Below are 275,881 nucleotides of genomic sequence, written 5' to 3' on the forward strand. Positions count from 1 at the left end.
TCAGTCCCTACATTTGGATAATTAAAAAGTACATGGAAACTGCTACTTGAGATACTTTGCAGTTGTGTTCCTGAAAATGAAAAGACTCACTTAAACCTCCCTTATTCTGCCCTATCGCATCAGTTGTATCTTTGAAGCAATGCTGATTTGCAGTCACTAATACAAAGCAAGAAAATTACCATTTCTGATCCTAAAAACGGTCAAGATTGCCTTACTGAATGAGGCAAACCAATGGCTTTCCTTATGACCCCGGTCTTCCTGTGGCACTTGAAAGCAAAGCTGTCAGTCAATAGAAATCTTACACATATATAAGCAAAACTCATACTTTCTTCCCTTCCACAGTCTCCAAACGCCCCTGGTCATATCGGTCATTTCGGTCCAGTCTAAAGGAAGTCAATATGCAAACAAAGGCCTTGCTCCTGCAAACATTTACATGTTTAACTTTTAAACTAATTTGAAGTCAATAGAGGTACACAACTCTATGAAGCTATTCATGTACAGAAGCATTAGCATGCATAACAGAATGAGAAGGGTAGATTCCTTGTAGCTCCTTTGAGAGGAAGAAAAGGTAATTTACAGTATTAGCTATTGTCATCTGTCATCGGGATATGGGATAATCAGAACTGACCTCAGAGGAGGGGTTCCAGGGAGGAAAATTAACTGTGCCCTTTGTTCTTATTTATGACTTTTTTGTCAAAACAGAATTTTATTCTGCTTATGTTTACAATAGGAACTCAGGTTGTATCTGCTCTACCCTCTCCCCTCCATCCGCCCATGGTGAGAGAACAAGAGAAACATCACCAAAAATTAGACATTTTAGTTAAATTATTTCATTGCATTGGCATGTACTGTAGTTAAATACTAAATGAACACATAAGAGATCTTTATTAAAATTGACTTGATTGAGGAAAGCCAGACTGTCTCCTCTTTATGCTGGTCGGTTCTGCAGAGACATCTGATTGTGATTGATTTATAATCAACCTTCCACAGGGAAAATTTCATCACATTTATCACAAAAGTAATGAAAAAATATTTATGTAGCTTGTAATTGCTTACATTGTTTCTAATTGTTCATTTATATAAAGAAGGGATTTACATTGGTTATATTATTATCAATGTTAATAAGCCTAAGCATAAAAAATCACCAGTTAAGTCTTTAACTAATGAGATTTGTTCAAAAATAATGAGATTTCAGACATTAATAAATTGGGATTTGACCTCTGGGGTATTTGTCAATGTGTACATTCAAAATTTTAAAACTCTGAAGCTGAAGCCAATAGAAAACACAAGGCTATCACATGAATAGAAATACAAATCTTAGTAAGACACCGAGCAATACTGATATGATAAAAACAAAATGGCTCTTTATGTGTCTTTATGCACACTGCTGTATTTCATCCATAGCAGCAAAAAGCTTTCTTGTAACAAAGAGGAGTAGATACCAGATTTAATGTATAATTAGCTGGTTTACAATTGAAATAATTTATTCTACTCTACGTGACAGCATCATTTAAGTCTCTCTGTAGTAGTGTTCCCTGTTGACAATGCTACAGCTAAGCTTGTGTCAGCATTTCAAAAACAAAACCTTTAAACAAAGGTCGTGACTCATTTCTGAAAGTTGCTCTAGGATAAATCGTGACAGAGGGCATATTTTTGGATGATACAAAAAAGTAATTTAACTGTTTTGGAGACTGGAAGGCAAAGCTTTTACATAGAGTTGTATGTAAGTGGAGCTGATTATAACATCCAACAGGGTGCTGGCAAAAAATATTAGTTTTTCATGACCGCACTCCTTTTTTTTTGCCATGGATCAGTAGTTCTCGATTAAACCAGATTGTACTTTGTGCCCTTACTTTTCAAAAACATTTATGTAGTAGTTAATACTACCCCTCCTTCTATGTTTTCAAAATACTAGCTAAGGTCTAAATTGCACAACTGTCTTTGATTGCAGCTTTGCATTTGTGCACCAGCTAGGTCAATTGTGGTAGAAGACACACATTGAACTTTTATACACTTATTACTAACTGCAGGTGCAGGAGCCTTTTTGTCATTTGATCAATGGAGTATCTCTTACTAGTGATTTCATTCTGTGTGCAATTATAGAATATATGCTGCCTGGTTATGAAAAAAAGTACATCTTAAGCAATACAGTCAGTTTAATCAATAATTTGATTTTTTTATTTTTTAGAACTTAGTACTTGCAACATACAACATAACTTGATTATGCATTAAAAAAAAAAAAAATCTCTGTTATTCTCCTACCCACCATCTCTCTGGTCTCTTTAATTCATATTTCAGCAAGTCATTCAAGGCTTTTAATCTGAAGAGCTCTTCTGATCTGGATACTCTATATCCAAACTTACCCCAACAAGGAAACTTGTTCCTTGTAGTCAGAGTGACATACATAAGCAATGGTAGGAGACAGTACAGATTTTCTTGACTCATAGTCACCCAACATAGTTGGGGTACAAGAGGTTAATGACTTCAGATTAGTTCTTCGAATTGTAAAGCATCATGTACAAACATTACTTTAGATTTCTTTTCTGTGATTTAGAGCAACAAGTTAATTCAGACAATCTCTTCAATCTCTAGTTTTATAAGGGAAATAGCAAGATTTAGGCAGGTAATCTAAGAATTTATCTATCTTTCTTTGTATCCAGGCCTGTTTCTGTCAGGAAAATAATGTAATTCAGCATGCTAATACTATGACTACTAGAATGATGAAGTTTTCCGGTTTTCTCAGTTTAATTTTCTAGCCTACAACAGGATATATTTCAGTTTGAGAAACTTTCCATATTGAATTTTACCCAGAAAACTCAAAAATATTACTTATGTAGACCCTCAGTAAGTTCTGTCCAGGTTCTGACTATTTCCTCTGCCTCAGATTATCTGCTCCAGATCTCTCCACCTTTCTCTGTTTATGTATTCTTCTCAACTGTGTCTGTGTGCATTTACTTTGTGGGCAGTTTTAAGACGTTAATCACTCTGTGGCAAAAAGATTAATGAAAAGGCTGATCAATATTTTGCTTTGGTCAAAGAACTTTCAAGTCCCTTCTTGGCTTTCGAAAAACGTGTATACGAGCTCTTTGGAAGGTGCCATATGTTTCATTTTTGCTACGAAATGTCTGAAGCAATTACGGACACCACCAGAGGAATTAAACTAATTTAACTTTTACATCTGCAATGCAGATGTTGATAACTAAGATGTGTCACCCAGGGCTTCCCTTGGTCGTCAATGTAGAAGAACAGGTAGGTTTAGGGCATGAATCACCCAATCTATTTTAGACAAGGATTCATTAAATTTTCTAGGTACACCAAAAGGTCTACTTGTTCTACTGGAAGAGTAGGCATAAGGGTGGCAGTGAAACTGTATGGCCAGTCTGGGAAGAGCGAGCAGAGAACTGAACTGCCTGTGCAGCAACAGCAACAGTTTTATTACACATTTTCAGGAACACTACAGACTATGTTATAATAAATCATAATCTATGGAGTAATTTATTTTATTAATATAATTTATTTAAACTGCTAAGAATTTTGCATGAATGCTGCATGAAACAGCTGCATAAAAGCATGCGTTTCTGTTTCAGGCATTGAAAGATTGATGCATCTTTACCGGAGAGAAAAAATATTAATAAGTTTCTTAGAAAATTTTTCAAGAATGGCAACAAAGACCCCTGCTGAACATTGATCTGAGAGCATTTGCCTTCCACCTTTACAGCACCAGCACTGGAATTTCTATTATCTAACTTTAGATGTGTGCAGTACTGATGTCTGCATCTGAGCTAGTTCTCTGGACTTCGAGTCAGAGCAGAGTAACTGACAATCGCAAGGCTCAAAGATACGACTACACGAGGAGGCACGCTGTCGGCCTGTAACAGCTGACACTGCAGCATCAGAGGACGTTCATCCGTAGCTGCTCAGCCTGACACAACCCAGCTTCAGCAAGCGTGGTTGTGCTGGGTGGAGCTGCACCAAAATGTGAGGAGGTCTCCCTGTGCTGACTTGTACTGCACTCCTGTGCAGAATTTTTTCCAGTGTCAAGGTACTAGAATCAGATTCCCATAATTCTCCATTGTACATTCTAAAAGACAGGTTTTCTTTTAAATCCATACTTTGCAATTTTCTCTCTGCCATCAGCATGAAATCAGTAAAAGGTAGGGTACTTTACATTTCTGGTTTGTGTATCTTTCATATATGTGGAACTTAAGCAAGTCCTTCTAAAATGGTCATTAGTGACCGGACAAGAATGATGACATTTTGGGGAGGAGGAAAAAGTAACTTCGCACTGCGGAATAATGTTTCCGGGCCTAAAAAAACCCACCCCAGAAAGTGAAATTGTGTGTTGCAGGTTTTGGGTGACTAGCAGTGGATGAAGAAATTTAGAGTGAAGAAAGCCACATAAATGAAATTGCATGCTGAAGAGGTAGTGGCCCTGGCCTTCATCAAAGCGACACCAGAGTGAGCGCCACTCTGATGACAGATAAGCAAATAGCATTCCTGCTGTAGAAGTTAGCAACGCCAGCCTGCTTACCAGACAGTAGGCAATCAATTGGGCTGGAAAATCCACAGTGAACACAGTTGTCGTGCAGGTCTGCAAGATCATTAAGCATCTCCTACTTTCTTGAGATTATGAATCAGGGTGGTGCCCGGGGAACAGAGGAATCTGAAGCGGGGGATGACGAGGTTGTGGTAGGGAAATAGGTTGGACGCATCCTGAGTCTGCATCCTCTGAATACAAATGGGCACGTTTGTCCATGATGTAAACCTTGGCCGATCAAGGAAGATACACAGTACTTACAGGAAACATTTTTCTTTGACTGTTTTTTATTGAAGCGTGGATAGTGAAACTTAGCCTTTGCTTCCCAAACGCAGAAACCGAAGAGATTCAACATTTGTTTCAGCAAATGCAAGGTGAATTTGGATGATTTACTTCAAATTCAGAAGTAACACATCCTGTGAAGCCTAGTCTGAGTGAAATAAGCATGCTGTCGTAACTGTTGCATACTTTCTAGTTCAGGTGGTGTGAGGCCTGCTTTAAGCAATAGGGAGAGCATGGTAGTAGACTGGCAGGTTGAGTAGGCAAACATCAGGTCAGTTACTATGGCACTGTTTGGTTAAGGGAAACATTAGATCCCTGTAGAGTTGTGTTCTCAGGAGGGCTGTTTGCTGATAGTCAGTTTTCCCATTACTGACCTTAGAAACAATAATCAGTTTCAAATTAACTACATTCATTACTGAATTCTCTTCGGTTTGAGGTCAGAGTCCAGAAGCTGCGGGAGGGTTTGGAAATATCCAGGAGCACAGAAACACGCTTTGGAAGCAAAGAGGACATACGGCACTGATGCAGGGTACTTCTGAAGGGTCCTCCTCTTGCTGCCGCACACATGATGACAATGCACGCCTCTAGGAATGGATCTGCGGAACAAAAGATCTTCCAAACCAAAATACTAATGTGGACACACTCTCTATATGGCCAGAACATTCTCCCTGAGGTTCCCCCCCACCTCTCCCCGCTCCCAGGGGTTCATCGCTTCAGGCCCCACTCTGCTGTCAGGAACTGCCAGGGGAGCATGGTGCCAGGGCGGCGAGTGGCAGGGACCACGTTCCCTGCAGTAAGTCAGGAAGGACAAGTAAAGGGCAAGGCAGATTGGGCTGCCCGGAGTTAGAGACGAGGTACGTGGATACCTGGGGCAGCTAGAGTGAGGAGAGAGCTGGGAGCCAGAGCTGAGGGCCCTAAGGACTAGGGTGTTGTACCAGGACATGTGCTCAAGCTTTAAATGCAAGAGTTTTTACAGAAGCTTTTGCTATTCAGTCAGCATTGTCATTACAAAGCAAACCCATTCTTATGCTAAGGAAACTGCTGGGGTTTGATTGCTTTTAACACTAGTATATAAGCAGTCAGCTGTAGTGGTAATGTACTCTGCAGTTTTACATTCTCAGGGAGAAAAGCTGGATTGGTACTATAGACAACTTTGCAGGAAGTTAATTTTGTAATTTAAATATGCTTATGGAAAGCCAACAGAAATCAATGACTGAGTGCTTACATGATCAGGAATTGATCAGTGCTTTGTTGTTTTGTTAGATTAACGGGCTAAACCTGTTAATGTATTGCTAAGGCTTGTCTTTTCTTAGCTAGCCAGTATGGTTTCTGTACAGGTAGTCAAATTTTTGCCCGTTTCCCTGGCTGGGTTGTCAAGCTGGTAAAGAGGTTGGCGATAGCTGCTGTTTGCAGGGCGGACCAGGAATTACAGCCATGGACATTTGAGAAATTCCAAGGAGGAATTTGAGCCCGAGGGAAGGCTTGTTTCTTTTGCTCCACGACTCCTAAACTTGTTGTCTAAAGAGCTGATTGATAACAGATGCACCTATCTGCCTTTCTGTTTTTCTTGAAGCATATTGTTTTTCAGCAACAGGATTTTTCCTGTGATCTCCCCAGGATGTTGTCCCTCTACTGTGTATGCTCCTGGTCAGCATTCTCTCTGGAATAAAGAGGCTCTGGAAGTGTATTATCCCTTGTTTAACCCGTTTTTCCCTTTAATCTGCATCAGTCCTTCAGCAATTATGGAGGCTGTGTTTTTCTAGGACCCTCTGTCAAAGGAGAGATTGTTAGATTTGCTTGGTAACAGGAAGGAGAAGGAATTTGGAAATTCCTGAGACTTCTTTCCTTGCAGGAAGGTCTGTCTCCTTCCAGACAGTTTACTCTGGGTAAAGGCTTTGCTGCAGGGGAGCTAAATTGCTGGGGATTGCCTGTGAGTCCTATGAAAGGGGGAACTGATATAGGGGATCTTAAAGTATGAGCACTGGAACAGCGCAGTCAGTGTTAAACTTAGTACAGGAAGCGGTGGTTATGACCACGATAATGCCCCCAGCAGTGACAAAGGCGCAGGTACACACAGTTTCAGGTTCCCCACCATATGCACTAGGACAATCCAAGGGCAGATCTTCAGAGTGAAGATAAGAAAAGCATGGGAACCTAAGAAAATTATGTGGAGGGATCAAAAAGGATCCAGGAGGATAAAAAGGCCATTTTTCTATGGGTAAAATATATATTCTGAGGAAATCAGAATTTTTCCCTTGCCTGAAAGCCAAAGAAAAGCAAGCTACCATTAAAAGCCTCTTCCTTTGTTATGCTAAGCCACAGAAGAAAAGGCTGTTCCTTTTAAGAGAAAAAAAGTCAAGTTCAAGCATTGCCACAAAGGAAAAGCATACCTTTTAGAGTAAAATGCAGTAGGACATCCTTGAGCTCCTGTCCCCTTTCCTTGCTGTACTCCTCTTGACTCTTTGGGAATCTTTCTCTAATCTCACCCCATTTCAAAGAACCCCTGGCTCTCCACACTGATGCCTGCCTTGCCTTAGCACTCTGCTCTCTGCTTACTCTTCAGGGGTGGGTCTTTTGTTCCATTTTAAGTGTGAGTTGTTTGGGGGAATTACGTTACTCAGTGTCCTGGTTTTGGCTGGGATAGAGTTAATTTTCTTCCTAGCAGCAGGCACAGTGCTGTGTTTTGGATTTAGTAGGAGAAGAATGTTGATAACACGCTGATGTGTTAGTTGTTGCTAAGTACTGCTTATGCTAGTCAAGGACTTTTCAGCTTCCCATGCTCTGCCAGGTGCACAAGAAACTGGGAGGGGGCACAGGCAGAGAGTTGATCCAAACTGACCAAAGGGCTATTCCATACCACATGACGTCATGCTCAGTATATAATCTGGGGGGGTTGGCCAGGGAGCAGCGATCGCTGCTCGGGAACTGTCTGGGTATCGGTCGGCGGGTGGTGAGCAATTGCATTGTGCATCACTTGCTTTCCATATTATTATTATTATCATTATTATATTGTTATTATTATCATTACCATTTTACTTTCTTTCAATTATTAAACTGTTCTTAGCTCAACCCAGGAGTGTTTCTCACTCTTACTCCTCTGATTCTCTCCCCCATCCCATCGGGGTAGGGGGAGTGAGCAGGCGGCTGCGTGGTGCTTAGTTGCTGGCTGAGGCTAAACCACAACACTAAGGCAACAAAAGCTGAGTTTTCACATCAGTTTTGTGGTGGAAATATGGATAAATGTGACAAAAGTAACACTTTAATTGTGGTAGAATATATACATTTTCATTATGGATTCAGGAGAACAGATAAAAAGCAACTCAGTGCTATGGCATCACTGTGTAGGTCTACCAGCAGAGCGTACTCTCTGCACTCTCCTCTCATATGCTTCTCATGATGATATATTAATTAAAAGCAAATAGATTTATGATCAGTAGTCTGTCTGTCTGTAGGTCATAGAAAAATAAATGGTAGGCCCTCCCAAGACCTGCTGTACCAGAGAAATGAGAGGTACAAAATATTCCTAAACTTGTACAGGGCCTTTGGCTTCTAGAATTACATCCAGCTTTAATAGAAACTGCAGCTATTAATGGGCTCTCACGTAATACAACAGAATTACTTGAGCGGGATTGTTTATTCCCAATCCTACCAAAAGCTCTGGGTGAGCCCAGTTTAGTCAGGTGTTAAATATGATTAACTGCAGTGGCTTTGGGTGGCTTAACATTTTATTTCCAACACCTAGTTCCTTACAGTGCCACAATACATGAGGCAATCTGAAGATAATACAGCTATTGATTTTTTTTTAAATGACACAAGTGCATTTAATGGAAAACACCAGTATAAAAAAAGCAAGAGTATGTATGATTATTATCAGTATATAAGGTAATGTAGTAAACATAATACAAAAGTAGCATTCTCAGTAGGAGACTAAAGTGGTTAATTTTGCCATGTAATTGCAACAGATAATAGGGGGACTATACAAAGGTTGAAACCATTCTAAAAATATGCCTACACATAGCTTAGGTGCTACGTTGGTTCAAAAATTAATAGAGACAATGAAGTCCTTATACTCCGGATTTCACGCTAAATTTCTGGAAGTCACAACCAGCTCTCATACAACACCTTAAGTCTGTCGGTTCCTGTCAAACCCTACCTCCAACGGGTCTTCTTTCAAGGAACAGCAAAGCTTTTGCACAAGTTTGGCACTTTAAGCATTGGGTTTGTTTAGCTCTTCTGTGGCATGTTGCTCCCTGTACTGATTTAACACAGTATGTGAGGCTTTATGCAAACTGCTACAAGGTATTTATGTCTGTCAGGGACACACCTTGGGCCAGCTGCTGAGCGTTCCCACTTTTTCTGCATAAATGCAGTAGCAGTAGCAGATAGGCATCTCACTGAGATAATGCGAAGACTCAGGGTCTGTGGTCCCTGGTACAGCACAGCCACGCGTTGATCTACTTGAACTCAGGGCAGTGAGAAATGCAATCAAATGCTCTGTGCCAGGAGCTGAGATCATCTGTTTTGAAAAAAAAGGGAAATACCCCTCCCTTATTTTCTATCAACAAGGATGATGGTGCAAGGTGGCCTCTACTATGCAAGAAAGTGCAGCGACAGTGGGACCTTCCGCAGCCTACCCACCCAGAGTACCAAACGGGCCAGCTGTTTTGAGCTGCTGAACGGTACGGAGTCATGTTTTGCCAAACCTTTTCCGAGGCAGGGTATACGTCAATTTTTTTTTTTGCGTCCTGACTTCTAACAGGAAGCAGTAGTTTTTTGCTTCAGGGGTAGTTTGTCTTCAGGGTCCTTCTCATGGGTCTCTGATTCCTGAGCTGGGAAGACATGTACATTTTCCATCCAACTCTCTCTGTTACGCAAGGCTATTCTAAAGGAAAAACAGGGAAGGGTAGCAGTAATCCCATTAACTCCAGCAGGATTCAATAATTATTATGGCCGTCAGAGTGCAGTCCCAGAATTTGCCTCTACTCTGGGATACCCTTACACAATATACCATTATTATCAGGGTATCAGCTCCTGCCAGCTCTTTTTGGTACCTGTCTGTCAAAATGTTTTTATTCCAGTAAAGTGAAGCTTGGCTAGAAAAAGTAGGTAGATTCATGTTTTAATGTACAATCTTTCTTATGTCTCATCTAAAATTTTTTTTAATGCTCTATCAGAATTGTTTAAATCAAGAAATTAAGCTTCTTGCCTGCATATGCTATGCTTGCTATTTTTTATATTAGCAGGCTCTTTCTTTTTTTATATTAATTACAGTGGACCTTTCAGAATGACTTAAGCTTCAAATCCTCTGACTAAGAAAGATATCCGAGTTGGCTATTTTCATGCAGAAATTGTCCCACAGGATAAAATGATTGGATTTGGATTTGTTACAAGATTACAAAGAAGGAACCTCCTACCAGGATCACAGTGCTGCAAAATATGTGAATTCCTGACATGTAGAGTGCCTAGGTGGAGCTTTTACCAAGTATTAAGCCACTTCTGAAGTCTCTAACTCTGACGCTGCCTTTGGGAAGACTGTCGTTCCATTCTTACTCTATTAGGGACCTGGGTGGCTGACAGCCACAGTATGGGATTGCTTGCCCACCATGTGGCCACAGGCCCTGGCAAGTGCTCAAATATGCATTACTTGTCTGCAAGTATTGGTTCTCCAGGTCTCTTGTGGGTGTATGTAGCTTTACAGCTCACTCCACTCAGCAGGACAGCAAGTTCTGAGGACTTCATGATTCAGGCAAACTGAAAGGTAAGAGCAGACCCTTATGACAGTACGTAAACACACAGAAGGCATGGTGCTAAACTGCACCTGAAGGTTACACTTCAGGCAATAATTCACTAGTTATAAATCTGGTAACATGCAATACTGCTGTAAAGCTCACCCACAAAGTGAATGTACAGACAGAACAATCAAAGCGGGTAAGCAGCCTTACCCCTGTTAATGCAATCTTACGATTAGAAAAATATAACACTTTTATGTGTTATGTATTTATGCATTCAATATATATTTGCATATAGTAATAACTTCTGGATAGGTTTCTCAAGGAAGATATTTTTTAAATAAGGAGCATCATTTAGAAATATATTGTGTAATAAATGCAATGTGGGGACCAAAGGATTTTAATATCAGAAGTTATCCATTTATTCTGCTGTTTTACTTGGTTTCAAGTTGTATCCTTTCAAATGCCACAAAAGGGCGTTCAGGAGACCTGGCTACAGTTGGGGGCTACTAGCACCCCTCAGTGTGGCACATTCCGTGTCACATAGCATGGGAACAACATAATAACTTACAGCCCGTCCCCTCCCAGCTATGCTGCAGCTTCATTTGGCCCTGCTCAGTAGTTTTTTTGGTGTTCCTTTTGCTGCATTAGGCTAATAAAGGCCTCCTAGACCTACATAAACATTGCACTATTTTACATTACAGTATAATTAGATAAGATTAAATTAAAACGGTCTTGTGAGATGATAGATAAAGAAAAGATGTAGATGAAGATAAGAAGATACTCATCTTCTTTCGTGCTTATATATTGGCTCAGGATGCAACACAACTTCCTGCTGTAGATTATGATAAAATAACATTGTATTAGAGATAAATTTATAGGAATACCACATAGTGAAAAAAACTCTTTAGAACAGTATAAATATGTTTGCACAAGGGGGTTACCAGGTTAGCAGTACTGATTTCCAAATCAATATAGCGAGTATAGTACCCAAGACTGTGCGCAGTCAAGGTTTTAGCATGGTTTAGCTCTGTTTATACCGGTTTAGCCATCAGCAAGGTAGCAGACTGCCGTTTCCTTCCCAACATAGCTGGAACACGTGAAGATACAGCATCTCGTTGCTTGTCATAGAATCATAGAATGCTTTGGGTTGGAAGGGACCTTGTCATCATCCAGCAGCAGGTTACTGCACCCACATCTGTCAGTGGCAGGAATTTTGTAGGTGCTCCTTGGCTCGTCCCTTGGACACTTCACTGGAGGTTGTTCACCAGCCTTGCTGGCACCGAGGGACCGGTTTTGGAGCAGGCTGGCAGAACTGTGGGTGGAAATGGCCTTTTGCAAAAGGTCAGTGGTGAAGGGCTGGGGAGAGTAGCCACTCTGAATGGAACAACTGTTTGCAAACTTAGTCTGTGCTTATGGTTGAAATGTATAGTCATAAAACAAACATAAAAGTAGTTTTAAGTCAATATAAGAGAACCACACACAAAAATTGAACTTGTATAGTTAATATCGCTTGAATTAAGTCCATATAGCTTCTGTATGTAGGAAAGAGCTCCTGAAGGGGATTTTACGGGATTTGGCCTGCTGATGCAGTGGTCACGGCACAGCACTTAGATCTGCTTTTTATGTATGACCAACTTGAGCTGGGAAATCAAATTCCCTGTATTCTGGGGCTTTGCTCTATCTTTTATCTTTATTTTCAACGTTGTTTCTCATATAAATGTGCAGAACACCTCTATTACCTCCTTTCTCTGTGAAAGTGTATTATGTGCCCTGCTACCTGACCAATACAAGCTATAATCACTCATATTATTTGCTCATCAGTAATTTACCAAATTTACTCCTCTATTTTCAGTTCATCCAGAATTGGTATAACCACCGGATTGCTTTCAGGCATTAAGTTCTTCTTAAACATCTTTTTGACACTAGATGGCTTTTTCTACCATTTCAGTGACCTGACATACTTTCAATGAAATCTGAATTATTGACAGACAGAAGTAAATTCATTTGTAATGCCATTGAGTTCAGCTCATGTCCTTGCCTTCTTTCCATCAAAGTCATATCAAGGTGAATGTGATGTTTGGCTTCCCCCCCGCAACTTTTAATGTGTTCTGGGGGGGATAAGGATGACATGTGGTACCAATACTTAAGTGATATCAAGGAAAAGAGATTACACACAAAAGAAAGCATGCAGTTTTATCAGACTTTAGAACAGGTATCATATTACCTGCACTATGCCAAACCCAGTAAAGTAAAGATTTTAAGTCAGATACAGTCTAGGATGTTGGAAATGTGAAAAAAGAATGCACTTAATAAAGGCAGAAAGTACACTCATACATAAAGAGCATATGATTCTCATCTGTGGATGTTCAAGTAGAAGACCTTTCATATGCAGGAATTCCTGAAGGCAGTGAAAATCTCTCATTTAGTAGGGTTGTATAGTATGGACCTATGAATACTTCTTTTTTTTTTTTTTCTTTTTAATTTACAAATACCACCACCACCACCACCACCACCACCCCCCCCAGGGTTCTGACAACAAACTAAAATTCTATATGTTTGGGAAATGATGCCTAACTGCTGGAGCAGAGACATTTAACAAAGGCTCATGTTCTGGCTCCTGAAATGTGATCCCTGTCTCTACTAATTTCTGTATTAATCCTGATAAATCAAAACAACTGTAGTTTTTCTGCTGCGATGTGACTAAATGGCTTTGGAGATTTCCCTTGAATGCTGTAAATGGTATTGGTCCTGAGACCACTATTTTGCATATTGCTCTGGCCTTCTGTCCTCAAACCTTATTTATAAACTACTGGGAATTTTACCTATTATATTGTCACAGGGCATTTCTCTGTGACTGTAAGCCTCAGGAATCAGGGCTTAGGTGATATGCTGTTTGCCTACCAATCTTGACAGACCCTCTCTAATAACTTTTGAACCCACAAGTTCATTTCATTGACACAGCAATAGAAAACTTCAGGCTATGAAATTCCTCCAAGTTTCATGACATGTTAACAGCTCAGTAAAGGAAAGACCACTTCCTTCAAATTATTACCGTGACTGAAAGGCTGTTGCCCGAGCTCAAAGGTTGTTTATTATGTTTCGTTTGCTGGCAGCCAGCACATGCCTAGCTCAAAAGCAGCCACATCCCCTTGTTTCTCACCCAGCTGGTAGCTGGGAGGCAGAGGGTGGGAGCTGTGGACACTGGGGAAGGGAAGACTGATGATGGGCAGGGAGCCCGAGCTGTGGACACAGGGAGAGGATGAAGAATGGGACACAGATCCGAAGAACCCAGGGCCTCATTTCTGCCACTTCTTAACAGCACAACTTGATCTCTACCTGCAAATGACTTGAGTCAAAAGCAACACATCAAAATTAAACAGACTGAAGCGTGCTCGGCACCCAAAGCGGATGCTTAATGTAACCAGCACAACGGTCACCATTTCTTTACATTAGTTTATCTTCTTTTCCATAAGCATCCAGTTCACTACATACAGTGTTCAGGATTTCATTACTGAGAACAATTTGGTAATCTGATGCTAGTCTACTGCTATTGTTTCTGTTACCATTGATATCACAATTATTTCTATTTCAAGCATGCTTGCTTCTATAACAAGTATGCTAAAGTTACAGCTCCTTGTGTTTTGTCTTATACCAAAGAATCCATTGCAAGTGATGGACTCAGTAGGTTATATGAAGAAAGTTTTGTTTGCACTAGCAACTATCATTTTGCAATAATAAAGTAATAACAGTAAAGTAATGGTTCATACTCAGTGTCCAAAGTTACCAATTAGATTTGAGACAGTCCTATTAAGGATGTCTAAATATTATTGTTCCTACTTTATAGACACAAGAACTGAAACACATATGATGTAGTTTTTCCAATGGTAACAATGAGGTTTGAAACAGACTCTGGGGTAAACGTGGCTCCATTAAGTTACTGTTGAAGCTCCATTTTTAGAGTGTATGAATTTCACTCCCTAAAATTTAAGTCTCCTTACTCTGAGATAACAAACAAAAAAAAACCCCTTTCCATGTTTTTTGCTTTCAGACAGTCCTGAAAAGCTCATGCACCTGTAGAATCCAAATTCCTACAGTTCTTCAGAAGTCCCAGGGTTAGCGGAGGAGCCTGTTTTGCCACAGGTTTACCCAATGGTAAGAAAACTTCAGTCAGAGGAAGAGTTTGGTTTGGCTGTCATGATATCAGACTGTGGCTGTGCAGAATTAAACACAACAGTTTCAGACTGAGGAAGATGAGAAATGAAAGTTCAATTTCATGTGACCATGCTAAGGAGAGGGCAAACTCTGTCAAATGACATTATAGGCTGTTGGTAAGCATTCTGCTGTAGAGCTGGGTCCAAGGTGACAGGGTAATTGTGGCTTCAGCAGCTTCAGTTTGTTTGCTTTTTCTGACAGCTGGACATACAGAATGTGCAGGAACTTCCATACTTGCACTGCCTGCTATCTGTCATACGGTGTAGCTCTTGCAGAAGCCACACACAAGCTTTTTGTGGTTTAAGAGCTATAGGTTGCCTATGCCTGCGTTAGAGGTTGGAAGAAGCAGCACATTTTCTTTGGTTGGTTCACACAACAGGAACTGATACCAGTTTGTTAATCCTTCGGAGATCCATACTGCCTTCTTGCTGACACCAGTGGATGGGAAAGAGAAAATGAACTGTGACTTCTTCCACCCATTCCTAACAGTAGGGATTTGGTAGTTTCCACGTACGGAGGAGAAGATGAGAGCCATGGCAAAGCAATTAGCCTAGTAAGATGCATCCCACTGCCTTCTCATTCTTTCCTCAGAGCTTTTCTGTGGGTGGTGTGTTGACCCTGGCCAGCAGCTAAGCACCCACCGAGCTGCTTGCTTACTCCCCCCGAAGTGGGATGGGGGAGAGAATCGAAAGGGCAAAAGCAAGGGCAAAAATGTGTGGGTTAAATTAAAGACAGTTTCATAAGTCAAGGAAAGGAAAAAAAAAAGAAAAAGAAACAAGTGATGGAAAGGCACTCACTTGCCACCTCCCACCAGCAGACTGATGCCCAGCCAGCCTGCAAGCAATGGCAACTTTGCAAAAACTCCCCCCCAGTTTTATCACTGAGCATGATGTTATACGGCGTGCGATATCTCCTTGGTCAGCTCGTGTCAGCCTACTCGCTGCGGGGGCAGAGTGAGAAACAGAGAAGGCCTTGATGCTGTGCAAGCACTGCTCAGCAATAGCTAAAACACTGGTGTGTTATCAAGACTGTTTTGGTCACAAATCTAAAACACAGCGCCATACAGGCTGCTATGAGGAAAATTAACCCCATCCCAACCAGACACAATACACTATCAGAGGCTACAGGGAACCAAGGGCACTTTATGTTTCAAAGAAACATTAATGCAGCAGTTGAAAGTACTTCAGCTTAGGTGCATTAATTTAATACTTTTGATTGCCTTAATTTTGCTGAATGTCTATATGTAAAATTGGAGTGAGGATAACACAGAAGCTAGTGATAAGTAGTCTTACTCAGCAGCAAGGGCATTCACACTCTGTAGTAAGAGCAGCTAGTGATTGTCTGTGGATGCATCATCCCCATACTTCCCTTGCATCAGCTCTTGTTTCTGCATCTTCTGTGAGGCCAAAGTCATAGTTACCTTCTCCTTGATACTTTATCCAGCCAGAAGCACTGTATTGACAATAAAATTTCTGAGGTCTGGTGGCAAGGCTTTAAAAAGTACTTTTGCCTCAACAGTCAGTGCTTAGTCTTTTCTGTATGTGGCATTAACAATAGGTATTTGTCTCGGATAATCTTTTTTTGAGTTGTAGTGGCAAGATCATAGCCTGAAGTATAAAAAAATTTTGGTCAGTTCCTTTTTTCAGGCTGACTGAAATCTGGCGGACTGCAAATTCTTTACTGGTCAATGGACATATTTAGTAAAGCTAACTGATAGGTTTAGTAATACTTTAATCCAAAAGTTTTCCTAAAGATGGGGAAGTATTCTGCCTTGCATTACAGATAGAAAACCTGGTCCCAAAAGAAATAAAACCGTGCAGGACAATGGAACTCCTGGTTCCTGCTCTCATTAGACCATCTGGCTTTCTTTTAAAATTCAGAATTGCTCAACCTCTTCAGCATAGTGAGCCAGCAGCCGATGCTGTCATTTCCTATTTGGCTGTAAATACAGTTCTGGAATCTAGATACTTCAGGATTTTGTCACTGAGGCGCGGATGGAGTTAGGAAATAATAAAATTAGAGTAGAAATAAGAAAACCAGAACTTCAGTAATATATTGAGGCTCTCAGCATATGAGTTCTTCTTAGGTTTTCCTAAATCTAATTCCACCGTAGTTTCACAAAGCTCAAAATCATTCACAGGCAGGAGGGATTCAACTCTTGGATTGCTCATTTCTTTTTTTAGTACATCTCAGCGTCTAACAAACTGTGTCATAGTGAATTCCTGAGCTGGAAGTTTCCTCTGGACCATGGTATGTAATAGCTGCAAATGACACAGTATAATAAAGTTTGTCTTTTGAATCAATGTATTTTTTATCATTTATCGCCCCCGTGATCATTTATTTTCCCAGCTAACAAATCCAAATTTGTTTAGCCTATCCTCATAGGTTCATAAGAATGGCTCTAGTAGATCAGACCAGAGGCCCATCTAGCACACGATGAAAGAGTATGAGAAAAGGGCAAGCAGATAGCAATAATCCCTTCTGTATGCCTTCCCAGCTTCCAGTAATCTGAGTCCTGCAGACTTGCTAAGGCAGAGGCAGTATTTTGTGTTTCATAACTGCTAATGTATTTGTATCCCATCATTTTGCCATTTCATATTTCTAAGTTTTGGTTACCCGAGCCTGAATGTTACCGTAATCCTACTATACGGATTTTGAGATGGGGTAACTAGAACTGAAAGCAATACGCAAGCAGTGCACCAGAGCTATATGCAGTACTATAAATGTTGTTTACGTTTTGTTTTCTTATCTTTTTCCTAAAAGAGTTTGCCTTTGTTGTCCTATTAACTACTTCTCAGTGCTGAACTTTTGTTCAGAGAACTACTCACAGTGACTTCAAGACATTTTCCTGACTGATACTAGCTTTTAAAGTCTGTCATCACGTCTGTATGTTTTTTCCTCCATGTACGTTACGCTGCACTTTGGAACACTGCTTTTCCACTACCACTACTCACACGGTGTCGTTGGAGCCTGCTGCAGTACTTTTCAATCAGCTTTAGATCTAAATTATTATATATGTTCTTCAAATGTTGTCACATCATCACTCATTCCTTTTCACAGTTCACTTATGAACTGTGAACAGCTCAGCTTTAAGTATGAATCCTTATGGGATAACCCCTCTGCCACGAAAACTCATGGTTTACTTCTGTCTTTTGGGTTTTGTCTTTTAACTGGTTAGTCCATGAAATGAGGCTCCTTCTTATGTCATGTAGAATAACAGAGTCATAGAAAAATAGGGCTGGAAAGAAAACAAGAAATCTAATTTCCAGCTGTTCTTCTCATCATGTTAATGCTACCTTACCTACAAAATCTATGACAGAGATTTATCTAACCTTTTATTAAAAATATCTAATGATTTTACTTTTAGTCTAATGATTACACAGTATCTCCAGACAATTTCAGTATATAACTGTCTTTATCACTCAGAGGTGTTCCTATATATAAATCTGACTTGGTACAACTGAAGTTTGTTATTTCTTGTTCTATGTCTCCTATCCAAAGACAATTTATTAAAGCCCTTTTGAACATTTACTGTTGAAAACACTTGTAATAGGCCATCACAATCTATTTGGCTAGGAGCAACACTGAAGTATAATAGTTCTATATATATAAATTATGTATGTTCCATAGACTTGTCATGAAATACTGTTCTATAGTCGTAGCTTGTCTTTAGGATGGATTCTGCCAGCACAGTGGTATAAAGCTTATTACATCCAACGGAAAAAGTTGAAACATAACAGTAGAACTTGATACAGTTCAGGTTATCTGTTTAGCACAGTTCTGTTTCTTTTGTGGGAATGGATTTAACTTCAGAAAGCTATCAGACAGTGCAGTTTTGCTGTATTCTCCTTTATATACTTCAAGGATAACTAAAGAAACATCTTTGCTTTTTCATTACATGCTACTGTCTTTCCCAGTTCATGGAAAAAGATCAGTGGATTCTACAGGGAAGTTTAGAATTGTTTTAGCTTCTAAAAACTTTAATGACTGGCAAGGAGGTAAGAGTAGGTGGAATACTGTGGTGCTGGAATGAGGATGCCAACAACGCAGGTAGACTGAAACCATGTATACCAACAAAGTGAAGGAAACTCAGTTACACAGACTGTGCTGCTCCAAAGTATGAAATTCTGGGCTGCTATATTCAGAATCAGAGTCTATGCTTTCTCCATAATTATGGGCAACTTCTATGTTTTTAGAATTCAAGGCTTTCTCTAAATCTCTGCTTTGGAGGTATTGGCTGGCCCTCTGAACCAGCTGTCATGCCGATTCTCAAATGTGAATGCAATGGCATTAGTTAATAGTATGCTCTGGCTTTTGGGTTTTTTTCTGACAAACTTAAGCAAGCCCACTACACTGCATGCTATACCCCAAATGAAATAAGCTCATGCATCTTGCTTCACAATTCACAGGGAGTAAGTGGATATGCTGAGAAAGATACACAACGCGGTTATGCGGGTTGATCGGTGATAAGGTTGAGTCTTAGTTGCGCAATGATGAACTGTGGCACACTGTGCAATGCAGAATTATTTCACTTTTACTTTGCTGTCTCCCACTGCTTTTTAGCTGCTGAACGCAGGTTCTGTTCAAGAGTAACTGTTCAATCTTGCTAGTCTGTAAAGAGAAAGTAGGGAATAGCTTTTGCGATTTTGTGAGGATTTTCTTTTTCTCAGGAAAAAAACATGGTGAAAAGCAGTACAGCCTATTTTGAGACCAGGTTCTTGGATTATACTCAAGAATAAGCAGCACAAAGTTTCTATTTTAGTATTATTTGGATTATGGTACTATAAAAATGAATTAAAAAACCCCAGAGCTAGCCAAATAATTATATCATGAGAGCAGAAGTCAGGACTCGCATCTTCCATTCCTAGCATACTCTAGATTTACTGTAAAATGGTAGAGCCCCTTAGTTATGTACTTTATTTTCTAAACCTATAAAATAAGGTTAATACTGCTACTATGGGTGTTTGGAAGTTAACTGACATAAAAGATTCCAAAATTCAGAGTTTTACTGGGAATGATAACGTATGAACTTACAGACAGTTAAAGACTTTCTAATCTATCCCTATTAGAAATCCTCTGACATGCTGTTCCACTCTCCTTAGGCTCTTCACACTCTCGCACTAATATGTTTAAAAATCCCAAGTATATTTCTACATTTTTGAAATAGAACTGTTAGTTTTTCTCTGCTTCTATAGAGATGATAATACAGTTCATGTGAGACCTCCATTCATTCTGAATTTTCTCTACTCTTATTCCTCAGACTTCTGAGATGCATCCTTCCACTCTTAAGTGAAGCAACATCAGCTTAAATGTGACAGACATAAGTAAACACTGTTTATATATGTTTATTAATGCCCCACTCAAGATCTACTGGACAAATGCTGTCTTGATCCCTAAGAATCCAAAATTTCCCACTGGATTAACAAGTAAAAGCTTACAAAGAGAGTGAGTTAAGAAAAGGTGCAACGACTTCCAGATGTGGCCTAGAAAAATTTAAAAAAAGGCCACATATTTTTTGGTTTCACTAATACACGAAGAGAAAACTGTAGGAGATTGCCTATGACAGAAAATACAACTTCCCAAGCCAGGGAACGATGTTAAGACAAGCTGGAAAGAAAATAAAACAGTGTATTTTATGCACAAGGCAATCCACAAAGAAGAAGAATGGTCTCTGTGTGTCACTGTCTGGAGGTTGAAGTATTAAAGACCAAATTCTTCCTTTTTACATTAGAAATTCATATTTTATCTGTCTTGGAGAATTGCTTAGAGAACTGGTGGGAATATTAAATTCCTCAACTTTCAGTCTTGCTTGAAACACCTTTCCTTTCCAACAATCCGGGCACTATTTAACAGCAGTGATTTGAGATTTGTTAGAAATGGTGATTCTAATGACTGACAAGCCAGCACCTTCAGTTAGGCTGGCAGGCTGAAAAAAAATCATGCTTGCAACCTCCAAGCCTGTTGTTTTCTATTTTTTTGGGTGGGGCTACTCAGACTTCCTGCATCAGCACAATTAACAAATGATAGGGCATGACATATTAAAAATGATACGGTCCTTTCTCTTCTGACTAGAATTGAATAATACAATTAATAACACAGTTTTAGAAAATGTGAATGCTATTAAATATGCATTACTGGTATCACAACCATTCTACTAACATGGAAGAGCAATGGAAACGTCACAGTACTGTTCTGCCTCTTTCTCTCGGCCCCTTTGCCGCCGTTCAAAGATTCATCTTTGCTTTCTAAATGGCTGCCCACCGCTGCTCCTCCTCTGGGAACCACCTGGAGAGGAGATGCCAGGCAGCTCATGCCCGCAGAAACCATCTTCTCCCATCTTTACGAAGTGGCATCCTGCCATGTGCTCCAACCTCGAGAAGAGATGAATGTGCCCATTTCCATCTTTTAACCGTGAATCGATGAAACTTTTGCTTCAAATGAGAAGGTAGCCTCGTTCTTTACTGGCCTCTGAGCTGGCCTACACTTGGAGCTGCTTGGTTGATTCTGTGCTTTTAATGGCTTTTATGTGGCCGACGGTAAGGATTCAGAAACTAGACGCAGGGCTGTGTCATGAGAGAAGGAACCGGGGCACAGATCACGTTCTGCGTTTTCCATAACCAGCTTCGTACCCATCCAGCTTCCCCTGGGGGTCTCACCAGGGGGATGAGAAGAGCACGGCTTGTTTAGTCCTGCAAAATAAAGGCTGTGTGGGGACGAGATTGCCGTCTATAAATACTTTTGGCAGGGGATACATACAGGAGAGCGGCAAAGGCTACTTCAGGACAGTATTTGCACAGGAAGAAAAGATGGATGTGGACCGGTCACAGGGAAATGTAGGTTTCAAATTTTAAGAAGGCTTCCAGCTGTTAGAGAGGTTTCTCTCACACAGCCTCCCAGTAGCAGCAGCGAGGGCCAAAACATTTACTGGCAAAGCACGATCAGTTTGTGGACGAAAGAATAAAATGGCTGTTTGCGACCCTAGGGAGCTGGGTACAGTATAGGGCAGAGGGGAATTAAGCTGCCTTGGCTTACAAATGCCAGGCTAGCTGAGCTTCCGTAATGGGGGGTGCTGTTAGCCCTCTCTCACCAGGGCTGCAGACATACAATGAATTGTAGTAAAAGACATACAATGAATTATAGTAAAAGTCTTGCCATTACATGGTGGAATTGAAAGAGTAGAAAACAAAAGCCTTAGTGATGAAAATGGGCAGTAACAGCTATTTTTTCGTTCAAAGAGGGCAACGGGAACTACTTGTAGAGTTTATTATTACCAACAGCACGGTAGTCCTTATTCCTAGTGACTTTAAGACTGGATGAATACATCTGGGTAGCAGAACCTTCTACAGCTACATGCTTGTCTTTTTAAGTGTGTCCCTTTCTTCTCAGTGTTGGCTTTGATTACTAGGTGACCACTTTGCAAAATTTAAATCTCTAATTTTAAAGCTCTAATTTTAGCAAATGTCTTTAATGCTGACACTGAAAGATCAATGGTCCTCTCTCTCCTGTGTTTAGTAAATTTGCCAGCTCATGATCAGGCCTTGTTCAGAAAGATCTGTATCTGCAACTGCGGAGAAAAGCACTTAATAGTTCTCTGGAAAATATTACTTCGGTAAAGGAGTGATAAAGTTTTCTGAGAATTTTGGTTGTTAGCTACCTGGCACACGGGAAATTCTGAATCATCTATTGCTTACTGGAAGAAATAATCACTTCAGAATCGTTTCAGTCCTTCTGTCGTTGCTTGAGAAACAAACTTCCCGACAGGACCTCATGACTTAGCCGTGCGATCACATGTCGTACCTTACCTGATAGCGCAGTTGACGCCTCCCTTTGCTTTGTCAGCAAGGACAGCTTCTCATCAGCTCGTCCACCCCTCCCATCCAGTGTGGGTTCGGCAGTGGAAAAGCTTTCCATTTAGGTAACTAATGCTGGCTGGGCAGGTGATGGACAGAGATGGGTTCCATGTATGGGCAGCCTCTGTTTTTACGTTCCCTTCTCTGGTATCATTATGTTTCATTCACTTGTTGCTGACTGTTATAAACTAAGGGTGCGCATGCGAGGTGGGGATCATGACTTGCTCGCCTGACAGGATATAACCCCGATATTTGGTTAACACGGCGTGGTGCTTCCGTAGCGCAAATACGCTTGCAGAGAGCGATGTTTTTCACGAAGAAATCCCTGAATGAGAGAGACGTAACTTTAAAAGGCCTAAATGCTTCCATGATCTCAAAATACGCAGCATGAAACCTGAACCCGAAAGCAGCATCGTGGTTGCCTAAAATCTACCTCCACGCTTTCTCGAATGACAATTCCCGGCCGAGTGGCGGCAAGCGCCGCTGCCGGGCCGCGCCCCGGCCCTTCAGGCGAGCAGGGGCTCTTCCCCAACGCCGCAAGCCCACCGGCTTGGGGCCGCTGTCCCGGAACAGCCGCGGGGCCGCTGCGGGGTCGTGCGGGGCCCTGCCCGGCCCCACCCGCGGCCGCGGCCGCCCGAGCCGCCGCGGGGGCGGGGCGAGACCGGCCAATCAGAGGGCAGCATCCAGCGGGGGGGGCGGGGAGGAGCCTTGAGTGACAGCTCGGGAGATAAACAAGTTCCAGCACCGTTCGGCAGCCCGCTGCGCGCTGCGAGGCGCGGCGGCGCCGGCGGGGCGTGGAGCGCATCCTCCCCGCCTCCCAACCAGGGGCACCGAGCTCGGCCGCTGCCCCGCAATGTGAGGAGTCAGCAAGTTCCCGGCGGCCGCTGAAACGCTCGGCGTCTCCGGGGAGCCGAGTGCGCCGACGCCGCCTGGCCGCGGCGGCGCGGGGCATGCCGGGAGTTGTAGTTCTGCCGCCGCCGCCTCCCGCCCGCGGCGCCGCGGCCGGCGCCCGCAGCCGCACTACGACTCCCGGCAACCCCCGCGCCGCGCCGCGAGGAGCCCAGTTGAAGCGGGTGGCGGCGGAGCGCACCCCCTCCCCCCCGCCAAAAAGCCCCAAACCAAAACAAAAACAAACCGTCCCGTGTTCCCCCCCCCCCCCCGCCTCCCCCTTTTCCCCTGCCCGCCCGCCGCCCCCGCCGAGCCCCGGAAATGGCGGCGCCGGGAGGGGGCTCCGCCAGCCGGGGGTGCTGATCCGGTCGCCCGCGTCCCTTGCCCGTCCCTCCCCGCCCATGGGCGAGACATGGACTACGAGTTCAAGTCGAAGCTGGCGGCCGAGCGCGAGCGGGTGGAGGACCTGTTCGAGTACGAGGGCTGCAAAGTGGGCAGAGGCACCTACGGGCACGTCTACAAGGCCCGCCGCAAGGACGGGTAAGGGCCGCGCCGCGCCGCCGGGCCGCGCCGCCAAAGGACCCCCCCCCTCCAGCCCCCCCCCCCCCGGCTCCGGCGCCCTCCCCTCCCCGCCGGAAAGTTTCTGGCAGGGCGCGGGGGCCGGAGCGCCGGAGCCCGCCCGGGCAGCCCCCGCCCCACGCAGGGAGCGGGCCGCGGTGCCCCGGCCCTGCGGCGGGGGCGGCCCGCGGCCCTGCGGCGCGGTGGGTGCGCGGCCGCGGGTGGGTGCCCGGCTGCCCGCCCGGGCCCTGGCGTCGCCTGAGGGGGAGACGCTCCCGCCCGCCCGCCTTTGCCCCGTGGCTGCGCCCGCTGCCGCGGTCCCACGCGTGTGCCCTCCGTCCCGTGTGCCGCTCCGGCGGTGCTGGTGGCCGGGGCCCCGGTGGCGCGTCCCGCCGTGCCCCCCCCCCCCCCCCCCCCCCCCGCCGGCGCAGCGGGCGGGGGTGCTGTGTCAGCAGGTTGTGCCGTTGGGACTCGCTTTTGGTTTTCATACCGGGTTTCACGTCATCGCTCTCATCTTTTGTGTGACTGCGTTTCGTGCTTTTGACATTCTGCTCCCAGAACTCGCAGGGGATTGGAAAACGAGCAAGTTTGATGCGAGGAGCAGCTGGCTACCGACCGCCCTTCCCCGGCTTCACCCCTTCAGGCCGATGCGCCCGAGCCCCCCGGGGCACCCCTGGGTGTGTGTTGGTCCCTGCGCCGGCCCCAGCCCCAGGCGCCCTGCTGCACCCACCGCCCGGCAGCCTTGGCCTGGCTTGGCCTGGCCTGGCCTGGTCTGGCCTGGCCTGGCTTGGCCTGGGAGGCTCCTGGCAGGCAGAGCTGACGGCTTCTGTCGGGACCTGTGCACGGATGCGCGGGAGGTGCGTCTCCATCGGCCCATCGTTTCCCATGCTGGAGCAGGATACCGGTCCCTGTCCTCAAATACAGGGGCGGCTGGATCCTGGGAGGTCATTTTGCCATTAAGCCCATGCATGTTGGCTAAGTGGGGCTTCTTTCTTTTTCCTGGGGAAAACACAGCTGGCGCCACGGGGTGGGTGTCCTGTGGATGCCATTGGCACTGCACTGTGGTTAAGAGAGCAATGGGGAGCTCGGGCTGCAATTTGGGATCGCTTGGCTGGTGTGCAGTCGTGGAAGAGGAGCAGTCCTGAGGCCTGAGTAAGGCTCTCATGCAGGTGCAGGTTCCGAATACAACCCTCTTCTTTCAGAAGAGCCGTTAAACACTTTTTCACTGTGGTGTGTGAATACTGCACAGACACGGACTGTGTTTATAGAAGTGTTCAAAGTATACTGTAAAGTTTGTTAAAATATACTTGCAAATCAGATGTGATACCTTTCTAACAGAAAGCCAAAGAGTAATAGCCTTCCATTACAGGCACCTGAAACTTTGAAAAAGAAAAGACTGAGTATGGAAACATGGCAATTTTTTAAATAAAGTTCTGGAAGTGGTTAATGGAACGTTGCTGCTTTAGATTAATAGAGAAGTCCGGGGATTTTTCTGTAGGAGTAAATTGCATTCATGTGTGTCTTGCAAATTTGAACTCTGAGTTAAGAGGATGTAGTATTGAAGTGATTAATAGCTGAAAGGTAGCATACTAATTCAGGTGGAGGATTAAATGCTGGGAAATGAGCTCTGATTCTAACTAGCTTGCTCTGCAATCTTAAGAATACTAGAGTATAGCTAGCTTGAAAAGGAAAATGTAAAGCCTTTCTGGGTATTACAGCTGCCCCGAGCTCTTCTGATATTTGTGTGTTTAGTAGTCGTGTTTTCTTTTTTTTTTTTAAAGTCTCTTTTTTTTTTTATATATATATATTTATATATACATATCAGGTATATGAGAGGAAGCAGTAGTAAAAACACCTGAAATGCTGGTTAAATGTTTTTTGCTGTTCTTTGATATAGCAGTCCTAAAGTTACTGCTTGTAAGAACAGCATAAAAGAGGCAGAGCTTTGAGTTTACCATTTTGTGAAAAAAATGAAATTTGATGTCTGTTTCTAATTTATCTGTTTCATTTCAGTCATTGGCAATGGAAAGCCTTTGCAAGAATTACATTGATGCTACAAAGTACCGTAAAGGATATGTCTTCAAAATCCCTACAATAATAATATTAGTATAAAGGCAAATGGGTAGTAAAGCAAAAGTAGACATGGTAAAAAGGTAGCTAGTATGTCAGAGCTGGGAATAATCAAAGGGGGACTTTGAGCCTTAAGAAAACTGGTAAAAAGAAGTGCAAAGTTTCAGTTAGGCAGTCAGAGAGATTGAAATGCAATGTAAGATGGCACAAATGCAACTGTACTATATACTCAGAGGTTTTACTTCATGAAGCTTGGAAACTGGGTTATTCTCCCTTTTTTGGTTTTCCTTTTCATGGTGTTGGTGAGTTCACTCTCAGTAGCTTTTGTGTAACTCTAGGACTTTGGGTGAAAGTAATATGGGAACAAGTTCAAAAAAAAATTAGAAAACAACCTAAATCATTAAGATAAGGTGATTTCCTTATGCAAATATCGAGATAAAATATCTCTGCGGGGTGGAGGATATTTAGCATTAGTCCTGAACTTTAAACGGTCCTTAACGACAGAGAGAAACTTTTTCCAGTGCTGGCAGCAGAAACCCAGCAGTGATGCGTATTTATAGTCTGCTGATGACTGGGGGATTTTGAGCCTCGTGTAAAGGAATTCTTCTTTGGCTGATCTTAGAGCCTGCTTCAGTATTTCAGATTTGCAAGGCGTTCCTGTACAAAAGAAAAAGATTCTGGCTACTTGCTTCTTATAGTCAATTTACAGTCTCGGGAGGCTGAGGGCAATAAGAACCTTGTAGCTCTGCAGAAATTCCACTGAGATCCTGTCACTTCATGTTTCAAAAACTTGGCATAGAAACTTTATGAAATAGTAAAACGTGTTTATACGGAGCTTGGCAAGCTCTTCGATAAAATGCTTGTAAAAAAAGCAGTTGCATTGCTTAGATCTTGGTGAATAGCTTGGGCATAAAAGCAGTTTTTCAACAAAGTAACAGCTTAGTTTGGCTTTTTCAGCCTGGAGTGGAATATCATTTGGGCATGTTTCTAGTGAGCTGATTGATTTCTGTGAAGGTTAAAAGATTTTTTTGTTGTTGTTTTTTTAAATAGGCAGTCAGGTTTGAACAATGTTGGTGTGACATTTGCATGCACTTGCATGAGCATATTTTTAAAGATGTTGAGCACCTGCAGCTTCCGTTTACTTCAGTAGTGTTTGTGTGCTCTGGTGAGGTCTAGAGGCCTGCATTATGCATTTAGCTAAATTAGGCACCTGGGTTTGCAAAACTTTCATTAATATCTTTGTAGTCCAGAGGGGCTAGAAAATAGGGGTCTTTATATAAGCTGTCTAATGGTTTATTTCAGCGCACACAAAAACCGGACCTGTGGCTTTGAGGGAGGAAATAGTGATAAAAGCCTCATGATTGTAATTCAGTTGTTAAGTTTCTAGCTCTTTATGTAGCTGGAAAATGTGTTACGCTTTTTGTGTGTGTGTACTGCCTCAAAACATCATGTTGACTTTCGCGAACATTTTTTTGGACACTTGTTCACGTTTGTCCAGTAAAACAAAGAACGCAATTTTTCCAGTCGTGCCTAGGAAAGTGTGATTTAGTTGCATGCCTCGCCTCTCCTTGTTACGTTCCTTGCTGCTTCTTTGATCACAGTTTAAGCCATGATGTTATGCTTAGTTGTTTCACTTCCTGTATCTCCTTATCCCATGGGGGGCAATTTTTAGGATGAAGTGAGGGTTGGAAATTCTGTTTGTTGTATATGCCTGATTTATTTCCCTTTACTCTTGGGGAAAGATCAGTCTGTAGGTTCAGGCCACTACAAAGTACTTATGTTCCTTCACCAGGATGTCAGCTCACCTGCAGGAGGATGTCTGGATGAATCAGCAAGCTGAAAAGATACCGCGTTGGTTAGTCAGGAGCACGCAAGGAATAATGGGATGCACGAGTCAAGTAGAAAATAGGCCACTGTTCTTCGTTCTGTAGCAGTGACAGCAGATGTAACACTTGCAAAAGCTGAAATCTTCATGTGAATAAAACCTTTCTAGTTATTGCTGCTTCTGCTTACCTTTAAACCAACAATTGAGCTGGCTGCTTTCTCTCATGCTGTGGCGATGCTATTTTTCTTTTACTCGCTACCTGGGTTTGGGCAACAGAGGTTGTTAAAATAAAATTACAAACAGCTTTTTTTTTTTTTTTTCTTTCCAAGTAACTATGTAGGTAATATTTTTAATCTGTGTCTTTCAAAACATCTTTTAAAAAGCAGGTATGTACTTTCTAATCTTGTTATGGAGGCAATGACAGAAATATAGAGTGATCAACTTCCAAGACGATGGCAGCAGAAGGGCCAGGAGTTGTACCCTGGGCAACTCCCAGGCTTGCTGCCTGCTCAGTAGCAGGTGCTGCCTCTGCAGACCCTCCTGCCATGCTATCCTTTGGCAAGTGTAAAAGGTTTGGCACTGCCATGTACTGTACAATGTATCAGCTGAATGAAGTGTGTAGATTTATATGCTAATATAGTAATATATATATTTTTTTTTAAAAAAAAGAAAGTCACTATTTGTAACTCGTCAGATTACCTTGTTGTTAATGGATCTGTAACTTTCAAACAAGAGAATTGCTATAAAACAGGCTTTGCCTTAGCTGCCAAATATGGAATTCTCTTTTGGAAATTGGGCAACAGTGATGCAAGTCCAAAACCGTCACTGTAAAGTACAGGCATAGGAGGGGGGAGACAAATGAAATTGTCTTCCCCTCCCATTTTTGAGTACTGTAAGCTTGTAACTAAAGAGGAGTCTGTTTTCCTCCTTGGACTGATAGGGGTGTGCAGAAGCGTTAATTTTTAAATTAGTTCTTAAAGTTCTTAACACAGATCTGAAGTGCTTACAGCATCCAAGTCCACACAAGAGTCGAGTGAAAGTTAGGGGAAGGCCATGGGAAGAGAAAGGAAGGGGAAGTGCATAGCCAAGGCCAGTGTATAACCTAGGAATGCTGGCTGTGGTCCTGACCATGTAACCTTTTGTTTGGTTTAGGGTTTTTGGTTTTTTTTTTTTTATTTGATGAATCTTACTCGTTTGAAGCAGAAGTGGAAAAATATTGATTAAGAGAGAAAAAACAGCATGCTGTTAGGCATGGCTCTTGGAAAAAAACAGCTTTCTCCCAGGGCCACTTGCTGTGGTGGGGGTTTCTGCTAATGTCTTCGTGTTGTTCAGAGGTTTCATCTGGTCACACTTATGACTGAGGCACTGTGGTGGTAGAAAACTTTAAGTGTAGAAGAGGCAAAGGTAATCTGCTTATTCGCTTAAATCAGTATTTGCATCGCAATACTTTGTGTACTGTTCCCCCCGTATTGTTACTCTACAGAACTTAAATTACTGAATTCATACTGCACGAGTGTATCAGGAAATGAAACTTGCACTTAAGTTGACTAAAGGCTACAAATTAACAATGTTGGCGGTAAAATCACAGGGGGGATGGGTACATGTATACTGCAGTTACCCTTAAGAGAGAGGCAATGCATTGACGTGGCAAGGATTATACTCTCTTGAATGTCAAACTGGAGTGTTATGTAGCAATGCAAGTATGTACTTGTAAGATACTTGATGGTCTATAATAATTTAGGTATTTACATCTCATTATTTCCTCTATTTGATGTTGTCTTGAATGTAAGTACTCTGAGTTTTCAGATGTAGTTGCTGTTTACTAATGTAATCCTGCGACAGGCTGAATCATAGAAATATTGACCCAAGTCAGGAAGCAATGTATTTGATCCTGAACAATTGCCTTTTTCTGCAGCAAAATCTCTGCCAATGATGGTATCTGAAAAGCTGGTTTTGCTCTTTACCTTCATAATTTTTTTTTCTTAATGAAACTTACTATCTTGAGGAAGGTAGAATGGCTGAAAGTGTTCATGCCTTGCTGTAATCTCTCAATAGCTAAGTAAACCTAAATACTAGCTTTACCTGCAAATCCTGAAAATACTTGTTACCACTCAGTGCTCTTAATCGGTGTGAGAAGGAGCAGCAGAACTAAACCAAACCTGTCTAACTACTTGCCCGCAATGCATTCTAATACAAAACCCCAGTCTAGGAAGAAATCGTTAGTATTTCATAACTGTGCCTTACTAAGAGCTGCTAGTGCAACTATACTGTGGCTCTGCCTCCCGCCCAAGAGGATGGTGCAAGCAGTGGTGAGTAATTTTTAGTGCCTCCCACAGGCTCTTGCGTATGATGTCTCCCATGGCTATTTTGTCCTTTCTTCTGTTACTCTCCTCCTTTTGCTACTCTGAAACCAAGTGCAGAAGTGACCTGGACAGCCCATAGCCTTTCAGAAAGCAAGTAGCATTCAGCTGGTGTTTCTTTAGCTACCGTGGTAAGCACAGAGGTATGGTGGTGGGTGGTGGTAGGAGCTTGAGGAAGAAAGGAGGTGAGTGTGGGTGATGAGCCATAGAAGAGGTTGCATTTGTTTGAGAGAGAAACAGATTAAGGCTTTTGCCAAGTTTGCAGAGGAAGACTCATGTATAAATTAGCCCATAATAAGCTGTGAAGGAAAACCTCCCAAGATTTAGTAGTGTTTGGTTTTTTTTTTAAAAAAAAAAAAGAGATGAAGAGGATAAGAAGTTTACTGTTACAGAGTGGGGGGGTTAAGAGTTTTCCAATAGTGCTGCAGGAAAAGGAAGTAAGAGCTTGAGGGGGAAGAAGAGATTCCTTTCTGCCCCCCACTTGGTAAGAGGGTGCAAAGCAAGGTAGAACAGAAGGTCAGAAGCTAAATGCTTTTCATGTGAACTACTTGACATAGAAATTTAATGTCAGCGTATTTCTGGGTCATCCAATCTATTGTAGATAGAAGTGTTGTAAAGTTTCTTTCATAAACTTACTTTCAAGGTGAGTATTTTCACATCGTGCATGATTTAAAACAAAAAATCAACAAAAACCTCCCAGCCCCAGAAATTGATGTGATTCAGAATGCTACAGATGTGTTTGCACAACAACCAGAATTTCTGTGGAATGTTCTAACCAAATTTCACTAGAGATTTGTTAGCAACATTAAATTTTCCCGTATCTTTTGAAAATACCTACTGAAGGGGTGTGTTTGCATCTTCTGTGGCCTTAATCAAGCTCACGATTTGCATAGATGACTTCTGACCCAAGTCTTTCTCCTCTATTTTTAACCACCGAGTTCTGTGTTCTAAAATAAGATTCTACTTGCATGTGCTCACTGCTGCTTAATGTATGGTTCAGGAGATGATACAGTCCACGTGTATGATCGAGGAAGGAATCGTTAGTGGAAGCGACTGGCAGCTCTGACATCCTGCTTCCAAAAATGTGTCGGTTCTTGAGCTTCTTTGCTGGCATGCGAGAACTGACAGAGGCTGCTTTTTTTTTTTCAGTCTCTGAAACAAAGTATTAGAACTTAAAAAGATTTATTTGTTTCAATAACAGTGTGTTTGCCTGAAGGAATGCTGAAACTGGTCCAGGAGAACTGCTTTTAGAATAAATTGGCTAACTTGGCATGTGACTTTAGGAAATGAAGAACAATTTCTACTTGTATAGCAAGTAAGTCAAGTCAAAACAGTAGGTTTTGTACGAGTGTCATGTATCTATCTATATTATCTAAATAATTTAGGTTTATAAAAGACCTCCCAGCTCTGGGGACTTGGTTTACATAGAAATTATTATACCTCTTGTAAACTTCAGCTATCTCAACAGATCCAGGAAGAAAAAAACCCACAGAAACCTTTTAAATCAAAATTGGTTGTTACTAACAAAATCCTGTGATAGTCTTTAAATCAACTGATACTTAACTTCTGTATCTGAATTTCTTATTAATGTATTCTTAGACTTTTCAGTGGGAGCACAATTCTTTGGCTTAGCAGGGTGTTTTTTTGAGAATTTATGAAATATTAGTGTATCTGATAAGAGTGAAAGGAATGTTGTAGAGATAGTGTTAACTGACCTTTGCAAAATTGGTATCTGTAAGCGTGGGTTGTTTTTTTTTTTTTTTAGGAGGGGACACAACATGATGTTGGAGGTTTTTTTTGTTCAGTTTTTTTAATTGGAAAGCAGAACTGACTTTTGTGAGAAAGATTGGAGGAGCTGAGATTACTGGAATAGTGGGTCTCTGAAGGGTATTACTCGTGTTTGCTTCTGTGTCTTCTGGGACTAATGGTTTTTAAATAAGTATTTTCAGATGAGGCTACTGCATAACTTCTTGTTTCTCCCTCAGATGTCTGTTTTTCTAGAAAGTTCATGATCCTGAAATATTTTAGGGTCATTCGTCTTGTAGATGAAACCACACTGAGGTCAGGTTTTCCAATAGGCAAAGCAACAGCTATAGCTTCCTGCATGTGCTGGGAGTGTTGGATTGCTCACTTAAGGATAAGGGTTCTGGGCTAAATAAGAGCACAGATGCAAACTGTGGGGATGTCTCAGACAGTATGGCTTTAAACGTGTGTTCCCATAAACTGGGCCTCACGTGTGGTAATGATTATTTTTTTGTTCATTCCTTGCTGACTTAAGTAGAAGATGCTATTGATTTCTTTTTACAGTCAAGTGAAAATAAATGTTAGAGGCAATTGACTTGGAGGTAGAAGCTAGATCTTCTGGAATGGAAACTACATCTGGAGGTAAAGTAGGACATTTTTTGAAGCAGTGTATCTTGTTTCCTCATGCATTAATTGCAGGAAGAGTCAATCCCTTTTATGTGGCCAGAAGGTTTTCTGTCTCTTCTGTCCCTCCTTTCTTTCCCTGTCTTCACTAGAGCACTTGGAAGCATTCACACAGGTAATGCTGGGACTGCTCTGACTGCAGTTGTCCTTGGCTCTCCCACCTCTTTGGTAAGTCCTGGGGTCTGAGTGCCTGAAGAGATCTGATGATACAAAGGCCACTCAGGCATGAAATTCTAGCAGCATGAGATTATCTGTTTGACTCCTAGGTAGATTCTTTTGAGAGAGATCCTTCTTATCTTACAGCTCATGAATTGTGCAAATTCAAACATGTTTAGAAAAAATTCTCACCCCTATTAATACTTCCATGGATTACCACAGATTCATGCTAAGATTGATGACCTTGCTCATTCAGAAATGCCATGTTCATTGCTTTGATTCATTATCGTTAGTGCAGCTGACAGTAGGTTTCAGCGTGTGTCTTCGAGTGTGTCTGTTCCTGTATAAGTTGTTGCCATGTTCTCAAGGGCATTGTAGGCTTCAAAGTTAGCTTTATGTTCATACCTTTTGATTAAAACTAGTCATTGTACAGGATAGCCAGTTCCTCTGCCCAATTCTGTCATGTTCCAAATGAGAAACAGAGGTAGACAAATTACTAAGTTTAATTTGACCTTCAGTTCAGAACAACCAGAAGACTGTTACAAGTTGAATGCCATTTATTCTACCTTTAGCGTGACGTCAGTGGTGGGGGAAAAAAGTCAGTGTAAAATTTTATCCAGATGATGCTCTTAAGCTACAGAAAGAGCGTGAGAGAAACCTATTCTTAGTATGGGTTGTGCAGTTTTAAAGTTCAGAGGAGGCAGAATGTGACTTGGATTCCCTGGGCACAGATGTGATGATTGCTGACTAAAGACCTTGTTCCTTGTTGGGAAGTAGCAAATCTTAGTGGTTGGAATAAAGACATCTGTAACTGTGAAATCCTAATTGCCTGATGTTGACGTGAGGGGAAAGATGTAGATGCTCCATTAACAATGATGAATTTTTTTATACGTTTCAACCTGAATGAAATTGGACCCTGTGGTGACTTTGTAGAATTTTGTTCTGGTCCTTATACCTTCTCATGAGGGTGTTTTTTCTACTCAGCAACTTCCCAACTACAATAAATGTGCTCAGTTGTGCAACAGATATCTCTTGACAAATCTGGGCTTTCTATTTGCTTGAGAGGAAGCGTTTGATTGTGTCATGAGCTAGAAAAGGATAACTAAATAACTGCAGGTTTTAGGCCATTGTCCTTCTGATAGGTTTTACACTGAGTCAATATGGTTTTCTTCCACTATAGGTGAAGCTAATGCATTACAATGGTTTAGAAGAAATTTGCATTTGGTGTTTCAAACTGAGGCTCTTGCCAGACTCGAAATACAGGCTTCGTAGTATTTCATTTTTTAATAGTAATGTTCCACCTATCAAATTCATAGTATTTAGCCAGATCTAGTACTACAGAGAAAGAGATGTGATGCACATTAAGCTGGACTGTGTAATTACAGTATGTTTTTACTATGGCTTAGGACTTTTACTATGGCTTAGGACCTATACTTACAAAATTACTGAAAACCAGACAGCTAATGTTCGTGACATTTATAGTTAGTCACAAACATTCTTCTTATAAGCGATTTTATGAAACAAACAGCAGATTCTTTTTTGGCATAGTCTAAAGGACCCTGAGTCTGTGGTCTTGGTAAATAAATCACAGATAAATAAAAGCTTGTGTCCTCTTTATTTCAGAGGTATTTTTCTCCTTGCTGCTGCTGCTGTTCCTTATTTTAAGATAACAAATCCTCACATGCAGTATCCTTTCTGGAAGGAAGGTATTTCCTAAATATGTTCATTATCTGTAATCAAGCCTGTCTATAAAGAAATAAGATCAGGTACAGCTCCATCCCCTGCTTTAATATAGCAAATGCTGGAAGAAATTACCTCAAGCAGCAGAACAATTTACAGCTTTCAAGGCTTAATGTGAATGCTTCAGTGTTTACCTTTATAAACAGGCTGTCAAGTCTGCTTATGCCAATCTGTTATAAAATACACCTACTTGTATGAAATTCACAGCTCTTGGTCACTCAAGATACTTTGGAGCCAGCCTAATTTTAGCAATGGCAACAACCCTGCCGCTGGTCTCTGAATCTTCATCAATAGATTTGGAGCGAGGGTGGCAGTGACTGAAGCTGTGCTCTCTTTCCTTACAAATACAAAGTTTTGTTATTATAGTATAAAGGCTAAATTTTAATAAGATTAAGGTTAGTAAGATTTCCAGTGGTCTGTTATTAGAGAGATCTTAAAAATCTGTCTGTGGTTGTGGCTGAAATAGTCTGAAACTGTTGTTAAGAGTTAGAAGTTATCTATGCTACGAAGATTTGCTTTTAATTTTGCTGAATTAGAAACTACCGGACAAAAAGGAAGATGATATGGTTAGGTTATGTGTAATGGTCCTCTAATAGTTACAGTCTACTCATGTTGATATGAAAAGACCTCTGCTCCTTCCTCCCAGTCTAATGAAATTATAGCTGGGTAAAGGAATTTTTTTTTTTATAACATAGTGAATCTGAGTACTGATAAGATTCTCTGTTTTGTCTTTTTAATCAGCTGTCATCTCATGCATAAAGAACACATCACCTATGGTAGGTGAAGATGGGGGCCGGTTTATAGGTATTAAGCATCTTTTGTGAGACTGTGGAAGCGCACAATATAAGGGTGTTGTGTTTAATGGCAAGTAGCTTAGCAGCAATGTAAGAACTTGCCTTGTTCTTTAACATGCACATTTCCTCCTGAGTTCATAGGCTGGTTTACAGAGGAATAAACCAACAGAAGGGTAGCCATATCAACAGTGGTTTTCAGAGGTACATGCTAAAAATGCCAAGTTCACAGGTTCAATCCCTGCTCACTGCAGGGGGGTTGGGCTCGATGATCTCTCAAGGTCCCTTCCAACCCAAAGCATTCTATGATTCTATGATCTGGGGATGTTCTCTAGAGAATAGAACAAAATGTGGGTATAGTTCAGTTTGTAATAGGGTACTGTGATAACACTGAGTGTCTAATCATAAGCTGATGCCAGTGGTGCTTTTAGTATGATCTCTATATGGCTGGAACGTGCCAGATTTTCCAGCAGGCTAAGCTCTGTGTAACTGTTCTGCTGCATGTTTCTCATAATGTAGGTGAAGTCAGCTATTTTTTAAAAAAGGGTAATTGTTGTAATCAGTTGCTCTATATTTGAATGTCTCTGCCAATTTATGTTTATAGTATGGTGTACTGTCTGTGTATGCTGGGGTAGCTGGCATCATCTGGGATGTTTGGAGGGAGACCTAGCGGAGTTTAGTGGGTATCGTCAGGCAGTGACACTAATGAGCTGTGTAGCATTCAGGCCCCTTTTTGAAAATTGAGATTATAAGGACTTTGTGAGATGAAAAATTCAGAAATGCAGTATGAAATGTAGCATATTGTTTTCATTCTGAAAAGTGTTTTCCTTATGTGTACCTGGATCAACCTTGGAGATTCCTTTTCCCTCTAGCTCTTTCTATATTGCATAGTAAAGACTGTCCTGTTTGGTGTAGGTTTGTTGCTCTGCTCCCACTCCCCAAGTTTACTTTTATATGCTGTTCCAGACAAGATGCAAGCTCGACTTCTAAAGATTGTATGGTCATTGCCTACTGGGGAGGTTGGCTTCCCACCCTGCCACTAAGAGGAAAGTCCAGGCCCAGGTTCAAGCAGATGAGGTGACATACATGTCTGCTCTTTCTGTATAAGAAGTCCTTTCCTGTGCCATATGCATGCGTGCTTGTCTGTTTGCAACACTGAGAAGGTTCCCACCAAACCTCTCAGGGATGCATCAGCAGGCAGGCCAGCTACACAGACATTACTAAAATGGTAAACATTTCACCGTAGCAGAATGAGGTAAAAGTCTGCTGGTTTCATCTATTGTTTTAATGGCCAAAACCAGCCAAATGTAAGTCAGGTATCCATGTCATATTGTCTGGGCTGTAGGAACAACCTGTAGCTGCTGTGAAGTTTTTTAGCAGAGCAGTACACAGCTGCCCTTGAAGGTAAAGAAAGACAAACCGTTTAAAGGACTGATGTGGTCATAGTTTTCTTTTAAATTTCTGCTTGCTATTCTTACTGTTTCACACTTTTGAGTTTCTTATGCAGCTTTAAAAATGAGCTCATATGCATGCATTGAAATTCAGCATGTATACTGTTCTCTAAAATAAATTAAGATCAACCTGTAGATTTCTAGCTTATGTCATTTGTGGCTGGTTGCTGCGTGGATGAAAAGGAGCTGGCTGAGCTGCTGGCTGGATAAGGCTTGATAGGGTTTGAGGATAATAAAATTACTTTCCTAGTCTGTTGAAGAACATGTACCCTAGTGACACCATGTGTAGATTTTTTTGATCTTGTAATTCTTTTGGGTTAGTGGCTATTTCTATATGCACCACTAAAGCATAAGAACTCATCACTTTTTTGGGAAGGATTATGTCCCTTTTTCCAGTCAATCATAGACACTTTTACCTTTGTAAAAGGTGGACACTACTGCCTTTGTAAAGGGCTATACCCATGTGCTATGTATAGAGTGAAACCTGTGAGTAGCTTGCATAAGGTAACCAGTGCTGAATGTGATCGATTTAGTGGCTTTGCTGCCGTGTTCCAGATACCACAGAGGGTTTTTCAGTTAAATTCTAGGTGCACTTCGGTGTCATGGTTTTGCCTTATCTTGGGAGAGGGAAAAAAAGTTTATAACTCTTGCGGGTGATCTCCTGATGAGTGATTAACTTTATGCTGTTATGGCAGCAATTAAACAAAGTGATTAGAGCATAACAAGATACCTGTATGAATGTTGTGTTCTGGACAGTACTGTGTTTGAAGGACACTGAACTCCATAGTGGTCCCAGGCTTTGTCCTACAAAGTCACAAACGTTTAAATTCCATTAGTGTTTCTTACAAGTGAATTGTTTTTTTCTGTTAGGTTTTTCTAGCTAGGTGTTGTGGTTTAGCCCCTGTTGGCAACCAAGCACCACACAGCTGCTCGCTCACCCTCTGCCCCCCCGGTGGGATGGGGGAGAGAATCAGAAGGGCAAAAGTAAGAAATCTCGTGGGTTGAGATAAGAACAGTTTAATAATTGAAATAAAATAATAATAATAGTAATAAAGATTGTAATGAAAAGGAGAACAATGAGAGAGAGAAACAAAACCCAGGAAAAAAAAACCCAAGTGATACAACCACTTACCACCCTCTGACAAATGCCCAGCCAGTTCCTGAGCAGCGGTTGCTGCCCCCTGGCCAACTCCCGCTAGTTTATATAAGCATGATGTCATATGGTATGGAATAGCCCTTTGGTCAGTTTGGATCAACTCTTCTGGCTGTGCCCCCTCCCAGTTTCTTGTGCACCTGGCAGAGCATGGGAAGCTGAAAAGTCCTTGACTAGCATAAGCAGTACTTAGCAATAACTAAACCATCAGTGTTTTATCAGCATTATTCTCATACTGAATCATAGAATCGTTTAGGTTGGAAAACACCTTTAAGATCATCAAGTCCAACCAGTAACCTAACATTACCAAGTCCACCACTAAACCAATTAAGGATAGAGTAATAATTAATTTCATGTTTCCTGGCTTGGCGGCTGGATTATTTTTTAAAGAAAGTAAAACTAGAATAGAATCATTAAGGTTGGAAAGGACCTCTGAGATCATCAGTCCAATCATCAACCCAACACCACCATGCCTACTGAACCATGTCCTGAAGTGCCACGTCTACATGTTTTTTGAGCACCTCCAGGGATGGTGACTCCACCACCTCTCTGGGCAGCCTGTTCCATTGCTTGACCACTCTTTACATGAAGAAATTTTTCCTAATATCCAATCTAAACCTCCCCTGATGCAACTTGAGGCCATTTCCTCTTGTCCTATTGCTTGTTACAGGGGAGAAGAGACTGACACCCACCTCGCTGCAACCTCCTTTCAGGTAGTTGTAGAGAGTGATAAGGTCTCCCCTCAGCCTCCTCTTCTCCAGACTAAACAATCCCAGTTCCCTCAGCTGCTCCTCATAAGGCCTGTGCTCCAGACCCTTCACCAGCTTTGTTGCCCTTTTCTGGACACCCTCCAGCACCTCAATGTCTTTCTTGTACTGACGGGCCCAAAACTGGACACAGTATTCCAGGTGTGGCCTCACCAGTGCCGAGTACAGGGGAACAATCACCTCCCTGCTCCTGCTGGCCACACTATTTCTGATACAAGCCAGGATGCTGTTGGCCTTCTTGGCCACCTGGGCACACCGCTGGCTCATGTTCAGCCAGCTGTCTACCAACACCCCCAGGTCCTTTTCGGCCAGGCAGCTTTCCAGCCACTCTTCCCCAAGCCTGTAGCGTTGCATGGGGTTGTTGTGCCCAAAGTGCAGGACCCGACACTTGGCCTTGTTGAACCTCATACAGTTGGCCGCGGCCCATCGATCCAGCCTGTCCAGGTCCCTCTGCAGGGCCATCCTACCCTCCAGCAGATCGACACTCCCACCCAATTTGGTGTCATCTGCAAACTCACTGAGGGTGCACTCAATCCCCTCATCCAGATCATCGATAAAGATATTAAACAAGGCTGGCCGCAAAACTGAGTCCAGGGGAAAACCCCTTGTGTTCCCAAAACACAGCACTATGCCAGCTACCTGGAAGAAAATTGACTCTATCCCAGCTAAAACCAGGACACTAGGTCTTGGAATGTGTTTATGGTGCACTTCATTTGTTTAAGAAAATGTGCACTTTAACTATTATTTCTTTATTTATGATATTGTGCACTTAAAATTAAGGAAGTTATTATTAGTATATACTGTAATTTTAATATCTGTATTAACTGATGTGATAGTCACAGTTGTAGTTTCAGTGTGATTGCAGTCTTTCAAGCCAGTTCTTTGATACGGATAATTAATTCTGAAGTTGGGATGTATGTATGTTAAATTGTGAATTCAAGCAGCACTATCATTAAAAATTTTAAAATTTGAATAATAGGGATAAAACAATAGTTTGAACCATGCGCTGTTTTCAAATCCTCCTTTTTTTTTTTTTTCTTAAGGTCTTGGGCAAGTTGTTTCTAGTTTTCTGTTGGCTTGTTTGTAAAGTAGTTTCTCATATGATGGGAGCACTCTGAAGTACAATTGCAATAATTAAGTCAGTTTAACTCCTTTGAAATGTTTTAATTATTCTAAGTCTTCTGAACTGCACCCTTCTAAAGTGAATTTGGTACTTTATTCTTTCCAAAGTATATGGAAAATGAAAGCATTACCCAGAAGAAGTAGTAATCATACTTTCATTTTCTGCATTGAATACTGCAATTGGACATAAGCCAGCTGAGTACAATTTTGTGGGGGAAAGGGGACAGAATTTCCTTTGCACTGTACAAATTAAAATGTTAACATTAACCTTAAGGACTTGCAGGATGGGATATTTATTGGTGAGGGAGAAAAGCTTAAGCTCAAAGACCAGGTTATGGCCTTACACCAGTATGGATTTTTATGAAAGATAGGTGTTCTGAATTATTGCTGGTAGGCGTGAGGAGCCTTGTGTTTGGATGCTGCCTATGGCTATCTAGAATACTGACTCAGGAAATTTTGGGGACGGGTATCTCATCAGTTCCATTTTTATAAAAAGTTAATCCCTATTAAAATAGTAAATTGTAAAGCTTCTGGAACTAGAAACAATGTTCATTTTAATCTTTGCCCCAAGTTTTGGATAAGGGAACTTGGAGTGTGGAGAAACCTTGTGGAGTTGTGACCTGGTACCTGTTTTATCAGGCAAATTCTTCTGCATCAGTTTTGAAAAGCTTTAACAAAAATTCTTGAGTCGCAGCCTCTTAAAGAATAGAGTTCCTTTTCAGTTATCGTTTGCTATGTTTTTTGCTCAGATTCAGAGAGCACCATTAGCCTGGGGTGGCTGTTTAATAGAACCTGCTTGATTAAACCTCGGTCTAGGCCACTTGCTCCTACCCTCAGACAAACCCCCACACAGCAGGACCTTCAAGTTAGTTGGCCTGCTCCCAAGCCAGTATTTCTATGGACCAGATGAAAATGATTACGGACGAAGACCTTGCTTCTGCTTGGCTATCCCTAGCATGGGTGCCTTTTGCCTCCTACCAGAGCTGTGTAGTTTGTTGTTGTTCGGGGTTGGTTTTTAAATTTAATCACACTTGCTCCACTCTCTAGTGAAAAATGTACTGATATAGGATCTGTCAGAAAAGGATTTATGAAAACTTTCCTGTTGTATAATTCTGTACAAGTTCTTGAAATGTGTTCAGAGTTCACTGGAGTTTTCTGTATATTCAACATGAAGTAGAAATACTTCCCTCTGCCTCAAGTGTTTCATAAGAGCATAGGTCTTTAGGGAGTTGAACAGTATACTTACCTATCACATGCACCATTTGACATTATTTATTGAATTCTTACAAGTGGGGAAATAGCTAATAAAGTACCTATTTTTTCTCTTTGGCCATTTAATACCATTTTATTGAGTAACCAGAATTGTGTATTTCATCAGATTGCATTGGCTGACTTGGCATTGAAGTTTTAAATATATTTCTTTCTTTCTCAAATTATCTTGAGATTACTATTAAATGGCAAATATTACTAGTTAAAATAGCAGTTGGTGGAGATCTTTTGGAAAGTACTTTAAACAGCTATTATGTTTGCATAATGAGAACAGTTAACTTTGGAAGAGTGTTCGTATAGACCTGCATTTCTGCCAAAGCAAGTAAATTATATTTATGTATTTAAAGGAGGCTATGTTTATGATTCTGAAGCGGTTGGTAAAAAAAACATTCTGTGAGATCTAGAATATGGTATCTTTGGAGTTCTTTATCCTTGATTCCCATTTATTTTAGGTACGTATTTCATTATCCCCATTTTTGCTCAACGTTCGCAAAACCCAGTGTCTTGGAAGTATGTTTGCAGCTCAGTAAGATTGCCGCGTTCTCCCGCATGCTATAATATCTTAAGTTGTTGGGTTGTTTGGCTTTTTTTTTTAAACATCTGTCATCATTTCTTCTTTATACCTTGAAATCCTACATAGAGTGGCTGGCTGTTAAGTGGCGACAGACTCACAGTGGCAGTGGTGTTAAGCAACGCTGTTGACGGCGGTGCGTGCCAAACGGCATGCCTAGGCTCTGCGGCGACCTTCAGCCTGTGACGGTCTGAGTAACGGAGTGCGCTGCTTGCATCTGTAGAACTAGTTCAAGGGTAGCTGTATCAGTGGGGTGGTGTGCCCCGTTAAGTAGACGCGCCAGAAGAAGGGTATGCTGCGGTGCTGTAGTGACTACGTTGTTTTGGGATCCAAGCTGCTATCTCTGCCTGGGATTGTTCTGTACTGCGTGGTTTAAACATTACCATAGTTTAAAAGTTATGACCAATTTTTGAACGTCCAGAGTTGGTTTTGGTTCTGTGGACAATATAATTTTGCCTTCACAGTCTCAGTAAGCAATCTGAGTTACGGAGTTAATACTTTGCAGTTTACATAAATCATCTGTACAGATAGCAGAACCGTGTATGAGAGGGGATAGGCATTTATTATTTACTCTTCCAAATTTGGACTAATTAATGAAATCAAAAGAAATTTCTTTGAGATAAGCTATGAGCTTATTACCTGTGAAGTTACACACTTCTTGGTTCTGCATCTGCGTCTTGAGCTAAGTTCTTGTAAATGACTCGTTCATGAAAATAAAGGGCTGCTCAGTGGGGAGCAAAGAAGAAATCTGAATTATCACGTCAGTAGATCCTCGTGAATCCTCCTGCTTAGGAAGCAGGTATGTCCACTTCTGAAGTTACTCCTGAAAGCGTACTTGGTGAACAGCTCTTACAAGCTGTTCATGCAGTATTTGGCCTAATTTTAGTAACAGTAACTTCTTAGGCTTTCTTTTGCCCCTGAAAAATTTTGGGTCTGCCCCCTCTACCCCCCCAAGTACAGAGACAGAAGTTATATATTTAAAATACTGCAATTTGAAGCTATTTCATTTTCATTAGCATAGAGGAATAAAAGTTTGTTTTAGAAGAGGAGGGTCCAGTCTTGTTATGTTTGTTTGTCGTGTGTTGACTGTTAAGATTTGCATCTACCTGTCTGAATGGGTGAATATTTTGGGGGTAGTTGCAAGACATGTTGTAAGTTGCTGTCCTTCCCATTTCTCCATGGAAAATCTGTGCAGAACGAGAATGTATTTCGCTCTTTGGCAGTTTCAGAATCATTTAGGTCACCTCACAGTAACCCATTCCTTTAGTTTCAGCTGCAGAAGGATCTTCTGTTACTCCAAACCTATCTGGAGAAAGAGGCCCTAAAAGCCTGTAGCCTAACATGCTTGGTCTTGCTTCCTTAGAGATCAGTGTTACACTAAATCCCAAACACATTGAAACACCCTGCTTGAAATAATGGATTGTAATTCCATTACAACTAAATTTCTCTGTTTTTTAATTTGGAGGGAATATCTTTTCAAAGATTTCCAGAGATTTCATGTAAGTGCTTGTCTGAGAGAGGAGTAACAACTATTTCCGAGCTAAGGTGCAGCACCGGAATTCAGGTTTCCCAGTTGGAGCAGCTGCTGAGTGACTCCTACGTCAAAGGTCGATTTACTGTTTGCAAAACTTGCAGCACAGTGAGTTTTCATGTGTAGTCAGAATACATCTGGAATTTTTCTTGTCATATTTTTGCGTCAAAAAACATAGTGCAAAATGGGTAAAATGGAAGCCAAGCACAATGTTAACTGTAGATATGTATTGTGGGTTTAGCTGCTACTGAAAATTACTGAGAAAAATGATCACCTGTAGTTACTAATATGTGTAGGCAGTTATAATTTCTGGTCAATCTCATCCCTTCCCCACATTCCTCCACTCCAAAGTGTCCTCCAGAATTCTCTGTAGACATATTTGCAGTTATCCATATGGTTTCAGAGAGAAATGGATATAGGTTAACAAAGTTTCTTTATGCAGGAGTTGGGAATTTTTGAAGTCTGTCTAAAAAGGAAACCTATTTTTAATATCTAAGTGTAATTTATGCATAAAACGAGATTGGCTTTTCAGCTTCGTGATCCATACCAAATTAAAATAAACCATGATACTTGTATTAATCGGCGTAATATAAGAGCTAAAAATATTCCTCTCTCTGTTTTTTTGTGTACAGAAAAGATGAAAAGGAGTATGCACTGAAGCAAATTGAAGGTACAGGGATATCCATGTCGGCCTGTAGAGAGATTGCAGTAAGTGTACATAAATGAAAGTATTTTTACTGACACTATTATTCAACAGGTATTTTATTTTCTTTGAATTAAATAACACAAAGTTGATCTAAATGTTTTCCTTAAAGTATGCAAGTGTGAAAGTTATTCAAACATAAGATTTTCTTAAAATGCTTTCTAAATAATACTTTTTTTGAGTGGAAAGAGGTGTTCTTGCTAGATAATGGTAATGCCTGTTTCTAGTATAGTTTTGTTTTATCTGCTTTTATGTGTTGAGAGGGAAATATACATGAACTTTTTAATGAAGATTTATTTTAAAACTGGATTTTTTTAAAATGACTTGAAGTAAAAAGGTTCTGAAAGATTACAGCTGTCATTGTAAGTCCACATGCTAATAATGCATTCTGTTTCAGACGAAGGGTAGCTTACTCTTCTTTAGCAGCTGAGAACAATTTGTTCTCTTCATTCCTTGTTTGCTTTGCTGAGTACAGAGAAATTTCATAGCAAAATAAGGAGCTTTAATTGTATTTTTATTGCTTGTATCTTAGGAGGAAAAAATGGATTCAGAAACTGCACACTTCTGAGCACAGTAGTGCCCACACATATGTATGTGCATATATCGTTCTTTCAGAGTTGGTACTAATTAGGCATTTGTATGTGAAGATTGGTCTTTACATGTTCGTTTATGACTGAAAATGTGCATTACTGTCAAAGTGCTGGATAGTGAGTAAAATTTTGTAATGCAATAAGTCCTTGCATTGCAAAAGCAGTGCACTTGCTTGATTAAATATTTACCTTGTTTCAATGCTGTCAGTAGCTGAGGGCTGTTGAAATGTGCGATAGGATTTGGGCCTAAAGCTTTTTATAATCTAGTAGTGTTGCATTGAAATATAGCAATCAGGTATGCAATGTAGGGTGAGGCATTAGAAACTCATGATGTTTATGAACTGAACAAAGCTCTGTACTGTATTTAGCGTGATGCTCATGGTAATTCTGCATGAAGAGACTTAGCAGATAAAACTACTATCCTTTTAAAGTGCTTGTCACTATAAGGTCAAGGTCACGCGTGGATTTGAGAGGTGGCTGCGCTGCTGTCAGTCAGTGTACACAGAATCTACCCTGTGACCTTTTTGCTCATATTTTTGACTTTGGAGGAAATTAGAAGTCCTCTTTTAATATCAGTACTAGATTATATTCTTGTTACTATCAAGTCTGTTTTGACAGCAGTGAGTTTGTTTGTTTGTTTCTTTGATTCTTGTCTGTCTTTTGTCTGTTTTAAATTGTACTACTGTGGAGATGATGTGTGGAATAGTCCAAAGGAGACTTTCCCGTTGTCATGATAGCACTGTGGTATGGAGCTGATTCTGTGACACCTGGGCACAACATCATGAGGAAGTACAGAGCGACAAATTATTTTTTTCCCACTGATGATGCATCACCATTTCAGTCTTGATTTTTTTTTTTTTTTTGTTAAATTGATGAAGCTTTGTGCAAAGCTCAGTACAGTCTGGGAAATTTCTCAACTACCATGTAAGTTGCTTAAATCCTCTCAATGGTTCTTCCTGTAATTCTTCCTTGAATGATATTTTACTCTTCTCCAGACTTTATCGTAAAACTTTATAACCTGAGGTAATGTAGCAAATCACTGTTTGCCTGGGTGAAATTTCAGGTTAGTCAAATATTAGAAATGTGAAATAGTTGAAAAAGAAATACGAACTTTTTGTCATACAGAAACAAGAAGAATGAATTGCATTTTCCACAAAGAGAATCAGACTTATAATTAATGCATTAATATTTATCTTGTATTTAAAGGCTTAGATAGGTAAAAAAGAAGGTAGTATTTACTGATTAAATAACGGTTATCAGCCTGGAAAGAGGCCATGCTAAAATATCATGGGTAGTTCTTTTTGATGTCTTAAAAAAAACCAAACAAAAAACCTGAACATCCCCCCCCCCCCCCCAACCAAACCAAAAGCAACCAACATCCCTCTCCCCTGCCTGACACCGCCCGCCTTCCCCCCCCCCCCGCCCCAAAGAAAAAAAAAAACAAACCCAAAAAACAAAACCCCAACCCAAACCCCACCTATATTCTGTGGAAGCTGAGAACATGGAAGAAGCACCAGTGTACTTAGTTCTGTGTGTGTTCAGAATATTCTAATAGCTCTATAAGCTGAAGACACTCAAGAATGTGCTCAAGAAATATATTGCTGAACTAAAAGGCATTTGGTTTTGCAGTTCAGTTTGTGTGTAGTGTTGCCTAGACACTCAGAATAAGATCTGCTGGCTAACTTTCCCAAAAGAAAAGGCGGCTACTCCTCTCCTGACATTAGAGATCAAGTTGGTCTGTCTTTGCTTAGGACTTTGAAAAACATAAAGCCTCTTTTACTACATATGAGCTTTTCATGGGAGAAGGCTTATGTCAGTGAAAACATCATATAGGCAGTGGTTTCTGGGGCAAGTGATGATTACTTTCTTTCAAATATAGGGTGCTACCTGCTGAAGGAATCACTATATTAGTCGATTCTGTTGTATTGAATAAGAAAATACTAGAGGGGGTTCTTATATAATAAAGAATTGCGGGGTAGCTAATTTCTTCCCTGTAATTCGAGTCTATTCTGAAGATGACTGAAATGCCAATAATTTCTGTGTTCTTGTCACGAGGCAGATTATTGCTGGGCTTAAGCAATAGCATTTTTGAAGAGTAGAGCTGGAAAATATGAATAAGAGTAATGAAATACAGAGTTCTCATTTTTACATGATTATTTAGTTAATGAATGTGACACCTCTTTAAGCTCGAGACTTGTATTAGCTTATTTTTGAACCAGTGATGGATGAAATGTTTTCATTATTGCTTGAACATCAGGGTGGGATTTCTAATTGGTTTTGTAATGTGGGCAAAGAAATTTCCTGAATTCCTAGAGCTATTTATAGACAAAATAGCTCTAGGAATTTGTTAATTTAGTTTGCATAGTAGGAGATGGAAGAGAAATAAAATACATTTTTAGATATTAAGGCATTAAGAAAACTCTGTTCCTTTCCATTCAGAGGTAGGACGTCAGAGCATATTCACTGTGAGGTAGTTTAAAGATACATTGGAAGCCTGCACAACAAAAGAGCGTATGATTATGCTACTGGGTATTAGGGCAAGGATATAAATTGATGCAGGAGGGACTTTCCTGTATCCTTTGATTTGGAAGAAGGAAACTAAAGAGTCGAACGTAATCGAGTAAAGAGATAGACAAGGATAATAAACTGGATTTATAAATAATTGGATTATGGTTTGGAAAGGTTTTTCTTCATTATGCTGAAAAGGTTACAAGTACTTTTTTGGGGAAAGGAAGATTTTCATTCAGTTCTGCTGCCTTTGTGTTTTACTTTTTGCTCCTTACCTTATCTAAGTAGCTTTCTTAGAATGACAGATGGAGACAGAAGAAACAGACCAGAGAGTATTATTTGTTAGGGCTGTTTTTTCCTGTGAAGTATCTTGGCCATCATCTGTTATGAAATCAATAGGTATAACTTTAAAATTCTGCAAACAGCTAATGGTAATGGAATTTTGTGTTTGTTTATCAAAAAAGCACCAAGGTAATACAGCTTTATCTGAGATTTCTTGTCCCAAAGGCTTTACTTGCTGTGAGAGGATTATGGTGGTTACTTCAAGTATTTTGCTTTCCACAGCGAAGAAACTATAAACTTCTAATTGTGGATTCTGAAAAAAACTAATTCAGAGAAAAGAAAATATAAGCCTTTTCTTAATCAGTGCCCTTCAGTGGCTACTGTCAAAATATCTGGATATGTAGCCTCTCCCTGAGCATGGAAGAACTTCAGTGCAATTGGTTGTGACTATATAAGGTTTGCTAATGGTGTGAGAGAAGTATGGTCTCATTGTGAGTATTAATGAAAGGAGGGTAGGAAAAAACAGTAAAATGTCTTTGCTTAAATTTAATTTTTTTTATTCAGAGAAAGGGATTAATTCGGTGACTGATTTGGACGGTGGATATTAGGCTTATGCTGCTGGACCTTAAACTGTTTGCAGCTATCTCCATTGGAACTTATTTTAGTGGCTAAGTCACTTCCAAAATTTGTGATTCCCTGTTGCTTTTCACATGAGGAATTGCAGAAACCAAAGGCTGAATAGTAGTAGCAGTTAATCTGGAAATCCTTGGAAAAATTGCAGTCTTAAATAACTTGGGGACCTACAATATGATTATTGTTACTGGCTTATTTAGCTGAGATGGTGGAGTTTAGGATCCTAATGGGAGGGAGTATATCAAAAAGCAGGATCACAACCCTGGACTTCAGGTGAGCAGACTTCAACCTCTCCAGATACCTGCTTGGAAAAATCCTATGAGATACAGCCCTGGAGAGAAGAGGGATCCAGGAGGGCTCATTGATATTCAAGGATCACCGTGTCCAAGCTCAACAAAGTTCCATCCCAACAAGTAGGAAAGCAAGCAAAGGCAGCAGGAGGCCTGCATGGATGAACAAAGAGCTCCTTATTGAATTCGGACATAAAAAGGAAGCATATATGAGGTAGAAGCAGGGATTGGTAACACAGAAAGAGTATAGAGTTGCTGTTTGATCTTGCAACAATAGGTGTTAGGAAAGCCAAGGCTGACCTGGAGTTGAGTCTGGCAAGGGACCTGAAAGGCAACAAGAAAGGATGCTGTAACTACATAAACAGCAAAAGGACAACTAAGGAAAACATAAGCCTGCTGCTGAATGGGAACAAATAACATGGAAGAGGCTGAGGTACTCAATAACATTTTTGTCTCAGTCTTCACCGGTAAGACCAGCCTTCAGGAGTATTATGCTCATGAGACCAGAGGGAAAGTCGAAAAAGGAAGACTTACCTTTGGTGGAGGAGGACCAGGTTAGGGAGCACTTAAACTGGACATACATAACTCTGTGGTGCCTGATGGGTTGCACCCACAAATGCTGAGGGAGCTGTCTGATGTCATTATGAGAACACTCTCAATTATCTTTGAAAGATCATGGTGATTAGGAGAGGTTCCTGAAGAATGGAAGAGCAAATGTCACTCCTGTTTCCAAGAAGGAGGATTAGGGGAACTATAGGTTGGTCAGCCTCACCTCAGTCCCTGGGAGGGTGATGAAGAAAATCCTCCTGGAAACGGTTTCCAAGCACATGAAGGACAAGAAGGTGATTGGGAGTAGTCAGCATGGATTTACGAAGGGGAAATCCACCTTAACCAACCTGATAGCCTTCTATGATGAGATGGCTGGCTTGGCAAATGAGGTGAATGCTGTGGACGCTGTGTATTGTGACTTCAGTAAGGCTTTTGATACCGTCTCCTGTAACATCCTCATAGACAAGCTAGCAAAGTACAGGTTAGGTAAGTGGAAAGTGGGGTGGATTGAAATATGGCTGAACAGTTGAGCCCAGAGGGTTGTGATCAGTAGTGCTAAGTCCAGTTGGAGACAAGTGACTAGTGGTGTACCCCAGGGGTTGATACTGGGGCTGATACTGTTCAGTATCTTCCTTAATGAACTGGATGCTGGGACAGAGTCTATCCTCAGCAAGCTTGCAGCTGACACAAAACTGTGAGAAGTGGTTGACACACCAGATGGTTGTGCTGCCATTCAGAGGGACCTCAACAGGGCCAAGAGGAATCTCATGAAGTTCAACAAAGGGAAATGCAGTCCTGCATCTGGGGTGGAATAACTCCAGGCACCAGTACATGCTGGGAGCTGACCGGCTGGGAAACAACTCTGCAGAGAAGGCCCTGGGGGCCCTGGTGTACAGCAAACTGACCACAAGCCAGCAACGTGCCCTCAGGGCAAAGACAGTCAACAGCATCCTGGGCTGCATTAGGCAGAACATTGCCAGCAAGTCAAGGGAGGTGATCCTTCCCCTCTAATTCAGCCCTGCTGAGGCCACATCTGGAGTCCTGGGCTCCCCAGTACAAGACAGATGTGGACCAACTGGAGTGGGCTCAGTGCAGGGCCATGAAGATGGTGAAGGGACTGGAGTACCTGACATATGAGGAGAGGCTGAGAGAGCTGGGACTGTTTAGTGTGTAGAAGAGAAGGCTTGGGGGAGCTTATCGAGGTGTGTAAACACCTGATGGGAGGGAATGAGGAAGTGGGAACCAGACTCTTCTCAGTGGTGCCCAGTGACAGGACAAGAGGCAATGGACAGGCATTAAAATACATGAAATGCCTCCTGAATATGAGAAGACACTTATTTACTATGAGCATGACCAAGCACTGAAACAGGTTACCCGGAGAGGTTGTGAAGTCTCCGTCTGTGGAAGTGCTCAGAACTCAACTGGACACAGTCGTGGGCAGCCTGCTCTACCTGACCTTGCTTGAGCAGGGAGGTTGGGCTAGATCTCAAGAAGTCCCTTCCAACCTGAAAGATTCTGTGACTCTGTAAAACAATCTTCTAGTATTTCTGTCCATTTAGTAGAAATAGAGCCATGTCTTTCAGATATATTTCTAATAAGCAGATAAGCATTTTGTACTAATCAAATAGTATGATTGCACACTACTTGGTGGTGAAATACAATAAACAAACATGGTTTGTTAAGTTCCAATAAAAGATGCAAGTCCCTCTTGTATCGTGAGTTGCTCTTCTGAGGTTCCTGACTGGTCACTGAAATTAGGTATCTTATGCAAAGTTCTTGGGAAATTTTTGAAGGGTCTGAGCTTTATTCCCAGATGTATTTTTTGGGTCTGTTTGTCACCAAAACACATATTTAATCTAGTACTTAGAACAGTTCCCTGGTATGAGTTGCACATATTTAAAAAAAAAAAAAATCAGTGATAAATGAAAAATAAGTTCAGTTTTCCTCTGAAAAACAGTCAATGTTTTTAGTTTATTCTGACTGTTGTCTTACTTACATGGAACTGTCTCAGTATATTAAATATAGTAGTAAAAATGTCCTGGAAACCAAGGAAGTATTTGTAACAGTTACTTGTACTGCAGTGAATACAGCCTTGCTCTGAAATTCTTAACCCAAAAGAGGATAGTTTAAGAATGTCTTTTATAAGATCATTTTTTTCCCCCTAAAGCCTGTAGACAAAGATGACTACTACTAAAGGTTTCATGTGAACCAGTGACTTGAGTTAGGTCCTAGGAGGCTTTTCTGTCAACTCCTGGTCCTTTCCAGCTTTTCTCCCCACCCATAACACTGAGAACTTTCCCTCTTCCAAGGATAAATTACCAACTCTAGCCGTCTTCTCTGTAAATGGTGATCTTAATTCTAAACTTCATTGGATTTTTCTGTATCGGGGTTGGGGTTTTTTTTAATATCTCAGTAGCCTTTTTTTCTATGGGGAAAAAGAATTAGACTAGGCTGTTACAGGTGATTTAAATGGGAGGAGTAGAGCCACAAACCAGCAGCATTTCTCTCTTAGCTTTGCTTAGGAGTGCCCTGAATTGCTGCAGTTTTGCCCTGGGTGAATGTTGGGTCTGGGATGCGTAACCATGTTAGTTGCCACATCCTGTGCCTGTGTGTGCTAGTTGTTAGGGAAGCTGCTAGCGGCTGCTCCTTCTGGGAGACCTTGAAACGTTGCCAGTACACTGTGGGACACTAGTGGGAACATTAGTTGGCCTTTATATTCATACTTGCATTTATGGGCACAGGCTGAAATAATTCAGACTGTAATGTTAAATGAGTTACTGAAAGCTCATTCGAACAATTTAGTGTGCACAAATTATTCTCAGGCCTTTTGCCTATTGATGCAATGTATCTTACAAAGTGCTAGAGGGTACAAATATTTTGGCATCCTCAGTTTCTGAGGGTGGGCAAGGTTTTTTGAAGCCTTACAGGTTAAACGATAGGTTCTTGTAACCTTTTTGTGTTTGTCAGCTCCTTTGAACAAGGCTGTGTCTCACTGTATTTATGTTCTTTTCTGCCTCCCTGCTGCCTGTGGCCTTCCATTGCATGTAGGCAGCTCTTCTTGGGCTGTGTCTCCCTTCTCTTGGCTTTGGGGGTCTGCGGTGGTCTGCTGAAGCTAAGCCAAGGAGGTCCAGCTAGACTTACTGACTCCGTCTTGAAGCACTTTGTGCCTTTGCCATGTGCTTCCCAGCAGTGCTGCTGGTGGCATGGTGCAGGGACACTCAAGGGGACATGTCATGCCTTGCTGGTAGAGCTAGTAAAGCTCATTTTCTTTTACCTCTGTCAGGTGCTGCACATCGCTTACAAGCTGTTCTCACCTCCCTGGTTAGAAACAGCTTAGTTGAGTGAACTAAATGTGAAGCTACTTAATTTGAGACTGTGGACCAGGCTGTTTGACCTGTCTCTGCATCTCTTAGGAATTTAGAAAAGATCAGCTGTACAGGAATAATGATAGCTTTTCAGTATTAATGAATCACTTCAGAGATTTGTAATACCATTGCCTCTCTTCAAATACAGTTACATAGAATTTCGAAAGAGGTACAAGTTGTTTGCTTTGGCTATATTGACCCTTTCCTTGACTATCTCAGCAGCTTGCGGTATTTGCTGTTAGGCAGAGAAGGTACGTTTCCAAACCTTGGTCCCTGGCTTTGTTTAAGGCAAGGTTAGGTAAAACAAAGCTTTAAAAAAGTCTATGTCCCTGAGCACATTTGCTGCAGGAGATTCCTTTTGAATGTCAGAACTTTTTTTCCCTTGCCAAGATGATATAAATGTGTAAAATATTTGGCAGTGTAAAATCTCCCCATAAATTCTCTACTACCTAATTAGAAAAGATTGTTTGATTTGTGTTTGTGGAAACTTTGAAACTCCACTCCCTCTTTCAATAGCTGGAGGTAGTGAAATAAGTATAAGTTTAAAAAAATAATAATTTGAAGGGATTTTTATTAGAGAGTTAGGGCATGTGTTGGCTAGAAGTATCTGTGCATCGTGACTTTATGAATCAGCTGGAAGAAGGTTTTTGGTTCAGCTACATGACAACTCATGTTTTGCATGCCATAGGAAGAATAAGAGCTCACTGTGTTACATGGCCTAATCTTGTATAATCTGTGTAATTTAAATGCTTTTTGTGTAAAGGAGTACTTAAATTCCTGCTTTGGTTATTCTTCAAAAGAGTTCTGTGGACATTTTTTGTCTTTTTTGTTTTATTGTATCTGAAAGAACAATTAACTTAATAAAATTTAAAAAGTACACAGGTAGTAAATCTGTTGAATAAAAAGAGATTTTTGTTTTAATCAATTAAGCTGACATTTTTCTTATTGGCCTGTAAATGCACTGCAGTGTTTACAAAAATAAGTTTCACAGCTTGAAGTATAATTTTTTTGTCAAGTAATTGTAAGAAAAGTAGAACATCATCTGAAGCAGCTCGTCAGCCCCATTGTCTAACTACAGCCACCTCCTTCAGCAGTTTAACAACAATAAAGAACATGCAGAGGAGAAAGGAAAAGGGAAACGCTGCTTTTATCACCCCGTTACTTTCTAACTACAATATTTGAAACTTTCTTTTTTCCCCCATACAGAAGTTGCTTTCCTTTTCTTGAGGTTGTGTCTCCGTGCTCAAAGCAGGAGAACAGTATCTGTGGCATGTATGTTAAAAAGAAAGCTTCTACCCTGTTCTAACTCAGTGTGAGCTGAAGAAGCTGCTCTAAAAATTTGGTCGTCAACATCAGTTAGGATACAATCCAAATTCCCAGTTAAGCTGACTGGGGAGGATGGGTGTTCAGTGCCGATCAGGCTCAGTTGTTTTCACTTTGAATTTGCTGTTCACTTTGGATTCTGAATATTCTCAGAACACACAAATGCAAAACCAACTGACAGTGCCTTCAACAGAAATGAACAAAAAAGCGAAGCCAGGCCTCTTCAGGTTAAGCTGGAGGCAGCAATCCACTGAAAGCAAATAGCTACTTTATCACTTGGATAAAGAAGAACAGTTGCAGATAATGCAGGAAATAAATTTTTAAATACTTACTTGCCAAACTTAAATGTTTCCTGCAAGATTGTGCGTGCGCGCGTGTGTGTGCGCGCACATGAACATATATGTTTTAAAGCTTCAGTTGAAATGTTTTGTAAATTTGGGGTTCTTTTCTGAATTTGTGTCAAACCTTTCTTTTTCTCTTCTGTTTCTCATTTTCTCTCTCTCTCTCTCATTATATGTTTTCCTTATGTTCCTCCATTTGTACTTTGCTGTAGCCAAGTGAAATTAGTTTATGTATGTTTTCAGTGTGTTCTGTGTGGAGTTGTAAAAAAGTTTGAATGGTATAATGACTTTACATAACTCTAGAATGTGCCTTTTTCTAATTTAACATTACATGTGACTGTTTTTGATGCCTCAGACTGAGAGGTGATGGCATGGGTTTTCAGATGATGGATTTTTTTTGTTGGGACTTCTGTCTTCAGACACTGTTACTAAATTGCCCACTTTATTCAGCAACAGGCTCACGTTTTCTTGTTCAGTCTTTTACAACTAATGTAGTAGCAGAAGCTTTTCTTGTTGCCCTCAACATTCATTGCAAGTGTCAAGTCTAGGTAAGCTTTGGCTTTCCTGATGCCATGCCTAGGCAATGTTTCCGAACTCCTCCTATGTAGCCTGTCCCTGTTTGTGCACCTGTGTATACTGCCCTTCTTGCATTGGAACTCTGATAATCTGCTTAGCCAAGCTGGTCTCCTGATACCTGTATTTTTGAGTAGACCTGCCAGCTTTCCTGAGCTCCTTTGCTCTTCAGAGCTACTTCCCATGGCCACCTACCAGTTCCTTCAATAAGCTGAAGTCTGTTCTCCTGAAGCTCCAGGTCTGTGCTCTGCTATTTGCCACCTTCTCTGCACTCAGGATCTTGAACTGTACTAGTTGATGGTTGCTACAGCCAAAGCTGCCTTTGACTGTCGTATCTCCAACCAGTTCTTCATTGTTTGAGAACAGCTGTGTGCCACTATTGTTGGCCCTTCTGGTATGTATATCAAGAATTTGTCCCTGATATCCTCCAAAAATTACCTGGGTTGCTTCTGCCCTGTTGTGTTGCCCTTCCAGTCAATGTCAGGGAGGTTAAGGTCTCCTGTAAGAACCAGGGCTTGTAGTTCAGAGACGACTTTGAGTTGTAGAGAAGACTTCATCTGGTTCTTCATCGTTACCGGGTGGTTCTGTGATGTACTCCCAACACAATCATAGAATCATAGAATCGTTTAGGTTGGAAAAGACCTTTAAGATCATCCAGTCCAACCATTAACCTACACTACCAAGTCCACACTAAAGCAATCAAGGGTAGACTAGACTAAACCATGTCCCGAAGTGCCACATCTACCCGTTTTTTGAACACTTAATGTCATCCTTATTGGTCTCTCTGCTGATCCTGACCTGCAAACTGTCTGAGGCCTCTCTGTGCCCATTAAGTCTGTGAGGCAGAAATAAAATGTTATTAGTAGTGCCTAAACTGGGTAAATTAATACAGAACAGAGATAGCTGTATTGAAAATGGAACATCAGTGGAAAAATCTTTAGGACTTGATTAAATGTTAAACAATTAATTGCTTTTTTCAATACATCATTTGGCATTGGTTTCAGTCCTGTGTATGGCTAAGTGAATAGTGTTTTTAGTCTACAGCTGTATTTTACTCTGCAGGTTTTTGTTTGTAAGCTGAAGTCGGCTTTGTTACTGAAGGTGAGATGTCATGTTATCTTCTGCTGAAACTTTATTCACTTCATTGAATTTCATTATGTTAAAAGTTTCAGTGTGATGTTTGTTTTCTTGTGAACCTCTGTGTCTATTTTTGTGGTAAACTGAAAAATAGCTCTGTTTAAATACCGCTTCCATTGTATCTTACTGAAATTTTTCTTGTCTTTATGATGACTTGATACATTATTGTATGGGTATTTTGAGACATAGGGAGGCTTTCTTGTTTCCAAACTGTAGTTAACAGTACAATAGTCACTAAATGGATAGCCTGGATGGCTAATTCTGTGATGCATCTTGTCCACGGGCTTACAGTGTGAGGTTGGTTACTATGTAGAGTTTGCTTAGTTTGCATTTTGATAACAAAGATGTGAGCATCACGGTTTTGTTCTCTGCTCCATTTGGCCATCTGACTGGCAAAATGCTCCTGCCTTGTAGAAGAACATCATGCTCATCCTTCCTATCTCGTTAGCGGTGTTGGGATGCTTCCTTAGACCTGCCTGTTGCCTGTATGTAGCGCATGTACTAAATTGTGGGTGTATGTGTATACTCAGTATACTTGACCTTGAGCTTTTTCATATGCAGCCACCTGAGGATACTGATGTTAGGGTAGTCCTGACAGGCTATACTGTTGGAAAAAGTCATCAGTTTTTTGAATATGTGAACAGCATATTGAAAGAAGCTATCAGTAGAATAATTTTTATTATAGACAGTTATGAAATATGAGATCTGCTGCCAGTTCCTGAAGACATTTGAGGGAGCCTCTGCCTTTTCTTTCTGGGCTAACGAACTTATCCCATCCCATGGCCCCTGCAGAGTTTGTTTCTCAACTCTCATTGTCTTTCCGTATTTTCAGTTGCTTATTAGATTACTCTAGTTTCTTTTTTACCTCAGTTGCCTTTTGTTCTATTTTCCTTGCTTTCTTCTCCCTTTCTGTCCAGATGCCTTTAGTATTTACAAGCAATACACTGGTTTCCCGTCCACTAGCTCTGTCTTGGATCCATTTTGGTTTGACTTCCCTAAGCTTCTGCTCTAAAAAAAGCTTCTTATTACTGTGATTAATGATCTCTCTCTGACCAAACTCCAAGGTTTGTTCAGTATCCTCATCTGCCGTAGTATCTTTGCACTTCAGACTAATAATTGTTCCTTCTTTTTTGACATGTTATTTTTGTTACGTATTAGTGATTTTGTTCTTGCCTAGGTTTTATCTAGTCTGTTTTATTTTTCTGAGGATGGGTGATCCTTACAGCTTTACATTCTACTCCAAGTATTTATTATACTTGTGGCCTAAAAAAATATTTTCTCGCTACTAAATCGTCTTCTGTACTGTTCCACATCTGAAATTCACTGAACTTGCTCGAAACCTTGTAGTCTAAACAAGCAATTCTACTGTGATTTTAAGTTTTAATCATTTTCAGCTATCTCCATTGTTCAGATTTTCAATCTGAGGCCAGATGGATTATTTCATTTTTCCTTCTTCTGGGCATCTCAAATCCAGACCATTTTCAAGCTCCCTCGCTCTTTCTTCAGTACTTCTAGAACTTACGGGTTTTTTTTTTCAACACAGATGGGCCTGAAAACCAGATCTATATTCCTACCCCACTGGGACTGTTTCAAACATTTTCTTTCTCCTATGAAACACTGTTGTATAAGGTGCCGCTATAGAAGCCTTCCTTGAAACCATTCCATTTCTGTCTTATCAAATTAAGTGGCCTTGCAGTCCCCTCTAAAAATGCAGAATGTACAAAACAAACACGCTTGTCTTCTATTAATTTTTAAAATTAATATTCCTTGTTAGTTAAAGCTTAAAATGCCATCTACTTGCTTATCAGATGTTCATATAATTATTTTTGTGTTGTTCTGCATACTAGTGGAAATACATGGAGATATAACTTGTCAGAGCATTCCCAAAAGCACCGGTCATGTTGGCATTACTAAAGTCCTAAAGTGTTCAGTTCTCTTGTGTGGTCTGTGGTGAACTGATTGCTTATGTTTTGGTTTAATAGCCTTTTCTCCTTCTCTTGCTTGGCATTTTCTTGTGCTGTTGACTTGTACTGACTGACTAACTTGAAGCCTTAATTGCATACCCAGGACATGATTGCTATTGCATGTGCAAAACCAAATGCATAAAAGCTATAGGGGTTCTCCTGCAGAAGTTCCCCCCCAACACACCAACAGTGACAGCATATGCATTTGAGGATAGACAGTGCTGCTCCTCTTCTCGCAGCCAAGAAGAAGGGGAAAAGGTGAAGGAGGAGAGAAAGTAGTTTAGGGTGTTGTCAGAAGTGTCAGAAGAGGATGAAGTGAGATGAATTTAGGGTGATAGTTGAGCGGTGGTGATTGTTTTGCAGCTTATTCTGCCCCAGTGAGCTCTCTTTTCCTTTGAGTGCTTAATGCTTAGGTTTCACTCATCATTTCAGCTTCTGTGTTCATTGGTCCTCCATCAAATGTCCACAGGAAAAAAAAAATCCATCCATCTAACTAAAGCACTCAGAGGAGTTTGTCATCTAGTGCACATCATTGTTGTTAATACTTTATCAATATCTATAAAATTATGGTGAGTTTGCTAAGGCAACAAAAGGCATCTTCCAGGGGTTAATCTGCTGCTACTCTCCTTAATTTGGCTGGAGGGCACTAGTGAGTGCCAGTATGGGATGGGTCCCCATAGCACTTGTGAATATCTCCAGTAATCCAGGGGCATGGCAGTGAAGGTGACTGTTTCTGGACTGCATTCAAAGGGACTGAGCTGAGATTTCTAGATTTGGTAGGACTTGTTCTCAGAGCACTCGTAAGCTGCAACATTTTCAGTTTGACAACTTGGCAGTCGAGGTGGTGGAAACTGGCTGGATACAAAGCCTCAGAGTGACTGTTGCTTGGACAAAGGACAGTAATGCAGCTATTACTCTTAATGCATGCGAAAGTGGGCCTGAGTTTATGTGATCTGATAAATACGGGCTTAACGTTAAAAAGTCACGCCATTCAGTTACATTAACGGCAGTAAGGGAGCGGTGGGGAGAACGAGTATGAAGTGTGACTTAGGTTGATATTGCCCTTTTATAGTGCGTGATGCTCAGAGGGTTCTGTTGTCTAGGTAACAGGGTCTGTACTTCATTTCTTAAGAAAGATGTAACAGATGTTCTTGCAAGAAGCGACCAATTATCACCAGTGAGAATATTGGCAGTATTTAAACTAATTGCTCCGTTGTTGTATACAGTCCAATTCATATGCTATGAATAGTAAAGAAAATTTGAAGGAAGGAATCTTCCTTGCATGGCTTTTCCTGAATGAGGTTTTTGAAAAATATTTGCGGTTTATAAAATAGCACTCATCAGTGTGTCTTTTCACACTTCCATTTATCATTGTATTTTCTTCAATATCATTCAGTCTTTTTATTTGGTATTTGTAACATCTCTTTCATGATTGTTGAGTCCTGTTGCTCCATCAAATCTGTGTCATATCACATTAATTTATTTTGTTCATTTAAAATACCTAAAAATCTGAAGGCAATGGGATAAAAGGATGCTCACAGTGGAATAAGAGACTGAGGGGCCTTTCTAAGTCATGTAAATCTGTTCTGAGGATTTTTTTTTTTTTTTGGGTGGCAAAATCCAGGCACAGCTGCTCCGATAGGGACTGTGCCATAAAACGCTGGAGCAAAAGGGAAGCCATAGAGACATGTATATACATGAAACCTCACTGTGTGCTGCTTAGGTGGGAAGATACCGTGTGTAGTGGGATAAGCAGGTGGTGATAGTGGCAAGAAAGAGAGGAAAGCTGAAAGGGACAGCGTGGAACAAGGAGTGCCCAAGCTCTCTCACTGCAGCACTCATCAGCAGTGCGCCTCGGTTTTATGAAAGGTTGTGCTAAAATAACTTCATGTATGAATTAAAGTATTTATTGTGCTTATGGATATAGCTTTGTCTTCCTGGGAGATTACTGTAGTCTTTACAGCATAGGATATACTCTTTTCTTTTATAAGAGATTTGGGGGAGGGTAGGGGTGTATGTAAAGACATTTTTATACCTTTGGGATAAAAACTGGTGCTGGGTATTAAGTAAGAAGAGAGGGCATTGGGACCAGATTCTCAGGGTGCTGTTTGTGGGTCCTCAGCAAAGCTAAGCCATACCATTATGCATTTTAACAAAACATCTGTCTCCTTGCCTGAACTTTTCCATACTTCTTGGCAAATATAAAAGGTCTAGCCTATATTTTTTAGGTAGGGCGTTGCAAAAACATGTTTTCTGTCTTGGCAGTAATAGGATAAAGGAAGAATCCTTGACCTACTCTCTTTTTATCGGCTCCAATAAAGGACGTGCTGTTTTGATTTTTATCTAACTGGAAAATGTCATAATGAGTGGAAACAAAGTGCATGTTGCACTACTTAGATTATTTGGCTGAGTTATCCTATTGTATAGCAGTGACATGTTGATTGGGACAAAATGTCTTATTACATTCAGTTATTTCAATAACCATTGTAAACCATTTGTGGTCTGAATAGGAAAAAAAAAAATATTTGTAGGGTTTTTTAATCCTGTTTACCAGGCTACTTGCATGTAACTTGTACTCTTTTGCTTGTCATCCTTCCTCTGACTCTGGCGCTCTTTCTGTAAACTCTTCTGCGTTCATCCTCTGTAATTTAATGCAGATGATGCATCTGGTTGTTTAGCTGTATGTATTAGCTTGTGTTTGCCTCTTCAGTCAGGGGCAATACTACTTACAATGTTCGTGTTCAGTAGCAGAGCTGCTCTTTTATTGTCCTTTTCAGATGCTGTTGTCTCTAATTCCTGTTCGAAACATTTTCTTTGTTGTATAATTTCTTTTTTGTATAGTATCCTTCATACTCTGTTGCTTACACTTCCTTATGATATCTGGTGTGTAAGTATTCATGTCTTCTCATATCCTCTTGTTCCTGCTTGCTTTTCTTGTGTTGATACACTTTTTGATTCTCCTTGTGTTTCTCTATTCTATCACAGGGTCTGTCAGCAGCAATATTTACTACTTTTGCTGCTGCTTTTGTACGCTAGAGTGCTTATAATAAAATCTTACAATCAGCTGCTGCAGATTTTTCACCTGCTTTCACAAGCATTTTCTCAGTTTTTACAGTTTAATTGTCAGTCCCAGGTTCTTTTCACCACCCTTGACATACTTCTTGAGCCCTCCTCTTTTTTTGTCTTGCCTTTTCATACAAATCCAACTGATTTTATTCCTGAAGGTCATGCTGAAAGGGAAGAAAGAATTTGACAGGTACTATATATTTTTCCATTTTCTGTCCTGAAAATAGAAGCTTCTTCCTTATGCCCCTTCATTTCACTGCAATGCCTCTATTCTCTTATGCCTCATTTTCTCCTTTCTGACCCTCTGCTCACAACACAGACACTAGTCTGCTGTCTTAAGAAACCTCACTTTCATGGAAACTAATGCTTAAAAGAAGAAAGGAGGAGGACATGTTTGCCAGAGGGTTGGTGGGGCTCTGGATTTTGTGTGAAGGTTAGGAGGGGTATTTGCTGTGTTGGACGCTTTTTTGTGTGCCTCTGCCCCCTTGACGTTTTCTGTGTTTGCCCTTTGCTTTCCCTTTCTCTGGTCTTTTTGGCTCAGTCTTGTTTTTCCTACCTAGTTCATTCCTTTTCATACTCTTTGTCCCATTTCCCACTCCTTGCCTTACCAATGCCACTTTTTCCCTCTTCAGGTTTGCTACTGTCACCTGCTTTTTTTTTTCTTCTCCCTTCATGTCTGTTTCCACACTCAATCCCATTCCTCACCACTGATTTACTATTGTACTCCCTTCTTTCTCTCACCCATGTATATTCTCTCCTGGTCCAGTCTCTTTTTTCTAGTGTCCTTCTCCAAGGTCTTGTGTGTCTCCTCACTGCTGATTCTGGCTCTGCCATTGCTCCTGCTCCCGGTGTCGCTGAGCAGAGCAGCCAGGAAGCTGCAGCCTGTGTCCCTCTCCTCCTGGAGGCTGCCATCCTGGTTTCCTTCCCCCTGGGTGGTTCTCCTGATCACCTCTTCCTTCACCTTCTTCCTACCTCTCCTCTTTCTGGAGTGAGTTTCATGTCCTTTGCCCCAGAATAAGTCAACCTTCTCGAGGACTGAATTAAGCAGGAGAAACGTTCTCCTTTGGTTTAGTGCCAGAGCTGTCTCCGGCATGCGTCATTTAACAGCTCTAAAGGTCTTGTAAGTCCACTACTACAGAGTATGCGCAAATAAATTTTTTTCCCCCGAGGGAAGCATCAGATGACAGTTTGATGATACAAAATTGCTTAGCCTGGTTTTGTTTCTTTGCTAACCTGTGCAGAAGTGCAAAATATCTCATAATACTGAGTAGCTTGTGTGATAAAATTATGTTTGCGTCTATCAGCATTGAATTTTAAGGTAGTGGAAATGGGAGGGAAACAACCCTAGCTATTTACAGGCAGCGATGGCTTCTTGAATGATCATTACTCTGGTGCAGGTTGAGGGTAGGGGGAGAATCTTTGAACCTTCATCAGTATTCTTCTGGAAACAGCTCCAAGTTTAGGAGCAGTCAAAAAGGCAAATTCAAAGTCACTAGAATGACGATGAAGTGAATTACTCAAGTCAAGACCTGAGAACGAACCAGACCTGGTTAATGTCATAAATCCCTGGTGCGTTCAGATGTTGAGCGTCTATATGCCATCCTGATCACTTTCCACCTCAGAAAGGGTGCAGTAGTGCTGGAAAAGGTAAAGAGAAGGGCAGTTGAGAAAGTTGGTGATGCAAAACTACTTCTGTATGAACAGAGACAAAATAGACTGGGAATCTGTGAGTTGGAAGTGGGGGGGAAGCTGAAGGAAGATGTGGGAGGTCTAAAATCACAGACTTATATGGAAAAGTTAGTTAGGGAATTGCTATTCAGTGTTTATTAGAACAGAAGAACTAGGGCACCTGAAGGAAGATAGCCAGTCTCTCCCCAGTACAACTTAATTTGGAACACAGCTCCTCATCTTGTAGAGACCAGGGATGGGACTAAGTTAGGGAGGAGGAGTGTGGTTGGGGGCTAATCAAGCAAATGCACAAAACCGGTGAAGGGCCTTGATTTAAACTCATTCTCAAGTCCCTGGTCTGGTGGCTTGCTGGAAGCAGACTGCACATACCATGAAAGGCTTGTGCTGTCTGTGTTCTGCTTTACATGTTCTTTTCCTTGGCATTTGCCTCAGCTACATTAGGGGCAGGATAGTAATCAGACTTAAAATGATTCTTGAGTCTCAATCAAGTACATGAGCCCTTACTTCTTTGAGTAGGAACATACATGTATTACATGTTTTGTCCTTGTAAATGGCTAAATGGTTTTTGTCAACAATCAGGTGTTGATTCGTGCCCAAACCGGAAAATCTCAGCCCAAACAATTAGTTTGGCAAAGTTAGGAGCTACAAACTTGCAGGGAGGCTTGCTGTAGTCTTGGGGATTCTCAGTAGTGGGTGATGGCATAATTGTGTAAGAAATTTTCCTAACTTCTGAAAGATGTATTTCTTTTTCTCCAGGCAGTCTGAAGTTGTTATTCTAGAAGGAAGATGCACATAAATGAGCTTTGTCATTTTGGTTAGGGTTATGAAAATGTTATTTGCTACTGCTAATTGCATGCTTAATGAGATATACCAGGTCTGGAAGAGTTCTATTGTAGGTCTTGAGAGTGACTTCCTGTGGTGGGTTGACCCTGGCTGGATGCCAGGTGCCCACCAAAGCCGCTCTATCATTCCCCTTCTCAACTGGACAGGGGAGAGAAAATAGAATGAAACAACTCGTGGGTTGAGATAAGGACAGGGAGATCACTCAGCAGTTACTGTCATGGGGAAAACAGGCTCAACTTGAGGAAAATCAGTTAATTTATTACCAATCAAAACTGAGTAGGAGAGAGGAGTGAGAACATGTGTAGGGTAATGAGGTAGGTAATGAGAAATAAAACCAAATCTTAAAACACTGTCCCCCCACCCCTCCCTTCTTCCCGGGCTTAACTTCACTCCCGATTTTCTCTACCTCCTCCCCACAAGCAGCACAGGGGGACAGGGAATAGGGGTTGCGGTCAGTTCATCACATGTTGTCTCTGGTGCTCCTTCCTCCTCAGGGGAGGACTCCTCACACTCTTCTCCTGCTCCAGCGTGGGGTCCCACTCACAGGAGACAGTCCTCCATGAACTTCTCCAACGTGGGTCCTTCCCATGGGCTACAGTTCTTCACGAACTGCTCCAGCGTGGGTCCCTCACGGGGTCACAAGTCCTGCCAGCAAACCTGCTCCAGCGTGGGCTCCTCTCTCTCCATGGGTCCACAGGTCCTGCCAGGAGCCTCCTCCAGCGTGGGCTTCCCACGGGGTCACAGCCTCCTTTGGGCACATCCATCTGCTCCGGCATGGGGTCCTCCATGGGCTGCAGGTGGATATCTGCTCCACCACTAACTCCATGGGCTGCAGGGCACAGCTGCCTCACCATGGGCTTCCCCACGGGCTGCAGGGGAATCTCTGCTCTGGTGCCTGGAGCACCTCCTCCCCCTCCTTCTGCACTGACCTTGGTGTCTGCAGGGTTGTTCCTCTCACATATTCTCACTCCTTGCTCCAACTGCAGTTTGTGTCCCGGTAGTTTTTTGGGTTTTTTTCCCTTCTTAAATATGTTATCACGGAGGCACTACCATCGTTGCCGATTGGCTCGGCCTTGGCCAGCGGTGGGTCCATCTTGGAGCTGGCTGGCAGTGGCTCTATTGGACATTAGGGGAAGCTTCTAGCAGCAGAGAAGCCACCCCTGTAGCCCCCCAGCTACCAAAACCTTGCCACGCCAACCCGATACGTTCCCATTTAGTAATTTCTGCATAATATGTGGGACAGTATCTGCGCTCAGTTCTCAGGAAGAAAGTCTAATGTGAGTGTTCACGGTATGTTGTTTTCAGGGCTGCACGGCTTTTGCTGCCTTGGGCAAAAAGTCAGTTTGGCACCCATTTGCTTGCAGTAAAAGTTACTTTAGGGAAAGATTATATTCAGTGGAAGATTAAATGCAGAATGCCACATGCCTAATCTCTCGTGGTGGTAAATATTAACCAGTTACTAGTTTCTACTAGTTACTAGTTTCTTCATCGTATTACCTACAGTTGTTTCAAAACCTCTCTTGCAAAACTGATTGTTCTTAGTCCTTATGGGTTGCCGTAAGAGCGTGTTTACTATACCTTGTTTATATTTGCATCTCTTTGCTCACCAAATTTTGTGAATCACATTAAGACACCTTTTGAGCCTTCCCAAACTCTATCAGTCCTTATTGGGGGAAATACTGGTCTGCTGCATTCATTGCCTCATTGAGGAATTTTTCATATTTAATTGAAGAATGAGGAAATAGCAGGCTTTAGATTACAAACTGACTTTTTTTATCTAGTTGCAGTCTGATCCTGAGAGTATGAGAGGAATCTTGTGGTGGGCGTTTAATGACTTGGGAGACTGCCAACGAACGTCTTGTTTTAGCTTGCTTTACACGTTACGTTTGTCTAATGTGTGGCTAGAAAGATTGCAGAAAATTTGGGTAAAAAGTGAAAACCTATGAGCAAAAGCAGAACAAATTTAATGGTTAATTGTGTTAATAAACATTAAGAATGATCTAGCCTTGTGCTTCCAGAGTGAAATGCTGAATTTGTTGTATATAACTGTCAACAGACTAATCAACTGTATAATTCTTGAATAAAAGCTCTGAAAGAGTAATATTCTTAAATTAATCTTACCCTGTAACAGTATACAAGAAACCTGATTGTAAAACTAAGTGCAGAACTTTTGCTAAAACAGACCCAAGTTAATGAAAGGGAAGATAACCAAAAAATGCTCATGTTCTCTCCTCCAGTCTGCAGGCACGTTTTTCACTTGGAGCGTGGTATTAGACTCAATTTATACTTGCAACTGTAGGCTTGTCTATTAGCTTGTTTAACTAGAGGTAAGACATTAAAGCAGATCAGTTGAAGTACATCAAACTTTAATGGATGCTGTCATTCAGAACCAAAGCAGCTTTAACTTGATTCGCATAAGGAACAGAGGTTTAATGTGCTTAATATGTTTTGAGTTCATACATCTGATTTGATTTAATTTTCCATTTAAAGACAACTTGAACTATAAATTATATATCTAAACTCCTGCCTCCCAGGCTGGAGTAAGTAGAATGAGTACATATGAAGGATAATCATTAGTTTTTCTTTTTTTCCTTTTTCTCTTGAATCACAGGAGAGTGTTGGATTAATACTTTATATTATGAGACGAGTGCCTTTTTAATATGCTGTTGGAAATTCTAAATTATTGTTAGACTGCTACCTAATTATAACACTTGATTTATATTCCTGTGTATTTTTGTATCTGAGAAATAATTGTATGCAAGTTGAGGTCTTGGATGTGACAGGACTCGGCAGCAGCAGCATATTCTTCGACCTTGAATAATACACAGAGTCCTTTCCAAAGCAGGGGTAGAGTTAAATTCTGGAGTTGGATTCATAACATTCAGCATGCACATTTGAGAAGCCATGTAGGATTTAAATTACATGATGTATGCAACATTTCTTGGCTCTTTCCAGGGTTGGGATACTTTCCTTTTAGCTGCAGGGAGTCACCTCTATTTACTCGGAATATTGTCATGAAGTCTTATGTGCTTGAGCTGTGTCCTTTCAGGCACCGTGCCCCTTCCATTCATCGGGTCAGAGCAGTAGAGATTTGCCACTTGGTGGGAGTGCTTTGGTTATTGAGCTGTCAGATTAAGAGGAGATACTGGCAGTCTCAGCCAATTTGTTAAAGAGCCAAATCTGTTATATATCATCTGAGAGAACCCCTCATGGACCGAATTTTACAGGTGGTTTTGACAGAGATTTTGGATCTTGGGTATAGGTGCAAGAAGGGTGTTGAGCAGCTCAGCATTGTCATGCTTGATGTGCTCTGAGTCTATAGAGAAGCAAACCCAGCAAATTTTCATATCATGTGATAGCGAACTTCAGGATCAAAAGCAGAAGTGCAGAGTTGCGCTTTTCTCTGAGTCCAATAGACATATTTACTAAGTTGGGAGTCTGGTCATTATCACTAGTAGGATACAGGAAGTTCTTGGATGGAAGTTTTTTCAAGATCTAGATTTTATTTTCATGGTAATTGTCACATAACTTGTATTATAATTTGTGTTGTGTAGTTTGTAATGTATAAACTGTGGAAAATGGAAGTGTGTCACAAAAATGAAAATTTGATTTAATAATAATCAAAAAGTCAGGTAGAGGAGGTCATAAGTAAACTTTAGGAATAAAGGAAAAATAGGTTGTAAAAATATTTTCTATGGGAATTCTTTTCCAGATAGCACTGCAATCACTGTGCAATCCTTTGCATAGGTTAGAAATTTATTACCTCTTGAGAGATGCATCACTGTGGTTCCATAATTAATTATGTTGAGTTTGGAAAAACATACTTTTTGGCCATTCTTTTGCTAAAACACTATTCCTCTTACTCTGGTTCATCTAACATTTATCTTTCTGAAGTCTTTTTGAGAGGAAAACCTACTTTGAAAAATGGACGATTGATCAGAATTGATGTCTGGTCTTGTTATTTGCCCTTCTACAAGGGCTTTGGAAAACCTCAGTTGCCGTCACTGTTTATTATCTGTGAGATACAGTGCAAGAGCAAGTGGCAACTGGTTGCCAGGAAATCAGAAAAGTGCAGAAATGTTAGAATAAGCACTGCAAGGGAAAACTTGTTGCAGTTTAAAACCCCAGACTGAATGTGTAGGTTTGTGGATTATGTGACCATACTTCCAAATTTTAAAGATATATTAGCGAAGTGGTGTGTCATTCCCCCCACCCCGTTGTAAAGACTGTTCTAACATAGCTTTAGGTTTAAGAGTCTTTGATAGTTTGATGGGATATTTCTTTATCTTCTCAGTAACAGAAGACACTTCTAGTCAACTGAAAAGTGAATTCAGGGTATGTTAAAATCTTCAGAAATGACAAACATTCCATATTGCTTTTTAGCAGGTTTTAGCAGAGCTACTTTCTATAGATGTTTCCAATTTAGTTGTTGGTGTTATCTGAGTGGATGAATGTTCTTTTATTGTAGGCCAAATAAGGAGAAAAACATCTCTGTTGAGAGAGACAGAGCTTAAACTTCTCTATACCTTTCAATTGGGAAGAAAATGGTTATTGTTAAATCTCTGACCAAATTTGACTACAGGGCTGCCTTTAACAGAAGAGCGAGCATAGAATTCAATCATAATTGTTTCTTTTAGGAAGATACAGAAATTCAATAATAATTCAGACATATTTTATAGAAAAGATATGAAAATAAATGATATTTAATATGTGCACTGGAGCTAAGTTGATATTGTATGATCTTAATGTTGTCATTTCCTTATATAGTTGTATTAAAAATTAACAATTTTCTTGTTTTGGAAGTAGTTTTTCAATAGTTCATTCTTTCTGTTTAAAAGTCTACGACATGGTATACCATATTGGTAACTAAGAAATGGAAGAATCATTATACTTGTATTTCTGCCTATGTTCTTCAAGGAAAATGATAAAGTTACTGAATTTTCTTTTGCTAGGAACCTCAAGAATTAAAAATGGAGTTACCCTAGTTTCTATTCCTTTATTTTAGTTAAAATGTAACACTTACGAAAAGTCTTTTGCCAAGCAAGCTTTTGTTTCAGAAGAATAATGATGTTTAGTAATGCCAGACCATTTTCAGCTCCCGAAATGAAAATATTTATAGAATAAATACTTTCTTAATCCTTGTCATAGGAGGAGGGTGGGGCAGGTTTTTGTCCTCTTCCTGTCTTGACATTTGGCAATTTACTGGCTAGATTCTGTTCAGCATCTTTTTACTTACTTATTTTTTAGAACATACTTTATCTTTCTCTTGTGGGAGTTTGGAGCCCTCACAGTTTGGGGGCTGTGTGCTTCAGAGAGGTGGAAGCATGAAGAAAGGAGAAGGTTGAAGGACGTGTAGAGCAGACTTGGAGGGATGTTTCAGTATGAAGGACTGCTTGGGATAAAACTGATTAAAATTGCGTGCTTGTAAGAGAATTAGAGGGAAGAAGAGAGTCTGCTTGGACTCATGCTTTAAAATATTTTAGCTGGTTAATTTTAATTTGGAGTGTGCTTTGTAAACTGAGGAAGCACTCCTAGCAGTTCATGTAAGAACAGCAGTTGTTAATTTTTGGCATTTCAGTCTGCCTCCCCTACTTGGTTTTGCATGCCAAAGGCTGTCCAAGGACAGGGCTTGACCAGACCAGTATACAGAGAATATGTCCTCTCTGAAGCAGAGCTTAAGCTGCCACTTAAACTTTTACCTTTCTTCTTAGGTTCTTTGGACAGTTTCAGGGTTTTTTTGATTTTTTTTTTGTGTGTGTGTATGTGTATCCATGTCCATTTTTATGTCACCTACATCTTTTTGAGACCTCTTACACATGTGCCAGCCACAGACAGCTTACAGCTGGAAGGACTGATAAATGAACGCTCTGTACCTGCTCTAGTCTGAAGCTATTGCTAGGTAAAGACTTTTTTTTTTTTTACTTCAGTTATGCAGTAACTCTGTAAGTGGACTTTCTCCAACTAGAAAAGGGAATCCAAACTGGAAAATCCCAAACTTGAGCATCAGTTGGAACACTAAACAAAGCTGAATTTTGATTAGTTTTTTAATGTGGTACACTGTTTCAGTTCCCCTCTCTTTTCGTCTTCCTGATAACTTTGAGACCTGTAGCACAGTTAGCAAAGGATTGTTCTTACAAGTTTAATAAAATTAACAGCTGCCTGCTTTTACTTTTTATAAAAAAGGTATATACCCGTATATACTTCCCTGAGGGAAAAGCTGCAGCGTGAGCTCAATATGATAATAGGCATTAGAAGATCTATGTGGAAAGGATAATATTAATAACACAGAGGAGAGGATCTAGTCTTGATTAATAACATCTAAGTAAGTTGGAATTTTTAAAGAGCTTCTGAAGGAGTAAAATGATGCTCTTTGTGTTCCTTTGAAAACCCCAGCTTCAATTTAAAACCAACTTCAGTGACCGTAGAGGCTTTGAATATATTCGTCACACAAGAGGCGGCTTTAAAATTCTACACCATACAATTGCTTTTATGAGCAATCGGGCTCGTGCTTTGGTCTTCCCTGTGACTTCTTCTGATCCACATCTCTGCCAGTTAAATGTTTTGGTTCTAACCTGGAAAACAGTTAAATACATTGCAGAGTGCATTTCCATCTACTAAGATTGTTCCAGGTCAGTTTAACTACGTAGATCAAAAGACCGGAGTAAACTACATGAAAGATAGGAACACCTCTTAGATGAGATTGGCCTCAGAATAAATTTCTGAAGATGATTATGGGTTTTGTCATCACTGACACAGAAATACATGTTTACTGCAAGATTTACTAGTGTAAGTAGTGAGAGCAGTGTTTGTCTTCCTGTTTTCTCTAATTTTTCTTGGGTTTCCTTCACAGCGAGATGAAAGCGTCTGTCCTCACCCTGCTCTTGTAGGTGGTGGCTAGAAAGCATTATTCATCCTATGGTGAAAAAGTGTTTCTGTGCAAGAGTTATTTCCTTGAGGAGCATACTGTCTGACTAATTTTAAATGTGCTAAACGCCTTCATAATTGATCATGTTGTTTACATTGGTAACAGTGTAACTCTTATCCTTCTGTCTGACAGAAGTTGTCATTTTCTTTGGGGAGAAAAAGGCAGAACTTTCTATACCTCAAAAGAGCAAGAGAATTCCTAGTTGCTAGCCTACTTCATGTAGTTCCTTGCGTTATATGGTGACAGACAATTTGTAGGCTAAGTTCAGAGAGGTTAAACCAAATTACTGTAGGAGCTGGCTATCAATCAGTACATGATCTTTTTCATCTTCTGGAGTTGATCAATAAAACCTCATGAAACCCACCTTTCATGAAGGCTTCTATAAAAGCACATACTACATAGACATTACATCACTGAATCTAGTGGCTGACTGTTATATCAAATTCATCAAATAATTTTTTTTCCAATGATGATCAAGCTGCAAATGAGATACGCTGCTTTCCCTGTTATTGAAAAGCTGTTCCTGAACCTTCCTGTTCATGAGATGCCATCTTGCAGGGCAAATTTATATGTTATCAGTTTTATCTGTTTGTTCTTAAACCATGATTGCCATTTAGTGTAATTATGTCTTTCATCTTTGGTGCTCATGCCTTTGTATTTTAGTGGATATCAATCTTATTTCCTTTCAAGATTTGATTAGTTACGGTAATTGAGCAAGCTTTTTCTTTCCTGTTGAGGGATAGATTGTTCGCTCCTTTGATCACCCTTTGCCTCTTTCAGGGTGAGTCCAGCTTTTTCTCTGTGTGTGGAGGGGGAGGTGTTTAAGCATAGGTAAAGAAAATTGTATATATTATTTTAAAAATATATCACAATAGTATTTTAAAAAAATATCACAGAAGCCTTTTGTGTACTGGTATCAATACATCCCTTTCTTTTCTGTAAATACCTCAACTAGTATATCTAGTATCAGATTTACCCTCTTAATTTTCTTTGTTGTTTTATACTAATCCAGTTTTACCTTTTTGTCACTTGGACCTCTCAGTCTGTAGTAGAAATTCTTGGTTAGTTTCTAAGTGCATGAATTCAGATTTTGTGCTGTTAACTTCATCCCATTGCTGTTACCCTTTGTTTATTGAGTCATAGAATAAAGTATCGTAAAAGGTGATGTATTATCACACTCCTTTTATTCATTGGGAATGCTACTTTTATTTAATCAAGTAATTTTGTTCACACTTGTGATTTTGATGCTAAGATGGGTTTTATTAATAAACACAATACCTATCCTTTAGTAACTCTCCAAATAGTTGATATATAGAACTACTTTACCTTGAAATGTTTTCCATCAGCAACTGCCTTTTCAGGTAGTTTCTTGCTCACCTCAAACTTCTTCCAGTTGTCATCTTTCCCATCTGACGAAGTACTTAACACTCTTATTAAGTTGAAATTTGAACACAGATCTCTGCTTGTATAGAAAATCAGTTTTCAGAGATAGTTTATTTTTAATACATTTTTCTTTATATTCATGGTTTCAAAATGTTTTTTGCATGCTTTGCATGATACTGTTCTTGGATTAACAGGTCTGCAAATGCCTTGTGTCCTTTCTCTGTCCTCTATATAAATGTATGTGCTGTATTTGCTAATCATATGATGACACCTCTGAGTTCCGCTTGTGTCTGACTTGTGCTAATTTTCACTTTCTTAAACATGGGGCATTTCCTTTATGTGTGTGTTCTTTCTGTCAGTATCATAGCTGTCATTAAAACCTGAGGTAAAACATTTTAGGTCTTTTTTTTTTGTCTTTAAACTATATGATATCCCACTTTTACTTTCTTGTTCTTGTGCTTGCACACTCTCTTGTGCTCCATCTCTGGCTGCACCATCTTTTCTGTTTATTTTGACTTTCCATGGAAACTCTAACTCAGCTTGACTGTTGACACTTTACATTTCCAATGCTTCAAGCTTCTATACCAATTCTGTTGCCGACTTAACTTTTTCTCAGGCATCAGAGACTTTCCAGTCATGACCTCCACCTTCACCTGCTATAAGAGACATTCACTTGAGGGAAATGCTCGGTGTCCCTCGTGAGAGTACTTGTCAGACAGCAGAAGAAATTACGAGCAATTCAGCATATACTGTGGAGCTGTCTGGAATCATACAAGCTGTTTCAGGCTATTTGGGCTATCCAAACGCAGCATTTTAAAATTTGAGTCTGTGGCATCAACCAAGAGCTGTGATGAGCAAAGATGCTTGTACAATTCTCTTGACCAGAAGAATAATTAAAAAAAAAATCTAATATGTTTACAAGAAAGCCATTGCACAGGCGAGTCAAAGTTGCACAGATGTTGACAATTCAGAATGATGTCCTTCTCAATGACTTTCTGCCTAAACTGCTTTGTATGCTGTTACCAAGCAAGAAAGGTACTGTAACTCACCTGAGAGACAAGTTTTTATTAGCATTTTACTGCAAGTTGGGTATGGAACTTAAATTTTAGAGGAACAATAAGCTAAAGTACTATTAAAAGATGATGCTGTGTTCACTTAGTAATAAATTCTAGCACTTGCAGATCCTTTTTATGTTCAGGTTGTTATCCTGCAATAAAATATTGTCAGGTACACTGGAATCTTACAATTACTAGGACAGTATATTAATTTCTTCTTTCTAGCTTTAGACGTGAATTAACCAAGTCTCCAAACTGATTTACTTCTGCACAAGACCTAAGAAAAATAGTATTGGTATTATGTTTCATGCATCTGTTTTGTATGTTTAAAGTTTATACGGCAATCTGTGGTGCAGAAAAGCTGTAGACAATCACTTACCATGTCTTTGAAGTTGTCCTTGGGATTCTAGGTATGGCTAAAATGCACATTTGTGAAGCATGTTTATGGTGGTGAACGAACATACAACCTTTTCAGGAAAATGTGCATGACTTAACTGTTAGAGGTGTGTGGCATGTGACAGCTAATAAGATGAGTAGTGGAAAGGCAAAACTGCAAGGTGAGCCATTAGACTAGGCTAAAGTCTTACCTAAATGTAGTCTTACAACTCTCTCTTTTTTTTTCCCGTTCTGCCCTATATCTCCTATTTGGACAATATATTGAAAAATGAGTTTTTCTACTCCCTTATTCCAAGGATTCAAAGTCAGGTTTGTTCTCAGCCTGCACAAAGGCATTAGGAACTCCCAGCCCTTCATAGCAGAAGCTGGCAGAAAAGCCAGAGTGGCAAATGTAACCTGAGATGAGTTAGGTCTTTGTTTTCAGGATTAGGGTTAGCTGAAGAACTAGGTGCTACCTTTGGCATCCTTTAAAGCAATACATAATTTTGAAGCCATTTTGGTGAAAACTAATGACAATACAATTAGGTGGCTGGTGTAGAAATTAAATATTGCCTAAATTCCGGTCAAACATGAAAGTCGTTAGGGTAGGTAGTTGATATAACTGTGACGCAAGTAGCTTTAAGTACATCCCCTTCTTTTTACATTACTGGCTTCTACCTGTCTGCTTTAATGAAAATATTGTTTCTGAAGTCTCTGATTTCTTCTTAGGTAAATCTTAGATCAACAGTTGTCTTTGAAGCACTTGTCTGAAATTTGCTGTATCTTGATTTCAATAGCTGTGTATTTGTTTCTGCCCTGTATTCCGTTCTGATCGTGTCTTTCCAGTGCTTTTTGAATGACTCTCCTCATCTCTGCTCTTTCTGTACGTGCGAGTAACGTTGTTTCGGTCCCTGCGGTCACCCTCTCTTCTGCTGTAGTCCGTCTCTAGAGGAGATTATTTTCAGACGTAAATCTGGCCAACATTTCTGTTCGTGACTCAAGCTAGTTACTTGTACCCTAAGCTATACTTTTTGACCTCGTCTCGTTGGTGCCTAGCACTGTTGCAAGCCCAGTGTAGCTAGAGCAGAGCTCCCGTTCCTGACCCAGTGCGTTGGACTCGAGAGCCGACGTTTCCTTGGTCTGGCTCCCACTGCTGAGCCACCAGCTGCTGCGGCACTGGTAGTCTTGACGGCCAGAATGCAACAAAGCCTTTAAAACCATTCTGGTTTGGATGTGTGCCACTTCTTTCCACTTGAAGCTTTCTGTTTTACATGAAATTCCTTACGGCCTGTTGCTATGTTAGGGTTGTGGCTCCGTAGAAGAAGAAGGTATAAAGATCCGTAATTTGCTAAAACTACAAAAGCACTTCCAAAATGACTATACGTGGTAATTGCAAAGCATTCACTTCAGATAGACAAATGGGAATACACAAAGAATGAGTTGTCTTCCTCCTTAATTAACAAATTTGTTCGTCTGTTGGAGCACAGAATAGGTAACACGAAAGCTTATTTAAATATTCTTAATAATAACTTATCAGTATTTTCTATTACAAACTGCTAGATGGGACAAAATAATTTGACAAGTTTTCAGTCTAGTTTTTGATACTGGTCAGTGTCCAATACAACTGCAGAATGAATTTAAGTCAGGAAATCAAGTCCTTAAATGTTCTGTATAAATTATGAATATCCTCTTAAATATAACTGTTAGATAAGATGTGTTTTGGTAAGTATTCATGTCTCTGAAATGTTTTGCTTTGTAACTGCTCCTCTTGAGAGGAAAGAAATACATTGTTATTTATAAGGCTGCTGTAGCCCCTATGATTAAAGTACTGGAACATCTCTAGATTGCAACTTTAAAAATAATCTTATTGCTTTTAACATGTTAATTTAGAATCATAGAATTGTTCAGGTTGGAAAAGACTGTTAAGATCATCAAGTCCGACCAGTAACCTGACACTACCAAGTCTACCACTAAACCAATTAAGGGTAGAGTAATAATTAATTTCATGTTTCCTGGCTTGGTGGCTGGATTATTTTTTAATGAAAGTAATACTAGGAATTGTTAAGGTTGGAAAGGACCTCTGAGATCATCAGTCCAACCATCAACCCAACACCACCATGCCTACTGAACCATGTCCTGAAGTGCCACGTCTGCATGTTTTTTGAGCACCTCCAGGGACGGTGACTCCACCACCTCTCTGGGCAGCCTGTTCCAATGCTTGACCACTCTTTCCATGAAGAAATTTTTCCTAATATCCAATCTAAACCTCCCCTGAGTATGGTACAGTATTTACAGTATGCTAGAAAAATTGCTAGATTTTCCAGGCAGAGCAGACTTGAGAAGCAGGCGGGTAGAGAGTGCATCTGTAACGTGTGTAAACAGACTTTTCTTAGTTTGGTGGGAGCTCTTGCCATCTATGGCTGCAACTACAAACAGTCATCCAGTAGCTGAAAAATACAGCATCAGAAACTTTTTTGCAGGGACTGTTTGTTGGCCTTAGAGCGCTCTATTCTTCAGCTTCAGGTCAGATACAGACATTCTTTTTTAGAAACTCAACATGTGTAGTATAAAACTAACATAATGATTTCTTCCTCATGTTCTCGTGGTTTTTACAAAAATCAGTGTTTAGGATCATACCAGTAGCAGTTTCTGTCATGTGAAAAATGTTGGGTTTGGATAAGGGTGCTTGTTGTGTCATCTAAGTTGACTCAAAAGAGGAGAACAAGGCATTAGAAATAACTTACTCATTGTAAATGAGTGTATGTCATTGTTTAGGATAAGGAATTTACCACTTTCTTTAATATGAAAGTATCCTTTTGCATGACTTGTGTGAAAAGGAGAGGTTTCAGGTTTCGTTTATTAATCAGGCTGTTCTGATAGATGGTGACCACTGCCACGTACAGTTTCTCTTGTGTGGACTAGCATGAGCAGTGGTGTTTGAGAGCTGCAGAATATACACATTCCTGTCTCGTTTTCATGTAGCACCTTTCTGTTAATGCACAACACTTTAGGCGTTCTTTCTATTCTTATGCTCCACATAATATTTTTATTAACTTGTTTATTATATGCTAGCATTTGATAAGGAACTATATTCTTTTTGGCTGTTTCTTACTACAAAGTTTTACTTATTGTGAGAGAATGCTTTTTTTTTAAACACAATTTGGAATTATTTTATGTTGCTATTACGGCCAACAGTATCTTTAAGAAAAATCTAATAGCAATTAAAAAAAATAATATGCCTACCATAATGGTTCTTTTTCTCCCCCTAGGTTAAAAATTATCCTAAAATGAAAAGAACTCATTATTAAAAAAGAAAAGAAAAAAGGCAGAGGCATCACATCAAATCCCTACTGGAAAATAGTTTTTAATATTACTAAAGGCAAGGTATACAGCAACATCTCTTGATGCATGTTGAAGAGACAATTTTGATTTGTAGGGTTTTGTTAGTTTATAATTCTGCAAGTTGTTACTATGTGTTATGTGAGAAAATTATTTTTACTGTATCTCATAAATGATACCTGGGTGTGAGTATTGATCAGTTCATTAGGGAGGAATTTCTTTCTTTTACAGCTAGAAATGCTTAGTGTTAGGGAGAGAAAGAAACAAAAAGGATAAAACACTTAGTGCATGGTAGAAAAAGCATTTTAAAGTATATAATTTGTTGGAAAACTGGAATACATTTAAGCAGTTGTAATATTCTTTAGAAGATTTCTTGTCTTGACAGATACCTCTATAGCCAAAGGATAATACAATTTAAAATTAGTCCTCTTCCTGATTTTTTTCCCCTAAAATAAACATCTCTTGTCTTTTTCTGTAAGGTAAAAAAGATGGAAGATTAATTAATCTCAAATGTGCCTTGGAACCTACTCCATTTACTATTTCACCATTATGAATGGATTCTTGGCAATTTATATACTAGTGCTGCAGATGCAAGCAATTTTCAGATAAAACAGAAGTGATTGATCATTCTTGTGACTGCAGTATGGAGTGGAGAAAAAAAAAGTGATTCCTTGGAAATTATATTTTTGGGAATAGTGCTTCCCAGCTTCTCCCGAGGATTGATTTAATCTGGCAGAAGGGTGACTTCAGCAGTGGTGCATGCTTTTATGTGTTGTCTAATTAGTCATGAGACCTAGTTTTCTTTCTGGCAAGCAGTAAATAAGCTTGTTTTTATTTTTGGATTACAGGATAGTAGTTGAAACAACCATTAGACAAATGGTTTTGGTAAACTTTTCCTTGAAAACACCCTTATGTTCTGAGAACCACCACCCCGTGGACTGGAGGGCAAACAAGGCAGGGATCCAATGCAAAAGAAAATTATTGGTAGTACAGTAATTATGTGGTGATCAGGAACTGGGGTGTCCACATAAATTGGTCCAGCTGCACAAGCTTCATTCTGGCATCCTTAAATCCTGATGTTCACTTTTGATGAGAGAACAGTTAGGTTTGTGTGTGGTAACATCCTTGAAGACAGAAGCTGGCGGCGAGTGGGACAAATAGGTAGGATGGGCAGCTGTGCGCTGAGCGTGGAACGGAGGGAAGGGTAGCGAGTGACGGCAGCAGTGCTTGCAGGGCAGCGACCCATGCCACGGGGGCTGTGCATATCCTCATTTTGACAGTTTGAGGATAATGTGTTGAATCAGTGGCATCTTTTCTTCTAGAGCCCGATTTAGGATTATTTGTTTGCTCTCTGTGCTAAGACCCGTTTGGTTTTTTCGTTGCTGTGTTTGCTTTTCCTAACAAGCACAGAAGTAACAAGAGCTTCTCTGTTTCTCTACAGCTTTTACGAGAGTTGAAGCACCCTAATGTGATTGCGTTGCAGAAGGTTTTCCTTTCTCACAGTGACAGAAAGGTTTGGCTGCTGTTTGATTATGCGGAACATGATTTGTGGGTAAGTAGAGATTTTCCTGAGTGTTTGAGGTAGCGTAATATGAGCTTGTTCAAACTGCAGGGTGTGTGCCACACCTTCATATAGCGCAGAGATGCATGAATTTCTTGCTCTGTAATGAAAGGTCTAAATGACATCCTGTTCTTTGTATAAAACCTGCAAAAGGCTATGTAGAATTTTTTTCAGATTTCATTTTGAAGCTAAAAGAATTTTCCTACAAGCTTTAATTGGAGTTAAAGAAAGCATTCCTAAATTGAGACCTTCTAAAATAGAGTTTGGAAATGTATTTAGTATTTTCTTTTTCCTGCAGTTTTACACACACACACACACACAAAAAAAAAAAAGGAGAGGGACTGCTTTACTGAGTCCTCTCACTGAGATACAGTGGAATTGACCAACATCAAATCATCTATTTCTAAACAGTGAATTTGTGACAGTATGAGTGGAAAGAAAATAAGGAAAAAAAAAAAAGGTAAGCACTGCTAACTGGGCCTACCGATGGACTATCACTATGTAGAAGAGGTATAGAGACTTAGATGTCTTAGATGTTTTTAAGTTTCCAGCAAAATATGATATGATTTGATTTAATCTATTGTAGAGGTGGACATCAATGACATCATAAGTTGAACTTGGCTACAAATATTCAAGTTCCACACTTATAAGATGTGAGTTGCTTGCACCTGGATTTGTGTTTAAACCCAAAAGATATCAAACACTTACTAAGAGTAATCAATATGCTTATTATATCTTTGAAAATACTGGCAAGGAGGGGAAATGGTAATATTAATTCCAATATTACTTTTTAAGGCTTCAGTAATACAGAAGTTGCTATTACTAATGTTAGTGACAAAATGCTCAATTTTTTTTGTGTCTTGAGAGCTAAGTACAAAATTGTAATCTGGAAGGAAAGTAAACTTAGACCATGCAAAAAGATACTTCTGGCTCAGAACAAGTAAAGTCATGGTATTTCATTCCCCTTCATATGCTTAAAAAACATTTAATTTTATTTCTCTTATGGGGTAGCAGCATTGTATTTTAAAAGTTTTCTTCATCAAAGTTCAGTGTACGCTGGGAGTTTGTGTATTTCTCACAACTGGTGATAGTGATGATGAATAGGAATGCAGCAGCTGAAACCCTGTATGGACAGAATTTATTTGTGCATCAATTGAATTTACTCATTTTATAGAACAACCACAACAAACACATTTTACTGCTACATTGAATGGCATGTTTAAAACACCTTTTTTCTAACCTTTTCCATTTGAATTTATTTTGGGCATGTGGTTTTTACACTACATGGTGATTTTTTCACATGATTTAACAGCTTTAGATAAAGCATCACTGCAGTTGAATGTTTTTACCACACCTCACATCTGGCTGGGTATTGGTCATAATCTCAGTGAAGTTAATTCTTTTCTATTATTTGAGACTGAAATGTTTGTTACACTAGTTATTTGATGTGAACTGGTCTCCCACTTCCTAACTTTCTTACTTTTTTTTTTCCTATGGGACATGCTACACAAATCATTTCTCCTTTCCTGTATAATTGCCCATGTTTCCTTGCTTCTTAAGCCTTTGCCAGGAATTCTTTTTCCTCCCTTGCATAAAGTTAGCCATGTTCAAGGCACTCTTGGTTCTGGCTTAACCTTGGTCCTCATTTCCTTTATCGTCAGCACTTCCCAAGCATCACTCTTAATTCCCCTTTTGTCTCTTTTGCTCACTCCCAACTTTGTGTCTTTTTCCACGCTGCCTCCTACACATGGAACAGCCTCCCAATTAACGTACGTAAAGATCCTTCACTATCCTCCTTCAAAAAAACTCCTGAAAATCCACTTACTTTGTAACGCATTTCAGTAATAACAACCACTTGTCATTCTGTCTGTGTTGTGTTGTGTTTTGCATTTCCTGTGCTTTACAGCTTGTGCCCTTTCAGCCCTTTGGGGTAGAAATCGTCGTAGGGGACTGGCACATTTTGTTATTGCTTAGCACCATGTGCTCTGCCAGCACTACATAAAAACAAAATAAGTCTATTCATTGTGGGTATTCGTTTAGAAGGATTTAAGTTTTGCAATTGTAGATGTGCTGTCACTAGAGAGACGTAGATTCCCAGAGACCAACGGTTTCAAGTGTAGGTAGCTTAGAGTTACTTACCGAAATTTGTCTGTAAGTATGGGAATCATCCTTGTGTTCAAAGCTGCCCAGCTTTAGTAACTCCCGTTGGCTTCAAGAAGAAGAGTAAATGCTCATCACTTACAAACATCAGATTAATTAAAATCATTAAATTTTCAGCGTCTGTACTGGAAACATTTGGCAAGAGATGAATAAACTATATTAGATGCTATCTTATTTTGTTCATTTTGTAATACTGAAAAAAATTGTCCCATTCTAATGAGGAAAAGTTATGGTGCCAGTTAAGCTTATTAAAAAGTTCTTTTATGGTGAGCAAGAACTTTTTTTTTTACTTTGCAATTAATTCCCAAGGATTAGACTGCTCAAATCTGTAATTTGAGTATAGATAGCAGCATACTTTATAATTTGCTATAACTTCTGTTGATGTCATTACCAAGGGATGAAGAAAGTTTTGCTAATTTGAACTACTTTTGACAGGTATTGGAGAAGACTTACTATGTTGTCCTTGCCTACAAACATATTCTGTGTTTAATAACTAAGCCTATCAAAGATTTTTTTCCTTCATCACCTCTGAAGTTACCTTATACAAAACAATGCAAAGCCATTCATGAGATTACGATAAAGAATGTCTAAAAATATAGCAATTCTTTTCACCAATTGATTTATAACTCTTGTTTGCTTTAATTACCGAAATTCTTAGTGTAATCCATAGACTTATTTCCTTATCATTTTTCTTGGCTATTAGTCTCTGTCAACTGGTAAAATTCTTAGGCTGTTGGGTGTGCCACATATGTTAATTTATAGTGTATTGTCTACACTGTCATCACTGATTATATATGTTCATGCTATGAAGTAAATGCAAGATTCCTTAGCTTGTACCGCAGTGTAAAAGGAGCACCTGACGCAAGGTTAAAAATGTGTATTTTTACAGATTTAACAGATGCCATTGAATATCTCATACATTATAAGCCACATCCTTTCTTAATTCCTGGTAACTTGCTTGAGTCTCACACCTTTATATTCCAATTGTCTGAAACTTTCAGCTTCAGATGTTCATAGCCACAGAACCAACCATCTTCTGTTCCTTCTCTTGTAAGAGGCATTCTTTTTTCAGTGTCTACTCGTAAGGTCTTAGATGCTTTTAATCCAAATTGTATCCAGGTTTTCTGCCTTGATTAATATATGTTGAGATAAAAGAATATAATTCAGTTAAGACATAGCTGAGTTAATCTTAAGTCCACAAGTGGAACTGATAACTATTTTTAAGTTACCTTTTCCAGTACACAGCTAGAACTTCATAGTCTTACAAACTCTGCATGGATGAAATCTTTCCCAGAAAAAATGTAATTCCTTCAACTGATATGTGTATTTTTCTGCTATGTTCATTTTTTACCTTAAAAAAAGGTTGTTTAAATGCATGAAGTTTTGCTGTTTTATCACTAAGGAATAACTTATTTTCCTGTTCAATTTTCATGTATGTTCTTATTTTACCTTAGTCTTAAGTTGTATACTACTGTCCAGAACTTCCTTTGTAAAGCTTATGCACTTCAAGACATTATTAAATTTATAGTAAATACATAAAATGCATGATGATTACTTAATTGGACTTTAAGAAAAGTTTGATACAAATGAGATCTGCTCTGGAGGTGAATTCTGTTTGTTGTCAGTGTAGTTACTTTTAGCCATGGGAGAGGTTATAATACTTAGAACTTTTCTTTTACTCCCAGCTACTCTCCTATACTTTTACAGCATCAGCTTTTTAGTATTGGAAATATTTTCTAAAGCATACATTTTTGGTTTTAGTACTGCAGGTAAGCACACATTCAATGTCTTCAATTCCATAGTCTCTATATTTTTAAATAGGACTTTTGATTCTAAGCAACAATTTTGTAACTCTTTTTTTTATATATATTCTAAGTTGATAGGGTATCTACTTTTCTAGCTATGGTACAGAGTTAACTCTCAGACTCATTTAATATGTGTGTGTAACTTGAAAGCTTTAAGATCCCCTTTTCTGGAAATCTATGTTTGTAACTTAAATGAGAAGCTTCTTAATTTTCTTTTTTAAACTCATTCTGAAAAACAGTGACATTTTTATCACAGTAAAATGTGTTGAATGTGTTTTATAGCCATAAAAACTGTTGATGGTTCTTAACAAGTGATTAAATAAATTATTAACTGTGATGTGGTAATATTGAATGTGATGATACATTCACTATCCGAGACCAGTTGAACCATGATCTGGGTATTTTTTAGGTTTGTTTGAATATTTCTCTCTTATTAGATTCCAGTGATCTCTAACAACTAACTGCTTAGCAGCAAATACCACTGAGAAACTTGGAATAAAATTAAGCTTGAAATTACTGTTGATAATAATAAAAATATATGGACAGACTGGCTTTGTATTATATGAAATACTTGTTATGAATATATTCTTCTTTTTAAAAATGTAGGCTAGAGATTATAAGCATAGCTGTGTGTACCTAAAAATAATCATCAAATAATGGAAAGGAGAAAATATTCTTCCTACATGTGAATTTTGTAACACTAGCTGACTCTCTCAATATACAAATAAACATACTTAATTTCAGCTAACAACATTTTGAATAACGTTCTTACTTGCTAAATGAAATTATGAGGATGTTGCATACTGATTTGTGCAATAAACCTGCACATTTGTTTAATTGCATGAATGTTTTCTAATAGATCTGAGTTGCAAAGTCTTCCTCAAATATGGTGTAATCAGTTATAATTCTTCCTTCCACCAGGCTTCAATTTAGCTCTTAATCATGAGGATAATTCAGATGCTAGTTGATCACAAATATTTTTATATACATGAAAATGTTTTTCTCAGCGTAGCAGTCTTATTTTTCTCTTTTAATTTTCTATAGTCATGTGTATGTTTTTGTTTTAATTCAGTCCTGCTCCACTAGGTGATTCTTTGTGCAGTCTTCTCTGTCGTGTGCGTATTTGCCAGTATAGGATTCTGCTAGCTGGCAGCAGAATGTAAGATTTGTTGAGGCAGAAGGGAGTGGGCTGGCATAGGTTTTGATTGCTTTAAAGTTACAATTTTTATCATCAGCCATTGTTAAAGAGAGTCTTTATCCCTATGATTTATCCCTTCCAAATATAATGGATGGGGTCTTTTTGACATTAAAATGATGGTTGGATTTCTTGCAAAGAGCAGTGCCATTCCTCGTTGATAGCAGTCTGTTCTGAGAATGTGCTTGTCATGTCACAAAATTTGCTTTTTCTGCCAGAGTTGTAGGGAATTGAGGGTAGTTTGTGGGTTCATTTCCTGTACCACGAAATGTGAGAACTGGCGGCGACAACAGGTAGGACCAGACTTCAAAGACAGAGGCAAGGGTGCAAAAGCATGAAGTCTGTGAAAAATTAATATGAACAGAGTGGTGTGAGTACTGGGTGTTTCAAATATCTACTGAAAGAGCAGTTGAATTCTAATTTTTTTTTTTATTATCGTATAGAGTTATTTTGTCATATTTAGGTCTGAAAGATTTAGAAGAACGAGAAAGACCCCAGCAGAACCTGGGAAAATTATACTGAATCTGTTTGCTCTGTGCTTCAAAGCTTAGGTATTTAAAGCAAGTTAGTTTTACCAAAAGTTAGTGTATTAAAGATCTTTTCACTGTTATTAAAATGTTGACCTCTTGTCACCTGGAAATGGATTTTTTCATTAGACAGTTTGGTTAATGACATTCTAAAGAAGATATTTGATGATGGCACTGTACTGGCATCGTTTAGAGGGAGGCTGTTGAGGCAATTTTCCCCCTTCTCTTTTGAAGGACTGTTATGTATTGATTGCTGTAATGCTCCAAAAATTGGAAACGTAAGTGACTGCTGTAGAAATACTTCTACCCAGTTTTGTTTTTATTTTATTTTATTTTACTTGTGATACACCCTTGACAAAATTTTTTTAGTGTCTAAAACTTCGGTGTCTGAAATGAGTCCTAACTCTAGGCTTATGAAGCTGTGATTTATTTTTGGAACAGCAAACAAATGTTACTCGGGTTAATTGGGTCTATCTTTGCTGCCTCTTTTTGAAAATTGTGCAAACAATGCACATTTAGTTTTTATACCACCTTTAGATTTTGATTTATTCTTCCATAGCCTTTTAAGTGCTTTACATTTAACACTAAAGAATATTTGTCACCTTTGTTTGGGTATTGATTGCTGAAGAGAGAAGGTGGAAATAATTTTATGTTTAAAATGAGACTTGAAACCATATAATTTGAATCTTCCTCTTGACTTTGGCACAAATTTAGTGTGTATCCAAGCTTCTGTCTCTTTAAATATTAAAATGTAACTTTACTTTTTACTGGCACATTGACATAATTCTGGTTTATTCTCAAAGGTTGGATTAGGGATTGGATAGGAGGAAGGGTTTTTGCTAAAGTGTGGAAGCAAACAGACTGTTTACTTCAGCAGGGAGAGGCATCTATGTGGACATGATTGCATTTCAGTTTGATGGAGGTGCATGTAATTTTGAAACAAGCATTGCCTTAAGCAAGAACTCAAGAAGTCAGGTTTTCTAGGGGGTTGTGTCTTGAGGTCTATGGATCATCTCACGTCTCTTGAGGTAAGAGCTCACACTGCAAATTCATTTAGCCAGACATGCATAAAATCTCTCCTTTAGCTGGCTTCTTACTTCCATGAAAACTTTCCAGGTCTGACTTGTTTGTTCGTTTTAAACTCTGTCATACTGAACAGCAATTCTTGGAATCAGGAATGGGATGACACAAACACAGACAGAGTATGTTTGCATCAACTTAACTTCCTTGGAAGCAGGCTAAAATTAGGATCTTTTTGAATGTTCATTTAACTGCTAAGCAAATACTTGAGGTTTTCATGGAACAAACTAAATTCATTATGTTTACTTTGTTTACGGTGGAAGATTTAGAAAATGTACATAGGTACACATCAGCCAACTTTCAAACCAATTTAAACACATTAGGTAATAGAGAAGGCAGATGAACGACCAGATTGAATACTGTTTCATGAGTCACCACTGTATTTTCTTTTGGAATGCTTAGCTCTGTTTCACTTGTTTATTTGTTATTGTTTATATGGTCTTGGCTTTGCTAAAGCTAAAATGGTCTTGCTGAAATAGGTGGGTTCATTCGTTTTTCTCCTCAATTTTTATTACGTTTTTTGAAGTCGAAAACTGGGTATAGGCAGTTAGTAAATAAAACCAATAGTTCCAGAGATTGCAAACAACAAATTATAGCAAGCCTCTAGAAGCTTCATTACTTTTCTAGAATGTTAATAAATTTATATTTTAACATTGGTCAATGAAGTATTAATTTAATTTAGAATACAGACTTAAAGCCACTGCCACAAAGTTGATGCCTTGTTTAAGGTTAAAACAAAATATGTAAAAGCAGTAGAAGTATTTTACATTATGTTTATTTTCAAAAGTAAATACCTAATTGGCTCACAATGTTTATGGAATGCAATCGGTAGCAGCATGTTTTTAAGATCGGGGAATCTGAAAATACAGTTGCATGGAAAGGGAAAGCGACTGGGCCACTTTTTCTGAATAGATTTGAATATTGCTTGGATTTCATTTACCTCATATGACAGGCGTTCTTCTTTCATTTTGAAATATCTTAGATATATCAGAAAGGGAGCTTGCATCTTTAGTGTACCAGTGAACTAATTAAAATGAAATTATGGCTGGATAATGTTGGGGATGGGTTTCCGTTCTGTAGCATGTGACTGGTATAGTGCGCACTGATGATTAAGGCTTCCCTAGACTTTTGCTGAATGTGTCTGGGTATTTTCCAGCTTCTGCGGCCAGGTGGTCTATCAGAATACAGGAATTAAGTTATCTTTAGGGAGTGACAGTGAAAAAAGACATGGAGAATGCTGAGGCTGTTTGACCCTCTGTCTGCTTGTGTTCTTGCTGCAAACATGCCTCTCTGTGGCATGTCCTCTCTATTCCCTAATGGATACATTAGGGAATTTAGGCATACCTAAAGCTAAGAAGCTGAAATGTCCAAGCGCCCCTCCTGGTTCCCAGGGAGAGATGCAGAATGTCCTTTGTACCTGCCAGGATTCAAATCTATACTCCCAAATCACAGGACAGTCTTGATGCTGTGCTATTCTGCAAAAAGATTTACTGAGTGAGAGAAAAGAGGGGGTGGTTTTGAAGCCTAGCGGTTAGGGCACTCATCTGGGGAATGGCAAATGCAGGTTACAAGTCCTATAATTCCTATATATTATTCCCTACCTTTATCAGGTCTAAGATTGTGGCTGTTCTATGCTGTACTTGAGGCTGCACTTTAGGACTATTTAGGAAGTGAAGCTGGTAGAGAATGCCTTATCCACTCGCATAGTGCAGTTATGTATAAAGAATATCCTAGTTTCTGCTGGCACCTGCACCCATTTCTACACCTGAGGTCTTGGATTTAAACTATTACATCTTAAATGTTTTGACATGGAAAGAGCATGCCTCTCTGCCATAGCTGAAGTCAGCAGAATTGCTCAAGTTAAAAAAAAACTCCTTTAGCATAGTTGTGCTGGTATGGCATCCTTTGCTTTGGAGCTTACTGTACACCTGATCTACCTGATCTCCAAAACTTTTGTCAAATTGTTACAATCATTCGTTTATTTTTGTTTTGATGCTCTTAGTTAGTTAGTTTTTTAATTTGAGGAATATTTTCCCACAACAGTGGTAGGGCCATACAGATATATTTCTGAAAATATAAAGAAAAAGTAAAAGCCTGTGCTTGCTGTCTCCAGCAGAAAAGATGCTGTTCAGCAGTGGCACCTATTTGCCCTTCTATTTCTTAGATGGACACTGCCATTAAAATTGCTGTTTAATGTTGGTCTGTCTTCATATGGCTAGTTGCATGCAAGAAATTGGATAAAGTAATCTTTTTAGAAAACTCTTGAGAGTAGGGCTTGGTCACAAGCACTATGGATTCATTCCAATGGCACAGGGCAAACTCAGCTTTTCAGTTCCCTGTACTATTTGGTCCTGCAGTATGTTTTTAGTTTAATTTTTAATTAGTTCTCTAATCTAAGTTGTGATGGGTGAAGTTTGTGATTTGATGAATATAAACTTCTGTAGAGTAAGTTGGCAACCATAATTTTTATTTGCTTTTGTAGGAAATTGAATCTTATCTAGTAGTGATACTGCTTGCTTAAAGCAAAACTATCAGTTTTAATTCTCTTCTGCAATTCAAGAACTTTTTCAAGAAGGGAGTGTACTTTCTTAGACTTTCTGACTGGGACAAACCAACATCTCAGCAAGATGATTTAGGATGTGTCTAAGTGGTATTTCAGAGGCAGATAAGAGCAAGCTCTACCATCTTCTGGAGCGTGAGCCAGCTTTGCTAAGTGCGGCGGTGAGCCTCGGCTGGCTGGTCTGGCCGGGTAACTTAGCTTAGTGTTGCTCCGATTTAGTTGCGCTAGCTCTGGTTAAGAGGTAACTTGCATACCTAAAGCTCAGCGTAAGGGCCGGTTATCTGCCTCAAAAGTTCACCTACGTGTTCCTGTGGAACAAGAGGAAGGAAGAGGGATGCTGTCGCTTTGAGTCACCGCAGGAAACCTTCCCCCCCTCTACTCCGGTGTAAGCTTTGCTTTGCTGATCTAGTGGATGGCCCTGGCATACCAGTAGCTGCCTGATTAATAAGTAGTTATCTTGTTCCTGAACAGATTCTTCCATTGCCTTAAGCATCTGCTCAGTCTCCCAGTTTCTCACAAGACAACACCTTCGGCAGGGTTCCCAATCAGCTGGAAGGAAGCAGGGAGCCACAGGGGAGGGCAGGGGCAGAACCCAGAGGGCAGCAGCCTGGTGCCATCGTGCTCCCTTCCTCGAGGGGTACCAGAGGGGCTGTGGTAGCGCCAGAGGCAGAGCGTTCCTCCTCAGCGCATCTGTGGTTAGTTGTGTCCTATTCTGTCCCATGAGTCCCTTTTTCAGTTTCAGTTTCTGTATGCCCTTATTATAAGGAATAATGTTTTGTGTGGGTACCAGCCAGTTTTTAAACAGGTGTAGAAATCCCTTTTAGTGATTACATGCACCTTCTAAAAGGGCTGAGCTGGTTTTATGGGTCTCTGTTGTGACCTTTGCTCTTGCATTTTTTTCGTATTGTGTATTAATAAAGACATTAAATTGGGGGTTTATGGTGTCATTACTGCTTTATAAATCATATGGTAGTTATACATGAACGTCATTATCTGGTGAGCATTGTGCAGTACTGGAAGGTAGGGACTCCCAGTTGAAGTTCTGACACAAAATCTTCTTGTGATATGACAAGAAAAAACTTTTCTAAGGAAATGATCCCTTAAGGTTTTCCATTAGAGTTTTCATAGTGATTGCACAATTAAAGGATCAGGTATTAAAAGCTTGGTTTGTTTACTAATCCTCATTTGTATATTGAAAACTGATAATCCTGTAGATTTCTTTTATACTGCTTTTTAATATACAGCCATCACTGTTGTATGTGTACTATGTGTAGTAGTGGAAGGATCCATGGGAACATTGCTGTTGACAGGGAGTAAGCAGGCTCTTGTTCTGATTAATTTGAGGGGTTTTGGTTTTTTTATTTCTCTTTAAACAATATTGTCTACACCTTTGCTAAGCACAATTTGACAGTGGCTGAAGTAGTGGTGACAGCCAGAGGTAGCATTTTCTGTGAGGAAACATTAACCTGTTACCATTTTCATTGGGTGTAGTAGTGGCAAACTTGGCAGGGGGTGGTAGTGGAGGGAGCAGAGGTCTAATGAAAGCACAGCCATTGGCTACGTCTTTAACCTGGAGAGAGGGATGATCTTGAACTAGATAAATCCTATTTAAAGAATTGGGTAATTAGTAGTCTTGTCACTCTACAGATTAGCATTTTGAATTGCTTTCAATAAAAATGCAAACTGCCTTTATTATTTCTGTCTTTCAAAAAGCACATAATTGAAAACTATTTTGTTACTTGAGATGTTTCTTTGAATCGCCTTCAAAAAAGAGATTTTTTTTTTTTTTTTTTTTTAAATCTGAATGAATGGATTTGGTTGTTTGCTGAATGGCAGTATGTGAAGATTGGGTTTGTGCCCCACCTTGTCTGAGGATTGAAAAGGTAGAAGGGCTTCACCCCACTTTATTTCTTGTACAGAGTAGCAAAACCAAACCTAACCCATCATCTCCACTTTGATCTTACAATAAATATTAATTAGTTTATGAATATTTCATGATCTCTCAGCAACCTTTTCACGATCTTTTTCTCATTCCTTCAACTGACTAATGCTGGGGTCCCTTTCTGCATTCCATGTTTTCAAGTGGTATTTGTCCTCTAGTGGGCTGACTGACTTCTGTAATCCAAGAACCACTAGCTTGTTGTCATCAATGAAATATGCAGCCGAAACTTGGAAGTGAGAATATAACCATTTTTAGATGTTAAGCAAATTGTGAGCACTTCAATATTACTTTTAATTGCAAAGTTTAACAAACTCTGTATTTCATTCCATTATTTAGTGTTAATAGTTTAAAAAAAAAAACAACACAACAAAAACCTTTCCACTTATCTAACATGCTGCTTGTTTCTACTTGTTTTATTTCTAGCATATTATCAAGTTTCACCGTGCCTCAAAAGCAAATAAAAAGCCCATGCAGTTGCCAAGATCTATGGTTAAATCCCTACTCTACCAGATCCTCGATGGAATCCATTACCTCCATGCAAACTGGGTGCTTCACAGAGATCTGGTAAGTGTTGCATGCATTACCTGGTTAAGAAAGTTTCACGTGTGTGGTGTTGGGTAGGAGAAGAAAAGTCCCTATTAGTAATCTTGTATATCGATCCGTACAGCTTTTCCTGTTATTGTTGCAGGAGACCAATGGAGACTTTAAACATGAAAACAAACTATGTTTTCACATTGTGTTTATCTGAGTCATCTGAGTTCAGACAATGATGCTAGATCCGGTAAAAGGATTGCAGATACCAATATCTGAAAACAGTACATGAGCCAGCTGATATATGTTGGTTGAATGTTCTTATAAGTCTGTGCATGACTATGAAAAGGCATTTAAGTAGGAAAGTGAGTGATACCCTTGTACATTGTTTGGCTTACGTGCAAGTTACCATAAAAGCTAGTGAAAGAGTAGTTTTTTCATGGAGTATTTCTTTTCCATGTGGTATTTTTTCTGACCGTGGGAAAAGAACTATGAAAGAGTTGTCATCTTGAAATTTCTCATGACCTGAAGTGGCTCTTTAAGTTGACTGCAGATTACAAGGGCAGCCAGTTGCCTTGTCTTAGTTACCCTGTTCCCCTTAAAGTTTCCCACCACTCCTCATACTTAAGTGAAGTGCTACCAAGGGTTGCAAAAGGAAGAATACTAATATGGATATAGTGCTTGCTGCCACTCACGTTGTAACTAGAATTTTTGGCATGAGACAAACAACAAACATATTGGTTAATATGCCAAATCTGGTTTAATAGTTATGCTATTACAACATCAGTAGTAGGTATGGTAGGAAATGTAGTGTAATCTGTGTATAAAGCCACTAACTTTTATTTAGTTATGTTTCATAGTTGCCCCAGTAGGTCAAAATAGGGATGCATGTCCAGAAACTTATAATAGCTAATTAAGTTTTGAGAGTCATAGATTGTTCTTGAGTCTTTAATAGTATTTAGGGGCTTGGATTAATTTTTGGATGTAGAAAAAATGTTTTCTTAAAAGATATGAATAAATGTAAGGCAGGCCTGGAATAGAAGTCGCAGACATCTTCTGAAATAAATTTTATTTAATTTTTGTCATAATACCTAAAAACAGTGGCCAGAAGCGGAGTTTCAGGTTTTGGTATGGATCTTTTTTTTTTACCTCATTCCTTGGTATTTATTGTCAGCTTTTCTCTTAAATTCCAGATGTTAGTGTATTTGGGGGAGGTGGGGGGGGGGGGGGGTTGCCTTTGGAATAGTAGCCATGAGCAAAGCAGGAAGCAAGTACAACCCTGATTTTCATGCTACAATTATTACTTTCCTAAGGAGACAGCTGTTGCTTTGGCAGAGTGCTGAGATGTAATTAGATACAGCTTGAGAAGGAACACCTGAAAAGTCTATACTCAGCTGTGTTTAAGGGAAACGTATGTGTTCATGGAACTATTAAATATACACACTCAGATGCCATACATGAACTTGATATCTTGGTAGGAAATACAAGATGGTATCTAGGATAATAATCACAAATACCCTAGAGAATTTTCTTGGTGTTGCTATTTCCAGCCTGCGGCACCAGGTGTTTTGCATGACTAGTGCTGCTACTTTACAGGTCTTATCTGTTGCTGATGTGTTACAGCAAAGCTAGTGTTCTGTCTTTTCTCTTGGAACTTTGGGAGGTGATGGTTGCTGTTACAGAAAAGATGACTGTTTTTCATGGCACTGGAATGATAGTGCTTGATGGATGTTGGCATAATCGAGAAGGGAAAAGAACAGAAATTTGTGAAGTCTTAATGTGTTCTTAGTATGCGAATAAATTTAAGCTAATGGGTTCTGGGATACCTCAGTGAGAGAAAGGAAACCATTTAAAAAATTGCTTGGGTACACTGGTGATTTAAAGGTGTATTCAGAATCTTTTGCCTTTTTAAAAATTATTGTGGATTTCTGAAGAATTCAGGTATTTTAAGTAGTTTTTTTGTATGTTGAACACAGTAAGAAAAAAATCATGTTGTTCTGGATGTGTCCTGTCTGCTCTTGAAATTAGGAGTTAATGTAATCATTTAGTAACCAATTTAAATTCTCAGTTAACCAAAAATTTTATGTAAATCTGATTTTTATTCATGTGCTCATACCTGTGATTTTTGCTTCTAAGAATGGTACCTCAGACACAATTTCACTGGGATCAGTTTCATGCATAATACGTAAATACCAACTCTTTAGTGTCTTCTTAAGATGGAGAGCAGTTTGTCTGGTGTTTTTCTCTTAGCTGTTCTAATTTACATCTGCTGGAAAAATATCTTTCTATTTTATGTAAACCAGTATTTTGCATGAAGACACCTTGTACTTTCCTGGTTTAATATAACTATGTTCTTACTATTTTTAGCATGCATTTGGATGTAGACCAAAGATGGCGACATCCATAAAAGTCACGTTATGCTTATTTCATTGCTTTTAAAAAAAAAAAAATCATATTCTCCAAGAATATTTATCATAATAATAGCCAAATTCTCCTGAGCCATAGGAATGACCTTTAGAATTTATTTAACAAATGTTGCAATGAAAAAACAGAGAAATAGGAGGTTAGGTATTTGCGAGGGTACTTGCTTGGAGGTATTTGAAGAATATTGTTTAAATCTCAATTTGGTGCTGTCTTAAAGAGTTTTTAAAGAAGCTAGAATACCAAATGTGCTTTTTAAAAACCCCTGGTTGTCAATGGATCCATATTTTTAGATACCTTAAAATTGTTACTCGTAAGTTATTTTTAAGATCAGCAGTAGCCAGCGAAAGCACAACAGAGTAGTAAAACTGGTGAACAGTGTGAACTTGCAGACTTGCAATACACGCCCTGTCCTTTGGTTGAGCTAATGGATAGTTTCTGCCACAAGGAGACAGCCTTGTTCCCCTCTTCGCTACCACTAGGCATTGCCACCATTTTGACGGCCTGGTAGGTGACACTCACCTGAATCATGGTGAGCTCATTCAGGGCGTTAAACCCCCAGAAAGTATTCACTCTTCTCCTGCAGAGCTCGTTTTCTGCAGGATTTAGCTCCCTGAGGGATATCACTGGGAGCTTACACGTGTGCGGGAGCTGGCACGAAAGCAGTGTGAGGCTGGAGATGGTGGCAGAAAGCTGAACAGGTCGCTCTGGCATCATCTGCCATTAGATCAGATTATTTTGTTGTTAAAATGCACCTTTTTAATTCTTAGATGAGAGTGTAAGTGTTTTTAAAAGATGAAATTCCATTGTGGTTCTAAATCGGTATAACCTGTATCTACCTTTAATCTCTTCTGATCCAAGACCTATGTCAGCTTAAACTCTTCCAACATGTGTCCAAATTTAGGAAAGTGCCCAAGCTGAGGCAAATTATAACACCAAATACACTCGCACTTGTACTTGTATAAATACGAAAATAATTTACTCTAGTGTATATTTTAATTTTTTGTAATATTGGGGTTATTTTGTTTCTAGTTTTCTTATCCTGAAAGTAGCTGAAGGGTGCTAAGTGGTTTCTTAGGTACGTTTTTTGGTTAAGCTGTGAATTTCTGTCAATTAAAAAATACTCAGCGGTAACTTTCTTTACCGCAAGATTCAAACCAGTAGAGAATATGGGACAGGAGCATTAGAGTTTTGGTTCCTTTGGATAACACTGAGTCAGTTTATACACCTTGGAGTTGACATAAGTCTATAAAAATCCATCCATTTGTTCTCCTCTCAAGCCGTTTGGAATGGCATTTTGTTGTTGGATTGTGTGTTGTTGGGCAATGATAATTCTGCCTGTTCAACTTAGCAGCACTCCTGAGAGCCACATGTGAGAGGAGAGGCTTTGCTGGCTCTGCTAGCTGCTGGGCATTTCATTATAAGCAAGAGGTTAATACAGATAAGTGTTAGAGAAAATATCTTTTGGTACTAAGCTTTTGGTTTTTTGAAGTGCTCTCTGTACACCGTGGGCTGTCCGCTTGAAGGAGATCTAAAATTGTGCTCTGTACCTTGAGTCAATAGCAAGTTAGAAGATGCAGCATGTGGAGTGCAGTATTTGAGGGTATTATAATATCTTTGTCCCCTCCTCCCCCGAACGTGAATTATTTAGATTCTACAGGAATGTTCAGCAAAGGCCTTTCTTCGCAGAGATGCCTGAAAATGGAGATCTTCCATACACTGTTCACAGTGCGTGTTCATGTTAGCAACAGAAAGGATTTTGGCACTTTTTCTTGTGCTAATAACCCTTCTGTAGTTGATGTTAGTTGCTTAAGGACAAAAGCAGGCAGAGACCATTTCCTTTAGAACTTGATAAAAGCAATTTCTATTTGTAATAGGATGTATTTTCCTGGAGGGAAGTACTATCTATGAGATGTTAATTTAAGTGCTGTATTGAGGAATTCATTTAAGATTCCACTTACGTCTTTGAGCATTTCTTTAATATTCTGCTCAATGTTATTAAAACTCCTGGTTGAAAAACGAATGCTGGAAATCAATCTCACCAGAGAAATGAAGATTCTGCCCCCTCCCCCCCGGCCCCGCCATTGTGTTAAATGGTTGCTTTCAGCATTTTAAAATTGGAAACTTGCTTGTTGCAATAGTTGTATAAACTAACTTTGTAGAACGAGCCAAGTTCCTAAAGCATTTTTATTATAATTTTAAATACTTGTTGACTATGAATGTCCCAGTTTCTCTGGTATTGGCCCTCTACAGCTTTAGAATGTCTAAATTGACTGCGTATGTTGTTTTACAAATTAAAGAGAATAGTTTACAGCAAAATTCTCATAGATGGAACAACAGTGATATAGGTGAAAAGACTCAACGTTACACTCGCCTTCGGACTCACAATTTTGATGTACATACAGAGGGCAGAGTTAACACGTTCTGATGGAACAATAAGCGTCCATGAGTCTTAACATTGCAGAGATTTCAAACAAATTCCTTTTCACTCTAATAAATGATTTGTATTATTCTGCTTAGAAGAAGATTTAGGTGTGTAACATATAAGTGAGAGGGAGGGTAGATTCTAGATGAGGTGGTTCCCTGGGCAGGTTTGGATGTATAACTTACTGTTGATGCAGAAAGGGGCCATGCTGGCTCTGCCCCTCTCTGCTCCACTGTGCTGCTCCTCCTCCTCCCAGCTGGGGATTGGAAAACTAACGTGAGTTAAAATTAGACTCATAAAGAAGAGGTCGATCTGTATGCGAGTTCATTCCCTGATCTGGTTCAGCATGCAGTTACACAAATGCTTATGTAGGGCGGATATATAGGCAAGATGGATGGATACATGTGTGGGAGCCAAGTGGATAAGGATGGGACATAAGGGAAGGGCAGACTTCCTTTTCAGTGACATTGTCCTATTCTGCTGGCAGTGTTAAGTATATGATCCGTAATCCTCCTCCTTAATCATTTTGGTACCTGTAAATTTGTTGGTGCCTAGCTGGAATAAAACGAGCACATGAAATTTCTCAACAGAATGAATCTAAGATTTGGTGTTTTGAGTTGTGGTTTTTGAAGAATCTAATTACAGTTGTTTGAAATAATATTTTTGCCGGTGGCAGAAAGCAGAGTGAGCCTGCTTCTCAGGTCCTCCAGTTTACAGTCTACGATGTCAGTATAAATACACCTTTTTCAGCATTTAAAGCAAATATGAACAGCAGTTGCAAGGAAAGGGTACTTTTCCTACTTCTGGTGTGGAAGAGAATGGGTGGTAATGTGGCAGATTTCTGCAACCAAGTGACTAAATCCTGAAGCATATTCTCGATGTAGGGTCCTTATAGACACTGCAGGACAGCTCTTATGGTGGTATTCAGTGAAGAAAGGTGGTTGTAGTGAAAACTTAAGGATTGTTTTTGTCACTTAGAAAGACAGCAGACATTTTAGAGTTTTGAAGCTGACAGGTAGATCAATAGAGTGGGGATAGTAGCTGAGTTGGTGGCTTATATTACTGAGAGATACTGGATAGAAGATGGGGAAGAAAAACAAGTAAAAGGAATCTGACTGGGAAGCTGAAGCAAAGATAGAATTTCCCCCCACCCAAAATACAGCCAGTGGAGAGAGCAAGAAGAGCCAACAAAAGTCTTCCTGCAGCTCTGTCTTTCAGCCATCTCTGTGTACATGCCCTGCAATACCGTGCATCACTTTTCCTCACTGGGAGCCGAGATTCGCTTTTCTCAGGATTTTTGTGATGTGGCACCCCATCATTCCAGTCAGTCCCAAATCTTACTTGAGCTGGCCTTTCCTTGACACTTCAGCTGCCGAGCGGGCTAAGCTGGTGATGCTTCCATGCCCACGTGCGTTTTTTTTTTAGTGTAACCCTTCCTCTCCAAATCAACCTTCTCACCGTAATTTCACTAAGGGGGGGGAGGGAGGAGGAAGGAGGAAGCCAACTGTGGCGAAGACTTTGGCACTGGTTTTCCAGCTCCAGCTTTTTTATCACCATACCCTTGTCTCCTAAAGCAGGAGAAGATCATGTAGGCGTTCTGTAGTTTGCTTCACTGTGTAGTCTGTATTAGCAGAAGCTATTTTCATTGCATGCTTAAGCTAATCAGTTTGTGTTTCTTCCCAGAGTGGATTATGGAGTGTCCGTGCACTTCTACCACCTGCAGAATTTATGGAGTGCTAATCGGGGCATTTTTGGTGGAAGGACATAGCAGACAGCTGAGGTTTGATACAATTTTGACTCCGCGTGTCTGTTTATGTAGCAAATGTCTGTAGACAGGCTTTAGGATGATCAGACATGTGAGCTCCCAGAATCAGGCTTCTTAACAGGTCCCCTGAATATCCAGGCGCTGCAGTAACATTAAACCCAGTGTCTTTCTAAGGATCAGTCTTTAGCAAAGCCACAAGACGCCCGTGTGGTGACTGGTGCCAGCTCTGGCTGGCCATGATTGCACTCAGGGCAAGCTGTCTTGTCCAGTGCTCCAGCTCCACATCTCTTGTGCAGTGGTGTGTAGTGGACAATGCAGTAGTTGTTCCTCACTCTGGGTGTTGTCTGGAAACCATAGCCATCTGGAGACTGTGGGTATCCTCCTGTCAGAAGTAAATGAGAAAGGGAAAGCCCAAACTGAAGGGGCCAGACAGATGACTTTCTGTGGGAATCAGCAACTTCTGTCTCCCTCAGAGGCACAGCCTATTCAGAAATGATCAAACTAATTGGTGTTTTGTTCTCTAGCTCTGATAATTTGTGATTTAAAAAATATATATTTATTCAGAATGAGTATTTTAAATGATCCATCATGATGTTTGTATAGAATACCAACGTTTTAGTAAATTTTCAGTAATTCAATTATATTAAATTCAGTAAAGCTGCAACACTTTTCAGATTTTTAGTTGACTGGTTGACTTTTGGTTTAGGGATTAAATGAAAAACCAGTCATTATTTTCTCATAGTAATCCTCCTCTAGCCAGTATGTAAATCTGCAGCCTCTTAACATGGACCTGTGCCTGGACTCTGCTCTGAAACTTTGCTGCCACATTACATGGCTCGCTTGACCTGTCTTTGCCTCTGTTTCCCAATCTGTTAGCTATTTATAGGTATAATTTGTAGCTTACTGCTTTATGTGCTGAAATCTTTGAGTGAAAGCAGTATGTGTGGTTTATGTAGTCAACTTTTTTTGTTGTTGTTCAATACTCTTCTTCTAATGAGCTGGAAGTATTAACAAAGACTAAGAATTAAAATAAATTGCATGCTGTGTGACAGCACCAGAAAATTTCTTAAATTTTGTTAAGTGGATACTGACTTTTTACTTCTGCTTTCATGCTTTCATGTCAAAGCCTTTGAGAAATGAGAAAAGTCAGAGCTTATTATTACTAGTTTATAGTATTTAACTACTCCCTCCTCTTCTTCCTTGTGCCCTCCCAAGAAGCTTTTCCAAGCCAATAATTAGAAAAATTACCTAAAAAGCAGCAGAACTGAAGTGGTTCTTAAATGTCCTACTCGCATTTTGCGAAGCAAGTGAACTGTGGGTTTGAAAGATAAAATGTAAAATGATGAGTGTGGGAAACTCCCCTTTTACCAGCAATTCTAAAAAAGGATTTTTATGTGCGGATATCAAAAGTAAATTTAGACGTAGGTTCATGCACCTCTCTCTTGACAAGCAGCTGCTGCGCAGGAATGCAGAGCTGTTGGGTCCCGCCTTCTGCCAGTAATTTTTCACTGGCTTGAAAAGCTTCTTGGCCCTGTTCACCCATTTGGGTGTGCACACACCTCCTATAAATACATGACGAGTCAACCTATCTGTCAGGTTTTTTTAAACTTTTCAAAAACACTGTAATTGTAATCCCCACCATTCTGTGTCATCGTGCGTATGTGCGTGCGCATGAGAAGGGTGCACGAATGTGTACGGGCACGCGCTCCTGACTCACGTTCTTCCCTAGCTGTGTATGGGATCGGGCCTCTTAATCCTTTATTATTCCATCTGCGTGATCTCTTTGGGGTGAAGGGGACTGTCCACAGTGTCAAAGAACTTTACTGGTGATCATACTCAGCTTGCAGATTTCCCAAAAGAAAGGAAATGCAAGCTAAACCTACGTATTTCAAGTTACTAGACTCCATGATGACATTAGTAAGTTATTTAAATTTATTAGCTGAAAGGTTAACATGTTTTTCCTCTTTTATATCTGGTTAGAGAGAGGATATACTTTTTTATTTACTGCTGAGGAACAACAGTATGGGGGGTGCTTATATGTGTATCTATATGGATACACGCTTCCAGATAGATAAATGAACCAGAAATTTTACATGCTGAATAGCAAACTGAGTTTTATCAGCTTATACTTTTTTCTTTTTTTCCCCCTTCTTTTTCTGTTTAAAATATTAGGCATATATTGAGGGGCACCTACTAAAAAACGGTGCATTTCTCATTACTCATAACTTTGCTTTTCTCCTTTAGGTGTAAAAACCAATCTTCACGTGATTTAGAAAGGTGTATGAAGATGTGCACAGACTATTACCTCTACTGAGTACATGGGAACAGCAATTTTTCTGAGACTGAGTAATGCATACCTTTTGGTTTGTGGCAAGAGTATTAAGAAGATGTTTGTAGATTAATTTTTGCTAATAAAAATAATTACAGTTGAACAAAAATGTTTTACCTCAGGTTCTGAAACAAGCTTATGCCCATAAAACCCTGACTGGATATAAATTCAGATGAGTCAGAAGAAACAAAGGGACTGATTTAATGTTCTTTTGGCAGCGTTTTGCTGCTAAAGTCAACAGATGACATATGGTTCCTGTGAGCTTCGTATCTTTTCCTGAGGTGGAAGAAGGGCAAGAAGGAAGCAAAAGTATTAAAGTAATTCTAGAATTTATTTGGTTTTTTCCTGATACAGAAAAAACAGAAGGAAAATGTCATTTTTTCTAATAGCCCCAATTCGGATACCATCTGCTGTATGAAGGTTTCTAGTAAATACATGATGTATTTAGCTTGCTGGTGCAGCTGACCATTTGGAATGAGCAAAGTGGCTTTTGTGTTCTAAATGAAAAATGCAAAGTTTAGAATAAGCTTTTAAAAAGTTTTTATTTTGTAAAAGACTTACTACTTTTTTCTGATGGAGAAAGTACCCTTGGGATAATGGGATTGGCTACAAGTACATCTATCAGATTATTTCTGTTTGGACTCATTGCCCTTTCTGAATAAGGCTACAAATTTTGGAACCATGTTATTGACATGTTCGTATTGACAGTAATAGGAATTAATGAAGCTTAAAAGTAGTATGTTAAAATCAATGAAGACAACTAATGTAACAACATGTAACATTCAAGAAAAAAAGAAAACACTGCATTTGTTCTTCATGCTGCTTGCCATCTTGAGCTTTCTCATGTGCATTTCTCTTCATTTGCAAGCATGCTGTAGTTATTACTGCTCTACTAAGATGTTGCAATAACATTGCAGATTGTCTTGCATTTAAATTAAGCATCTTTGATCAGTGATCCAGGAAGCTGCGGTGACTAACAAAGGATGTTAGTTTATTCCTCAGTTTTGTTATGTGTCAGCCTTGTCAAAGAAACTGGCTCTGCTGCAGAAAATGACGACTGATCAGCTGGTGTTTCACTGATGGCTTATCTCAGGGCCTCTTTGTCTTCTCCAACCTCCATCCTTTCTGCTTTCTGGCTAACGTTTCAGAAATCATCAGCCTTACTGTAGCTGTAAAACCAAATACCATAGTTATGTCGGTTAAAGAACACAAGGGAAATCCTTTATACGGTCTGTGAAGTGACCGACTGTGTGAAGTGATCCTCTCAGAAACTGGGCATTAGGTCTTCAAATTCATCTTTAGGGAGAATTATGGTCATCTTGCACTTGTTTTTCTGAATTTCATGTAAAAACACCTTGGAATTAAATTTTCAAGCCCTTTTAATAAATACAAGAACAAACCTTCAGCATGTCTGGACCACTGGTAAAAGTATTTATAATATTCTTTCACCTGTTAACAGTGAAGCAGCAAAGATTTCCAGTCAAGAAAGGCTTGTCATAGTGCAAGTAGTCAGTCTTAAACGCATACAGTTCTCTGTATACCAAACAGCTGTACTAACAGGATTTTTTTTTTAACTGTTCTTTCTCTTCTCTGTTGTTTTCCAGCCCTCTGGAAGCTAAAGCCCATGTGAATATGACAGGCATTTTAACAGACCCCCATTCCACTTTGTTCAGCACCTCAGTGGTGTTAGAGCACGACTCACTATTACCTTCTGGTTTCGTTTCAGTGGCTTGTAGACGCACTTCCCCGAGTTCAGTAACCTTCCTGCGCTACTTTGTAAAGTAGTAAAAAAGTGTGGAAATTCTTTTATTCTATTTAAGTAACCTGATGGCATCTGAAACATGTTTTTTTATATTAGGATTATGGATATGCATTCTCAAACAGCACCTCCCACCCCCAAGCTAGTCCTTCATCGTCCCCGTCCCCCCACAATGATGCTTTAATTCCTACTGGTATAACAAACTTTGAATATACATTTTAGTTGGTATATTTAGTTTAATTCTATTTAACCACTTCTGTTGGGTTTTTGTTGAAGAGTTTTACCTAAAAAAAAAAAATCAAAATAGTAATAAAAATAAAGTAAGGTAGTACTAAGAGTTTATGCTTGCTTATTCTGCTAGCTTAAATATTGAGCCCAAATCCCAAAACTTAGCATGATAATGTTCTATGTAGCTGGTGTTCTCAAATATAATTCATGTCTAAGAAGATAATTCTGTAGACAATATTTTGCATTCCTGAAATTCCCTTTGGAATGGGGGATTTCAGCTACTCAAGCCATTTTGTCTTATGCTGTAATTGTTGCTGAAGAGTGGGGTTTTTCACAAATGTGTTTTCTGTTCTATATTTTTCTTTAATCCGTGAAACATGCTTATACATTTTTACTTTGGTTTGCCTTTCATATAGTTCCTTTTGATGTAACGGCTGTGGATGATGATTGTTAGAATTAAAAATTAAAGTGCAAACTCCAGTAGGTTACATTTTAATGAGCTGATACTGACTTCTAGCTGTGAAAATTATTTTTGTGGCTGTTGAACTGCGAGTATGATTAGCTGTTTGCCATCTCAGCTGAAATTAAGTCTCTTAAATGGGATGTTAAAGTTGGTTTTGCTTCCTGAAATTCAGGGTGTGAATTCCGGTCTCAGCCCGAAAACTGTTTACTTATCAAGTAAATATTAATTTGAATTCTTGATAGTTAAAACCAAGAGAAGTGCAGACCCATTTAGGTTTAGGGTAATGTGTGTGCTTGAAATTCTGGTTATCAGGATAGTATAATAATTTTGCAGTAGCTTCTTGCTAATTTTACTGTCAGCAAATACATATGCTGTGGCTGGCTGACTGCCACTGTTTGCTAGGACGCAGGATTTACTTGGAAGTTTATTTCTCTGTGCGTGTCTCCTTGTTCTGGTGGGGAGCTGCTGTTCGTCTTTGGTGCCAGCATCTGTAGTGGGGTGGGAAGGGCTTGCAGTGGCAGTGAACCTTTTAGGGGACCTAAAAGTCATCTTTTGTACGTAACATAAAAATACCTGAGTGTGTGTTGCAAGTGGTGTGTTAAGTTTGAAAAAATGTTAAATCGAGTTGTTTTCTAGTTCATCTCATTTTCAAGCTAGTTCTCCTGCAATGTGGAAGTTTTCATGTTTGTTTTATCCCTGTCTATAGGGATATAGATCCCTTTATAACCTGTTGTTTACTGGAGTGCTGATCCCCACAGTTCTGCTCGCTTACCACTTTTCTTTTTGCTTCATTGGAAAAATACTAGATGGTAATCTATTGCTTTCTCTCTCTCCGGGGTGGCGTACATGGGAACACTCAGGAAAGTCTGCATTAACTGTTGAAATAGATGAACTAAATTGTGTTAAACTTCTTTGTGGCTATTCTGAGTGGTCTGAAAACTGAGTTGTGCTCAATTCAGCTGTGCCAGTGCGAGGTGGTGCTGTCTCAGACTGCCCAGCCCTCTGCTGTGCTGGAGGCGATGCTGGGTACCACGCAGTCCGTGATGTGAGCACGCTTCTCCACTGCGGCTGTCCCAACCCGCGGTCCCGGTGCTAACTTTTTTGCCCTTGACAAAGGTATATTTATTCCTGCTGAGGTGCTAAAGTGGGCTGGAGGGCCATGGCAGAGGAGCCCGTTCACTGCAACCATCTGCCGTCTGGGTGATTATCTCCAGTGGAGAGACAGCGTGGACTGCTAGAGGCAGTAACGTTTGAAACTGTACAGCTGTTTTTCTTGGTGCACACGACTTGGAACCCTTCTTCAGTATTTAGGTACTTTTAATTTAATTTAGTTGAAAAACTTAAACTAAGGCGGAGGGTACGGCTACATGAACAAGTTACAGCAAGGCAGTCTAGGGTGTGGATTTACTCTGCATTAGTTTCTCTGTAGTAACTGCTCACCTGCATGTTTTTATCCTGCAGAAAATGCGTAGTCCTTTGATATCTCACTCCTTAATGAGAGTGAGATAAAATTGCCTAATGTACCATCATTAAAACTGGACAGCTACTGCATTAATCTCCGAGTGCCTTACGTTTTTTTTGAGGATGATTTCATTAAAATGCTGGTAACTAAAATGTCAATATAATAATGACTTTATGGTATTTTTTTTTTCCTGACTGGTACCCGTATGTTGAGCTTACAAAACAATTCAACCTTTTGGGTACAGTCCTCCTACAGCGTGTGTCTAGTTTAGTCTTTAGTATGCAAGAACCACTTCAGTCTTACAAAAAAATTGTGTTCAGAATTGGGGCAGGGAGGGTGTCAGTATACCTTTTCATCTTATTAATATCAGATTGTTGAATGAGTTGATAGCTTTGGATTTTTAATAGCAGGGACATTACAGCCATTAAGTCTGTATTAACACTATTATTGCCTCTAATAAAGCTTCCCTAGACTCTCACCCTGGTCCTAAGTTTGTAATGTGAGTATTTTCAGAATGGATGTTGTAACTATAGAGAAGAATTTTAGCTGATGGGCATAGCATATACAAAACACAGGACAGAGTAACAGGGAGTAGAAAGTGCTCTGATAGTATGTTCTGAAAGCTAGGGTTTTTCTCAAAGGTATTTCGTTGCACAGTAGGCTTTTCAAAAGTCATAATCTGGCTCTGAGGAACAGGAGTTGAGCGCCTAGCCTATTTATGCAGTTTGAAAAAAGAAAATAAAAATCCCTACAGGGAGTTCATTTGCATTTTAAGCACTCGATGTTTTGTGAGAATGTCCAAGGACTTACTGGCAACATCAACAGTGAGGTAAATCATAAACCTTGAGCACTAAAAACATATACATTTTTCCTAGTAAATTGGGGCAGATTTGTTGTAGCGAGGACAGTCATGTCTTTCTTTGAAAATGTACTCTGTGTTTGGAGTTGTTTAATTTAAAAAAAATAAAAAAATTAGGACAGCTTGACCTGCCACTTAAATATTCTCATGTTTTTGGCATGAATCACAAAACATTTTTCAGAAATTGGTGGTATCTCACAGCCACTGCATGTCTATGCAGGTTGTCTTTCATTTTTTAAAAGGGCATAATTGTTGAATGGAAAAATATTATAATTAGTTCTAAACTATTTCAGATTTTGTTTTCGGCATGTAGAGCCTTCTTCACAACTCTTCTTCTCTGTTTTCTTTCTTGACACAAATCTTTCATTTGGTTCCAACTTCCTGCTCCTCTGCCCACGTTCCCATATCTGTTGATCTGCCTTTTGCTACCTCTTTCACATTACTCATATAACCTTGACTCAGCTTTGACTTTCCTGAAATACTCCTCTTTCTTCATCTTCACAACCTTAATTATTGCTCCTCCCTTTGGCCTTTGCAGCTTTGCGCTCTGCAGTGGCCGGTACAGGTAGAAGGCTACGATTCGTACCTTGACTAACATGGCGGGGAAAAGCTCACTCATGCCAGGTGGAGTGACCCTCCTTTATTTTAGGTTCTTGTTAAAAGTACCATACTCATTAAAAAACTTCATAGACTCATTAAAACCTAAGGGTCTCCAGATTCTGAAGTTGGTAACACTTCCTACTGTGGTAGTTTTGCTTCAGGAAAGATGTTGAGACTGGATTTCTTAAGGCTTTTGCCTCCCAAAACAGCTTTTCTGGGTTTCCCCACTCAAAATTGTATGTACCAAATCTTCTTTCCTTATTGCCTTTTAGCTTTTAACTTCCATTAGTAGCTTTAAGAATGAATAGTGTGATCGTGGTCATGTATGTTTAAGCTACTACAGTCTATAGTTCTGACATGTCTTAGTTTAATTCTTTTAAAGCATTTGGTGATTACTGGAAAATCCTTTACAAAATAAAAAAGGGATTTTATCCATTTTGGGTTTGGCAGGCTTTTTTTTTTTTTTTTTTTAACAGCAGATAACATTTTGTCCTTACACTTTAAAAATAAACAATCAGCCAAAAAAAAATTTAACTTTCCAGAAACGTTTGTGTTTTTTATATTATTGGAAGTGTATGTATTACTGACGATGGGGTTTTTGGAGGTGTCAGGCTGATCCCGTATCATGATTAATTAACTTGCAGTTATTTTGCACAGTAAGTTCGTAAATGTGTTTGATAATCTTCAACCACAGACTTCAGTCCAGAATCGGCCTTGATTGGTGATTGATTGAAAAACCTTTTAATAGTTGGTGCTGAAAACTGGCTGTAGGCATTCCAAGTCAATAACTAATTAGCTCTTCCACATGGTATTAGGTGCAGTACAGCAGCTTCAATTCAATGTGTAAGACAGGTCTTGATGCTTACTATAGGACTATTACAAGAGTGTAGCAAATAACTCCAGAGACATGAACAAGTTAATAAATAAATAAATAATTGAGAATGTGTTAGGTTAGATTTTTCTAAGATGACTTAATGATTTTTTTGGTTTTGTGCTGCGTATGTCATTTGGAAAGAACCTAATCTTCAAAAGTGGTTAAAGATCAGACTCCCACACCTTGTCTTAAGTTGGCTACCTAAAATATTTAAGCACCACCTGTTTATATCCTGCCAAGAACTGCTTTTTGGTTTGCATTAATGAGGACAAGTAATACTAATACCTAATATATTTGTTCATGAAAGCATCTGTTAACATAATTGTCTTTGATGAAGATACTAGCAATATACTACAGAAACAAACTTTTAGAATCTGAAATGCCATGTTGTGGCAGTGCATTACACTAAATATTGTAAAATAAATATATTTAATGTACTTATTTTCCCCCCAGAATTGTACACTTCTGAAGAAAGGAAATGAAGAAATTTACTTGCTTATGTAAATTATTCTGGCCTGGTTGCCTTCATTGCTTGTTCCAACATCTTTTTTTTCTTCTGTTTACATTCACAGATTAATCCAGTTTTAGGACAAAAGATTAACATTTTACTAGCTACTGTGCAGCTTTTAATGAACTGTAGTAATTTCTATGAACATTCAAGTCACAATATCAAATATGCTCAACGCAAACACTCTTCTTTATCTTACCTGGGTTATTTTAAATTTGAGGGCTGGAAAGCTGCCATAAATATTATGGAAGCCTTAATGGAATAATCATGAATTTGACAAAATGTCATTGCCTCAATCTTGCACTGACTTTGTAAACACAGTAAGAAATCGGGGCAGATGGATAAACTCATTATTAATCTAGAGAGATTTCTCCACTGCTTTGCTACAGCTCAGTTATCAAGTGTGGTCTCTAAACTGAGGAACCTCTTCATCTGAGACTTGCAGGTCAAAGTAGAAGCATGTTTTCTTAATGGAGACAACTTTATTGTGAGTGCAAGTCAGAATATGAACTCAAAACCCTTTAGCTGCTCTACCTGCCTGTGGGCACGCTTATACCAGCGGTATCCTGCAGTAAATGAGAGATACCTTTATAACTCCTTCATGAAAAGGAGCAAGCCGCTTAGTGCGTACTGCAAGATACCACATGATAAGAGTGTGCCCATGGCAGTTACCCGCATGTTAGCGGAGGTGCTGACAATTCACACTTTCACTTAGCCTAATTAATTTGTTCATCTAGCTGCAGGAATTTCTAAGGCTACTCCAGATGTATTACTCTGCAAGTGAAAATGCCTGTAGAAAATACTAAGAATGTAACCATGACTGTTTAATGGATGTGTATATAAACCATTTTTTAAGTGGATTTCATACCTCGTTTATGCTGTTGAGAAGCACTAAGCCTACTACATTTGGTTATTCAAGCAAATGTATGAGGGGTCCATGCATTTCCCACTAGCACCAAAGTGCTGTGTGAGCTTTTTGTGGCCAGAGTTTTTTAGGTTCAAGAACAGGATGCCTAAAGTCATGTGAAATTTTTACTCTCAAACACTATCTTTTTGCTAGTAAGAGATTCATAGATGGAAAGGAGGGAGTGGTGTTCACAGCTCTAAAGTGACAGTGTTGTGGAGTTAACGAATCTTCCTTAGTTGTGTCCACCGTGCTTTCCCTTGGTATCTGCAGAATCTTTATTTTGAAATTTTGGAGGTGCTGGTTTGAAATGAATGGCTGCAAAGTATTCTGCAGAAAGAAAGACTCTTCTGGATAAGGAACTGATGTTTTTCTGGTGAAAACTGGAAACCGTAGAAGCAGTTAGGGATGGGGAAAAATACTTCTCATGCCCAAGATGGCAGGGTACATAACAGTACTTACAGCCTTTGCTTCCAGCTTGTCTTAGGCTGTGACCATTGGTATTAAAACACAAATTACAAATGCCATTCTACAAAGTGAAACTGTTTTATGTTAAAAAAAAATATTGAAAAATCAGTATTTATTAAGCTGTGTAAATACTATGGTATCTGAGAAATGAAAATATTTTTCTTTTCCAAGACAAGAAAACTTAACTATCTTGGACTATACATACAGCGGCTAAGTAACTGGGATAAATGATCGAGGCTCTTAAAAGATAATTTGTGGTCTCCATAACTTTTTAATTGGCATATTAAATCTTGACTTTAAATAGTTTTTCTTTTCCTGAACCAAGTTCAGGTTTTCAATCTCTGTATTCTGAGCCAACTTTCCCCTGTTGCTCATACACCTTTCACAGCCTCCACCAGCTATGCCTGTGGCCACAGACACTTTCCTTGGTCTCTGTCCCTTGCTGCTGCCATCTCTGTTGTTTTATGGGTCGGTCTTTGCTTGAAAGAACCTCTCTGGTTACCATTCTCCAAGTTCTCTCCCTCCTTGACACCAAACCCCCAGGCCCTGGCTGTGCAGTTGCTGTTTCTTGCCTACACAACGTGCACTGCTCTGTATTTGCTCCTGTGCCCTGTTACTGTACTGGCCTCTCTGAGTCGAGCTTTCCAAAGCAAGAGCCAGTTGTTCAGTACTTTACCCGTTCCTCCCGTTTTTGTACAAGAAGGGTTGCATAAATAAACAACAAAATACTTGAATTGGGTTGTTGCGTAGGCAGTGTTCACTCATGTTTGGAACAGCAGTATTCTAGATCTATAACTTTATAACTTTTAGTTGTTTATGGTTGTTAATGAAAATACATTCTGGATTCAAATGGTTTATGCTTGTTGCAGCCTGGCCTGTTAGAAAATTATTTTGAATTGTTGAAAAATCTGCTTAAGCACATATGACCTTCAGTTTATCTGAAGAATTGTCTTGATGAGGTTTCAAGTTGTTGCAAGATGCTGATAATTCTGAATTAGTGTTGATTTAAGTGTTAGGTCTTCAATTCTTCAGTCAGATCTAGACCATACACACCTTTATCGTCAGACTAGGCTTATGCTGCGGTGAAGATCGGAGCTTATACTACAGAAGGAATACCATAAAAATTTGAATGCCAGCTGAACATTAGGCTCCTTTCCATAGCATTTACTGATGAAATGAGCAGAAAGGGAATGCAGTATTTTTCTAAATTTTACAGAGGGTGCATGCATTAAAAATTGGTACTGAGAAACATTATAAAGTCATCATTAACATAAACACACACAGGTGTGCTACTTAGTATCTCTTAATCTCATTTGTGTGTGGGAGTATCTAATCTCAGGCTTCAGAAAACAAGTAGAAATATTATAATTTATGAGTCTATCTCTAAACATATCCTTTGTTGCCTCTGCCTAACTTTTTCTTCTACATGAAAATAGCCTCAAAAGGCTTAAGAAGATCATCATATTGTGTTGGTCTCTTATGAACTTTGTAATATTGACATCTAATACTGAATACTGGTATGGCAGTATGTCCAAAAATGTTTTGCTGTGTCTCCTGTTAGGTTCACTGCCTCGTAAAATCTCAGTGGCGCCTTTGGATCCAGTGCAGCCCCAGCCGTGACGGAGTAGCTCGAGCACAAGAGCAGGCTGTTGGCGCGGGGCAGAGCACACCAGCTGCCCGGGAGCCCTGCTTTAAGGGGCACGGTGGTGCAGCTGTGGGCTGCGTGATGCAGGACAGCTCTTGAGATGATGTGGAGATTCTGCTCTCCTCTAAGCTCTGGTTAATGCTGTGAAACAGTTGTGCTTCTGAGTAACAGTGGAAATGAAATCGAGCTTTTGTCACCACAGTTGTAGCATGCCCCAGGCAGACAACATTTACTGGTTACTTTTAAAACTCCATAGCTGCTTGATCAGATGGAGACACCTTGGGACAACCTCCAAGGGGAAACCAGGGAATCAGTTTTCTCCAGCTTTATGATACAAGACTGGGTTTGAAATATAACTGTTGCTAAAGAACCAGGCCATTGGTGCTCGGCTCCTTAAAAATCAGAGCCTGAGTGGGCCTGAGGATCCCCCAAAAGTCACAAAACTGAGGAGTGAGGGAATAGGTTCAGTGTGAACTGACTGAGAGATGGAGAGAGATTTTACCTGGGGCCTGGGGTGAACAGAGGGATGGTGATAAACTAAGGAAAGAGTTTTTGTTAGGGTGGATTTTAAAGGGTGCGTTTTGCTCAACTTCGTTTGTAACGAATGTGTCAGCTGAGCAGTGGTACTTTGTCATCCATTCACTTTGCGGCCCATGGTTGCTTTTTTCCCCTGCAAGCCGTATGAGGTTGTGCTGCCTCAACTGATACATTAGTAAGTCATCCAGAATGTGGTAACTGGATGGTGAGTCTGACACCTTTTGGTCCACTGGGCTGTTAAATCCCAATTAGTATTGCTGTAGGGGTCAAGGCTTGTATTAGGGTGATAAAATTTCTTCCTGCAGCCTGAACACCGATCTGCTGGACAAAGCATGGTGAGAAAGTGACATGTAATTTATCCCTGCAAATTTTGGAAGCCAAGAGCTTGCTTCAAGAAGATACTCTGAGAAGGATTATAGAAAGATTGGGGTTACATTGTAAATTATTTCCACACAAAAGAGAAGTTGATGCTATAGTATAACAGACGTCTAAATTGATCATATAAGGATTAGATTTTCTAGTCTTTTAACTCGTCATGAAAGAAGCGGGAAGGACAGATGGGTCCTCATCTTTTTTCCCTTGAGATTATAAGCGCATGAAAAGAGCATACATGAAAAGTGGATAAATAATGTAGCTTAATGCTGCAAAATAATGTATGTAATAAACTGACAAGAGCTAATTAAACAATATGAAATATTATTAGATAGAAACCTTTGATTGTTAAAATCCTGTAAAACTTAATGTATTTACTGCTTTTCTAAATCTTACCAAAAGTTTATACCCTGAAATAATAATAAATGTATTCCATAGTTCTGAGTCCCTTATGCTATATTCCCACGTCCGTGTGCAGACAAAAAAGGACTCTTACGACCCACTCAACATGGAAATAACCTCTCTAGATAACCATGCTACCTTTTTCTTTTCCTCCTTTGAAATTTCCATTAAAGGACTTTTAATGTTTCAACCTAATTCAGTCAATCTAAGCTATCCAAGCAGAAGCTGGTTTGTAATGAAGATGAGTTACATTTATATCTATTTACATTCATTTGGTACTATATTATTTATTGCAGTCAGAAAAGCTTTGTTAATTCTTTGACTCTACCAGACTCTCAGGGGAATGGAGGTATTGGAGTTTTACTGCCAAAGACACTTTGTGAAAGGCAATTAACAAAATGTTTTATGACAGTGCCAGCAGTCTGACTTTCAGTCATTTGTCCTTTGATTGGATAGAGGCTTCATTCTCCAGTCTGAATAACCCTACTAAACTGGGAGGAGTAGCCAGAATGTCGTATAAAACAAATACCAGGATTTGGCAATGGTGGAATTCAGTGCTGCAACTGAAAGAATTACCAGATACAGCAATTATGGTATCTAATTTTCACGCTGCTGTAACACAAACAAAGTAATGCAAATAAGCGAAGATTTCCAGCAGCGGGAACAGGTAAGAATCTCATCATCTCATTTCCGCCTCCGCTCAAATTCTGGTCCCAAGGTTAGTACAGTCATAGGCTTTCTCATGTTAGTGTTCTGTCAGACTTGCTGTCTCTTAGCTTTTGCCTTTAAAAAGGTGAAGAAAGTTGTAGTGTTTGTAATGTTTCACACGTGCAAATATCTTCTCAGTTTATTTGCCTTTGGGTAGTTATTCGGGGTAAAGATCATGGGTGAATAATATCTAGTAAGGACTTGATGGCAGAGATGCAGAGGCTTGGCTTGACTGCAGTATCTTGGGGCATTCAGGATGTCTCTTGAAGCCCCAACAGAGGAAGAATTTGACTGTGCTTTTATGGAGTGAAATTTATTTCTCCATTTCCTCTTCGTAATATATTAAAAAGCAGAACATTCTTCCAAATTATTTCTGAGGTGGGTCCTTCTTCTGTTCCCATGCACAATGGGCCTGCACATCTGTACTGCTCAGAACTGGGGTGGCAGAGGTTGAGCAATCTGTCTTGTCCCGTGCTCTCCATGGCACTCCCGAAGAGCCCAGACAAGGTCTAAAGACAAGGCCCTCGATGATTGCTGAGTAGCTTCATGGGAATTTTTCTGGAGTGTGTACTGTAACGTGTTGAAAATCCCAGGGACAATGTGAATTCAGTGTATTATTTAAACATTTGCTTTATGACATTTTGTTTTTCATTGATAATTTATGATCATATTTTTCTCTTTGTTTCCATCTAACCCCTTCTTTGTCCTTCTCAAGGTTGCATGTAACATTTTAAGTTCAAATATGCTATTGCAGCACTACCACCAGCAGAATGCTTTGGATAATGTTGCATAGCAACATAAAATCTAATTTGTGTCAAATGTTTTGGCATTCTCCTAACGTGATGGGTTTTTTCATTCTTTTCTTTCTCACTTGAACTGCATTGTCATTGATTGGGGTGAAACCACTGGTATACTAGTACATTGTGAAGATTGTTATAATGGAAGCAATGCCGGGTATCCAAAGTTGTCTGGAGTTTTCATTTTTGTCTTGCAGTAATTTAATGCTCTGTCAGCCATAAGGAACCTGAAAGAAATGGTGTGTGAGAGGAAGATTGTTTCATTTCTGAACTCTTATGTAGCCCAGAATTATATTCTCCTCTTGTGATTACTCTGATTTCATATTGCCCTTGTGTTTGCAGTCCATTTTCCAGTGACATAACTGCAACTATATTATCCATTGATTAATCAGGATAGAGTTTGGTGAATAGTCTTTTCCTGTTTCAACAATGATCAAACACCTTGAGTTTATAAATTAAATAACCTTTTCTAGCAATTGCCCAAGAAACCATTGTTTCAAATTGATTTTGAAGCAGAGCATTCTTACAAGGAACATGGATGTTTTGGCCATTTTGGGGGAGTGCCTGGGTAGGGCTTAGGGGATTGAACTGAAGGAATTCATGTCAGTTGAGGTATATGCTTAATTACTTCTCAAGAGAGCATCCAACCTGTGAAAAATGAAGTAAAACAGAGAAATGAGTGCTTTACTTGACCACTGATTTCATTATCACAAGGATGGTTATATATGAGAGTAACTGAAGGCATAGCAACTTGAATAGAACGTACTAGGTATTTCATCTATGTGTGATTATATGTGACTTGGTTAAAATGAAGGGAGGGGGAAAAAAAGGTCAGTCTTTCCCATGGTAAAATACACTTGTAGCAAGTGTGTTCCAAAGTCTGGACTTCTAGGCTGACTCTGTCATCTCAAATATGTGTTTCCAGTGTTAAATTTAGAGCTACGTAACTGTTCAGTCAAAGGTGCAATAGGAGTATAACAGGGTGACAGAGATAGCTTTGCGTGCGTCAGCTTTACTGCCACTGCACTCAGCAGCATGCAGGGTTTTCAGTGTGGACTTCAACTGCCTAATGGAAGGTTGTAGAGAAGATGAAGCCATTTTAAGAGATGTGCAGAGGAAGGGGCACAGACACTGATTTCCCCAGGAAATGTCTTGATTAGGTGATGGGAAACAATTTTTTTGGTATGAGAGTGGTCAGTCAGTGCAAGGGTTGCCCGCCAGAAAGTCTGAGGAACCTCCGTCCTTGGACAAATTGCAGCTCCCTTGGTTATGACACTCAGCAACCCGATGCAGCTTCCAAGTCAGTTCTATCCTCGAAGCTGGCACTGTTTTGAGCAGGGTGACCTCCCTGTTCTGAGCACCGGATGACCTCCAGAGGTCCCATCTAGCCCAAAGCATTGTATGATTTTGATTCTCCAAAGAGTATCCAGAGTCATGGGCTGGTTTAAATCAGTCTGTAATGAAGCCTCCATAGTCACATCTTTGCTGTTGTTGTAGGCTAACTAATCTTAAGTTTATTTCAGGGACGTTTTTTTGGGGTTTTTTTTTTTTTTTTGTAAATATGTACAGATCCATGGTTGTACTGTCGGCATAGTTTTAGTATTTCTGCTTTATTTTGCTTTCTGTGCATAGAGGAGTTTTGTAAGAATATATAAACATTAAAAGATTTTTTTTGTTAGCTAACTTCAATATGAAAACAGTACGTTTCCCCTCTCAACATGCAACGGATACAGGCAAGGAATGTGTTCAACCAAAATCTTTATCTAGGGCATTCCAAAGAAATAGTTCAGATATCTTCTGTACAGTTTGTTCCTACTTCTAGCTACTTACCATCAGTTCCAGAGCTTGAGGTAAATTCTACACTTCTGGTTGCTCTTAGAATTTCTGATATCTGGAAGTAATGATTATTTTGACCATATCAGTTCAGCAGCTGTGAAATACATAAGTCCCTAAGTCTGACACCATGGTTTATGATGGAATATCCAGTTTCCATCTCTCATAATTATGCAAAAGATTTTTTTTTTCCTCTCAAACAGTGGCACACACTTCCATGTCTTTATCACTTCTGTATATGTTTCATTTTGAAATTATTTTTATAAGAAGCAAGAGGGGAGATAAAAATAATTGTTATCATGTATGTATTATTATCATATTAATAAATATGTTTGTATACATTAAATTCCGATTCCTACATGCTACGAATACATCTGAAAATGTTTCTGTTGTCACTGATGTTTCTCTGATGATAATCAAGTACATTTTCAAATTTAAAGATAACAGTCTGGTGACACTTAGCTGTCAAATTTTATGCGTCCACATTTTTTTGTATTTTCATTTTTTTATTGCAAAAACTTTTGGACTGATTCCCCACCTTCCCAACCCCCCACCCCCCTTTTAAAATTTAGCTATAAAAGCCTTCTGTGGTACTCTTTGCTTCCTGTGTTGCCATATATTTACTTAATGTGTCTGCTTCTGATTTTTTTTCTTCCTTTCTAGGTTTAAACAAGTTTTTATTTCATTTGAATGATGTACTATTTCAAAGCATTTTGCATTCCTTGTGATTTTACTGCCTTTTTAGATTATGTGCTGTAGTAATCAGTTTTATCTTTGGCCTTGTGCAGTTTGATTAATATCTGCAGAAATGTTATTGATTTGAATTAAATGATAAATATATTGATGAGATTTGTTAGTGATATTGCTTTGCAAGGTCAATCATTTTAACAGAGTAGAGAAACAGTAGAAGAAAATTGTATGGATTTACATGTCTAGGCAAAAAAAATAATGAAATAGGGTTTTACTGTAAAGTTAAGGATAACAGCTGAAAAAAACCAAGTTCAAAGTGATACTGTGTAATCAGAGCAGTGACTCTAATATGAGTTCACAGTATGTAAGGCTTGTAAAGAGAAGCAGATGTGAAGATATTTTACTCTATATGGTATACTTTTGTCTAGTGCTTCAGTATCAGAAAAATGTTGACCAAATGGTTTTCTAAAAAAGGAGAAGGAAGTAATGATGATAAATTTTCTATACGGTTTTCAATATATGGAAGTGAAGTGGAAGTGATAATGATTTGGAGGTTTGCAGTGCATAATAAAATCTTTTTAGAACCATTTCTTGTTTAAATCCTGCATTAATTAAATCAATTGTTATCAAAAGCGTTAGTACCAGTATGCCAGTATATTGATCTGAGAACAATGTCTGGGTTTGAATAGCATTGACTTAAGGCAGGAAAGTGCCTACGTTTCCTCGTGGATGAGAAGAGCAAAAGCTTTGTTTGCAAATTTCCGTGAACAATCTGCAGCTCCCTCTTAATCTTGAACTTCAAGGCTCAGTGGTCTTTTGAGCAGTGCCTGTGGCGTGGAACACACTCGTCTCATTTAGGACCTTTCTCATTTGTAGAGCAGCGTGCTAAAAGCCAAGACGAAATCACCACTACTCTTGGTTTTGGCTTGTGAATCGAAAGCCCATCTGTGTATCAACACTGTGCTGTTTACAATTGCTTTTTTTAAATAATTGAGGCTTGAAAAGGCCTCATCACAAGCCAGTTTCTTTAATTGTGGGGAGAGCTTTTATCTAAAAGACTTGCAGTATCTTTTACAATAGAGGCCTCTTAATTACAGATTTTTCTTTGTCCAGTGATACATTCCAAAAAGGGAAACACATTCGTTTGGATATAAACAATAAAGAATGGTGCATGGAAAGTGGTATGTCCCTATGGACGTTTTCTCACAGGAATGTAATTCTGCACCAGATCTCTTAAGAATTGTGTCACCGCTGTACTTGAGGAGATAACAACAATAACCATTAAAACTAAAGTATTGCCATCTATTGTTAGGCTGTGGTTCCTGTTTTGACCCGTTATGATCTTTCAAAACCACAGATGGTTTCTTTTCCTTCAACCTTTATTCTAATCTACTGTCTAAATATTTAAATAGGAAGCATATTGATTAAGATAACATGGATGTCCATATGAGTTCCATTCATGATACTTCTACTACATATGAAAACATACTTGTTAGCCCAACATTTTCATTTCTCTCCCACCAAGATCTGTTAATTGCTTTATTCCTGCTCTCCCACTGATGTAGAAAGTAAATACATTATAGATGCTTATTACTTGTAAAGAACCCATTGAATTATTGCCATCTGCATCCCTTTTTGCAGATATTTCAGGTTTTTGCTCCAGTTGTTTGTTGCTGTTGACCTTGCTCTTTTTGCAAATATTCTTTAGGTAGTCAAACCTCAACTGCATTTCTCAGCAGGGATTTCTGTGTTCGTTTTTTATAACTGATCTTCAATGTGAGACTCCTAACTCTTACTGTTTCTGTTGTTTCTATAGCAACTAGATAGGTGGAGATGCAGCAGCATCGCTTTGCTTCCCAGCTGGTGTTTTGTGTTCTCAGCAAGGGGAGAGTTTGAGGAAAATAGAGAGGGTATTAATTGGGAAATAACTGGCTCAGAAGTGTAGTCCTTGCTGAGTTACCTCACTCTTTACTGAGGAGTTAGTTAATTTTAAGTGGGGCTTCTCAAACTTTCTTGCATAAAATTCTGTCCTCTTCGAAAGAGACATGTTTTACTCTAAGTCCGTGTCAGGTTTTGGTTTCTTTGCTGCTTGGGACTTCATGTTTTTCTTCCACCTATAGCCCCGTTTTCTTCATCGCATGGACGGTACTAAGATTTGTTTCATGAACTAAGCTGGTGCTTATAACTTGCATGTAGCCTGAACATACATGAGGTATTTTAATTTTTCCAATTCCCACTTTTTAATCTGATTTTTGCAGCTGTCCAGTGACTATATTATACTAGACTGTAATTCTGTAGTAGACTATTAAGTGACTATCTCAGAGTAAAATGTTTTGATACTTAAAACCCTACATATCCAGAGATTACACTAACACATTCTCCCTTCTCCAAAAAGCAGAAGTTGTTTGCATTCCCTTTAGCAGTCCTCTCACTTACCTCATGATGGAAACATTCATTACATACTTTCCTGCAGATCTCTGATGCCAGATTAATCCCTCTGAAATAACCCAAAGTCTTTGCTCCGTACCTGAGCACCTAAAGTTCTGCTTCTCTTGCTTGTTTAGCCAAGGCCCTTAGGAAGCACCCCTGCTCCGTGAGGGTTGGGTTGCTCTCAGCATGGCTTGAGTATCGTGAAGGCTCTGGGGAGGTGGGGAGTTTTTACTTTACAGTGTTTAAGCCATTATGATATAAACCAACTGCAAAACACATGACCTATGTTTTAAGCTCCTCTGAAGCTGTTTTTTTTTTTTGTTAAATAAAAATTCATGGGCACAGGAGCTGGATATCATTTGTCTCATCTCAGAAAGATGGGTCCTATCAGGTTAGTGTTACTGACCGCGTGCACACAGTTGAAAATGCTTTCCTAATCAGAACAGCTCTGATTAGCGAGAGGAAGTCTGCAAAGTCTTATCTTTTTAGTAGCTGATAACCAAGCAGTAATTCGCTTGTGTGGGAAATAAGAAGCAAGTTCAGGTGTGTTCTCCTCCTGACTTAAGGAACAGGTTTGAGTGAAGACTTCTCACCTCGCAGAAGCTGCTGCAGTGCAAGCTGTTATTGAGACAGGGGTCTGCGGATCGGTGGGGATCCTGCAGGCATCAGGAAGCCATCCGTGAAATGCCTGTGGTCCCCACATTGGTGGTGCTGCCTCAGGAGAAGCACTTGCTCTTTTGGAAATAAGACCTAAGTTTTCAATTGTTTCACACTTTATTCCTTCTCTGTTTTTCCTCTCTCTCCCCACCATGACTCCCTCAGAGAGATTCACAAGAGCTAATGGATATGTAATCTGGTAAGTTTATAAATCAGTGTGCTGCCCAAGCAGGGTTCTGATCCTCAGTGGTTTAAGTATTAGTACAGATTTAAATTTTAAATGGAGCAACATCTCTTCAAAACATTCTGGCTTAAAAATACGCAAAGGGACAAGTTCCTTGCTTCCATAGATTCTAACCTAGTGTATCCCCTGTACATATAGGGCCACTAAGTTGCTTAGGGGTTCAGGGTGTCTTTCTGAGGCTGGGGGAGCTGGGACTGTTCAGCCTCAAGAAGAGGAGGCTCGGTGGAGACCTTACCAATGTGTATACATACCTGATAAGCGGGAGTAAACTGAGCCAGACCCTTCTCAGTGCTGTCCAGCAACAGGACAAGAGGCAACAGGCGTAAATTAAATGTACAAAGAAACTTTTTTTTTTTTTTTTTTAATACTGTCAGAGTGGTCAAACACTGGAAGATGTTTCACAGAGAGGCTGTGGAGTCTCCATCCCTGGAGATGTTTAAAACCCAGCTGGGCTCAGGCCTGAGCACTCTGCTATAGTTGACCCTGCTTTGAGCAGGGGGGTTGGATTTATGATCTCCAGAGGTCCTTTCCAACCTGAACTATTCTGTGAATATGGTGGTTTGTCAGCAGATAAAATAGTACTTTTTTCCTATGAAGGAAGCGCTGCTTGAAGAATCTTGTAATTTTACAGGTAAAATACAAATATGAGATGTTTTGTTTTGAGAATCCTGTTGTATCTGCTTAGATTTTAAATTTTATCTTAGTACATCTCCTGGTGTTATACAGTTTATCTCTTACAACATAATTCTTCTACAGAAAAGACCTAACCTAGAAATCAGTTCAGTAACTACATTTTTATCAGCTCTGTTCATGTGGCAAATAAATGCATTTTATAGTGCCTAAAATCTGATCCCAAATGTAAAGGTCTGTTGAAGTGGTTTTGATTCATTCTCAACTCTCAATCCAGGTTGCCAGGCAGGATATTAGGGGAGGATTCCAAAAAGGAAACCAGAATTTTGCTGTCTCAGTTGGGACAGTTTTAGCTATGTGATTTCTAACAGAGGTAAAGTGTAGTGCGAGCTTGGATGCTTCCCTTGCTACCTGAATATGCAGAACAGGGTTTTTCTGTTCTCCAGAGTATCCAATTCGGGGTAATACATAAATGTAAAACCAGAGTTTGACCAGTTGCCTTGAAGTGTTGATTTCATTATCATTAAATATTAGCTAAGAGCAAGCCTCATCTTTATCTTTCCTAGATTTACTGGTGAGCGTTTACTCAAGATCAATTAAAATAGCTATTGTGTTCTCCAAGAAGGGGTGCATATTCCCTCTTGAAGGGTTCCAAAAATATGTTGGGGAATGAGAAGTCAGGGATAATGTTGAGAATTATCCTGAGATTAAAAAAGGAGTAAAAGAGGCAATGGCATCTGGAGCGGGGTTGGAAAGAGAGGCTGTGGCTGGAGCCAGGAAAGAAGCAATGTCTAGCATTGGGGGTGAGGTGGGAAGGGAGAACAGCTTCCTGGGGGGAAGGAGAAAGAATAGGTGAAGTCGTGCTTCTGGTTTTTTGGTTTGTTTTTTCAAAAAAGCTAAGGATTTGCAATTTTGAGCCAGATTGGTAACCCTAGTTTGAGTGTCTCATTTCAGGTAAATAGTGGCAAGTGATAGGAACTGAGAAATTAAGTGAGATACTGATGTTGACTTTCTGGGCATCTCTCTCAGATTCTAGAACAAATCCTGCTTGAGCAGACTCCTTCAGGCATTAGGGATTTCAAATATAATAATGTTCGGATGAACCTTCCAAAAATTCTGCTTTGAAACTTTGTTATGTATCTCTTCATTCAAATCACTTAATGTTTTCAATCTTGTTTACTTCTTTACGGCTGTTAACACAATAGGGGAAAAGCGTCCAAGGAATGACTATTGATGTCTGAGGGAACCTAGATCCTAATTGCAGAACAATTGCCGTGATGTCATGTGCAGATTTTATATGGTGTTCACAAGCAGCTGGTTACGAACAACTGCAGATTGCAGAAAATGCCTATAAAGGTTTTGTTCTACTTGTAAAGCTGCTGTCTACGCTGTCAAAAGCTTGTGGATGTAGCTGTCTGCGTATACGCCTGTTTTAAGTGAATTTTCGTAGCATGAAAGCAACTTTGTGGAAAAAAATGCTTTTGCCAATGTGATTTTTATCATTCATACACTAAAAAGAAGCATGGGTCTAAAAATGTAGTTATATATGATGGTAACAAAAGCAACTCTCATCTGTGCATTTGCATACCAAGATTTGGCATCATTTTCAATAAGTTATACTAGCAAAAGTAGTTCTTGCCAGATTATTGATGTGTAGCATAAATGGTAGCCTGGTATAAAATTTTCCTGTAGAAGAAAAACTCACCAATGTACGTGCTCATTCTGGTAAAAATAGAAATGTAAATTTAATTAAAGATTGCATTTCTTACTGTGAAATGTCAAAGGACTTTACTGTTTTTCTAGTTGTGACATTGGTAACTAGGGATAAAAACTAAATGTCAGCAAAATGTAAAGGTATGGTAATTTTAGACTTGTAAGGGTATTTATAGAAATCTTTTTATTATAAAATAAATGTACATTTTTTTATTATTCTCGAAGGTAATCATCAAAGGCTGGTCAACTAAATATTCTGCTTTTTGTTTTCCAGAAACCAGCAAACATCCTGGTAATGGGTGAAGGTCCCGAAAGAGGAAGAGTCAAAATAGGTAAATATCTTGAGAAAATTCCATTGCACAGCTAAGGAATTGCTTAAAAATTTGCATCTTCAGTGTAAGACAGAAGCAAATCTTCATTATTCTTTGAGTGTATGTATGCACAACATCTAGTTCAATTTTAAATCTCATTCACTGAGTTTACAAGCTTAAGAGATTCTAAACATATTATTAGACATTTATAAAGCTTGCCAAGGACATCTGGTGGGATAAAAGCATCTGTAAGAAACAAGGAAGTAACAAGCACAGAGAACAATGGCTATGGCCAGGGTTCTTTTGACTTCTACTATGATTAGTTAGTATAACATTGTTACTTATAAATTGTATTTGTTCTTAATTATTTTTATATAAATAACATAAATGCACATGTTTGTAGAAGTCCAAAGGTTGGCTATGCAAACAGCTATTCGGCCTCAAGGTGGGAAACACATGTAACTGTGATGGTCTTTATCCAAAATCTAATTACCTGTGCAGATCATAAGCCTTAGTCATGTGGATATAAACTTTTTGTTAATAAAGCATGTGGCAATCATCAAGAAAGGAGTAATATACTGGAACCTATTTTCTATTCATTGACTTTTGTTGTATTTGAAAATGTTCAGCTAAACATTTTTGATTCGTGTGCTTGTATTAGTATGGTTAACTGCAAGAAAGTTATACTTGGCATTTCATAACTTTGGAAGCAGAAAGGTTTAGGTGAAGTTGTGTAAAAGGTAAGTTTCAGACTTGGATTAAAATATGTGGTTTTGAATATACACCCAAATTTTGTACTTTTCCGTCTCGCATTTCTTCATGTTACTTGCAAGGTAACATTCTCTCTCTAGAGAGAATTTTTCAGTTACATAAAATGAATGCTTACATTCAAAATACACCTCTGTAACAGTGTACACTCACTGATTACATTCATTCCCAGTTAAAAACTTTTTCCTTATTCTGGAGTTTGTTCTTCCAAATCAAGTAGGAGGAATACTTTGAAAAGTAGTGCAAAACAATCTACACTGCAGTCATTTTGGTTCTGCACTTTGGGTAAATATATAGCAGTCACAGGGGCTCACAGTTTTGTAAACATATATAAAAATAAAAGAGAAAATGTACATTAGAGACCTACTACTATTGACTTTAGTTAACCAGGTTTCTGTTACAGTTCTAGTTAAATAAACAGGCATCTGTGTTATATAAAGTTTTACAATATCATGATGAAAACACTTAAGTCAGATGTTATCCTTCATAGTCTTATAAATGGGCCGAGGCCAACTGTATGAGGTTCAACAAGGCCAAGTGTCGGGTCCTGCACTTGGGTCACAACAACCCCATGCAGCGCTACAGGCTTGGGGAAGAGTGGCTGGAAAGCTGCCTGGCCAAAAAGGACCTGGGGGTGTTGGTCGACAGCCGGCTGAACATGAGCCAGCAGTGTGCCCAGGTGGCCAAGAAGGCCAACAGCATCCTGGCTTGTATCAGGAATAGTGTGGCCAGCAGGAGCAGGGAGGTGATTGTTCCCCTGTACTCGGCACTGGTGAGGCCGCACCTGGAATACTGTGTCCAGTTTTGGGCCCGTCAGTACAAGAAAGACATTGAGGTGCTGGAGCATGTCCAGAGAAGGGCAACGAAGCTGGTGAAGGGTCTGGAGCACAGGCCTTATGAGGAGCGGCTGAGGGAACTGGGGTTGTTTAGCCTGGAGAAGAGGAGGCTGAGGGGAGACCTTATCGCTCTCTACAACTACCTGAAAGGAGGTTGTAGTGAGGTGGGTGTTGGTCTCTTCTCCCAAGTAGCTAGCGATAGGACGAGAGGAAATGGGCTCAAGCTGCGCCAGGGGAGGTTTAGGTTGGAAATTAGGAAAAATTTCTTCATGGAAAGGGTGGTCAAGCATTGGAAGAGGCTGCCCAGAGAGGTGGTGGAGCCACCATCCCTGGAAGTGTTCAAAAAACAGGTAGATGTAGCACTTTGGGACATGGTTTAGTCTAGTCTACCCTTGATTGGCTTAGAGTGGACTTGGTAGTGTAGGTTAATGGTTGGACTGGATGATCTTAAAGGTCTTTTCCAACCTAAATGAAATAAATAAATGAAGTAAATGGAATTTAGCCTTAGATAAATTTGGCCCAGTTATGAGTAACTTGCTGCTTTCTTAGAAACTTTGATTTGTAAGTTTTAATGTTTTTGAGCTTTTGTTATAATTGCTTTTTGGCAATACTGTTAAATTCTGATTTATTTGTATTAAAATTTTAAATGTTCTTTTTTTTTTTCCTTTTTTGTTTCCCCCCAGCTGATATGGGGTTTGCAAGATTGTTCAACTCACCTTTGAAGCCACTGGCAGACTTGGATCCAGTTGTGGTGACATTCTGGTACAGAGCTCCAGAGCTGTTACTTGGAGCCAGACATTACACAAAGGCCATTGGTGAGTCCTGTGTAAGAAAGAAGTTTACCTTTCAGTTTTGTAAAGGAGGGTAGCCTTATAGTAGGTATGATGATCAACTGACCAGCTAGGTTTTTTTCCTGAAGTAGCAGCAGATAGAGTATGATCCAGTCCATAAAAGATTAATCCAGATTGAAACTTTCTGAGGACTGTGCTTTTATTTTTCAATGTGAGTTAAGGTTAATGTTAGACATTTTAAATGTGTTGTTTGTTCTGGTTTGTTTTTAAAACAAAAATATTCTTTGCATTGGTTTATATGGTTTGTTGATATGGGCTCAGAAATCTTGCAAACCTTCAAAAGGGAAAGCATTATGGTTGTTAAAGTAGCGTTATTCTAGGGTGCTTCATGTTCAGATGCTTTTATGAAGTGTGTGGCTTGATAAGGAGAAGGATGGTCTCCTGCGCTGTATACCGTCTGCACATCATTCACTCCTGACAACTTATGAAGCTCCATGTTCAGGAAATGCTGGTGGGCAGGCTCTTGTCTTCCTTCCCTCTTAGTAAGTTCCATAAACACAATCAGCCTTGGTGCCTAGCTGTTTAGAGAATAAAAACACCAAGATGCACAGGAGAGGTATCCTGTCTTCATGATTAGTTTATGTATTGAAGAGAACTGCAAAGGAAATGGTGTCCCTCTGTTAATGGGGTTAAATTGTTCCTATGTGTACAGAGGTGGCTTTCTTGGGGGTTGCAGGCATTTTCCTGTTACAGAAGTTTTCAGAGATGCTATGTGGGTTTTTGTTCAGAGAGTTACAAAACACTGTTATACTTAGCATCTCTGTTGAATGTTCAGTTGGGTGGACCAACACTTTTAATTAAGTCTCACAGCCTGGCTTTTTCAAATAACTCCTGCTAATCAAACTATCATATGCAGCAAAAGGTTTAAAAAAAAAAATCAGTGAACCGTCACCTGACTTTGATGTGGACTTGCACTTCATGCTTCATTATTGCTCTTCTCTCCCATTTGGAATCCTCCAGTGCAGAAGGACCTGAGCTGGGCAAAACACTGCTTGCTTTGTTGATCTTGCCTTGAATGTGCAGGAACTGCTAGGAAGGGCAAAAAGACTTCTGCATAGCTCCAGTGAGAATATGTATGTTCAGTCTTGCAGGCAGGTAATTTCTACCCTTGGACAAAGTTTGTCAGCATCAAAAAGCCACAAAGTAGGGGGTTTATATGCTAGTGTTCCTTTTCATTTGCTGAAATGGAAAAACGTAACTCTTCAGATGACAATGTCTACATTAGCAAGTAGTGTGGTGCAATAGAAGTGCATCCATAAAGCAAAGTGGTGCTGGATACCTAGCATACACATTATACAGATAATTTTGGATAAAGAGGAGTACTTTGGGCTTTCTCTGGTCTGGTCCAATGGACTGCTGCTCGTTAGCGGCTGATGCACACCTTTTGGTTTAATTTCATCCCAAAGGAATTTATTTTGTATACTCTGAGAGAACTCTGCAGCACAAGCTGAAGAGTCATAGGTGTGGACAATCTGATCCATTTCAAAAGCAAACTCCTGGTCCAAAGTAAAATACTAATTGCAGATAGATTCAGTCAGGTTGAAAGGGACCTTGGCAGGTCTCTTGTCCATCTTCCTATTCAAAGCAGGGTCCACTCCTAATTCAGACCAGGCTGCTGAGGGATTTGTCCAGCCAGGTCTTGAAAACTGCTTAGAACAAAGATTCCATACTCTCTCTGAATAATCTGTTCCAGTGCTAAATCATCCTCATAGTGAAGAATTTTTTCCTTATACCTAGTCAGAACTTCTTGTTTCAGTTTATGCATGTAATCTCTCATTCTCCTGTCAAATACCACTGTAAAGAGCCTGGCTTCATCGTCTCGGTCACCCCTCTGTAGGTACTGGGGAGGCTGCTCATAGGTTCTTCTTCAGTCTCAGCAAGCCTGTGTCCCTCCCTTCTCTCCCAGAGCAGGTTCTCCAGCTTCTGACCATTCTGGTGGCTTTCCACTGAACTTGCTCCAGGTTATCAAAGTCTGTCTTGTATTCAGGTCCCCAGCATGGCCTGAATGTGGTCCAACAAGTGCTAAGTAAAGGGGAGTAATCACTTCTCTCAATCTACTGGCTGTGCTCCTGTTGATACAGCCAGTACATCCTATTGATGCTGTTAGCCTTCATCACTACCAGGGTACACTGCTGGCTCATTTTTTGCCTGATGTCCACTGGAACCCCCACATTCTTTTCTGCAGAGATGTTCTCCAGCCAGTCAATCCCCCCACCTGAACCATTGCAGGGGGTTAGTCCATCATGGGTGCTGGACTTTGTATTTGTCCTCATTGAATTTAATGAGTTTCCTGTGGCCCATTCCTTCTGCCTGTCTAGTTCCCTCTGAATGGCAGCTCTACCCTCAAGAGTATCAACCATTTCCCCAGTTTTTCCATATCCACAACTTGATGGGGGGGTGTTCTACTCCTCATCCTTGGCATTGGTAAAGATGCTAAGTTGGAGAAGTCTGATGGGCCTCTGTGGTACTTCACTTGTAATCAGCCCCCAGGTTAGAGTACAAACCGTTAACCACCATCCTTCAGACCCTGATGATCTGAACTCTGGCTTGGTTGAGGCCTCTGATTTCCCGGGGTGTCTCCTCCAGCGGGTGCCGGGGATGGAGCCTTGTAGTGCCCCCCCCATGGTTGTGACGCAATCCCGTGTTGTCTGAAGCAGACTCTTAGGGCCTGCTTTTCATCTGCCACCATGCAAACTGGGATGCTAACTTCTGAAGTCTCTGTCTGCTGCACTCTGTGGTGGGTGAAAACAGATACTAGAAGTATTTAAAGAAAATACCAACAGGATTACCTGAAATGCATGTAAATTAGATGCTTAAACTGCCCCGACTATGTTGATTTTGTGAAACACAGATGTGAATGGACCAGATGACTGAGTGACCTGCCTGTGTGGTACTGGGAAATTACCTTAACTGACAGTTACCTATTTTTGATAGATAGCATATTGTTTGCAGATTTAGATGAGTGATATGTACCATTATCTCAGGACGTCTCTTTGAAGAATGAATTAGTATAATGCTGTTGGTTTTTTAATTATGTCATAAATTACTTGGTTCTTGCCCTAAGGGATCTGTAGTCTGTACTAAAACACAGGCAAGGAGTCCCTATGAAACTTTAGAGGATGATGCTGCTTCAGAGAGATCTGGTTTTGCTAGTAGTTTATTATTTCTGAGGCTTTATTTCTTGTATCCAGCCCACACCAGTGAATCCCCAGGAGGGGTGTGAATGGGTCATGTAGTACCTGGTGTGCAGTGTGAGTGCTGAGGGCACTCAAAACAGTTTGGGCAGCAAAGTAAAAAATACGGAAATGAAAACAAGGAAAGTTGCAAGGTGAGATTTGTGGGCTGTCTGAAGGATTAGAGAGGCGTGTGACTGAAGAGAAGAGAAAAGAATAAAGATATGTGGAGCTGGTCTATGTGAAGCTTTAAGGTAAAGGGAAGACGTGGGTAACAAAATGACAGCGGTGATGTTCATGCAGTTTATGAGTCCAGACTTGTGTTTTGCTCCTAGCATTATGTGCACTTAAAAAAAGGCAATCTTAATGAGCTAAGCATGCTAGTGAGAGTTTAACTTGAATGCTAATGTTTTTGGCAAAGGACGCAACTCGTAAAGCTCTCTCTTAAATCTCTATGCAAGAAATATAATTTTAACATCTCTTAATACTACCTAATTCCCAGGAGCCCTAATGCATCACTTTTAGTAATAACTCATAAATTATATAAGATTCTCATTTAACTGCTCTTCAGTTGGAAATAATAATTTAGAAGAAAGGTGATTAGATATAGCAATTTATGAAAAAGGAAATGACAGGCTATTTGGTATAGCTGCTTACTTTCCATATTTTTTTTCTTATGCCTTTTATATAATATATAATTTTGTATAATTAGAAAATACAATAAAATTAGGCTAAAAGCGATGTCTGCCAGTCAGTCTATTCTCTTCCAATTTTGTCATTGTGAGAAATATTTTTGCTTGAATTTACTAGGAATGCATTGTCATCAGTTCTCTACTGCAACACACTGAGCATTTTCCAACAGTTGCTACATAATTCAGATGTTTGCTTAGGTTTTTACTGGCTTAGTCTTGATTTTATTTTATTTTAGATATTTTTTTTCTGTGGTCTGTCTCTAATACTCTCTCCCTTATCACATATAGTGTTAATTACTAGCCATGTATTCAAAATATCCTGGACACTGCCTACTATAGTGTCCAGTTTGGTTTCGTTCTTGTAATGAAGCCTTTAGGTATGCTTGCTTGCATGTAAATAATTCTCATACATTGTCAAAGAATGAAATTAGAATTTGACTTTCGTCTGACTCAGGATTTTTGTCTTTGTTTTCTGGACCTGATCTTAGTTACATTTTGTGGGTTTAACTTTGGGTAAAAATTGCACTAAATACAGTCTGTTTAGAAAGAACTATGTATTACACAAAATGATATACAAGCATATTTCATTATTTTGGAGGTAGTTTTTCAGTGACACTTTCCCCTTTGTTTAATTTGTTCCTTCATAGTAAAGAAATATTCTGCTTTTCATTTATTTGCTTGCAGAACAAGTAGTTGTTCATCACATATATTACATGATGTTTTAAGGAGATACAGGAGTCAGGAAAATACTGTTGCTGAAGAATCGAAATACCTTTTGCTTCTGCATGTTAAAAGGATAGTAAAAAGCCCATGTTAGGGTTTCATGGGGAATAATATTTAGTTTCTTGAACTGTGAACGTTTATAATCTAAGCCCTACTTGTTAATAAAGTTTCCTATATAATCTGCTACCATAGTTACAAGTAACTAACTTACCAGATGAATACAAATTGGGAAAATGGTGTTGTAGAAGCCAAAGGTCACTTTCTGTTCTGTTACCATAATATGAATCTGTACTAAATTTATTGTAGCCTGTGGAAGTTGGTCTGCTTTTCCAGCACCATAATTTAAAAGCAGAATCTGTTCCCATGTGTTCATCAGATCCTAATACTCTAGCAAAGAAGTAAAATATGCAAATAAAAGTAACTTGAACAAGCTTCAGGTGAAACCAAGTAACTGCGAAAATGTAAAATGCTTGCGATCATAGAAATGTTAATAAAATTACTGAACTTTTAGAAAGTCTCCAGCACAACAGAAAATGCCTTTATACTCAAAATACTAAAGAAACAAGCTTGAAGTAAGTGGTAAGGTACAGTGCTCCTTTCATTGATTGGCAAAGACTTCTGCACTATAATTTTAAGGAAAGTAAAGGAAATGACTGTGGCAAAATGAAGGAAAAGGTAAGCTGGCTTTCAGCTTGAAAGGAGACATTAATCTTTTTTTTTTTTTTCACTCTGGGAACATCAAAATAGAAGAGACTGTTTTAGTAAGTAAAGTAAGTAGTAAGAACTCTTTTTCATCACAGGTTTTTAAGAAAGCATGTGGCAGTCTCTGCTATGATTCATTCTGGGGCATCTTGTAGCATAGTATCAAGGAAATAGCATAATTAAGACTTGGTTTTTATCAAGTTGCAACTTGCATAGTTAGCAGTGCTAGCAAACAAGAACATGTTATCTTACCTCCCTTTACCACTTGCCTTAATTAAAGAAATGGTATATTTGATAAATGGCATCAGATGGCATATAGCATTTTAGATGGTTTGGATTTTGTTGGCAAAAGAGTTCTTTAGAGTCATCATTCAACCACCCCGTAAGCAAGGCTAAAACACTGTCCTGCACCAAAAAAGGATGGGATTATTTATTGTGAAAAAATAAATCTGAGTACCCAAGAAATCTCTATTCTTTAGTTACCTTTCCTCATTTGTCTAGATTATAAGTCAGCAGGAATGTCAGAAATGGCCATGTGGCAACTGCATTTACCAGCCCGAACAAGATTTAGGTATAGAGGAACTGTAATTTAAAGCTTGGGCAATGCACTGTCACCTCATTCTATTTCCAGACTAACATATGGTTATGGAAGCTGGAAACGTGTGAAAGGTATAAGCAGATATCAAAATGCCTTTGAAAGCAAATGTCACAGGAAAATATTAGGTGTATCAAAGGGAATGAATATATAACGAATGCTGGGATCTGTCAGAGTTTCAACAACTCCATTCAACTTTATGCAGGAAAAAAGGAGAGGGAAGTATCTGGGGTGTATTATATAGGATGGAAATATGTGCATATGTGTTCCATATTGCCTATGCAGTGAGTCGCACACGTTCCGAGTGCATCAGATGTCCTTTCTGTACGCGCACAGATTGTTGGCACGCTGGCTGGGCTGTGGGGCCTCTGGAAATCTTGGACCGATGCCTAAAGCTCTTCTGGTCTCTTGTTCAGGGAGGATTGGAGGGAAGGAGGAAAAATAAGACCTATCTGGAAAATCTGGTAAACCAGACGTTACAAATGGGGCCGACCAGAAGACTGAAAAGTCCTTAGGAAAAATGCACAGGGGAGGTTTCCCACCTGTGGTCTGTGGAGCCATGGGAGTATGGGGACTGCTTTTAAATATCCATGAGAGATAGTTAAGAAAAGCAAATCTACAGTCAGTCAGCTTCTGTTTGCTGCGTCGGGATCCACGTTCCTGTTTGTTAGAGGGGAAAGGATTGTGGAAAAACTAGAAGAGAAGAGAAGTTTGGAAAATATTCATTTATGCGCTCTGAAAAGAAAAACTCGGGCTGCACTAGGAAGGGAGCCGTGTTCATGCCCTGGGCAATGTTATGTGACATGAGAAGTAATTGGATTCAGATGATATTTTGTGGTAAACTTATTTTGGCATGTGGTAAACTTTCTTCATTTTGATTATCACAGTTGTTCTCATGCTTTTTCTGAGAGGCAAAATATTTTAATACCAAAGATTAATTGTTGCTCTCTTATCTAGTTATTGCAGGTGCTGGATGATTTACTGCTGTTTTTTCCCTCTTGCTTGACAGTGATCTCTAAAATACTATACATGTTTCTTCTTTTAAAAAAAAAAAAAAAAAAAAAAAAAAAAGACATTTGCTACACTCCACAATCTTATTGCTGCAATCTCCTAAGAAATGTAAAGTTTTATAAAGGATTATTAGGTGACTTAAATAGAACATTTTAAAGCTACATTAATTAGTATTTTGGGAAACTTGTGATGCTGACAGCAACTCAAGGAATATTGTCCACAGGATTGTTACACACTTTAAAACATTAACTGTTTTGAGATCCAGCATACTAGTTCCTGCCTTCTTCTAACTGCTCTATTGCTCTTGCTTCTCAAATATGTTGATGTCTGGAAATGAGCTAGTAAAACTGGTGGCCGTTGTCAGCTCTGACGTGTCTGAGAGGTGTGTTGGAGCGTGTACTAGGTTAATAGTCAGGAGAATGAGAACAGTGCAGTGGGCTGTAAAACCAATGGAGGTACTCTAATGTGGGGCAGACAGTAAAGTTTTATCTCTTGGAACAGTAAGCTGGGTCTCAGGAGACTTGGATTTAAATAATGATTCAGTCCCAAGTGTTGTATGTAGCTTACAGCATGTCATTTAATCCATCCGATGTGTTGTTTCATTATCTATAAAGTGGAGATGGTACTTAATGGTATTGTCCTGAAGATAAAATCAGTTAATGATAATAGGGAGCTCTGGTACAAGTGTATTATGAATTATTTTTGTTAACTCAGTGAACGGATTAATTTGTCTGAGAGCCCGGGATGTCACTTAGCATCTGCAGTTAGCTTGAGAAATGCACACATTCTGGACATTAAAAAAGAAAAGGAAACCAAACCCAGTTAATCTTCAATCTCATCTGAATCTGCTAATTGTCCTGATTTAGATTGCTCTGTAGATTAACCTGTAAACTTCCACTCGTGGTCACTGAATACTTTTCATATGTTCATGATTCTCTCATTTTGCAAAACATATGAAGGGGAGAACCAGGTGCTTTTGCCTTTTTAGTCAACATTTTGGCAGCTTTGCTATTGCGTGCTGATTACTATGACTTAACTGTACATAGATTATTTTAGAGCAGGAAAAATAAAATAACATCAAAATACTCAGAAGGCAGAATATCCTTTATAGTAATAGCTTTGTGATTAAAAACCACTTTGAACAAGAGGTGCCTTCAAAAATCCGTCTGTGCTTAGCTCCCTGTACATCAAAAATCATCAGTGATTTGGGGGCCAAAAAACCCTCCCTGTCGGTAATAGTATCAGTTCCACGGCTTTTTCCTTCTAATTATTTTTCCCTCAGAGTACCAGTTTCATGTTCTTCCCAACTGTTAATAACTATAGGGCCTCTTATTTGAGCAAGCTTTTTCTTCCCTAGTATCTCACTGACTTTGCCCTTTACCAGGCATCTGAGCTTTGCAGCAGCAGGATTGATTCTCTAACCTCCCTGAGCAAGCTACACTGTGAGCTCAGTTAAAAAAAAAAAAAGATGTAGGGAGGTAAGGCCGGAGTTCTTGCAATGTCTGTCATGGGCCAGAGCAAATAATGGATCCTAATGTGGAAATGGAACATGAATGATAACATAAGAAAGCAAGACTCAGCATTTGGAGAAGCTTAGGAGATGCATTTTGCTCCCTTTGCTCTTGTCATCCTCAATTCCATTCTGTACATATCAATTGGGATATATATATTTATGTTATAAAACCTGGTTCCATAAACACTTTACCCTAGCTAACTAGTGCAGTAATGAAGTGCTCTATTTACTACCGTATCTAAAATGTTCACTCACAAATGTTGGTTTTGGTTGAAAACCAAGTACCTACTATCATAACAAGGTGCATACTTCTGGTGCAGAGGAATTTTTTTAGCTAATCCATCAGTTTGATCTTCAGGCACAATTATTTCAGCAATATCAACTGAAGCTTTCAACACTAGGGCACTGATTCAGTAGAATGACTTGTTCTCAAGACAGGCGGGGTTGCTTCACAAGTAGACTTCTTGGCAATAGCTGTGACTGACAGCAGAATTGCATTTCACAGCAGTTTATTTTGTTGCCTATCCAATAGATTCGCTTGTAATTATGTAGGGCTTATTCTTAGTGCCTTATTAGAAATAGCTGTAAGGCTGAACCCCTTAGTAACAGAAATGTTAAGGTAGTGTAAAGCACTCTGTTTAGAAGGACAAATAAGCCTCTCTGTGCTAAGAGGCAGGATTTCTTCGTGTGCATTCCTCTCTGTTGACTGAAACTGGGCAGGCATCAAAAGCTTTAATAACTCCCAGGAAAGACTGTCATAGCTTGTGAATTGGAACAGGCCAGGAAAGTACTCTTCGCACATGTTCCTTGTTACAACTTAATCTACCAGATAGCAGGCCTTTTGCTCACCTTATGTTAACTCTGAAGGTGTTGACATGTTGGACCTAGTAAAAAGTTGTAATGGTTAATGACACAAGCCAAGTGAGAGCACACAACAGATTATAAACTTGCTGTCCCTCTTCATTTAGCATGGAGTTAACCTCCAAAGAGTTCCATTGTATACAGAAAAGCTGTTTTGTTAAAATATTCTGCATTTAATTAGAGAAAAAAACCCTGTGTTTCCCTTTCAGAGAATATGTACTGCTCACTTCTCATTTGCTACAGTTCAGAAGAGCACAGAAAATGGCAACAATTCTCTAGTATGTTGTGCTCTTTGTACAATATAGATTCATAGAATCATAGAATCATAGAATCATTTAGGTTGGAAAAGACCTTTAAGATCATCCAGTCCAACCATTAACCTACACTACCAAGCCCACTCTAGACTAATCAAGGGTAGACCAGACTAAACCATATCCCGAAGTGCCACATCTACCCGTTTTTTAAACGCCTCCAGGGATGGTGACTCCACCACCTCTCTGGGCAGCCTGTTCCAATGCCTGACCACCCTTTCCGTAAAGAAATTTTTCCTAATTTCCAGTCTAAACCTCCCCTGGCGCAGCTTAAGCCCATTTCCTCTTGTCCTAAATTGTCCTAGATTGTATGATACTGGACAATTACCTGCAGTGATGGAATAAGATGGGGGGAAAAATAGGGGCGGGGGAGGGGGAATTAATGAGAAAACACCATCATTAGTGATCAGGAGTTCCTGGCTATGATCAGATCATACTATCGATCATTTGTTTTCATATGACAAAGTGAAAATGCAAAGCTGCGGATGTTCCCTGAAAAGCTTTGTAAATCCTGTTTTACCAAACAGCGGCATATCTTGCCTGTTCTTAATTCTTTCACCATTACAGGAGGAAAGGGTAACAATTTCTGTATTAGACCTGCCTAGTACTTTGCAGTATAAAAGACTTGTGACCTTTGCAATGAGAAGCTTTCATACTTCCTTTACTTGCTGCAGTTGTTTGATATTTGGTAGGGGGAAGTAGCCCTGAGGCTACAAAGCTGCCTTTTGTGTCACCCATTACATTCCGTGTGCTTTTGATGAGTTGTCACATTTTTCTTTTTACTTTTGTTTCCATGAAAAGCTTTGGCAGCCTGCCAGAGTACCTCTTGGACCCTCTGAGGTATAAGCACTGCTGTTGCTGGAACGTGCCGTAGCGGTACGTTCTTTACTACATTTTGGAGATACTGGAGTTGGCATAAAAATAACAACCCTCTGTAGTCTCTGCTGCATCTGAAGGCTTAGGATTAGGGAGAAAAGGAGGCTGTAACACACTTTCCTTGCCAGAACCCAGTGCTTTGTCCCAGTGACCTAATTCCCTGCCCTGAAGCGACATCACCTGAGGCTGGAGCCCACCCCAGTTTCTGGAAGAAGAACTGGGAGAAGAAAGAAGGTGGAACCATCACTCTGTTCTGCATTCATGTAACCATTAGTCTGTTCTGTCTCTGAAGGATGTTAGCCTGCTCCACCACTAGCTAATGTAGTTAATCTGTAGTTTATACAGTAGTAGTCTTGGAGACACAACTGAAGAGTTAAAGAATTGCTGATGAAAATGTGGTATATAGGATTTGGAGGGGCAGGGGTGAGGATTTGGGAAGACAGGCACTGAAAATCCTTACGAAAGTGGTATAATGTTGGTAAAAGTTTAACTCCTGAGCTACTAATGTTGCTAAAAGTTTAATTATCGTGCTTTATGGTACAATTGGTGATTAAACTGCATTTTCCCTGCCTTGAGGATTCCTGTCTTCTTCAGTACGTAGGCTGCACAAGGAAAATACAAGGTTGCATACAGCACCATAAACGTAGAATTTCCAAAATTTTGGATATAAAGTTCTGTAAATTAAAGATTTAAGTTCTTTAACAAGATTTCTTTGTTTGCAATTGTATTTTTGCTGCATGAGAGGACTACTTAGGGCCTCTGGTCCTATTGCCACTGCCCATGTTAAATCTATTGTACCTGTGTTGTCAAGCTTACCACGGTAATTTAAGTGCGATGTTGCAAGCTAGATAATGTGTCTAATGTGCAGCACAAGTCTGAAATCATATGATCCAGGATCTTCATTTAATGCTGATATGATGAGGAATAGAAATTTAAGTGGGAAAATAAATATTTTTACAAGCTAAAATAACTCTGTTTAGAGAGAATGAAGAAATCCTGGGCAATCAAGCCCTGTAGAAAATTACAGTTGATTTCAGTGAACTCAGAATTTTAGTCAAGATGCTTCAAAGTTTTTAAGGTGTAGTAATTGAAATTAATTAAATTCTTAGTACAACCATGAGAAGAGGGCAGCTTAATTTAAAAGGCTAGGATGAAGGCATACAGGTAAAAAAAAGTGTGAGGATAATAGATTTCAAGACTGATTTGAATTAATATGGTTTTGCTTTTTAAAGTTTTGAATTATCTTGACTCTACATCATGGCACAGGAGATTACACGCTCTTGAAATAAAACATTGCTCTTAGATGCGTGTTTGGCTGGCTGTGAGCATCCTTCAGATTACTGAGCGGTATTTTTTTCTGTCTGCAGAACATTCATCTTTGTGGCTTTACAGTATAAACTTCTGTTCTTCAGTCAAATTCTGTTGAGATTCTGTTCATTAAAGATCGGTAAACATTGCCTAACTTACCAGTGATAGCAAATTTCTGACCCTTAGCCCACTGACACCATTTTTTGCTTCCTCTTGAAATGCCTGTCACATAAATGTTTGACTCCATTCTCATTTCTTCATAGCAAGTGTCAAATTTAAAAGGCTAGTAACCACTTCTTTCTTGACCTTCTGTTTTGCTGCCTAAAGTTTAAATGAAGCACATAAAAATTGAGACCTTAATGTACAAAAGGGAAGACTTTTCCCTTGTGTCTGTGTGTGATAGCAACAGGTATGTTCTAGTCACCTTATCGGACCAAAGAAATGAGAAATTCCCCTTTAAATGTGTATTATTATTTTAAATCTAATTTCTAGGTATTTAAATCCAGTACAAAAAATTAGTAAACTCTTTTTCTATAGTATCTCTATGCTCCTAGGTCACTCTGTGTAAAGATTCCAGATAAGTTTAGAATCTGCTGCTGTGCTCAGCATGAGAGTCAAGATTTTCTTATAAAGAGGTTATACCTTTTCATTAGACCAATTGATGATTATTTGAAAAAATTAGACACGTTTGCTTGCACAGCCACCTGTCGGGTTTCAAGTATGTTGGTGTATTTGTTTTCCTTGCCTTGATTTGCACCAGGAGAGGTTTAGATTGGATATTAGGAAAAATCTCTTCACAGAAAGGGTAGTCAAGTATTGGAATAGGCTGCCCAGGGAAGTGGTGGAGTCCCCATCCCTGGAGGTATTTGAAAGTGTAGATGTGACACTGAGGGACATGGTTTAGTGGTGGACTTGGCAGTGTTAGGTTAATGGTTGGACTCGATGATCTTAAAGGTCTTTTCCAACCTAAATGATTCTATGATTTGAAAGATTTGGTGAATCTTAGATAAACATTGTAGCTCTTCATAGGTGACCTGGATTGCCTTGTTTGGGCTGAGGCTGTGCTAACTAGCTTTTGGTTACCGTGGTTGTTGCGTTAGCCTGTGGTGGACGTAGAGGAGCTGTATTCTGGAGTCCATCCACTGTTTGCTTCCTTTACCAGCATTCAGATGTGTCCTAGAGTCTAGACTTTGTGTTCAAATCAAACCAACCAAACAAACAAAAAGCAGGTTGGTTGAAGGTGCTAGACCAAACTCAATAATGATGAATTCCACAGATCAATTGCAACTAAACAGATGTTTTCCCATTCTTAACTTCCTTTCTTTTATAGAATTTTATTAAAGAATTATATGAGGCTAAGAGCTTGTTTCTTTTCTTGGATATAGTTAAGAAGCATCAAGTATTTCATGTTGGACTCTGTCCTGTCTTCAGTGAAACACTGTAGTTAATATGCATGGGAAAAGATGTTTCATTTTGAGAATCAAGGCTATTGCTCAATAAATTGTCTTATTGTCTTAAATTGTCATAATATTCTTCAAGAATGTTTCCAAAATATTGGAACAAATACAGAAATGAGATTATTGTGCCATAGAAAGGAAAGAATACATGAGCATTTGTCTGCTTAATCAGCCATATCATTAAAATAGCTATGTCAGCATCCTTTTGTACTTGCTCCTTGGCCACAGTGCTAAAGTAGAGTGGGACACACAGGATTTTCTGAGCTTTAGTAGCTGACCTATAAAGCTATTAGAATTGCAGGTTTTAAAACTGGGACATGGACAGCCATACAAATATTCTAATCATCTCTGTACCCAGGCATATATAGAAAGTCTGTTTACCAACCACAAGTGATCATCTTTAAAAGGCTATTTTTTCCTTTTATAAAAATATTACGTAGTACTTGAGAAATACTGTTGCAGTGAAAGCATATTTCACTGGTGAATAGGTTTGAACGGGACCTGAGCAAGCTGTTCGGTAAGGAGTCTAGGGAAAGGAGTATGCTACGAAGGCCTTTGCTCCACCCCTCTTTCCAGAGCCAGGGAGCAAAACTGGATTGCATTCAGGTTCAGGGTGAGCTTGGGGAAAGTGGAGAGTCTGGAAGTCTTGGAGGGCAAAGTAAAATAAACCAACCAACCAACCAAAAAAAACCCAACAGAAAAACAAATAGTAAAAACCTTTTACCACGGATCGTTCCTGAAACATAAAGATAGTAGAGGAAAGTGTAGGAAAGAGAACCATCCTTATAGGAATGGTTGTATTACTCTGGTATATGTATTAGGATCCTCCCGGGACATCAGATGGGAAAACATTTAGTATCTGGTGCAACCTTGTAGGACCTATATGGCCCTGTTTTCAGTGGTTCTGGTACATAAGTTAAAATGGATACTGTCTATAGTTTGCCTTTTATTTTTGGTGGTTGCTTTTAAACAGAAGTTTTATTTATCATGAAATTGTTATGCAGCATTATAAGAAGTTCCTCTTGTGCTAGAAGCAGATGTGCACTAGGTTAATAATGCACTGTAGTTGAAAAATACTGTTCATGTGTTTTAAGCTTTGCCCCTGTAAATGCCCACTTCTGAGCGGTATTACTTCTTATCTGGAATAGATTTGGAATAGATGTAATAATCATTAATCTTTTTTAAAGACCACAAACTGAAAATGTATGAAATGGCACTGGATAGGGAAATTGTTAATTATTGACACATTGTTCCACGGAGCTGAAGTTTGTATTTGGTTGACTAATATGAACAATGTAGAAGATAAATACCTATTAGGACTGCTTGTATTGATGAAGTTTTTAAACTTGCCAGAATTTAACAAGGAGTTCCTGCTAGAAAAATGCCACATGTGGTAAATAATTACTGCAAATTATGAATGTTATTAAAAAAAAAAGGGACTAGCCAAACTTGGCAGAAAATCATTAACTGTGAGGAGGGTTTCAATATGTGCCAAGGATGTGTTCGAGGTCAGGTTCCATGAAAGTTAGATTCATGAAGGGAAGACCCTGACCTGCTTGAGCTGCATGACTATAAGGCCTTTTCCAGCTGTTTAATCTTCACTTACAGAAATTAAAGCTTCAGGTTTTCTGTACTGAGTATTTTGGATTACTTTCTATTAGTTCTTTGAAGCTGAAGAGTATCTGGCAAAAGACCGAAAGGGTTGAACCCCAGCACTGTGAGACCATACTGACTGATCAGAGCTAAAGTATTCTTATGCTTGACTTGTTCAGTAATGCCATCCCATAGAAAACACACCACCAGCTTGGGAGTTACCAGTGTTTATTCAGATGTAACTTCCAGTTGGTACAATCTCTGTCTTTCTGCATTCTCAAAGGGTTTAAAATGTGCTCTCTGTATTAATCACAGAGTCAGGAAGTGGGAATGCGTTGCCACAGTGGCTCCGCTCTCACACAGTTCAGCTGATGGAGGAGGAACAGAGTTTGAAGTTTGCTGTGTCACATCAGGGAAATTTCCCAGTTCAGCTTTGCTGTCAACAAGAATACTAGATTTTTTTTTTTTTTTTCTTTAAAAGGAAAAGCTCAGTCTGGATAGAGCAGTAAGGAACAGAATAATGAGCAGTGGCCCAGCCTCTCCCTCACTATGTGATGGACAGTGAGCACTGCAGAAAGCCATGAAAACCAGAGGGCTGCAACTCCTTTGGCCTCTAGATAAACCACCCTCAAAAGGATTTGCTATGTAGTATGAAACTGAGTGAATAGCTACTGTTAAATGAAGATGCTGTTATTCAAATAATGAGTAATTTCCACTCTGGGTAGATAATTTATGCCTACTACTCAGGCAGGAATTGTGATTAATATGCTGCATTAGCTGCTTGAGCAGATAAAATCTCAAGAGCTAAAGATCTTGTTTTCATGCAGATAAGGCTAATAAGAAAATCAAAGGAAGATAAAACCTGAGAAAGTGATGTAATGCACAGAGCAAGTTACACCCTGTCAAAACTGTAAAGTCTGAATGAAATGTTATCAGAATTTCCTGCAAAGGAAGTAGGGAGAAAGGCTTATAAATTGGGACACCCCAAACTCCACACCTGTAACATGATGGAAATGGAACTGACCTGTTTTGGCAAAGAGTGTGGTGGCTCTTTCTTTCATTCCCTACATAGAGAGCAGTGTTTTTTTTCTTTCTTCAGGAGACCGTGTGTCCCTCAGGCGGCACAGGCCAAGCACCACCATTGACAGCGGGTGGGGTTTTGAGTCTCAAATTAGTTGCAACAAACACGAGACTTCTCTTGGTGTTCTCTTTAGTCTGAATCTAATAAACCAAACTCCAGTTAGGTAATTTTTTATCTCTATATTTATGCTGTTAAATTCGATAAAATCCAAAAGCTTTCCCAGGGTCATCTAGTTTAACCTCAACTACCAAGCAAATCTCCATACTCTTGTATTCAGCAAAATCATCTGATTTCAATGTCTTTTTCCAGAGTTATATCCCAGACATGTATTTCTCAATGTAGCAAATCCATTTCTTTTCTGCTAGTAACCACCTTCTTGCTGACAAATTCATGCTTTCATTTTAAGATGCATAATAAAGCATTCGGGTCATACATAAGATGGGTGGTGATAGTAGTTAACTAGAACAAATACATGTAATCTAGAAATTTCTTCTCCTGTAAATGAAACTAATGTTCTTGTCCACAATAGATTTAATTTTGAAAAGCATATTAATGAGAAAATTATGAAAGAGGTTATTTTCTTTCATTAAAACATATATCATGCTGCTGTTTTGTGTATGTACATGAGATGTAGATGAGAGAGTTCCAGTATTGTTCCAGTGGGAGTCAGTTATCAAGTAGGATTTTTTTTTTTTTTTTTTTTTTAAAGTTTGGTAATCACTTGTCTACTCTTGATTAAAATTAGGATCTTGTTTCTCCATTTTAAGTAGCTTGCACTATTGGGCTAAACATATGAGTCATTAGTCTTTTTTCTTCTTAGTATTTATTTGATTATCAATTATCTGTTTGGAATTGTTCTGAAATATGTGATAGAACTTTTCTTTCAATGTGTCTTTATGGGGGATTTATAGTTTGGTTTTGATGGTCAGTTGAATGCCCTTTAAGGTAAGCAAATACTGTGTTGGGTTCTGCCATAACTGTGAATATGCTAAGTGCTGGACTGCCAGTGTACAATGTAAAGCAGAATTTGGAGACTCCAGTTTTGGTTGAAAAGAGCTGTATCTCCAGATTTTACCCTTTTTTATGTATTATATTAATGCATTATTTTTAAAGTACTGTATGTAATTATACTGTGAGGCATTTTATCTTACTGTGGTTATACAGGTTGTTGAGAAATTGTGCAGAAACAAAAACTACAGTGATGAAGTACAGTAAATTTGCACAAATTATCCTTCTTCTTTCTTAGATATTTGGGCAATTGGCTGCATATTTGCTGAACTATTGACTTCAGAACCTATATTTCACTGTCGTCAGGAGGACATCAAAACAAGTAATCCTTTTCATCACGATCAGCTAGATCGCATTTTCAGTGTAATGGGATTCCCTGCAGGTAATTTATTTTCATTAAAGCATCAGACATAATGCTACTGAGTTGTTTTTTTTTCTAAAGGAAATGACTAGTTGTTTGTATAGGTACGACGAAGCTGTCAGTTTGATGGATTTGGAAATGCTGACAATTATGGAACAATAGCAGTGGCCAACAAACAGGAAGTCAAACAACTGCTGTAGTTATTTCTTCTCGTGTATTACTTAACCTACGCTTTCAGAATTGTAAATGATTCTCCTTTTTCCCCCCCTCACCAAAGATAAAGATTGGGAAGACATAAGGAAGATGCCAGAATATCCAACTCTTCAGAAAGATTTTAGGAGAACAACGTAAGTGATGATAATGCAACAACATGAATGTAGCAGACAGGCAGGAATTGGCTCCTATCCTCTGGCATTTTGGGGAGGGGATTTCGGAGTGTCTGGGTTCTAATGCTGTGACAGCTGTCCTGTTTGAATTAGCTGCTTCACTTGAATGGCGTTCTCTCCCTCAGCAGCTTGTTAAAAGCATCAACTGAGCGGCCTCCCCATTTCTCTAGAGGGGGTCGTCATAAGTGCCATTTAATCTGTGGCAGGCACAGACAAATGAGCTTGCTTAAACCGCTTGCATTAGCTGTTCAAGATAACTTCATTTTGTGTGAGAAAGAATAGGGAAGCACCTCCCTGGTCCTTTTGACCAGCAGATCTGAGAATTTTCCACTTCTAGTGTTTCCTGGTGCTTTGGCTAAATTAGTCAGAGGGTCTAAGGAGCAACACAGACTCTATTGTAAGGCAGAGGACATGGATTCAGGAGGTTTGGATTCTGTTTCCAGCTCTGCTGTGGGTTCATTACATTGGCTTTAGACAAGATAATGAAGCTTATATGTCCACGAAGCTTCTTTCTTTTGAAAATGGCTATCGATAACCTCTGGATTTGTAGATTAAAGGCAAGGCACAGGTCATACATATTTGGGGCATTTTTGAGCTTTGGAACTATAAGGACTGTATGGTTTGCTGCAGGCTGGGGCCAGGGAGACAGAATGGTAAACTAACTGCTCTGCCAAATTGCAGTGGGAAATAACTTAATAGCTTAGCTGTTGGGTTGTTACGAACTGCTGTACACTTTTTGTGGCAGAGTTGCTTTAGAAAACTTGGCATAAACTTCAAGTTGAGTTTCTCTGTCATATGCCCATGTCAACAGCTTATCCATAAAAGCTGCATGTTCCATGGAAATAATCTGTACGCAGCTGATGCTGGTCCTGTTAGTGAAAAGCACACTTTATGTGTGCAACTGCTAGATAAATATCTGACATGTTTTCTGATAGCAGTTCTTTTTGCAGTTTATTTGTTAAGGGCTGATAAATGTTTTTGTGAACTTGGTACAGTTCCTTATTCTTAATGCTGTATTATTTCAGAAATGTCTTTGTTTAACTGTATTTTTCAGATATGCCAATAGTAGCCTCATAAAATACATGGAGAAACATAAAGTCAAGCCTGACAGCAAAGTTTTTCTTTTGGTAGGTACAACTTGCAAATCATTGTGATGATAGGAATGAAATGCATTTCTAATGGTGATATCTATGTCTGTTCTTCTGTCTCATTCTAATGAACACCAATGTTAAAGAAAGCTATTTATCACTAACTGGCCATTTTTGAGATGTGTTTTCTTCATATACATTCATGCTGAGGGTGTGCTTAAACTGCTGGTATTGAAGCTCTGAAGGTCTTATCTAATTAAGATCTGCAAGGCACTTGTATACCCAGCCTTACCCTTAGGTCTGCTGTGCAAATGGGACAACATTTGGTGCTGTGTTTCAGAGAGCTAAAGAGCTCTCAAGAGCTAAAGAGTTTTGTGAAGAAAGGGAAGAGGAAAGGAGAAATTTAATTATTTCCTGTAGTAATTGTTGTCTTTTTTTTTTTTTTCTTCTTCTCTCTGGCTACAGTCCACCTCTGTTTTGTGGATGATTTCAAACAATATCCCTAAACATGTATTTGCTGGTTACCTAGTTGACTCATTCATTGTAGGTGAATACAGGGTTGCTCTGTCTAATACAGCATCATTTCTGGATGCCTCTGTGATGACTTAGTGCTGTCTAAATTTAGGAATGAAGTTCAAAGTGACTTTGTAGTGCTGTGAACGGGGAGTCTCTGTAATGAGACTGTTGGTGCAGCTTGAGTTCTAGTGGTCTGTTTTCATCACTAGTTACAGATTCAGCATAGCAGTCTTCTCTCTAGGTCCTGGCAAAGATTTGCTCTTTGACTTGTTAGTAGCTGCTGGATGGTGACACAAATAGCTGTGGAAACAGAATAGGTTGGTCCCAAGTGGGTGGAAGGGAAGCATTCACATAAGAAGTGTGAGACTTCAAGGAAAAAAAAACAAATCCTTAAACTCAACTTACTGGGCACACATTGGAACGATCTGGAGGAAGAATCTAATTGAAAAGACAACAATTGTAAGAGACATCGTTAGTTAGCACCTGAATTTCCCCCTGTTTTCCTACTAAAGGTGGAAGCCACCAGAAAGCCTGGTAGAAAGGCAAAGAAGCAAATGTGTTGCTGACAGCTTACATGGTTAATTCATGAAAGCTATGAACACTGAGTTGAGAGTCATCTTGGATGGGTAGGCTACTTTTCCAAGGGGAAATATTAACCAGATCTCCAAAGAACACAAAACTAACCATAGGGTGGCAAAATATATATACATATTTTGCCACCCGAAGGCATATTATAGATTTTTATATATTTTTATATATATATATATATATAAAAAAACAAAGTAACTTTTAATGATGGAGAAGTAGTGAGACAAGGTTATTACAGGGCGACTGAACAAATAGATAGGTATCTACCTATGTTTTGCCCTATATAATTGTGAGAATGAGAACTGAGATATCCAAAAGTCTAAGGGCTCTTTCTGAACATCATGAAGACGACAGTTTTCTTAGCAAGGTAGGTTCTCTTTCTCACTGTTAATAATCAGAGATGAATAAGGGTGATGTAGTCATCAACAACAGAGATGGAGGCTGGTTTCATATAGGTCAGTCTCACAGAGCTTTGCATAAGAATGCCCAGGAACATGGGCCATCTTCTTGATACCTCATGGCTGCACTGAGGCGGCCCATCTACCTGAATTGCCACAACCATGCTACAGCAAAAAGCCTCAGTACCTGCCGTATCTTGTGAAAGATGCTAAAAACCAGCAGGTCTTGAAGGAAAGGTGTGCATTGCTCTCCCAAATTGAGAGATTAGAAATATGTCTGCTAGTAAGCTTTGAGGTACATGTATTCTGAAGCAGACTCCCTAAAACTCCTTGTTCATATCCAAGGAGTTCATATGTTATTTTTATGAGGTTACCTCTGTCTTGCAAGGTGACCTCTGAAGACATCTACTTTGTAACCTTCATTGGTCAAGACTTTGTGCTAATGAGTACATAAAGTGTGGCACATAGAGAAAATATGGCATCAGTGCAGGATAGCAAGTGACTCTTGACAAAGAGGAGGATATTGTGCCACTCTGCTGATTGACATTGAATGTTAATATCTACATGAAGGGCAGAATGTTTTCCATCCAGGAAGAGTTCATCCAGTTTCCATCCAGGTTCTTGCTGTCCTGGAAAAGTTACAAGCATAGTATTTATAGCTGTCATGTCAGGCCAGTTAGAGCCTGACAGCAAGCAATCTTGAGAGCTGCTGAGAAGTATGAGACTGTTGATGAAGTCCAGTCTCACAGGCTTTCTATATGGTGTTAGCAGCTGCTACTCTGAAAGCAAATTGGGTCCAGCCGTTTTTTATTCAGTTTCCTAGGAGCAACAGAAGCTACAGAAAACCTGACTTTGTCAAAGAAAGTTGGTTCACAGTAGCACCACTGATAGGCAGTATATCTCACTTGGAATGATGTTGTGTGTGGAATGGGCAAACTGATTATATCGTCTGAGGTGGAGGGGGATTACTAAGGGAATGAGCAGATCATTAAAAGGTCCAAGATATTTTTAGATCTTCTGCTGTGGCAGAAGAAAAAGAATGACAAAGAATACAGGTCATGTATGGAGGCAGCTTGTGATGAGGGTGCTATATGGCAGAAAGCCGGAGGAGCTTTCTCTTGAGTAGTGCTGCAGCAACCAGTTCCAGGGAAGGAGTCCAGGGGGCAGAAGCTGATGTCCTGTTCTCGTCTGTCAATGACCACACCTGGTACCAAAGACCAGGAGTTGCCTTATACAGAACGTGTGTGTCTGTCCCTGCTGTCACTCTGGAGGAACCGGGGAGAAGAACTTTGCATCACCTGTAATGGTGTCACAAGCCGCTAAAACTAGCAAAAATTTTACACATAGGGAGAGGTGGTGATTTGAAATAAAGATGCTGAATAGCAAAACTGTTGTTTGTATTCATTGTATCATGTGAGGTCACTGTGTAGAGAGCCAACAGCACATTAGAGGTTGAATTTGTTAAGATACGCAGAAAACATAGGGTTAAGGGTTATCTGACAACACAAAACACAGTAAATAAGTGTGCCATGCAAACTCTCCAGGTGTGTGCAATGCAGGACCATCTTGAGGGGTATTTCTGGACAAGCAACAGGAATCAATTCAGGAGCTGGTTGCAAGCGAACCAATAGGTGGAGAGACAGCCCAAATGGCTCTTTGTTCTGTTGTCAGTCTGTTGGGGTCCATGGCACATAAAGTATGGGAATAGGGAGAGGTGGGAAGGAAGTGGCAAAAGTGCAGAGAATTTTATAAGACCTCATCTACAAAGTAGGGTTAACTACAACTACTGAGAAAGGAAATAGAGCAAATCGTCTGTCTTGATCAGGACAAGTGCTTTTACTGAGGCTGTTTACTATATAGAGAGTACAGAATTGTATAACAGATTTTTGATTGATCAGAACAAAATGCCCCAAACACCCATGCCAAAATCGCGTTCTTTTGCTGGACATCCAGGGAATTTTTATTGGGGGCCTGGAAGATCGAGTTTGAGCTAAGATGTGCTTTGCAGAAGGAATTTCATTTTCACTGTTGGCTTGAAGTAGGAGAGTATTGTGTGAGAGCAGGATACTGTATGATGTAATTTGAGCACCCAAATTTCCTACTGTTGAGTTTATTACAATGTGATAAATAACTAGAAATGGTATGTTATCCCTATAATTCCTGTTTTAGGCTACTAATATACTGTAATTCTCTTTCATACCTGCTGCAGTCAACAGCATTCTAGCTAATAAATTTATTATTGCTTTCCTCCTGGCAAGGAAGAAATGTTACTAGAAAGGGTCTGTTCCTCCTCTTTCTCATTTCAATACCAATTAGAGTGGGATTGCGAACTGCGTGAGTGGCAGAGTGCTCTGACTGGAGAATGTCACCAGAATGAGAGATGAAGATTTATTGTTTCCGTACCTAAAGTGATATGGAGAGTCCTGGTCACGTTCAGTCTCTTCTGACACTTTTTTCCTGCTGTGTCAGCAGTACAGAACAGTATAACAGCTGTACATGTGCCACAATAAAACATCTTTATTTAGAAATGATGCTTTATGAACCTGTAATAGCTGAATTTAGTGTCACTTTAGCACAGTGGTTCAGCCTTAGCAATTAATATTGCCTGATAGACTTAACTGTATTTCTTACATGAGAAGTGCTTCACAGCTGTAGTGCTTTGATGGATATGCATTCTAGTTCTTGGGAACTTTTCTGAACAGGCAATGCTAACTTAGGCTTGTCTGGACAAGCCACAAATAATTTAACAATCCACAATCCAAGACATGTAAGTCATAGTTTGAAAAATGATAGTTTGATAAGCTTTTTTCTATTTTTAATGTTATGCTTTGCAGCTTCAGAAGCTTCTTACTATGGACCCTACAAAGAGAATTACCTCAGAGCAGGCTTTGCAGGACCCCTACTTTCAAGAGGATCCTCTGCCTACATCAGAGTATGTATGCCCTCTTCTGTGCTCTTTAGGGGTGTCTTCTTTCTGCTAAACATTAATCTCTGAAATGAGATGACAACTGAAAAATTCACAGATATCAGCCTATATCCTCAAGAAGTAGTAGCTCAGGCATGCTCAGGAGAAACTATTAGTGTAGTACTGAAGTGTCTGTATCTACTGATGCCAGAACTGAGTGGTCATGGACGATAACCCAGTACCGCACTAGTGGTGTAACTCTGAACATACTACCAAAGCTAGTGTGACAATATTATTGCAGTATTTAGAGAATTAATCTGTGCCCCGTTCTGTTCTGCCTTACACAGCCTCACAGAGCCCTCTTCTCCATTGCCTGGTGTCATTGTGCCTCTCTCGAGGACTAGGACAGTTCTCTGAATTACAGCCCCTTCCCATGCCCTTTTGCACAGGGTAACGGCATGAGGAGAGAAGAGTGAAGAGATCAATGACGGCCTAAAATCCCACAGGTCCCTTGTTCAGAAGGCTTGAGAGTACAGATTTTCTATCTCTATGTGTTTTATTGTCATGAAAAATTCAAATGATACATTCAGTTCCTACTGGCAGACTTTCCTCTTCCAGTTTCTCTTCCCAGTTTTTAGAAGCACGGTGGTGTTTGTAGCGTTATGATCCATAGGAGCTGGATGCAGGGAGACTTCCACCTTTGCTTTCACTGGTTCCTCAGCTAGCAGGCAACACTGAAAGGAGGGAACAGCCACTGGAGTGCTAAAGGAGTCTAGTTGAGACTAGTTGGTTGGGTTTTTTCTTTCTTTTTCTGTTTGGATAAGCCAAACACTGCATAGCAGCTAGATTAGGAACTATTTACACACTTTAAATAATCATGTCATGTTGATTGTATTCTGAATGCTGGCACAGAAATCTAAGAAATTGATACTGGTCAAGATTTGCCAGTAATTTTCTATTTAGTGTTTATCTGATACTATCCTGTGTAGAGCTATAGCTCTGCATGGATTACAGGATAACATTATGATAAAGTCTCTGCCATAAACATTAAGGAATGTTCCAAATCCCATTAGTCAGATGAATTTAAAAGCTATCTTTTTTTCTCTAAACAAGACCTGAGAAGCTAATTAAAAGTAACTCTGCGGTTGTGATTGGCAAATATATTTAAGCCTGCTCTAAGCCAAGGCGGGCTCATAAGACATTAGTACTCTTTGGATCAGGCCCTTTATTCAGTAAGCCATGCATGTTCCAACTAGGCATTGTGGAACCTCTGACACTTTGTTTGTTCATTTTGGCATCTGGATTAACAAGTGGTCGTTCTGGCATTCAGGCACGCTCAACCATGCCATGATTTCTAAATGATGGCCTCATGCCAACAGCAAAGAGGGCTCTGACACTATGATCAGCACCTAGCTGCTGGTATCTGCTGCTGTCTTGGGTGCTCACAGTGCCACTCACTTATGGAAAGAGGACTCATGAAATACAAGAAATTAAGTTGTGTTATATTCACTTATTTTTAATATAGCATTAAGTAAATGTGTGTCATGTGTACCTATTTGTGGAGTGTTTACTGTTTACTGTGTTTCAGTGTATTTGCTGGCTGTCAGATTCCATATCCTAAAAGAGAATTCCTCAACGAAGATGAACCTGAAGAGAAAGGGGATAAGGTATAATAAACTTTTTTTTTTTCTTTTAAGTATGCAATAAGAAAAAGTCATGGTGCTACCAAATGAAAACTAATGGAATGTGAAGAGTTAACCAAAAATATGTTTTCCAGGCAAGGCTCTCTTAAAACTGCTTCCCAGACAGATTAAAAGTATCAAATAACTTTGGGGTGTCTCAGGCCGTATCACCAGTACGGTTTGCCCTGACCTGTGGGGAATGAGCTGGATGGGTTGTTCTGTCAGCAGAAGCCTGCTTTCAGCTGCCCTCATTCCAAGAGGACCTTGCTACCTCCTCCTGCATCGCATGATGAAAATACATTGTGATCACATGAAAAGAATGGCATTTCCATTGTATGACTGGCATACCTCCAGCCATTTGAAAGTAGATGGCTGTCAGGGTCTCAAATAAATAGTGGCAGCATGCTTCTGGCACTACATCAGAACATTTCATCCGTCTGCACACAGCTTCCTGATCATGTTTTAAGGGCCCTCAGACAAAGGAGTAATAAGGAGTGTGAACTGTTCTGGTAGCGAATACTTTCTTTCCCATAGCCCCATAGACATGGGCAAGAACTTGTTTGTGTGCATAATAAATTTTGGTGTGTTTGGAACATAACCTGACCTGCTTTGTGTGTATAGCTCAGCTGTGCTACGTGACTGTGGTGGTTGTCCCATCATGCTGTGAAGGCTGGACAATGGTGCTATAGTGTACGAAACAGCTTGTTCTTTTTGCTTAAAAGTGTTTGTTACCAACAGTAATGTATAGCTCGCAAAATGTGAAGAAAACAGCCTTAAACTGTAATTATCTGAGGACTACATGAGAAGGACTGTCAGTCTTCTGGAGAAACCATTTATTTACATGCATCTTCTGTTTTCAGATTTTCTGTGTAACGTGAGAAACCAGCTGAGTTTAAAAGTACACCTATCACAATACGTTTCAGACAGCAAATTTTGTTTTTGGAAAAGATACCATAGATTCTTCTGTAATGAGAACAAGTGGTAACCTCCTGGATTGTTGTGTCCAGATAAGTTTTTTTCAGAAAGAGGAAACAGGCACCTAAGCAAAAATACAATGAAAGTCATGATGCTGATTTGATTGTACTTTAGTTACTAGCTTTGCTTCAACTCTCACAGCTTCAAAAACAAGAACAAACCTTGCAACTTAAAATGACTGGCTTTTGTTAAGTCAGTGTATTTAAAAGTAAATATCTGTCTTTTTCCTGGGAGTGTTGCAGGGGGGGAACAATGGCATGTTTATATTCAAAACAGCCATTATATAAATGGTCTTTGAGATTGCTGGGGACAGTCACGTATTTATGCACACTCCAAATTAAACTTTTTTCAGACCATTTAGGTAATATAAGTCACGCATTACCCACTGACTGTGTTCCCACGGTGTAGAAAATGTGAAGGTAAAGGATATTCTGAAAGTTGGATCTGTGCCATGTTTTGTTTCTTTATGATGTTGTTGCAAGTGAAAGGATTTTTTTTTTAATACTGTTAGTTTCTGGTTTTGTTTTGGTTGTTTTTTTTTTTTTTTAAACCATAAATATCTATATGGTCCTTTGGAAACCTAGAGTAGTTCTCTGTGTTTGTTTATTTGGAACTTGCATCTGAATTGAATAACCTTTAACATAAGCATCCATTCTTCAAAATGGTTAATCATTAGTCAGCAAAGCTAAAATGAGTGTTTGTAAAACAAAGTGAAAAGATTCTTTTCTCATTCAAATTTTCTTAGGCAAGTTTCTGCTGGGTTCGTTTCTAGGTAGGACCAGAATTTCATTTTGCTAATTTGTGCCTGAGAGGTGACATGTGGTAATATGTTGCTATCTGTAGACCTTTTACAAGTTTATTCATTTAGGAACCACTAGACTGACCTGAGGATGATGTTTTTGCTGGCGTAAGCTGGTTTTGTGTGCTAAGGTGGTTCAGGTAGACCCCAGCCAGAGTCTGACAGAGTAGATCTCAGTCTCTACCCAGGCAGTAGCAGTAGTAGCTGCACAGAAGAGCAAGCTCAGACTAGTCAGGTAGATTTTGTGCTAATATCCAAAGTGCAAAACATGGCACCTATGACAAACTGTTGTCTTTAATTCTGAGAGTTCCTGCAATATTTGTTTACACATAACAAATTTGCAGTTTTTCAGCTCTTGCGGTAGCAACCACCTCACTTGCATGCAAACACCCCTATGAAAACACAAATTTTGGAATTCTAGCACAAATACCGCCTCAGTTACTGGTGTTTGTTTATGTAAGTGAAGCTCAAACCATTATGAAAAGATAAATGCTTCTTAACAATTGTTTTGTTTGTTTTTTACAAGCTAGCTTGATTAGCTTTTAAAATTATTGAAGTTTAAATATCCTGGGAAACAGAATCTGACTGAGACAGGATTTGAAGACTACAAGCAGGAGGATACATTACTGGTTCTGCTAAATGTGAAAGGAAATGCAAACTACCTCTTAAGTCCTTGAAGATATAAGGCTTCTTTGTAATCTTAAATGAATATATCATTGCAAATTTCATCTGAACATATCTTGAGAAGACCGTTGTGATGAATGGCATAGATACAGATCTTATGTCATTTAACTGCGGTAACTAAATGCCTCTTGGAGATTGGGGGCATCAGGAATTTTCTGCTAGTGACAACTGGTTGTCATGATTTCTGAGAAACTAGTAAAGTGAGGTTTTTATAAAAGGCCACCGTACTAAAACTTTGATAATTATATTAGCAGATATTCCAGGAAAAAAAGACCATCCTGAAATGTTCCATACAGTATACTGGGAGGGAGGGTAGTAAGGCTTTTTAATTCAAACCATGTCAATTCTAGTTTTTTTCCATGACGAACAAGTGACATATCTCACATTTGGAGCAAAATTGCTTTTCTTTGCAATTGTCTTATGTGCTTTAGTGCTCTGATGGAGGAGCCATCCCTGCTGCTCAAAAGCAGACAAATGGGTGGTCTTTCCTTGTAACTATAACCATGGAGGGCAGAGTTGCACTCTGTTGGTTTTCTAACCTTCCCTCCAGTTCCCTAATACTCTTTATGGTCTGTAGCCCTCTGAAGCCAGAAGAGTACAATGTCTTTTGCTCTTGTGTTCCCCTTCTTAACTTTTTTCTCCCTTTCATGGCACTTTTCCCTTTGTCTCTCTTCTGGCTAGGTCCCAGTGTCATCTTAATTGTCTGGCTTCTCTTCCTGTGCTAGTCTTCTCCTTCTCTTGCCAGATTCTTCCTTCAGCTCTTTCCTCCTCTTTTGTCTTTGTCTCTGGTCACTGTTCACTTTTCTCCTATTTTAATAAGAATTTCTGACCCTATACCTAGCATGCCATGCTGGACTGTATTGCTAGTATACCACTTGTTACAAGGTACTTAAAAGCACAGGAGAGCAAAACAGTAATGAAACCCATTTCTGGTTCTGCAACAGAACTTCCTTGCAACCTGGAAGAAATTATATCATTTCTCTGGTCTCAATTCGCTTACCTTTCTGGCAGTAATGCTGCCGGCCTCCTTCGGGTTGTTGTAACGTGTCATTTGTGAAAGTTTGAAAAGTGGTTTTGATTCTGAGTGAACAAGGCTGTTGAAGCACTTAGAATAATTTACTGTGGTTCACCACGTCTGCCACTGAGCACTAGTGAAATTTTGGGGGTTTTGATTCATTTCATTAGGTGACTACTGCTTTATAAATGATTCCTTCTGTCCTCCTCTTTGAGCACTTGGCTAGCTGTAGGAGGCACTAGACCATCCTTCCAGTTTTAGTCTAGCTTGCTTTGTTAAAAAAAACAAAACGACCACAAATGGGATACCCCCACAAAGTGTGCAAGAGTGTACCGAGGACGCGTTTCTCCCACCACGCAGCCTTGCTGTGTTTTCCCATCGAGCAGGCGGCCCTGTCTCCTCCTCCACAGGCACGGTGGCACCAGGGTTGGCAACTCCATAAAGCTCACGAACTAGTTCACAGCAAGTGACCGTGTTGTGTCGCTTCTTCCCCTAGAATCAACAGCAGCAGAATCAACATCAGCAGCAAACAGCACCTCAGCAGCAGCCGCAGGCAGCGCCGCCGCAGCCGCAGCCGCAGCAGCAGAACAGCACCCAGACCAACGGGACGGCCGGGGGCACTGGCGCGGGAGGAGGGGGCGCAGGCGCAGGACTCCAGCACAGCCAGGACTCCAGCCTCAACCAGGTGCCTCCGAACAAGAAACCACGCATAGGGCCTTCAGGCGCTAACTCAGGCGGGCCTGTCATGCCTTCAGATTATCAGGTACCTCTTGAGTTTTTGCTGCTTCTCATACTGTAGGGCCAAAATGTCATTTCCCCCCTTCCCTGCTGCAAGAACAGATCATGTTTTAATGAATTTCTCACGTAACCTGAGCAGGCGTGCTATGATATATTAGATAAAAATGTGGGTTTAAAGATTTAAAGTAAAAAGGTTTTGTTCTGTGGTTAGTAATTGTCAATAGAATACCAGTATGAGTCATATCTGCTGCACCTTGTAAAGTGTGGAGGGCTAGTCCACTCCAGGAAAGCACTTAAATATATGCTTAACTTTATGTTTGAGAGTAATCTTACTGAAGCCAGTGGAACTATTCCTTGCACATAAATGCTGCATTAGATCAAGTTCAGGATACTCGGCTATTGGCAATATAAAATCCTGTGTGAGAAGCAGATCTGAGAAGATCCTGAGAAGCAGAAGCAAAGTTAGAATCAGGCTCTCTCATTTGATTCCTGCTTCATTTTACCTCGTATCATCACATGTATGGAGCGGTTCTGTAGTTTATTCTAGTATCTTGCTAAGTCTACTTGTAATGTTAAAGAAAAAGTGCATGTTAGCGCAGGAGCGATGTTTTGGTTCATCAGTTTAATTCGTGCTGAAGTAGGGCACAAAGACACGCATTGTTTCTAATGTGACCAAGGTTGAGTAGATTTCATGTTTTCCAGTACAGTAGCATTCATAAGTAAAAGCAGTATCACTGAATTATTTTTGGATTTGCAGACTTGTCTTTGCTTACTAGAATTATATTTTCCACTGAAAAAGTGACTTACAGTAAATATTGAAAGCATTGAACTTACCAAAATCTTCAATACGTGTGAGTTTATACCTGCTGGGACAGTAATGAGTTGTAAAGCAGAATAAGAAAAAGGTAGATTAATTAAAGGTAGATTTTAAAAGATGTTAGGGATTCTGTCTGCTACTAGCCTTCAAGAGGATCCCACCTCGGAGAATGGTCTTTTCAGGCTGTTTTAAACTTAAAATAAGTAGCTTTTTAAAAACCCAGCTTTGGAGTTGCCTTGATATAGCCCTCCAGACCTTCTCCACAGACAATTGATTTCTCAGTGCCAGACATTTTTCTCCCATTTCTGTTTTACTCTTTTAATTACAAATGATCATGAAGGCATTGAGGGCAATTTAAGGGTAAAGACAACTAGGTTTCTTTTTTGAAAAGTTCCAGACAGGCTTGAGGTCTGGACAGATCACTACAGCTGTCTGACTATACAGTATTTATGGCTGGCCTGTTTTGGTCTGTATTTTGAGGACTGGTGTGCTGCATTTGATGATATCCATTATAGAATCCCTATACAGCTCTCTGAATTGTTGGCAAACTTCCCCCATACAAGTTGCTAGCAGTCTAAATGGAATTTTTTTCAGATAGTTAGAAATTTTTTTTTACCCCCTATGACTCTTTTTGCTTCTAAACTTTAACAGCACAGGCATCAAAATGATGATCTGTATGTTTCTTTTACATCGCTTGCTAAATTGTATGGTCTGATTATCCATTTTTACACTTGCATTTGGCTATCTGCCCTTAAATTCTAGCTGACTGTCTTCTGTTCCAGAAAGGAATGTCTGCAATTTGTCCAAGTCTGGCTTCGTTAAAAACAAATTCTCTTCTGTGGAACAAAAATAAGTATGGGCAAGTTAATGCATTCTTGTAGTCTTATGGCATTAATTTTACTCCATTATATCTTATTCAGAAGTAGGAAGAAGATTCCCTTTGCTTTGAGTTTCATTTAGCTTGTGAAGTCTCCATTGAAATTTTTTTGCAGTTCACCAACCTCAATATATGTTGCTTCCACAAATGACAGTGTGAATTCCTTGCTGAATTTTACTGAGCATTCCTTATGGGACCTTGGGTGTTTTGCTCAGTATGGTGAGCTGATGCTTTTCATCCAGAATGAGTTCCTACAAAGTCATAGCATTTATCACAGTTCTTTTTCTTTTCTGAAAGCTTTTGCAACTTCTAATAGAATTTTGAGACAAACTCCAGGTTTCAGACACTCTGTTAACAATCTAACCATGCAGGCCAAGCATAATCTGGTTATTAACAGCATACGTGCCGCTGGGAGGCATCTCTTCCAAAGCCAGTGTGCTGAGCTGTTATCTGTCAAACTGACCCTTACAAACAAGTGAAGTTACTCCGTACAACTATTAGTTACATTGATATTACATTGAGATACAGAGGTCTGCAAGGTGGGACTGTTATTTCTCTCTCTTGAGCCTCACTGTGCTTCACCTTGAAAGCAACTTTCATATTCCTACAGTAGACAGAACACAGAAAAAGTAATGTGATATTTTTAGGGTTTAGTATGTTTTACAATTTATGTAAAATTAAAGGTATAAAGCTATGTGCAGAAACAAAGGGCAGAAGTGTTTTACGCTGCCTGAACTTTGGGTTCCTGCTCTTCATCATGCAGCTGAGAAGTTGTCAGGAGGCTTTCACAGCTCTCCTGGTTGGGATCCAGTGGTTAGATGAGACCGCTGACTGGGGTATTGCCTTCACTGAGCAGATTCTTGGTCTGTGGAGGATGTGGTATTCTCATAAACCCGCTGTCTCCATGGGATTTCCATTCAGAACTTGAACTTCTCCAGAGGCTTTCTGTAACTCATAATCCTGATATTGAATCAGAACATAGGTTCTTAACACTTTTCCTAGACGATTGCTGTTGGCCACAGTCTCGCTGATGACCCTTGGACAGAGCCAAGTAGAACCATCAACTAGACAGTGAACAGAACTCTATTGAATAGCTGCCTGACCCTGCACTTAACTTGGCTGGAAACAAACTGACCGCAAATAGTTTGGGGTGTTTTTGTAGACTCTCCTGTCTTGTGGACTGGGGTGGGATTTACCTTGCTAGAGAGTCTCCTATCCATTGAGCAGTATTTTTCATGCAAAGTGATTTTGCAGCTTGCGTTATTTTGCAGCTTGCATTATTCATTCTGGGGACAGGGAATAGATATGGTAATAAAAGGAGAAATTCAGCAGGCTGGAGGTTGCAAATGATGCACTGAGCTAATATCCCAAACATTGGAGGGGAAAAAAAACAATCAGGAAAATGAATGTTAGGTTATTGCACATACACATGCCCATCATTAAGCAGTTGTCCTTGCTTCCAGTAGATAAGGCAGCAGGTTGAAAGACTCACCTAAAATTATTTTATCCTACTGGACATTTTTTCATTTAGATAAATTGAGTAACTCTTAGGTCACGGTTGTCGTCTTCTCAGCAACAGAATAAATTGCTTCTCTGTAACATTTAGTATTACCTATCTCGAAAAGGGTTTTTGTGGCCTTAGCAATTTGGTTTTGCATTAATAGCACCTACAGGAATGATAGATGTAAGTTTAAGAAACAGCTGAATTTTGAAATGGAGTCTGCTCTCTCTTTTGTCTTGTGTATTTTTCCTTCAAAAAATGGTGTGTACATGCCGTACTTCTAGGTGTCTCTCAGTGACCTTGTGGATTTTGTGTGCTGTGTTAAGGCTGATTGCAGATCAGATTGATTACTTGTTTTATGGGACTTTAAACAGTAACACTGTTTAGTCAGCTTCTCCAACAGTCACGTTTTAATGAGCTTCAGAGGTTAAAACTTTCCTGAGCTGCATAGTCCGAACAGGCTGGTTTTCATTCCCCTGATCCCGCTCTCTTTTCCTGCAGCACTCCAGCTCACGCCTGAGTTACCAAAGCAACATTCAGGGATCTTCTCAGTCCCAGAGTACAATGGGCTATTCCACGTCGTCTCAGCAGAGCTCCCAGTATCACCAGTCTCACCAGTCTCACAGGTACTGAGAGGGCTAACAGACTGCACTCAGAAAGGAATGGACTAAAAGCCAGAAGACTCCAGCAATATGAAGTTCATAATGATGAGAAGAACCAAAAATACAAACTATGATTGATGCAGAATGAAAATTCACGATGACAAAAGGAAAACTTCACTCACTGAAGACTTCCCCTCCCACCCCCATCCCTTTATTGCCATAAAGGAGATTCTCGTGGAGTTATCCTTCCTACCTGCCCTTGCATGTGCTCCATTGTGGTTACTCTAATGAACCCTTCTGATCTGAACCCAGCACTTAACTTCTTTAACCTTTGGAATTTTGAAGGATTCCTGGTGCACCTTCCTTATGCTGTAGTGATTGCCATAAATCTGTCTTTTCAATCTCTTTGATGGGATTTTAAAGTTTTAAAATCTTGAACTCCCAGGCTTTCAAGCTTGTATATAGTTAGTTTTATACTAGGCAAACCAGTTTAGCTATACAGGTATATTGCACCTTTTTAAAGCACTATGTTATTTTCACAGGATATTACTGTTTTGCTCATGGATGTCAAGAACAGCAAAATTTTACTGTTCCAGAGTATTTTACTATTCTGTTTTTATTAGTCTAGTTTTCAGGCAAGGTCTTAAAAATAAAAAAATTAAAAAATAAATAAAATTAAAAAAAGAAAAAGGAAAAAAGAAAAAAATGCACCCAAGTCTCTGCAGCGACAAATACGCTTCATGCTACTGGACTGAACGCCAAACAGAAGATTGCTGATATTTCTTAACTCATTCACATTGAATTCTTGAAATCACAGTGATCATGGTCTGACTAGTTTTAAATTAAGCGTTATTTTAAATGAAACCAGGACAGTCACATAAAAAGGAGATGCTTTCAGGATCTGTTGGAACAGAAGAATGGAATGTCTTCCCAGGCTGGACACCAAAATAGTCAGGAAAATGTATTTACTGCCCTCAAGTCTCAGTAGGAATGTGGATGACGGGCTTGTTGTTCTGTTAAGCAGCTGATTAATGTATGGGATAGTTCTATAAATTTAGCTTTCTTTTTACATTCCTGAGTCAGTTTTCTAAATATAAAGGTGACAGAAATCCTAAGACTTGTGAAAACAAATGCATTTAATCATTTTATGTTAGAATTAATAATTAAGAGAAATTATTGTGCAGTTTGAAAAGCATGTTGAAAATTGTTCTTTTTTCATGTTTATAATGCATATTCTGTGTCCCTCACATTGCTGTGATTAACCCAGATTAGTTACACCAGATGCGCTTGATTGCACTGGAATGTTTCTTTTTCCCTAGAGCAAACATGTTTTGATTGTGCCTAAGGACTGTAAGTGGATGGGTAGCTGGCAGAAAATCCCCAGTAAATAAGAGTTCAGAAGCATAATCAGAGGATTATTGTCCAACTTCTGCAACCACAGTTATTCGGAGAGACACAACATGTAATTTGGGACAGCTTCATTTTTCCTTCAGCCTTCAGAAATAAGGCTGGCTCTTGTTGCAGAAAACCTGGGAAAATGTTTTTAGAAAGCTACTAGCAATGTAACGTCAGCGAGCTTCTACAGCTGGTGTCCAGAGAAGAGGTGAAGTGAGAAGAGTTTACGTGTAAACAGTTAACGTTACAGGCTCTTACACCGCAGTGTGTTCTCTTCTGTCCTGTGTCCATACAAAAAGATTGTATATACCCGTACACAGTCACACTGAAGTTGTGATCAGACCTGGCAAGATGAGTAAATCTGTTTGCTCCGAGGAGAATGCTTTTCATCACAGCTAGATACATACATGTTTCTGCTGGATTTGATCTCCCAATCACCTTTAGTGGCCCCTTCTTCCTCAACAACACGTGTTGTTTTCATACCTTTCGTGAGCAGTTGGCTTGCTTTGGCCGTATCTACCATCATGTGGTTTTGACAACACCCAGCTTCTCTGGAAAAGCAACTAAAACCTGCTTTTGTCATCAAATGGGTAAGAAGGTGGTGAAAATTAAATTAAGCAATTTGAAGGAAAAATTATCTGGGGAAAAATAATCTCCCGAAGGATTCTTTCAATGTGTAACCCTTGAAATGCTACATATTATACATACCCCAGTAGCCTGTTTGAAAGAACAGATTTTAATTATTCCGTTATTTTATTTCAATGAGTCTGGGGTTGCATTCTTTCCGTAAGTGGAATGTCTTGCCTCTTGCTGATGTTAGGATGAGGTACCTTTGAGCTAATGGATATTTGGCCAATGCCATAAAGTAACATTTCTTTTATATTTTTGTGACTTGAATGCCAAATTTCTGGAAATTGACCTTTGGCAGAGTAATTTTTGTCCCCTCCTGTTCTCTTCATCCTTCTGTTCTCTCAAAATCCTTTTGTCTTTTCCATTACAGTTTATCTAACACTTCTTCTCCCTACCGTGACCTGCAGCTGATCATCAAAATTCATATAACGTCAGGAGGTGGTGGGGAGACCGTACGGTTAATTAAGGTGGGCTTTTGTGCCAATAAGGCAAAATCATGGTGTAGATTAATCTGTATGTAGGTGTGAAACTTCACAGCAATGTAAGGTGCTCTAATTGAGTGAGCTTCCAGCTTCTAGAGTGACTGCCACGACCTCTCTCTAAGCTGAACTGGCGTTTCTGCCTTCGTTATCGTTAGGTCTGATAGATGACCACACGCTGCTCCTCTCTAGCTCCTGTGCGCACACGTGAAGCCGAGCTGACTTCCTCCATTGCCTTCAAACTCACAGCTGGGAGGAGAGTGAATAAAAACAAAAGCATTTACTGCGAAATGTCGGCTGTGCGCACTCTTCTCGTTCCTTCCTGGTGGTGACATAATTCGCCTTTTCTTGGGAGCTTGACGAGCGTTGCCAGGGTGGGTGGCAGTCGTGGTGGAAGAAGCCTGGCTTCCCAGGGGTCATCCCGCGAGGTGGAAACGCTCCGCTTTCAGAAGTGAATCGTGCAGTGTGTCGTGGGAAGCCAGGACCACGTCATTTTTATGTTATTTTTTTGCCTGTGCAGTTTCATTAGCGCCCATAGCTCTGGCTCTGCCCGTAGCCTTTACACCCTCACCAAAGTGTTTCAGACCGGTAACGAGAGAGGCCGGCGACACCGGCAGAGCCGTCTTCTCCATCCTGGTCGCCCGGTGGGAGAGCGGGCCGCTGAGTACAGCTTTTCCCATCGTGGCTCGGAGGAAACAAACGCATGGGGAATGAATGGGATAAGCAGCCTGGTCCGCGTGGGTGAAGTTTATGTAGCACAAACTGCACAATGAAGGAAAAATGTAGGGAAAGCTGCGAGTCCTGCACTGTATCTGTGACACTGTATCTGGGGAGGGGGAGGGAAGAGCGTTCGTAGCGGGAGGGGTGGCGGGAAGCTAGAGGTGTTCAAATATGTATAATATTTTATATAAACATAATAAGCTTAGTTCCCCTTCATAATCTTCAGGAATGGTACTTTAACACCATTAAGCAAAGAATTGTTTTAGGATTAAATAAATGTATTGTACATAAGGCCATACGTAATCTTCTAAAAATGTCGCCAGACAGGAGCGATGTGTATTACTATATGAAAAAAAAAAGTCCTTAATGCACTGTTATCTCCTAAATATTTAGTAGTAAATTAATACTATTTAATTTTTTTAAAAATTTGTCTTGTGTAGACACTAAAAAGTATTACACAAAATCTGGACAGAACATGTCCTTTTTAACAGCAATTTAAAGAACTTTTTATATATGTAACGTAGTAACTTTTCAAATTGTTCTAGTTGTATTTTCCCATGTTTACTACTTGTGGAAGTGTGCCTGTCTGTATTCAGTTATTTTTTTTTCCTAATATTTTCATGCACGCATCTTTCATTTTTGTAGTTTTCATTAGAAATTGTTGTGTATGCGCCTCATGCTGCCACAAAACTTTGCCGCTCCAGATCTGTGGTGGCCACATTCGGCAGTGCCCGTGCCAATGGGCTAGCAAAACCATGAAGCAAAATACTTGTTTCTCATTCTAGAGTTGAGAGTTTACTGCTTTTAAGTTGTCCTGATGTCACTCTTGAAATGACTGTTAAAACTAAACTATGAGTTCTTTGCATTTATTTTATATTCTTGGTTGTAATGAAATGGAATTGACTTTGCTTCAGTGTGAATTTTTTTAATAAAATAATATACATTTGTAATAATAATAAAAAGTTCAAATCAAATAAGCGTGCTGAAAAGTTTTTTGTAAACATTGTCTTTGGGCTACCAAGAGGGAAAATATAGCCCACAAAATTGCAGTTGTAATTATATTCAGGATGTTAATGATATCATACACCACACAAAACAAAGCTTGCAAAACCTCAGAGTTGAAATTACAGCTTTTAAAATGCCCACGAGGATATTCATGGGTATGTGTCTATCAAAATAGAATGAAGCCTTATGGAAAACAGAATCGATGGAGTGGTTCTCTTAGGTTTTGCCCTCTGCTTAAAAGTATTCTGGCATGCCACGCCGATGCCACTTGTTGAGATTCATTATTACTAGCGTGACAGATCCTACAGACGTGTCTTCTGAAAAAAAAAAAGCTGGTTTACTGCATTCTAAAGCTAAATGCCCTCTTACTTTTTCCTCCTGCTGGACCTTGGAGGATTTCAGATGACAACATGGAAAGCACGAGCTAGGGCATATTGGTAGGTTTTCAGAGTGGGTTTTTGTGTGCTTTGCTAGTCTGTGTGTTTCTGTTCCATCTAACCATTGTTTCACAGGTGGATAGTTAACTTCCAAAAATCCTGCCTGTCTTCTCCATAACAGTTGCGTGGGTAAGAATGGTTGGCATTTACTTGCACTACCAATCATCTAAAGAAAGAGGCTTCGGTTTCTGATGTGCCTTTTGCACAAGGGTAAGAATGGAAGTAGCCTTTTGCCAAAAAGCTTAGTCTGCATCTCTGACACCTCGTGGATAAAGAGCTATTGCTTCAGCCTCAACGCAACTGAGCATCCCCAGCTCTATACCCCTCATCGTTTCCTTTTGGCTTCTGCTGTCCTCTTTGTTGGTAAGATTGTGCTTAGTCAGCAGCTTTGACCTGGGTGTCCTTCTTAAAACGTCTTATGTTGGCTCTATCCCAATCTTTGTTCTTCTACAGCATCTCTCACTGTTTTTCCTACCTGGTCATGCAATTTACAGTCTAATCCAGCCTCATGATACTGAGCTGAATTATGGTGGTGTCTCTTTTTCTGTCCTCGACAGCTAGACAACTTACATTTCACAGCCATTCAGAAAGTTGCGGAGTAGGTTGTTTATTAGTCTCTCGCTTTGACTTGTTGCTTCCTGCTTTGTGTTACTCCCCTGGCTCTGCAATCTCTGTTGCATTAGATGTAAAGCTGCTCTCTTCACTTGCACATCGCTGCCAAAGCCTGCTGTTACCCCATCGCTCTTACTCAAATCAAGAACTTAGATAAGTTATCTGCTGGTCTGATTGTCCTACCAGGTCAACCTCTACACCCCCCATTTTAGATTTCCAAGTAAGCATTGTTATGCTCTGTTTCCAATTGCCCATTGTTCCTGCAGACCTGGTGCATAAATTTCAGAAACATTCCCTCCTAGCTGTCTTCTGCATCCCTCGTTAAAACCCTTTGGCCTTGATGTATACAAAAATTCAATATTTTAAACTACTGGTGTGCTGTGAGTCATACCTATTGCATCAATGAAAACTGTCCAGTGTTTCATTACCCGCTCCAGTCTGTCTGCATCCATCTGTCACCGCCCCATACACCTCTTGTAAGCCCCCTGAGACAGGAACAGTCGTTTTATCCTGCTACAGTAGCTTCGTGAGCAGTGCTTTGCAGGCACTCTGTAATGCAAATAATAATCACTGTAATACTGTGGGTGTTTACTACTGGACAGTACACAGTAGTAGTGTAAGGAGTAGTTTCCATGTGCTGTTTGAACACAAAAGGCGTCATATTGGTGCCGAGTATCAATTTGATCTGGCTGAACGTGGAACTTGAGCAAACATTGTTCCAGTAAAGGCTAACGATGGTTTACCTGTAATGTTTTTTTAACAGGTAGGTACTGCTTTCTTACGTTCCAGAGGACTTCGTGCCCTTGTTTAAGATCGCAGAAAAGACAGAAGCTTTGGTTTATTTTGGTATTTTTATAGTCATGTAGAAAAACATTACTGCATAATTACTACAATGATTTTTTCATTTGCAAGAAAAATTTATTAGAACAATAATTGTTCGAGGTAGATTAACACCAGCAACAAGGTTATGAAAGATGCGTGTACAGTCATAGCTGAGCTGCTGAAATTCCTGTGGGAGTACCACAGTTGTTATGTAACAGATATCTAGGATAATCCAGAGTAGGTGTTAAAAAAAAATTATTATTTGAAGTCTGACAGTAGTGCCAACCTAAATAATAAGTTTTATATAATGTGCTTGCCTTGGAATACTGCTATAGGATCAGTTTTTCCAGCTTTGTATACCGGCATACCGGTAAGTGTATTGTATGGACTGTAACAAGCCATTTCCGTGATTATTTTGTAGTGTAGTCTTCGAAGTATCTTGAAGAGGACAGAGAACTTGAGAGTATGTAACTTTTACATGCACATTGCATACATTGAACACGTGGCTGAATTAAATACTCAGCAATACATTCCTTTAGCTAAAATGTCTTTTGATGACATTTAGTAAGAAGTTATGCGAAACCTCCAGCTGGTGTTTGAAGTCATAGCCGCAAGGATACCTTTGCCCCAGCCCATTGTCAGAATGGAGTTTTGCTTTGCTAACACTAGCAGTAAAAGTTATAAATAAATGAGTAAAGGAGAATCTGCGTTATTTTTTAAATATCACTTTTTAAAATAAGGAACAAAATAATCAGGTATTTGTTACGGCGTCTTGGATGTGATGTGGTAGCCAGCAATAATGCATTTTATGCACTCTCCATCCCACAAAACTAATCATGTGTCTTAAGTAATAAAAAACCCCAATATGTGAAGCACTGAAGAAAGGAATTCTTCATACCTGTCATCAGCAGATGAAGTTTTAATTATGGACCAGGTCCTGCCAAATGATGTATGGCTCAGATGTCCTTTCCACAAGCTTGCATTTGAGCCCACATTGGTACAATTCTTCCCTACATCCACAAATAGGAATTCCTTGGGATTTTAGGGGCGGAAAAAAAAAAAGAAAAAAGGAGTGGAAGTGTGTGGCCTTTTGATTTTGTAGCAAAGGTAGTTTTAATGGTATCGAGTTCAGGTGTCTCAAGTTCTCCAGAATGTGAGGAACTTTTAAATACATTTAAATGTGTATTTTTAACATTTACTTTGTTAAAAATACTTTCTACCCTTATCTGGGCAATGTGGCACAGCCCTGCTCTGGAAAGATGGCCTCTAACTCTGCATGCTTGACCTGGTCAGGGGCACGGTTGTCAAGTTGGAGTCTTGCAGACAATTTACACAAGTGGACACTGAACTTTAACCTGTAAGCTCAGGTCACTCAGGGCTATAGAAAAGCAATTGACTTTTAAAGAAAACATACTTCCTTGGCTGAAAGGTGAGCCAGAGAACTGCAAAATGAACGGCTTAAAGTCTTACTTCAGAAGGCTTCTGTAGTCCTCCAGTTTGACAGATAGTGCTATGAGATGATTGTAAATTGTCAGATCGTATTATTATTGCTAGGCTGTACAGTTCAAAAACATCTGTTGTTGGTCTTGCCATTATCTAACATGATGTAGAATGAGTAGTTTGCAAAATTATAATTATGATTTTCTGGTTTCAACCTGTTTTAATTGTATGACTCGTTCTTGCAGTGGTACAGAAGAAGGACAATTTCCAATAGTTTGGTTTTGGCAGTAAAACTGAGAACATAAACTTGCTTAACAAAGAGGAACCGAAGGAGATCAGGCTTCTCCCTTGCTGGTGTCCTCCTTTCGCTGCAGCAGAGGAGATTCAAGCAGGCAGATCATATCAAGGCGTTTTGTAGTAACTGCAGTTCTTGGGAAACATTTGATTTTGAAAGAGAAATGTTTATCTCGTAAGTATAGCATCACAACTGCAGAAGGGATACCTAGTGAAGTTGACAGGACTGAGTCACCTTTACAAAATTCCCTGCACATAGCAAGCAGACTGACTCAATCAAGTCAAGAAGTTCATAGACTTTGGTCTTACCCACCCATAAATGCATGAAAATCTGCCTAGTTTATGGTTTCAAAATACTCCCCCTGGTAATAATGGAGCTTTTGTTTAAACGTTCAAAAGTTTCTTGTAGCTTGCAGTATCCCACAAGCATAGAAATAAATCCCTACCCATTTAAGAAACAATGGAGACATCTACTAACACGCCCTGGTGGGTATGTCCCAATGGGGTTTATCAAGAGTTGCTTCTATGTCATGCTGCTGCTGGATGAAAGCTGGAAGTCCCCTGTGACTTTGAGACAGTCGGTTCTGGGAAGCAGGAATGAAGTAACTTCTGTTATCATCCAGAGCGCTATTAGAGCTGGTTTAAGTGTATTTTGAGTCATCTGAGATTGTGATGTGTATCATATTTACGCAGTGGCTGTACGCTTTCATCTCCCAAGAACTCAATCTCGCATGATAGCATTTACATATATTGTCTGTGGAGAAATGCTCAACTGTGGCTTGTTAATGTAAATCTTATACTTGTCAGTGGATCGTGTGTGCTGGAGGACATAAGAAACGACCTGCCAGCTAGATCAGAAGCAGGCGTGTTCTTTCCCACCTAACGTGCCAAACTCATATATCAGTCGTAGTGCGTCATGCTTTTATTAATACACAGTGGTTGTGCTATTCCAAGACTGCGTTATCGCTGCAGCTTCTTGTGTATCAGAGCTGAGGTAATCCATTTGTGTTCTACCTCGCTCCTTCGTGATGTTTTGCGTATGACTGTGGGGAGACCAGCAATTCACTGGTCTGTGATTCTGGGTAGTCTATACCTTAAAAATGAAATCAAAAGAGCACCATAGCAATATTCAGTCTTGCCGTCATGTGGACTGAGATTCCAGCACGTGCGACGTGGCGTACATGTGGAGGGGACGGGAGAAGAGAGTGGGAAGGATCCCTACTTCTGTGGGATCAGGGATGGCCTCTGGATGTGCTACATGCAGATGTCAAAACGAAACACACTTTTGCTTTTGGATTTCAGGATCTTGCCAGACAGGTGAAATCCAGCAGTATGCTCATTTAAATTATTAGGGTATGTTCTAAGTTTGTTTAGGCCAGCATGGCTAATAAAACCATGTTGACAGTGATAGTCATCTGTCACCTCTTAAATTTAAAAAAACAAAACCCAAGACTAACCAAGTTTCCTATGTCTTGCTCCTCTCACGCAGATACCCAAATGTGGAGCTAAGGAATAATTCGTTTCCCAAAAATGCAGCGAGAAAACAGGATACCCTGTGTAGCCAGAATAGCTATGCAATACTAAATATAACAGTGCTGAGCATTCATAGAGCAGGTTTCAGGTTTACACTGCGTACCGCAGCTTACGATGTTTGGGGCCAGACGTCCCCACTGCGTAACACGATCGCTTCCTTCAGCTGGGTGCAGGACCAGCTCCCAGTCCCGCAGGGAATGTGGTTACCTGACCCAGACCCACCTCCGCCTGGCCAGAACCATCCCTCCTGCAAGAGGAGGTGATCTGTGCCACGGGCAGATCTGTCAGCCCCTGCACGGACCGCAGCGCCCGTCTGATGCGGAGGTTTGCTACTGTGGAGGTTTGCAAACTATTGAGTTGGTCTTCTGAGAGGGTCTGGAAGCGGTGGGGTGGGCGCAGAGTCACAGCTTGGGTTGCAGCTGGGGCGGTGAATGCAAGGGGCGATGAATGCAACGCGCGATGAATGCAACGCACGGGGCGGCTCCAGCTGCAAGGCCTACGTGTGGAGATGGGAAGGGAGATTATCCAGCCCCCAGGAGCAACGGGCCCACCTTACGCGAGCTGTCAGCACACGCTGCAGGCAGTGGGAGTCTCGGGAAAGTGCCAGAAGCGCCCGGGGCGAGCTGGGAGAGGGTAGCGTGGCTGCTGCGCTGCTCTCCTATCTGGGACAGAGAGGCTCGGGCGGTGGGGTCTGCTTTCTCGGATGCCTTACAAACACCATGGTGCTTCAGAAAAACTCTCTGGACCCCCCCCCAGAGCCCAATCGCAATTCCCACCTGTGCAAATTAAGAGAATAAGCAGCCGAAAGTGTGAAAAAGACTGGAGCCAGAAGCGAGGTGCCAGCCAGCGCAGCGATGGGCATGTTGCACGCTGCCTCTCCTCCCCACACATGCCGCTCCCGAGGGCCTCCGGGAGGGAGAGGCAGAGGTGGAAGGTGCCACGTGAGGACCAGCTCACTCCTGACTGTGAAAAGGTGACGCACTGAGCTGCCGCAGCTCCACGGTTGCGTGCCTCCATGGAGTGAGCCTGCGGTACCCATCTTCCAACGCTTTTTAGGCCCTGGTGTTGCTCAGAGGGTCTGACAAGCCCCGCGTGTGGGTGAGGGTAGGACTTTAAGAAGTTTTTTGAAGCGTGTCCTCCTGCTTCTCTGCAGCGTCCCAGATCCAGACCTCATTTTGCTGTGTTTGAGGAATGTCCCGCAGGAGGCTCACACAGTAACTGGCAGTTCACTGGATCTGGATGGATTTGGGGGACGTCTCACCCCTCGCCATCTTTTCTTCCCCACTCTGTTCTCACCTGCTAGGGCTGCTGTAAGCTTTGGCTGAAATGTCCCTCTTCATACTGTGCCTCAGCTTTGCCCAGTGCTACACAAACCCTCTCTTCTCCAGATGCCTGACAGCCTGCACCTGGGGATACCATTTTATGGCTAATGGTAGATGCATTAAAAAAAAAGAGCATATTCAGAGAGCCCTTGGGTGGTTTGTTTCACTTTGCTTTTACTGCTAGGAAGGATATTCTGCCACCAGTGCTGCCTGGGTCCTGGCTGTGCTGGGGAGCTGTCTGACAGCTCTGGTGTTTGTCCATCGGGACATCTAATGTTACAGCACATATTTCAGTGCACGGCCTGAACCCTCTTGGGATTATTGTCTTCAGATTTTCTTCCATATTATACCGTTGTGGATGGAAGCGTCGTGCACCTCATGGGAGACTACTGAGGAAGCTAGAAAGAAAAGAAAAATCCTACATGGGAGAGAGACAGCCAGTTCAGCAGTATGGCAGACATCATCTGCCATGAAGCTGGATCTTCTGCTTGGAGGAGTCTTGCTGAGGAAGCACTTCTCATTGACCTGCAAGCCAAACAGAAAGGGCTGATGGACCCTCAGATTCCTTGGCCATGACAGGCAAAAGAAAGTCTGCAGATGCCGTGCTCGTGCGGGGCTCCTGCCCCTCCAGATTAGGCGAGGTGTGGTTCATGCAAGCCCTCCACCAGCTGGAAGCTGCTGCCTCTGTAAATTGTCCGCTGGGCCAGCAGACTATTCTCATCCTGCCAAGGGAGGAGAGGCAGCAGAGGGGCTGGAGCAAGAAGGGAGTCTCCGGTGTCACACTGCAGGGCTGCAGGGTGGCTCGCTGCCTCAAATGGCAAGGAGGGGCCTGGCTGCCCCTCGTGCTCTGCAGAGAGGGACCCTTAGCACCCACCAGCATCATCTTCTTGGCCTCCTCCCTCTGCAGCCCTACCTGCCTGCCCCAAAGTCCCAGGCTGCAGCTGCTTTGGGGGAAGGCTACCAGCAAAAGACCTACACTGATTCAAATGACTTTCCCACTCTGGAAGAAGAGGGCAAGAGCTGGACCTTTCTGGGAAAGCTCTTGAAAAGGAACGCTTTGGCTTCCCTTTGCAGGTGCTGGCAGGGAATGAGCACAGGGTTATTGAGGGAGGATGTGAACAAACCCTGCCAGAGCCCATTAGAGGGACTGACGTCCTGGGCGGGGGAGAGGGGTGGGGGAGGCTGCCAGGCCTCAAGGGGTGCTCTTTTATATTTCATTTATGATCTGTTGATTTACATCTGGCTGGGGTTTGAGCCCGCATGATTCACATTCACACGGGCAGGTGGGAGCGGCTCCATTATTTTCTTTTGAATCACCCCACATTTCCCTGTCACCAGAACATGCTTTAACAGCCACGTGTGCGTGTGTGTGTGCGCAAGACCCAGCGAGCCTGGTGGGAACAGGCTAGGCTGACTTTGTCTCAGCTTGGTGGACTTGGCAGTGTTAGGTTTACGGTTGGACTCAATGATCTTAAAGGTCTTTTCCAACCTAAATGATTCTATGATTCCATGATAGAACCATGAGCAAGGGCCATTCTGCAGGAGTTTCTCCCAGCTTCTGTTTTTCACAAGAGGTTCTCCAGCGAGGGGTCTGGAGGCCCTTTTTGACTCCTCCACTGGGCTCTTGGAACACCAGCGTCCTTATTCTCCTTGCTGCGTAGCTGGGCAGCGTGAGCCTGCAGCAGTCACTGCTGTTGGACCTCAGTGGTGGTGGGGTCATCACAGACCCATGGTTCCCACCCACTCTCCAGAGACAGGTAGACTAAAATTTTCTTGCCTGTTGTATTATGAAGTGTAAAGGGATAAGTCAGCTCTGACCTGTTTAATATAAAGAGTCTAACTAAATCAAGCTATATGTGAGCAGGGCTGTGTCGGTCAGCAGCATCTCAGGAGGAGCATTTGGATTTGGAAGACAGGATTATCATCTCACACTTGTGTTTCGGGAGCACAACTCCAAGGCACCAACCTTAGTTGGGGGCACACCCAGGCCAAGAGATACGTTCGTGGTATGGCTCACAGCAGCAATACGATACTGTTCACCAGAAGCTGCTCTGTGAAGCTGTTCATTGCGAAGTGCAACCCCCACCTCAGGAGGGTTGTTGATAGCTCCAGAAGCAACCTGAGCCTGGGAGCAAAGGGCCTGAAATCTCTCTGAGCCACTGCTAGCTCAAAGGCATAGGACCATCCCGTGGAGACAAGGGGTAGGGCTGCCCAGGGCTGGGCTACACCAAGCCAGGAAACATGAAATTACTACTCTACCCTTAATTGGTTTAGTGGTGGACTTGGTAGTGTTAGGTTAATGGTTGCACTGGATGATCTTAAAGGTCTTTTCCAACCTAAATTATTCTATGATTTTAAGTTCAGGCCTCAGGACAGTAGAGCTGTCACTGCCCCAGACCCCAGCTCTGCTCAGAGGAGGAGTGCCCAGCGGGCACTGCTGCAGGGGTGATGGCTGTCCTGGCTCGGAGGAGCTGGTGCAGCCCCTGGGGGAACGTGTGTAGAAGATGAGAGGTATGGGGTAGCACGCACCCTGCACAGGCAGAGCTGGCCCCTCAAGGGCGGTGCCGTAGCTCCTGCCGCGCTCGGGGAGGAGGGCAGCCCTCCAACTGTGCCAGGAACGCACCGGTGTGTGTGCGGACAGGGCGGAGGTGGCCAGGCTGGTCAGCAGGCCCCCCGCATGCCATCCAGCCCCTGGCAGTGCCAATCAGAGGGCAAAAAACCAGTGGTCACACTGGTTAACCAAAGCCTGGGGGAGATTTTTAACTCCCCTGAGCTGCTACGTGTTCATCTGCAAGGGGAGAGCCACCGTGAGAAACACCTCGGGCTGCGAGCGCCCGGGCCCTGCACATGCCAGGTGCCAGAGCATGAATAACATACGGGCTGCGTACGATGCCCTTTGGCAGCTGGCGAGAGTATCTGCAAGCTGGAGGAGGGGGAAGAGCCACGAGGCCCTGCTCCCTGAGCCGAAATGGCTACGGAGCCAGAGCCGTCTCACCGGTACTGGCCATGGCTCCCAACGAGCCCGGGAGAGCCAGGGTTTGCAGCCCTGCCAACAGGAGAGTTGCTCTTTAGGAAGCTGGTGCTGTTTATCAGTTAGGGGGTTTGTTCTGTGGGTTTTCCCCTCTTAGTAGACAGCTACATACGAATGTTGAAAATCACATTTCTTGATGCAAGTTTGGCTAAATGCTCTCCATCACATAAACTGCAAATAATTTGAGTGCAGATCTGAGCCAATTTTTTTCCTAGAGCCTTTCAGAGCAGACTTGTCACTGGTTTCACTGGGAGGCTTCAGAGAAAAACTGTTGCAGTCTGACTTTGCTTTTGCAAACAGCTTTTTGAGGCTTGAAAATGAAATGTCTGTCCCTAGCTGTTGCCGTTTTGTGCTTGGCAAGTCTCTCTGCCAGCAGCCTCCATGGTGTTATGACAGGGTTTGTAAACGCGGTTTTTGTTTGCCTGTGTTGTGGGCAGAGAGCAATGCTCAACCAGGGCGAGTAGGTACAGGGACCCCGAATGTGAAGTCTGCAGCGCAGTGTCTGTTTGCTCCTTGGCGTTGATGCTGCATCTTTCATAATGGGCCTTTTTTTTTTCCTTAAACACAAAAAGAGAATCTAATATCAAAGGTTGAGCCAAACAGATAACCCTGTGTGGGGTCAGAAGCAATGAATGTCGTATCCGGCCTGCTCTTTCTTTCTTCTAAATTTTAATGTATAAGTGTTTCTCTGGGTTAAATGACCATCAGATAGCTGAGCGTGGCTCTCTTCTCCGTACTGCTGGTATTGGAACCAAACACCTCCATGCAACCTTAGCTGAACACTGGCTCTTCTTCGTCCACCACTTGAGGGCTGCAAGCTCCCACAGAGCGTTCCTGCACCCGCAGGTCCCGGTGCTCTGGCTCAGTGCCGTGCCTGGTGCGGGTGCAGGTGTGGGGATTAGCGGGGAAGGGGCAGGAGGGCTGGGAGGAGACCTCTCTGCTGTTTGAATGGGACCAAGCTGCTCAGCAGCCAAGTGTGGCTGGCCAGGACCTCTGCCAGGGGTTGCCTGCCATCTGCTGGCAAATCCCACGGGATGGATGGAGCCCAGGAGGGAGCTGGAAAAGGAAAGCTGTTGTGGTTTGGTGGTATCGCTCTGGCCAGAGACGATACTCTGTTTTTCTGGTAGGACTGGGGGCCAGCGGCCCATCAGAATGATGCTTCCAGCTGGCGAGGCTGAAGGCTGCATTAGCGTCCAACCTGTTTCCATAGCCCCATTGCTCTGGCTGGGCTGCAGAGGGATGTGGCCCCGGCAAAGCCGAGCCCTGAAATGCCTGACCCGCCATTGCCTGGCATCCACGTCCCTCCTGACCTGAACATCTGGCCTCTGTGTCCAACACTTACCCACCGCCAACAGGGTCTGCAGTGACCACCGCCCCAGGGTCAGCCTGTCCTCTGCAGAGTTTCGTGGCCCCGAGCTCTGCTGGCTTCAGGGCTATGGCACTTCCTTGCCAAAGCAGGTGCCTTTCCCCTGGGGCTGGAGGAGGATGAGATGAGGATGATCCTGCAGCGAAGCGTCGGCTGTGGGGCCAACAGGGCAAGGCCACAAAGGGAAGCAGCTTCTGGGGTTGAGCCCCTCACTCACCCACGCTGGGACCAACGCCAGAGCCGAGGCCGATCTCCCTCAGGCTGGAAGGAGCTGCCGAGCCGCCCGGCTGGGGCAGGCAGAGCTGCCAGGTCTGTCCAGGCGAGGGGAGAGCAGGCAGCTGGGCTCTTCGGTGATACCATGGAGCAGACATCAGTGCGTTCAGACTGGCTGGCTGGGAGTTGTGTGCCTCTGGGCAGCAGTGCCTCAATCTATTTACATACCAGAGTGCTCCTGTGGCCTGGGGCCTGGGCAACCAGGCAAAGAGGATCTGTACATGTTCCCAGTGCAGGAAGAACAACGCTGTGATTTATAGCAAGTGCCTCCCTCCCCCGTATCTCTGCCATGGAGATAAGCAGTGTTTTGCCTGAGCCTTGTTGCTTGCACAGGGAACCTGTTTTCCAGATTACTGGGCATGTATTTTGGCTTCTGCACGTCTGAGTTGTCAGATAACGCTGGAGACTAAGTTAATGCGCAGAGCGAAGGCACCCCAAGAGCCCAGCCTGCCGGGTCAAGCACCATTAGCACCATCAGCAGGCGCAGGGGAACTGGCGTGGCTGAGCTGGGATGCTCTGTGCTCCCCACTGGTGGCTGGGGCTTCCCTCCTGCAGCCACCGTGCTCACCTCCTTTGCTGCGGAGGCTCATCGGGGCGTCTGCCGGCAGCCAGGACAGCAGGCAGCCCCCAGGCAGCATGGGGAGGGCTTCAGCAGGAGAGCAAGAAGCAGCCCCTGCCTTAGCAGGCACTGCTGGTCATGCTGTTGGCTCAGCCTGCTTCTCTCTGCTCGGGATTTCCTCCCCCTCTGTGAAAAGCCAGGCTGGGATAAACCCCTCAGCACTGCCCACCATGGCCATGGTTCTGATTATTTCTTTGTTCCTTTCCTTTTTTTCCCACTAGGACTGGATTAGGCTGAGTTTTGTGGCTGGAGTAGTGCCAGACCCTGGTTGTGAGCAGAGGCACTTGTGCGGGACAGAGATTTTGGTGAGTTCTTCTGGAAGTTTGTGGCATTCCAGCACATCTGTCCATACAAAACCAGGCAGTGTGCCGGCTCTGGCTATGTGTGCGCAGCTCAGAAATGAAGCTGGGAGTAGTTCTGGTACCAGGAGACAGGTACCCAGGTATCAGCTCTGCAATGGTGACTTCTTTAGCCCTGAGAGTTACAGGAGCAGGCACCTGTGATGTGATGATTTTGCTACATCTTAACTTTGGGGTTTTTATCCACAAATTATCCCAGTCTGTTTGACTCTCGTCTTGCTCAGGTGTGCTAGCTATGCCTCTTTTGTAATAAACTTTTAAACACTTGCAAACACGATTGCATCCCTAACCTCAGGAGAGGATTATTACCAGCCACGTAGAGTTCCCATCTGGCAGGGGCAAACCCCACTGCAATGCTTTGTAACAGCAACTGGAGGCAGAGACGTAGCCTTAATGTAAGGCAGGTATTTGTAAGTGGGATGGGTGCTGCGACTGTAAAAAGAAGGAAGACCCTGTTTAATGAGACAGCCTGTACTATGTATGTGTGCGACATTTCCTGTAAAGCTGTAAAAACCATCCGTCTTTCTCTCCAAGCTACTTTCCAGCTGTGTTGCTGTATCGTCCATGATTTGGAGCTGTTGAAATAGTTCTAAACATTAGGGGTATTGCACAACTTGAGATAACACTGCTAGTGTTGCTCAATGGCAGAGGGATAATAATGGCAGGCTCTTACAAAAAAAAATAACCTGCGGGGAGAGATCCTGGTTTCATTTGTTTGTTTGTTTTAAGCTGAACTGCCGTATTTGCATTTGTTGGTGCCAAATTCTCTTGCTCCCTCTGCCATATAACTTAATGCTGGTTTAGTTACCTTAAAATGCAGCCTGAAACAATTCCCGTGCTTCATCAACTGCTGGAAATCACACAGGTGAGGAGAAGAGAATTCAGGCGTTTTCAGGAGATATTTTGGCAGTGAAAAGGGAAGGTGCTGCTCAGAGGGTTGGCACCTCAGATGCAGCTCTCCAAGGAAACTCCGTGCAGGAGGGAAAGGAGTAACAGCACTTCTTTGCTTCGCTTGCAGAGCTGCAGCCTTTTACTCTGCTTTCCCTGAGCCACCTCTCCACCTACTTTTCGTTAGCATTAAAAACTGTACCCTATTAATCGCTGTCATTAAAAATAGAGGGTTTTCTGTCCTGCATTGTTTTCTCCAATAGAGAGGCTGTCTCTGCCCGGGAACACAGCCCCTGAGCCCTTTGGCAGCGGTGTGAGGGCTCCCATCGACTCCGGTGGGTGCTGGCTCCTGGCCCAGGACAGCCTTTGCTGCCAAGAGCCATGCTGCTGCCTGCTCTCCAAGCGAGAATCCGATACCAGGGCAAAACTCGGGACAGCTGCAGCAGTCACACACTCGAGCGCCATTTGGAGGCTTACACAGGGGCACAAAAATGAACTGCGCCTTAATATAACTTATTGCAGCCAGCTAAGCCACACTTTGCAGAAGAAAATTACGTCCTCCACCCTATATCCTAAAGCTGGCACTGCATCGAGGCCTTCTGAAGGCACAATAAGATCTTAAAAATGCATCAGACAAAACGAAATGGTTTTCTTATAGTCTCATGGTAATCCCAATTAGGGCTATAATGCATGAATGTGTGAGATACATGGTTTCTTAAGCAGGGGCTGTTTATGCAAGTGTTTCCTTGCCGTGCCTGCTGGGAATACAGCCTCGACAGGAAAACGACATTTGCAAACAAATGAGCAGAGAGACACCAGCAAGTTCCCATCTCAGAGGGAAATTAACATTTTAATATTCTGCACGGGGCTTTGCTAGATGGCCAGGGCTCGTAGGTGGCTCTGTAATAACGACACTGATAATTAATAATAAATCTGATGCTGAAATGCCACGGAGTTGGGGCTGTCTGCATCCCTGGCGTGCGGCGGGGGCTTGGGGCGAGAGCTACTCTCATGGCAGATACCTTCCTGAGAGTATTTTACAAATGGGGATAGGAGACTCATGGCTAAAATTAAAGGATAAGAGAGGTGGCTGGTAAGAGAGCTGAGTGGCATGGAAGTCAAGAGGAAACCTTGGTGCTGAGAGAAGGGAGGACGAAGGTATTGCAGGCCTGATCCTGCTCCTCATGTTGCACTGGGACCAAGCATCCTTCGGCAGCCCTGGCCCAGGCTTTCCAGCCCTTGCAAACAGCCGGTCCCCTCCAGACAGAGACAGCGGCGACATGGGGCTTGCGGGATGGGGAGTGGGATGAACAAGGACTGGGGGCAGTGCAATGGGGTCGCTGCAGCTCACAGGTGACAAGTGACTTGGTAGGACAGGGAGAAGGCAGCAGGGATGGAGCCTGACCCCGGGGACAGTTCTGAGGCTTTGCCCTGCAGCAGGACAGGCTGAGCTCCTGGTGATGGCGGGCTCGGGGACAGCAGGAGGAGAAGGCAGGAGCTGTCACCTGGCAGGGAGAACCCCTGTGTGCCTGCAGGGAAGTGGATGCGGCCGGTCTGAGTGCAAGTGCCTGGTCTGGGGACACACGTTTCTCTTCCACAGCCTTGCACAGAGCCAGGAGCAGATGCTGCTGCAGCTCCTGGATGACCTGGTTCTGCTGTTGATCACAGCATCGCATGACACATCTTGTAAAGAAAGGCTGCAGAAATTATCAAAACCATGTGGAGCAGTTTGCATGGGGAACATCTCCCACAAGCAGCTCCTCCCATGCCCGGGTCAAGACCACTTATTTAAGACACCAAAGGTTTGAAGCCTGCCCTGGCGCAGCCTGTCGAATCTCCGCCTGCCCCAGTCCCAGCCTGGGACTGCGGGATCCAGGCTAATTGGGAGCATTTATCCCATCAGACGGCTCCAGTCCCAGCCTGGGACTGTGGGATCCAGGCTAACTGGGAGCGTTTATCCCATCAGACGGCTCCAGTCCCAGCCTGGGACTGCGGGATCCAGGCTAACTGGGAGCATTTATCCCATCAGACATCTTGAGGGGTTTTATTCCCCAGCAAGCTGCTTGGAGGGATGCAGAGAGTGAAAGTTTTCCCCAGGCAAGACCTGTCTCTCTAGCCGCGGCGAGGCGTTTCTAGCGGCATCTGACGCCATGGCAATTAATTAACAGTGGGCACAGCAGGTGCCTCTTTAGCTCGAAGCTGCAATTTCACCGCAGGCATTTCCCCATAACCTGCTTCTGATGTGATTTTTCTGTCAAATGTATCTGTTGCTCTCTTTTTTTTCTTTTTTTTTAATTTTAATGACGGCTTTTACTGTTCTCACCAGAGCCATTTGCCAGCTGCCGCAGTCGGCTATTCCCCACACATGCTGGAGAGGCTCAAAGCAGGACTTCATTTTGCAGAAGGTGAGAAACGCACAGGCTGGGGCTGCTGACTGGCACCGCTCCCTCAGCAGGGTGCTCTTGGAGCCCCGACTGCTCTTTTCTCTCCCTCCTGGGCCTGGCCAGCATAATCTCAGCTTTACCGCTCTGGGCGGGAGTTTCTGGGGACTGATTGCACTTCATTGTTTTATCTCCTATTTCTGTATGTGTATTTTGGAGGTCTTTCTCTGAGGTCTGCCTGGGTGGCTTTTGCCTCTTTTATGGGATTCTAAAATTATCGGCTGTTGCTTATTCTCTTCATTGGGTGAAATCTTTACCGCCTCTTGCTAAATCCGAATGGTTCCTCTCTAATTTGTGTTTCTGTCTTCTTCAAACCCTAAGGAGAGAGAGATATTTTGAGTCCAAATTAGTTGTCTGGAAATTGTACTTTGAGGGAAAAACCATACTGCTAACTGCTGCTAACAGTGCAGTAGGTAAGGCTGAAACCCAACCGATAGCTACGTCCTCTGGCTAGGGAGATTTAACCGAGGCTGCTTTCTTCTCAGGCGCCCATTTCGCTGGGCTATGTGTACTGTTTGCGTAAGAGGGAGAACTGATTTTAGATCTCTGTTTTCATAATAATGTTATGGGCTCGTATTGGTATTATCTTAATGCCCCATGCAAACTACTGAATTGAACCCAGCCTCTTGTGTTTTGAGTTGCACCCTGCCCTCCCTATCATGAGGTGTCCACAGGTTTGGCATCTGCTGATGCCCTTTGTAGGCCACGACCTGGACAAATCCCAAGCCGTGAAATGCCTGTACAGGCTGGTGGCACTGAAGCCACAATGTGGACCACCTGTGGAGCGGATCCAGGCAAAACAAGGATGAGTTGGTGAGGCTGTAATTTCTCCAGGCAATGGAGATGGGAACATCTAAGAAATGCACCTGCCAAAAAATGGCTCCCAGCTGAATGGGTGAGAGTGTGTTAGCAATGGTTTTAGGACAGACAAAATGATCACGCGTGTAACCCACAGAGCTTCTGGGAGAGGAAGATCAGGCCTGTAATTGGAGCAATAACAGGGGAAAGATCTGCTGTGGTCCATACTTTTTCTGTCACTCCTAGCGTGCCTGCAAGGCCGCCAGCCACGCGGCTTAGCGTTAGGGAGGGCTTTCTCATCCTGCCACCCTTTGCCTGTGCTTAGGACCACATCATTCATGACCACACCAGTCTTGCCCCAAAGTAAATGATATATCAATAAATCAGACATGACAAAAATGTTGCCATTGCAATTTCAGGCAGGATTTAGCCAGATCTGCTCTATTTTTTTCTCATGATGAGGTTAGTTCTTGCACAAGCGCAGCTCTGAAGGCAATTTGTAAGAGCTGGAAGTGTGAGAATACATTTTTCACAGAGGACTGTGTAGATCAGCAATTTACACTGGTTTTCACTTGCTGCAGGAAGAGAAGTCTGTAAAATAAAGGGAGTTTCTCAAGAGAACGTGATGACCAAACATACCTGCAGGATTTTCCTTCATTAGGGACGGTGAGGATATTATTTGCATTCTTAGCAATAAATAATTTTTCTTCACCTCTCTGGTGCCCAGACTGTGCAGCTTCTGTGAAGAGCTGTGCCTTCAGGCCTCCTCTCATGTCCACATTCAAACACACACAAAGGATCACACCAGGAAGCAGGTGCTATAGTTGAAGTTGCAGTTTTTGCAGCTCTGGAAATCTAGCCAGGATCGCTGAGTGAAATTGGGGTTATTAGCTAGACCTCCAAAATCAGTGTCTGCACAAGCAGGAGGTTGTCTGGATCCTGACTTTCAGATTGATATATGTTTTTTATTTTTCAATCTCTTCTCAAACAGGCTGTCATGCTGCCTCCCTGGCTCACCAGCGTACACATGCATCTTGGATGAAGATAAAGTATCACCATCTACTGGCAGCCGAAAGGATAATGGCAGAAAATTTTACAAGGTAATGAAATAAAGGAATTGGCTGTGCTTTTGCCAGGTACCCATGTGAGATGCTGCAGAGAGGGGAAGGTGGCTCACAGGGCTGCTTTGCACCGCCTCGCCCTGCAGGTCTCCCCTCCTGAAGCCTCCTTGGCTGCATTAGCGCAGCTGAAGCCTGGCAGGGTACTTCCAACTCCCCCTTGCTGTGGTTGCACCCGCCCTTTGGTCTTGTGTGCAGGAATGGGTGACGCTCCTGGCACTGTTTGCCCAGGGCCTGCACGACATATTGGGTGATGCTTCGATAGGCTGGAGCAGTTGTGGCTCGGTTGCCTGGAAATGGGAAATGAAGGCTGTGCCCATGAATCACGCTACCCCAGGAAGCAGCCAGTCCTTCTCCGCAGGAGCTGGGCTCAGGTCTCTGGGCCAGGAAGGGCTCCGGCCAGCTGGGCAGCTTCCAGGCTGTCACAGCCAGGTGTCAAGTGCAGAGAAGATCCTGTTTCTGCTATGCCCTTTGCAGCGAAGCGACAAGCAAACCCAGAGCAGGGGTGTATGAAGACAGGAAGATGCTATTTGCTGCTCTGATTCATACGTGTTGATGGATCGTTGAGATCAGACAGGGACATGACAAGCTGCGGTGACCTGGAGGACAGGGAGGAGATGGGGTCATCTGGTGACAGGGAGGGTGCTCCACAGCCCACAACTTTGCTGCTGTCCTTGCCCAAAGAGTGGGGGAAAGCACAGCCATGGCTTGGCTTGCACTCTCCAGAAATGCCCCAGCAGAGGTGTGGGGGTCCCACAGCCCACACACAACCCTCAGCAGGTGAAGGCATGGGTGAGCATGATTAGAGACAGTGATGGAGGGAACAGTGCTGGGGACAGGATTTTTTTGCTCAAGGGCCCCCATAGCTATCAAGTCGCATCCGCTGAAGGCAGTGAGAGGCAACGGTGTATAGGCAGTGGTGCTGGGGCGGACCTGTGGCATGGGGACACTTTTGTTGAGCTGAGAGAGTGGAGCCTGTGGAGCTGACCACCAGCAGCAGGCAATGGACCACCTGCACCCATCTGGGATAACTTCCCCAGGAGGCTGCAGACAAGTCCTAGACCATCTTTGGCCAGCGCTCACCAGCACCTGCAGGGTCTGAGGGAGATGGAGCGGAGGAGCAAGGGAGACGGTGGGACGAAACAGAATGAAGAAGTATCAGAAAGCAGCTGGGAAAGTGACTGAGGAGGAGAACAGCCAAGGACTTCATGGCAGTGGTGGGGGATCTCCTTCAGTAACAGCAGCTCTTGCCCTGTTTCCCCAAGGTACTTGTGTGACTTGGCCTTCTAATAAAACCTTGCCTTTGGGTTACATGCAGAGCGTGTCACGACGGCAGCCACCCTGGCGATTACAGTACAATGTAGCCACACAGCTTTATTCCCTACGTGGTCACTTCCCCTGCTTGCTGGGTGGGTTTTGAAGCCTGGGCCCAGCTTCATGTTGTTGCAGCTGCCAGCATCCAGGTTTTAGTGTGGACGCAGTCTCTGCTGAGACAGCAGGATAGAAACCGTCTGCGCATACATTCGTGTCAGTTGTCAGGAAAGGTGCACAGGAGATATGTCTCTTCTTCCCAAGCTGCTTGGAGCTGTTGTGTTGAATATTCTTAAGAGGAATTCCTAGGAACACCAGCACCCAGCAGACAGGTCATACGGACTTCTAGGATAGACACCACCAGGCTCTACTAAATCTTGACTTTGCTTCTGATTGCAAGCTAAAAGGCAATCAGAGGGAAGAGGGACTAAGAGTCACCCTATCTTTATGAGTTTTATGCTTTTTCTTACTGAGGACGTTATGACTTCTCCTTAAGCACCATCATCCCCTCCCCCCGCCATTTGCAAAAGGCCATCAGAAAGCAAAGAGAAACACCTCTGGGTTTCAGGAAAATACTGTTCAGGGTGAGCCCCTCTCACTGTAGTTTCCCTCTCTTCAGTCTACCGTTCTGGGCATTTGCAATGTGCTACAGCAGCCACAGCCTGCGTCCCTGCCCGAGCAATGCCTGCTGCTCACACCAGGCTGCAAGTGACCAGCAGCTGGTGGAGCAACTGCTGAGTTAGGAAGAAGCAGGTTGCATTGGAGGCCCCCTCTGACACTGTCACAGGGGATTTTAATATTTTGGTTTTGTTCCCCCTAGCCACAAAAGTCCAATATATCCGTTTTTCTATGAAAGGGACTACAGCCTTGGCTCTGGGGAAAGCAGCAAGTCTCAGACCCTGGAAATCATGGGACTGTGGGCCCCTGAGGAGATGAAAAAATAGCAACTTGTGTTGCTGGGTGCATGACTCCTTGTCAGGCGACCAGGGAACAGTGCTGAGGGGCTGTTTAGGACATGTGTGGGCTCTGCTGGAACTTTGTCAAAGTCACAACCTTTCCACAAAATGTTGCAACATCACTGAACTGGCAAATTCTAATGAAAGCAATATTTCAGCTGATTTTTCTCTACCCTTCTCTTGTGGGTAACACATGAAAGAAAAAGAAGGTGGTGCTAAAATTACAATTAAAATATTTTTTTTTTTAGTTTTAAAAAGGCGAGCCTTGCAAGCACACACTGTACACTACAATACAGCATTTAGCTATATGACTCTGCTATACAATCTTTTCCCAGGGCAAACATATAAAAGAGTAGGATTAAGGGTGCAGGGGCTGCTGTAAATCTAGTTTCTTACAATTTTCTGACTCTTAGTTTTGCAAAAAAAGAAAGCGTTCCTTTTTCATTTAATGGTTTTACATGCCAGTATACGTAATAATGCAAAAGCAGTGTGGCTTGGAGCCAGTGCAAGAGGACAACAGTCCAGCATAGGAAGCAATCGTCTTTCTGGGACAGCAGAGAAGGAAATGTTAGGCAACAGGGCCAGCCCCCAGGCTGGGAAGCACACCAAAACATTTCCTACCCCATGGCAAATGCAGCTGCAGCAGCTGACCGCCTCTCCCAGAAAGCAGAGGAGGATGGAGGTTCATTTTCCTAGGTCATTGCCGCTATAACCATTAAGATTTTTGTTGTTCTCAGATTATTTTGCTTTGACTTGTTTTCATTGGAGCCAAATGAATGCACTGAGAACTGCAAATGAGTAACGTCTGATCTTGAGGCTTGAGCTAAATGTCTTTACTATTTTTTGCCTGCAAAACCATGAGATACAAGGGAGAATTAGGTTCAGCTTTGCGGTCCTTATATATTGAAAATGTCCTTCAATATGCCAGTGACTGCACAGGGAATACTTGTGTGACTTTTGAGATATGTCCATGGATCATTTGCTTTGTTATTTTTTCCAGTACTAGTGTTTTTGCTGTTTATTTTGGCTATCTCTTTGAAGAAAAAACCAATAAATCTTTCAAGCATATCAGCAAATCAGGCATTATTTTGTGCACTGTGGTTATCCTATGCTTCTCTGAAGAGTTCTACAAAATAAATAAACTTCTAAGAAGGGCATTATGAAAATACCCCACAACTGAAAAATGTGGTCTTAATATCAAAATTTGTGCCTCAGCCATTTTTCGCTGTTTTGTTGGCAACCACTGATGTTGGATCAGAGGGAAAATATGTTCCAAAATATATTTTGTAGTGACTATTTTGGATTCAGTTGCCCATTTGATTGTGCCAAGCAGATCAACATTCAAAACACCTTACTAATAAAACTTTCTTCTGCTTGTTTGCAAAAGCAAAATACAAGACCTATTTATGGAGAAAGCCACTTTAAAAAATATTCCATGCCCCTGAATCATGTGCACTACAAACTCAGTTGTTTTGCTAGTTCATTGTCACTTCCACACAGATAATTCTGCTTCTTTTGGGGTATTATTTTCAAAGAGCTGCTTGCTGAAATGAGGGTGCCAGCAGCCCTGGGTCTCCCCTGATATTCCTGTTTTTGTATTTTTGTCTCTGACACCTGTTGGAACTGAGTCCTCTCTGTCACTGGGGAGAAAGCTTGCGCTTTCCTTGGCAATAAATGCTGGATTTGCTGATGCAAGACAAGGTGCTCTTTTATTATTACTTCCTGAGCAGGACACACATTCCTTGTAGCCTTTTTTTAGCAAAAATCTGTCGGAACCACCTTATCTAAGAGAGACTGGGTTTCTTTGTGGTTTTGCACTAGAGTTGTCCCTTCTTTATTTCTTCTCCCTTCAGTGTGGACTGGATGTGGGGTAAATTTTTTCCAATGTGTTTTTACAGTACATCCCCTATTCTACAGCAAATGAGAAACACTTTCCTCAGTGACATTTGTGTCAGTACACAACAGCCTTGTTTTACTGCCTATTGCCAGGTAAAGAGTACCATGGCATTGAATAGGGTCACTCACATAGAGACAAGTTGCAGGATCGAGGCTTTGATCTAGATTCCACTATATTTTGAAGCTAATCCAAAAGAAAATGTTGATTTTACTATGTAAACTCTGTGGGGTTTGTATCAGCTGTGTAAAGGGCATGTGCTTGCTTAGCTCCAGAGCTGCCCAGCAGTGGTAAAGCACTTGCTGCTTTACATCCACCTCTGAGCAGGGGCCCTGAACATCCCTGGGGTCCTTGGAATAAACTGAGCCAAGAAACTCAAGATCCAACAGGTCTATCACAAAGGGTCCATGCAACAGGACTTTGTTCCTCTGGCATCTTTACTGAATACATAAATTCAAAAGGAATTTGAGGTAGGGGTAGTATGGGAGAAAAAAAAAGAGCATTTGAATTTTTGCAGTGAAGAAGAAACTAAAAAGGTACTATAGGAACAGGATCATTTTGTCACATCGGGATAACTTGGAAATGACCAGCTGGAATTTTACCACATTTCTCATAGTTCAATAGTTAAAACAGCCTTAAAACAGTATCATCTGCCTTGCAGGACTTTTTATTCCTAATTTGATCTGACTTTTTTTTTTAAATTTCAAAATGCAGGGAGGAAAAATACTCTAGAGAGCGTTGTTGGGATGTCTTTCTCAGGGTACAAGAGCATGTCTTACCTGAGATTCTAAGACTGAGCTTGTCAACTCTGTGAGTGTCCTTCTGGCAATGAGTTCATCTATTGAGCTATGGCTGGTGTTACTCTGACTTGTTATGTTTAACCAAAGTATTATTTTCACTGCAAAGCAATGTCCCCAACACAAGGATAATTGGAAGACCTGTGAAACCTTTCAAGCCCCAAGAACATTTGGGGTGTTTTGGAGATGTGAAGCCACCCCACTCAATGCATGGAAGGGAGTCCAGGAAAAGCCTCTTTCTGGCAGCTTTTCAGTGACGTAGGATCCCAAGCCCTGCCTAAAAAATGGTGTAGGCTTTCCAGACACACAAGTTTCATTAAATGTTGACACAACAATGGTTCTCCAAACACAAAGTGCTTTTGGAAAAGCTGCCCTAGAGTATGCTTCTGCCGAGTCAGTGGTTAAATCGAGATTCAAACTACAAATCACACTCTGCCAGAAGAAATATTTCAGAATTTCATTTGATATTTTAAAAAAGTTGCATCTGCAAGAAAGTCTTCAGACGTGTTATAATCCTGCTACAGTAATCCTTAAATAAATATTTATCTACTTGAAACAGAAAAGCTGAAACAGCTGTAATATTATGAATAGAAATACATGTGAAAGCTTGCTCATTCAGTTAACAACAGCACCAGGGTTTATGGCTTGCCTGGTGTCAATGACTGCACTAGATATGAATAACCTCAATAAATACGAGGCTCTGATTTGTTCTCAGCTGCACTGTTACAAATCCAAACTATTTCCCTGCTAGCAGAGGATTTATCCATATTACTGTACTAGTAAGATCCATATAAGTAGCACTGATATCATTATATCAAGTAGCTAGGACTAAAAATGGGCCTGTTACAGTTTACATTGTAATTATGTACTTGATTTCTGAAGTGGGCTCTCGTTCCATAGTGTAATTAAGAAGAGTAGGAAGATCTGAGTTATCTTACATAGTGTTTCCTTGCAGATTTTTTAGATGCTTGGTAGACACAGACTCCCCTTCATGTTATTTACAGGGATTTGCTCAAGAACTCGGAGCCAGTTAGAGTCACTATCTTTCTTAGAGGAAAAATGGTGCTACCCAGTTTTAGCAAGAAAATGCATTACTGAACTGTTTCAACACTCACTGCCTCTACAGTCACTTGTTAGCATCTGCACTGGAGCTGGGAAAACTGGTTAGCTCAGCCACCAAATATGTTTCCTATCAGATGTCCCCAGTGTTTCCTATGAAGGGACTGCATTTGAAAAGATGGCTAAGAATGGTGTATAGGCACATTAACCCTTTGTTCATAAGAGGTAAATCTTCTCATCAAATGCAAATATTGCGTCTGTTATTTTGACAGATCCTTCAAATGTGTAAACAAATTCTGAAGAGGATTTTATTTCAAGCCATGTATGGGAATGCTGTTTCTTAGTGGTCTGTAAAATGCTATAAACACTATAAATAACATGCAGTTAATAATCCTGGCAGTGATCAAAATTGATTATACTGCCTTTCCAAACAGATATTTTTTTCTAGCCAGCTCATTTTCTACCGCTTCATTTAGATGCTATGAAAGTGAAGGAGAAAAGTCTCTTTCTAGACATGTCTCCTGGTCTGGTCAGAGAAGCCACGCTCTGCAGAGGCTCTCGGTTCCTGTCTGACCCCGTGCTTGAACAGTTTGCTTTAATAGCGACAGGGCACTTCAGAGTTCCTTTAATTAGGTCTCTTTTCCACTTGAAGTGAAATAGCCTTTTGCTTTTTATCCTGTTCTAAACCTTTGGACACCTTCCTCGAGTGCACAAATTGAATGACAGCATTCACCTATGCTGTAGTTTGAGAATCTAAGTCCTTCGGAGGATAATTGCAGTAACAGCACAGTGCCTGCTCAGACAAACAGATATGAGACTGGGAAAGAGCGCTGTCATGCAGGAAGAGAGGTACCATCTCCCTAAGACTCAAACCCTTTGGGTACTTAGGTGCCTGCAGAGGCTAACAGCTGCCTCTACTCTTTAGGCCCTATGGCCATCCTCAGGTGTCCTGCCTGGCAGTGCTGCATGGGCTGGCGTGGTTCTGCCAGCCTGGAACGCATCGTTGTGGACACATCCTTGGTGTGGTGCTGGGACCAAGGCCTTGGTCTTCCTCTTTCCTGTGGCTGCCGTCAGCACCTGGTTATTCTTGGACTTGGTCTTTCTCCTCTTGGAGGTGTTGCATGCAGTATGGGTGTTCCTCAGATCAGAGAGTGGGGTGCAAACCTGCTCTCTGTGCGCTCACCACTGTGCCAAAATCATTCAATCACTGATTTTTAGTCAAATATTTATCTGTAGTGGGGGTTGTTAGGCTCTTGGATACTCTCTTGAAAAGAGGGCAAAGTGGAGATTTGTGTTTATGGCCATTGAGTGCCAAAGTGAGCAGGCAGCCACCAGGCAAGTAATTATTTCAGAGTTTCTGGTTTTTAATTAGTATTAAAAAATCAGATCTGTGCATTTTAGAAGCAGTGTTGAAGGCTGAGAGTCCAAAATAGAGCCTGTTTCCCACCGCTTAGCAGCTCATGTGTCTGTTTCCTTCTCACGCAGGCTGCTCTCTTTCTCATGTGCCGCTAGCTGCTGAAATAGAAACCTTCAGGCAGACTTGCAGAGACTGTCCTGCCCAAGCTGGGAAACTCCCCCCTCGCACCAGGGTGCAGAATGGAGTGTGTCCCCAGCCGTGCCTCCTTCTTAGAGGGTCCCCGCCGGGGAGCAGACAGGCTTCAGGCCCAGGGGCACTACCAGCATCTGCCCCCAGTTGCCAGCTTCCTAACTTCCAAACGCACCACGTCCTCCGGCCGGGGGGGCCGGTTGTGCCAGGGAGGCCAGACCTGTGCCTCGGAAATCTTCTCTAACCTTGGCGTGGGTGGGACCTTGGCGTGGGTGGGCACGGTGTGGTGCCCGGAGGCTCGGGCAGTTCTCCTGCCTGGGGGAGAGTGAGCACGGTTAGCACCATTTGTTATTGCTGTGACTTTCCTTGTGCGTGGTAAAGAGCAGAGGATTCCTCTGAAAAGCAGAACTCAGAGTTGAAATGATTGGTTTGCTCTTGATATAAAAAAAAAAAAAATGGATGGATAAGCCCCTGATGTCAGTGTTTTTGATAATATATTTAATTTCATTTGAACCCATCTATATGTTCAGCCACAGCAGTGTTTCATTATAGGAATGTATTCTTATTTTAAAACAGCAGTTTGATTATATGAATAAATATTTCCATAAATTGTTTTCAAACTTAATGATTTTAGTCCATGTCCCTACTCTTGTGTGATGAAAAACTGAATAATTGTTGCCTATCTTCTCTGTGCCATTCCTGATTTTATGGGCCTCTGTCGTATCACATCTCTCAGCTGGGGATCTCTCCAAGTATTAGTTTATGTAGTTTCCTATTGCATGGAAATTACTTCTCCTCCCTCTTGGCTTTCATTTTCCCTCTGGTTCTAGTGTGCCTATTTTGGGATGGGAGGACAAAAACTATGCATGCACAAGACCAAAGTGCCTCATGGATTGGCACAGGAGTAGGAAGACTTTTTATTTTGTTCATTCCAAATGAATCACCAAGTCTCTGATCGAGCACCTTGGCTCAGTGCATCTCTGTGTGAAGGAAGAGACGAGGAAGTCGCTCAAAAGCATATTGGGAAGGAGGAGCGTCTCTCTGAAAGTGGTGCTGCCATCTGGAAGCTTTCCCTTAGCCAGTTAGGTGCCATCTTTCCCAATGATTCATGAGAAGCCGAACTCTTTCTAAAAAAAGTCCAATATGGTTTATAGCTTAATCCAGAATTTTAGAATAACAAAACCTGGTATAACATGGGATACCCATGGGGAATCTCTCAGCAATGTTAGCTGTACAGCAAGAGTGTGTTGGGCTGGAAAAGGTTGCAGGAGAAAGCTGGAACCTCACCTGCTTCCACTGTTCAAGATTTTGCTCACTCTCATGCTCAAACATTGGCTTCCTCAACTCAGACTAGCAAAAGCTCCCTTGTGGAATGAGAGACAGATGACACAAAAACCTCACCCACCAGTTCAGTCTTGTGTTTTGTCTTGATTTTCATTTTCAGATGAACTGGTTTTGCTGTGCATTTGCATAATCACGAAAGTATGTGGACACACAAAAGGGAAGGGAAGAAGAGGGCACTTTGCCAGGGAAGGGACACAGTTTATCGGAACAAGCACTTTTGTAACATATCGAAATCCACAAATTGGCTCTTTTTGTCCCCTCTGTCTTTTTCATGTGTGCTTCAAATCAATCACAGTTTGGTGTTTCTCAAATAAATGGAAGAAAATCCAAAGCCTCATTATTTTACTTCTTTCATTTCACAACATTCTGCTTATTTTCTTCATCTGAATTGAAGCAGCGAGAGAGGACGGGGGACCTGATTTTTCCCTTTTACCCAAGTTTATGTCAGGAGTAACTGTTCTGGGATGATTTGTGTTTGTATGTTGGGGAATCTCCGAGAAGCATGAGTGCACAAAATCACTCCTTTAGTTTCCTGAGTTGCTGATATTACAGTTGTCAAAATACTGAGTGGTTTTCGGTTTGGTTTGATTTTACAAACAAGTGCTTATGTTAAGCCTTGCATGCTTTAATGACGTCCTTCAGAAAATTCAGCTCTGTATCCTGTGTGATTTGTTCTGAACAGAAACAATATTTAGGACTTTAAAATAATAGTCTTGAGAGGACTGGAAGTCCTTGAGCATGTGCAGACTTAGTTCAGTCCCTCTCAAGTCAGCCAAGCAAATTCAAAAGTAACGGGAGCAGCATTTTGAGTAATCACTGCTTTCTGCTTGAAATCTCACATAGGCCAGCGTGACAGGGTGTAGGAGGAATACTAAATAAACTGTTAATCCCAAAGACTTGGCAAGAACTCACTGAGCATACCTGCCTCACTGTGGTCTTTTAGCATATAGCAGGCATCAGCATATCCAGTAAAAGATAAACTGGGTCAACTGGGAGAAAAGCAACTGCAACTGCAAAAAAAAAATCGGTGTAATCCAGTTCATTTCCACTGCAAGGTTTAAGAGCCAAGTGTATCAAAGGGAAAGCAAAGCAGCAGAAATGCTGTAAGGGTATTGGCTTTGCTATTGTGTCACCAAAGTTCATGTTGTACTTTCACAGCAACATTTGCCCAAAGAACAACAGGACTTTACAAATCTTGAAGAATCACATGTACCAATTTCAGAAGTGAAAAGGAGGGAGAGCTTCAGCCAGCACTGTGTTAAACTAGTGGTGGTTGTTCATAGCTCACTTAAGCGAAGGGAGACACTGGAAATGCATAGGTTTTTTGGTGCAGGGTGTGTGCTATAGAGTGTGAAATGCCATTTGTTGTGGGACTCTCTACACAGACATGGATAACCCTGTACAGGAAACTAAAGAGTTACAGTTAAGAGCATAATGCCCAAAATTGCTAGCAAATTTTGCCAAAAAGTGTAATATTTCTTGCCTCTGCTGTCTAGGAGTGGTGGTGTGCCTGCAAGGAAAGACAAGACCGTTGCTTGGTAGGACTTCTCCTGGGAGGTCCCTGGTGTAGCATTTGCTGTCTGTGCTGCTTGGCTTTGGCATTATCTTCATCTATTCCTGCTTCCCTTGCACTACTGTGTGGAAAAACCCATCTGGAGTATTGCTTGATGAGAGTGGCTGCTCCATACCACTTAAGAAATGATGGATGTGGCAATAAGTCTTGGTACAAGATTTTCTATGGGGTTGCACTTGGACAAGGCTGTAGAATTAGATTGGATTTGCTTTCTGGCCATTTGTGGATTTTACCTGGCTCAGCTTTGCAGTAATATTTAAAGCTTTAAAGTGTTTACGTAGCCAGTGTCAGCCTGAGATTAGACTTTCTGAGTGACGGATGCTTGAATGTGACTTTGGAAACTCAGCTAAACAAGCCTCTTTTTATTTTGGCTCTTCATAGCCTAAATGCAATCATCCCAGTGAATGCAAACTCACCTCTGGCATTTTGTATCCCTAACTACTAGGTGGGATAGGAATGATTCTATAATTGTGTGTAGCAATAGCTTTTGAATCTGTTGGCAAAGTTGCCTAAAATTTTTGCCTTCAGATGAGACTTTTTGATGAGAGTACCTGGCATTACCTGGCTGCATATCTGTATATAGTCTCTGCCTGATTTTTTCCAAATGCACACAAAATAAGCCTCTCATTTTTAGTATGTTTCTTACAAAAAGGAAGTATTTTTCTCAAAAATTTCAGTTACATTTCATTGCTCTTCACCCTATGTTAAAGTCATCTTACATTAGGAAATAAGTAGCTCCTACTGACATATACAGTAAAATTTCTGCTTGTCTGCTTTGTTAGCCAGGGTGCTATTTTGCAGTATACAGTACACGCAGTATGTATTCCAGATCCCTGAGGCGCTTGTGCTTGGCGTCCTTCCTGCTCTGAAATCTGTGCCACTTCCTCATTGCTGAGACCACCAACAGACAGGATCTGGGAGTCCAAAATGCAGTGGTTTAAGACACTACTGGCACTCAGGTCCAACCCACCTTTCTGCCAACATAGACAGGGCCAAATAATACGAAATCTGTACCTCAGCCAGCCTGTTTCACAGACCATATATTTGCTGAGGCGTCAAGCAGAGGGCCATGGAGCAGACAGCTGGTATTGGTATCATCTTCAGTCACTTCATCTGAATCTGTCAGATCTCTCTTGACTGCATCCTTGGTTATTCATGCTAAACAGCTTAAGTTAACATGATATGCTGCTGGTTTTTCTGCACTGTTAAGAAGCCACAATGCTGGTCTGTGGGGTCCCAAAGAATCTCAGAGATAGCTCCATATATTGGCATGGCAGCAGCAAAAGGAATTCAGTCCTTGCCAGCATGGTTTAACTAATCAGCTGCAAGAAAAGTTTAATCTCATCAGTTTTGTCTCTCAATACATTTATAAGCTAGAAAGCACTACTTGCATGCCTGATCACTTGTGTAGCAAAGGATGTAGACTTTCAACTTGTTTTATTACTTATTTGATAAATACCTCTCTATATAAACTATCTCTAATAAGAGAATATCTATCTATCTATCTATCTATCTATCTGTCTGTCTGTCTGTCTGTCTATAAAAGAGAAAAATGTCTAATTTGATGATGTTTAGAAAATTTCAAGGGGTAGAGAATCCATCAGTTCCTTTGGTTGATGGTTCCAATAATTATCTACATTTTCTGCTATGGACATGGACCTTGTTTCTCATTTCAAGGAATCTGGCTTTAACTTTCAGCTTTTGTCTTACATTATCTCTGTCTGCGCTAGTGTATAGGACCACTTGGTAATTGTATTTTTTCCTTCCTCATGTTCTAATGCAGCATAAATTCTAGTAACCTCTTAATTTTACTTCTAACAGGATTACAAAATTAAACTGTGAGTTCCCTTCCCCTCTTTGATGCTTTTTCTTCCCAATATCTGTTATTTCTGTCCTCCTGTATAAAGAACGCCATAAGAAGTACAAAACAGAAGATCATAACTAGTACAAAATGCAGGATATTCTAAATGATGTATAGTCTAAAGAGGCCTTCTCTGTTCCCCAATTAAATACAGACAGCAGAGAACAATTTTGTAACCCTGCTAACACTGCTGTTGCAATCATACGTGCTGCTGGTTTAGGAGGGCTCTGAGGAGTGCACAAGACCACGCTGTTACTTTCCTGGTCATGTTAATGGTGAGGAAGTTGTGCGGAAAACCTTGGAGCAAAGAAGGCTTGAGAGAATATCGCCCGGACTTTGCCACTGAGTCCTGTGTCCCCTGGCAGGCTTTCTGATGCTGTGGCCTGGCTAATATGTGATCACCTATCTTACCAGAAGGGAGGAAACATATTAAAAGAATAATAATTGAAACAAAATTAAAGACTTGGGATTTTGAGTGTACCGTGTTATGTTTAATTAGAGCTCTCTCTTTGGAATTTCTCTTTAGATTAAACTTTTGCTAAAACATATTTTTAAGATGTCTGTCATTGGGTTTCTCTGACTTTTATAAGGCATCCTTGAAGAACTCATAAAGCTATCATAGAATTTAGCTTCTGCTTTCCCTAGAAGGCCAGGTCTATGTGTATACCCTGTAGATGTATGCAATACTGAAACAATATTCAGATAAAGTCTCATTGCCATCTTCCTTATAGACTAATGAGCTTCTGTTACCCCAAAGAGTTTAGATGGAGTAATGACCTGCAAAGCTCTCATTATTTTCCTGCACATGCATCTTGCTTTTCTGAAATTTTTTTTTTCATTATTCAAAAAGGCTGTTTATTCATATTGAACCAGTAAAGAAAGTTTCCATGATGAAGTGCTCTGTTCATATGCATTCATCACCTATCTGCCTGGAATAACTCCAGACAAAAGGATACTGTGGAGGAAGAGTTCTTGAAAACATGAAACTGAAGTAGTCCACACTGAAGTGTCATGGTTAGATGTATCCTTGCAGATGCCCACAGCACAACTAGGAGACACTCACTAGGCTTCCAAAATCCTGTCTGGGCCTTTATTGGGCTGCGTATAAACCCTGGTGACTTCTCTAGAGGAGTCTCTTGTGATTATTCCTGAGTCCCATCCAGGAGACAGTGGAAGGAAAAATATAGCCAAAGCCATAGTGAATGACTTCAGGCTGCTACAACTGTCCAGTGCCTGCCTGGCCTGCTGTTTGAGCAGCAGCAGGGAGGAAAAGAAGATATATTGAGCATATTTGTCTTGTAGTGGCTGCCAACAATCCACTCTCCCGTCAACCTTGCTATGCCTCTGGTTCTGTAAAGCTGATGAGAAAATGTAACGAGAAAACAGGAATTTGCAGGGTTCCTTCCTTGTAGTTCAGGAGAATCCCCAAAGTTTTTGCATAGCTGGGTGCACATGATGATCCTCTTTATCAAGCTACTTGCTACCCTACTGACCATGTTTTTAAGTCTGTTAAATGTATAATGACACACAAGCTATTGCAATCTAATTGCAAAACCCCCAAACCACCAAAGTAAAACTCATGTAATGCCCTATTTTACTTTCCAGCAGGCAAAAGCAACATCTGCATTACTTTCCTACTTTTCGTAAAGACAAGTTTTCTGCAAGCTTCTTTTCAGAATCAGAATCATTCAGGTTGGCAAAGACCCTTAAGATCATTGACTCCAACTGTTAACCTATCACTGCCAAGGCACCACTAAAACAGGTCCCTAAGTGCCACCTCTACATGGCTTTTAGATACCTCCAGGGATGGGAGGATTCAACACCAGCAGTTCAATAGCTGACAGACATTTATGCAAGTAAGACCCATTTTGGGCTTACTCTCTAGAAGCTTCCATTGTGTTTTCATTGATAAATGCACTTGCAATGGTCCTGGAGGTTTTCCCTGGAATGGAACAGAAATTGGTAACTTCAAAACAGGAGGTGAGAGGGTTATGTTCAAGCTACATTGTGGTTTATTTCAGGGAGGTTTTTTTTTCACTAGTGTGATAAAAGCAGACATTGGAGACCACTCAGGGATGGACTCAACCTGCGTGCTTGACTTGAGCGCTGGTGGCAGCAGTTAGATCATCTGTGTTTCTTGCTTGACACAGCTGCAGTTCCTGCCCTCCCTGTAATACTGCTCCCCATCTGTGGGTTACAAGCCTTGTCAAAAGGAATGGGGAAACAGATGGGTCAGAAATTGGCTCCCTTTAAGAAGTCATTACCTGTGTCCATGGAAAGGTGTTGGCAACACTACCACTCACCTGTGGTCCTCACCACTTTGGTATTTAGGGTTCAGCTGTAATTTGAAGCTCAGCATGCACATATGAATGTATGAGAACATGTACACAAATTCACATCACAGGCTCATATACCTCCCATACTTTGGTGACACTGCCATTTGACTTACAAAAGAGGAGGCCAGGAATGGCCCTTACCAGTAGAAGCCAGATTTTTCGTAGTGGGAATGACAAACTGAAGGAGATTATTTCGTAAGCCATCCCTCCCTTCTCCCATTACAAGTTGTTAAGATCGCTTCTTCCTCAAGGATTGTGCAATATTGAGTGTCTCTGTTGAAAAACAACTTGCTTGTGAGTGCCAGAAATGAGGATAAACCTGTAACTGAAGTTCTTTTGTGATGAGCCATTGCATATTCCCCTTGTGGGATTAAAAGACCAACACTTTAAACACCTGAAATACCCTGGAGTGTTGTCTGTTGTGAACACCCTCAATCTTCCCACCCCAGTGGTTTCCGAAGACATTATAGGAAAGGGATCACAATGTCCCTTCAGTTCCTTCTGCTAATAAAATCCCTAAAATTCTGAAGTAAGTAGATCTTGGATGTGGATGGTCTCATCTTGACGCATTTTACTTACAGGTATCTTTCATTTCTTCTTTAGATGTTCCCTGTATTTTCTGCAGCACAAGAGTTTAGCGCACAGCACAATCCTTTGGAAAGAGAACCGTGTACTGTACGTGAGCAGTACTATGACTATTTCTAGGCGATCCTCGTGAAAAACAACTCAGGGAGGAAAAATGGTGACTAAAAGCAGAGTTATTACTTCGTGTAGCATTGGTGTAACATAATAGGAGGAAAGCAGGCTTAACGCATGTTGTGCATCTTCTGAGGCTTGAAAGAAACAAGGCAAATCTGTGACCACCGCATGTTTGAGAGAGCGGACATTGCAAGCATTAGATTAATAGCTTTTGGAAGTGCACCATGTGGGAGTTTGGTATTAACTTTAATAGGAGAGAATGCAAATTTCCTGTCTTTACTCTGATACGGGCAATAAAGTCATGATATTATCAAAGAGGCAAGCATAGAGAGAAACGTGGGCAAGAATGCCTGTGAGAGATTCCACAAAGGAAAAACTATTTATGGATCTTTTTAGGTTTAAAAAATGGTGTCTAAAGGGATTTATCCATTCATTTCCTGCTTGACTTTTACACCAAAAATAGATCTTCCCTATACCACAACGCTGTTGAAAACTACTGAATTTACTTGCTGTAGGAGACAAGACACTAAAAACAGCCACATGAGCAGCAATGCAATATTTAGCCGGAATGTTTACTATTCATTGGTGTTTGGTTTTGCAAATAACTATTTAACTTGTGTGGCTCTTTGGAGAAAGAAATGCTTTGTCAAAGTACCAGTGCTGCATTCAAGCACATACCATTTCAAACCTGAAAAACATTCTCCAGAAAAAAAAACAAGGATGATTAAATTTAATGCTGATATTTATAAGGTAAAAACCATGCGATTCAAAAATTCTTACCGAAAGCGAACAAATGGACTTAACTAGTTTACATAGCCTAAGAAATTAACAGCAATAAACACTAGAGTCAGTGTTTAAAAAGTCCTTTGCAGATGCAGAGGGACGCGTGGGGAGCTTTTGTCAAACGTAGCGATGCCTTCAGAACTCTTGGGTGAGGTGAGGGGCCTAACAGCACGCTAGCTGTGAAGAGCAATCCTTTACTCAACTTTTACTATTCAGATTCCTAGTTGTGTAACGTGGTATTTGCTCATTTTGCTGGTTGGGTCAGGAGTCACTCGGAGCCAAGGAGCCTGACAAACATCTGCTTTTTCCAGGTCTGCGCTGGAACAGATCGTCACCCCAAAGCCCCAACATCTGCTCTGCGCAGAGGAACAGTTGTGGCACTTGCTTGGTGCCAGAGCCTCTAAAAGGCACACTTGCCTGCGAAACCATGGAGCCCGACAGCCTGCGCGGCAGCGGAAGTATTTGGGTCAGGTTTTGGAAAGGGAAGTGACTGAAAGTCACTTGACTTCCAGTGATTTAGTAGGGGTTTACTTCTCAGCTTTATCTGTGCTTTCTAAAAAATGGAGTACGTATACACTAAGATTGAATTGACTTGGCTTTTTTGTTTGTTCCCCCCCCCCCCCCGCTGTGTTTTTGAATAGAGCAGCCCAGAAAGAGCTCATGCAATCTGCTGGAAATGTGTCTTTCATCACAGAATCATAAAATAACTTAGGTTGGAAGGAGACCCTGGAGGGCATCTGGTCCATCTCCTCACTTGGAGCAGGGACAGCTTTGAACTTGGATCTACCTGAGAAGGGAAATCAAGTGTTCTGGGCAGGAAAAACCTTAAGTACGAGAGCTGCACCTGCAATAGGTTTTTTTCTGTATCTTGCCTAATTGTCAGAGCCCAGAGCAACTGGGCTGCTAGGGCGTATCTGTTCCAACAAAACCCACTGCTAAGTTAATTACAAGGTCTCCTGTTGTAACTCGTTTTGCTAATCCTCAGACAATTTCAAATTGAATTATTTTGGCCTACTCTTTGGGTAAGAAGGTCCAAATACAATTGAGGCTTGTACAAATTGGAGTACTAATGATAGTCACGCAGATATGGGACACATTACATATTTTATCTTTATTAAACGGGAATACAATTTTAGATTGTGTGCTAAAGCTTTGGGAAAAAAAAAAAACAACATGTAATTGCAAAGTAATATATCCAAATAACAGAGCAGGCTACTAAAATGACTCTTATTAACATTCAGATAATGTCCTGGGAAAAAATTGTTTATACCCTCCTTTAATTGAAAACGTCCATATGAAATACACTAGAGCCTGACATATTAGATTATTAATGATTGTCACAGGAGGACTTAAGGACCTAATTGCCTCCTTTAATTTAATTTAAATGGGGGGGGGGGAACCGAGCGCGCTGCAGATGCTGCCCGACGGGACCGGCAGAGCCCCATCCCTCAGAGCAAAGCGTCGGCGGCACTCAGCCCCGTATGTGAGAGATTAAACCCCTCGCTCAGGGAACGAAAGCCCTACAGCAGTAGTACAGGAGTTACCACCTCCCCTTCTCTCCCACCGCCCGCTCAGTGCCGCTGAGGGGAGCCCGTCCAGCTGCCCCGGGGCCCTCAGGCAAACAGGGCCGCCGGGGCTGGCGGTTGGCGGCCGTTGGTGGCCGTTGGCGGCGGCCGTTAGGCAGGCGCCCCGGCCCGGCCCGCCCCGCCCCGCCCGTTGGGCGGGGCGGGGCGGGCCGGGCCGGGGCGCCGAATCCCACCGGGGGCCGGGCCGGTGCCTCTCCTCCTCACCGGCGGGACAGCGACAGCGAGGGTCCCGGTTTGACTGCCGCCCCGCCATGGCTCCCAGCTCCGAGCGGCTCTTCGACTCCCTGGGACACTTCGGCAGGTACCGGGGGCAGCCCCGTCCGGCGCCGGACGGACAGAGGGGCTGTCACACTCGCACATCCATATGCCGGGGCTGACGGGCACCCACACGGGCAGCGTGTCACAGCTACCCCCACGGGGACGCAGACGCGCACGGCGGGGGGGCTGGCACAGGGAGGCATCGCTGTGCATCGCGGGTACTGCACAGGGGGATTCACAGGCACAGCCGGACAGACGGATACGCACACGCGGAGGAGCTGCCACACGCGCTGCCACACATGCGCTCGCACACGCTGCACCCCGGTGTATAAACTCACGCTATACTGACAGGCACTGACACAGGTATTCGCAGCACCCCTATACATAGTCTTCCATGCGCGTGCTGTGAGCCGTGCATGCGCTCACACACGCTATGCACACGCATCTGTGTATGTGCCCCGTCCACGTATGCACCCGCACTACCCATTCGCACATAGGCTCACACACCTGTAGGCACCACGTGCGTTCATATACCCTATGCATGCACATGCATTCACGCACATACACTCTGAGACACTTAATGTTCACGCATTTCTTGAACACGTGAGCGTGCACGCACCCACGCACACGCATGCACCCACACAGACGCAGAGCCCCAGGCCCTGCAACAGCCTGGGCGCTTCAGGGGTGATAGGTGTGTACAAGCAGTACGTATAGGAACATCGCCTGACACGCAGACGGGCTGTTTCTGCGTGGGGGCACAGGCTTGTTGTGTGCGATAGATGGCGTGTTTTTACTGAGGTTGGGCTTGTTGCATGTGATACATGGATATGGAGTATATATGTATATATTTATCAGCAAGGGATTGTCCGTATGGTAAATGGTGTCATGCATCATGGCGAGTTTTCTTCGACGTGGTTTGTGGCTGTGATGTGCGTGTATACAGGCCTGGTTTGTTAGATGGGATGCACAGATGTGGGGTGTGTGTGCGTATGCTTCTGCAGCAGTGGATGCAGGGCTGGTATATGAGACTGCTTATAGCAGGTAATGGAGAAGAAATGTTTGGCAAGGAAATGAAATTTTAGAGGATATGAACTGCAAGACTAAGAGGCACACATCCTCACAGTGGGTTCTGTCCTGTACTTTCACGATGCGCTGATCAGGGTGGATTTTGCAGGCACGTACTCCTCGGAGCAGATGTCTGGAATAGACCCATGTGTCACAATTTGGCTACAAGTTCAAGCTGCTGAATTGCAGTGTTGTGCTTTCTGGCTCAGTCACCAGTGGGCTAGCCTAGCCCATAATGTTGATCTCTCTGTCCGGGGCAGGCAGGAGCGGCATTTTGAACAAAGCCTGGGAGCTCCTTTTAATGGTAAAAGTGCATACCTGAACTTGACAGCAGAACTGGCTCTTAATATCATGTGCAAGCAGTAGTGGTGGGTATCAATAGCCTCTGCAGGTAGTTAGGATGGTAAGACTTTTTCTTTGCTCAGCTGGGACCTATACTTAAATTACATGTTTGGCTAAGTTGTGACTTAGATGCATATCTATCTGAACAATATCTCATTCATTATCAGTTCTGGGTCAGCAACAAAAATACCTTGTTCTGTGTGAACTAGGAGAGAAATCCTAGCAATCGGTTTATTTTGCTGTCGCTCTTCTCTCTTGTGTGCTCTTTGTGGAAAGCAGGCACTTGACACTGAATACTGAAAAAACAGGAAAGTAGTTATTCCGAACTACCAAAGTAGTTTTCCTACTTGAGAACGTTTATCAATACTTTAGATAAAGTTTTCATAACTACTTCTTGCAATTAAAGAGAGAACAATTGTACAGTGATAAACTCATGTCTAGGGACCAGATTATTTGAGATGCAGTTCAATAGGGGTTGCTTTAGGTTTCAGACCTACCAAAATTTGCATAGTCCTGTTAGACTCAACAGGCTGTTCGAGATTTCAAAGACCACATGCTAAAAGGAAGTACAATAGTAGCTTATGGTGGATGCACCTATTTAAGAAATGTTGTAAAAAACTCTTTTTAATCCCTTGATCCTGCTAGGTAAACAATGATACTTCATATAGAAAGTTGTTCTTAGCTGTAACTATGAAGTTAGTTCTGATTAGTTTGTATTTATGTATTGTCGTGACACTGACACATAATTGATCATTTCTTCAATTCAAGCAATTCTTATAAGGCCCATATAACCTATGCACTACATATAGATTCTGTAGGTTTGCCACAGTCAGATTCTGAGCAATCCAAGCATGACTGTTAGTATTTTGAGACTGTTTTGATTTTCTTAAAATCTGACAGATGCAATAAAGAATGGCCAGTTGTTTATGTGTACATAAATATATACATGGAGAGAGTATGTATGCATTATATATATATGTAATGTATGTAATATATATAGCTATATAAAAATTATTCATATACAGATAATATATAAACCTTTCTCTTTGATTAAGGTTGTGAATTTTGCAGAATTGACATTCACATGGATGCTGACAATATTTTGCTTTCCATTTGGACTCTCCTTCAGAAGTCTCAGTGATGCTATAGTTCCTACTGGGGTCTTGAGACATGCATGAGCAGCCCTAAAAATGTAACGGCTTCTATATCCTTTGCCATTAAAGGAAGACTTCACGCCTGCCTTTGAATTTGGGCATGGGTAGCATCTGTGGCCTATAAATTCAAGAAGGTTGCTTTAAACATTGTTCTTGAGTCTGTCTCTGGAGCATGAGATCACTGCTCACTATTGCAGAGGTGAATGAGAAAAAATAGTCCTGTCTGTCTCAAACGGCCTCATCTCTAATGAGCTGCCAGGCCTCAAAGCTCCCAATTTACCTGCGTTGAACTGCACCCTTCTCCCATGCAGCAGTTCCTGCCAGACTGTGCCTATGGGCTCTCCCTCTCTGCCCCCTGCCCCTTCCCCAGCCCCTTTCTGCACTCCAGCTGCAAATACCTGCCCAGGGGGCCGTCAGGTAAAGAGGATATAGTCAGGTAAAGAGGATATAGTCAGCCACTTGCCACAGCTGGCAGGCCCCCATACTGGGAAAGGGGAGACGTGATTAACGGGCATGAGGCTGGTAGCACAGCGTGTGCGTAGTGGGGAGGCGTGCCCTAGGACCTGGCTGGCTGGCTCACACTGCCTGCACATCTTGTTCCCAGGTAAACTAAACGACTTTTAATAACTTCCGTGACTTTCATCTACCAGCAGGACACAGAACTTACTTATCTGGTTGCTGGTGAGAAACCGGCTATGTGTTTTGCAGCTCTGATCTACACTATGACAGGGTGCTGAATGGAGACGTGATCTAATCAGGAATAGCTGTCTAGAGAGAGATCTGGTAAGGCACCTCTTATCATAAGTGTGGATGAAAGTAAAGATTTGATTTCCCAGCTGGAACGTCTGGTAGCTATGGGGTGCAGCTTACATGGTATGTAGAGTTTTCCCTGTGACTTACAGTTTTCAAATCTTGACTTATACTTCAGCTAAAAGCAGGTGGTGAAAATTGTCAGGGAGAGATTTGGTGTCACTGATACTATTTCCTGGTTTTGTAATTAAGTATTTCCAGAATCTTTTAAAAGATTGCCTTTTCTTTTGAAGTATTCTGTCTTTTACAAAGTTAAGTTAGCCAGATTGTCAAATGTTGGTTTTATAAATAATGTATTTTACTAGCAGTGAGACTATCTAATAAATTAGCAATGACTGCTCCTTATCTTTACTGAAATGTTTGTGTATTCAGTTTTTAATGTCTTTACATTGTTGTCTTCTATGAACTTGTTGCCTGGTCAGTGGAGTTGCCACAATTTGGACTTTAGAAGCAACCAATACAAGGATTAGCAATGGCTGCGGTGAGGAGGAGAGAAGCAGGACAGGCTGCCTGTCTGGATAGGATGCTCGCCTGTTGCAGCCAGACATGGAGTTTACTAGAGATTAATACACTTACCAACAGTTTCAACATTTTCTGTTAATTTCCCTGGAACTTTTCTAGTGTTCATAAATAGACCAGAGACTATGCTTAGCTCGTAAAAAAAGCTGGCTCGACTTTTCTAGAGATTCTTCCAATGGGCTTCTACAATGCAGACCCTGCTGGTCAGTGCCAGAGTAGCAATATTTGAACACTCAGTGCTAACACCATTTCTCTTCTCCCTACTTTGTAGGGCTCTTGGTTCACTTCTAAAGTCCTACACCAAAATGTCTCTCTTCTTTTCACATCTCAGAACTTCCAGGCTCCTATTTTCTCAGAACTTTTCCAGGCTCCTGTTTTCATGCTGATGCCCTTATCCTCTCTCTTGTTTCATAGCTCGCAGCTCTTGTGATCAGATTACGTCTTCCGCAAATTGTGGTGTGTACGTGTTACTTCCAGGAATTCTTGGGCTTGTATCAAATAACAGGGAGTCCCAAGTACCTCAAAGATCACGCTCAGCAATTCTTTCCACAGAAAGAAGATAAGAATACTTTCAAGCAATGATTTTTCAAACTCAGATATTTTACAGAAGTCTTGAAAGGTTTTTCCCCAATAGAAATACATTTTTCAAGTGGAGAAGTGTACTTGCTGGACATGCAAAGAAATTGGTTTTCCTTTTCCAAGTTAGTATGGAGAAACAGGCAATCATATTCAGCACTTGAACAGATGATTAGCTTTAACTTAGAAAATGGAAATGTTACAAGCTTTTTCTGAAATACTAATACATTTAGTGTTTAGTACATCCTACACAAAATGAATTTTTTTAAACAGTACAATGTGAATTTCTGTTTAAGCTTTGAGGAGTTTCCTGAAGATGAACAAAACACTGTGGTCTAGAGATTGTTTTCAAAAAACCATTTTTTTCCCCCATATACTGGCTACTTTATACGATGGAAAAATTTATCGCAACATGTCTGTCATTCAGTTTTCAAAATGTATCAGTGGACAGCTGTTTGTGTTTACTGGAATGTGCCAGACAGAAGAATCTCAAATCTAAGTCCTCCTTTGGCTCCTAGTCAGGGGGGGTGGTTGACAGAAATGCTTGATAAATGTTCCTCAGCTTTGTAACTGTGCTATATTATAACATCTGAATCAGCCTGTGCTCATCTCAGATGTTCATAGGATAAAATAAGTGGACTTGGCTGCATTTCATTTTTTTCCCTTTTTTTGGGAGAGGGATGGGACATGTCTGGATATTTTACAAAGAGTACTTGATCCCGTTGGTTGAATGGCATCGTAATAGCCTTGGAGAAGCGAGGCAAGCCATGTGTTCTCACAGAGCAGACTCTAGCAGCTTAAACAAAGATCTTATTATCTATGCCTGACTAGGCAAAAGTAGAAATACTCTCAAGACTCAGAACCAAAGCTGGATACTCACAAGTGCTCCTGGATAATGGTGACAACACACTAGCAGTGTAGTCTGCAAGAGGTACTAACAGTATTTGCTGGGATCCAGGTCATATTGGAGGCAGTCTAGCGCAGGATCTGCATAAACAAAAGTGTACTACATCAGAATGTGCTGGCAACCCCACCCTGCCTGTTTCTGGATTGAAAAAGTAGATTATAATAATAGACATAGATTAAAAAGTAGATTACAATAATAGAAAAATAACTAAATAAAAGCAGGATGAACATGCACTTGTACTATCCATTACTTCTCTAAGGCTAAAACCTGCAATACAAGCAACACTCAGACTTAAAGCTAGTAAATCAATTATGATTTTTAAAACAGCTGCTGAGATTCAGACTGCACCTCTGAAATGTTGGCAACCCCCCAGGGTGGCTTCTAGACAAAGTTGTAGCATGGACATAGTTATGGCAGCATGAGGCAATTGTCACACACATCAAGGAGCTGATGTTCAGCTGTTTCATCCCGAAACATGATGGTATGAATGAAAATGAAATATATAAGACACTGCACAGCGTGTTCCCTATAATACAATGACTGGGACTGGGATATTACTCCTGTAAAAGCTCTGTCAATAATTTTCTCATAATAGTCATGATTTTCAGCAGTACTAAGATATCTCAAAGTTGGAAGGAAATGTTTTATAAAAGGGCTTACTCATGGAAAGTTTGACCAGTTTACTGCAGGAAGTGAAATGATACAAGTAGAAAACAATATTAAATTTAGAGAATTTTCCTAAGGCGCCAGAAGCCTTCAGCACGTGCTGTGAAAATTATTGTGCTAGCATTTTGCTATATACAACAAGAATGGAACTGAGACACATACACAGCTGCCATTTTATTTAAGGTAGCTTGAGGCATGAAGCTATAGCAGCTGAGCAAGAACATGAGACTCTCAACTTCTCAGAAATATGGAAAAAATAGCAAGACAGAGAAAATACCAACTGAGGTAGCTATGTCTTGGTTGCAAGGCCAAGACTGGAAAAAGCGTGATGACAAACTACAAGATGGAGATTTACAAGTACTAATAATGATGGCTGATCTGTCAGATTGTGTATATACTTGGAGAGACATCTCAGCTGTCTTAAAATATACTGAAATTACCTAGAAAGCTAATGTGTACCTCAATATCATACATTGACAGCCAAACTATAATGCTCACCTCTCTCAGAGCAGATGTTCTCTGAAAATCACATGCAATGAAAATGTGGTTTAAGGAATCTAGAAGCACCATCCATTGGATCACAGACTGAACTCTTTAGTCAAAAAAATGTTTTCATTAAGAGGTGAAGTTGGGTTTCCCCTTCCTGTTATCTGGAGGCATTACTATCAGGTAGCAGCATCAGAGGTACAACGTCAGCAGTGGTGCAATCATTTAGAACTTCGGAAGCAGGCAAAAATACATTTTTTTAGCCTTTAAATTGCAGGCATAGATCTTTGTGTCCTTGATGAAAAATTAGAAAATATTACTAATAATACTAATTTAACCCTTGTTCTATAGAAAATATTACCATATCTATGATGTAATATTTCATTTGGTGGATGTCTGTCTAGTGCTAGAGAGAAAGTCAAATACAGAAGGTGAAAAATGAGCAATAATAGGTAAGCCAATAATACTCAAAAGCGTTCTCTGACACAAAGCCATTGGCTATATGGTGAAATTATACTGATGAGATCACATTTCATATAAATAATTTATATTCATGGCTTGTATTCCAGAACAAATTATTGGTTGGATTTTTTTTCTGCATCTTTGGAACTGGTGTAGGTCAGCAGAGCTGGGAAATACCATAAACTTGTTACAGCTCCACCCTTCTGAGAGAGATAATTCATGTTAGTCCCAGGGTCAGAGCAACTGGGACCTCATCTCGTTTACACTTATATTTTAGGCTCCTCGGAGAACTGTCATCCAGGACTGAAACTGGAAGGGCATATAGGTAAACAAAAATTGCACAGAAGTTCATGACCAGGTTGCTAATCAAAACAAAACAAACTGAAAAGCTCTCCAGTGGGAACTAATCATTTAATAAGGTCTTATTGTGGGGCAGATTCCCATGACCATTTGGGGAGAAAAGGGGTTGAGGACTTCTAGGCAAAGAGTGGGTTACACATTTGCAGTGAAGAGGAACAGTTTGGGGGGAAGGTGAGCTATGAACCTGCAAAAGAAGCTGAAAGTCCTCTTGCGCTCAGTAGCCTCCTTTTATGTGGGTTTAGAGATAACCTGCCTTGCCTTGGAGAAGATAGGCTGTCAGGGATACTAATCTGGTCAAGCAGGAACATGGGTGGGACAGACTGGCTGACCTTGCAAGAGCCTCTGAACAGCCCTTGCGAGAGCTGATGGATCATCAGTGTAGGCTCCTGAAGAGAGGAAGATGGGAGCTATGTCTTGCTCCTCTTCGGTGTCATAACTGAGCTTTAACAAAGTCTGTAGAAGACACAAGCTATACTCTTACACAAAGAGAGAAAAGCTGTTGGTGTGGAGGCTATTTTCCTTTTGAATGTAGAACATAGCTGCTAAATATGTATACACTTAAAGAATTCATACATAAGCAAAACCAAGTTTAATAGAAGACAATACTTTGACCATACCAGACCATGCATTAAAGTGAATCCCTTTCTTCAAGTTGTAGAACTGTAGAATTACAAGTGTAGAATTCCATACAAGCAGAATTGCAACTTCGCTGTATTGTCTTTGGCAGCCAAGAATCTCTGGCTGAAGTTGAGTTGCCTTTCCTAAAGCCATGCCTTGATTTATATGTTGGCTTTGTCTCAAATTTTATAAGGCACAGTATTATCTGACACTTAATTCCCTAAATGTAACTTTTTTTTTTAGTGAAATATTCCTAAAAAGCTAGTAAGACAAAGATGTCTGCTTCAGCTCTTCTGTTTTGCTCTTAGTGAAGAGTCACTGTGATGGAAGCCAGAATTAACAAAAGAACATTGCAGATGGAGCCAGGGAGAGTAAAATGACCCATTATCCAGGTAATATGATGCTTTATTAGCCCACAGAAACAGACCAAATGATCTTAATCGTATTCTAGGCTGCAAAATTAATGCTATGGGTAAAATTATTGCTTATATTAAGGAAGAAAAAAACAATGGAGCAACCCAAAATTCCATGACATTTCTGTCACGTATTTACAGAAATGGTTTAAGCACAATTTGGTCCACAGAGCTAATACTCAGTATTATTTCTAACTGAAAACTCAGAAGATACTAATATGTGCAGGAACGGTTACAAACACGTGCCAGGAAAGTGATGTCCAGTATGCTTAAATTAATTACACAAATTTCTTACTTGTTCTAACTTTTCCCATGAGAATGTTCAAAACCTGTAAGAATGAGAAATTTTACAATCATTTTCCAAGTGTGGAGGAATTAGATTTCCAATATAGAAATTTAAAGCCATGGGTAGTATGCCTAACAGTAAGTGTGGCATGGCATGAAGAGAATTTATGTAGAACTCAGACTGAAAATGAGCTGTCTGCATGCAATTCTTCTTGGGTGTTACTACGAATAGGAAACAAAAAAAAGGTTCTTAAAAAGCATCATTTAATTATGACAACAGTAAGGCTTAATTATTTTGCAAAATAGTCTTTGAAGAATTGATTGCTAGTTGCTTCAAAATTGACAGTTTTCACCACTGTGAAGTAGGTATTCAGATCCATGTATTTGTACCTTCAGCTATACCAGGTTTAGAGTTTTGCAATAGAAATATGTAAATAGAATAACAAATAAGTAAGAACATAATTAATATGAAAAACGATGAGTTTTATTTCAGGATTAGAGACAGGGAAAAAAATCAGATAAAATAAATGTAAATTTCCACAGTTTCAACAAAGTTAGTGCAGTGTGTCATCAAGGTAAACAGCAGAAAACATCTGATTTCCTAAATGGGGAAGGAAGAATGAAATATAACAGTTTATACATGAAGTACTGCCTATGTCTGTAATTGGATGGAATCTCAATAAAAACATTTAAATTGTATTAGACACTTTACAGATTATGGTGTGAAATGATTTGCTTACATAAGCTGACAGAAACGCTAAAACGTGGAAGGGAATTAAATACCTAATCTGGATTTGTCCCCAAAAAAGAGGCTGACCAAAAGAAAACAGTGTTACCAGAGATACTGCAATTGAGTTTTCCCTGTGAGAAGTAATACTAGCAATGTATCATTAAGACAGAGTACATGCTAATTTTCTAAATGGTAGATGTTTACAAAAATGGTGTTCCTGGTATGGAAACATCCAAGTATAGAGCCTGAAGTGTTACTACTGTTCAAGTGTAACCACTCTGCTGTGTTTAGCACTGATCCAAATAATTCCAAAACAAACTTAAATAACATAAAAACTGCATGATCATGGTCTTTTTTTTAATTAAAATACCTGGTATATACCCTTGACAGACGTAAAACAGAAAGGACAAGTGGGTAACTAGAATGAAAGAGACTGACTCCAACTTTGCCATTGGAAGGTGTTGGAATTGCCATTGCAATTGCAGTCCATTCCTGCTTGCCAGCCTTGTTCCCTTTGTGATTGCTGCTCCACTGGTGACTGCTGTAGCCCCCCTTGGAGCCGTGACCTCAAGTTCGAGAACTGCTTTACTGGTACCTGTATGGGTGCAAATGTGCCAGAATTACAAAAAATTATTTCATACTGATATTGATAATCAAAAAGAAGGCTGGCCAGAAGAAGGTTGGAAATTAATGTGCACCATTTAATGTTTGACCATTGTTTTCAGTGATAGTTTTAAATTTCTGCTTTTTCCCCTCCCTTTTATTGCTTTATTTCTACTAGTTATAAGATGAATACTATAAATACGTGAAGGAGAAAAACTACAGCTTCTCCTCATAGCAAGCAAGCAAGATGTTTGGTTGCCATTTGTTACACAGGCAGGTCTTGTAGATCTCTCTCTTCACTAGATAATCCATCTGTAGATGGATCCCTCTGCGGTAGGTTACATAGCATTTATCTTCCTTTCACCTAAGGAGCCTGGAGTATGGTGCAGGAGCTGCGCTAACCTCTAACGTTGCCAAACTGTTCCAACTCCATGTTGACTTCTCCAGAATCCCTTGTAGTTTATGCATTCAGGAAAGCTAGTGAATATAGGCCCAGCAATTAAAAAGTTACCGCTTCCGGTGATGTGTTCCCCTTCAACCTAGAAGTTACTTTCACAGTAGAGACAAGAGTGGAACATGTGTGTGTAGCTTGGTTGCTTGAGTGCAAGTCCGGAGCCTTTTTGTCCGGTCCAGTTCCACTGCCAGTTGAAGCAGAAGGTTGGGCATTGGGCTGAAGTGACTGAGCCGTGAACACACTGTCCTTCTGGCTGGTTCTCCCCGGGGCGCAGCAACCCTTGGCAGCGGGGCAGCAAGAAACATTGGGGCATCTTTGACGGCAGCTGCCCTTTCTGCTGTGCATGGTTGTCCATAGATGAAAGCTATGCTACTGAACTGTTGAAACCCAGCAATATTTATCAACTGGATTATTTTGTCACACGTGACAACAGAAAGCTAATGTGCCTGATTTAGTCAGTCAAAACCAAAGAACTGTTCCGTTAATTGCAAACAAGTATTTTAAAAGGATGGCCCTTAATTCTGCAGCACTGATTCTTGATTTTTGCACTGATGTGACTTTCTTCATCTAAGCTGTTATACCAAGTGCATGGTAGTGAGCAGCCAACGTTGTTTTTTTCTTGACTCTGGTGAATAAATGCTGGGCTTGTCTTAATTAAAGGGAAACATGCGTAAGTTTACTGGGATGGAAGTGTTACAGTTCTTCAGAGAATCAGTTTGAGGCGACTGGAAGAATGACTTGATAAGTGTCTGTTTGGTGACTGCATGTTGATGCACACATTGTCACCAGTCATGATGTATAACTCCTGGGGCCTTATTCCTGTTGCATCCATGCTGTTGGTACATTTAATCCAACACAGCACCTTCTGCCTCTGCAGACAAATTCTGGAAATAACCATCTTGCTAATGTGGGCTGAGACCAAGTCTTAGCATAGTATAAACTGCCCTTAGGAGGGAAGGAAGTTTACTCAACACTGTAAGTCAAGTAAGGCTGTGTCTGTTGTATATTTAAGGCTGCTTCCAAATCTGCATGTCTGCACCATAGCAAAAGTACTGCTCCTGAGACTCATTCAGCTCCTTTCCTCTCAAAAAATAAATGTGTAAGTGCATCACAGCTTTTTGGTTTAGAGTGGAAAGACTGCTGAATGGCTTTTCTCACATTAAAAAAACCTCAGGATGGAATACAGAGGTAAAAGTGGTTACTGAACACAAATTCTTTCAGAAATAGTAAATATCTGGAAATTTCTTTCCACTGAAGCCATCCTGTTGAGTGTACACTGCACAACAAAAACATGCTGTGTTTTCTGACTAGAGCAGTTAGCTAACAAGGTGGCTGAAAGAGAAACAGTAAAAACAGTGAGTCAAAAAAACAGCCTTGTGACTCTGTCCTACACTAAAAGGATCTTTAAATTTTTATTTTACCTTTTGATGAGTATCTAGTAATTCCCCCTCTCCTCTCCTTGATGGACAGACAAGGAAACAAATATTATGAGAAACATATTTTATTTAACATAAAATTAGTGTTTAACAACAAGTTTTGTCCCTGCTATACACTGCAATACCTGACAATGGTAAAAGTACTCTGAGGCTGGGGATTTATTCTCTAACATATATGCAGCAATGTCCACTTTAGGTATTTTTGCATGCCAGATGTACCACCTTTCAAATAGACTGGTGCAGATTATTGGCAAGGATGCAGTGTAAATTAGATCAAGCAACTAATCTGGCTTGGTTTATTTTTTTTTAATCATCATCTATTTTGACTTTGGTTTTCAAGTTAGATCAGTTTCCCAGATAAAATTCACAGCCAGTCCACGTAAAAACTACCACCGCAACTGAGGGTAGAGTGCACTATGTCTCAGGGGACGAATAAACAGTGGGAAAGGAGAAGGAAAGAAATATCTTTAGTGACTGTGCCACAGAGATGTTGTGTCATGAGACTACAGCCAGAGCGACAGTGGTCTGACATCTAGGTCATTATCTTTGTGGAAGAATATTTCTTCAGTTCAGGTACTGACATTATGATATTACCAGTTGCTTTTCTTACTGGTGAAATCTTAAAACTTGTGCAGAAGAGTCAAAAAATGTAAAAGTCTTTTTTACTATAAGCTGAAAACTAAAAAAAAGAATAACTGGGGAGAAATTTCAAGGAAGTATTTTAAGAAAGACTGAAGCATTTTCATGTTGTGTCTTGCTCAAGCTTTTGTGAAGACAGTTTTAGGCTCATTTGACTTCTGGCATTCATTAAGCATCTCTGTGCTGGAGCAGTAACCTATGAAGTCTTCTTGACTTCTATATTTGACACTCCTGGCAAGAGTGACAAAATGTACTAGCCAAATAATTAGCTCCCATGGCAAGTCACTGAAGAGATGGAAAAACACTGCAAGAGATTATAATACCTTTCAGGACAGTCATCATGTTCACAGATCTTAAAAAATTGCAAAAAGTCTGCTTTTTAAAAAGGAAAAAAATCTATAAAAGAGGTATTGAAAACTACTACTTGCGACAATATATATTACATAATCTGATGTGTGCCTGTGAAGATAACTGGCATGTAAAATACTCTTGCCAAGTACTGCCTTTTTTGAGATCAATCCAGGAAAATAGATCACAGACTTTGCTGAAAGAAGCCTTGCTTTCTTCTGGTGAATTTCAGTAGTATTTATTGCTACTGCAATGGGTTTTGCTTAACATTTTGATGCATAAGCAGCAGTATCTCTTTATTCAGGGAAATTTAAGTTTTAAAATGGAGTTTGGCGAGTTTACTAAAAAGATTGTTACATGTTTGCCTGCAATAGAGAGATTAAAGCTAAAAGAGTTTCTTAACAGTCCGGTGTTCTTAAGAATCTGGGAGAAAAGTTAATCATTTACAGTAGGCAGCAAGGGCTTTAGCTGTGCCTCAGGGTCACTGAAGTGTATGACCTGTGTACGTTCTGCTGTGACCTCCTGCTCCAGGCTCCCCAAGCGGGAGCAGCTGCGCTCCCCCAGCACCAAGTCCTCCCACAAAGAGGAGAAGCTGCTCAGCTGTTGCATGAGCACGGGCCAAGAAGCAGCCCCAGGGTTGTAAGACTGGGGAAGAGCATTGACATGGCCACAACAAGAGGGCTGAGAGAAAACTTACACACCCAAAGGTCCAAGGAGAGGGATCCCAGGCTAGCAATAGAGCAGGCAGCAGCTTTATGTTCCTCCTTGCTCAGCACTGTCTGCTGTCCCGACCTCTGTTTTAGCAAACCTGTGCCTACCATGAGGCTGGGCCTGTGTCTTTCTCTGTCCCTTTTCAATCTTCAGCTGTTCTGGCAAGCAAAGTTCAATGCATCTATAGTATTCTCCCATCCCACGTATCATCTTCCCTACATACTTTTCATGCTTTCTGTATGTTGTCACTAATGGCCTAATTAACTCCTTTTGGTAACTATGCAAGTTAATGAATTTCCTGACCTCTACGCAATTGGTCTTTCTAGAAGAAAAGCCCTTTCTCCACACAGGAGATTCTCTGCAGCTCATAAGGTTGGGCTTTTCAATCTAGTGTTGGTGGGGATGCTGTTACAACAACACTACTGGAGTCAGCAATGAATTTTGCCTTCACAGGAAAAGAGGGCTTTCAGGTTGGGGTTTTTTGGTTGTGTGTTTTATATAAATATATATATACACAGAGAGAGGCTTAGCCAGCCCATTGTGGAATTTTACTGGAGAGAGCAGTAGGTAGTTTTTCCAGGCAGGGGAGTAGCCCATTAGTGTGGTGGCAGGGCTGTGGGATTCCTTCAGCCACTGGTGCTGCCAAACACTTTTCTAGCTTCACATCAGGCCTTAATTCTTCCCTATTCCTGCTTCCCCTGCCTGCTCCTTGGCTTTTTTTTATTGAACAGTTAGAGGTTAAAAACTGCAGTGCAATCCATACTGCAGGATTCTGCAACAACATGGCCATTTTGCTGTAAAAACATGTTTTCCTGTTCTTAAATTAATTCATAAACAACATAAATTATGTCTTTTAATGTATATCTGGCATTCTGTTTGACTTTTTGTGTTTGCTTAGCATAGGTGCTGCAAATCAGGTAAGAAAAATAACGGTACTACAGAGTGGATTTCTTCATTGGAACTGAATAAGATTTTCATAACATTGAGAATGGATGAACATTTTTACAGGAATCAGTTATATCTAGTTCTAAGTTAAACCCTTGAAAGATGGGTGAAATATGGCATGTCACAGATATTTCTTTAAAATAAATCCTGCCTTTATTTCTTTTTATAGAGGTGGAAACTGTTCAATAGGACACAAAGGAAAAATGAGGAAAGGGTAAGGGACTGTAATTTGTATAGTTTTAGAAAGTAACTAGAGGGGGATAACTGATAATTCTGTGCAACGAAGTGATAAAAGACAAGGAAGATTTATTCAAGGTTGCACAAGGATGTTTTATAAGCTGCTAATAGTCTTACACTGAAAAAGGGGACATTGAGATTAGATTTAATGAGAAACTTTCCAACAGTGGAGCAGTCTGTCAAAATGGTTATTGAAGTACGATCACAAGCATTCAGGAAGAGATAAGATAAAACTCTCAAGGGAGCAGTTAGTGCAGAGATTAGCTAGACCTGATCAAAATCATAGCCCTGGTCATTCTCTTGGGATTTGAGTTTTTAAAAAATAATGTAATGCTTTGGTTCATGCCATCTTCTCAGTCCATATCCTTACAAGTTGTTGTCTTCTTTCAAGCCTCTCCAACAAGAAAGGGCATAAAAATATTGTTCCTGCTCACTCTTACTGGCTAGAAGAGAAATGATGAACCTGATATTTCTTGTACTGTGAGAGCTAATTAAGAAACTCAAGGTGAATGTATGGGAGTTTGAAATGACTTAATTCTTCCTCTGTCTGGGAAGTACCAACTGGGCTATCTGACACTGCAATTTCCTGATGCATAATGACAGATACTGCAAATACTGGGGATCCTGGTTCCAGGTATGCCACTTTTTATTAGCTAGGAGAAGATGTAACTGCACAGGTTCTTGGGATTAAATTCACTAATATGCTAGAGGTCTTCTGGTCCTGATTTCAGTCATTCTGCATACTACAACAATAGCCCAAGTTGTTGAATTTGGTCTTGCTGTGCTATTTTTAAAACAAGTTCATGTCTTTTGATGGGAACAGTTAAAATTAAACTAGAGAAGAGGAACTAGAAAATGTTGCTGACCATATTTGTCTACATTAATAGGGGGACAAAGGTTACATTTCAGAATAATCTTTGCTTTTTTGTGGTCCAAGAGAGTCCAAAAGCTTTTCCGAGCAGGTTTAGCCTTGCTTTGATTTATGGCTAGCTACTTAGTCCTCAAGAGGCTGTTCTCTCAGGAGGGGATTGGTAGGCTTGAGGGATGCTGTGGTTATGTACAGTTTCTCTTGACCATATCGCTCACAAGGTTTGTTGGGAAAGAGCAGCACAGCACATATGTGAGGATTGCCTTGCCGAGTCTTCAAGAGGGAAGTGGAGCCAGCTTCTGAGCTGCCATGGTGGGCTTAGCAATTCATCCCTCTCCTCAGACTGCTGTGGGAAAGTCAATAGAGCTGTTGTCAAGAGAGAGGGAGATAAAAAGTGCTCCATCTGAACAGCAACAATGCCATTGGAAAGACAGGATAGGCAACTGGGTTTACATTTACCAAGGAAAGAAATAAGCATCACAAGATAAAAGGCAGATGAGAATGAGGATGGTGAATGGAGTTAGCTTATACAAGAGAACTGTTTGATTGGAAAGGTTAATTGGACCTTAAGACAATGTATCCAGCAAATTCTATTTAGATACTTTGGTTGTAGGTAGCTTGGAAATTCGTTAGAAATTGCGGTGATAGATGATTTAAAAGTCCTAGGCTAGGTACTGTTGCAGCCTTTATTATGGGAATTCAAGGCTAGATTAGATAACATTTCGGAGAGGAGTGATCTAGAGGTCGCATTTGTTACAGGGACTGGAATTGCTCTGACTTTTCCCACAAGACATTTCAAGGCAATTGTTTTTCAGGCATCATTTCCTATAGCTTCAGCAGAGGTAGCCTCTGGTCATTTAAAAAAAAGCTGCTTTTTGTTTCATACTACCAAGGTCCAGCAGATACTGTAGTAAGGATGTATATATAGAAGCTCATTGAATGCTTCTTTAAATTAGTGCAGTTGGTTGGCTTTCAGGAAATAAAAAGCGGAGGAGAAACCAAAGCTATGTTGTTTTTTTCTGAACAGATGTTGTACTAATTATGTGCATAATTTTAACATTTAATTGAGGAAAAGACTCCTTATACTTAGATTATCAGAAACTGTCTAGAATTTGCAGTCAGTGATACTAGAGTTCATTGCAAGTCTTTTGAAATTCAGAATACATGTGCGATTTGTATACTAACATTTACTTGCATCTTAAGCATGGTTTAAAAGCTGTTAAAATACTAAAACTCAAGCTATGCATACAACATTCTTTTACCATGTTTGCTTTATGATACAATCTTTAATGCATAACTGCACACCTGTATAAGCCAAAACCCAACCCAGTTTATGGCTATGTTTTGGTACAAAACATTTCACACTGTTCAGATTCTATCTTCCTCTACATGTGCCTACGTGTATTCTCTCTTTGTCTTTCAGAGGCAATAAAAAGAGATGGAAGATGGATGGAATACATTTATATTGATACAATTAGGTGAAATGAAAGGCGTAATGTGTTTGGTTTGTTTTATTTGATGCACATATCTCTATCCTTCAGAACCTGAGGTTGCAACATTTTGTTTTTTCTAACCATTCCAGTAACCTAAGGCCTTACTTTGAGGGGATGTACTACACAGAATTGGAGGGTGGAAGGTTGCTACAAACTAAGTGCTTAAGTTTGGAATTGTTTCTTTTTAAATGGTCTTCTCTCTGTACAGCTAAACACATGACTAAGAGCAGCATTTATTTCCTGACAGTAGATTACTTCTGCTCTGGATCTTTTCTCATCTTAGGTCTCTTGCAGGGCTAAGCTAATATTGAAGCAGCACTATGTAGCAAAACACTAGGCACTTTAATGATGTCTCCATTTACTGATCCTAGCAAAATAATTATGTTGGTTTTTTTTTTTTTTCATGTATAGAGGGCTTTTCTTCAGTAAACCTTTTTCTTTCCTTTTACAGATTTCAAGCATGTGTTTATTTTGCATCTGTGTTTCAAGCTATGTCATGTGGTATCCATTACTTAGCGTCTGTGTTCATGGCTGTTACTCCTAACTTTGTATGTGGGATCCCTGGAAATGTGAGTAGTGTTCTTTTCTACAACTCCTCTGAATCAAGTATAGAGGACACCTGGACACTGTGGACATCAACAGAAAATTACATTGTAGTCCAGCTGCAAAATGGAGACATTTGGGAACTTAACCAATGCAGCAGGTCCAAACGAGAAGTCAGTTTGGATCTGGCATATGAATACAAAGGCAACAAGTCCGTATTTTCTTGTTCTGATGGATTTCTTTATGATGATACAAAGTGGAAGAGCACTGTTGTTACGCAGTGGGATCTGGTCTGTGACCGAGAATGGCTTGCAAAATTAATCCAGCCTACATTCATGCTTGGAGTCTTGATTGGAGCGGTGATTTTTGGTGACATTGCTGACAGGTAAAGTGCCATCCTCTGAAAATTGTAGCTTCAGACTGCAGTAACACCACGCATATCTACCTATTTTTTTGTTTTCATTCATTGTGTATTCATAATTATGTATTCACAATTCAGGAGGTTTGGATATTGTTTTATGCACAGAGGTGTTTAACTCAACTTCTTCTTCCGATAGCAAGTACTAATTTTAAAAGGTATTAGCAAATCATTTGCTTTTAGAATTTTTTTCCTACTTTATATCAGCCATTGTTCTAGGCCTTGATCCCTCAAATTGTCTTACGCAGCTAGTATTTGCCCCTAGATTTTTTTTTTTTTTTTTTTTTTAACAGGAATAGCAATGGTTAGTAGTAATAGCAATGGTAAAACCCGGGAGCAGATTTTCACCTCATTTTCCATGAGGAGAGATTCCTCATGGAAACATAGATTTTTATTTCTGGGTATGATGAACAGCTGAAGGGCTACTGGAAGGTTAAAAACCATGTATTTTAAAATCACAGATTTCCTAACCTCTGTCATGAATACAGCTCTGTAGGGCTGATGCAAAGGCTTTGAGGGTTTGCTCAGGCCCCATGTTCTTAAAATAAACACCCATACACTATTTTTCTTTGCTGTCCAATTGTAGTTTTTCCCTGAGTGGTTAGCTTAAACTTCAGTCTCTTGAAGGTTAGTCCAGATAGGAGGAAAAATGGTTGTTATTGAGCTGTCCTGCAGTTTCATTTATTTACCAGCACGTACAAAATTCTATTTGAGTATGAGGAGAATCAGTCTGTGGAGGGACTCGACCCGAGCAGTCCCGTGCTCATGGTGCCAAGGCGGTCCTTCAGCCCATTCCCCTCGGACACTTCCTCCCTGGATGTTATCTCAGACCATGCACTGAGATCCAGCATCAGAGCTGGACTCAGAAGCAATAGCGAGATCCAGGATATACGTCTGTATCCTCCTGCTTCTCTTGGTTTTCTCTCTCAACACAAACACATGTATTCCTACCTCAGAAGAATATCCAGCTGTGCCTGCCCCTCTATCCATGTAAGAGTCAAACGCCTAAGCTACGTTATACTTGGTTTTGTCTCAGGCGGTTTATGTACCCGTGTTTTGCTTTGAAGACTGGTTTAGTGTTATTTGTCTCTTTCTATAAAGGAGCTTGTTGACTAACAGCTCTGTTAGGTGGAGGGTGACTTTTTAATCCCACAGCTAACAGTATAAGCAGAAAAAGGAGACCAGGCGTGTTGTTTTCTGATTTCTCCTTCATTAGCACAACACTACAGTGTGACAGTTAACAACATGGGAATGCAAAAGTAAAGATGATCTTTCTTTCATTTGGCTTTTAGAACACATGGAATCAATCCTGCCTCCCGATCCAAGGCTTTGTAAAACCGCATTTAATACAAAACCAGAATATAATGCCAACATTTGTTCTGCATCCCTTGAAATCATTCACAGCTTTATTAATTAATACTCAGACATGATTTATAAGTTTATGATCATATTGTTCTCATTTCCATTAATTCAAGCCATGGACAACCAGTTAAGATAATACACACATTCTGAGTTGCAGATTTACAACTGTAGATTTTACAGCTGAAAGTTATTATTTTTTGACACATCCTGGCTGGTGGGAAATAAGTTTATGGGTTCGTCCCATTCCCAATTAACAGATTTCCCAACAGAAGAGCTCCAACAGCTAGGACTCACTGGGATCTTTTCTGGCAGGGATTAGAGACCAAATGTGCATGACTCCAGGTCAAGGTTGGAGAAAAATAGGAGTTGTTTTAATGTAGTGCCAAATACTCATGGAGAAAAACCGACAAATGAGCTCACACCCCTGAAAGTCCTCAGACTCTCTGTCTAAACATAATATCCACCTCTGTGAAAAGCTGTTCGCAGTGGAGTAGATTGTAAGAGTCCAAGAGAATATTATCAGGGAAGAAAAACGGTTCCATGCATTTTGTATTACAGAACATTTGTAGATAGAGTATAATGAATCCTCAATAGAGTCTTGAATACCTACTGCAGATTTCTAGGTTTTCTCCTCCGATGAGATTTTTATTGATAGCATGTGCTCACTGGTTTAGGGACAACTGGTTCTACTTGGTATATTTGCTCCCTGAGATACGGGAAGAAGATAAACAAACAGAAGTTTCTTTTTACTAAATGCCCTTCTTTCACACTGGAAATTACTCTGTTGTTGATGGGAAGCTAGTATTTGACATGGGTTTTTTTGCTGTTAGTATACTAGCTTCCTGGATTTGTTTGTATATGTTTGTATATGCATGCACGTGTGCTGTGATACAATCAGAAAATTCAGGGGAACTATATAATTGTCATTTATTAGAGAATTCAACTTTAAATAACTGGACAAAGATATGTTACAGAAGCCTTTCATTACTATCCAGATTGGTTGTTACTTTGGCAAGAGATGACGTGTTATCACAGCTAACTTTTGTTAGAAATTATTAATTAGACATAACTTGATATAAAATACCTGAAAAAGCGAGTCTTACCTACTGTCCTCATAAATAAAACAGAGTAAATTTGCATATTAGTTATGTAGAAGTTAAACTTGAAACTGGAGGTGAGCATATGTAATGCCCACTTCTGCGTGTTGTTTCCAGCCAAGAATTGTGGAAGTTCTGTCCATAGCAGCTTCCTTTTTCTTGGAAGTTGGAATTACTGAAAAATAAATACAGGTAACTAAACCAGAGTTTCTGTGGTGAGTGAAAGTACTAAGTACAGTATTTTCAGACTCACTTCCAGGTAGGCTTTCTGGAGTTGCAGGTGTATTTTAATAGAATGTTTATGGTTATTCATAATTTTATTACTGCTGTGATTTGCAGACTGGGAAGACAGCGTGTTATGTGGTTCACAAGTGCTGGTCAGTTTGTATTTGGCATCGCAGTGGCCTTCACGTTTGACTACTACAGTTTCGTGATTGTGCGCTTTCTCCTTGCTATGGTAAGAAAGGATGTTCACCCTGGCTCTTTTCATGTGTCATTTCCTACCCCTTCTCAGGAAAACCTCCCTTTTGTTATAATTTCCTCTCCTACTTCATTATTCTAAAGCCCCCTCTGTTGCACTTATTTCAGCAGAGCAGGGAGAGTCTGAATGTTCTTGGACCACAGCACTTTTCCTCTTTGAATTAATAGAAAGCGTCTGTATGAAGCAATATTTGGTACTTCCTCCATCCCAACCTCTGCTGGACTGGTAATTAGATACCAAGTGTGAGCAGCGAACTCTGGATTCTGCATTGCAGCTGCCATTGTATTTCTCCTTGTTGTTGGAAATTGAGTATATTTTTCTTAAAATAACAAATCTATAACAAGTATGATTTTTATCTCTACCATTTTGAGTGATGGAGGAGAGATGCATATTTTCTCTTCCATGCATCTCTTTGGTCTTTTAAGCTACATCTGGAATACTAAATACATAGGTAGACATGTTTAACACCTAGATGTGTATACTGTACTTAAGGGTATTCTATTATATGTGTTTATGCGTATCTATACATATACTTTTATATATTTATGCTATATATCCAATACCTGATATATATTCAATCTTTATACATAGTAACCAATTTTAAATTGCTATTTTACATCCAAAAGTATAATATTCGTAGTCTTTCACTATATAATGCATAAAGAAATTAGAATGCTATCACAAGAAAAATTATGTAACTTGAAGTAGGTTAGATATTTGAAAATAACGATATAATTTACTTTATTCCTGCTGACAGTGCATTAGTCAAGACAGGACCTTGCACCTGGACTTCCCTTTGCCTGATTAGAGCTCAGAAGGATTCCCTAGCAGGAAAAACGGCATGGGCATTTCAGCCTTGAGGAGTGAGATCAACAGGAGTCTCTCTACTGACTCTCTTGGCTGTTGATGTTTAGAAATGATGGCTGTGGTAGCTTAGAAACCCAAAAAGCTGTGACTAGACCAAAGCTGTAGGTTTTAACTGCCCACTGGGACTGATTTGCGAGATGGAGGTCTAAAGCTCTAGGCCTGTGCCACTGAGATCAGCACAGCTTTCCTATCAGGGTCAGCGGGTTCAGAATCAGAGTTTATTAACTGGAATATTTTTAACCAGAAAATTGATTAATCATAGAATCATAGAATCATTTATGTTGGAAAAGACCTTTAAGATCATCCAGTCCAACCATTAACCTAACATTACCAAGTCCACCACTAAACCAATTAAGGATAGAGTAGCAATTTCTTGTTTCCTGGCTTGGTGGCTGGATTATTTTTAATGAAAGTGAAAACTAGGAATCATTAAGATTGGAAAGGATCTCTAAGATCATTAGTCCAACTATCAACCCAACACCACCATGCCCACTAAACCATGTCCCAGAGTGCCACATCTACCCGTTTTTTGAACACTTCCAGGGATGGTGACTCCACCGCCTCTCTGGGCAGCCTGTTCCAATGCTTGACTACCCTTTCCATGAAGAAATTTTTCCTAATATCCAATCTAAATCTCCCCTGGCACAGCTTGAGCCTACTTCCTCTCATCCTATCACTAGTTACTTGGGAGAAGAGACCAACAGCCACCTCACTACAACCTCCTTTCAGGTAGTTGTAGAGAGCAATAAGGTCTCCCCTCAGCCTCCTCTTCTCCAGGCTAAACAATCCCAGTTCCTAGTCTAGATTTTCTAGTTGTGCTTTGAAATGTTTTGAGATACCAACAGTTTGACTGTTGCTAGAAAAATTGTAATATATATATTTAATAATATATATATTCAATAATATATATATATTCAGTGAAGAAATACTAAAACAGATATATACTGGCAGAACATGCCAGTAGTTGCATTTGCTAGATAACATATGAGAACACATAGCCACATATATGAGATTCTCTTCCAACATTGTAAAAATTTAATTTGATGAGATAATTTACAAGGATGTGGAAGGTAATTCTTAGTAAATTTGCAGTTCCCTGACGTAAAGCCAAGATCAAGATTTGCAGAAGCGGCAGTTACTTCAGGGGACCTCGTTTTCCTAAGAGTCTAGTTTGCAATGTCATTAAGGGACCTGATTTTTGGAGGTGAAGGGCTTAGCGACATCAGCCAATCAGGCTCTTTTTCAGGTGCAGCTTGCTGGCTCTCCCCAACTACAGAGAAGCATCCAAAATCACGTGACATTTTTAAATACAGTGTCTGGGCAGTCTGAAGGTTTGAGTGAACTTTTTCTCCAGCAGATTTGTTTTCAGGGTTGTGGTTTTTTCTGTCAGTGTGGGACATGCCAGTGTGGTGGCAATTAAGCATACACAAATATGGAACACTAGCTGTTTGTTTTTACTGCTGTTGCACAAGGAGAGTAGACACAAACCTCACTCTTTTTTTTTCTCTCTCCCACCCCCCCAGGTTTCAAGTGGCTATCTGGTTGTGGCTTTTGTTTATGTGACTGAATTTGTTGGCATTAAAGCACGAACCTGGGCTTCTATGCATGTCCATGCTTTTTTTGCTATGGGAATAATGGTTGTGGCACTCGTGGGATTTTTGGTTCGGACCTGGTGGGTCTATCAGATATTTCTCTCCATAGCCACTCTTCCCTTTGTCTTGTGCTGCTGGATGCTCCCAGAAACACCTTTTTGGCTCCTGTCAGAGGAAAGATATGAAGATGCACAAAAAGTAATTAATATAATGGCAAGATGGAATAAAGTAAGCACTCCCTGCAAAGTTTCTGAACTGTGCTCAGTCCAACAAGATGATCTAGTCAGTGGCAGAACAGGTGACAATGACACTTCCTCAACAAAGAAGCACAACATCTTAGACCTGTTTTGTAACTGGCACATTGCAAGAAGGACCATCACAGTCTGGCTGATCTGGTTCACTGGGAGCTTGGGGTACTACGTCTTCTCCCTCAGTTCTGTCAGTCTAGGAGGCAATGAATATTTAAATCTCTTTCTCATAGGTAAATATTTTTGTACCTTATTCTGTTTATGACAGAACTGGAACATAACATTTAGAAATGTCTATAGATTTGACAGCCAATTTTTTAACTTTGTTCGTTCAATTATGAACCTTGTCCAAAAAGTTTCTTGATAACTCTTCATAAAGTTGACTAACACAGGAGGAGTATCATTCACTCCAAATCTCACTGTTTCTGGAAAAAAAAGAGAATTTAAAATTTGTTGGTGTACAAAATTCTTCTCCATCTGTCTTTGTGATTGTAAAACCATATTTTGCCTGTCTCCTCTTTGCCCTGCAAGCATATAGCAGAACCACACAAACACTAAGGGAAGCAGACCAGCAACACAAAATTCACATGGCTCTGTTAAAGGCACAAACTTGGAAAACAAGAGAAAAAAATTATTCCTTTAATTATTTAGAGTCCTGATATAGTGAGTCTGTCTGTGTAGAAAATAGATTCATAATTCTCAGAAGCAAGAGTAATTTTAGTTTTCTCAGAAGTATATTTTTGGTATAGTTGTAGTATTCTTTTAATTTTGTTGGTCTGACTGTAATCTTCCTCTGGTATGTAAGTTGTCTACAAAGGCAGCTCAGTGCTTTCAAGGCCTGATCTAAAGTTTGTTAAGATCAGTGGAAATATTCCATTGACTTCAGAAGACTCTAGATCGGGCATGCAGCTCTGAGCCAGCAAAGAATTAAATCATACGGTCTGCTTTATGCAGCTGAGTGCTCTCCGTAAAGTGAATGTGACTGTTCATGTACATAAGCACACAAGACTGGGGCACTCATGAATGCAGTTTGTGTTGTCACATATTATAGCGTATGGGTAGACTGACATGTTGAAGAGTGGATGCTAGTATTGCACAGAAATGGTTTGGTGGAGTACAGCGCATAAATCACTGTATGTACCTCCTTCAAAAATATTTTAGCAGACTAACATACACTGAATAATTGCAACCTGCTTTTACCAACACAGGCCCAAAAGATTGTTTCCTGATATTATAAGTGTGTTGACATACTACATGTGCTTAGTAAAGGAGTGTAGCGTATTTGTTCAGGGCTGTATCTTACGTTCTTCCTTTATTTTACATTGGACATAGTACCATTCTTCATGAGCGAGTTGGTTTAAAATGTCTGAACTGGCTTCGGCTCAATATAATTTGTCTAGGGGCAAATCATGTTTACATGGGATTTGTGAACAGTCCTAGCCAAACGCCAGTTCCTTTAGAGCTGCAGAAGTTCTTCTCTGGAAAGAGACATTAGGAAGAGACAATCTGAATAAGAATGGGGTATTGTAAGCAGCTGCCCTCTTTTCAATGGAGAAGAGAGAAAGCTGGAACTGCACTTTCTGTGTTTGTGGAGCTGGCTCAGAAAACCAGACCTGGAGAGACTTTGCTTGCCTTTTACGTTGGGGTGATCTGGGGCTGAAGCTGGGGGAGGCGCCTGTGGCTTCAGCTCTGTGTCCGGGTGGAAGCTGGCAAATCCTGAGAGCTGTGTCAGTGTGACACCAGCAGTATTCCTCGTGGGCACATTTAAGCTGTTGATGTGAAAAGACCTGAAGCAAAAGAGCAGAAAATGGAGAGCTTTCAGTCATAAGTGCCAGTGTCATAAAAGCAGGACTGTGGCCTTGCTGTTTTCTGTACTTTTCCACCACAGCACCACAAAGGAGCTGCTCTGTGCTGTGAAACCCGTTTCCCTTGTCCTTCTCCATCCCCCACTGTCATATTTTAGGCCATGCTTTCTGCCTTCTGTTGCTATTTCTGTTACCAAATGAACTAGCCCAACACACTGGTTATCTCTAGATTTCAGTTATTTACTACCCCCTAGATTAAATGAATCCCCATAAAGAGGAAGTTATAACATGAATATGTGTAATCATGACTTAAAACAAAATAATTTCATACTGACAGGTGCTGTGGAGTTGCCTTGCTATATCATTGCTTGCATTGGGATGGACAAACTGGGAAGGAGAAACACACTCATTCCGTTCCTTATTTTAAGTGCACTGATCTGTGTTTTAATTATGTTCATACCTCAGGTTAGTCACGTACCGTTGAAAGTGTTTCTATACTAGAAATTGATTTTAAAGGCTTTTAAGTCAGTAGATGCAGCTGCCCTTTCTAAATCATATAGTTGGTTAAAGGCTGTTTTTACAATGCGGCTGCCAGTCTGAGATAGATTTCTGTATTTTCAGTACAGGTTTCACCGTTTCATTGCTGGGGTCACATGTAAAATGTTCCCAGGGCTTCAGTGAACCAGGACTGGTAAAAAGTTAAATGGACACTAGTTGCTTACTAAGACCTATTTTAAAAAAGCAAGCAATAAGTACTGCTTCTTGTTTAAAGAAGGGTCACAACTTTTGAAGGATTTAAATTAAGTTTGAAACAGTGTTATTTTCTGGTGATTTATTTATTTGTGCTCTCTTTCAATAGGATTTCAATATATTAATTATCTTAGCAAATATGGCTGGAAAATTTTCAATAGGTGTGGCATTTGGCCTTATATATCTCTACACAGCAGAACTGTACCCAACAATTGTAAGGTAAGAGCTTTCATCAGTCATATATTTTTCATTATTTTGCTGTTATTTCCTTTTCTTTGTTATGCTCCCGGGCCAGATCTAGCAGCTCTTGACATTAGTGGCAGTGGTCCAAAAGACTTGGGATGGGATGAGTTCCTCTGCTGCTCCAGAGATGTCTAGTATTTGGCTATATAATAAATTTTTATTTATTTTTCATTTCCATGTGCATTCTTTGGTTTCATTGAGGAACTAGAAGAATACTCATACTTTCTTAAACATTATTTATGCCTTTCTTAAAAGTCCTGGTTGTTCACCCTCTGGTCTCTGCTGAATGAATTTTTAATCTTAATTATAGAAGCAGATGAATTGCATTACAATATAAATTTACACTGGTGTAGCAATAGCTTCCTAGTACCATTGCATAAAGACACATGTCATCCTACTGATGTTTTGAGTGTCTGTGCATTTCTAATTTCTAATGTTCTAATGTTTGCTTCATCTGCCAGAATTCTTATCAAAGTCTTTGTTTTATGTGTAGATCGCTTGCTGTTGGAAGTGGAAGCATGATGTGCCGTGCAGGAAGTGTGGTTGCTCCTTTCTGTGTATATCTGAGAAGCGTTTGGATTTTCATGCCACTTGTAAGTATTTATTTCAATGGTGAATGTTTCTGGTTTTGAAAAGGCATATGTGTCACTTGTTTTCTCAGGAACCAAAAGCTGAGCTTTTATTTTGAAAAGGAAATTGAATGAACCATTCTTGTTCTAAATTTTAAGTCTCAAAGTAACTTCATATTGTTAAAAATATGCAGCTAAAGCAAAAGGGAGACTTGGAGTCACTGAAATCTTCTGAAAAGTTTTTATGGTGGAAGATATAAACAAACTTATGCACTGAATCCTAGTATAAAATTGATAAAAATATTTTCCATAAAAATTCACTTTATCTACCATGTAACATTTAGGAAGTGTCTTAATCCATACTTCTTTACTCTACAGGCCTAGCAGTTCTTGACCATGCTCATGATTTACTCTTACCTTTTTTCAAAGGCATAGTTCTTCCATTCTTGGAATTCACCATGGGTGGCTGTTTTTTCTTAATATTATTCCTTAATCTTTTCCATGGCTTTCCTGGGACATTGCATCTTTGGAATAGCCTTCCAAGAGATCAAGAATGTCTTATGCTTACTATACTTGGTCTTCACAGCTGTCCCAAAGCTTCATTTTTTCATTTTTCATTTACAAGAACCGAACAAAACAATTCATGAGATAGAAAAAGAGAAGCAAATGATATATTGATGAGGTTCATGGTGATTTTGACAAGCAACAGAACACTGGATTCACTAGGCACATCCTACTTGTAGGTGACTCCAGGTCATGCTACCATTAGGTTTTGTCTTCTACGTCCAGTTGCCCCAAGAAAACAGAGGTGGAACCATTCCTTTGTGGACTTTGGGCATTTTGTCTGCATTATGTAGCTTCAAATCCACTTTGGACAAGATATTTTATGTATTTCCTGCTCACAAATGGATCACATTTCTTTATTACATTTATGTTATGAGGCATTTGCTGCTTAGAAATCCTGCAGCTATTCAATCCCTTTTTTACTCCTAAAGTATAATTTATGCCTATATGTGTAAAAACAGAAGGAATTACAATGTTTATATTAAAGCTTTAAGTAGAGAAGAGTTTATTAATGATTTAAAAATTGTTTGAGTTCTTTCAAAACCCCTTAGAATTCACTGTGACTAGCACACCAATGTTATATGTAGATTACACGTATCAGAAGGTAAAAATATATTGGGATGTGTCTTTCACCCAGATTGTTACTTTAATTTTGTCTACCACATTGGAATTTCCTGAAAAAGTGGCATTGTGCCCTTTTGAATTTGCAACTATAAAATCTTCAATTATAGATGCTAGAGATTGGTTTCAGAGAATTCTTGGGAACTTGTTTCATTATTTAAATTAATTACTTTCAGTTGTTTTGGATGGAAGTCAAGAGGATGAAGCAGACCACAAATTAATTTATTCCCTCAAGCTCCTAAAAAATGTTTTCTTTCTTAATAATGGTCCCATACAAACCAAGATATTATCCCAGAAGAAACATTTGCACAACAAAGTGGTCATGAGAGAGCATTCTTTTTCTCTTGTCAGTGTTTTGCCTTTACTGGCTGGTAAGCCTTTTCTGTGCAGAAGTGCTGCAGCTAAACCACAGATGGGGAATGCTTGAACATGCTGTGCAAATGAGAGTATAAACAGAGGAATTATTTCAGCTCTGAACAACTCTCAGTGTACAAAAAGTATCCAGACTATCTGTAGAGTTGTGTAGTAGTTCACAGTGAATATGTTTTCATTATTAGCTCCTATTATAAAACATTTGTCAGTTTATTAAATAGCCTTGTCTTGAGTTGGAGCATAGTGTGCCAAGTCTCAGGTAACATGTTTTGGAATGAAATTAAGTGGATTACATTTGTAAGTAAACTGACATACATCATGTTGATCTATTGTACACACCACACATTGTCAAGCAGTTACTATTGCTATTTGTTTGACAGTCTGCCTCCCATACAGTTATGCCACCTGTGAGTAATGCAAGCATCTCACTTGAATGCCTATAAATCTCGACTAACTCACCAAGTATGTTTTTCATGTGACAACTTTATAGAAAACTTACAATAAAGTAACTGTTCCGTGTATAACCTATTACTGTTTCTCAGCTGTTAGGAATTATGTTAGAGTAGCCCTTTAACAGACTTGATTTTTCTCTCAGATAAACCAGAAATTACAAATTTAAAAAACTCTTCACTGAGGTCAGTAAAGTTAAATGAATGCAAATCCTGTGTCTAATACTAGTGGGTTTTCAGGACAAAATTTAACCTTTTTTTGTTGAAGTAGGAATTTTGTAAATAAGATCACATTTTATATTGGTTCAGAGCTATCAGATGTAGATATAAATATAAATAGTAGACTAGAATAATCATTTGTTCTCAAAAGTAAACGTATTATTTTGTAGGGATATTTAATTCGAATTATCTTTTGTTCTAGACTAAATATATTAAGTCCTGGTCTTAGACCACTATGAAACTAAAATTGTTGTTTCAGGTAGGTAGGAAGACATTAAAAAAATGGTGGTAAATCTTTTTTTGAAGTTAGTTATGGTAGCTGTTAGAAGCTGCTGCCTGTACTGAAGTGTTGGGAATACTTTGAGATTTTGACTAAGCAGAAAGTCGGATTTGAAATTAAGACCCTGAAAAAGCAATGAATTTAAGCAGGTACTCCTGTCGAATTAACTTCAGTGGAGCTTAAACATACTTAAATACTTTGTACAATAGTACACTTTAATCCATAAACATTTAACTCATTGACTATATCAGAAGAACATTCTCTGATCCTGAAATATGTGTAAAATAGTACATACATACAAAATGTACACATTTGTTATGAGCAAGCAAAGAGCTAAATTATGTCAGGTGCTTCATGAGAAGTCCTTCTGTACATACACTGTGACTTAATTGTTTCATAGTCTGTCTTTCATAGGAAATATTGGAAAATGCTTTGTAGGGTCAGGGAGAAGGGAAAAACACTGTATTAGTCGGCATGCAGCAGCTTTCACATTGAAAAAAGAAAACTAACACGGGATGGAATAGAGTTAAGAGAGCTGAGATGAAAAGGCAGGAAAGATGGTGGTGTGTACGCTTCCAGAATGGTGAGAGTTTACAGGGGAATAAGAGGTAGGTTCATGAGGAAGGAAAACATGAGAAGAATGCAAAGCGTCTAAAAGACTAGCCGAAACAGAGGAGACACACATACTCAAAGCACACAGTGTTGCTTTAACCTTGTTCTGTTTGGCACCAGTAGTGACCCTGCTCTCATAAAACTCCAAATGTACAGGCATCCATAAGCTTCAATATCCTTAACAGCCCTCAATATCCTCAAATATAACCTTATGACAGTTTAAAGAATGTGCGTAAGAGAGGTTACTGTTGAATAGCTGCCGTGTGTCAATTCATCCTGTCTTACCATGGCAGAAAATCATGTTTTAATAGTGCAGAAGAGTTTTGACACTCAGAGGTGAGACTTTAATATTTTGGAATAGATTTTTAAGTATCACCCATGGCACATATATATATGCCTGCAAGGATTTCCCTCAGTTTGTCACTCAGTGCCATTTCCTCTGGTCACGTTACTGCTAAGATATTTTTTTTTTAATTTCTCATGGTAAGAGCATGACTATTTTATTTTTACCGTAGTTTGTAGTATTCAACAGTATTTTGCTTTATTTTGTCAGCCTCTATATTTGATGCAAGTGCAAAAAAAGGAGTGTATGCAACAGTGTGAATTCTGCTTCTCAAAAGAATGCTTGAGACAAGCTGTCCTCTTCTTTTGGAGGTGGGGGGAAGGAAAAGCAGCACGGTGCATTTCCATGAAAATACTTCTCTTCAAGGTTTCAACGGAGAATTCCAATTTTAAAGCACCTTTCTGACTTAAGGAGAAAGTCTGGCTTAGCTGCAGAGGGTAACTGGCCAGTTCTTTTCTCAAGCTCTGTGTGAAAGACATAGGCATACTAATTCCAAATGCTCACTCTCACACACTTGGAAAGAAAGTATCAAACAAACAGGGCAGGCGTGGAATTAGCACAGGGCAAGATAAGGATAATACAGAATCAAAGCGCACAGTCATAAAATGGAAAAATACTGAGGCCAGGCATGATGTACGCTGTGGAAGCATTTCTATCAAGAGAGATTTGGGTCATTTATAACCTGACGTTGGAAGAATGTTAGGGTTTTAATGCTGTTCTGTACTTCAGAGGAGGAAAGTGTGAATTGTTCTCACTGAACAAGGCACAGAAATGAAGGGAAAGAAAAGATACTCCTGGAGCATGTGTGTGCTTCTGCATCTACCCCACAGGATCCTGATTCTTGCACCACTCGTGCTGAAGTAAGCTGTTGTTACGGAACTGTGTACACCATGGAGAAATCCAAGATGTGATCCCAGTGCAAATGTCAGTAGATGCCTGCACTCCTAACAGATCTGTGAAACTGCAGTTTAGCAAAGTATTCCTGTTTAGAGCTAGCTCATTGTCTCCTGAAGTGCCCTCCTGAGCAGGGATGTGCGCTTCTGTGGCTCCAGGCCAAAGATCCATGCTGAAATTCTGATTTTGGCTGTGTGCAGGAGGAACAGGCACACAGGTACAGGGAGAATAGGTTCACGAGTGAGAGTGCAAATGAAGATTACAGGTGGCAGGGTAATTGTACCTCTAGGAACATGCATGTAAAAATAAATGTATGCAATCCTAGAATCAGTTGTTACATACCTGACAGTAGAAATACCGAATGAAGAGCTAGGTATTGTTTTCTCAAACAGAATTATTCCTGCTTGCACTTGTATTGATCCCTTGTGAAACAAAACACTTCACTTGCTCTTCATTAATTCTGCTGCATAATCTTTCATTTATGCAACAAAAAAAGGCAGATCTTTTATACAGTCAATATTTAAGACTTAGGATCTTTGCTTTACATAACAGTTCCTTGTGCTTTATTTTAAATGTACTCTCACGTAAGAGCAAAGAGTTGCATAACTAGAGAGACATTTCTACCTTTACAGCTACTGTTTATTTCTTCTAGTTGCTTGTTGGAGTCATGGCTCTTCTGAGTGGAATATTAACAATAATGCTTCCAGAGACACTGGGAAAACCGTTGACTAATACTTTGGCAGAAGCTACAGAAATGGGAAGAAACGAGAAAAGCTGTTCAGGAGAGAATCCTCCAGCACACAGTGGTGCAGCATTAGAAAAGATAGAGATGTTTGGTCAAGAAACAGTCAGCACCGAGAAATAAAGCAACAGCAAAATGGCTGTTCCAAATTCAATCATTATCTGATTTATAAGATATTTTTATTCAAGAAATGTGACTGTTCTATAATATCTGTGCCTTTTAATTTGTATTGTCTTGCCTTTTCAACAGTGCAAGTATATAAAACCTTTTCCACGTGACTGAGGTACTGCAGAAAATTTGATAGCATTTCTAGATCCCTTGTCAAACTTACACAGGCTTTAGAAAACCTATCTGACTTGCTGTGACCAGTTGGGATGATTACTCTAAATGTTGGAACCCACCTGATTACACATATGTAAAAACTATGCCAATTCTTTGCTTCACATTTTCTGCAGTTAGATTTCTAAACCCGCCACAAAGTGCCCTGTCCGCTCTCATCCGGTTGCAGCTGACAGTTACAGGCTGGAGTTTTCTAAACATGATAAGCTCGAACAGTTACAGTTCAAGAGAGAAGCCTTAACATTGCATCAAGTCGTATCCATAATTTAAAAGTCCAACTAATTTACTCTTTTTTTTTTTTTTTTTTCCAAATTTTCTACTAGAAATGGTGCCATTGCTAACAAAGGAAAGTATTCTGTGGAACAGCTTCTGACTGAAAAAATAATACTAAGTTTGCAAAATGTGCAAATAGTTTGTATACTGTTCATTCTGTTGAATGGCAAATGTGTTTTTAGTACTGGAGAAAAAATTGCTCACTGGATTTACTGCTGTCTCTAGTAAGTTCTTTCTAGTTTAGGTAAAACTAAAATACCTGTTGCCTTTGAAAGTCATATTCATTCCAGACCATTATTTCAGTGCTCCCCTTCTCACTTATTTCATCTCAGATCTAGGATCACATTCTTCATAACTTTCAAGAGCTACACCAGCAACTTTGCCAAATGCCTCCATCAAGGCCTTCTCAGTCCTCAGCGGAGTAGAATAAGTGGCAAATGGGTCTTATTCAGGCTCTCTGCACAGAGGTGAACTTAGTTATTAACAAATGTTTAGTAGACATGTTACCTACACACTATTGTTCTCATAGACCAGCTGTCTGTAGCTCATTTTTACCTTATACCATGCAAAATCAGTTAGAAAAATATAATGAAAAAAATGGTAGCTGGCAATAGAAGAGTTACCAGCTACTCCAGTATTTTAGTCAGCGTCTGTAAATGTCCCACTGTTGTTACACATCATGTGTGCATCAACACTTACTGGATGGTGCAGTGATCATGCCTTATGACTGTGGACCACAGAAAACTGATAGATAGGAATGCATCATTCTGGCTGCTATTTTTATGGCTTTCTGTCCCACCTCCTCTTTTTCAGTCTGCCTCCAGACCTGGGAGTTTCTTCCTTGCCTGAGGATCTGTATCCTCTTCTCCCGGCTGCCCTTGGTTTGAGGGGGGCAGCACATGAAGCTTCTGTGTGTTGAGGTTCAGACAGCCCTCTCTTGCCTGGGCTGCATGAACCCTGTCATCCCTGGTTTGAAATCAAAGTTCTTCTCATCTTAGGCACCTACTCTTATGGTAGCTGGTATGATCTCATCAAAACAAGTCTTCCCTTGTTTACTTCATTGCCATGTACCTGAAAATAAGACATCTATATTACTGTAGATAAGTATTCTATATACTGTACAGTTTAATGGTCACATTTTTTCAATTATATCTGCACAGTCATATTAGTTTCATTAGTGACTTCTGAAACCAGAATAATGGTTTATATCCCCTTATAAAAGATTTTTTTCTTTACTGTACTGTCGTAGAGTGTCAAGTAGCATTTTGGTCCTGGTATTAGGACAAAATTATATCCTATATGAGGACTAACATGCTTCAAAGCCAAGCAGAAACCAGTAGGTTTAAGTTCAAGGAGTTTCTGTGTGATAATTACATAGAAAACAGAACTGGATCTTTATGCTCCCTTCAATTCCGTGGATGTTCCAGTATTTCCAGAGAAAACCTCTGAAGAGAACTGCACAGAATACTATGGCTTCTGTCCAGATATATTAATTCAGCAATAGCATGTGCTTAACCTTATGCACGTGAGTAATCCCATCATTATTCAGAGAACGACTTGACTACATACTTTGATGACTGAAGATAGGATTACTCACATGCTGGGGCTTTTTATTTTGCTGAAGAGCAGACCTGGTATTCTTCCACTGCTTTCAGATCCCCCTCCACTTCCCAGAGCAGAACAACTCCTTATCTGCAAGATCTGTTGCTAAACCCTGCATGCCCTGCCTTAAACAGGGGTTTAACCATGCTAAAAAAGCAAACATCATGCGATAGACCTAACAAGGAATTAAACTAGTACTGTCAGACATTGCAACCACCCTCCCCCCCAGAGCTTCAAGTTATTGCATTATTTTGGGGTTCTTTTATGCTGATACTCCCTCTTATATTAGCACAGTCCTATCTTAAACTCCTTAGTCTTGAGTGCTGGGGACAATCTCTAACAAGGTACTGAAGAACAATTAAAATTAATTTTTCTACTTCCTTACCTGCTGAATAACTGATTTGGGGGTTACCCTGCTAAGAACAGACAATGCATGTTCTGCGTTCCTTTGACTTGAGGGATTCAGGACCTGGTCATCTGTAATCAGTGTGCATAAGGTAAAGAAAAAAAAGAAAGCAAAATCTTAAATGCACAATGATAGTGAGCAATCCTTACAGGCTAAAACTTTATGAAGATTCTAAAATACAATGTAGCTTGATGGCTTTTAATCCCAAAAGCCAGTTCCTCCTGTCACTTAAGTCAGTATTTGGTATTTGGTCTTTGATTCAAATGAGACCTGAATTTCCCTGAACTAATGATGTTACTTTTTTCCCTGGAAATAAAAAGTTTATTGATCTGCAGGTACACCTTTTGTGATTTTATGCATGAATAGCTTAGAGGATGCATTGGGGTATCCTGTTCTTTAACCTGAGGAAAGATATTACTGTAAAAAAGGAAATAGCATGTGTCTATATGTCTGTAGCATTTTTTTGCTTGTTTTTTTCCATAGGGACAAAAATATGTTTAACACTATTATAAACGTAGCACAGACAGGGTGAGTTGATTTCTTTCTCTTAAATATTCATAGATTATCTAAATCCTCTCGCAAGAGAGCACTGAGTTTGAGAACAAATGCTTCTGTTCCTGAGGGGCATATTTTCCTCTCATTTCTCATAAAAAGAATTCCTTTTCATAGTTTCTTATCTGAGTCCTTAAGTTCTTTTATGTTTGTATTTGTCATGTCTATCTCAGTGCAAATTTACTGTGCTGATCAATGTCTCTAGTTCCATAATTGTTTTATGACATACTGGATTAGAATTCTTATCTGTCTTAATTGCTGGTCACTGTTGCACAACAACAAATGGTTTTGTCCTAAATTTGATATAATATTTTATTAGACAGTCTTGCAGTTTGTTAAGGACATACTTTCTGGATTAAATGTAGGAATGAGAGCAATTATTATTAGTTTAATGATAACTGAGAAAAAATAGTAAATGTGTTGTTTGATATTTTGAATCTGTATTTTAAAACAGATGTATTTTCTACTTCAATAACTCACTCCAATTTCTTTGTGCAAGTTTCTATAGTTTAAACATCTATGTAGAAAAAAAAAGCTATCCAAACTATGTGTGCTCTGTGTCAAATGCTTTGGGTGGTACCCTGAACGTCTGAACAAGGGAGTGAATGCTGCCTGAAGGCTGAGGGGTTTTGTGTAATGACTCTGTGGAAACAGAAGATGGTCTGACATCCCAGCTCTGGGATGGAGGAATCTGGCGTTCTCCTGTGTCTTTCACAGTGTATTTTTACCAACTCCTTACATGCAGTCACTTAGGAAGCCTCCGTAGCATTGGGCTTGACAACGTGCAAGGCCTGTGAGTGCCTTTTGCAAGAGCTTACAAAATGCAAGGTCACTTGCGCCACGGAGGCATGATGCCAGAAAGGCATTTGTGGCTGCAAAAAGGGGGGTCTGGATTCACCCTATACCCTTGTACAAACATGTCTTAAAGATGCTGGTCTGAATCTGAACAGATTCACAGGGGAGAAATTAAAGATTAAAAAAAAAAAAGAAAAAAGAGAGGAAGAGTGTTGACAAAAGAACAAGTTTATTTTATCAGGAAAAATTCTAGTAAATGCAGTTGAGCAGTACCTGCATTGTTACATCTCTCATGAAGAAAGGTTAGAGCACATCTAAGTACTGGTGTCTTAATAATTTTGTACCAGATTCTATACCAGGTGGAGTGTGCGTTTTGGTAACCTGGGGGAAGTATGTACTCATGGGAAGGAGCCTGTTTGCCTAGAATATGTGGGTTTAGTACAATATATGTTAATGTTTTTTTTAATGTGTATTTATTATCTGCAATTATGTGCAAGAATAAAGTCAAATGCATATTATTTAATCTTTACACCTTCACATCTTTTCATAATTTACTGAACTCCTAACAATCACCAGCACACCATTTGGTACACGCTCCCTTGTAGGAGCTGGGCTTTCGCTTTGGCATTCCACGGAGATCCCTCCTGCAGGGAAACCCATGGGATACCTTCTGCATGGTTTAGGCTGGCAAGTATCACCTGCATGTCTTTTTCCTCTTTGTGCTTGCAGGTGTAAACCAAGGTTTGGGTAACGTGTTGGGTGGTGACTACAACAAAATGTGCGTTAAAAATGCGGTGACTGACAAAATGTGCACTAAAAATGTGACATGTTTTGCATTTCAGTTGCAGGAAGAATATGATTCTTTTTTGCCTTTATCTGTATAAGCTGGCTGGGGCAGTAGTCACTTGGACAAATTCAGTAGTGACAAAAATAGCTGCAGATACTGCAGATTGTGTATGAGTTGATCAAAAAAGAGAGTAGTTGACTATAGGAATGACAACACAATGTAACTTGTAACCATTTGGTGTTCAGTGGATGTGAAAACTAATTAACTTCCTCATGCAGGGAACTGGAGTGGGCAGACAGTGCAAGGAAGATGAGAATTGCAGCGATCTGTAGCCCTATTCCTTGTGATTTGTCCTCTTAGTCCTTCTCAGGAACCTATTTATTTTGCACTTCCCTTAAATCTCCAATTAGTGCAAATTACTCCATTTCCCATGCATATTTTATTAATCTTATGTTTTCTGATCAAGTTACAGCCACCACTTGGCTTCATCATTTGTGTTTTAATGGCTTTATGTGTCCTTGCCAGGTGATTTAGGTTCCTCCCTGAAAGTAAGCATAGCGGATGGTTCAAATATTTGTTTGCTGAAGTTGAGTAATTTGAGTTATCCCTGATATACTGGTTTCAAGAGCACTGAGTTCAATCAAGCTGAGAAAAATCAAGCCTAAAAAGTATATACCTCAAATGGGGAAGTATCCTTTTTTTTAATATGACTGATATATAAAAATTATTGCAGAGAGGTTTGTACACAAAACCAGCTCTTTCAAGAAATGACTGTCCTAGGTTTATGAACTATCAGTAGTAATGGGGAATATCTCATTTAGTGACAAACCAACTCTTCTCTCTCTGCATTCCTGTCTAACACACCGGCTTGGATACTGCTCGGGTGTTTGTTGCAGATGAGTAGGACCCAGCCCTGGAGCAGTCACAGGCATCTAGTTATTAACATTGCCTCATAATGTTCTGTGTGGAGATGAACTGACTTGCACGGGAATAAGAACAGAACAGCACCAAGGGGTGATCCTCGTGAAGATTCTCTCCACAGTCTCGTTGTCAGCAATGAGAATGAAAAGCATTTTTGACTGAGATGATCAGGAACACGGCAAAAGAACCAGAGATAAATGGGCAATCTCTCAGTAAATATTTTCACAAAGCTTTTCAATAGGAATGTCAGTACTGCCGGTATCTTCCTCATACTGAGACAATTCCCCCAGAAGTAAGTAAATAACACGGGAAAACAGCAAAATGAGGAGCAGCTTAACCTCTTTGCTGAAATGGTCACTTGCCATGGACATTGATGCTTGACTTGATCTTTGGACTGGTTAAAGAAGTGGTAGAGAAGTGATCCATGTCACTCATAAGATCAGAAACAGGTCAGCACTGCTGCGTTCACAGAGGTCATTTCTGCCTATCGTTGTTGCTCTGTTCAAGAGGGTACACACAGCAAAGAGAATGCTAAGGTAAAGGGAAACACTTCTCAAGCACTGCTCGAGCTGGGCTGGTGGTGTGCTGGGACGCCACTGCCGGTCACTGTTCGGAAGCGGCTCCAAGTACGATCAGGGCTGTGTTTGTTTTATGCCAGAAGCCTGGTGCACTCTGCTTGAGTGACCAAATCACGACTCGTACTCAGTCAGAGGATACAATGGCCACTATCACAGAGTTTGTCAGGAGTCTTCTCGAAATACAAATAGGTGAATGTTACACTTGGAATACTATTTAGTCAATTATTTGTTAGTTCAAAATTACATACTTTGCACAATACACAGAATAAAATATATACTCAAACATCCAGGGGGTCTTTAGCAGTTGGGCTGTTATGCAGAGCTTCTTGTCTGTCCTTGTGCTTTTTCCCATCTTTCACAAGAGAGCACCAGCACCTGTAGCAAAAAACTTCTCGTCTCTGAAGGCCTTAATACAGAATGGCTGATTTTTGGTTAATCAGGGCTCTGGGAGTTAGACCAAAGAGGCTCTATACTGTGCTGCTCATTTTAGGGAAGAGCAGAGGTAAGAAAAACAATGGCGGCACTAAGGAGTTGAAATTTTTTCCCCTTATAGATGCCTGCATGGATAAACAAGCATTTGTGGTGGGAAGTCACACATCTAGATTACATAGAAAGAGACAACAAACAAAGCTCTTTCTTCATCCTAAAATATGGCAAAGCATAGTGTGTTAACCCTTCCAAAATACTTCAGCCCATGGAAGAGTTTCTCAATGAAATTACTGTTAGTATCCAAACCAGCACGTGTTTCCTGAGTCTCATTCTCAGGAAAAACACTGGGAATTCCCTGAAACATTCAGCCTCGCATAAACATCCAACACAGAAAATTTCAGTCCAAAGCATTCAAATTTGGCAAAGTTACGCAATGAGAATCAGAATCTCCAGAGGAGAAATAGCAGGTGTTTTTAATCTTAGCTGGCACTGCGACCTCTGTTTATATTTGAAGGAGGTTTCCATATCTGAAAGGCTCCTCTCCAAAGCTATTGCAGATATCCTGCCATGACTTAAAATAGCATACGTTTTACAATCAATACAGCAAGCTCATCAACAATTTAATTTCTAAACAAGCAAACACCACCTCTGTTCCTCTGCCTCCTTCCCTGTCTTATGCAATACCCTATTTTCAAACCACTCAGAAAAATCAAGCTATACTATAATTTTGGCAGAAGTATTCCTTGTTCCTTTCACTGTTAAAGGAAAAAAAAACCCTAAAAATTATGCATCTAAAAAGGTCAGTGATTACATATGTGTAATATATCATGGTTTTAGTTTTACCATTTAAGAACACGGCTAGACCGGGAGGCGAGAACAGCTGGTTGCGTGTTGTGCACGCTGTCGCTCTCTGTACAGCCGCCCTTTGGATGACTGCCTGGTCTGTATTTAATGGCTTAAATTAAATGGCTATGAAGAGAGGGCACCTGCTCACAAGATCCATGGCAAATGTTGCTCGACAGGACTGGAGGGGAGCAGCCTCCCAGCACTGTCCTGCTGAGCCTCTCCAGGGACGAATGCAGTCAAATATCAGTCAAAAATGTCCTGCCAACGGGCAAATGCCCTGGAGCCACGAATCCCCGGTATACAACTTCATCCTAGTGATCCTGCAGGCAGGTTCGTTTTCCACAGACGTGTTTTGCTGCTGAAAAAGGTTAATCCGGACAGTCCTGCCCGGCGCTGCTCGTCAGGCATTTGCGGTGTAGCAGGGACTCGTCCTTCGTCGGCCCGCGACGCCGGCAACGCCGGGGCCGTGTCACTGCCACCCGGGCGGCTAGCGCGATTGCTCCAGCACCGTGGCAATCTTAAGGCAGCTTCAGAAACGTTCAGAACATAATTAATTGCTTGCACGAGAAGGAAAAAAAAAAGGCAAAAATCTTCTGCTCGGCACAGCGGGGCCCCACGAGCCTCCTCTGCGGCGCGCCGGGGAAATCTTGGGAGGAAAAAAGTTCGGGGCAGGCGGCGAAGGGCCCGGCCCCGGCCGCGCCAGCCCCCGGCTGCCGGGCCCGCCCGGGAGGGCTGCCAGCGCTGCGGCCGGCCTTTGCCCGGGCACGGCCGGCTCCCGCACCAGCCGAGGGACGCGGCCCCGGGGCCGGGGGGCTGCCGGCAGCCCCTGCGCCTCCCCGGCAGCGCGATCCGACCCCTGCCGCTCCGCTTCCCCGCGCTTCCCGGGAGGGCGACTCTTCCAGGCGGGGCCGGGGGCCTCCTCCTCACCAGGTATGGCCTTCTCCCCACGCTTGCTTTTTTTTTTTTTTTAATTTATTTTCGGACCGTACTTCCAGTCCAAGAGGGGCATGTTGGGTGAGGGAGCCCTTGTGCAGCCGAGGGTCGGGGAAGGCGCCCGCAGGGGTGCGCGGGGACCCCCCGGCGCTGCCCCGGGGGCTCCGCACGGGGCACAAACCAGCTCCTCAAGCGCGGGCAGGGAGGGGATGAGCCCACGCGGGAGCGGGGAGCCGCAGGGTTTGGCCGGGGGTCTGAGGTCCCCGCTGTCCGGAGGGCGCTGAACCTCAGCTTCTCCCTGCCTGCCCCCGTCTCCCCGCACAGAGGGAAGGGGCTCGGCATCCCCGCCCTGCGGGGCGTGGGCAGCGCGGGTGGGTGCTGGGACCCCGGCTGTGACCTCTCGCTCACCCGCCCCACGGCGGGATGGGGGAGAGGATCGGGGGGGGGGAAGTAAAACCCGTGGGTTGGGATAAAAACAGTTTAATAGGACAGCAGAGGAAGAGAAAATAATAATGATGATAAAAGAATATAGAAAGCAAGTGATGCACAATGCAGTTGCTCACCACCCGCCAACCGATGCCCAGCCCAGCCCTGAGCAGCGATCGCTGCCCCACGGCCAACCCCCCCAGTTTCTATACTGAGCATGATGTCATATGGTATGGAATAGCCCTTTGGTCAGTTTGGATCAACTATTCTGGCTGTGCCCCCTCCCAGTTTCTTGTGCGCCTGGCAGAGCATGGGAAGCTGAAAAAGTCCTTGACTAGTGTAAACACTACGTAGCAACAACTAAAACATCAGCGTGTTATCAACACTAGTCTCATACTAAATCCAAACACAGCACTGTGCCAGCTACTAGGAAGAAAATTAACTCTATCCCAGCTGAAAGCAGGACAGTGGGCCTCTCCGGTTTTGAAGAAAAGCAAGAGCATCGGCATGTAGGTGCTGCTGGTGGAGGTTAACGTTGTTGGTACCTTATAGCATGGGTATAACCTGCCTTCCTTTAGGAGGTATTTCCCGTGCATGCATACGCGAACAGCTATCTGAAAGAGGAACTGAGGCCTCCCTGGTAGCCTGAGGTGTCTCTGACGGTGGCTCAGAGACACCTGCTTTCTGGCAGTAATGCTGTATGTGCACCCAGCGTCCCTAGTTCAGCGAAGAGAGCGTCCTCACCTTCCTCCTGCGGCAGGAATGTACAACTCGGAGCAGCCCAAATGACTGAAAAGGGATCGGGCCAGAGTGAAAAGGCCAAAATCAGGGCTCCCTCCTCAGCAAACCCCCAGGAACAGATCGAGCTTCATCAGCGTCTGTAACTGCCTTTAGCAAAGAGACTGGCAAAACCCCTCTCTGGGGTCAGGCGAAGGGAAGCAACACCAAGGGTGCTCGTGAACTGGGGAGGTGAATAAACAAAAAAGTGATCTGCAAAAAAGGGAGAAAGTGCTCCATATTGGGCACGGATGGGGATGGCGGGCGCAGCCGCCCCGGTGCATGAGGACCCCCTCTGAGAGTCCAGAAAGGCTGGAGCCTTTGCTCCCCAGTACCGCAGGCTTCAGGCGATTCAAAAAAATGTTTCAGCGCTTAGATAGGGTGAGAGTTAGTTTTAAAAAAAGCCCACAGCACTTCAAATGTAACAGGGTTTTGTTTTCTTTAGTTACTTCCCGTTGAGCCATTTTCCGGTCAACAGTTCAGTTGGGCTTTTCAAACTGTTCATTTGGGCATGTAAATGTGCTTAGTTTGGTAGGTCAGCCGGGTTGCGACACAAGCTGAGAGCGGCCAGCCTGCCAGGGAAGCACGTTCATGGAATTGGGCCATAAGAGGGAAAGGGGAGGGCGAGGGGCCGTGCCTGTAACGCAAAGATGCCGAAGCTATAGCGTTCGTGCAGCTCTCCCAGCTGAGGGATGCCGGTTTCCCAGGGTCCGTCGCGGACCGAGGGGCAGCCTGGAGGGACCGGGGGCCAAGAGGCTACAGCTGCAGCTGGCAGTGGGTGTGCATGTTCCTGTGCACGTGTGTGCTGGGGACCAGTGTACTTACCTGTACTGATCACTGTATCCACTGCTAGAATGATGTTAAGACTGAGGGTTGGTGGTGATACACAACTTTCTTATGAAGCAAGAAAGAATAAGGAATGGATCCAATTAAACCTGCAGTTCAGACCCCCTTGCATCACATGAGGCTGACACTGTCTCCTCAGCTGTGGGAGTTGGGAGATTAAGTCACATCACAAAATACCTCACTGTTTTTAAAAATAATTCGTTCTGGCCTGGGAGGATCAGGAGGGTGGCAGGGGCACGAAGCCCATGTCAGGCAGCCGGTGTCCTCTTTGCCGGGGAATTGCGGCTCCAGGTGGCTCTGTCTGGCTTCTGTCCCATTCTTCTGACACTAAGAAAGGACAGAGGGCTAAACAGCACCTGACACCCTTCGCCTCCCTCCCCAGCAGTTACTGCAACTGATTTGCCTTTTAAATGCTGATTTTTGCAAAACCCTCAGCACAAGCCAGTCTGAGAGGGAGGGCGAGAAGCGTCACCCCACCACCACCACCACCACTGGCACTAAGCTGGCCTGCCACATCAGCTAAAAATAGTTTCTCCTCCTGTGCCCTGCCAGCAAGGTGCAGGACTCCCAGCCGAGGCAGGCTGCGCTGCCAGGGCAGAGCCACGGGTGAGTCTCGCGCTCACAGCGGGGTCAGTGGCTCTGCAAAGCCCGAGCTGCGCTTGCTCATACGAGCCGAGTGTAGCCTCTGCTTTGCACCCGTTAATTTTTGGCACATTAGCACATGAAGGCTTGACGTGCTCCTGGATTGCTGCAGAAAGCGCTAGAAAAGCGGCATGTTCGATGGGTGCCCATCGTGGCCTTGCGAGCCGTTCCCGCCGGCTCCAGCACCGCCAGCAGCCCCTTTCCACCCTCACTGGTTTCTGCAACATTGGGATCAGTTGATATCAAACCGGCTCATCTGCAAAAATCCCATCCGAATTGGGAAGACCTGTGAAACCTGAACCTCTGCCGAGCCGCAGCTCCCCTTTCTTCCCCGGGGCGGGGAGGTCAGTCAGGAAATTCAATCTCCATCACAGTCCAAGGGCTTCAGCGAACGAGGGCGGTGAGGGGCAACCGAGAGCACATCCCTGGCAGACGCATAGTGTACCCAGAGCATATGTTCCAGCAGGACTGTGGTCGTCCGTGGACTGCTGGGAGGCTCGCTGGGCATGCTGACAGCCACATGCTATTTCCACAGCTGCCAGAAGGTTTGTTAACAAAAATGTGTTTAGTGACCTTCCTCAGAACCAATTTTCCTGACAAAAGTAATTTCAGCGTTATTAAGACTCCCCTAATTTTTTGTTACTCTTTTTTTTTTCCTTTTCTGTGGTTTTTTTTTTTTTTAATAACAATTACCAGTACAAAATATTCTGGAGACTATGGTAGGGAAGCATGCACTGTCCACGCTCTGACCCTCTGCAGGTTCCTGAGGCAGCCTGGGGCCATGGTAGAGCTGAGGAGCACAGCTCTTGTTCAAATCAGGGTTTTTTCAGATTGAGTGTGTGGGTGGCAGTGATGCAGGCCTGCAGTTCTGGTTCAGGGGTCATCTTTACCCCCGCACCAGCTCCTCTTGCCCTGCTGTGTGGGCACTTTTATAGTCAGCTTGTGAAAGATGTAATAATTAACAGGAAGAAACTTAAGCATTGTGCCGAGACGAAGAAGAGGGGTTGTAACAACCCTCGGCTGCCATGCAGAAGGAATGCAATGATGAGCAACAGTGCCTGGTCATCTCTCCCTTCCTACATAATAGGGATGTCAAATTTTAAGTAGTAAAACCTCAGGGGTAAGTGAGAAGCTGTGTGAAGAGTTATAAGCAAGGATCTCATAAATAAACCTGACCTATCCTAATCCGACACAGTCTGTCTTGCCTAAACTTACATCAAAGATGCCAAAAGCCACAGGAAGATGGGAAATCAGCCCGTCCTTATAACTGCAGGCACTGGTTTCCAGAAAAGGTTCTCAGAAAGCAATTAGTGAGGCTGGATTTCTACAGTCAAGGAAGAGCAAGTCCTGTAGGAGAAAGCAAGACTGTAAGGGAGCAAGTCTAAAGGTCCTTATCACTCAGCATCCTCTCCAAGAGTGAATATTGGTAGATACTCCAGGAAAATGTAGGAGCCACAGGCAGAGGAGATTCTCCCCCTCCATCCCCGCTCAGCCTTTGGTAGTAACCCCCAGATGAGCGCCTGAGCCAGCAGGTGCACCCCAACTCGCCTGTTTTTGAAGCCACTGAATGATTTATCACCTCTGAGGTTGTCCAGTTTCTTTCAGGCCCATTTAGATCCTGGCTTCAAGGACTTTGCAAAGCGCACCGAGTTGCATGGTTCAGTTGTGCTTCATGCCTCCGCCGGTGTGCAACCTGTTAGCTGGCCGTGGCCAGGGGCACAGGCTGGCACCTCGCTGGGACGGGCAGCCCAGGTGATTAGCAACCAGGAGCTGTGTGCCACTCACCAGGGCAGGTGCCAAGCTCCGAAACTTGGCCAGGACAAGGGAAAATAGAGACGCTGCACCTCCTGGAGCAGCAATCAGCAGTTGAAGATGCTGAGGAGTGGAGGGGAGCTGCTCCAGGACATAAAGCAGGTTATAAAGCAAGGCAGAGAGAGGCGAATATACAGGCTCTTGGGGCAGTGAGGCTGGCTGGCTCCTGGTGACCACCGTGTGCTGCTGGGAGAGCATGGCACCCTCGGATGGCCACAAATCTGTTTAAGGCAGGTACAGGGGCCAAGGATGGGTCACTAGGGGCACATAATCCCCCAGGGCACAGGTAGCTTCTCTTCCCACACTTTTCCCACCAAGGCGTTGTGGCCCAAACATTTTTTTTTGCCTAAAAGCCAATTTCCCCAGAGCTCCAAAGGCACTTTTGCCCCCAGCATAGTGGAAAACTTGATGGGTGCCTCACTCCCTTGGGTTTTGTTGAAAAAAACGCTTTGCTCGAGATTGCTACAGCCTGAACACCAGTGCTGTGTGTACAGATTGCTCTCTTGCCCTTTGCTCCTGTGCTGAGGATGGGGTAGTGGCTGTTGAAACACTTTTCAAAAATTAGTTGTCATACTAAAGGCTATAAGGATTGTTTTAATCCTCACCTCAGTCTTGGTTCTCTGTGTGCGGCAGTTAGCCTTCGATTAGCTGCCCCAGGGGGTTTATGTTACATCTTGCGTGGGGATTTCATAGCCTGACGAGGGTGTCCGGCAGCGATATTGGTGACATGGGATATGGTATTTCCAAATGCGCGTAGGTGCCTCTCTCCTCTGGCTGTGCACCCCGAAGATGGCAGCACCCAAGGTCGCAGTGGTTGGCGCGGGAGTTATCGGCCTGTCCACAGCACTGTGCATCGTGGAGACTTGCCCCAGCTGCTCCGTGACGGTCCTTTCAGACCAGTTCAGCCCCAACACGACGAGCGACGTCGCAGCCGGGATGCTCATCCCTCACACCTACCCAGGTGCGTGCAACCCGGTGTGGGGTGTTGCCTGTGGCACCGCATGCAGCTGCGTGCCTGGCTGTGCAGCGATGCACAGACGTTCAGGAAGAAAAGTGCCTGCGTTCCCTGTCCTCTCTCCTCCGCACTGGCTTGTACGCTTCTCTTCTTTGCATTTTCCCTCTCTGCATGTTTGGTTTTGTTTACATGCAGGCACACCGATCCACATGCAGAAGCAGTGGTTCAAAGAGACCTTCACTTACCTTTTTGCCATCAGCAACTCAGCTGAGGCATCAGAGGCTGGCATTCACCTGGTCTCCGGGTAAGAACAGCCCCCCAGGGCAGCCTTTGGTATGTGTGTGCCATGTGCTGGAGCGGGCAGAGAGGTTTTTCCTTCCTGGAGTTCAGGCATATTCCCTTCATGGAGTAGCTCTTATGACCATATTGCCAAGAAACTGCATTGCAGGTGCTCAGATACTATTATTTTCAAGCAAAATTCATGCATAAGTGCACGCAGAGAAACCACTCGAGACTGGCCAGCAGCAAATGTCTTTTAATAACTGATGTTTTCCATTCTGTAATCCACCAGTTGCCTGCAGCAGGGGCAGTGTTCGTAGGGATGGGACTGCAGGATCCTCCAGCTTCAGCAACTAGGTATAGGGATGCAGTTGGGGGGTGTGAGTGTTGGGGTGTTTTATGCTGCCCATTATCTACACAGAAATTCACCTCTTGGGAGTGTTGAGGTTGGGCACTCTGTAGCTTTATGGGTACCCAAAAAAATGTGACCAGGTGTGCAAGTGGCCCTATATGAAGGTTCAGCGAGGGCGGCCGCAGCCGTGGTGGGGACACTGTGTGAGGGGACTTTGCACTTCTACAGCTGGAAGTTCATACAGTATAGCTGGGAGAACTCTCGCCACTTTAGTTATCCCAGTGTGTCACCTGCAAGCTCGGCTGTGGCAGCCCCTCTGCCTGTTTGCCAAGGTGGGCATTGCAGTAGCAGGCAGCAATGTTACCCTGTTGCTGTTAACCTTGCAGAGCTGGTAACCCTGATAAGCGGGAACAGGTTCCTGAGCTCGTGCTAAGATCGCTGTGTCATATAACATGACGGAGCAATAGTGACGAAGTCTTGCCACTTTTCCTCTGTGTCCTTTTAGGTGGCAGATCTTTAAAAACACTCCCAAGGAGGAGTTTCCTTTCTGGTCGGATGTCGTCCTGGGATTTCGACCAATGTCTGAAGCAGAACTCCAAAAGTTTCCACAGCACCGATTTGGTCAGGCCTTTACGACACTGAAATGTGACTGTCCACCCTACCTGCTATGGCTGGAGAAAAGGTTGGTTTTGCTGCAGGCTGGGCACGCAGAGAGAAACGCAGGCAGAGGGACTGGGGGTGACCTGGGGACTCCTTGAGAGCCTTAGGTTTGAACAAAACTGGAAAAGGGCTGTTTCTCACTGGGGAAAATGCAGCAAGCTCTTCCTTGAGGAGAAGCACAAGAAATAAATAGCCAATTTTTCCAAAATGTGAAAGGCCCCATTTATGCAATGTCCACTTTCCACCACTGTGGCTGTACAGTGGGGCTTAGAGTGGGAGCGCCTCTGGGCATAGGACCGGCATAGCCACAGGGGCCATGCTTGGCCAGCCAGACCTTGAAGGTACATCGGAACCTGCCATGTCCTAAGAAAACGTGTGGGTGCTCCTTATTTGTCAAACTTCTCAAATATATCTCTCTATTCTTCAAGATATGTCCAACCCCTGGGAGAATAGGCATGTCTGGGAAGGTGTCTTATCTGCGAAGACTTTGCACTTAAGAAGTAGCCAGACCAATTAATCTCAAATTTGGTCAACAAATGGAGTAATTTCTTAATCCAGTCAGGTGAAAAAAGGTCAAATAGCATCATCTTGTAACAAACCTTTTGGAAATGTTTGTCTGCGTAAGATGGGTGATGCACTCACTCTGAGGAGTCGTGGCTTCAGAGTTCATGCCAGGATTGACATGAGAGTTAGAAAATTTGCCAATTTCCAAATTTCCAAGTTTCCCCAAAATATGTGGATTTTGGAGAATCGTAGGAAAGTCAAGATGCAGATCTAAAAAGGTTCTGACACCTGGGATGTGCATTTAATCCATTTAAGTACCCCTAAAGTGAGCAAATAGCTGTCTCTGCTTGAGAGAAAGCGATAGGCTGCAAGTTGATTTGAGGTAAAAAGACATGTACCGACACCATGGTACAAATTGCCAGCTCAGCCGGTTGCTTGGATGCCCTTCATCTCACTGCAAAATGTGAAAGAAGTTTCTTGTTCTAGCAGCCAGCCAAGCTGGGAGTACTCCAGTGGCACCAGTGCCACGTGAGGTCTGTGCCGCATCCTTGGTACACATGCTCTGTCATGTTTCATTGCTTAACTGGATTGGAAATTTCTGCTGAAGCACAACGAAGTTGTTCAAACCATTTAGTATTTGCCACATGATTTCTGCTCTCTCGTTATTCCTGCTATAGCCTTCTTATTTCTCAAAGGATGTAGTCTAGTAAGATGATGAAGCTCCTTTTCTTTCTCTTCTCTCTGGTGATGAGAAATGAGAGCATATTAAACATGTAACTAATTCTCAAACCCCTAGTGACATGAGCAGTATTTATAGACCATTCTCTTGGCAATCCACAAGGAAAATTGGTTTTGTGCCCACCTTGCTGGTCCAAAAACGGCCTTCAGGAACTTTTTCCTGCTTGCTTGCAGGAAATTCAGGATTTTTCAGCAGGAGAACAATTCAGGAGTTTTCAGCAGGTTTTTTTATTGGTGTGGTTTTTATGCCATGATGGCAGAGTCCCAATTACAACACTTATGAGCTCTCCCAGCAATTTGCCCAGCCAGAGCTGCTGCATGAGACCTCCCCTCTTCTTCCCAGCCAGCCTCAGCATCCTGCTGCACCCAAACCCCACAGCACCAGCTGTTCCCTGGATCCTCGGCTCACTCACTGCTTTGTGGGAAACCACTGCCTTTAGAGTGGGGTTGATCACTTTGCCAGCTGCCAGAGTATTGCAAAGGACAGGATTTCCCACTTAGCGCATTGTCGTCACAGACCTGTCTCCTGACTTGCTCATGCTAAAACCCCCGCTAAAGACCCCCAGCAACTGGATCCAGCTGACAGCGTGCAGTGACTCCATCTCACACCAATGTTTTTCCACGGGGAAGGGCTTCAAGCTTCTTGCAAGTTCAGGCTGGAATTTGGCTTGAAATTGAGCTCAAAGATGAACCTCAAGAAGGGGTGAATTTTGCTGAAGAGCAGAGATGGATGTATAGTGCTCTGAGCTGTCCTGGGTGACTCGTGGCTGCTGCTCTAGAAGGGTATGGGTCTCCTGGGGGTCCCGTGCCACATCTGCCCAGCCTGCGGGGACATCTTGGCTACCCCAGGGCTTCACACATGGCACTAGATGACTAAGTGGCTCCTGGTGTCAGCAGGGGTGAGCTGAGAATGAATGTGATGGTGTGTAACAGGCACATTAAAAGGGGTGTGGTATGATAGCGCTGTCACTAGCAGAAGTAAGTTGGGGAATAAATCTGACATTTTTCAGCTTGCTTGAGCTGTTAAAGCTCGGTACAGTTATAGAAATGAATCAATGAGTCCATGAGGACCTGACCATCTGCCTAGGGTCTTATGCCAGACCCTTCTCTAATATTGATGAACTTGCTGTATCTTTTCCAGCCCAAACAAGATAAAAACCAGCTTTGATCAGACCAAATCAGATAAATCGCAAACAGAAACCCCGTGGCATTTTTCTTTGCTTTTTGTCCCATCTGTTGTTTGGTTTTGATTGGTATGTTAAAGGCAATCTATCTCACTTACTTAATGTGCATAATAATTACATGAGGGTTTAGGGGTTTCTTTTCTGCCTCACTTCTGGAGTCTTTTTGCAGGTTGAAAGCAACTGGTGTCCAGATGTACACCAGAAAAGTTGCAGACTTGTGGGAGCTGCACAGCGAATATAACATCGTCGTCAACTGCGCGGGCATTGGAGCCCACCAGCTGGTGGGGGATGAGAAGCTCTTCCCCATCAGGGGACAAGTACTCAAGGTTCATGCTCCTTGGGTGAAAAACTTCATTCGGGATGGGGATGGCTTAACTTACATCTACCCGGGGATACATAGAGTAACCCTAGGGGGAACCAGGGAAAAAGAAAGCTGGAATCTCTCCCCTGACCCTGGCACTACCAAAGACATCTTTGACAGATGCTGCTCCCTCGAGCCCTCACTGCGGGGAGCTCAGGATATCAAGGTGAAGGTGGGCCTGAGGCCATCCAGGCAGTGCGTGAGATTGCAGAGAGAGGTCTTGAGCCAAGAAGGAGTCAAGCTCCTGGTGGTCCACAACTATGGGCACGGGGCAGGTGGCTTTTCGGTGCACAGGGGCACAGCCAAAGAGGCTGCTCACCTGGTGAGACAGTGCATTGCTGCCCTGCAAGGCTCCTCATCAAGGGCCAAGCTTTGAATCCCAGAGGCTCCTTTTCCATTTACAACAGGCTAGTGTTGCATCTCCTAGTAGCAGCTTTGGACTTTTACTCCATTACTGAATAGAGGGAACCTAAGACAACAGCTTGTGCCATTGCAGATACTCTGTGGTATCTCACCTGGCTTCCAGCTGCCACCTTGGAAAGGCATGATGGGTTGATCCAAGTGTTAGTCCAGCTGTCCTTCTCCTCCATCTGGCATTGTTTCTGCCCTGGACATTTCTCCTGGGCTCATGTTAAGGTGAAGGCAAGATATGTAAATATTCTTCACATAACAGGGATCAGATTGCTGCAATATAATATAAATAACATCAATTTAGCATTTCTTCATCTGTATCTAAAGGGTATTGGATGCACTAGGTTCAGATTCAGTAAAAACTAGTTCTCTCCTGTTGTGCCAACTCTAATCTAGTATTGCCCTTGCTCCTGCTATCTTGCTAACAAACTTTATCATTTTCCATATGATTTACAAGGAAAAGAAAACCCTACACAGTGCTGCATTACAGTGCTCCAGGTCAGCTCTTACAGAAAGCAATGTCAGGTCACTGTCATGAACAGTGACCGGGCAAGTGTGATTTTAAGAGCAGGTCTGTGACACTGATCACTGCATTTGCTCATATTACACCTCAGGGAACTTAACACAAAGTTTCTGTGAGAGGAGGTTGCACCATATGAGCTACAGTTTTGTGAATCTTTCCTCACAGTTGTTTGCAAATCTCTTTTTTTTCTCCAAGCTGATTTTGCTCTCAGACACAGACAATTTTTCCCCCTAATAGCAGCATTGGCATGGCCCGTGTTCTACAGAAGAGGATTTTTCAGGGTGGGCTTGGGAGTGCAAGCATCTCTTTTCTACTTTGCATCAGCACTGGCTGCTTTCCGTGCAACAGCTGATACGAATAAATCAGTGACAAACCAATGAGGATCTTAACACCAGCTTCAGTTTCATAAAAGAGAGAAGAGCCATTTAAGACTAGATGAACACCCTAAAGACCAATTTGACTGTAACTGGACGTGAGCGAGCTCCTCTGCCGTAAGGAAGCTGAGCCACCAGAACCCAGACCCTCACTCCATGGCAGAGGCTGAGCTGGGCTTTATACTCCCCTCAGCAGTTCAAGCCCATTGATGTGGCTGAAGGTAGTCACTCCCCAAAACTGGAGATTACTGTCAAAGTACAGGTCTGACCGAACCACTCACTAGATCTTAAATGGCTCATTCCAGAGTGTTAGCATCCACTTTTGGCTAGTTTTTTTGTCCTTATAGTCACAAACCAAATCAAAATCTTTCAAGAATTCACATGATTAAAATGAACTCATAAATAAAGTTCTAATAATGGAGCAAAAGTCACTTCTATGGTGTTTCCTTTCATAGACAAAGGGTTTTCTTTCATTTGGGATGGCCTGACAGGGCCAAGAAAGGCCACCTTCAGACATGGCTTCCAACTCCTGCTGTTCTCAGGGGGGATGAGGACAGTTATCCTTCACAAGGGACAGCTGTCAGAAGAAACATCACCAAATTAAATTATAGGTCAATAAGCACCTGGGATCAGCCTAAGCCAGCCCTGCCTTCAGCAGCCTTGCCCTCTTCTCAGCTCTGAAGGCTAATTTTGCATCTCCCCCCGCCCTTGTCCTTTCCAGCAGCACGAGAGGGCAGAGCTGCTGCTTTTGACAGCAGTGTTGGTGCAGGGCTTGTCAAACTGCAGCCTTGTCCTCAGCTAACACGGAACATAAAAATACACGGAAAAAGAACATGAGAATGGGCTATTTTTTCTTCATCTTGATTTTAATCTTAAAAAGTAACAAAAAGTGTAGCTTATCCAGGAGCAAGGAACACTACTAATGCTAATGGGGTGTTCATAGTCCCATGAGAAACCAGAGCTCGGGTGGTGCACTTCTGCTCTGCAGGGTGGCAGGGTTTCTTCTAATTTACTTCTAAAAGTTGTCTGGTTGATAAAAAGGTCAAAATAGGTTCAGCTGCAAGGCCCATCAGTCTGGTGTCCTAGCTCTGGCCGTGGCCAGCAGAGAGGGCCACTTCTAGCCATTCCTGGCCTAGAGGCTTCCTCAGCTGAGGGGCAGCGTAGTGTTTCATGGCCCTCAGAGGATGTATCTTCCACACATTTGTCGATTTGCTTCTGAAACCATGTATGGTGCTTTTGTAGTCCCCGACATCTTGTGACAATAGGTTCTATAAAGGGAGATGCTTCTTTGCCCAGGAGCAGAGCTTCTTGCCTTCATCTTTGTCTTGAACCTGGAAACATCATTTGATGCCCTTTCCTGTATCTTATGAGAAATGGTGACTAGTTATTCTCCATGACCCTTCTTGAGTTTATAAAGCTGCACCATACTCCTCCTCGGACTCTTCTTTCCCACCTTGAAGAATCTCGGTTTATGTGGCTGCTACCCACATAAAGCCATCCCATATATTTGGTCTTCCTTGCTGCCCATCTTTATACCTTTTCTCGCTCTAACATACCCTTTTTGAGATGGAGGGACCATAACTGCACAGAGTAGTCATGATAGCGGATGAACCTTGTATTTAATTGATGACATCTCTCTTCCCTTCCTAATAATTTCTTATATTAAATTGCTTTATAGTCACTAACAAGCTTTTAACTGACATTTGAATAGAACTACCTAATTCCAAGATATCTGTCCTGAATGGTACTAGCTGGATCTGAGGCCATTGCCGAAGCTGGGTAGCGAGGGGGTCTTCCTACCAACTCAGCTATATGTTTTTCTCTACTGTTATCCACACAGCATTTCACCTGCCATTACTTTGCCCAGGCTCATGAGAGGGTTTTGGCAGCTCCTTGCAGGCAGTTTGCAATTTACTACCTTGAATAAGCTGATACCACCAGCAGACCGAGCCAGTTCACCATTTGTCTGCCTGCCCGATGCGTATGTGGCTTAGCACTGGCCCTACCACAGATCCCTCGAAGATGTCATCAGTGACTTCTCTCCAATGTGAAAAAGGGATGATTTATTGTTACCTTGTCTCTCTATCCTATGTGCGGTTGCTGACTCATGAGAGGATCTTCCCTCTTATCCCATGCCAGATTAGCTTCTTTATGAATCCTTGGTGACAGACATTATTAAAAGCTTTCCAGGAGCTGAGCAGATCATACTGAGCGGATCACCCTAGTCTACAGCCTCACTGTTTCCTCTGAAGCTGTAAGAGGGTGGGGAAGCACAGCTTCATAGCTCCTTACCGCAAAGCTCTGCCGATTCTTCCCTCTTCGTCCGCATCTGTCCTTGCAACTATTCTGTTACCATGGCTTTTACCATTTGCCTGCTATGGGTGTCAGATTTAGTGGTTTGCATTTCCCTAGATCCCTCGCAGCACTTAAAACAGTGTCACGTGCCATCTTTTTTCTTTGGCTGTTTTAAGTAAAAGATTATACACCAGTCCTAATAGTGCAACCATTTCCCATTAGCGTTCCTTAAAAACTCACAAGCGAGTAACACCTGCTTCTCATTAATTTGTTACTATCCTTTGCATCTATTTGTTCTAAAACCTCATCTAATGGCCCTTCAATCTGAGGCAGCTTCTCTGCATTATCCCTTTAACAAATAGCTCTGCCGTGGGAATTTCACTAAGCTTTTCTGTGCTGAATGCAGATACAAGTAGTCTGTTTAGCTGTTGTGTTAGGGCTTGTTTTCTCTCAAACTTCTTTGCCACCCCGATCGTCCACTGACTGCATGCCCCTGTCTCCTGCAGACCCTCCAGCAGGCTCCTTGCTCCTGCTGGGGTAGAGGAAGCTTTTTGTCTATTAGCAAGTTATCTCCTAAAAATCTTTTTTAGTCTGCCTTTCTGTTTCTGCTTTTAATTTGACTGAGTTTGTGTCCTTTTCCATTTCCTCATTTGGACGGGACCTATTTCAGTTCTTTCCCATGTAATTTTTATCATGCTATTACAATGAGCCAGTAATGATCTTTCTTCTGGGAAGTCTCTGATATTTCAATACCCTTATATAAAAATCAAGCATTTTAGTCCCGTATCTTATTTTTAGACTTACAGCAAATAGAAACAAGCATACACTCAGCCTGATTGCTCCAGCTCCTATGCCCTGTTGAAAGGGGCTTTATTTGTCCGGATTGCACCTTGCCATTTTGTGCTTACTTGTGGTTATAAAGATGTCAAAATGGCACCTTTAAGGACATGCCATCATGAACCCCTGCTCCTCTCTGCCTGCTCCCTTCCCCCCAGCCTCTAGCTTGAAATTCCTTTTTAAATCTTACTCTTTCCTGCAGGGGCTTTCTTCCCTGCTAAGGTCATGCCACAGAAAGGCTGAGCATCCTACTCAGGAGCCGCAGATTTTTGTTCCAGAAACTTCCAATTTGCCAAGAAGATGTCCTAATATTTTGGGAATAACTGCACATCCCCCCCCCCCCCCTCCCCCCTCATTTTTCTCCCTAGGCATGGAAAATTTGAATAGTCTAAAATATATCCATAGATACATAGTGATGCTGCCCTGTGCCAACTATACACCTACCCACAAAGTGGAGCCACAATGTTTTGATGCCTGCAAGCCGGCTTGTTAACACTGACCACTTGGATTTTAGGCAGCTGAATTCTGTTAAGAAGAGTCCTTTCTTGCTTCAGCTTCCCAGCCTTGGGTGTCAGTCTCTTGCAATATCTCATCAGCCATCCCCGAGTTTCTGCTCCTCACCCAAGAGCCCTGCCAGGGGCTGAAGCAAAGATGTGACCTGTGTTAACTCTCCAGCTCCAGCTGAAGCTGAGCCGGCAGCTGAGGAATTTGCAAAATTCCATTTTAATCCTAAATCTGTCCATGCTGTTGCGTCAGCTCCATAGTCTTCATCTGGAAACGCAGAGCAAGTGTCAGGGAAATACTTGCACATGGGAGAGGGTTAACAGTGGAAGGTCCTTAACCCTCCATGACTTTCCACCCTGATGAAAGGCGCCCTTAAAGAAAGACTTAGCTGTCACCTGTGCAAAGCGTTTTATCCTTGTGCCGTTCCTTAAGCCCATGAGTGTCCAGACAAAAGTAAACTGGACCACACTTGAGTATTTCCTTCCTATCCGCACTTTCTGATATACATTGAATAGACGCTCCTGGCAGATGGCAACTGATCTGTCATGCTCACAGGGAACTTCAAAGGCGTAATTATGGCATAGAAAGGGAACGATTATATTTTGAGACATTTCTATCAATCCTTGCGATTGCAGACAGCAGATGGGCTATATGATGGATTTTAGAGCTTGAGCACAAAATAATAGTTTTCTGCAACAGGGAATTTTGTTGATTTTCTTCACAGAAACAATGCCATAAAGACATATTGTCTCGATACAGGCTTTTGCCTATATTTAAAGCAAATTTGCCAAATTTCTGAAAAATACAGGAGAATTGGCATTCACCATTCATTACAATTCTTTTCCAGTCGATTACTATTTGAGATAAATTTCAGTGTGATACATTCAAATTCATTAGGAATAAATGTAGTAATTAGGGAGAACATCATGGCCTGGACCAAGATTTGTATTGTTTCACAGCTATCAAATAATCGTGTATGTTGTACGACGCTTTATTTTTATCCTGCTCTATTCCCTGTTTTCCACGAGAGGGAGATGTTGGATCAAGCAGTTACTGAAAGAAACCCCCACACTCCATCTCAAAGAGCCAATGCAGTGATGCTGAACTCAGTGGAGATGTGGGTGCTCGTCGGGCTCCCACATACCGAGAAGGCTTGGAGGACTTGGGTCCTGCAACAGGGCTTAAGAAATAATCGTGAATCAGTTAGGGCCATAAAATGTCATGGGGAGAGCTTAAAAGAAGTACGTTGAGGAAACAGATATGTGAAGGGAGCAGCATACCAGAAGCTGTTGTTAATAAAACTAAGGGATTATAATCCTAGACAAAGCCGTTGCTATAGCAGCGTGTCCCAGAGCTTTTCCCCAACCAAAGGGCTGGATGGAGGGGAAACCACTGTTTTGGGTAGCCAAGTGTCCTCGGTTCCTCATGTTGCGGGGACTTGGGGTCCCCCAGCCCCTCAAGCTGTCCCTGGGCTCGACCTCCGGTGGGGGGGTCCTGCCTGGCCTGGCTCCCGGCGAGCCCACACACTGCTCTGGGTGCTCAGGTACTAGAAACTATCGCTGGTTTAAGGCTGATCTGAAATGGTCTGTTTTCTTTCTGCAAATTTTCCCCCCATGTGTCTTTTTTTCTCAGTGAAGAAGTCCAGGTTACATATTTTGGAGAAGGAGAAGCAGACATGAGTCAAAAGTCAGCCTTATGAGGAAAGGGAGGGGCTGGGGAGAAAAGAAAGTGGAAAGAAACTTTTCTGAAAGTGAACAACTTCATAGAACTGGTATTTCCAAACGTAAAAGAAGTTTCAAGGGAATATTTTTCCTGTGTTTTGTTTTTCTGCTTTGAGACTGTCTCACACCAGTGACAGCAGCCAGCACTAGGAGAGCACTGTCCCACATTGCTTTCCTCCGTTCCTGTTCATGCCTGTTACCTACCACGGGGACAATACATTTCTCACATTGTAAGAGGCGTGCACCATGCGCATCACGTGCTGTGCTCCTGTCACTGTCACCTCTCCTGCCTTTTTATTCAACTTCTGCAAAGTCTCAGACGATATCCAAGCCTTACATCAGCCTTTCCTTACATTTATGAGCCAAACAGAGGAGGGGAGGCTTGTTTATTTTCTGTGTCACCAGAGAATTAAGCAACCGAGCCAGGTGTCGGTGTTTCTGAAGCACCTGCATGTGCACCTCCAGTCAGCATTTTGGCTAAAGTGAAGGGCTGGAAAACAACCCTTCCCTCAGGGAATGCACTAGAGCCACGGAGGGAGCCACACGCTTGCTTTCCTCCTCGCCAAATGAGTGCAGGGTTGGGTTTCAAGGAGATGAAGCCTCTCCTCCCCGCATGCCTTGCCGCCTGGTGAGCTGAGTCGTCTCCTGGTCGGTGGGACAGCTGGTCTCCTTGGGGCATTCAAGGAACTGGGTTTGGGCTTCTCACATCCCATATCACTGAGACAGTGGCTACAAGAAGAGCACAGGTGTGCTTTGAACAAAAAAGCTCCTTTCGATTTTTGAAAGGAAGGGGCTGAGGCACTGAGGACCTGAAGTCTAGGCAAAGACTCCAAGAAACAACCCGCTTCTCCACAGAGATAAAGTGTAAGTTAAAGACCTTGGAGAAGCACTGGCTACCCTGCTTCTGAAAATCCCTCCATAAGCCTTGGTGGGCAAGGTCTGCGCCTTTTTTCCGTGCGGTGAATGTATCTGCACAGTGTCAGCACTCCAGGAATAATCACAGGGCAAATTGCCACAGAGATTTGCAGGAGGATAATTGCCTCAAACAGAAGGATAAATAGCTTTTTCTGGCATTTAATGGGCCTCTTAAGTGAACGGCAATAAACTCTATGCGAACAGATGTTTTCCCTCTTTTTTGTCCTTTTGCATCTCATCCATAATTATGCACTAAAATGTTCTTGTCTGGGTTGCTGAGAGCAATCTTGCTGCTGTTTGTCTTCGCAGTGTAAGACTGAGCACTTCAGCACAAAGACTGAGCAGAAAGCCCTCGATTCCTAAAGGCTCCTGTCGCTGTACATCAGTGATCGTCGTCTCTCCTTCATGTTAAGCCTGAGGGAGGAGCAAGAAGTTAGTGGGAAAATTTGCCTCTTCCAGCCGCTGCTCTGCAGGTCCCAGTGCTGGGGTCTCTCCCTGCCTGCGCCGGTGCCCTGGGCTCCAGCCAGGGAGGTTCCTTGGCTCGCCTGGCTTTGGGCATTGACCCAGCTATAGGTCAGAGTAGTTGCTTCTCCTTTGCCTTGTGGGGGACTAAGTGTCCTCTGAGACAGTCCTCCCCACTCTATGTCACCTCTGCTACGCTGACCGGACTGCGGGGAGACGGCAGGGCAGGCTTTCCGCTCCAGCCGCTGGCTTTGCCTCCAGCCTTGCCACCAGGACAGTAGCAGGCACCACACAAGCTCTGCAAAGAGCCTTTATGCTTTCAGGAGCATGTACTTTACCGCCTGACAGAGTACAGAGAAATGACCTTGTTCCTGAAGAAATTCAGTGCATTCTGGCAAAGGGATCTCCTCCTAACAAGGAGCCTGCAAGCGAGACAGGAGCTGGGGCACAACCGCAAGCATTAGCCTGGCCGAGTGTTCATTGCCTGGAGTGATGCCTGTAGAGGTGCCTGCATCTTCACAAACCAACTTTGTCCTTCCCAGAGCATCTTCAAAGCGTCTGGTTGGCCTCTGCTTTCCATGTCCATTGTCCATGGCTGAGGATGGAGGCAGACACGCTGTGGGAAGACACACGCCAAAAGGATGGCCCCTGCGGTAACGCCTAACCTATATACAAACTCTCGGCTGAGGAGGTTATTCCACTTTGAATCGATACCAATATCTCTGCATCACTGATGCTGCTCTACATGGCATTGAGGGCAAGCTGCCTTGAACAGAGCCTGCGGGAAGGGCACTGAGTTTTATCCTCACCGTCTGGTCCTGGCCAGGCTGCTTAGCTGCAGGGGAGCTGTGGCATCTTTTCTGCTGAGGGCAAGGCCATTTCTCTCCTCCTCTTTAGGATTTTGTTTAAGACATTTAAAATGCAACCAGCTGGAGGAGAGGATTGGCTGACCACATGGCCATAGTTCAGAAAAGCAACTTTTTTGTTACGGGTAAAGACAGTGATACTGAGTTTAGTGTCCTGCAAAAATGGGGTGCTTTTCAGACACGTGGGTGAGACCTTTACTAAAGGTGGATGCTTATTATTAAATTGGCCTGCATACTGGACCAGGACATTTTTGCACACCTCCTATCCTACAAAAGCTGCTTTTCACCCATCAGGTCCATCAAGGATGCTGCCAGCCACTCCCAGCTTTTATTTTATCCTGTGACCTTTAATGAGGCATAAATTGTATAGACACATGCCAGTGTACCAAACAACATTGCAAGAGAGACTGTAGAAAAAATGCACAGTGCATTAATGATGGGTCTTAATTTGTTTGTGAAACTGCTACCTGGAACATGCTGCTGCTGTTCTCCCTAGCAGCCCCGGTGCTCTGGCTTGCGTCTCTCGTCCCCTTGAAGAGCCCTTTTCCCTGAGTGCTTGCAGATGAAAGTCTCTCTCAGTGATCAAATTGTGACATCTGCTCGATCACTGCAGTGCCATTGCCATCCCCTGTATAAATACTTTGGCATTTGTACTGTACTATGTAAACCCATTAAAAACATGTAATAAAAAGGCTTATATAACTTCTTAAAGCCATAATTACTACTCCAGCTGTGGTGTTTTGTAGAATTCTGAGCATTATAAATTAATCCCTTGCCAAATTACATTTTTTAATGAACGATATTCATCCTTGAACTTAGAAGTATAAAAATGCCAGTAAAATTGATTGCATCCCCAAAAAAGGAGAAAGCTGAGCCCGGAGTAACACCAAGGTAATCTCTAAAACATACAGGAAATAGGATTTTTTAACAGAAACTCAGGATAATTTTTAAGCAAAGCTGGACATCTGTCTGGGATTACAGTATAGATACAGGGGAAATACAGACAACAAACTAATATCGCAAAAATCTTTGTGCAATAGTACGTGAACTGCATATAAGCTATCGCTGCTTAATTCCTGTAAACTGGAAGGTGTTTTTTAAAAAATGGGGATACATGTTTTCAATTTTTATACTAGTATCTGTTCAATAAAATTGCCAGCCCTTACTTTAAAAAGCAGGCAGAATTTTGCTTGTTCAGAGCGATGAGACAATTTAGTAAAAGGCAGACCATAAAACCACTGTTGTTCCTCTGCAGAAGTGAAACACAGCTGCTGGAGGCAATAGTTGCATTTGTAGATACCACAAAGATTAGGGTTAAATAAAGAAAGGTAAGGCCCAGGGACAGCAGAGAGCTGCAGAGCGACTTCTACTGAAGGGCCATCTCATTCCTCTTCTCATCCCTGCAGTGAATGTAGGTACACAGGTACAGGTATGTGTGCGTGCAAATGCACAAGAGTGTGGCTCAGAGGTAAATTTTAATCTATAATCCTCTCTCCAGGCCATTAATTACCAACTATCTCTTTCATCAAATTCAGAGCACACAGCTAGGCTGTGGTGTTTGAATCTCTCCGTAGCTGGAGGGAAAAGAGAGCTTCTGCCCGTGCCTTGCGCTGAGCTGCGGAACAGCAAGATCAATCTTGTGTTAAGCTGCCTAAATAGTCCACGAGCTTGAGGAGAGCTAACGGGAGACTGCATGAACATTTTTTTTTTTTTTTAGCTGTTATCTTCAAACCTACCAGTGGCGAGCTGAGAAGTGGTTTTAATGATCCACGCAGCTGAGCGTTCTCCTTGACAGCTGTTCAGCCACGTCCTTCTCAGCAGCGGCAAGTGGATAATAGACCACTGCGGCCAATTTACTTCTCCGTTGCCTAACATCTAAGAGATAACAGAAAGAGATTCTTTCTCGGAGTTTTCAGTGGGATTTAAGGCATGGGAAGGAGTAAAGGCTGTACCTCCCTTGCAGAGCTGCTGGCTGCGTGCAGGCTCCAGGGAGGTCTGTCACTCGGTGCATAGAGAAATACTTGCAGGATTTCCAGTTGCAGTTTTAAGGAACAGAAGTGAGACCGGGCTTGTGCCGAAGCCATCACTGAGAAGTCACCCGGGGAGCTATAAAAATTTCATCCCATGTTCCTCAGGGCTATGGCAGAGCTTTGGCCCGTAAACGTGCAAGGCAACAGAACAGGCCTGGACCAAAGCTCTGACTCCTGCAGACTTGGGATCGGAGGCACCTCCACCTTCTGCAGGGAAGGACACGCCGTGCAGCCACTTCTAAAATGCCCTTGTGAAAGTTTCTACACAACACCTCTTTGTTTTCATGTGCACGGACCAGCGTCGCTCTGGTTTTCGAAGCATTAGCCAGGAGTGTAGGAGGGAGGAGAGGGAAAAAAAGTCTTCCTTCGCTCTGTCCTGTAGCTTTTGGAAAGTGGCTCATACCAAATCCAGCGGGGTTGTATTTACTCATTTTATAGGAGGAATGTTTGACTGCCATTAACAGCCCTTGGAGAATCCAGAGAATTCCCAGTGGTGTTTTTCCTGCCTGGGGTTTAATCTTGCACAGAGATCTGGGCAGACATTTTGACGGGCCAGAAGATAAACAGACGCTTCGACAGTGGGTGGAGGCAGAAGACGGATGGTGGTAGGTTAGATGCCTGAACTGAAAATGGCCATAAGAGAGACCAGCATTAAATAGCTGTTGCAAAGGAGAGATTTTGCTACTAACAACATCCCAGGCAAGATGTAATTTATAAGCAGCAGACAGCACCGAAGCAATGAATTTCCACTGAAGTTACACTTTTTTCTTCCAGAGGTTTAGCACTGTGCTCGCACCATAGACAAATTTGTAAATGCAGGAGGAATTTTACATTTTTAAAGACTTTTCCTGGAGACATGAAGGGAGCTGTAGAAATCTGTGGCACCCACATAAAAGGTAGATACAGTAGGACTGGTGTCCGATTTTGGCTGTCAGGGCATAACGCTCACTGCTCTCTGTAGAAATTGCATGGTCAGATCCACCATTTCGGTTACTGCTTGCATTACATGGCGGTACTTTGTCCTCTATTGGATCCGGCATGATGTATTTTCCTCTAACACTATCCATCTTGGTTTGGGGACAACAGGGAGGAGAGGCTATTTGCTGCCTGACTCAGAGTGAGCATGTTTAGCAGAAGCTGTGAAACTTTGCAGAAGCTGTATTTCCCAGCAATCACCTCAAAAAGGTCCATCCTCCAGTTGAACTGGAGCTGCATGCATTGTGCTGCAGTTTTGATTTGCTTTTCTTCTTAGCAGGCATTGCTCACATGCAGGTGTCTTTGCAGCAGATGCCTGGGGGAAGAAATTAGCTTCTAATTCACTGGTTAAAATGGAGAGGATGCTGGAGAGGTGAGAATGTTTAAGGTACTATCTTAATTCCCATTGATTCTCATGCTAATCCAGCTAAGATTTCTCATTGTTCCTGAGATTTCCCGAGATCCTTCTCTACCACTGTTCCTTTTTTCCCTATGTTTAGAAACCCTCTGTTGTGTTTTAGACAGACTTACATTCAAAAGAGATGGGGGAGAAGCATGAGAAATTCAATCCCTTGTTAAAGCACAAAAGCAAAACGAAAACACTGAGTTCAATTCACAAACTGTTCTTTATCAGTATCACTCTTAGCATGCTCACAAATGGGGGCTGATCGGCTTTCTAAGAAAGGGAATGTCTCCTACAAGGTCAGCATTTACAGTTACAGCTCAGCGATGACAAGAGTGGCTGGATTCAAGTATCTGAAGTTTCTGTTGAAGCTATACAATGAGAGAAGAACAGCAAATGAACCTGTGATGCTAAAACCAAGAAAGACCTTGTGGTTTTTATTCTGATCTCTTTTATTTGAATATGCATTGTTCAAGCTTTTAGGAAAGCTTTGATTTCCCAAGGATTAAACTTCAAGAGAGAGTTTTAAAATGTATTTGGGCACTTTATACTTTTTGAGTCTTGAACTTTATACTCCTGCCTTTAAGATTTTCTCCATAACCATACAAACACAAACTTTTATTTTAATACGGTCTTCACACTCCATTATGTATTGACCACATGCTGATAGTTTAAAACAACTTTGCTGCTAAGAATTTTGTGATATAATGATTTTGGCTAGCAGTATTGCAAGTCTTGTGTCTTGTCACATTTATCCCTGTATTTAGTGTACTCGACGTACACTGTCTAAACCTCTCTTCCCTGAGCACTGGCATTACTTCTGTCCTCCAGATAAATGATGCCATTTCACGTGGAGGAGCAAAGTGATGCACAGGCAGGTCTGTGCCTGCCCGAGCGACATTCTGCTGATGAGCTCCAGGCAATGCTCACAGATGGAGCCGGGTGCTCGCCTCTTAAACTGATGTCATTTGTGGTTGTTGCAGTCCACGCTCTCCCTCTGCCCTCATAAATGTGTTCCTCCCTTGCACTAGCACCAGGGCTTGTCTGATCCACTTGTGAGCCACCTGAGGGGCATGGAAACAGTGGAAAAAGCATGTGGTTGTCAGACAGGTCAGCTGCCAGAATCAGCTTGCTTCCCTGTGGGCAAGCACCAGAGCCTGCCCAAGGGAGGGACAGGGACCCCTGAGCAGGCGCAGGGGGAGAACTGCTCTGATCTGCACTGTATTTCCCCGGAGGCATAAACCACCCAGAGACTGTCCCGTGTTGGCTGTAGGCTGACCAAAAGACAGGATGGTACTGAAAAGGGTATCCAGGTCTATTAGGAAACTGCTCCAGATAGAGTTTTTCTTGAGTGTAGTTTTCATCTGGGTCATTGCCCTGGTTTGGCTTAGCTTAGGACAAAGGAGCCCCCCTCCTGCTACAGGAATGGCAGGCAGGACTGCCACATACCCCCTTCCAAGAGGAGCCTGCATTTAGGGTGGTTTAAAACAACCATGGAATTGCTTTAACCTAATTTAGAAGAATAGTTTACCTAAAAAAAAAAAAGAGGACAGCAATGTTTAAATGGCAGGCAGCATGCACCTGGCCTGCCAGTGCATCTGTGCTTGGAGCCGCACTTGAAATCCCTCTTCTGCAGACAGATCACTGCTTCCTCCCTTATCTTCCTGCACGCAGCTCCTCCATCCTGCTGCCAGCAGGTCTGGTTGCTCGGCTGCTGGCGGGCTCTGCTTCTCCCAGTGCTCCTCTCTGACCTGCTCCCCCAGCAGCAGCCAGCTCCAGCTCTGCCCCAGGCTGTGAACAGACAGGAGAGCTCAGAGAGGAGCAGCGCAGGCTGCTGCCTGGGAGAGGACAGCAGAAAGGAGAGAGAAGGAGCTCAGCGCAGAAAGCCTCTCCCTTGCCAGCAGACAGGGCAGAGGCGCTGGAAGCATGGTACTGCACGCAGGGGACAAGAGTCATAACCTCTCTTGCCTACTCGGCGAAGAAACGGTGAGTAGCTGTGCATCTGTGTCCTGCACATCCCACCTGGCAACATATTTATTACTCACTGAGCTGCAGGTGCTGCAAACCGGCTGTCATCGCCCTCCTCCCCGTTCCCGCAGAGCTTGCCTCCTGCCACCGACACGTCTCCCCACCTGCCGTTCCTGCTTCAAAAAATCCCACCAACCACCACTACCTGCTCATCGCTCAGCGATGGTTTAGCGTTGTGGCTTAAGACCAAAGCCAGCCTGTGCACTTTATATTTCTGTGTAGCGTGTCCCCGTTGCGAGACAAAAGGCCCCGTGTGCTCCCGCAGAAGTGAGGGGGACACCTGTCCCCTGCGCTGCCTCTCGGCGCTGCTCAGCTCACCCAGAGCCTTTCCGTCATGGGTGAAACTGAGGATGTGTCATGAAAATTCGCAGCTGGCCTGTGCCGACCCAGGAGAGCGGCTAGGACGCAAAGTATAGACTTAGAAAAGTTATTCATGTGCATGAGGTGTCCCAGCCAAATTGGGGCCCCCCCAACTGTGGTTTCACGCAGTGTTCTCATACCCTTCAAATGTTCAGGTCCAACACGATTTGACTAACACCCACACTACTGATTACTAATCGTAAGATGGCTTTGCAGAGCAACACTGTTTTTGCTTATCTATTGATCCAGACATCCCTGGAGTCAGCCTTGCTGGAGATGCTTATTGGGAACGCCAGATAACGCTGGGAGGGCTTCAAAGACGTGTCGGAGGGGCTAGGGTGCTGGGGTTATCTTGGCTGTCCAGGGGTATGCTTTACCCTTCATGGACAGCTCTGACCTTCCAAGAAGCAAAGTCCTTACTTCCAGGGCTGGGCTGTCCTTTAGTTATTGTTTTACTTAAGCATGAACCATAGCCGAATCTCCAGTAAAATTCCACTACCTCCTGACATGACAGTGCATCATGTGAACTACTGCATGTGTATTAACAAGTTGATACACTTCCATACTATGAAGACGGGGCGATATAGGGAGTTTTCCTAACAGATGTCGTCTGCTAGGCTCGGCCTTTGCGGCAGCGTGGGTCGGGGTGCGCGTACGAGTGTCACGGCAAGGCCGCCCGGGCACCGGGCCACCCCCCGGGCCGGCCGCAGGCGGCCACCCCCGGCGCCCCGCAGCCCCCGCCGGGCCGGGGCCGGGGCCGGGGCCGGGGCTGGGGCAGGGGCAGAGGCAGGGGCATCCCGGCCCCTCCCCGGCCGGCCCCGCTCGGGGCGGGGTCTCCCAACTGTCGGCGGCGGCCGCGGGGCCCGGCCCGCCGGCGGCATGAGCCCTGCGGCGGGGAGGGGGGCGGCAGCGGCGGGCCCGGCGAGCCCCCGCCGCCATGCCCAAGGAGCGGCCGCTCTGGCGGGGCCTGGCCTTCCGCCTCTGCCTGCTCTCGGCCGCGCTCTTCCTCTGCCTCCAGCTGGGCATCAGGCGATCCTGGTGCCCGGAGGAGAAGCCCCGGGCGCCGGCGGCGGGGCGGGCGCTCCCCCCGGCCCGCGGCACGGAGCAGCACCCGGCGGCGGCGGGCAGGCGGCGGGTCACCTACGTGCGGAGCGGCCGGCGGGGGAGCGCCGCGACCGCCTGCTGCTCCCTGCAGCCCCCGGGCGGCCGCCGCAGGAAGGTAGGGCGGGCTGGGGCTGGGGCTGGGGCGGGGGCGGGGGGGAGCGCCCGCCGTGTCGCGACAGGAGCGCCGCGGCGCCCCTTCTCCCTCCTGAGGCGGAGCTGAGGGTGAGCGGGCTCCTGGGGTCGGGGCTGGGCTCGGCGGCCGCTGGAGGACATCCGAGCGCGGGAGCCCTGCTTCGCAGGTGGGGCCTCGTCCCCTTGCTGAGGTGGTGGTGGTGCCTGAGAAGGTGGCCGGAGGGTGTTGGGGTGAGGTGGTGTGATGGCGGCTCCCAAGGAGGGCATCTTCTGGTCAAGAGATCTTTTTTGGGCGATGCCGCTCAGCTGCGGTAAAGGTGGAGCATGCTGGTGTGGGGGCTGAGCAAGGTCAGGCCCCGGTCTGGAGAGGTAACCTGCTCCAGCGTGGGCTCCTCGCTCCACGGGGCCACAGCTCCTGCCAGGAGCCTGCTCCAGCGTGGGCTTCCCACAGGGTCACAGCCTCCTTTGGGCATCCACCTGCTCCAGCATTGGGTCCTCCCCGGGCTGCAGGTGGGTATCTGCTCCACCATGGACCTCCATGGGCTGCAGGGCACAGCTGCCTCACCATGGGCTGCACCACGGGCTGCAGGGGAATCTCCACTCCGGTGCCTGGAGCACCTCCTCCCCTCCTTCTTCACTGGCCTTGGTGTCTGCAGAGTCGTTCCTCTCACATACTCTCACTCCTCACTCCAGCTGCAGTTTGTGTGCCTGCCCCCCTCCCCCAAATCTGTTATCCCAGAGGCGCTACCACTGTTGCTGATGGGCTCTGCCTTGGCCAGCGGTGGGTCCGTCTTGGAGCTGGCTGGCATTGCCTCTGTTGGACGCAGGAGAAGCTTCTAGCAGCTTCTCAGAGAAGCCACCCCTGTAGCCCTGCTGCTATCAAAACCTTGCCACGCAAAGCCAATACAGCTTGGTTCAGAGTCACCAAGCTTGCTCAGTGGGCTGAAACACCCCCAACAAGCTTGGGAAGAGTCCTCGGCCCTTGGCATTCTTGGCATCAGATGGCCATTTCATTCGCTGAAGGCTGTCAAGCAACATTTCTAAGAGATGGTCGGCGTGAGAATTAATGAGTTAGTTAATGAGTTGGTAAATGGACCTGTAATTAGGTTCCAATGTGGTAATGATTGCAAAGCCTTTGGGAGACGTGAGGACCGTCATTAGCATCTGGAGCTCAGCGAGAGTGAGGAGTGCCGGTACTAACCTCTTCCCCCAGGTAGCTGCATGTGTGACCAGTAGCGGGATGCTGCCTTCTTCAACAAGCTCCGTGCCGTCTTTGCTTTTGGCAGATGCCAGTCTCTCAGGAATCACTTACAGATTCAAATGTTTATTCTGCTGAGTTTTCTTTGCAGTCTTTCAGGGGGGATGAGCAGTCTTTCAAAGGCTGGGAAAGAGGAGTTTGTCACCTATTTTGAGGCCCCGCTGTTGGGGTGCAGTAGTAGTGGTCTGTGCGGAGATGTGCAGATACTTAAAGAAGCTGGAATGACCGTGAAGAGGAGCAAATGGGATTTTGCTAGAGACAGGACCAGCTTCCTGGTCCAAGTAAATAACTGTTTCTGATGTTTGCCTTGACAAGAATAAAACCAGAGTTGTCTGTGGAATGGCTAAACCTTCTACTGCTCTTAAACTGAAGATTTATCTGTGTTTACTTGGACTCCCTTGATGAAGAGACCGCTAACATCCAAACCACCGTCTGAGCAGATGTCCTGTGATCATGGAGTGTCATTTGCAAATCTGCTTTCTTTTCTTTGCCTCTGTGCCCCCGGTAATTTATTTTTTTATTTAAAGAGGAGATGGGCAATGAACTCATGTATAGTTTGAATTTTAGATTCGCCTCGTCTTCTGTGGGGAGCTGTGATGGAAAAATAAAAGTGCTATTTTCTGTCCTTGGTTTCTTGAAAGGTTTAGAAGGAGAAATGAGATAATCCCTTGGTTCCTTCACCACTGCTGCAATGGTAAGGACACATATTTCTTCAGCATCATAACCGTGTGGCATCCTGATGTGCTGTGGTATTGATACCATGTTGAGGCATCTAGATTTTGCAGTGTCAGTTTTTGTGATTTTTGTTGTCAATGCCATGTTACTTGGTATTCTCCTAAAGGCCAACTTTGAAGTGATTGTAATTATGGAAGAATTGCAGCGTTGGGGGGGGGGGGGGGGGGCGGGGATTGTAATCATGTGGATTCAGCTAGTTTCTTGAAAACATGTGCTAAGCATGGTATCAAAAAACAGAAGGCAAAAGTAAAGCATATCCTAATTTATTTCATGATTTCTGAGGAAATCCTAGTGGAGAAGTAGCATCACGAGAGGCTGCTCATCGTACCGGAGAACTGGCAGCACCTTGTGGTGTTGGAGAGCTCAAGGCTCTGGAAAGCACACAGTACGTTTTGGTGCGTCTCCAGGTGAAGTGATGAAACATCACTGCTGTGGTTTGTGGTGTTGGGCAGGTTGCTGCTGAGGTCTCATTTGAATCCCACTAATTAAGTCAAGGGAATAATATTAGTAAATATAATACAGGGTGGAGTTGCCAGGTTAAGTTTGAGACCAGCAAGTGTCTTCCGTGTTCAGCTATTTGACTTGAGCGCATTGCTTCAGGCTAAGAAAAATCTACTTAAAGTGAAGATAAGTCTTTGGGGATAGTGGGACTGAAATTCTGGGAATTACTGGTTTTGAAATCGAGTTGTTAAGTAAAAAGGTAGGGGAAAAAAAGTGGTGGGAAAATGAAGTAGTGATCGGAGTACTGCCATTTTTTCTTGTGGAAGTGGTGATTATGCATGATAGCTAAAAAGAAAAAATGGGCGATCTTTTTTTTTCAGCAGGAAACATTGTATTTTGCTTCAGACTGTTCTAAGACAAGACAGGGGCTTTTATCAGAAAAGGCTGCTTAAATTGGGGGTCTGTGGCTTCTCCCAGAAGCTCTGGAGAAAGGCAGCAGCGTGCAACTCCTGCCAGTGTGGTGTGCTGGTGTGCGTAAATGCTGCCTGGGGGAGAGGGACCGACTCCTTGCACAGATCTGTGCTGTATGGGGCTGGGATTGCTTTTTGCTGTGGGTTTTATATGTTTTCGTGTCTTCTGTCTGTCTGTAAACCATTGTCAGTCCATTTCTGAAGCCTGCAGAGGCTTTCAGGTATGTTTTTTTTTTTTTTTCCCCTACTGCTGATTATGGTGGTGTTCTTTAAGTATGTTGCGATACGGGAGTCAGCAGGATGGCAGCAATGAAAAATAAGTGAGGCCAAACTTTGCTGTGTTTTCCTAGTGCCACTTGGTTATAACTTTGCTCACACATCACTGAACGAATGCAGAAGACTGATGAACAGAGTGTTTCCATAGATCAAGTTGACTATCCTACTTCGTGGCTGTATTAAAAAAAAAAAAATTGTAGAAACACACAAGGAAATTATTTGATGCCTACTTTGAATCACTTTAAAGTTTCCTGAAGCAGAGTTGTGTTATTTATTTCCCAAGCACAACTGCGGTCAACCAACCAAGAGCACCAAAAAGGGGAAAAAAAAGACCCAGACAGGATGGGAAGGATGGCGACTCGTCCATAAACAGACCCTGTGTCTGCAGGAAACTGCCTGTGCTGCTGTGCGCTTTTCCTGACCGCTGGTAAATCTCCGTCAGTGGAGGCAGTGACTGTGCGGCAGATGGGAGGGTTTGACCACCAGGGTTACAAGTATCTGTTCGTGCCTTAAGATGCATGCCTAAAAAATGCTAACTGAAAGCAGAAGGGAATAAAGTAATTTAGCTATGTGACAGCTCTGGGAGCCGCTGGAGCTGCCTGTTCCAGTGCCTTTGGGAGCTGTGTTGCTCCCAGCTGTTTTGCTCCCGGTGGAGCCTACCAAAGAGCAGATGCTGCTGCTCTTGCTGACAAATAATAAACAAAATTCGGCATTGAGAGCATGTGATGGTCATCTGAAGAATGGGAAGAGTTACATGTTCTGCTGCAAATGTAAAGCAAATGGAAGTTTGTGATCCCATTTGTATTTTGGTGGGAGTGCTTAAAACTGTTGTTGCTAATAAAATGCTCAACTATGTTTATAAACTCTGATTCTAAGCTCTGGTTGTGTTAAGCACTGGTCTGGTAACATGCAGCAGATAAAAACTCCAGCTGCGTGGAAACACACACATTCTGCCACGTGTACCTGCTCTTGCAGTAGGTATTAGTGAGGTCTGCACCCACATAGTGCTGCAGACATACGAGGTGAGTTTTAAAATGTTATTGCAGGCTGTGATGGTAAAAAAAAAAAAAAAAAAAATTGCATTTGGAATTTGAAATAACAGCAAATTCTTATCACAGTGATTGCAATAACAAGGTTATGTTGGCTCTTGTGCTCTGAAATGGGGAGGAGACCTCTCCAAGAGTCTGGTTAAGAAAAGCTGGAATCCTTTGCCTTCTGGGCAGATTTACTTCCATGGAGGAGGAGGAGGAGGGAAAAAAAAGGGGTTTATATGGTTATGCATGAAAGAAAAAAGGCCAATCTTAGTCTGGGCAGGTGTTTTAAGTTCCTGCAGTTCTGCTTGCTGATGCAGCAAGCGCTGTGACTATGTCTCTCCTAAAAACCGAGGTTCAGGGTCTTGCTTTCTGCATGGGTGTAGCTGGGCTGTGCCATGGGGGCCTCCTGGAAGGCAGGCTTGGAGAAATGCTTGAGGCTGCTAGGTTGCAGCCACAGGTGTGTCTTCTGAAAGTGTGCCTGCCGGAACACACACAAATTACTAAATTTAGTTTGAAAATAATAGTATCAGCTGGAAATCACTTCATCTGTTTTGGCTATCCAAAGGTGGGGAGCATGGTACACTGTCAAAGTGAATGTGATGTTATTTTGGATGCTCTTTCATGTTGCATCTAGGGATATGAAAATGTTTGCCTTCAGTGATTAAAAGCTGGAGATAGATTTTGCTGCTGGGCCCATTTGTATTTTGTCTGGGATTATAACATATTTTGAATCATGAATTATCATTGCCCAAAACAGAAGAATCTTGTGAGATTATATTTTTATAGGCATTACTTATGCTTGTATATATTTGTGTTTTGCTTCTTTATAAATACAGACTTACTGTCTTTTGCTGTTGCTTGTTGGATTGCAGGTTTTGTTTTTCTTTAAATAGGAACTACTTCTGAGAGGTTACTGCTTCCCTGCAGTAAAGACTGATAACAGTCTCATCTTTAATGTAACTGAAATCTGCAAATTGTTTTTGAGTGATAGCTTCAAAGTTATGTGGAACAACCATTTGGCAGTTAATAATATGGCAGGTTCAAAATAACCTCATGCAGTTTAGCATTACATTATTGCTAAGATTTTACTTACATTTGATTTTTAATTTAAAAATGACTGCTACTTACATTTATGTCAGTGATATGTAGGGTTTATGCAAAGAGTCCTTTTTAATTCTTCTACAAATCTGGTTAAAAAAAAAGTATCATGTTTTTGTTGCCTGTTTGTATGTATAGTGTTTTCAAGCTGACTTCACATCTTTAAAAATCTGGTAAACTTTGGGTACTACTTCAATAGGAAGTTACTCTGCCTCTTGATGAGCAGGAGCCAAAATTCTTGGAGAAAACTTGGTTATTCTGAAGTCAAATGTATCCGTCTGTCTTTCCATATCCCATGGTGTAATAGCTGGTCTGTTTTGGATTGAGACATAGCTTTTATAGCAGTTTATTCATTATGTATGCCTGGAGCAATGTTTTAACATTACAGCAAAGTTTAACACGACAGGGCTTTGGAAGCTGTGAAGCGAGTCACATCAGGCTGTATTTAAAGGAGCAGATTTGCCCAGGCTGAGCCAAAACAAGGGAGCTGCTGGGGAATTAGCATGGGTCAAGGCAGCCTTTTGGATCTCCTAGTGAATTTAAATCCAGAGCTTATTCCAGTCACCTCACCTGTGTAGCAGACATGACAAGCTTTACAGTGTGCACCACTGTTCTCTAAATGCTGCGGCGAGGAGTGAATAGCGTCCTGGCTTTGATGGACGTGAGTGGCAGCTGTGGCTCTGTTGCAGAGGAGTGCAATGATGAAGAGCTGGATATTGGTTATTCTTTTGAGTGTGCCTACTTCTGGGCACCTCCTTTAATAACAGGTAGACAAACTGGAGAGAGCCTCAATGGGAGGAAGAAGGCATTGCGAGGTGCCTGGCAGATCTGGTACTTGTTTTGAATAGGGAAAAGTAGGTTTTGAGAGGAATGTGCCAAGACTTTTCAAACTAAAAAAAATAATTTTTTTTGAAGGGCATAATGACCGATTGTTCCCTAGGTCCACTGCAAGTAGGACAAGAAATAACTGGCTTAATTTTCAGGCAAGATAACTAGGAAAATCTTTTAACGCTGCGGTTGGGTAAGCAGTGGAAAGACTCCCTAGAAAAATGTGGACTTTGGGTATCCACACAGGGAAGGTCCAGGTATCCTTAGTTGTGCTTCAGGGCAGGGAGGTCTTAGTCAGTCAACCTCCTGAAGTCCCTCTGTCTACATTTATCTGCTCTGCAATTAGAGAAGCAGTCTGGCAGGTACAATGTCATTAGCCAAACTGGAATTCAGTCTGAACAATGATCTAACGTCAATATAATAAGAAGAGGTAATGGGGTCTTTAAAGATTATAAGTGATCCTTGCCCTGGCTTAATACCTCACTAGAGAGGCGAGACCCCACCATAATTGCCCTGTGATGACTTAGTGGACCCCAGAGGAAGGAACACTACTTGACAACTTTTTTTCTCTCCAGCACTTGAAGGTCTCAGAAAATATAAACCAACCCAAAGCTGCTTAGCTTGTAAGATTAGCACAAGGTAGGAGCTTATGGCTTCAGGCCATTAGTACCTGGGGAGCAGCTGTGAGAGCTTTGGTTGGTTTTTGTTCATATATTCAGGCTAATAGCACAGACTGAGAGAGGTTATTGTGTTTGGAAGAAAAGAATAAACTTTTACTGATAGCAGTTTTCAACAGCAGACAACCAAATCTGGGGAGCAGCAGCCAGCTGTGCCTGTAAACGGGGGCAGCTGAGGCACTGAAAGGTACCCAAGCATGGGAATCCTTCTCCAGGTAGCCAAGCAAGGCCAATACTGGGCTTTCACTGTCATTTTAACTGCAGATGAAATGTGTTTATGGTAGACCGTAAGGAGGAGATGGTAATGTTTTTTCTGACAATGATGTCACTTATGAGCTTGTGAGGTAGATGATCACTGAGAATAACCTGATTCTTACACACTTTTTATTACCTAAAATAAGTTCTTCCTTCATGAATTTTTGAGAAGCAGCTGGGGAATATTATCCTTCAGAAAGTCATTACAGCTTTATGAGACTTAATTATATCCAATAATATAGATTTTTTTCAAATACCTACTCAAGGCTTTCTTTCAGCATATAAAGACAGGGGAATATTTTTTTCTAGATAGCTGTGGCACAGAAAACACATTTTTCAGGGTGTATAAGCTTTCCTATTTAAGGACATAACCCAGGGACTGAGGTGGTAATTTCTTCTGCAGATGCCTTGCTCCATGATGGCCCTTACAGTTGTGCCATCTTTTTCTTGAACCAGGCTAGATGGTCCACGGGCCTTGTACAAAACATGAATCCTTTATGACTGTGGTAGCAGGTACAGAAGAAACCCATACTGTTCCAGCCCTGTTTGCTGTCTTCAGCTCAAACTGTTGAACGGGACTACTGTGCGGGGAAGCGACCCACGCTGCCCTCCTGCCCACGCGGTGATGTTCACAGGGTGGCTGAGCAGCTCTGGTCACGGCCTCTGTGTCCCACTAAAGGGTAGCAATTCAGTAAACATGTCCTCTGCTGTCACCTCTTTCTTCACCCCTCTGCAGTTCATTGTTTGGGATTGGGTTGTCTGGTGTGCTGCTGGTTATCAGACCTTATTAGCAGGGAACAAGCAGGATTCCCCTTCGCATGCTGTGTACGTGCTCGGAGGAGGAGGGATGTCTTCTGCACTAAAGGAGCTGTCGAGCAGAAGGTGGGAGGAGGTGAGCGCTGGTATGCAACTCAATTGTACAGCAAGTCACAGTCTTGTCATGGAAAAAGAGCAAGAGTCCCTGAAAGTTGGAAATTTTGACAGCCTTGAAGACAATGGGCACAGGAGAGGTGGTGTGCAGTGTTGGACTGTTGCATGCTGAAGTCAGTTCTCATTCCAACATGGTTTCATCAAAGTTCATTTTCATTAAGCTGGGCAATACCATTGATGCGGCATATAGCAATCATAATATATAGTATTATATACTTAATATTAACCTACTATATTATTATATTAACATGCAGTTAAGAGATAACATATAGTTAAGAGATAACATACAGTATTATAAAGCAATTAATATTATACAATTCAGTTCATTGGCTATTTTCACCCAAAATCAAATTCCCTTGAGGTACACATTGGGCTTCCCCATCCTTTCGCATCACCCACCAAGTGCACCCAGGTCCTTGAGCAAAAGCAATCCCACGAATGGGTTTGCCTTTGCCAGAGGGGGAAGTAACCCAGACTGTCTTCCCGAGCATATTTTTCATGTGCACTACAGGAACTTTATCTCCTTCTACAGTACGTAAAAGTTTTGATTGGGCAGGGCCAGCTCGATTGGCAGATCCCCTGGTGTTGACTAACCAGGTGGCTTTTGCTAAATGCGTATCCCAATGTTTAAACGTCCCACCACCCATTGCTCTCAGGGTAGTCTTTAACAATCCATTGTATCGCTCAATTTTCCCGGAGGCTGGTGCATGGTAAGGGATGTGATACACCCACTCAATGCCGTGCTCTTTGGCCCAGGTGTCTATGAGGTTGTTTCGGAAATGAGTCCCGTTGTCTGACTCAATTCTTTCTGGGGTGCCATGTCGCCACAGGACTTGCTTTTCAAGGCCCAGGATGGTGTTCCGGGCGGTGGCATGGGGCACGGGATATGTTTCCAACCATCCAGTGGTTGCTTCCACCATGGTGAGCACATAGCGCTTGCCTTGGCGGGTCTGTGGGAGCGTGATGTAATCAATCTGCCAGGCCTCCCCATATTTATATTTCAGCCATCGTTCACTATACCCAAGGGGCTTGAACTGCTTGGCTTGCTTGATTGCAGCGCATGTTTCACACTCATGAATAACCTGTGCAATACTGTCCATAGTTAAGTCCACCCCTCGATCACGAGCCCATTTATACGTTGCATCCCTTCCTTGATGGCCTGAGGCGTCATGGGCCCACCGAGCTATAAATAATTCACCCTTATGTTGCCAGTCCAAATCCACCTGAGCCACTTCAATCTTAGCAGCCTGATCTACTTGCTGGTTGTTTTGATGTTCTTCAGTGGCCCGACTCTTAGGTACATGAGCATCTACATGACGAACTTTTACAACCAGGTTCTCTACCCGGGCAGCAATATCTTGCCACAATGCGGCAGCCCAGATTGGTTTGCCTCTGCGCTGCCAGTTGCTCTGCTTCCATTGCTGCAGCCACCCCCACAGGGCATTTGCCACCATCCATGAGTCAGTATAGAGATAAAGGACTGGCCACTTTTCTCTTTCAGCAATATCTAAAGCCAGCTGGATGGCTTTCACCTCTGCAAACTGACTCGACTCCCCTTCTCCTTCAGCAGTTTCTGCGACTTGTCGTATAGGACTCCATACAGCAGCTTTCCACCTCCGATGCTTTCCCACAAGACGACAGGACCCATCAGTGAACAGGGCATATTGCTTTTCATTTTCTGGCAATTTATTATACAGTGGGGCCTCTTCAGCATGTGTCACCTCCTCCTCTGGTGATATTCTAATGTTTTTTCCTTCTGGCCAGTCCATGATCACTTCCAAGATTCCTGGGCGACTGGGGTTTCCTATTCGAGCCCGTTGTGTGATCAATGCAACCCACTTACTCCATGTAGCATCAGTTGCATGATGTGTAGAGGGCACCCTCCCTTTGAACATCCAGCCCAACACCGGCAGTCGGGGTGCCAGCAGGAGCTGTGCTTCAGTACCAACCACTTCTGAAGCAGCTCGAACCCCTTCATATGCTGCCAGTATCTCCTTCTCAGTTGGAGTATAGCGGGCTTCGGATCCTCTGTATCCCCGACTCCAAAACCCTAGGGGTCGACCTCGAGTCTCCCCTGGTGCTTTCTGCCAGAGGCTCCAGGTAGGGCCATTCTCCCCGGCTGCGGTGTAGAGCACATTTTTAATATCCTGCCCTGCCCGGACTGGCCCAAGGGCTACTGCATGAACTATCTCACGTTTAATTTGTTCAAAGGCTTGTTGTTGCTCAGGGCCCCATTTGAATTCGTTCTTCTTCCGGGTCACTTGATAGAGAGGGCTTACGATCTGGCTGTAATTTGGAATATGCATTCTCCAAAACCCCACAACGCCTAAAAAAGCTTGTGTTTCCTTTTTGCTAGTTGGTGGGGACATAGCTGTTATTTTGTTGATCACATCCATTGGGATCTGACGACGTCCATCTTGCCATTTTATTCCTAAAAACTGGATCTCCTGTGCAGGCCCCTTGACCTTACTCTGTTTTATGGCAAAACCAGCCTTCAGAAGGATTTGGACTATTTTCTTTCCCTTCTCAAAAACTTCTTCTGCTGTGTTGCCCCACACAATGATGTCATCAATGTACTGCAGATGTTCTGGAGCTTCACCCTGTTCCAGTGCAGTCTGGATCAGTCCATGGCAAATGGTGGGGCTGTGCTTCCACCCCTGGGGCAGTCGGTTCCAGGTGTACTGAACACCCCTCCAGGTAAAAGCAAACTGGGGCCTGCACTCCGCTGCCAAAGGGATGGAGAAAAATGCATTAGCAATATCAATTGTGGCATACCACTTAGCTGCCTTTGACTCCAGTTCATATTGAAGTTCTAGCATGTCTGGCATGGCAGCACTCAGCGGCGGTGTAACTTCGTTCAGGCCACGATAGTCCACTGTTAGTCTCCACTCCCCATTAGACTTTCGCACTGGCCATATGGGACTGTTAAAGGGTGAGCGAGTCTTGCTGATCACTCCCTGGCTCTCCAGTCGACGAATCAGGTTATGGATGGGAATCAGGGAGTCTCGGTTGGTGCGATATTGCCGCCTGTGCACAGTTGTGGTAGCAATCGGCACCTGTTGTTCCTCAACCTTCAGCAACCCTACAATCGAAGGGTCCTCTGAGAGACCGGGCAAGGTGGACAACTGTTTAATTTCCTCTGCCTCCAAAGCAGCTATACCAAAAGCCCACCGGTACCCTTTTGGGTCCTTGAAATACCCTCTCCTGAGGTAGTCTATGCCAAGGATGCACGGAGTGTCTGGGCCAGTCACAATGGGGTGCTTTTGCCACTCATTCCCAGTTAGGCTCACTTCAGCTTCCAGTACAGTTAGCTGTTGGGATCCCCCTGTCACTCCAGAAATACAAATGGGTTCTGCCCCTCTATAGTTTGATGGCATTAGCGTGCACTGTGCACCAGTGTCCACTAGAGCCTTATACTCCTGTGGGTCTGACGTTCCAGGCCATCGAATCCACACAGTCCAGTAAACCCAGTTGTCCCTTTCCTCCACCTGGCTGGAGGCAGGGCCCCTCTAACACTGGTCACAGTATTTGCTGTTCACTTCCTGTAAATGTGAATCAAAAGTCCCCTGATCAAGGTCGGAAGTAAAATTAGCCCTCTTACTCTGTCTTGGGAACTGCTCACTGGAAACTGGATCTGCAATTTTCCTGGGAGAACCGCCTTTTCTAATAGTTTTTCCTTGCAACTCACGCACCCGTGCCTCTAAGGTTGAGGTGGGTTTTCCATCCCACTTCCTCATGTCCTCTCCGTAATCACGCAGGTAAAACCACAGGATGCCCCGTGGTGTGTATCCTCTATATCCTCTCTCTTGAGCATAGGGACATTGACTCCTAATGGCTGAGACACTGGTCCGTGCAGGTGGGGAGTAGGACAGATCCTCTCTGAGTTGTTGGAACTCTTGGCACAGTTTTTCCACAGCCGAGACACAGGCCCATAGGGAGGAAGAGAGCTTTTCTTCGTAGTCCCGGAGTTGTCTAGCCACTTCATCCACCGTTGGTGCCTCGTCGTCTTTCCAGGCTAGTATTGCCAACGAGTTGGAATACGATGCTGGTGCGCTCTGTACCACCTTCCGCCACATGGATTGCGTGCACCTGACTTCATCTGGGTCTTTGGTTAACTGCTCATCATTCAGGTCACTGTAAATCACCTCCAGCACGCCTAATTTCCTCAGGTACTGGATACCTTTCTCTACGGTGGTCCATTTGCTTGGGCGGTATAAAACATCCTCCTTGAAGGGATACCTTTCCTTCACGCTTGACAGAAGTCGCCTCCAGAGGCTGAGCGGTTTTGCCCCTTTTCCAATTGCTTTGTCAATGCCCCCTTCCCTGGAAAGGGATCCCAGCTGCTTGGCTTCCCTACCCTCTAAATCCAGGCTACTGGCCCCGTTATCCCAGCATCGGAGCAGCCAGGTGATGATGTGCTCGCCTGGATGACGACCGAAATCTTTTCGCATATCTCGCAGCTCACTCAGGGATAGGGATCGGGTGGTCACCATCTCATTTATGGGTTCTTCCTCCTCTGGTTCTCGTGATGGCCCTGGTTCATCTTCATCCCTTACTAAACCAACTGATTTCCTCATGTATTTTTTCTTCTGTATAGGGGCAACTGATACCGGCGCAGGTTGGTTCTCTGGTTTAGCCGCAGTGTCTGTCACTGGGGTTTGAGTAGCCGCAGTGCCCATGGCTGTGGTTTGAGTAGCCGCAGTGCTCATGGCTGTGGCTGGAGTAGCCACAGTGCCTGGGGCAGGGGTTTGAGTAGCTGCAAGGCCTGTAGTGGGGGTTTGAGTAGCCACAGTGCTTGTTGTTTTGTCATCAGATCCAGAGACCTTCTCTTTCTTTTGAGGGTACTGATTAGCGTTGACCACGGCTCGATAGGCATGGGCCAGTCCCCAGCATGTTGCAATGATTTGTGTCTCTCTGGAGCTACCAGGGTGACAACATACTTCTTCCAAATACTTTACTAATTCTTCAGGATTCTGCACTTGTTCAGGGGTGAAGTTCCAAAACACTGGAGGTCCCCACTGCCCTAGGTACTTGCGCATACGATCCCACACACCCTGCCACTCATAACTATCCAGCCTTGGGGTAGATCTCTGGATGGTATTTTTAAACTGCTTACTGACCTTTATCAAAACGGAAACAACATTCCCAAGAATTATCAATAGAAGTATCTTAACTGCCCAGGGGTGTTCAAGATACAGGAAAGTTGTTGTAATGAAGGAGGAAACATCATAGAAGAATGCAGCAAAGGTGCCATTCTGTATTTCCTCCACAACAAGCCTCTCAGAGTAAGAAGTATAATTGCTAACTCTCTCTATGAGGTAGTACCCGAAGTACAGTAGTGACTTCTGTATGAAACCCAAATACCAAAGAATGCTCAAGGTCAGGGTTTTGATAAGGAGCCTCCCAAGCAAAAGATCATGAATCACTGCAGAGCATAGCACACTACACAAACTGACAGCAAGCTTTAACGCGTGCTGCAAAAAAAAGAACATGGTGCAGATCAGAAGAACTAATATCGTGACCGGCAACTGTTAACAGACTCCTTAATACACTCTGGTTAATCTGTTGTTATCTCAAACCCTTCGTGCCCCACGTTGGGTGCCAAAAATGACTGTCGTGGTTTAGCCCCAGCCAGCAACTAAGCACCACGCAGCCGCTCGCTCACTCCCCCTACCCCGATGGGATGGGGGAGAGAATCGGAGGAGTAAGAGTGAGAAACACTCCTGGGCTGAGATAAGAACAGTTTAATAATTGAAATAAAGTAAAATAGTAATGCTAATAGTAACAGTATAATAATGATAATAATAATAATGATACACGAAGCAAGTGACGCACAATGCAATTGCTCACCACCCGCCGACCGATACCCAGACAGTTCCCGAGCAGCGATCGCTGCTCCCTGGCCACCCACCCCCAGTTTCTATACTGAGCATGACGTCATATGGTATGGAATAGCCCTTTGGTCAGTTTGGATCAACTATTCTGGCTGTGCCCCCTCCCAGTTTCTTGTGCGCCTGGCAGAGCATGGGAAGCTGAAAAAAGTCCTTGACTAGCATAAGCAGTACTCAGCAACAACTACAAACATCAGCCTGTTATCAACATTCTTCTCCTACTAAATCCAAAACACAGCACTAGGCCAGGTACTAGGAAGAAAATTAACTCTATCCCAGCCGAAACCAGGACAATGTTTTATACCAGAAATAATAGAAGCAAGGACAGTTTTGAACACGCAACTTTCCTTGCTCAAGCAGTTCCCAAGGTTGCCAAGCTTGCTTCATTCTTTTCTAAAACTTCCTTCTTTGGAGAGAGAGAAGAGGCAAGAAAGAGAGATCCGGGACAAGTAAAAATCTCCCAGAAAGCCTTAGGGTTTTTCCTTTACATCTCTGACCTTTAGCTTCCTCCTTATGAGGCAAATATTTAACTTTGTTGCTAGTAAGGTTTTCATCCCAGTGTGTTCAGTCAACTCACATCAACATTTACCCATCCAGCCAGGCAGTTAACAGAGATGTGTGCCTGCTTCAAGGCTGCAGGGTAGGTGTTAGCATGCCAGACATCTCTCTCATGCCAGTTTTACTGAACTGCGGGCACAGTTCAGACTGAGGTGCATTTTCGGTGTGAACCCAGAGCAAAACTCCAGTGGCCCACGACAAGGGATGCAGTGCTGAAATCCAGCAGTGAAGAACAAAACCCTCTAACAGCTGCCTTGCAGACTTGTACAGACAACGTGACAAGTGCGTCATCTCGCTTACAAAACAGATGTAGAATTTGGAGGTTTAGACAGAGTTAGCGAGGGACCTCTGGTCCTCAGACAAGAAATTTGGTTTGGTTGTGGTAGACCACGCTGTCCTCCTCCTGCAGCCTGGCAGTGACGGCAGTCACTCACAGCACAGCTTAGATAAAAGACTTAACATGTAGGTGAGAAAGTCCGTGTGAACCACCACTAATCTTTAATGGTATCCACAGCAGTCCCCTCTTATCGCTTGTTCTAATATTAACTTTGAGCTGTGTTTGTCTTGGACGGCCGTTCAGCACTCCAGAGCTGTGCACGGTGGATGCGAGTCATTTAATCGAGTGTTTTCATAGCTAGCAGATACACACCAAGATACTTTTGTGTATGATGAAACGTTGTCCAGAGCCCTTCTGCACTGTTGAAGTCTAAGACCAAATGGCATTCAGTTCAGTGGAACAAGTAAAAGGGGACGGAAAAAAAAAAGATATTTAATTTTTCTTTTAATTGTGGTATAG

The 275,881-nt window shown here is 41.8% G+C and overlaps 3 protein-coding genes across 4 annotated transcripts; all 3 read left to right on the forward strand.

The window, feature by feature from the left end:
* The first annotated feature begins 23,873 nt into the window (after positions 1-23,873).
* On the forward strand, positions 23,874-158,240 carry CDK19 (cyclin dependent kinase 19). 2 transcript variants are annotated; one of them, XM_075707471.1, is made up of 13 exons: positions 23,874-24,041; positions 43,925-44,000; positions 77,667-77,777; positions 89,479-89,619; positions 119,584-119,641; positions 121,908-122,039; positions 139,218-139,361; positions 139,618-139,687; positions 140,781-140,853; positions 145,151-145,248; positions 146,810-146,888; positions 150,873-151,139; positions 154,811-158,240. In XM_075707471.1, exons 1-13 carry the CDS (start codon positions 23,914-23,916, stop codon positions 154,940-154,942), a joined length of 1,509 nt encoding a protein of 502 aa, XP_075563586.1. In that variant the 5' UTR covers positions 23,874-23,913; the 3' UTR covers positions 154,943-158,240. The 2 variants fall into 2 exon arrangements, with proteins under 2 accessions (XP_075563586.1, XP_075563587.1); XM_075707472.1 differs by lacking the exon at positions 121,908-122,039.
* Positions 158,241-209,861: 51,621 nt separating this feature from the next.
* On the forward strand, positions 209,862-226,820 carry SLC22A16 (solute carrier family 22 member 16). Its single transcript, XM_075707719.1, has 8 exons — positions 209,862-209,899; positions 212,078-212,554; positions 215,386-215,503; positions 217,918-218,467; positions 220,377-220,504; positions 220,899-221,008; positions 221,526-221,625; positions 226,608-226,820. Exons 1-8 carry the CDS (start codon positions 209,862-209,864, stop codon positions 226,818-226,820), a joined length of 1,734 nt encoding a protein of 577 aa, XP_075563834.1.
* Positions 226,821-240,450: 13,630 nt separating this feature from the next.
* DDO (D-aspartate oxidase) lies at positions 240,451-245,070 on the forward strand. The gene is made up of 4 exons (XM_009493840.2): positions 240,451-240,622; positions 240,812-240,920; positions 241,753-241,929; positions 244,503-245,070. Exons 1-4 carry the CDS (start codon positions 240,451-240,453, stop codon positions 245,068-245,070), a joined length of 1,026 nt encoding a protein of 341 aa, XP_009492115.1.
* Positions 245,071-275,881: the final 30,811 nt, after the last annotated feature.

The sequence above is a fragment of the Pelecanus crispus genome, chromosome 3 (assembly GCF_030463565.1).
Source record: "Pelecanus crispus isolate bPelCri1 chromosome 3, bPelCri1.pri, whole genome shotgun sequence".
NCBI classification, from domain to species: domain Eukaryota; kingdom Metazoa; phylum Chordata; class Aves; order Pelecaniformes; family Pelecanidae; genus Pelecanus; species Pelecanus crispus.

Excerpts from the sequence above, each read along its gene's own strand:
- CDK19 (XM_075707471.1), top strand. The coding sequence starts at position 23,914 with ATGGACTACGAGTTCAAGTCGAAGCTGGCGGCCGAGCGCGAGCGGGTG. Across the intron at positions 24,042-43,924 it reads AAGGCCCGCCGCAAGGACGG|AAAAGATGAAAAGGAGTATG; the intron begins GTAAGGGCCGCG and ends TTTTGTGTACAG. Across the intron at positions 139,688-140,780 it reads AAAGATTTTAGGAGAACAAC|ATATGCCAATAGTAGCCTCA; the intron begins GTAAGTGATGAT and ends TGTATTTTTCAG.
- SLC22A16 (XM_075707719.1), top strand. The coding sequence starts at position 209,862 with ATGACAGATACTGCAAATACTGGGGATCCTGGTTCCAG. Across the intron at positions 221,009-221,525 it reads CTGTACCCAACAATTGTAAG|ATCGCTTGCTGTTGGAAGTG; the intron begins GTAAGAGCTTTC and ends TTTTATGTGTAG. Across the intron at positions 221,626-226,607 it reads TTTGGATTTTCATGCCACTT|TTGCTTGTTGGAGTCATGGC; the intron begins GTAAGTATTTAT and ends TATTTCTTCTAG.
- DDO (XM_009493840.2), top strand. The coding sequence starts at position 240,451 with ATGGCAGCACCCAAGGTCGCAGTGGTTGGCGCGGGAGTTATCGGCCTG. Across the intron at positions 240,921-241,752 it reads GGCATTCACCTGGTCTCCGG|GTGGCAGATCTTTAAAAACA; the intron begins GTAAGAACAGCC and ends GTGTCCTTTTAG. Across the intron at positions 241,930-244,502 it reads CTGCTATGGCTGGAGAAAAG|GTTGAAAGCAACTGGTGTCC; the intron begins GTTGGTTTTGCT and ends GTCTTTTTGCAG.